Source organism: Anarhichas minor, unplaced genomic scaffold, assembly GCF_050575085.1.
Source record: "Anarhichas minor isolate MPS153535 unplaced genomic scaffold, ASM5057508v1 ptg000011l, whole genome shotgun sequence".
Lineage (NCBI taxonomy): Eukaryota > Metazoa > Chordata > Actinopteri > Perciformes > Anarhichadidae > Anarhichas > Anarhichas minor.
Window position 1 is genome coordinate 3,489,214 of NW_027466457.1, and position 260,787 is coordinate 3,750,000.

General features: G+C 41.7%; 20 protein-coding genes and 1 long non-coding RNA gene across 29 annotated transcripts; 8 read left to right on the plus strand and 13 right to left on the minus strand.

The window, feature by feature from the left end:
* Window positions 1–6,936: 6,936 nt before the first annotated feature.
* Window positions 6,937–16,792, plus strand: cax2 (cation/H+ exchanger protein 2). Its single transcript, XM_076088921.1, has 20 exons — window positions 6,937–7,086; window positions 9,300–9,458; window positions 9,549–9,655; window positions 9,739–9,853; window positions 10,022–10,138; window positions 10,215–10,276; window positions 10,979–11,131; window positions 11,212–11,403; window positions 11,509–11,608; window positions 11,698–11,839; window positions 11,971–12,154; window positions 12,300–12,399; window positions 13,269–13,390; window positions 13,480–13,511; window positions 13,969–14,081; window positions 14,885–15,030; window positions 15,112–15,206; window positions 15,282–15,360; window positions 15,451–15,559; window positions 16,163–16,792. Exons 1-20 carry the CDS (start codon window positions 7,017–7,019, stop codon window positions 16,234–16,236), a joined length of 2,271 nt encoding a protein of 756 aa, XP_075945036.1. The 5' UTR covers window positions 6,937–7,016; the 3' UTR covers window positions 16,237–16,792.
* On the minus strand, window positions 16,784–22,581 carry LOC142947375 (kelch domain-containing protein 10-like). Of its 2 annotated transcripts, none has more exons than XM_076088924.1 (10): window positions 22,315–22,581; window positions 21,832–21,924; window positions 21,344–21,565; window positions 20,542–20,696; window positions 20,271–20,419; window positions 19,737–19,821; window positions 19,587–19,653; window positions 19,454–19,501; window positions 19,229–19,368; window positions 16,784–18,781 (listed from the first exon to the last, which is right to left on the minus strand). In XM_076088924.1, exons 1-10 carry the CDS (start codon window positions 22,397–22,399, stop codon window positions 18,572–18,574), a joined length of 1,254 nt encoding a protein of 417 aa, XP_075945039.1. In that variant the 5' UTR covers window positions 22,400–22,581; the 3' UTR covers window positions 16,784–18,571. The 2 variants fall into 2 exon arrangements, with proteins under 2 accessions (XP_075945039.1, XP_075945038.1); XM_076088923.1 differs by having other exon boundaries at window positions 21,823–21,924.
* A 3,937-nt stretch (window positions 22,582–26,518) lies between these two features.
* On the plus strand, window positions 26,519–35,010 carry LOC142947377 (ubiquitin-conjugating enzyme E2 H-like). Of its 2 annotated transcripts, XM_076088925.1 has the most exons (7): window positions 26,519–26,811; window positions 29,623–29,699; window positions 29,820–29,894; window positions 29,992–30,031; window positions 30,349–30,401; window positions 31,767–31,895; window positions 32,490–35,010. In XM_076088925.1, exons 1-7 carry the CDS (start codon window positions 26,759–26,761, stop codon window positions 32,612–32,614), a joined length of 552 nt encoding a protein of 183 aa, XP_075945040.1. In that variant the 5' UTR covers window positions 26,519–26,758; the 3' UTR covers window positions 32,615–35,010. The 2 variants fall into 2 exon arrangements, with proteins under 2 accessions (XP_075945040.1, XP_075945041.1); XM_076088926.1 differs by lacking the exons at window positions 26,519–26,811; window positions 29,820–29,894.
* Window positions 35,011–46,040: 11,030 nt separating this feature from the next.
* On the minus strand, window positions 46,041–54,205 carry LOC142947984 (putative adenosylhomocysteinase 3). 4 transcript variants are annotated; one of them, XM_076089856.1, is made up of 16 exons: window positions 53,951–54,205; window positions 50,371–50,482; window positions 49,816–49,953; window positions 49,455–49,555; window positions 49,261–49,363; window positions 48,982–49,076; window positions 48,231–48,337; window positions 48,030–48,146; window positions 47,892–47,955; window positions 47,713–47,801; window positions 47,531–47,601; window positions 47,349–47,443; window positions 47,114–47,212; window positions 46,465–46,533; window positions 46,273–46,351; window positions 46,041–46,165 (listed from the first exon to the last, which is right to left on the minus strand). In XM_076089856.1, exons 1-16 carry the CDS (start codon window positions 54,203–54,205, stop codon window positions 46,041–46,043), a joined length of 1,719 nt encoding a protein of 572 aa, XP_075945971.1. The 4 variants fall into 4 exon arrangements, with proteins under 4 accessions (XP_075945971.1, XP_075945973.1, XP_075945972.1 ...); XM_076089858.1 differs by lacking the exon at window positions 53,951–54,205 and adding an exon at window positions 52,656–52,676; XM_076089857.1 differs by lacking the exon at window positions 53,951–54,205 and adding an exon at window positions 50,749–50,805.
* A 2,877-nt stretch (window positions 54,206–57,082) lies between these two features.
* LOC142947985 (muscarinic acetylcholine receptor M2-like) lies at window positions 57,083–59,276 on the minus strand. Its single transcript, XM_076089861.1, has 3 exons — window positions 59,106–59,276; window positions 58,056–58,919; window positions 57,083–57,394 (listed from the first exon to the last, which is right to left on the minus strand). The coding sequence occupies exons 1-3, from the start codon at window positions 59,274–59,276 to the stop codon at window positions 57,083–57,085; spliced, it is 1,347 nt and encodes a 448-aa protein (XP_075945976.1).
* Window positions 59,277–69,684: 10,408 nt separating this feature from the next.
* Window positions 69,685–78,935, plus strand: LOC142947378 (guanine nucleotide-binding protein G(i) subunit alpha-1). The gene is made up of 9 exons (XM_076088928.1): window positions 69,685–70,137; window positions 73,243–73,285; window positions 74,290–74,431; window positions 75,158–75,315; window positions 75,438–75,566; window positions 76,006–76,135; window positions 76,239–76,392; window positions 77,545–77,737; window positions 77,831–78,935. The coding sequence occupies exons 1-8, from the start codon at window positions 70,020–70,022 to the stop codon at window positions 77,733–77,735; spliced, it is 1,065 nt and encodes a 354-aa protein (XP_075945043.1). The 5' UTR covers window positions 69,685–70,019; the 3' UTR covers window positions 77,736–77,737; window positions 77,831–78,935.
* A 5,297-nt stretch (window positions 78,936–84,232) lies between these two features.
* Window positions 84,233–152,645, plus strand: magi2b (membrane associated guanylate kinase, WW and PDZ domain containing 2b). The gene is made up of 22 exons (XM_076089862.1): window positions 84,233–84,530; window positions 102,812–102,928; window positions 116,677–116,796; window positions 120,135–120,359; window positions 121,543–121,774; window positions 122,240–122,319; window positions 130,674–130,731; window positions 131,867–131,988; window positions 132,654–132,836; window positions 137,013–137,542; window positions 138,200–138,368; window positions 143,781–143,812; window positions 145,014–145,206; window positions 145,326–145,441; window positions 145,864–146,056; window positions 146,696–146,935; window positions 148,027–148,212; window positions 148,695–148,968; window positions 149,722–149,941; window positions 150,026–150,190; window positions 150,798–150,936; window positions 151,963–152,645. Exons 1-22 carry the CDS (start codon window positions 84,233–84,235, stop codon window positions 152,643–152,645), a joined length of 4,575 nt encoding a protein of 1,524 aa, XP_075945977.1.
* A 2,717-nt stretch (window positions 152,646–155,362) lies between these two features.
* LOC142947379 (endoplasmic reticulum-Golgi intermediate compartment protein 2-like) lies at window positions 155,363–159,450 on the minus strand. The gene is made up of 13 exons (XM_076088929.1): window positions 158,949–159,450; window positions 158,737–158,845; window positions 158,604–158,650; window positions 158,450–158,517; window positions 158,245–158,285; window positions 157,918–158,019; window positions 157,675–157,767; window positions 157,533–157,588; window positions 157,261–157,359; window positions 157,076–157,173; window positions 156,819–156,981; window positions 156,216–156,295; window positions 155,363–156,076 (listed from the first exon to the last, which is right to left on the minus strand). The coding sequence occupies exons 1-13, from the start codon at window positions 159,052–159,054 to the stop codon at window positions 156,008–156,010; spliced, it is 1,131 nt and encodes a 376-aa protein (XP_075945044.1). The 5' UTR covers window positions 159,055–159,450; the 3' UTR covers window positions 155,363–156,007.
* Window positions 159,451–159,917: 467 nt separating this feature from the next.
* On the minus strand, window positions 159,918–162,187 carry kxd1 (KxDL motif containing 1). Its single transcript, XM_076088933.1, has 5 exons — window positions 162,050–162,187; window positions 161,652–161,757; window positions 161,373–161,525; window positions 161,247–161,293; window positions 159,918–161,153 (listed from the first exon to the last, which is right to left on the minus strand). Exons 2-5 carry the CDS (start codon window positions 161,747–161,749, stop codon window positions 160,897–160,899), a joined length of 555 nt encoding a protein of 184 aa, XP_075945048.1. The 5' UTR covers window positions 161,750–161,757; window positions 162,050–162,187; the 3' UTR covers window positions 159,918–160,896.
* A 918-nt stretch (window positions 162,188–163,105) lies between these two features.
* On the minus strand, window positions 163,106–169,367 carry sinhcaf (SIN3-HDAC complex associated factor). Of its 3 annotated transcripts, none has more exons than XM_076088931.1 (6): window positions 169,169–169,367; window positions 166,675–166,802; window positions 166,453–166,552; window positions 166,222–166,345; window positions 165,920–166,070; window positions 163,106–165,280 (listed from the first exon to the last, which is right to left on the minus strand). In XM_076088931.1, the coding sequence occupies exons 2-6, from the start codon at window positions 166,800–166,802 to the stop codon at window positions 164,974–164,976; spliced, it is 810 nt and encodes a 269-aa protein (XP_075945046.1). In that variant the 5' UTR covers window positions 169,169–169,367; the 3' UTR covers window positions 163,106–164,973. The 3 variants fall into 3 exon arrangements, with proteins under 3 accessions (XP_075945046.1, XP_075945047.1, XP_075945045.1); XM_076088932.1 differs by lacking the exon at window positions 169,169–169,367 and adding an exon at window positions 168,463–169,124; XM_076088930.1 differs by lacking the exon at window positions 169,169–169,367 and adding an exon at window positions 167,963–169,124.
* An 885-nt stretch (window positions 169,368–170,252) lies between these two features.
* On the minus strand, window positions 170,253–187,062 carry LOC142947382 (DENN domain-containing protein 5B-like). Its single transcript, XM_076088934.1, has 21 exons — window positions 186,877–187,062; window positions 182,492–182,601; window positions 181,005–181,713; window positions 180,116–180,303; window positions 178,547–179,044; window positions 178,142–178,373; window positions 177,123–177,273; window positions 176,576–176,666; window positions 176,356–176,475; window positions 176,102–176,254; window positions 175,868–175,946; window positions 175,700–175,775; window positions 175,329–175,451; window positions 175,106–175,227; window positions 174,695–174,840; window positions 174,482–174,600; window positions 173,853–174,037; window positions 173,595–173,677; window positions 172,931–173,057; window positions 172,509–172,683; window positions 170,253–171,630 (listed from the first exon to the last, which is right to left on the minus strand). The coding sequence occupies exons 1-21, from the start codon at window positions 186,983–186,985 to the stop codon at window positions 171,447–171,449; spliced, it is 3,780 nt and encodes a 1,259-aa protein (XP_075945049.1). The 5' UTR covers window positions 186,986–187,062; the 3' UTR covers window positions 170,253–171,446.
* LOC142947383 (uncharacterized) lies at window positions 177,018–182,104 on the plus strand. Its single transcript, XR_012953364.1, has 4 exons — window positions 177,018–177,296; window positions 178,227–178,409; window positions 178,587–179,038; window positions 180,080–182,104. It is a non-coding gene; the product is annotated as an uncharacterized LOC142947383 (long non-coding RNA).
* Window positions 187,063–188,370: 1,308 nt separating the features above from the next.
* On the minus strand, window positions 188,371–192,585 carry armc10 (armadillo repeat containing 10). Its single transcript, XM_076088935.1, has 6 exons — window positions 191,937–192,585; window positions 191,496–191,641; window positions 191,148–191,282; window positions 190,881–191,057; window positions 190,657–190,728; window positions 188,371–190,522 (listed from the first exon to the last, which is right to left on the minus strand). Exons 1-6 carry the CDS (start codon window positions 192,196–192,198, stop codon window positions 190,271–190,273), a joined length of 1,044 nt encoding a protein of 347 aa, XP_075945050.1. The 5' UTR covers window positions 192,199–192,585; the 3' UTR covers window positions 188,371–190,270.
* A 472-nt stretch (window positions 192,586–193,057) lies between these two features.
* Window positions 193,058–206,633, plus strand: fbxl13 (F-box and leucine-rich repeat protein 13). Its single transcript, XM_076089741.1, is given in 21 exon segments — window positions 193,058–193,071; window positions 193,337–193,433; window positions 193,533–193,600; window positions 197,085–197,124; window positions 197,127–197,241; window positions 197,623–197,732; window positions 197,815–197,913; window positions 198,625–198,720; window positions 198,823–198,958; window positions 202,469–202,521; window positions 202,885–202,985; window positions 203,452–203,581; window positions 204,025–204,123; window positions 204,321–204,441; window positions 204,540–204,702; window positions 204,783–204,902; window positions 205,018–205,141; window positions 205,234–205,314; window positions 205,582–205,716; window positions 205,805–205,968; window positions 206,052–206,633. Coding segments are annotated over 21 exon segments (2,268 nt in total). The 3' UTR covers window positions 206,254–206,633.
* Window positions 199,204–202,067, minus strand: LOC142947386 (leucine-rich repeat-containing protein 17-like). Its single transcript, XM_076088936.1, has 6 exons — window positions 201,943–202,067; window positions 201,389–201,865; window positions 201,030–201,253; window positions 200,196–200,351; window positions 199,608–199,749; window positions 199,204–199,523 (listed from the first exon to the last, which is right to left on the minus strand). Exons 1-6 carry the CDS (start codon window positions 202,065–202,067, stop codon window positions 199,241–199,243), a joined length of 1,407 nt encoding a protein of 468 aa, XP_075945051.1. The 3' UTR covers window positions 199,204–199,240.
* Window positions 206,634–207,305: 672 nt separating the features above from the next.
* Window positions 207,306–209,987, minus strand: fam185a (family with sequence similarity 185 member A). Its single transcript, XM_076088937.1, has 8 exons — window positions 209,442–209,987; window positions 209,205–209,314; window positions 209,030–209,122; window positions 208,731–208,869; window positions 208,092–208,133; window positions 207,905–208,000; window positions 207,679–207,813; window positions 207,306–207,545 (listed from the first exon to the last, which is right to left on the minus strand). The coding sequence occupies exons 1-8, from the start codon at window positions 209,875–209,877 to the stop codon at window positions 207,433–207,435; spliced, it is 1,164 nt and encodes a 387-aa protein (XP_075945052.1). The 5' UTR covers window positions 209,878–209,987; the 3' UTR covers window positions 207,306–207,432.
* A 1,801-nt stretch (window positions 209,988–211,788) lies between these two features.
* LOC142947873 (fibroleukin-like) lies at window positions 211,789–212,928 on the minus strand. Its single transcript, XM_076089742.1, has one exon. It carries the CDS (start codon window positions 212,926–212,928, stop codon window positions 212,227–212,229), a length of 702 nt encoding a protein of 233 aa, XP_075945857.1. The 3' UTR covers window positions 211,789–212,226.
* Window positions 212,929–222,576: 9,648 nt separating this feature from the next.
* Window positions 222,577–232,037, plus strand: LOC142947388 (lysine-specific demethylase RSBN1L-like). 2 transcript variants are annotated; one of them, XM_076088938.1, is made up of 8 exons: window positions 222,577–223,089; window positions 223,344–223,475; window positions 223,879–224,588; window positions 228,120–228,257; window positions 228,375–228,517; window positions 228,709–228,876; window positions 228,990–229,101; window positions 229,561–232,037. In XM_076088938.1, the coding sequence occupies exons 1-8, from the start codon at window positions 222,600–222,602 to the stop codon at window positions 231,259–231,261; spliced, it is 3,594 nt and encodes a 1,197-aa protein (XP_075945053.1). In that variant the 5' UTR covers window positions 222,577–222,599; the 3' UTR covers window positions 231,262–232,037. The 2 variants fall into 2 exon arrangements, with proteins under 2 accessions (XP_075945053.1, XP_075945054.1); XM_076088939.1 differs by having other exon boundaries at window positions 228,993–229,101.
* On the minus strand, window positions 231,737–233,719 carry tmem60 (transmembrane protein 60). The gene is made up of 2 exons (XM_076088941.1): window positions 233,480–233,719; window positions 231,737–233,303 (listed from the first exon to the last, which is right to left on the minus strand). The coding sequence occupies exon 2, from the start codon at window positions 233,238–233,240 to the stop codon at window positions 232,836–232,838; it is 405 nt and encodes a 134-aa protein (XP_075945056.1). The 5' UTR covers window positions 233,241–233,303; window positions 233,480–233,719; the 3' UTR covers window positions 231,737–232,835.
* A 561-nt stretch (window positions 233,720–234,280) lies between these two features.
* Window positions 234,281–243,921, minus strand: prr5a (proline rich 5a (renal)). Its single transcript, XM_076088940.1, has 11 exons — window positions 243,712–243,921; window positions 242,228–242,358; window positions 238,591–238,716; window positions 238,414–238,494; window positions 237,827–237,875; window positions 237,646–237,703; window positions 237,446–237,537; window positions 237,198–237,338; window positions 236,590–236,725; window positions 236,213–236,491; window positions 234,281–236,130 (listed from the first exon to the last, which is right to left on the minus strand). Exons 2-11 carry the CDS (start codon window positions 242,356–242,358, stop codon window positions 235,832–235,834), a joined length of 1,392 nt encoding a protein of 463 aa, XP_075945055.1. The 5' UTR covers window positions 243,712–243,921; the 3' UTR covers window positions 234,281–235,831.
* Window positions 243,922–247,563: 3,642 nt separating this feature from the next.
* LOC142947874 (uncharacterized) lies at window positions 247,564–257,512 on the plus strand. The gene is made up of 5 exons (XM_076089743.1): window positions 247,564–247,820; window positions 248,510–249,477; window positions 252,151–252,322; window positions 252,993–253,883; window positions 256,104–257,512. Exons 1-5 carry the CDS (start codon window positions 247,667–247,669, stop codon window positions 257,165–257,167), a joined length of 3,249 nt encoding a protein of 1,082 aa, XP_075945858.1. The 5' UTR covers window positions 247,564–247,666; the 3' UTR covers window positions 257,168–257,512.
* The last annotated feature ends 3,275 nt before the right edge of the window (window positions 257,513–260,787 follow it).

Here is a 260,787-nt window from a genome sequence, read left to right on the forward strand (position 1 = left end):
TACTGATATCAATACCACCGTTCTTTATCGTTTATTATCGGCATACCTCACTGCGGTAGCCTACTGATTGATGGAATTCTATTTGTGTCAGTTCTGAGTGTGTGATAGGAAAATATTTTTTTAACCAGGGCATACATTTTCTCATGCTGGAATGAAATTAAATGCGCATAAATAAAAATCTATTCTGTCCAATACGTGAGCTATTATCCACATAAGTGCAAAATAATAAGCTCAGCCTTACTCAACCTCACGTTCAGGAGTGCGACAGAAAATCTGAAAATTGGACTAGGATAGAAGAAACCTACACAATAATGTGGTTAGTTAATAATGTTCTCCATCTTGGCTTTGGATGTAATGCTCAGTTACAGTATGCTGGTTATCTAGCTTGCTGACTACTAAATAACCACCTTATTTTGGCTGTTGCTAATAGCCCAACATGATACACTTTTAAAATGAGACGTAACACACTCTGTCCAACAAAACCCTACATTAGATTTGACTAAAGTTTCAGACAGGATTCAGTTTGCCTATGTTCCTGCAATAGTTAAATAGCTATGTACAAGTATTGCAAGCTTGAAAGCAGTACAAACTTACGAATGAAACTTTAAAAAGGTTACCAAAACTATAAACTAGGCTACCTATGTGTAGCTATGTTGGGCTATATTTGAATTCATGTTCAGACAACACTGTTTCTCTTGTGCATTTGATTGACTGGTATCTCTACTTTACTTTTATTTCCTCTTTTTTTTTTGCATTTGGGGCATCATACAAACTTGTTACTGCTCTGTAACTGTATTTCTGCTCTATTCCATTTGTATTTGATTTCATTGTATGCATTTTATTTTATTTATTTTCATTCAAAAACAACTAAACTTAAATGATTGTATGTAGGTTTTTTTTGCTAATTATTTTAAAATGCCATTCTAATGCTTTTCGTCTGCTATAAAGCTGCCCTTGCCTTGGCCTGACTACAAGCAATGGCATTTCTAAGGGAATTGGGCAATTTCCCATAATATTAAGATGTTTTAAAACCCCTCATTTGAGGTCAAATAACCACCAATTAAACCTCCCATCTTTTCAATAGCCACTTAAAAGCTTCAGGGGTGTATTATGTCATTTTCTTAATATATATTATTCAGGGGTATGATTTGATAAGCCTTTTTGCTACTTCACAAGGTCAGTTGTATGGGAGAGAAAGGGAGATTAAATGTCCTGTCAAATCAGCACTGGGGTGATTGTCAGTTTGACATTAAAGTATTTATTGACAATTTAAGTCACGAAAACCTTTTCAAAGTTCTTTGTGGCCTCAAGCTTTATTTGTCACCAAATATTTATTTTGCTAGTGCACAATTCACGTGACTTCTCCAATTTGGTTTATTTGGCAGTTTGTCTTGCACCTAACTAAACATTCAAAGGTTCAGAGGACACTGAGACAAACCACTAGATCCTAGAAGTGTTGCCATACTAAAAGTGGGCTTCAGCTTACTTGCAGCAATAGACCGTGATATTTGTAGTGAAAAGGGCTTTGATTGTCTTACTGAAAAGAACATTGCCTTCCTTCAGCTTGCTAGATGTTGTCTTCATTATCCACAATGGAGATTAATGGAAGAAAACAAAAACAATCCAAGCTTACACGTCAGAGTTCTTGCAGCAATCTAGAATCAATAATTGCTATAGCGGTATCAGCTGTTATCGCTGTATAAGACTAGCTCAGAGTGCAACCGTGACCAGTCGGGCACGCTCACATGCACGAGCATGCACTAAAAGCCGGCCTGACTTTGTCAACAAAATAAGGAGAAGCTTACAATATAATATATAATACAAAGAGGGAGAGCAGCATTATTTGCTTAGGTAGACATTAATCCGCTATATCTTTACATAGAAAACACTTGTTTGCTGCTGTATTAATGTTCAGAATGTTAAATACAGCTCCCTTTATGGAGGGAGAACTGCCAACACAAACCTCTCCAACTGTCATTGGTTTAATAAATTAACTTTAAAATCAGGTGTTGGGAAAAATATTAACCAAGCTGAAGTCAATTGTGTTCTAAAAAATCCTCTTGAAATCTATAGCATTTTTGCGATGTAACGCTGAGTCACACTTACTTATACGCTCTATGCAAGTAGTCCAAATGATATTCTGACTCAAACCCTTTTTAACCAACCAATTCCTCTTCACTACATTTATTTTCTCCTGAAGTTCTCCTTTTATTCTCCAGAGGCCTTCATTAAAAAGGTTGCTTTATGATAAGTCCAATCTATTCTAAATAACTCAACTTAAGTAATATGTAATATTTGCCTTTAAGGCTATAAGTTGCAATTACAGCATAACATTGCATTTCCCCTCAATTTAAAGATTATCTGGTGTTAGTTGCTTTAAAAACAGCATGAAGCTGAGAGCCAGTGGAACATGACCACAAGCAGAAATATAACATGCCACCTGCTAAGAAACACTTTGTTTAATTCATGCTTTACTTTTTTAATAACAGCAGTAAAATTATTATCTGTTATATGCTAAAATGTACCATAACAGTAGCACAAATATAGAAGAGTCAAAGTCAGCAAACATGCTCAGCAGTGTCTGTTACTCATCAGCATCTATCTGAAGTTTGTTAACATTAGCACACATTAGCCAGCATTATACCAGACCATGTCAGGCTGTAGCAGAAAAGCCTCTGAGTGTCTTGAATTGAGCAAAGGGTTTAATAGCTTTTCAACTTTAAATTTTAAGAAGCAGATTATGTATTTCTTCTCTCAAAAATTGTGCAGTCTTTATTTAAGTGGAGGATCCTCCTGATATCAAGGCAGGTGGCAATATTGCCTTGCCAAAAGTAGGCAAATACAATACATCATCAAAATCTACTTAAAGGCAAAGTGCGTATGATTTGGAGGCCTCTAGAGGTGTGGTTGCAGATTGCACTAGCTGAATCACAAAGTGGCTGGCGGTACTACGGTTTTGCACTCTGCGGCTCACGGTACTGCAATTTCACACACATGTTGGAGAACTACAGTGGCCTTCAGGTAGCGCAAAAACATGGAAGGTAGCTACTTTCTAAGGCCAGTGTTTGGTTTGTCTGTTCTGGGCTAATTCAGAAACATGGTGGTGCACCATGACAGACTCCATTAAGAGGATCCACTTATAAGCCGTTATAAGTTCATTTTAAAATGAAAATACTGGTAACTGCTGAAGCCAGGTGTGTTGTAGCTCTTCCTTGCTGCAGACTTAGCAGGTTTAAAGGGCAAAGCACCTGACAGTTAAGCGAGGTAGTTGGGGCTGCAAAGTTGAATCACAAACAAGGGACTTACGTCCATGATCCGGCACAGGAGCATTGTGAGATCTGAGATGATTGTAATGGACAATCTGGGACTGATCCAAGAGGTAATGAATCTTGTATGGCACTCCAGGAGAATCCACATCAGATCCGAGGCACTCCAATATTTCAAAGGGGCCTTCACAGAGAGGAGACAGTTTTTGTTTTGATGTAGTGGGGTCATTTAACCACACGAGGTCTCTAGAACCACAGGGAGTGTGCCACTTTTGTCATACCGTTGTTTACATTACATTAATTTAGCAGACGCTTTTATCCAAAGCGACTTACAATTCAGAGTCTATCACATTTCTACACCATAGGCACAGCTACGGGAGCAATTTTGGGGTTAAGTGTCTTGCTCAAGGACACATCGACATGCGACTAGCGGAGCCGGAGTTCGAACCGCCGCCCCTCTGATTGAAAGACGGCCCTGCTATCCACTTAGCCACAATCGCCACAATGTTTCTGTTGCTTGTGGGCACAGTCCCTGTCGCATGCAGAAGAACCAAAGACTGACCGATGATTCTCGGTCAACTGTGCAACATAGACAGCAGGAGAACCTGGAGTAGATGAAGATGGTGTGTTTCTAGGTAACAGCAGGTTGGCAGGCATCCTGGCTTCATGCCCATGTGTGAGGTAGGATGCAGTGAAACCTGTTGAAGAGTGAGGGCTGGTGTTGCAAGCCAAAGCAACTTGGTTAAGGCAGTCATCCCACTCACTAGGCTGTTGTTAAAGTGACTTGGCTAACTGATCAATGAGTGTTCTGTAGCATCTCTCCATGATGCCGTCACACTGAGGATGATACGGGCTGGTTCATATATTCTGGATGCACAGCAGTTGACACACGCGTTGTACTAGGCCAGACTGAAATTGACGTTCTCTGTGCATAATTTCTGGAATACCATGTTCACAGATGAAGTGTTCAAACAAACGTTTTGTGACTGTTGTGGAGCGCTGGCTCCTCCTCTCAGCATGTCCGAGCGTCCTTGAGCAAGACCCTGAACCCCAAGTTACTCCCCACTGCTCCTGAATGCTTCAGATGGGTTAAATCCAGGGGTCAAACTTCATGAATGTGCTTCGATGTATGAGGCAATTGAAATAAAGTTCAAATTTGAAATAAAATTGACCCTTAGAGAAATAATTGCCACGACTTGTGATGGGAAGATCAAGCATGTCAGCTGTAACCTTTGGAAAGGCTCAGTAGTAATACTTGTTTTCATTGAAGCTCTCTGCTGTAGCGGACATTCACAGAATTCTCTTGATAAAACTGAAATGTCTATGACCTAATCTGAAATAATAAACTAATAATAAACCCTCAGGATTTCATAGGTCACTGAGTGGTTAGACTCTCAATTTACCATGTGCTTGGACAATGTCAAGATAGGACTTTGGGTCAATCATGGCACTCAAATCATTAAGGCTGGCCCTACAATGTTTTATGACCACACCAACGAACGTCCACTTTCCTGAGGCAACAGAGACGCATCCAATTTAAATAAACAACCCAAAGAAACTTTTACTTGATATGCTATTCTGGTCTTAATAATCCTTGTATTTCGTATAAATATAATTTAATTTACCTCAGCATAAAAAATTCCCTTCATTTGAAAACCATTTACAAATTGACTTGTTTAACTGTTTTGTGTGCACTTGTTGTTCTGTAGTCATACAAAACTCATGTCACATTACTGACTCACTATAGTGTGTCTTTATACAATAATTGTGTAAGCTCGAAGTCCCTCCCTGTCTTTTATGTCTCTCACACAGGAAACTGATCTGTGATGAAATGTTGAGTTTGATCCTATCCATTCATTTATGTATTATGCCGATAAGTACACATGAATATCTACATAGGTCTGTCGGTGTCATGATAACAATGTCTATCTCTGCTGTGTAATTGGTTAATTCATTCAATCTTTAATTGGTCAGGTTTAATTCAGCGATTTATATCAAACTATTTTGTACCGTTGTGCAGCCGAGACAGCCGATGGTCAAATATGGAAGAATTAAATGTGTTTTTGTTCCCGCCATAAAGCCTTTCTCAAGAACATAAAGGAAGTAGAAGTCAGACCTCTGCTCTCCTTTCTTCTACACTGCACTGCACTGATGTGGAGCCAGACTACGTCTGTGTCTGTTAGTGTCATTGAGCATGCACGGGGGATGGGAGCACAACCAAAATCACGACCATAATACTTTTCAGGCCATTGATAGTCTCTCGAGTTTTGTCTGGTATGGTAGGGTGAAGGAGAGGGAATGTGTGCACTGAATCAAGCATCACAGGTGAATCTGTCGGGCCTGGAGTCTAAATGCCGATACCATCTGCTCTGGCGGTGGAGTGTATGGGAATCCTGCAGTGGTCAGTTGCAGCACCGTGCATGCTCTCTCACAGCACTGATGCACACAGAATTGAATTTTTGACTGCAAGTGCAAGACAAGTGATGTCTGGACTGTACACATCCAAACTTTCACCGTGTAAATGAGCATTGTACGAGCATTCACATGGGTTTGGAAGGGTAGCAAGGACTAATTTGGTCGAAAACTTCTCTGAGTTTCTCCTTCACTAAATCATAGCGTCCTTGGGTAAAGGGAGGCAGACTGCAGCATTACAAAATTGCAGCATCAACAAGAAAGTAGGGAGAACAGAGGCCATCCCTGTAGACAAATTGCACTGTGTTCATTGTTTATTGTTATGCACCATTCACCAAGTCAAATTCCTTGTATGTGTAACATACTTGGCAATAAACGGTTCTGATTCTGATTCTCAAATCTGCATCAGGTAAAGTCATAACCTGCTCTGCCGCTTCAAAGTGTCAGTCCCATCGGTGGGACTATTTTCAGGGCAATTGAGACAGTATGTGTGGCCAAATGAGCAACACCAGCGCTTGTAACATCCACTGACCTCCGGTGTGTGGGAGCAGACTGCAGCTCATGCAAAGATTCACTTTCATCGTCAGAGAAAAATGTCTGGTTCAAAAGTCACAGAAAGCATGAAAATGGGGAAAACTGCAAGAATCCCTAATATCTCAAAAACCAAGAGCTTTCAGTTCATAAACTGCTCTCTCAAAAAAAAGTTCAGGTGCAGAAAAATGCCATTATCCACAGTTACGGGGAATAAAAGTCACCAAATGAACGAAACCACCAAAATAACACCCTGTTGCCACCAAATGTAACGTGAGGGTTTGATATGTGGTGGTTGAATCATTCTTGTTGAGCGAAACAGACCAATAACTTTAATTTACTGTTCTTCACACTTAGTGCACATAAGGGACGTTTGCCTTCAGGACATTCTGGCAGAAATGGTTTATTTTAGTCTTACCCAAGACACAATCTTTTCCTAAACCTAACCAAGTAGGTTGGTTACCTAAACCTAAGGTTGTTTCTGGTAGAAGGCAAACTCCTCTAAGGTGCGCATTTGATAAGATTCACTTTAAAAACACTTAAAAAAAGAAAAATTAATAAATGTATATGTACTTTGCACCATTGCTTCCTCTCCACCTCTGTAACCTACATACAAGCACGTTTTTTACAGCACAGTGTGATTTACATTCGAATTTATGGTGGGTTTTCCCTGTTTAACGAGCTCAACCATCGCGGCCTACATTTCCCACAATTCCAAGCCGTCTAATCCTGAGTCAGTGCGTCACGTTGGCTGAGATGAGAACGGAGTGCTATAAGACTTAACGCTGAGGTGTTTTACCGAAGGACATGTCTCTGTCAGCCGCACACAGCTCAGGCACGGGCAGCCGGAGAAGGCGGCCGACCGACCAGACACAAGGTGAGCGGCTGAAGCTCATATTTAGCTCGTGGTATAAAAACTTTATGTGTAACAAGCAGAACGTGTCGTTGACAGCGCGGTGAATGCATTCTCCATTTTAAATCTGACAACATGGGCTGTTGTGCTTATTCAGCCTCCCGTGATATCATCACGTGAATCAAAAGAGTAAACAAGGTCAGCTCGGTCCAGAGAGGGCTGTTTCATATGTCACCTCGTATTGATTAGACACTGCGTGTGTGCGCGTGTTTGCGCGCGCCAGTGCCGTCTCTGTTTGTGTGCCCAAAATATAAAAAGTGCTCATAACAATGTAATGGGACATCTATTGTGTTCTGTGCTATGTGATATCTATTTTTGTTTCCTTTGCTGCTATGAGACAACCCGTAGTTGTCCATACTGGGGCTGCAGCGAATGATTATTTATATTAATCAGTGTATTTTTTTTTAAATGAATATACAATAACAGAAAATAGGGGAAATAAACTAACACCGTTTTCCAAATTACAATATGACATCTTCAGATTGCTTGTTCAAAGCAACAGTAAAAAACAAAAACAAATACGTCCCTTTTATTATATTATGTTTGGGCTTCAGGAAATACCAAAACAGAAAGAGGAAATAAAACAAGACTCAACAGTGTGTGAAAGGCACTATTTTGAGCAGCTTAAAAGGAGAAGTAATGATTATTGTGCTTTCTTGTCTCATGATGCCAGCGGTTTGTCGGCACTTATTCATTCATCGAGTTTGTGTCTTGTAAGAATGAATCAATGGAAGGGCGTCTTTTACCCTTTACTTTATTGGTGTCATGCCTCTGGTTTCCCAGCAGAACAAATCCAGCTGTTGTCAGGCTGTCTGAGGCAGTTATCAGTTGAAAGATAACATTTCAGCCCCTGAGGCAAGACATCACCATCAATATATATATATATATATATATATATGCATGCAGTCAATGTGGTAATGCATTTAAGGCTGCTATGGAAGAGAGGACAATACTCTTGCCAAAATGTGCTTTTCTTAAAGTTTTAAAGTCCTTAAATGACTGTGAAAAATGTATGACCATGGTCATGTATTATTGTGAGTGTTGTGAATGTGATGAGTCCGTTGCTGAAGCCTTAGAGGTTGGGGTGTGGAAGGGTAATGATTTTGGAGGCAGTCTGTGTGTGATACGGGCGTTTTTGTTTTTTCTGACTACGCTGTAAAGAAAGAAGGGCAGCACAGATAGTCAGCATTAAGTCAATACATGCGGACGTATTTCTCAGACAAAGACTTGCTTGATTCATTATAGCAGTCTATAAGATTTCTCAAGTCTTCTCTTTCTTATAAATGTGACTTGTTGGTCCAGGGGTATGATTCTTGTTTAGGGTGTGAGAGCCATAAGCCTCTTAAACCAGATCTCATCGTATACTAAGTCCCCCTCCACTAAAAGTGTGCTCTTAGTGAAGGGGGAGTTTAACATGTGTACGAATGACAGTGGCGGGCCGTGTGTTTTATACCTGGGCCTTCAGTGCTGTCCTACTACAGTTGAACCACCTCCTAATAACCTCATTATGACGCCAGCATGACGGGATGCTTTGTCATTAACGGGCAATGCATATAGTCAAAATCAAAGAACAAACTCACAAGAACCAGTCACATATATTTATATGACAACAAAGCAGGTAGAATAACATAAAACCCAAATAACACGATTCAACAGGCCTCTGCACATTCCAGCAAAACACGGATCATTAATCATTGATCAAAGCAAGTCTTAAACATGTCTGAATGTGATCTTTAAATGAAAGATTGACTGCTGTAGTGACATTCATCTTATAAACAGAACAGTTGACTGCACACAGTGGGACTTTTGATCAACATGCTCAAAAGTCACAGGTTGAGGCACAGTTTTCCCAAAACATATTGTACATTCACTGCTGTACCAAAACAATGAATTCAAATACATTTACACTAATTTGATGTTGTTTTAAATTGCCAGATATATGATTCTATACTCTTTCTACGACCCCAAATACTGAGATGTGACTCTCTAATGATACAGCGACATTATGGCTTTGAGTAGTACACGATAGTTTCAGTTCTTTGTACTTTTCGTTAAATCAGTATTTCCTATAATGGTTATATTATCACGTTGACCAGACTTCTGACCACTTACTTTGTGACTACATAAAACATCTTTTAGTTTTTGTAGTGTAATTACTTTTTTGCTTGGTGTTGCAGATCTTCCGTGGGAACACGATGTCCAGGTCGGTCACAATCATGAACAGATTCATGACCAACTGTGCGGAGATCCACAACCTAATTCAACAGACGCTCTATCTTCACATCAGTCAATATGTCCTGCACTGTGCACAACAAAATGCATGCCTGAACATGCATGTGAGTACTGACTTATTTAGATTTCTTTTTAACAGCAATGCTGATATGTTTTCAAACATTTATTTGTCATCTTGTGGCTCGTCAATTTAGGTCCGAACCATCGGGCCTGCGATGATAGCTGGGAGGAGATCCAAAGCAAGAGAACCATCAGAGCGGAGAATGAGGTGGAAGCCAATAAACTGGTCAACAACTACAGGGTAAGAAGTCTAAAGGGGTTTGAGTGCAGCACAACAGGCACAACGGCTCATCCCTCTAACCCAGTGTTTGGTGTCTGCGTCAGTTTGGTTTCAGAAAATGGAAGAGCCATGTGACGGAGCGTCCGTTTGAAGTCAGGTCAGAGGTCGTGAAAGAGCTCTACTCTGAACTCAACGTCATTAAACCACATGCAGGACCAGGTACGGGTTATAGTATTCAAGTAGTGTGTTTAGTTTGTGTTGGAGGATAATTCAGATTTATCTCAACTTGGGAAAGGATTGATGAGACGAGACTTTATTTGGAGGCGAAACCGAAAGCGAGCGATACCAAATAACAAATAATCCATCATTTTGTCTTCTTGGTGTCAGGTCATCTCATCACATGCGGAAACGTAGCGTATGTGCTTCTCTTCGGCTGGTGGGTCTCTCTGGCATATTTCTTGATCGGTCTACTTATGTTCATCACTATCGCTGGTGTACCGTATGGTAGGTGAGCCAACCAACGCAGATTAATGATCCTGTTTATTTTTTGCATATATTCAGTTTTTCTCTCGCTCTTTAGGCAAACTTTGCTGGAAGCTGTCCTGCTACTTCCTGTGGCCATTCGGCAAGTCGATCCATGAGGTACAGTTTGGTTTCAGTTGATTTTTTTGGGGATGTTTTACTTTTTCTACTGACTGAAATGAGGAAGATGCACAGTAAATCCTGTAGTTTCCTCATAGTCTCTCACAGACTCGTGGTCATTAAAGCAGACCACAAGTCTGCAACACTACACAGTTTGCTGCAACTCGTTGTTGCACATACATCGTTGAGGTGAAGCCTTTTGGTAACGTCACAAGATCAGTTGTATGGGTGAGACAAGGGGAGTAAATGTGATTGACAGTTTGACATTAAAGTATTTATTGACAATGTAGGTCACAAAAACCTTTTTAAAGGTCTCAAGCTTTATTTGTCACCAGATTTTTATTTTGCGAGTGCACAATTCACAGCACTTCTCCGATTTGGTTTAGTTGGAAGTTTTACAAGTAGCTACATTTTAGCAACACCTTGAGCAATAACTCACATGTTGCAAACCTGCCCAATTAGAAACATGTTAATGGTTAATGTAAGGAGCCCTGTCGATACAAACCTCTCCAACTGTTAAAACTAAATAGCCTATTTAGTAGATTGTGTAGATTTGCCCAGTTGTAAGAACGATTTGTGTAAACTTCAGACTACAAGCTGTGCCAAGAGTCCCGTTACACTAATGCAGGTCATTGATTTCTAATAGAAGTGTAGGTGCCATAGTTCAATTTGTTCATGTTTCCTCTGGTTATGTTTCTCCAGATTGGAAATACATTGAGAAGATGTTGTGAACAAGCACCAGACTGTGAGTGTAACGTAGACGGGACGGAAGATAATTCACCAGTTCTGTTGCCTTCACCCACAGAGGTGCTAATTGCAGAGCTGCCAGGACGACCTCTGCGTACTCCGTACTGGGTAATTTACAATTTATGTATAGGACATATATATATAAAATACATGTTTGCTACATGGAAATCATTCTCCTCGTTACACAGCGTCGTTTCTCGACTTACGTGTGGCTGCTGCTGGGATATCCTCCTCTGGTGGTCATGCACTCCCTGGCCTGCTTCCTCTCCTGGATCCTGGTCTTCACTATCCCTGTTTCCAAGATGAACGCACGGACACTAGGCGTCATCCTTCTCTTGGCTCCTGAGGATGTCTCTGTCTCCACCTGCTCACGGAGGAAGGCAAGTGAGGGATTTAATCATAATCACCTACAGCACATAAACCTGGAGATATTCTTCAGTGTTGGTTTAATGCACCAGCTTCTTTATTTTCTACTTGACCCTTAGCCTCAAGTCTACGAAACCAGAGCACTGCTGTGCTGCTACCACGCTGCAAACTGGTATTACTACAAGTACACTGTTGATGGGATCAATGTGTTCGCTGTCAGTATCCTTTACCGTTATGTAGATGAAGTGTGTGTGTGTGTGTCAGTGTGTCAAATGAAGACCTGTTCTCATCCTTGACCCCCACCTCAGACCTCCTCCCTCTAGTAGTAGTTGCCATTGTAATTGGATATATTGACCGAGATAACCAGTACGCCAGCTCTAATGTCAAGTTCGCCATAGCAATCTGCTCCATCATACCTCTGTCTTATTATATTGGTATGGGCATTGCCAGGTGAGTTGTTCTAATAAGATTCATTTGATGTTCCCCGATGCACCGAGTGTACCAAAAATGTTAAATGAGTTACAGATTTTCGTACAAAGCAGCGTCTGATGTTAATTGTCAATCCTTTTTGACACTTGCAGTATCTCAGCCCAGAGTAACTTTGCAGTGGGTGCAGTGGTGAACGCCACCTTTGGCTCCATCACAGAGTTAACCTTTTACATCACAGCCCTACTCAGAGGTCACCAGGCCTCCAACCCGTGTCTGCAGGAGGTTGTTAAAGCAGCACTGACTGGCACGCTGCTCGGATGCATCCTCTTCATCCCGGTGAGCCATCCTGCATTCACATCTAATTGTACAGCCATAGGTGAAAAACAAACATTTAAAGTACAACAAAAGTCACATTCAAATACACTACACAAATATTGCATGTGCAGTATGAATGTGGCTTCTTGCTTTGTCTTTTTCTAAGGGCATCTGCATGATAATCGGAGGGTTGAGACACAGTGAGCAAAGATTCAACACTCGCTGTACAGGAGTGAGCTCCGCATTGCTTTTCATCTCTGTAGGAGGCAAGTATTTAATAGATATGGACTGTCTGTCTTCATCCAGCCATACAGTTTCTGAAGTGTCACACACAGATGTTGATAACAATATAAAAAAGTTACAGAACTTTTTTATAAAAATAAGAAACCATTTTCTCTCTTCTAACTGTATTTTAAGATGCAAAATACGTCATGAAACTGGCTCCTGAGGTACTCACAGACTGATTTGTTGACATTTAGTCAGTTATTTTTTCCACCAGGAGAAGTTGATTGGTCTCTGTTGGACACGTTCTACAGTGCCAGCAGGAAACCAGCAGCAGCAGCAGTTTAGACCTCCAGATACAAACACTTTCTGATTCCTAAAGGCAAACAAAGTAGTAGCTGCTTCAGTTTTGACACTTGCTCCACCTGCAGACAACAAATATTACAGCTGCAGTTGTTTTTTGCAGCTACTTGTTTTCCTCGCAAGCTTCGCATTTTACACTTAACACTTGCATCACCTGGTAGCTGAAAATAATTCTACAGATTTAACATAATTGTGTTACACAATTCTCAATCAAACAAAAAACTGTCCGACTAGTGTCTGTAAAACATGAAATGTTAAATGTTGAAGAGTTTGTACATGTATACACTTGGCCCTCAGAGAAGTAATTGTATGGAGAATAGAAAGTCACATGTTCAAAGACATTCATTCAATAAAGAAGAGATGTGTAGATTATTTTAAAAATGACCAAGTTTATACACATGTCAAATACTCAGCTCCAAATGACATCAGATGTCTTGCTGGTACTCAGGTGATGGTGGCAGCAACAGAACCAGCTGTACACTGCCAAAACAATGTAAAAGCTTTACCAAAACCTTGTACACTGACTAATCCTCCTGATTGTCAATGGCAGGTGTGTTTGCCCCCACGTTGTTCTCCAAAGCTTATGGAAATCTGGTGTGTGACGCCTGCACCAACTCCACTGGAGCAAACAGCACTGGTCAGTTTGTCTGCCACAACTGCCACTACGATCTGGTCAGTATCTCTTCGTAACACATTATAACAAACATTGTATGAATTACTTACACTGTGTTATGTTTAATATTATTTTTTTCCCCCAACAGAACAATGGTACATTGTTCCACAACCATGTTGAGTAAGATATTTTTATTATTATTTATATATATATATATATATATACTGACTGTAATAAAAAGGCTCTTTTATAAAAAAGTCTCCTCGTTGGTGCATTTAGTGTCGAGAGTTAACGTTTCCACAATGTCCGTGTTTGCTTATTATCCGTCTTGGTTTAATTTTCAGCAGCAGACTCTAAAGTTGACTCTAGAGCTGATGCACTAACAACCACTTTTCAACGCATTTCTCTTAAAAGTTTATTTTCATTCGAGTGAAACAAAAGCAAAACAGCAACTGTCTGGAAGGAGATAAATAAATCTAAAAGTAGTCTCTGCTGTGGAAAGTTGTTGCCGCACTTATAAGGTGTAAAAAGACCGGAGGCAAATAAGCTAAAACCTACTAAGCCATCATATAGTCTTTTGAATTTCCCTATTTATTTTATTTTCCTTTAATCTACTGTGTTTACATCTTGTTGCCAGGCCACTGGTGTACACAGTATCTATCCTCTTGCCAGCAGCCTACATCATTGGTCTGATATTTACGCTGAAGACGCACTCCCACATTTATGACATTCATGTTGGAGATGGACAGGGTAGGAGTCTCCCTCTCATGAGTCACAGCTAAAGGGATAGTTTGGATGTTTTGAAGTGGGGTTGTATGAGGTACTTATCCATAGTCAGTGTATTACCTACAGTAGACACCCCCAGTTTGGAGAAGCAGACAGAAGTACCAGCACTGAAGCTATAATGTACTGCTGCGGACGAGGACAGAAGCTAAAATGTATTCTGGACTCCTAAAGAAAGGCCCACCGAAAGAAAATCCGTAACAATATAAGTGTTCACTATATTAAGAATATTTTTACCACTTTAACTTACTGTCAGAGAGCCCTTTTAGACAGCGAATTAAAGCCGTTATCTGTGCTTTCTTTAAAGCCTCCAGATTCCATTGACAAAAACTGTAACTTTCTATCGCACAGCACGGGAGTTGCTGGTTACCGCTGCCTCGATCGGTTCATTTGTTTGTGTATTTATGTGACTTTGGTGTTTTAAAGGGATAGTTTAGAATCACCAAAGTCACACAATAACAAAAACAAATTAACCAATTGTGGCTTTGATAAGAGCATAATCGCCATTTTTTGGTGGCTAAAATACATTTTGCTCCTGCACCCATCGACTGCAGGACATTGTGTTGCTCCTGTTGTGTCTGTTTCTCCAAACTGGGGACATACTGATGGCCGTCTACTGTAGGTAACACACTGACTATGGATAAGTATCTCATACAACCCCACTTCAAAACATCCAAACTATCCATTTATTGGCAAACACAAAATTGTACCTTGCATTATTCCGCTACAAGACAGTGAATATAATATAGTGTCTTTGTTTGTCTGTGCAGTGACGGGCCACCATGGCGCAGTAGTCCACTGGTCACGGTGGAGGTCTCTGCTCATCCTCATCATTGCCACTGTGCTCACGTCTGCTTGTGCTGATCTTGCCACCGAGCACATCCAGCCAATACTAAACCAGCCCAACATCTCTCAGGTCAGGACGTGCCTCTGAGTCAGTTTTTATGTGGTCGTTTCCTCCGGCTGTCCTAACGTTTGACTCTCTCTCTCTCTCCAGTATTTCATTGGGGTGACAGTTCTCGCAATGGTCCCTGAGATCCCAGAGATTGTTAATGGGATTCAGTTTGCTCTCCAAAACAATATCAGTCTTAGGTAAATCCTGTCTTATTAAGTAGGTACTCTGCACATTTCAAAAAGTGACATTTATAATGATTTGTCTTTTTTCAGCTTGGAGGTGGGAAGCTGTATTGCTGTTCAGGTCTGCATGCTACAGATTCCAATTCTCGTCTTATTTAATGCCTTCTATGTAAGACACCCTTCAGTTTCATCATTCATTCATTCATAGAAATACCCGTTTGCTGTTTTATAGTTCCTGTAATCAACTCTTTTTGGACAGGATGTGGGATTTGTGCTGTTGTTCAGTGACATACACCTGTGGGCCAGCATCTTCAGCGTGATTGTTGTCAACTACATCTTCATGGACGGCAAGTCTGATTATTTTCAGGGTAAGTTTAGTGTGTTTTTTCTTTTTTTACAGAGATGGAACATGAAATTAAATTCATCAAGATGAATTAATCTTCAAACTAGAAAGGTGCAACTCTCTATAAGGTGTGTCTTCAACCACCACTGTCGCTATCCCCAAGTCTAGACACCAAATGAGCTGTAAGGTGTCGTAAAACAAACTTCATTCAAACTTAAAAAACAAGAGGCGATGAATGCAGGCAATCGACTCGTAGTCGGCGTATAAGACACGCCACACACTCTTGTCAAAATCAAAATTAAACTCACACTTCCGGACTCTTAAGTGGCCGTGGTCGTTGCGTGTTCAACAGGTTTTTGATTGATTCCAAGCGGCTGGTTTAGTCATTTATATGAGTAACTTTGCTGACCAGTCAATGATTCTCAGAGTGTTCGGGGTTTTATTCACCAAAGATATCCAGATAACTCCGAACGTTCCCCTGCAAGAATATCAAACTAAAAATATTACCATATATTTATAGTATAGTTTGTTTTCTTTAAGAATATCTGCAAGCAAATCCAGTATGGTGGTTTGATAGAATGTAATCTTAGACTTGTGTAACCCAATGACGTGTTATTTCCCCACCCAGGTACAGCTCTGGTGGTGGTCTACCTTATTCTGCTGGCTCTGTATTACTTTGCTCCATCGCCACCAGGCTGCTGACTGGGCGACTAAATGTTTTCAGACCAAGTTACACTATTTGTTAAGCCTGGAGGACTCTGAACATGTAAATTCAACATCACTCCCTGCAGATTAGACTTTTTCATGACTGAATGATCGTGTGCAAATCCTGACATGGTTTTTTAGGATTTTATTTTGTCATGCCATTTCCTAAATTATACAATTTACAAAATGTTTCTGTCAGGTAGGTACTTGATGCATGACTATGTTACTACTGTGAAATGTCGTTTGTAAGCTAACATACTTAACTAACTCAGATTCATAACTTCTTATGATCTTTGTAAACTGTGGTGAAAGAAGGAAAAAAAGTATTTTTACAATAAATATGTTATGTATCTGCACTGATTATATTTTGTTTAGGGTACTGTTGTAATATATTTTGTATACTTGTATGACATGTTAAATGGTACATGTCTGTTAGAGATAATTGACATTATTTTAGATAAAACACTGGCACATTATGTATGGAAAATGTGGAATGGTTGGCTGTGCTAAGCAAGAATAATAACTATGTCCGTCAATACAACAATTTGAAAAACTGTGTGTTTTTATTGTTTGTACAGACAGCAATTACAAAATATATTGTACATTACAGCCATGATTGCTGTTGAAGAGACATTGACCTTTTCTCCCGAGAGTTTATGTAACGTGACATGCACAACATACCTTCATGCAAGAGATAATTCAACTTTCATTAACATCACAAACGATGCAAATTTAAACATCTCGATCGCAAGCAAGGAAGTACATGTATCAAGTCTGAGCACGTAGTGAAGCTGTTGCTTCATAATAAGATAAATAAGGCCATAATATGTCAAACATAAGAAAAAGTAACTGAGGTGGAGTTTTGAATATGAAAACAGGCATTATGATACAATAAGTCATGAAAGAGTTAGCTTAGTATTGTACCAACAGTTACAGTGATCAAATTCATCTCTGTATGCATAAATCTGCTTTTACAAGAAAGACTTGACATTTTGGCGATGGTGAATGTTCGTGGAGCTCTTCAGACTCAATCTGATCACAGTATGTCACATCCTGAGTACGCCTCAAGACTCTACCTTCTAACTAGTTAAAACAAAGTCCCATGCCACGTCTTTTTAGTAGTAGTACTGCACAGAGCAAAGTCCTCTGGAAAAAGTAAGACATCTTTTTAACAATACAGCCTATGTTACAATATAAAGGGTTCAAATGGAGTTTAGGCATACACTTAAATGAAATGACAGTGAAATCATGTGAAAAAGAAAAGAAGCTCACGTTTTGCTACAATTAAAGGTTTTGTAATAAAATAGAACAGCAGCAGTGATTCAAATAAATAGGTAACAAATGTGTATTTAAGTTAATGAAAACTCGTTAGCTGCACCTCCTTATTACTCATGAGCAGAAATGTTCAGCAACAAAAAGCTCATGTGGCAAACACCAGGCTACATGTGCACAGAGAACAAAACAATCTGTAAAAAAAGGACTGATTTACTGATGCGTAAAAACATGTGACATTCAGGAAATTCGGAAGGCACCGAATGTAGAAATAAAAAGGCTCGAGAATCACTGTGGAGCTACAGGTGTATGAATTCATTTCTAATGTCTCCTTAAAGAGGAATAATAACCGAAGAGGCACGAGAAGATTCACAGTGGTGCCATGTCACAGATGTTTTAAAAAGGCTTTTGGGGGTTTTATCTGCTCACAAGGCCTAATGTGACCAGTGGGAGGAACATTTTTAATTTGTACTGTACATTTATAATCACAGCTCGATATCAGCATTCACTCAGAAAGCCCTCGAGGCTGAAACATGACGCTTTAAATAATTGACCTTAGATTTTTAGGTATCACAGTTATAACGCGTCCATTCTTTATCAGCAGTGTGCCTCTTTTCAGATAAACTGGCCAATTTCTAACTAACTGAATGGAAATTTAGGTTTATACCAGCAATGTTTGATCAAACCTACTGCATGTCTGAAGATGTGTAAAAGATGGCAATGGTGTGCAACGCGTAATCCCTTCAGCAACAGTTAAACGAGCTGAGCTTAGTCCCTGAATTGAATCTAAGCACAAGAAAGAGTGATTCTGGTGTCCGCACCGATGCATGACTTCTGATGGATTCATGCAAACTCAAATCTGACCCACCACATACAAAGAAACTCATGAAAAACATTGCAGTTTGCTTTTTTACAAGCACACATTTACATAAAAATAAAGTTAAAAGGCATTCAAAGTTTTTTTTCTCAGATCCATCAGACTGTCTTTTCGTAGTCATCGGGGATTTTAGAGTCAGAGCTGTTTCATCACATACCCCTTCCTCCAGTCTCTGTGCTTTGTCTATTTCAGCCGCTGAATTAGTGTGTGCGTCAGTCCCATGCCGAGCAGCTGAAGCGTGGACTGCTGAGCTAAGTGAGGGAACGTCTTCAGCAGTTTCTCCCAGGTCAGCTCCAGCAGGCTGGGCACCACCAACCACACTTTGTACAAGGAGCCGGTCCTTCTGTTCCCAGACATGTTGACGACCCCGCCGTGTACATACATGCAGCCAGCCTAAAGGATAGAGGCAGTTGCAGAAATTAGAGCTGAAACAACTAGTGGATTAATTCATTATTTAGTCAATCAGCATCAATTTAATGAGCAACTATTTTGATTATTTGGTCATTTTTTAAGCAAAACCCCAAAATATTCTCTAGTTTCAGCTTTAGCAATGTGATGATTTGTTGATGATGGTTTTTCAGTTGACAAGTGGGACATTTGAAGAAGTCCCACTGGGCTCTGAGAACAATAGAGATTTTCACTTTTTTCTGATATTTTATAGACGAAATAATTAGTTAGTAGAACAAAGTAAATCTGCAGATTAATTCATAATGAGAACAACGCTTAGTTTCAGGCATACAGCACAAAAAAAACCTGATAGATTTCTTTCTCACCCAGTGCAGAAGAGACATCTGCTGAGCAAGTTAGATGGAGACATGTGTGACAAGAAAATGTACTAACCGGAGTGACTGCAGCACAGTGAAAATAAGCTGGTTCTGGCATGGCGGCAGGCAGCTTGGTCCACTGAAATGTCTGCAGGTTGATTTTCCACAGGTCGGATAGGATCAGCTCTCCGTTATAACCCCCACAGAGAAACACCTCTGGAAACAGAGCAAGACATGGTCAAAAATAAAAAAACATTTCAGACAGTTGTGTCCAGAAAACGCTGTGTTAAATACTCCTTACCATCTTTGACCTGCACACAGCTGTGACAACGGCGAGCAGCAGGATATCCTGTCATGATAATGACAAAGTAAATTCAATGTGTGGTCATCAAATACTTTATTCAGCATAAAAGAGCTACACATGGATCACAAACCTATTTTTTCGTGGGGTTTGGTGACTATTTCCTCCCAGGAATTAGTCTCCAAGTTATATGCGTGAATCTGATGGAGACAAATAGTATAAGTAAGTAATAAGTAGTAAATAGTAACACACTATTACAAAACTATGTGTCCGTTTCTCTCACCTTGTCCAAGGGATATGACGTCCAGGAAGTCCCACCTCCTAAAATGTATATTCTCTGTCCATCATGAGCTAGTTCATGTCTGTACCTGTAAAATCATGCATTCATTTTCAGTCTATTCTAAAGTTACTGTGAAGAACTTTAACCGATTATGAAACAGTCTCAAATTAATACGAATGCCTTTATAGGACGTTCATAAGTAAACAAGACCATCGGCGAGAAGTTTGGCTCTTTCTATGTAGTTATTCTTAATGCTCGTCATCGGTGCCACAGGGTCAGACTCAACAGACGGAGATCCGGCTTCGAAGCCGACTTAGACCTGCAGTCGGAAGCTTCGGCGGGACGAGGAGAGCTTCGCACCTGGCAGCAGTGTCTCCTACCCCTCCCAGGAGCAGAGCTTCGCCTCACTGCTCTGCCGGTCCCCGCAATGACACAATGCTGCTGCAAGGCCCAGTACTGCTGGGCCTGCTGGAGGGGGCCCGACTGTCAGACACTGCTGCAGTGCTGTAGTTCTTAAAACAATGCTTGCTGTCTCACCTCTCCTCCGGTAGATCTGAAGGTGCATTGTTGGGTTTGAGGTGGGTCCACTCTCTGGTGGTCAGGTCCAGCCTGTGCAGGTCGGTACTGTAAAGGTAGCCTGTTGTCCCGCCAAACACGTAGAGGTAGCCATTAATGATGACCATGGCCTGGAAAAGGAGAACACTTACAGATGTTGTTTGGTGGAATACACAGCTACATTTAGACAGAGAATAACATTTTGCGACTTAAACTGTATGTCTAAACCAGCTATATAGAGACAGACAGTTACCTGTCCGTAGATCTTGTTGGGTTTCTTCCCTCTGCAGTTGAGCAGGTTCCATCGTTTGTACTGAACATTGCAAACATGGACCTCACTGCCGTTGTTTTCACCAAATGGAATCCCAGTGCCACCAAACACAAGCAGGTTGTTGCCATGTAGAACAGCTGAGAGTGAGAGAGACATGAAAACACCCAGTCTCTACGACAGCTTAACATCGTGCCTAGAATCCCTTACACGGTTGGTTTAAATCTACAGACCGGAACATGACGATTGGAGTTGTAGAAATAAGGATCCTGCAGCAGCCACTGTAATCTGATTACTTGATTCCATGTTAACACACTGAATGTTTACAGTGTGTCAGCCAAGTTTTGTCAACGACCAAAGTTTCTGTTTACAATCGGTGTTATTCACCAAATACTCAGTGTGGACCTTGAGCTCAAACAACCGTGTTGATTACATTTGCTTCCACATTGAACATTTGAAAAGCTGATTTTTAGTTTGAAACTAGCATTGTTTACATATTAAGCATGAGCAGTCATCTTCTTCCCTGCCTTTGTTGGCGCATTGCAGGGTTTCTTGGTGCATTACTGCCACCTGCAGATCAGTGGAATAGTTTGAAACCATTGGCAGGATTGTGTTACCTATGTGCAGATACCTCATGAAACCTGACGCCCCATAGTCATATTAGTGGTCATAAACTCAACAGGGTACCTTTAAATAAGACCGGATTACGGCTCTAAAAGGACAAGATGTGGTTGTGTGCAGGGGTTTAATTCTGATAAGCAATGAAGGGCAGCGCACCACTCCTTACCTGACATAGAGGCCAGCTCTGTGGGCATGTAACCCTCTGTGCGGACCTGCTGCCAGGTGGCCGTGGCGAAATGAAACCGCCAAAGCTCCCTGAAAAGAGGGTAGTCTTCATTCTCTGACCCGCCTGCCTCCTCAAAGTCTGGGTTGTAGCCTCCAAACACATACAGGTTGGTGTCGTCTGCTACACAGCGGTGTCCGCTCCGGGCGGGGGGTACACAATGTCCTGTGGGAGGAACAGGTTGGAGACAGACCGAATGTGAGAGTCCACGATGTAGACGGACAAGGAAATGGAGATGGTGTAAGCAAAGAACATCGTACAGCATAAATATCAGACAACTTGATGCCGAAATACTTTAAGTGAAACAGGTAGCACTTTGTGGGTTTTACAGCACAGAGTAGTATTTAACGTGAGCGGGATCACTCAGTCACACAGTCCGTTTATCTTCTTTGAGGTACAACAGTCTGATGGGGAGGTCATACTTTTAGCACCTTCTCTCAGAAACCTGTTGGGGATCCGCAGGTTGGGGCAGGAAGGGGAGAAGATGCGCCGAGCCAGAAGCCACCGTGCCCGCTTCTTGGAGCCTGTCAATCATACAACAAGTGAAAAGACAGAGAGAGAGACAGACATACGTAGAGTTTATGCATGTCAGATGTTGAAATGATGACAAGACTCAAATCTGCAGGATTTTACCTTTTTAGGATCTGTTGTTTATCATCTGAACTAGTAGATACCATTAAGAGTGGCTCTTATCACTGTCTGGCTGTCTGCTGGGTGTTCATTACTCACTCTTTTCTGCTGGCTTCCGTAGCCACGTTAGCTAGCTATGAGCTGGGTGCTGTCGCGGTGGTACAGCACGTCGCTGACTCACAGACACAAAGACAGACTAACACATTAAGCGTCGGTTGGCTGTTTGCTTTGCTGCCTGTACCAGAATACGTGTTCTTGCAGAGCAGAGGGTTTTGTTTACTGACCTGAGTCGAGGTTGAGGGGCCTCCACGACAGTTTCTCAAACTTATTGAGCTGACTGAAGGTTCCGTCGTGTTCGGCCGACGACATCTCGACAGAGAACCACTCGCAGACAGGGTTCACACCCAGACCTGGACCGGAACCCGCTTCAGTTCAACCACACGGTGTGGCATGGGCCTGCGAGCTCCAGCAATCACACCAAAATAAAGAAATAAAGACACAACACGACAGTCCGCACCTGCTGCTGCCCCGCGGCGTCACAGCCAGCTGGCTTGAACTGACCAATCAGAGGAGCGGAAACCCCTCATGTCGCGTTCAAGAATCACATGGTGATGTTTATGTTTCGAAAAACTGCAGCGGCTCTAAATATTAAAATACAATATAGACAATATATTTAAAGAACAGACAAAATTTAGCCGCACTTAAAAAAAAAGCTTTGCATTCTTTATGTGGTCAAAGAGTATACAAATCCTTCAGTTACTTGTAACAGACAGAAGTACCAGAGAATTATAATTATAAATTCGCTGTAGCTTAGAATAGTCTTTTTTAGTAAAATTGACTTAAATAGAAAATAGTGAAAATGCCCATCACCATTTCATAAGTTGAAGGTGATGCGTTCGAATTGCTTGCTTCATCCAACTAACAGCCTAAAACCCACATATATTACATCTACAATCTCACAAGATAAAGAAAACCAAAACATTCTGACTGGTGAGAAGTTGGAACCAATGAATGAAATTGACGTAGACAGTTAAATGATTATTATTTATTAATATTGTGTCTATTTTATGTCAGATAACTGCAGGGCATAACTCTGATATAGTTAAACATCTGGGATTTACAAGGTGTGGAGAATAACCTTCAATTAAACAAACCTAAAGTGAAATATAGGGATCAAAGAGATGTGCTGTTGCACCATTGAGATTAATGTCACAGGACCGTCTCTCTTATTGTTATTTGTCTACTTGAGGTCAAGATATGAATTCTCCAACAAAATATTTGAAGATGTATGGTGAATAATATTCTACAAGAAAACACGTAAAAACCTTCTTACCAAAGCACAGTTTAGATGATGAACAACTGTTTAGTTACTTTGAGAGAACCATGTGGTTGGAGTGATTCCTTTTGATTAACTGAACCAAGAGTCAACCTTTCCCCCAGATATTCTGAGTCTGCTTTGCTGACATGTGGTAATCTGGATTTGAAGCTCATTGGGATAGGTTGAAGAAGCAAAACAGATCAATCCCATGAGAAACTGATTAAACAAAGTGTAATCAAGACTTGTTATAGAGAGTTGTATCAATGACTGTCGCAGTTTAGATAGTAATCATGAAAAGATTGGATCAAACCCACTCTTTTATTCGTCTTTTCAGTGTTCTTTCCCTGCAGTTCACGCTCTTCACATGACACTAAAAATACAGCAGGAGTGTTATTTTTTGCTATGTACACGCAATCATGTTAATGTTTAACGTGTGACAACCTTGCTGCCTGTTAAGACCCTATAGTTGTTACGATACAATCACTTTTTCTTTTTTTTAAAGGCCTGTTTCTGCTGATAACTGCCCACAATGCACCCATCAATCAACTAGAGATCCATGTCGACCCCCGTGTTCTCTCACAAGCTTCCTTCCAGGGGTAAACATGTTAACCAGAGGTTCAGTCATTTGCCAGCAGAAAGAATGAAAGAGGTCCCAACTCCAGCAACACATGTAGTGTATAGATTATAGAACTTTATTGTTGTGGCCTTCATCAGGGTGAGCAGGAAGAATCTCAGCCTCAGTTGTTAATGTAATACTGCCTCTCCAAATAATTCCTCAATAGACTGACAGCAAGTCGGAAATGAAGCCAGTCTATGAAATGTCACTGACAGCAAGAAATTCTGAACAATGAGCAGCAGCTGTGTTAATGAGATTAAACTGGAGATGATTTGACTGCTTTGGTTAATTCCAGTGATCCACTCACAGATTCATGGAGGTCATCACTTGAAACCATCTCATCCAAAGTGACTACTCTGACTGATGCACTAAAGTACAATCCGACTTCTGTTTGTTCATGCATAAGGAGATTGAAATAGATAAGCAAATCCTTCTGAATAATGTTATTCAAATCTGCCATGTAAATTAAGCTTAGCAAAGCATTGTTTTGTATTAACCTGGAAACATGGAAGACCAATAAACAACTTCTGGCATGAAATGAAATCTGACTTGAACTTAAGAATGCGTCATAGTGCCATTAACTGAGACTTTTGTCATCTCTATGCAATTTGGTGTGGGGCGAGCAATGTGGCGCAAACACGCGAAGAAGTTTGACACCATTTCTAATCCACCATGCCCTTCATACACAAACACAGATATTCACACACTCATATGTAAATAACTACTGCATGAGCAACATTTGACAGAGTAGTGAGAGCTCAGAAGAAGAGCAGCTGGTGTACACCACATTATCAAGTAAGACAGGTAACTTACAGCTTAATTATATCAAGCCAAGTGTTGTGTTTACATTTGTAACAAGTACGCTCAGACTTTTTTTTTGTCATATTCATGGCTCTCTTCTTGGCTCCACATGGCTGGAGAAACACATGTAACAACATCAGCAAAACAAGGGATTGTATGACAAGCGGGGGTCTCATGACCTGAGGAGGTCATCATATGACCACTCAAGAACCATCTCAGCTCACGTGAGATTCTCAAGGCCAATGTGACATGCCAACCCAGCAAAATGTGCCTTTTCCACTCATCTTAAGAGTGTTTACATTTACAGGCACACATTATTTGAGACATGGACACAGGATTTAGTCTGTTATAACGGAGTTCTTTTCAAACAGAAGTATGTGGGAAAGGATTTTAGATGACCTGAGCTCAGCGACTGTAAACCATTATGTTAAAATTATTATATTTGCCAGTAGTTCAATGAAAATAGATCTAGGTAAATTAATCATAAAGACATAACAACTTACCTCTCCCTGTAATTCATTAAGATTTACTACTCAAGCCATTTAACAAAGTCTAGTATTTTTATTGTCCAAAATCACAAATTTGCCTCAAAGGGCTTTACTGTTTGCACAACCCTCTTTAGAGTCTTTAGACCCTTGATGTGGTTAATATGTGTCATATGTGGAGCAGAGTATCATAACAATATGAATGAACAGTATACAATACAAAACTTAATATAAAATATTATGCAAGTGGATTCATTCCACTTTATTTTATCACCATTATATAATTTACTAATTGTAGATTGTTGTGTATTTTTTCTCCTCATGAGATGTAGAGCATTGGTTTATGATGGGTAATGAGAATGAACACTTAGCTGAGTTGGATTTGAAGGGGTTGAGTGGAACGGTGTTTCTTTTGTTTTATTATTGCACCTCATGATTTTTTATTTTTTTTTATTTTTACTCCAGATGTGGGGGACACATTCAATTGCATATACCAGTGAGGGGAGACTAAATATTAGAAATGTATTTCACTATAAAGCAATATAGAACAGCAGCATAAACTATAGTGCCCAAAAATAACCATAAAGTCAAAACTACATTTCCTTGAAACAGTTTTCACCAAAAAACTGAACATCATAAACTTCATGAACATAGGATTTATTATGCAATAAATGTAGTCTAATGTAGGCCAATGTAGTCTAATGTAGTCTAATGTAGTCCAATGTAATCCAATGCAACAGTATACTGTTGCATTGGACTACATTAGTTAGCTTTGTGTAGGCTACTTGTGTTATCATGTGTCCCCGTACTGACTGTAGCCTACTGGGCATGTTATGTCTTCACCAATTAATGGGTATTTACTCAAATAAAGTGTGGGATAAGAAGCTATGATACTCATTAACTAGTTATATTAAATATTCTACGATTCTTGGTATCAGTCTGCGAAGAAACACAACTTTGGCCTAACGTGCTTCTTTGAGCCTTCCAATAAGTTAATTTCATCATAGACGTGGGTATGGTAGAAAGGCACGCATTTTTCTTTGATAAAGGATCTTTGAGCTCTATTTGACCAGCCTCACTTACAAAACCAGTCAGAAATAATATTACATTTAATCATCGACTTCCATCTCCGAGAATGATGAAAGCAGTTTTATTCGCTGTGACAAACAACACACTCACAGTGTACTCGTGTTCTGTGGAGTGTATTTCTATACCTGAGCTCCTCCTCTCCTCGGTCTGGTCGCTGTAGGTTGATGTCATTGGCAGAGAGAGAGAGAGAGAGAGAGTGTCTTCAGGACAGGACACAACTAGGTAGAGCTGGTCAGGGAAACACTGAAGATCCACTGAGAGGAGGACAAGTGGGCGATGTTACAGCTAGGATCTCGTTTATGGACATTGTGGAAAGGTTATTGATACAATCCGGAGGGTTTGTAGGTATTTCAAGCTGAAACGTTGAGGTAGCCTCGTCGCCGCAGTATTTTTAGATTACTTCTGAAAGGAATACGAAAATGTCGTCTCCAAGTCCGGGCAAGAGGCGAATGGATACCGACGTGGTGAAACTGTATCCTTTTCTGAACATAAACAACAAGCCTAAATAGCCAACTCGGATAGGATTGTTTTTAATAATTGTTGATTAAATACAGCATCTGTTCCCGATGGCTGCTGTTATGATGTATGTTCTGTCGCTGTCGCTACGTGATATTAATAGATTTTGTTAGAAGTGTGTAATGCACTTAGATGTTATTGGTCAGCTCTGTGTCTAACGTTACGGTAGCTAGCTCGCTGTTAAGTTAGCGGAATAGCGAGGAGGCTAAGTTGTCCTAACGTTATTCGTGTGAACTCATTCGCCTGTTAGCATTGTTAGCTCGCTAATACAGTAGCAGTGCTGTTCTTGTTTGTATCAAATTTAGAATTACCAACGGAATGTGTCGCAATACAACGTTGGCTGGAAACTCCGTGTTAGCATTAGACGTTGTTAGCCTTAGCTCGAAAGCGATAAGTTAGCTTGTTAGCCAACAATTTGTGGTCCAACCGGACTGACAACGCAATGCGAAGGATTGGCGAAACTACTTTACATTTTCTAAAGGCTTCTTTGGCAAGACATGTTTATTTGTTCGTCATTTAGTAACGTCAACGCAAATATAGCTAGCTGTGGAACGTTAGCCTGCTAAGAGAGAAGCAACGGGGTCGATGTAACGTAACAGAGACGATCTCTGACAAAGTCCAACAGCTAGTGTTAACTACATTAGCGTTAGTTCACGTTAGATAAGACAGTAACCACGTTTTAACTTTCGGTGTGCTTTACATTGTAGTCTTAATACAAAAAAACATCTGGCAAATTGCAGATAAACAACCTAACTTGTATAACCTACGTGGTGAATACGTCACGGTTCGCAATTTTTACCACAAATTATACAGTTAGGAATATAAAGCCAGATTATAATTATATCGAATTGTAACGATGCCAAAAATGGAAAAAAGAAGCGAGTGGTTATGTATTGTCGTTGTAATTACATCCTTTTCTCAATACTCTGTGATATCACATTATGGTTAAATTAGTTTTGTATTATTTCTCATTATTCGCAGTTATCAGCTGAAGTTAAGCATGAAAGGATTTCTAGCAGCATGAGCTGCATTGTTTTGTTTTTGTCCTGCAGCTAGATGCTACTCTCTGATTGGTCAGCCTGTTACCATCCGGAACATGGTAGAGGGCGGGACTTCACACACAGCTGATCGAGGAAAAACAAGCGTGTGCTGTACGGGGCACATACGGGGATCGGGCTGGGAACATCCAGTCCATGGCAGGGACGGTGCGATGTAGTGTACTTACGCAACAACATGTTGTTAACAGAACTAGGTAGAACTACATTTACCTGTTTTCGCATTTTTTCATTTTATAGTCAACTAAATATCTTTATCTTTTGGACTCTTCTAGTCAGATAAAACCAGCAATTCAAAGACGTCACCCTGGTCTCTCGGAAATGATGACACGGATTTTTCACTATTTTCTGACCTTTCATCGACTAAACAATCGATTAATTTAATAATTTAACACTTTCATTTTATTCTTCACATTTACATATGAATAACCAGGCATTTAACATATTATTAGTTCATTATAATAACCGTGCCGTTAACCCTCACTTAAGACTAGTGGTAAGAGCTGGTTCTACGGCTCAGGTGCAGGCAGATTCAATTATGCACAGGTAAACTAACATAGTACATTTTTACAACAGACAGTGATGTCTATAAAAAAGATGCAAACAAAGGAAAAATACAAAGAACGCTTACTGTTCTTGTTTTGTTTTATTGATGTCATTATAATGTATGGATGAGAAATCTAAGAATAGACTTATGGAGGTCATTAAGGAAACTCATGTTAGGATCCATCAGTTCTTGTTGTGAATCTTGTTTCAGCTATTTCAAATCCTGAGTATAGGACCACTGTTAAGCATGAGATGCCGCACATAGTTTCATTGTTGTGGCTTTAAATCAAATATGTTAGATGGAAACCCTGTGACAGAGCACAGCTGATTCTGGCCTGCTTCCACAGCTGCCATTCCTGTCTAACACGTGTACGTCAGGCTGGACCAAATCTATTGCCATACCGCTTTTTAAATGTGTCGTTTTATTGCACATATCGGGTTAGAGATGACAGATGTAATGTCATAGGAACTACACATTGTGTAAAACATAAACAGCTCTTCTCTTTGTGTCAGAAGAGGTTGACAGAGAGAGTGACATAGCTTTAGGTTTGTAGTTATTCTGCCGCCTGGTAAGCTGTCTAGCGTTGTTATTTGCACTCCAGCAGTTTGGTTAACTTAGCAGACGTGCGTTTTCCTTGATTAGATTGTTTGAATAGAGATGTCACAATGATTTATGACAGGATGATGGAACACTTGACTAGTGGGACTTCTGTGGTTTTTTTTTCGCCACCTTTCATTGTGACAGACTGAATACGCCCAACCTCTCTGACTTGTTCTCACATCTCACTCTGTCACCACACGCTGTGATTATGACACATCCTCCCCACCCAAGTCCCCTCCCATCTTCTCCAGCTGTAGTTACCTGCAGGTTCACATCAGTCCTCATAGCAGCTATCGTCATGTTTGACGAGTTGTCATCTTGTGCCGAGTGTGAGTGTTTGCTGTTAAGTAGACCTATTGTCTGTCGGACACTGCATTATTGATCTCACTGTCACGGCTCGTTATTGATCCTATATTTGACCTCAGAGAGAGAGAAAGAGGCCATTATACCCTAAAATGTAGACGCAGCAGCCTGTTTTTGATCCATTTTTGTTGAGCATGTGTTTGAATTCTCTGCCTCTCCTGTCGTGTGTTTCGGGTGAGCCTTTTCCTTAACCAGGCCTCAGCATTGAGAGCAAGCATGAGGTCACCATCCTCAGTGGACTGAATGAATTTGTGGTCAAGTTCCACGGACCACCTGGATGTAAGTTTAAAGATTTCACATTGACTCTCCCTCTCGTGGACGGACATTTCACCAGTGTACTGTACATTTAATCAGTGCTCTAGATGTGTTTAACATGAGTGTATTTATGTTTTTGTCCAGCATCGTACGAAGGAGGTGTCTGGAAGGTCCGAGTTGACCTACCAGATAAATATCCCTTCAAATCACCTTCAATAGGTGTGAAATATTTCTTCGAGTGTTGTGGTGAAGCCTTGAAATGTCCGTATTAAATGTTGCTCTACAACGATTAAAACCTGCTTTTCTTTGTTCACAGGATTCATGAATAAAATCTTTCATCCCAACATTGATGAAGCGTAAGTGGGCCCGCTGTATTTTAGATATCACTCTGCAGTGATTGAACTATAACTTTATATACTTATTAACCAGTTAACATGGCACAGGGTGAATTTAATTTTATGGCAACAACTTATGAGATGCACGCAAGGAATTTCTTAATTGTAAATATGGTTGCCTGAAGCATATCCTCATGTTCAGCATATAAGAAATGATTCATACGATGGAGGACAAGCTGATGTTTTTTTCTTGTTCGGGTCATCATGGCCGCCCTGCTTTGCTGTCACAACCTCTGCTGGGCGATTACGTTGTACTCACGGCGTTTTGTCTTTTCCAGGTCAGGAACCGTGTGTTTAGATGTCATCAACCAGACATGGACAGCTCTTTACGGTGGGTCACACAGCCACAGCTCTCATTGTTGCGGCTTTATGGGGTTTCACCGGCCACTCGGTTAAACTGACCGTAATAGCCAATAAAAAAAATACAAAAACACAACGAGCAGCTTATACCTGGACAGTGCAGCTACAGGCAGAGCATCTCGGTTTAATCGGCCTACACTTAAGTGATAACTGCTGCTTGTATTGAAGTCATGCACTGATAGATAACAAGGTCCTGAGGCTGAGAGGTTTATTAACAATTTTTCTCACTTCAAGTGAACAAACCATGATCTTCTAAACTTATATTCAATTTGCTCAGGTTTACATTTGAGTCTTAGTCCATTAGATCAAGTTATGGGTCATATTATTAGTTATCAGTACATCACTATTTCAAAAATATGGACTTAATGGAAAAGGGTGCATTTGTTTTATAATTATAACCACCTGTGTTTTTGAGATCAGAAGTGGCAAGAGACAGTGAGAAGAGATTTATCTCGGCCGAAGAGGAACATCTTTGTTTATCGGATTCACTCCGTTAGACATTGTTGTGTGTATTAAAAACACCCTGATAGGTATTTGCCTACTTTGCAAGCGGCGGTGTGACACCGGTGTAATGCGTGGTTAGCATCGATGATAATCTTTAGCTGTGATGACTAACCGTGAACAGCTCAACGTATGCAAGAATGTAGTCCGAAGCCTTTAACTGATCATTTTGTTACGGTGTTATTTAAACTGTAACATCATAATCTAGAATGTAGTCAGTCCTTTAAACAATGATATTAATTGATTATTAAATAAAAATTCAGTACTTAATGTATCTGAAAGTTGTTTGAGGCTTGAAAACCAAAAGAGGTCATGCTCAGCTGCAGCTGACAAAGGTTTGACCGGACACAATGAGAATGCCACAAAGACACATTAACTTGCGCTATATTAGCATCTATTTTCACCTTTAAACTCTATAATGTTTGTAGCGATTGTGTGTTACGTGGGTGACCTTCACTCAAAAGGCCTCCAGTGTGAACAGTGTTGGATGTTAATCTGTTTCAGCTGTTCACTACAGTATATAGTATACGTATATATATACAGCACGGTTGAGATTACTCTATATGTCAATGAAATTAGAGCAGTTACTTCTCTGTCTTTACTCACACTTTCAAGTAATGAGATGAATTAATCCTGACCAGAAAACAATGTACAGTCATACTGCTGTTTGAATTGAACATTTTATTGCAAGAGAGCCCTCTAGTGGATCATGTTGTAACCACACACAAGATGGACCGACCGTGTCGGAGTGATGACGGCTCATCCGGCTTGCTGATATTTCTCTGTAGCGTTGTTGTTCTCTGTACTGACTAATCTTTCTGCCCATATCCGCCAGACCTCACCAACATCTTTGAGTCGTTCCTCCCTCAGCTGCTCGCCTACCCGAACCCCATCGATCCTCTGAACGGGGACGCAGCTGCCATGTACCTGCACCGACCGGAGGATTATAAACACAAGATCAAAGGTAGCACACAAGAGTCTAACACTGGAAATCTGCAGTGGAGAATGAGAGGCCGAGATACAAAAAAACATGTATAGGGTTAGTGCAGGCTGTAGGTTTTCCCTGTTTTTCTCAATATTTCTGCATTTGGGGAATATAAAATATGCAACTTTGATTTAGCAAGGAGCTACTTTAAGCTAAAAGGATTCAACATGCATATATAATCATAAGCCATGTCAGGCATGGTTGCATCTTGCAAGTCAGATACAGTCTGTATTTCATAGAACAGACAACATTATTAATAGCACACTTGTTTTCGACCGCAGACCCACATCTGCAAAAGAAAATGTGAATAAATGTGCGTTTCCATCAGCTGCTGGTATGCGAATATAGGGAGTTTGTTATCGAGATAAACAACTGTTGGTGCTAATTCTCCGGGTTTGTGCCATTTAACCGTTTTCAAATGGTGGAAATTGATTTCCACGGGTTTTAATTTTTATGCACAAATTTCAAATGTGCATAAAAACAGGTTGATGAAAACGCGCCTTGTATCGCAGGTTCTTTGTCGACAGATCCAGCGGGTTTCACGCCCATGTCTCCCTTGTGTGTCTTTTTCAGAGTACATCCAGAAGTACGCCACAGAGGAGGCTCTAAAGGAGCAGGAGGAGAGAGGGGGCGATTCCTCTTCCGAGAGCTCCATGTCAGACTTTTCGGAGGACGAGGCTCAGGACATGGAGTTGTAGTGAAGGGGGCGTCCCTGTCCCCATCATCTCACAACAGACAGTCTAAAGAGCACCTAAAGAGCAGAAACTCAGTGCTATATTCATATTTAAACAAGACAATTTTTTTACAGCAACACAAGGATTTTTATTGCTACACAAGGAATTTGCAGTGTGATATTGCAGAATATTAACCCTTACTTAGGAATTCATGACCACCTGCCCCCCCCCCCCCCCTTTTGCCCTCCTCTTTGCCCCGAGAGCCTGTTTAGATCAGAAAGGAGTGCATCATTCATTTCCACGATCTTTGGTGGCTTCAATCAAGGCTTTCACAATGCATGTCCAAACTGAGCAGTGAGACCAATGCAGGAGGAAGGAGGACTGACATAACATGCTCACGTTTTTTTCTTCTTCTTCTTGTATTTATTAAACACTTTACTGCTTCATCGGGCATCTCTCCGTCGCCAACAGAGGACTGCAGGAAGACAACCCCCTCAATTCCTGAGCAGTCTCAACTTCAAAAGGGCGTGGATTCCCATTTCTGTTTCTCACCTTAAATCTTTTTTTTACACCCGTCTCCCGAGGAGTTTCCATTACAATAATCACGTCTAATGAGCTGAAGGCCGGAAGGCCACGGCGCCGTAACGCGTTCATCGTGTACAGACTGCTGTGGCTGCAGATGGCCTCGCTGACGGGACTGCCCTCTGTGCAAACCTGCTAACACATCACACAAAAACCATCAAACAACCAATGCATCAAACCATGACAACACCACAGCATGTGTGTGACTCTCGGTGTGTGTGTGTGTGTGCGTGCGTGTGTGTTTGTTTGTGCATGAATGTAGTCCAGGGAGAATCGCGTTGTGTATTGAAAACCTGTGTTGTATCGATCCCTGAGCAGAAATCACAAGAGAAGGCTCACAATCCCGATGCCTCTTTTCTCTTTTCTCGAACACCCATCTCCGCCTCCTCTCCGTTTTAGGAAAGTGTTTGTCATTCTCTGAGTATCTTTGTATATTATGGCATGACACGACACAGAAGTAAAGTTGTGTAGCGCTTTGTGGAGCTGTAGAAATGGGGAGGACGCCTGTGCGCAGGGCCTCTGTGAGCCGGGCGCGTTCGGTGGAGATTATCCAGGTTCTTGTTGAATAATTGAATTTATTAACTTTGCCTATTGCTTGTGTTGAACTATAATAGGTGTTTGACTTGCGTAGGAATAGTTAGTTGTTTTTTCTTTGCGGGTGGTGAATCCTATCATAATGTATTGTTTGATACTTATATAACACAGTAGTTTCAAGACTAATCCTCCTGTAAAGATGAGGAGGATTAATACATCTTTGTTTGTAGGATGACTCTTCAAAAGACATGTTGCACCTCTGCTCCACCTGCGCCTCCTTCTTATGCAAATGCATCAAAGATAATTTTTCGCTGTCAGTGCTCTTTGTTTCAGCCACTCAACAGTCTCATTTGCGTCTTTTCATGCTGTTGTTTGGCCTGTTGTTTTCCAAAAGGGTGGGACCAAAATCTGACGGATCCACAGGCGTAGTTTCAAATATCCCCCCCCAAAAAAAACTGGATTAGGGATAAACAGTGTTCAGTTTAAGTGAGAAGATAAAGTAATGATGTTCCTGAATGTGTCAAACTCTACAGAGTCTTGGATTAGTTCACACTTACATTCAGGCACAGGTTTCTTCTACTTCAGAGGACGGTCTAAAGGCTTCAGTCCTGGTTTACCTTGTTTACCCTATTGTTTCATTTCATGATGGTACACTGGTATGTGTTTTAACGCAGGCTTGAAGCTTGTTTGTAACATGCATTCATTGCATTGCAGATACATTTGTATTATGTGTTATTTCTGGAAGGGAACAAAAATCAGAATCGTACTTTATCACCATTAAAATGGACTATTTCTACTTGTTTGGAGAGAAATGGATTATAATCAAAAATTTGATTGATAAGCCCTTTATATATATATTTTGAAATTATATCGGGGTCTCTTCCATGGTTTCTTGCAAGAGGGTTTACCTTAATTTGAGAATTAACATAGGTTGGTAAAACTAACATGTCACAATTTATTTTGAAAACCCAGATTAACAGCCCAGTTAAAATGGCTTTATTTAACCCAGATAACCAGATGTATATGTTGCTGTAGGTCTTAGAACTACATGGTCCCACATTCAAATGTCTTTTGCAACAAAAAACAAACCACTGTCCAGCCTGGATAATCAGTGTATTATGCATTTTTTATTAATAAGACACATATATTTGATGCCTATAATGTGTTTGAATGTTTTTATTTTTGTCTTTTAAGCCCTATCTCCAAGAAACAAGTCGAAATAACCCTGATTTTTGAAAAGCAAAAAAATTAATAAATGTGCTTCCCTTGTAACTTGAAAAAAATAAATAAACATCTACAAAATATATGAACTGTCAGTAGTTTTTTTTGTGTGTGTGTGTCCGATTGTTTCAGGTGTTGAGGTCAGAAACAACAATTTATTCTTAAAATATGATTTGAATTGTCTGATTTGTTGAACCTTGTTTTCGCAGGACTTGGGTCTAGTCACAGAGAATATATTTAAAGTCAAAATGGTTTCATTTTAACACTGAATGAACGACTGTCTCTCGTCTGCCCACTAGATGGCAGTCCCACCTGTCTGTCTCAATGAGGAGGAGGTCCACTAACAAAGTTTGACAATTATTAGATAAAACCTCATTTAAGTTTCTGTCATTCATTTTTTGAAGACAGCTTCATTCGTTAAACATATATGTTGGGAAAAAAATGTCTATACATGATCCATATGTGTGGGACATACAGTATATATATATATATATATATATATATATATATATATATATATATATATATATATATATATATATATATATATATATATATATATATATATATATATATATATATATATATATATATATATATATATATATATATATATATATATATACACATCTCAATCAATCAATCAAAATGTATTTCAGACTCGGGGTCCATATAGCGTGTGCTACTAAACCTTATGTTGGTTCAAACCAAGATGATGACATTTTCAGAGTCATTAAGCCGACAAATAAATTCAAACATAAGATTTCTTATGTTTGAAAAGTATTGGCTCGTGCAGCCACAAACATTTCACTGGCACTACTCCATCTCGGTCTCTTTAGCAGTATTCTCATTGCGTCATTATAAGCTACTTGGAAGTCTCTGTAAGCCTGTTCTTCTGTAGTTTGACTACAAGTGTGCAGTGTAGAGTGGTGTACAATATGCTCTGAACAGAGACATCTACACTCCATCTGTACACACACAAACCTGCGTGAGAGTGTTTGCTTGAGCATACATCCTACGACATTGCCGAGAAATGTCATATATATACTGTATGTATATATATACATATACTGAATATGTGTATATATATATATATATATATATATACATGTATATATATACAGTGTGTATATATACATATATATATATATATATGTGTATTTGGGTATATATATTTTATATATATATATTCTTATATGTATATATATATATATATATATATATATGTTGTGTTTTTGTATTGTCATTGTTTGTGCCTTCTTGTGTATGTAACAGAGGGTTGTTTTATGTCTGATCGGCCTTTTGACATGACAAAGGAAAAGCCCAGGTATAGATATTCCAATCAATTAATGGCTTATTTCCGTCTAGCTGCTTGAGTTTGGTGCATGTTGGCTCACTGTTATACTCAGATACCTGAATAGAACAGAGCCGTCGTTTGTGTTATTAGTATCACATGTGCTTTATTTCCTACTCAAAATGTATTGTACGTTAGAGGACTGTTGATAGCCGAGTAAGTAACGCCTTTCCAATATAAATGCTCATGGTAAATAACACATCTCAAATTGTGATGAACTATTTCATCATTTAGATTAAGATTTTATCTCACGATTTCATCCTGCCTATCTTTTCATCTATTTTCTTCATTTTTATGTTTTTATTCACACATTATTGTCTAAAAAGTCCTAAGCTTCCTTTTAAACTACATTGTAAGGTTTCTCTTAAGTTTTTACTGGTTTCAGATATGGATCACCTTGAAAACGTAAACGAATGAATGGACTGGTCCTCCTGCACGCTGTGATGCTGAAGGATGACGCTCTTCATCAGACAGTAGCTCATAATGATCTTATGAAATATTCATTGTTGTGTGGCCATGCCTCTGAGCTTATTCGGGTTTCTTGTTTCAACATCAACATTTAATTTGGCTGGAGGGTAACGACTAGGCTTTTCACTATTGTGCTTATTTTCACCAGAAACCTTTAGAGGTCTAAAAAAGTACTTTTAGGACAAAGAATTTTGGATGACCAGCTCCTATATATGAGAGCGATAACAAATTATCCGGGTTTTTCCTAGAGCCTAAAATCTGAAAATTCTCTCAAAATTGATTTTGAAAAAAGACTTTGACACCAAACATCGTGTTATGAATGCAGCCACTTATGGTTGAGGTAAATATGTTTTCTTTGTAGGCTACTTTTGTGTGGAGCTACTTTTTAAGATCAACAAATGCATAATAATCGAGAAACGTGAGTAGCCTAATGATGAGTTTCAGGAGTAAAACAGAGGCATCCGTTTTTTATACAACAGGTTTTGAATATAAAGTAGGAGTGATGATGAGTAAAGTTATTTCAGAGTAACGCGAGCAGCAGTGCTGTGCGGAGGGCGATGAGACGCTGCTGGCCGGCTGCGCCTCCTTCATAATGTATGGAGAGGACAAAGGCTGCACGGGTGGATTTCAGCGTCAACTTTGAAAGAGCCGTAACCCAAACCTGTCCTATCCCACTCTAACGGATTCACATCAGCTGAAAGGATGATGCCTCTTTTTCCACCTGCAATCTGTCTAATAATCACCGACAGCCGGTAAATGAGCCCTGCAGGGACCTTTGGGTGCCCGTATATAACGAGGAGCAGAGGAGGCCTGGAGAAACTTTTAGTCCCGTGCAGGGTTGAGACGGAGCGGAGCTTCGGGCTGCAGCAGGGTGCCACACCCGCTGGATACTGGTAGGTCTGCTGTCTGGATCAGGGTTTTATTATGTAACGTGCTGAATGGTTGTTTTAGAGTTTACATTAGTATGCGTCCTAAATGTTGAATTAGATTACTTTTAAAGAAGCATACGTTATTATGATTGGCATCAATCTTCTATATTTTAAGGTGTTTGTTTTGCTTTGGTCTTCCCTTTGGGGCTTTATTTTTATATGACGATGATCCTGATTTAGTTACTAATTTGGGCAACATTCAATTCCCAATCAATCGGTTTTCCAGCGACCCTCATCACCGCCACTGCAGTGCGCGTGCTGTGCGTAAAGGCGCAGAGGAAATGCGCCGTAGGCCATGCTTCAGAGGCAGCAGAAGGAGATGGAGGAGGGCGGCGTGGATTACTATACCACCAGTGAGTTAAGATGCTTAGCAACTAATTACCTGTCTACTAAAATCCCCTGCCATACAGCCCAAACAAGCTGTGCGAGGGTGGGAGACACGGAGAGTTGACTGTGGCCGAGCGGACTGAAGAAGTACCAAAAAGAACCGTATAGCTCTCATTAACAGGCCCGGTTCATCCAGCTGAAGACCACCACTCAGTACCAGGCTATTTGTCTCATCTTTGTGCGAATGAAAGGCTGTCTGGTCGTGAAGATACTCTACTGATGGGTGCCTTTTGAGACTTTTCTTAACAAAGATGTTTCTTCTTGTCTTTTTATGACTAAAATGTAGTTGTATGGAAATTGAGGGTATTGGATCATCTTTATAAGGTAAGAGTCAGACCATCACTGGGTGTCTGCAGTATGTGTGGCAAGATCCTGATCCTTGTATTTGCATGCGATCCTTTTCAAAGTGAGATTAATGAGGCTAGCACTTATATTTTATTATAATAAGTATGTGTAGATTAAGAGGTATTTATGCTATTTATGTATCTTTAGCTGCTCTGATGATCATCACAGCTCTTTTGTTTTCTACAAAAGATTGTAAAGTTTTAAATTAAATTTAAAGATTTAATTCTGTAAACAAGGTTTATTATCCTCCACTGCAGCACTGATTATAATGGGAAAAATACCTTATCGAAGGATGTGGGTAATAATGTTCTTTGTGACTATAAGAGAGCAACCAACATGAGGAGCAACTAAATGCAGCAACTCTGAGATTTCTGTCTCTCTCTCTCTCTCTCTCTCTCTCTCTCTCTCTCTCTCTCTCTCTCTCTCTCTCTCTCTCTCTCTCGCTCCCCCTCTAGCTTTTTACTCTATTGATCTCTCCCGGAAACGGGAAGATGAGCCCTGCTTTGGGACCCATTTGGAGCATCTCAAAAATCACTTAGCACATCATTCCCTACAGCCAGAATCAATCTGAGCAGCAGACCTGCTCCTCCACCAGCATCAGGAGGGATCTCATGGAGGCCAGAAATGTCCCAACAGCTAACAATAATCCTATGATGATTTTCAGAACGATATAGATGCAAGCTAATTTCTGTGAAGATTTTCTTGAAGAAACTGGGTGACAAAGCACCACTGCAGACCTGTCTAGCTGCTGTAGCAGATGGCATGGCTGGATTTACTGTCCATCCTGTGCGGTAAACGAAACAGAGATGAGGGAAGGTACGCCGGTGATTCTGATACTGTCTGATAATTTCCACTCTGCACAGGACTGTAAAGACAAGACTCTCCAAACTTTAAAGAGATCAGCATAAGTTCTACAGGCAGACATCACATGTGAAGGAATAGATTGTCAGGTTATAAGACGGCTATATGTAGCACATGTAATGTGGGACTATATCTCCTCCTGTTCTGTGTATGGCACTGGTAGAATTCACTGTCAAAGCACACTATCAGTGAATTACCATAGGGCCATAAACAGAGTAGAGACAGAACCACACTGCCTGCGTCCGGGTCCCCGTCTGCTTAAAATGTAAAACCAGCAGACACACTCAGTTCTCATCTTCTTAGCCCATTTTGGCACTAGCACATTTTTGCTTTGTTTCTCGCTATTTGAGCAAACATGTGTGGTGCCAATATAGGACAAGACAGACACCCAGCTGTTCATAAATGTTCTGAAACATAGAGAGAGGAGAGGGAGGGACGGGAAGGATGAACTATGGATCTCATCGATTGTGTCGTCCCTCTCAGATATCACAGGTTACCATGGAGGCCCGTGCTCCATCTCCGAGACGCTGTCCCGTGTAACCTGAACCCTACTTGTCACTCAGATCTGGTGGCCGTGATGGCTGCACTCTCCCACAGTGTTTGGCAATGGTAGAACTCACTCTGGTGGGCTGGAAGGATCCGGTGGTTCTAGACTTGCCAACAACTGACTGAGAGCTTTAAACTGCCGTCTGTCGTCCAGGGATTCATCACAGGAAGAGGATTATTATACGTTTAGTAGTTTAGTTTAGTTTATTAACTGGATCCCCATTAGCTGACGCCTTAGCGGCCGCTAATCTTCCAGGTGAGTAGTGCGTGTTAGAAGCTATCATTTTAGTTACAAAAGGTCATGGGGTCAGGGTGGCAGGTTTAGGGTGAGGGCATGGTTGTTTGGGGTGACTGTGGCTCAGGAGATAGAGCAGGTTGCCCACTAGATCGGCAGTCCAATCCCCAGCATCTCCAGCTCGAGCATCGAAGTGTCCTTGGGCAAAGATACTGAACCCCAAATTGCTCCCAAAGGCTGGGCCATCAGAGTGTGAGTGAATGTTTAGTTTAGATCCTGATGCGCATGTGGCATCTTGTAGGGCTGCCTCTGCCATCAATGGATTGTGTGGAGCGTGTGTGAATGGGTGAATGTTATCTGTAAAGCACTTAAAGTGGTCAGAAGACTAGAAGGGTGCTTTATAAATGCAAGTCCACTTACCATTTGTTGGGCGTGTGAGTGACTGCAGGCGGAGCAGGGAGGGCTTCAAATTGACTAACCCCCTGAGCGTTCTTGCAGTCTCAAAACACCATAGAAACTCCGCAAGAAAGGACACAAGGTGCAGCATTTTTTTGAAGATCGAGCACAGAACAAGCCGCATACAGACATTCAACACAAGTCCAGTTAGTCTACTGATTTGGAAAACACCCCCAGAGATTATAAATAATCTTGGTCCTGCCTCACCTTCAGATGTAAGCTATAATGTCCCCTCAGGGTCGTCTTGGCCACACTTAGCTGATCATGACACCAAAGTGTAATCTTTGAGCTCTGAAGGTATGAACCTAGGATTCTTTTTAACTATTGGGTCATAACCCATTAATCCATACACAGACCATTAAGCACTGGGTTGACCATTATCTGCCCTGATCAATAAATCAATCGTGTTTGGCTGTGAAACCAGCAGCTGAAGGCCTCTAGTAGTAAATCCTCAGTGTTGGTTTTAACAGCAGCAGCGAGCTCAGTTTATGGTGCAACCTGATCCTGCTCAGTCACAAAAGGTCTGAGATGAGTTCCTGCAGAGGATCATCATAAGTGATGTTAGTGCTGCGTCAAACCATTAAAAACTCCACAGATGCTTTGGAAGACACATCACGATAAACTCCCGATGCAGGGTTACAGCAGCATTTGTCATTAGGTACTTTACAGAGACGTACCAGGGACTGTGCTTTCTGGCCAATGCCAAGCCAATGTTCCCGAAGATGCTAAATATTTCTGGCAGAATTATAGTAAGATGTGCATAAAATGATGCACTAAAACATGTGCAATTTGTCTCTTGATTTAATAAAGTTGTATGCTGTAAATATTTCACTCATCATATGATTGCTTAACTGAAGCAGGTATAGAATATCCTATCTGTGATTTAAGTGTAATAGTGTGGAAGAAAATATTTAACAAATGTTGGGAAACTGCGAGGAGATCATTAAGTGGAGACCAGGGGAAAACCAAAAGGAGGGATAAGGGAGGATAGAAAACACATCACTGGTAGTACAGTGTCTGTGTTGGTTGATTGATCAACGGCTGATAAATCTTCTTCATGTTTCATATAAATGCGGAGAGAGTCCATTATGGCCGACTGCAGAGGATGTGAGGTTAAGTGGTGCCAGCTGACGCACAGAGAGGAAGGAGGGAGGCCGACACGCTGACAGCTGGTACGAGTGATTAGTACAATGTAGTGATGCAGGGAAGGCATCAAAGCTCTTTAGGGAGAATCCCTAACAGGGAGGAGGCAAGGACACACACACACACACACCGAAGCCTGATACACAACTTCCTGGTCGCTAAAACTGTTATTAAACTAAGCACACACCGGTTCAACAGCGTATAGGCTGCACAGGCCATCTGTCATTCTCAGATGCATCACTAACCAATGGATTATCAGCAGCTCTGCCCGAGGACACACGCACACACACACACACACACACACACACACACGCACACACACACACACACACACAAACACACAAACCCACGCCCTCTGACTATGGGGATACTGGTAATAAAGGGGAATGAGTGGTGTCATTAGATTAGATGGGTGTGGAAGTCAATGGATCTCCTCATTTATCTCTCACCCTAATCGTTGTTTAATTGCTATTGTCTCCACTGTTCTTTTGTACTGTGTCTCGCCTCTGTTATATTAAAGTTATTTTACACAAATCGCAACCTCGTAGTGAGTGACACTTTATTCAGCACGTAGAAGATTAGCACATACAGAGAACGTGTGAAATGTTTCAGGGAGGGGATGAAAGACTGGCCAAAATTAGGTGATTCATTTATTGGAAACAGGCATCAGGGAATGAGACGTTTGAGGTAAATTAATACAATTTGTTTCACTCATCAGAAAGAGGAAGGAGGAAGAGGAGGAGAAGGAGACACTGGTTGCAGTCTCCCTGGTGTTGCCCTCCTGAAACACAGTTCAATGAGGATTTTCAGCCATGCCTTGGCTCTCACACACAAACACTGGGAGACTCTGGATTACAGTAATCCAGGTACTGGGGGGTATTTATAGGACTTCATGATCAGGGACAGACATGATGCAACAATTGAGGAAAACAGATAATGATTGTCATATGACTGGCTGGATTTACTTGGAACAGACTTTATTACTTAGCATCTACCAGGAAACAAAACGTATTCAGGCACCTAATTCAGCGAGTAACAGTAAGTATCAGAGGCTCAAATATGAAAACAAAACTTTGCCCCAAAGCTAATAAATTAAAAAGAAATGAAAAGAAATAATTATTTTTTTGTTCCGATACCAATTCGTTTCTTATTCATTTTCCCAACACAATAGCAGCAGAAAGGCAGAAATCACATGGATTCTTAATCCACCTGTGTTTACCATGCAATGACATGCGGCATTTTATGTGGGCCAGGGCCCTGGTAATGTGCACACTGGCTCACTGGGATGACAGTGACACTAAATAAATTGGGACCACAATTATATTTTTATCAATTGCACCTGTGTTTACCCTGCAATGTCAAAATGGATGTGTGAAAAAGGCCTATTGACACTGATTGGTAGTTTTGTGTATGTGCTGAGTAGAGGGATTTCACATCTGCTGTGATCTGATGGCTGTGATTCAGGGCCTGCTTGATGGCAGGTGTCTCTGAGTCCATCTCCACTCTGTGGTCTACTTATGCCACGTGTGCAGCAAACACTGCAGCCTTTCGTTCTCTGTGTGCAGGCACGGGTCCACTCAAGGCGCCGCTGCAGTCTGAAGGCAGAGTTGGGGGAAATGTTGCCAGTCTGGTCCATGGTGGTGTGTCAGAGTGGACCACCATTGAGTGAGGTGTAAAGTTGACAATAGACTGTGAAGAAGCAAGCAACCTGAACTTTGACCTTTGTCTGTTCTCCCCCTTCTCTGTTAGGAACTGTGCGTTCCAATGTTCGTACTACCATGCGTTCTAAAATGCCAGAAAAATATTTTGTATGTTCCAATACATAATATGTCATATGCCAAAACACATCACGAGGTCCTACTGCATACGGTCGTTTTTTTGCAGTTGCCAACATGCTTTTCTGACTATTGTGATCCACAAATCTTCTGTGCATTGGATTTGTGAGCAAAGTCATAAAGAGTGTCAAAGTTCAAGGTGCAATGTTACGAGGAAGAAGAATGTCCCAATTGAATGCTTACTGCATGCAACAGTATCCACTTTGTAAGGGCAGCTGCAGTACGTACTGAAAGTAAAAAGAAAAGGTATGTGTTTTGTAACGCAGCTTTGCACACTGACTGTTTCCCTTCCTTGTTCATGGTTGAGAAATTAAGATTATCTCCATGAGCCTAGATATTTTAATTCGTTAATAAACTGAGCATTTAAACCTTTGCTGTGGTGTGGTCTTTGGCCGCTGCTGATACTGCTTGGTCAAATCCACAATCTGATTTGACCAAATACTGCAAATACCACTACAAATACTGCAGCGGGTGTGTTACATTAATAAATATGATGTCTACGATGCCCCTGATAGGTCTTCATATTATGTAATTGATACAAACATCTATCCACAGAATTTTAGTGGAGCACTATTTGTGGTGGTATCTGGGTTCAACACTGTTTTTGAATTAATGTACATTAGATTTCACAATTAACTATATTAAAATGTAAGGGAAATTTCATGTGACACCCAACATTTACAGGTAAAACGGTCCCATCCTTTGTACCAGATTTGTTAATTTTACAATTTTACTTGTATGACCAACAGCATCGCTTTTCATAAAGGATGTTATCAATACGCTGCAAACAGCATCATACTCAAGTTCACTTTGAGAAAAAGGATGTCTAATATGGCATCATCATACACTGTTCAATTAATACAGTTAAGTGCAGTAATTGAATGATCCTTTGTCAGTTTGGGATAAAATGGCTGGCCACACTTATACTACACACAGTGATAACTTCTGATACTTTCTTAAAAAACACTTTATTACTAATCATCCTAATAATCCCCACAGATGCACATGTTTATTTGTTAATGCAGTCCATCATACATTTCTGCCTTTATATATGTAGCAGATTATGATCTGATGACTGTGCATTTTTAGTTACCTAAATAAACACCTGATACAGTCTGGTAGATAATGTTGTATTTGCATCTTTACCACAAAGATCTCTATGTTTTACTGTCTAATCTTTGACTGTTTTTTTGCACCTTCTAAGGAGATGATTAACAAAATAACTGAATAAACTTTAAAAGGTAACGGAGACTTTAGTGCCCAGTAAAAAATAACTAGATGAGGTGTTTCTGTTTGGGTAGGAGGTTAATTTAAAGAAATACTGGAGCTAAAAAATGAATAACAAAATAAACGGCGAGGTCTTAAAATGCCAGAAATATAAGATTATTATGCTCATTACTAGTGTCACTCAAAGACAACAGAACTCTGACGCCCCCAAGTGGTCAAACAGTCACTTAGTCGGCTGCTAAGTGAGCTGACTCCAACCAGCAGGTCGAACTTGTCAGTTTTACCTTTAGTCATTGTTTGTTGCGGGCAATTTAGATTTGATTAGTCATTCTTATGGATGCACCTGTATTGATAGGGTTGTGAGGTTGTGTTATGACCACAGATGTGAGCACAAACATTAAACCAAGTAAAATGTTCATGCAGGTACACGTTTAAGATGCCTTCCTATTTTTGTGAGACAGAGAAGCAGGGAAAAGCTTTGAGAAAGAGCAAATATGTTCTTTTTATTATAATATACTGTGCATGTTTCAATACAACTATCTTTTAGAAATCAATGAAAATATGTTAACTTTGTTTCATTCCTTTGTGTTGATGGTCCACTTAACAATGCATCAGATATTAAACAACACTGTCTCGACAGGGAATCAGCTAACTGTCTGGGATTTATATGTCAACTAGACTAGTAATATGTTGATTGTATATATAAGTACAGTTGTTCAAACTTTTAATTGACTCTTGGTAGACAGTCACAGGCTTCGTTTAAGGTTAACATGAGGTTTAGGTAAACGTGGTAATGTTGGATATGAATCAGGATTATAGAGCATGAGACTATTTAAAATGTGTTTCCCTCTCACTGATGAATCAGCAGGTATTCAGTTGACAAAGACTGATGATCATTTCTTGAGATGTCAACTTTTACTCTACATGTTGGTTAAATATATATTACTGCTACAATAATGAATGGTGTTGTTATTATTTTATGCAGAATAGATAACTCCCATTCAGCATTTTGTGTGTCTCTCAACTTTAACTCTTTTAGTTTCAATTCAGAATTCACTGTGATTACATTGTGAACATGTAAGGAACAGATACAACCGCACAGACACAGAAGAAACAGTGAACAAAAGTAAAAGCTTGAAGTCCGTTGTCTCATGTTGAGTCTGGTAAAGACGGAGACGTAGAGGTTGTCAGTGATTTGTCTGCAGAGGTTGTTTTACATCGTCAAGTCCACCAGAAGGTTAGTACCTGTTTTTAAAAAAAAGATTTCAGTTAAATCATAAAAATCATATCCCTGTTTTGATTTTTTGTAAGAGAAGTGCACATGTCCTCACCTGTAGTAGTTTGGTTTGAAGGGTCCATGTTTGCTGATGCCCAGGTACTTGGCCTGGTCATCAGTCACCTCTGAGAGGTGAGCGTCAAACGTCGGCAGGTGAAGACTGGCCACATATTCATCTGAAATTATAAGAATGGAGTGTTTGTCATGTCTGAATGAAATTAATATGAATGTGGAAAACAAGAAAGGTAATAACTGTTAAAGGGTATTTAAGATGAGGACTTGCCCATCTTCTTTGGGAGCAGGTAGACGTCCTGCTTGTATCGCCCTTCTGGAGCGCTGTACAGCTCTATGAGAGCCAGAGCCTGACAATCAACAGTAAACGTTAACGCAACTAAAGATGACAGAGCCACAGATACTTCCTCTCTAATACATTTAGGGAAGAATAACACATTGAACTTAAAACATATCATCATACCTGAGTTGTGGCGGTGATGGAGAGGACAAATGAGGGCACTGTGGAGCAGCTCAGATTCAGCAAACGACCCTGAGTGAAAAATTAAAAAACTGACACACTGGGATGTGACAGCAGCCATTGACGATAACCTAAAAACATCTGGAAGGGTATTATCTCAAATAATGATGTAGAATAGTCCAAAAGTATCCGTCTCTCTGTCCTGCTGCAGACCTGATCTAACTAAGAAGTGAAGTTCCTGCTGCTCAACTAATCAGCATCAAGCCCTTCATTTGTCATCATGAGTGGAGCTGTAGGACCGCACTGGAAACACTGCTATGAAAAACAGAATCCTGACGCTTTGTTGTGTCTGGACAGATGTGTATTTATATCTAGTTACAGTTCTTACCCTAACCACAACACACATACTCAATCCCAACTATTAATGATGTAGCCTAATAAGCACAAGCATTTTCAGCGCCATACCCAAACCCGTAAGCAGGAATACACCGCAGGAAGCCATCATTAGTCAACAAGAGCCCCTTTAGGGTTGTCAAGACCCCGAGCACACTGAGAGGCTATACTTTACTTTAAAAATGTCTGTGCATTATCCCTCAGTGCTGGTGTATGATAATAATAATAATAACAACAACAATAATAACAGTATTATCACCTCAGCCAGCAGGACGATTCTCTTGCCATCCGGCCAGATAACATGGTCCACCTGCGGCCTCACACGCTCCCACCTCAGCTCTGCAGTCCGCAGACTCGCCTGAGAGAAAAGAGTCAAAGACTAATTTGTATACAGGTGTACACACACACACACACACACACACACACACACACACACACACACACACACACACACACACACACACACACACACACACACACACACACTTCCTCACCAAATCTATCTCGGTGCTGGAGTGTCCCATGTTGCAGAGTATGCAGCCATCCTTCATTCTGTCCAGATGTTCCCTTCCCACCACATTTTTATTGCCTGCAGAGCAACAGAGATGAAGCAATCTGCAACAGTATTGATATTTTTAATAACAGCTAATATTTCTGCGTAGAGGACAGCAGTTACCCGTGCAGGTGATGACCATGTCTACCTGTCGGGCTACTTCACTCAGTTTAATCACTCTGAAGCCATCCATGCTAGGGGGAGGAGAGAAAAGGGGGTCACAGCTAAAGATATTTCATAATGTTTTGTGGAGTGAAACACTCTTTACATCTGCGCTGATAAAAGCTTCCTCCATTCATTCATACCACGCCTGAAGGGCACAAATGGGATCCACTTCTGTGACGTACACAACAGTTCCCAACGCTTTCAGGGCAGAACAGCAACCTTTGCCAACCTGCAAGAAGAGACAAACGAGGTTGTTAAAGCTGCTTTAAATGTATGTCATGTACACAGCAGCACTGGGAACATTCATTATTTCACTGACCTCCCCATATCCGCACACCACCGCCTGTTTTCCTCCTAACATGACGTCAGTGGTTCTCTTCAACCTGACAGAAGAGATCAACATAGTCAGGCTCTGTACTGTACTAGGGGTTTCACCAAACGTTCACAATGTCATTACCCGTCCAGTATGGACTCCTTGCAGCAGTAAAGGTTGTCAAATTTCTGCTTGGTCACCGAGTCGTTAACGTTAATAGCCGGGACACACAGCCTGCCTGCCTTAGACATCTGGTATAACCTGAAACACAGGTGGGGAGACACACATGTGTGAAGTGGGGAAGGACTTTGTAGGAACGTCATTCAAGTTTAGTGAGAAACTAACCGATAGATGCCTGTAACACTTTCCTCCACGATGCCTTTGATGTTCTTGAACAGGCTCGGGTGCTTCTTATAGATCCAGTGGGTCAGGTCGCCTCCATCATCCAGAATCTGAGGGGGGGGGGGGAAGCTAAACTCTTCATCAATGCAACCTTTCTATCTGTAGTAGTAAAACAAAGTCATTAAAGGCACATTTGACACAAACATGAAGTCAAATTGTATTTAAACATATCCATGCAAATCCATCCAGTATGTTTTGCATATATAGGCCTTAGTTCAGCTCAATATGTTATATTCAATGAGACATGTGTTGCTCAGTGTTGAAATGTCGACTTATTTACTAGAAATCCACAAATCTTAAAAAGAACCGTATATTTATTCTATATTATATTCAGAAAGAAACATTACTGCTGACATTTAAAGAAAATGTAACAGTTGTTAAATACGCACAAATGAAGGAGAGGTCTTCACTCAGTACGGTAAAATAAGAAAAATACAAAATATTAACACCAAAAGAAAGATAAAAAACTGAGAAATAATTAGACAAAATACATACGTAGTAATGATAATAATGTGTTTTTGTACTCTCAAGTGTCCTTGAGAACATATAGATTTTATTTTAATTGTCAAGCTTCACTGGTCAAATGCAACCAAACTTTATTTCACTGTGGTGAACTACAGTTTGATATCTTCAAACTTTGGCCAATCAATCTTGAAATGAATTAGGAGTCCTGTCCTTTCATTGATAACAGTACCATGTTGGGCTGCCAGGTCTCAGCACCAACACATCGGTCAATGCACCACCAGAAGTCTTCCTCTGATTCTCCTCTCCATGCAAACACTGGGGTGCCTGAGATACAGAGCAGGTTATATAATTAAAGAAAATCAGACGAGTCAGGTGGGAGGAGCAGGTTGGAGGAGCAGGTAGGAGGAGCAGGTTGGAGGAGCAGGTAGGAGGAGCAGGTGGGAGGAGCAGGTTAGAGGAGCAGGTAGGAGGAGCAGGTTGGAGGAGCAGGTTACAGAGACAGTCGTACCTCCTTCAGCCAGAGCAGCAGCCACAGCGTTCTGAGTGGAGAAGATGTTACAGGCCGCCCAGCGACACTGAGCTCCCAACACAGACAGAGTCTCAATCAACACCTGCAAGAGACCGTACACATACAGAGTAAACAAAAGACGTTTTTTTTATTACTATTACTTTATTGTGAGTGTGTGTGTGTGTTGAACTGACCGCTGTCTGTGCAGTGATGTGTGTGCAGCCCAACACTTTGGCTCCAGCCAGAGGCTTCTCCCCACTTGCTCCTTTTCTCAGGACCATTAATGCTGGCATTTCTAAATATCACAGACAGCGACAGTCACATTACATTTGAGAGACATGCATGTTCCAGAGCAGTCACTTCAGTACTACTAGCTGTTCTGCTAACGGTCTGACTGGGATTCAGTTCAGCTCACTTTATTAATGGGCTTTCTGTTTTGCCGTTACAGGCACATGGCGTAGTGAATGCCCGGAAGGCACTTCTTGGATGGGTACGTATTTTGTCATTATCTTTCGTGAGGACATAAACAGCCGTCCAACGACTCTTTGTCTTTACCTTGCTGTGCGATTATTATTTCTCTGCGTCCAAATTCCGCCTGTTTGATGTTTTTGATGCAGAAGTCAGAGAGGCCCTTGGAGGTCCTCTGAGGCTTGTCTCTGGGAGAGGACTCATCCTCTGAGCTGTCACTGCCCACTGCGACACAGAAATCAGGCAATGTGTATGAAAACAATCAGCTGATACAATGTAATGTCCAAAAACAAACAGTTTGAAAGTCATGAATTGTCTCAGGTTTTGTTCTGTGTGTTTGGAGTCAAATTCTAGCTAGGTGAGTCTTATTTCTGAGCCTTTGAAGTCTGTATAAACTCTGGCAGTGAATGGCACGTTTCAGAAAGGCTCACAGAGCCGATTAGGACCAAATTAAAGAGACTTAATTCTTCAGAAAGACTTTTCCTTTTATTAAGGTTTAGCTGAAGGAGAAAGAACCCCGGCTTATCCCCGGGGCCTCTGGTTCTCGTGCTGCTGGGATCAGAACCAGCTCAGTTTATGTATCAAAGACATGTGATCAGACTTAAGAGCGTATGCGTGTCGTGTGTTTGCATCTTTCCGTACCTGAACCGTAGCTATCTGTAGACGACTGTGAGATGGAATGAGACAGAGAGCGACGACCAGTGTTCGAGGTATGTTTGTTGAAATCTTGCTTCTGGTCAGTGAACTGTATTTGCTTTGGAGCCCAAAAAAGAGTGACACAAACACAGAGTAAACCAATACCATTAATAATATATATGTTACTTCCCTGCACATCACAAACATAAAGTCTCACCAACTACATGCTTGAAAAAGACCTGATGTAGTCATAATAGTCAAAATTGCACATAAGCACCACCCTTCACAGCAGACTTTCTCGTGAAGTACCACCTCTCTGCTCACAGCCTGTCACTATTTCAAATCTCCTACCCCTGAATCATCCCGTATCTGCTGCTGTCTCACCGTCCACTGTGGCTGATTGAAGGCTAGGCTGCTGCCACAGGAGTCCCACTTGTCCATATCCGCTCCCTGGCTGCTTTCCTGACTCTGCTGCCTGAGCTTCAGGTCCAGCTCCAAAACAATTCAGACACACCCGCTCACTGACCCCACCTCCAAAAAGTAAATGCATATGCATTGAGAGTTTGAATTTTTAGGGCCACAGGTTTGATGAGATAATTTAGTTGGCAACTCTGCATTCAGAAAGGATTTGCATATACTGTATATAAAACGACAGCATACTGCATGTGTATTGCACACACACACACACACACACACACTGCTGGAGCAAATCTTTATTTAAGCTTGTTTTTAAAGGGTAACTCCACAGATTTAACACATACAGGGCAGTTTACTTGCAGGGAGCACGGCCCCATTGGTAAAACAATTGTATCATGCATTGTGTGGCTCTGGAGGGACCAGACATAATAACTCTGATGGAGTTATGGTGAGGTCATCGAGGTTATCTCATCTTGGGGCAGCTTTTATAACACAAAGCTTTTGTTACAAACTGGACGAGGAGGTTGAAAGATGTTGACATTTAGACAAAAGTGTCAATCAAATGGCATTCTAGGAAATGTAGGATCCAGTTATTTCAGAAATTGTTTTTCTAAAGTTCCCCCAACTTTATAAAAGTGCAATACAAATCAGTGGAAAACCCCTTTAAGGAGTGCAATGTGTAGGTGCTGTTGCTCTTCTCTTTGACCCTTTTTTAGACATTTTTAGAAGAAAACAAAAGGTTACCAGATCCAAGGTTACAAAAATATGAAGTTATATATATATATATGTCAAGCACTTGCTCCAAAATAGAATAATATCAGGGTAATATATTTAAGCTTCTATGGTTAAAGTTTCCATATTCAACTGACAAGTCTTTCAATCATAACTAATGACATTCGTCACAGCTGAATTGGAGAAAGGCTTCATTCACTATGAGTCAGGATTAAAGAGAGGCATCTTTCATGTGATGCTGCTTCAAATCCTCATTAGGAGCAATTAAACATGAAGTGCTCCTGAATGTCTGTATCGAGGATCTCTGTGGGAGTTTTTCAGCCCTCTGCTGCCCTTTGACGTTAGAACAATCACTGTTCTAACGTCCAGTCACGCCGCTTTTTTTCTTTTAAACATATACTTCTCATAAATCAATAATATTTAGTTTTCTTCTTAATCTTACTGATTTAAAATATGCTCCACTTTGATTGGCTGATAAATGGTTGAAAGTAAAATCTGAATTGGTCCATTTTGCTGATCTGATTGAAAGAAAACATATAAAATCCTGAATTTAAGACAAATGAATACAAAAAAATATATTCACACACCCGGAGTTAAAATAATTTTTTATCTAAGTAATGGCTTCTTGAAACAATCTCTTGAATACAGCTTGCACTTACTCAAGCAGCTGCTTAATCTTTAACATGACAAGACATTAGGCTGTGACTTGAGGCAATGTGAACATTAACTTATTGATCACAAAACCCTCTCCTGCAGGGCTCAGAAAACAGGTTTGAATCCAAGCCAGCTACTGTGAAAGTACAATGAAGGTCTATAAAACCAATACGTGGCTGTCTGTGTTAATGTGTAAATGTCCTCTTGGGAAACCAAAAGTCTGAACTGTTTGTTATTTCAATCAATAAAACCCAAGAAAATTCACAGTTGGTTAAAAACAGATATAAAGGATTCATTTTAAGGTTTATTCAAGTACTCCTATTAACACAACTTAATGGTTACTAATAATTCAACATGAAGACCGGACTCGCTGCCTAAAAGTAAACTCGAAAATAAAGAGATTAACAGCGCTCCTAAAACAAAAGCAGTGATACCTTGATGCGGATGGACTGCACTGCCTCCTGGTCCTTGGCTTTACTTATGTTCACTAGACTGTACACTTTCTTCATGCTGGGAGAGCTGCTCTCACACTGACCACAGTTACTCTGCTGAGCTGCAAGCGGATGCAGTTGAACTGATTAGAGAGTGCACAGAGTGACGCTTTATGCCACACCTTCGCCCCCATCAGGCCCAGGTGATGGGTGGAGAGAAGACAGAGAGAGAGAGTGAATGAGTCTTTGTGAGGCTTACAGAGGGGAACTCTGGGAAAATATAGAAGAACAGGTTAGAGATGAAGAGAAGAAAGAGAGTTGTAAGGAAACTCAGTCAAGTGTTACTTGAGGTCACAGATGTATGTGATGTAGAGCACTTTGCTCTCAGGGTATACATTAAATAGACAGCAGAGTGATGCACATACATGAACATACATTCATGACAGAGACTGTTAGTGAGAGAGAGAGAGAGAGAGAGAGAGAGAGAGAGAGAGAGAGAGAGAGAGAGAGAGAGAGAGAGAGAGATAAAGATGAATGCAACTATAGTGATAGAGGAACCAGAAAAGTGAGCAAACACAAGTCTTATGAGTCGAAGCATTCAGGGACACAGCCGGCAGGTTAGGCTTCTTTAAGTAAACAGACAATAGAGCTGGACTTAACTGTAGAAGTCATTGTTTTCTCTGCCGCTCTGCAGTGTTACTGAAAGTCTCTTAAAGGGGCATTCTACTAATTTTACACACGCTGATCAGTTTAAGGAGAGTATAACACAGCCTGTAAGCAGCGAGCTACAGAGGTTTGATACTCTCGTACATAAGGACAATGCAGGCCAACCATTCCTAGCATACAGTGAGGCCATTTTTGTAATGAACCTCAATGCTCCATGATATAAAGTATCAGAGGAGTGAAGGCATTGAGAAGATGCATGCATCAATAAAACATCACCATAGTCAATCCCAGACATGAAAGTAGCAGCGACAAGTCTCCTTTTTGCATCAAAAGAGAAATAGAAAATCCAGCCTCAGCTTTAACTTCTTCACAATAAGCTGAGTGTGAGAATAATCAATTAATCAATTAAGAATCCTACTTTGATGTGTGACATCAGCACACTTCCCCTTTAAGTCTACTCTGTCTTTTCAAAGGGACAACATGAGTGAAAAATGTTTGTGCGAATGCTGGTCAAACATTCATAGAGATCTGCACATCTAAAATCATTAACAGCCTAAGTATATGCAGAGTCACGCTTCCAGTTTAGAACACTTAGAGATGCTCACAGCATATATAATGTCTTGGTCTTGACAGGCCTGACCAATGATGCAGTCAAAGTCAGGAGATGTAGCAGCTTCCTTGCTCACCATGTCAGTCTTCAGCGCTTCAGTCACCAGCTCTCCTGTTCCAGACACCTCCGCCCCGTCTCTGCCCCGACCCTGAGGTGTCCTCCTGCTCTCTGCTGCCTTCAGCATCTGCAGCAGGTTGGGGCTGCATTTTACCGACTGATGTTTGGTGTTTCCCTCCTTCGCCGTTCCATTCACCACATGAGGTTCAGGATATTCATCAGGGAGTGGCATGTCCTCCCAGGAGGCTTCTGTCTGGTCCCTTTCCTCTGCCATTACTCCACTGGCAGCCAGTAATGAAGTGAATTACATTCCTGCTCAGGTGGCCAGACAGCAGACCAGCTGACGGCTCGGCCATACCCTGCCCACATGCATCTGGTATTTCCTCCTGCGAGGTGTCTGTTTACACTAAACAGCAGCAGTTCTTGGGTTACTTTGACTGAATGTGTAAAGTAGATAATTAGACCTGTAGGCAGTGTGTACAAGGTAGAAGTGCAACTCACCTCCACCAAAGTGCCATGTAGGTATGTCAACATGTGCCCTCATGTGGTCTTTTGTACGAAAAGGTCTCCGGTTAATGGAGAAGCACTTATACTCAAGACCTCAGGCGTAGACTTGCAGAGCTACTTCTTGTTTTTGTGTTGTCTTTAATAACATTTGCTCAAATTACTATGAGCACAAAGACATGAGTGCAATGCAAACACAGGGTTACATTATAAACAACAGGCAGGGTCAGGTGTTTATAACCCAGCCAGCATCAATAGTGTCCCCATGCACCCCATGGTAACTGACCAATGCCCTTTACGCATCTATCGCCAGGTCGTTTTTGTCATCCACTATTGAAATTGCATGAAGGGATCTCCTAACGGCCGGTGTGAACAGGAGGAATGATTACAGCAAGCAAACCTGTTTCAATGTTCATATGAGCACCTGACAGACATGACACATGAAGCTCCACTGGAGTTTTTAGTTTAGGTTGCGTTTGGTGACATGGGTGTGGATAATAATTGTGGAGACAGTCATTATAAAAGATAGTTTTGTTGTTTTAATCAAGAAATTAGATTTGTGTGTTGTGGTCGTGTTACTGTGCAGTTTGCAGTTAACACACACAGTAACAACACACAGACGGTCACATTCGGAAAAGTTCTCTTTCACAGTGCTATACACATCCGGAATGTTTAACACATTGGTGTTGCAGCTGGTGTTGCAATGGTTAGTTTAGCTTTCAGTTTTCTGCCAGTGAGCCTTCAGGTGCAGGAGTATCAATAAAAGACGTGCGTTTTGTTCCACTAGAGGGCGGAACAGTTCCACAGCTGTCCACAGGAGTTTCGCCACTGCTGAGACAGAGAAACCTTTTGTCCTTTCTTGGCTCAGTGTGAGAAGTGTGGGAAGAGTTCAGTTTGTTTTTCTCCTGTTCTGTTTCTGTGTCTGATAGGAACCAGGAGAGATTGATGTCCAGTGGGAGGAGAAATGGGAGGAAAAGTTAAGACTGCATCCAGTCCTCTCTCTCTCTCTCTCTCTCTCTCTCTCTCTCTCTCTCTCTCTCTCTCTCTCTCTCTCTCTCTCTCTCTCTCTCTCTCTCCAAATCTTTCTCTGTTCCTCATTTCTATTCAGTGCAGGAATTTCAAACTCTGGTGTTAAATTAGGAAGGGTTTGAAAATGTCCTGGTGGCCAGTTGTTCGACATAGGACCCTTTCAACTTTTAATTAAGTGTTGTGATCAGGTTCTTAGTGTTAAAACTTTGCTCATTTTCCTGCACATCATCTTTATTCTTGCTTAGAATGGAGGTGGTGAGAATCAATAAGAAAAAGGGAAATTAGTATAGTTAGGTAAAAAAAAAATTGGTAAAATTAGTATACTTAGGTATCAAAATATAAGCTGTAAATATATAATTGTATACTGCACTTGCTTGTTCTTCTAACTAGGTCAAATGGAGCTATAGTTTTGATTAATCCTGAAACAAAAAAAACCTCCTGTTTTGCCTCTGTAGAGATGACACACTTTGCTGTGAAAGATGGTTACAGGTACAAAAAGGCATTGGATTTGTTTACAATTAACTGCTGTCTTATGCAGAATTAGATCATATTTACTAAATAAGATTTTACAAACTAACTGAACTGCAGCTCTGTTTTTCAGACATGCTGCTCTGCTCTTTACGGTTTCCCCTGTTTCTTCCAGTGCGCACACTGCAGTACAGCACTTTTTTCGTGATGCAGTGTGTAATTCCTCCCGTCAGGCAGCAGACCAGCAGGGATTGGGCAAAGGTTTTCATGTGATGGTGGCGCCAATAAATCAGACTGCATTGACTGTTTGCACGAACCCAGTTTACTTCAGAGCACAGATTAGGTTAAGACAAAGAAAACACTAAACTACATTTTCCGCCATTGTCTCGTTTATTCATGGAAAACATGTATTAATACATGGAAGAGGGGAACATCTGGACAAACATCACATATGGGCTCATTTTCACAATAACATGGATAACGGATGTCATTATCATTATATGAAAAATCTAACCGGTCACACACACGCACACACACACACACACACACACACACACACACACACACACACACACACACACACACACACACACACACACACACACACACAGTTTACAGCTGCTGAAGAGAATGTTTCACTCAGACCAGCTCCATGTCGGCCCGAACGCCTAAAATAAAGTGTATTGTTCTATAGTACAATATCTTCTTCTTATATTTATTCTTCTTATACATCTTATCAGTTTTGGTCACACAGCCATCACATTAACCACAATTGTACTGTTTGGGTAAAAAGAGGTTGCATATCAAACAACATACTGCACAAGCTTGTGTAGCAGGAGCAAAGAGGAAAACATCTTGTCTAGTAAATCCCCAACTGACACTCAATCAAATGTACTTCTTCACAATAAACCGCAGTTCCACCAGCATGCACCGAATGAGAATACAATGGCATGTATTTCAAAATCATGAAACGTTAAATGTGTGGTACAATTATAAAACACAGTTTCCTTTTCTGTGACAGTTGGAAAACGTTCCATTGAAAAATAAATGTAGTGCACAATAAGAACACAACTAAACTAACATTTGTGTCGTCTCTGAGTCATCACATTATTTTGACTCCATCACAAAAGTGGGTCTCTGTTTTTCGCCCTCATCGCGCTGTACGTATGTTCTTGTACTGGCACATGAGCAGGTGCTTGAAGGTGTTTTTGAAGGTGGCGTTGCAGAGGGCGTAGCAGGCTGGGTTGATGGTGCTGTTGATGTAGCAGAGCCAGTAGCCGATGGTCCAGAGGGAGTTTGGGATGCAGATGGAACAGAAGGTGTTGATCAGGACCATCACGTTGTACGGTGTCCATGTGGCAACAAAAGCAACCAGGATGGCCATGATGGTGCGGGTCACCTTTTTCTCCCTGGAAGAAATGCCCTTCCTTTTCCACTTTGCCACAACATTCTGCTTTGTCATCTGGAAATGAGAGCAGAAGAAGAGGACATTTTTCAATTCAAAGTTTTTAAAGTGATACCAGTTGATTTAGTTTGGCAACTTGGGGGCATTGGAACAAGCTGCAAACAAAACTTTTACAATTTGGCACTTTACAAATTTTTTAAGGCTAACTTGATAGCTAACAGTTGCTTATTTACACTTCCAGCAGACATTCCTAAGTAGCAATAAACAGAAAGCACAGTTGAGGATAATGGGAATGTGTTAAGTTTTGCAGATAATTAAATAAACTAAAGTATTGGACAAATAATAAATATATATATTAATATATTATATTATAACAGTTCATCCTGAGGTGAACATGAATGTCTTAACCAAATTTTATGAAGACCGATCCAATAGAGACATTAGACACAAAAACACAATGTGAACCTCCTGGTGGTGCTAGAGGGTCAGCGAAAAATCGCTAAAGCAATTAAGCTTCATCCTCTGGGGACAATGATTGTCTCTACAAAACTTTACGGCAATCCGTCTGATAGTAAAGATATTTCTGTGTGGACCAGATTGGTGGAACGACTGACAGTGCCATACCTCGAGCCCTGGAGCTGTAAGTCTGATTGAATTTGTGTTTTCTTTAGTCATCTGAATCACAATGTCAAAGCTTTAACTCAGTAAACAACTTTACCTTAAACAGTGTCCTTGCGGCCAGACTTTGTCTGTCAACAGCTGAGGTTTCTGGAGACGGTGTTTGATTTGTCTTTTTCCCCCCATTGAATTCTTTCTGTGACGAAGCCGGGGCCTCAGTGTCCTTAGACGTTGACGCGTGGTTGCTGTCCTCTGTAGAGTCCACCTGGTCAGTTCTTTCTTCCTGTCTTGGCCCACTTCCATTCTGCTTCTGCAGCATTTCCTTTTCCTTCCCATTTTTAGCCTCCACCTGAGCTTCTCTTGTTGTGATGCAGTTGTTCTGGCGCTCACATCCCTCCTCCTGGCTGTGAGAGGGGCCCTCTCCCAGACTGGTACTTGAGGCCTTCCTGCTTGCCCTCCTCACACGGCTGCGGCTTGCCTTGGATATGCGCCAGTAGAGGTAGATCATGATGGCCACTGGGAGGTAAAAAGCTGCTATGGCTGTCCCAAATGTCACCGCAGGATTTGAGAAGAACTGGATGTAGCACTCACCTGGCGGCACGGTTCTCCCACCCACAATGAACTGCCAAAACAAAATGGCTGGAGCCCAGAGGATAAAGGACAAGACCCAGGCCGCGGCAATCATCAGACCCGCCATCTTGGTGCTGCGGCGGACCGGGTAGCTGAGCGGTTTGGTGACACAGAAGTAACGGTCAAAACTAATGATGAGCAGGTTCATGACTGAGGCGTTGCTGACAACATAATCAACAGCCAACCACAGGTCACACACCACTGCTCCCAGGGGCCAGTAGCCAATCACTATATACACAGTGTAGAAGTTCATGGAGCAGATGCCAATAATGAGGTCCGCACAGGCCAGGCTGAACAGGAAGTAGTTGTTGACAGTCTGCAGGTTCCTGTTTACCTTTAGAGAAACAACAGGCTGTCAGATGCTAATCCTTTGTTGTGCGATGTGTGTTTTCTCATATTAGATTACCTCTCTGCACACAGTTGCACATGCTGTATTCTTATCTCAAAGTCTTGGTGTACTTTTCAAGATGTTTAGAGATGAAACTTTAATCATAAATGATCAAACAAAGAAAACCCAAACCTTTATAGAGAGCATGACCAGGATATTTCCAATGACTGTGATCAGACTCACAGATCCAGCCACCAGGCTGATGAGAACAATCTCCACAGTCGAGTACGGGCTTCCAGAGGAGAGGCTGGTGTTATCACCGCTGCTGATGTTGGTGGTGTGGGAGGAATTCAGAGTCTCCATGCTGGCTGGTTTTGGAAATCCGTCTCAGGCTCAAATCATATCTGTACAATACCTGATAAACACAAAGATTATGACGTAATCAGCCTCTTTAAATATTTTTTTGCCTTTTTGTGATGACAGTTCTTTCATATTTGTGTGTGCTTCTTGCTGTCTGGACAGTTACAGATACAAAATCATGCGTAGCGTTCAGCGTGTAAACACTTTGCAGGTGTTTGAGTGTTTTTGCCAAGGCCTTGGCTTTGCCAAGGTGTGAAGGATGAACGGGTGAGCAAATATGGGCTGCAGCAGCTGTGTTTAAACTATACAGCAGTGTCCCTCATACTCATATCGGAAACAAGACCTAAAGAGGTTTGGAATCTGCACGGTCGGTGTAATCTTCTATCTGGAAATCAGCTGCTCACCTCTACAGAGCTATTGAAAGACACAAAATGCCCCTTGAGAGTTTCTAATCTGTGAGTGTAAGCAAATTCAAAGATACCAAGGCATAAAGGATTCACTTCCTAACAACATCTCTTAGTTCTTTCAGTGTGTAAAGACAGATTTCTACCCACGCTGAAAATACAGGCTCTCATAAAGGCATCTACTAAACCCCTGTTCTTTTCTATATATAATGGGTTGTGTATTCAAAATGTCCCCAGGCAAGCAAACAGACAGCAAAACACCACAATTAAGGCAAAGTATCATTACGGTTACTGTTATGTTAAAAACCAAGAAACATCAGGATAGGGACTAATATACACACCATAGCAATGTGATTAACTGATGTATTCTGATCAGAAAATCAATGTAAAGACACTTAGTTGAGACCATGAAGGTTGTTGCATACTGCTAAAACCATGTAAGTGACTCCATTAGGCCACTTGATAACATCATACTGTACCTGAGAGATGTTTCCTTCCTGCTCTTACAGCCAGATGAAACTTCATTACGGCATCTCTAACTCTATCACTTACTCATCAAAGACCCATCCCGGGCCTTTTATATCGCAGATGATAAAGAGCGTGTGTTTGCATGTTTAGTTTAGCTATAAATTCTCAGGACCTCGTCTTTGACAGCCTGTGATTTTTAGGTTTAAATTGTTAGGCCGTTTTGGTCTCATAGTGAATTTAATGTTACTGGGTAAGATCTTTGCTAAAGAATCAGGGTTAGGTTAGAGTTAGTGTCAGGGTTAGGGTATGTGTGTGCACATGGTCAGCCCTTCATACCCGTGCTACCGGGTTGGTTGTAATCTGTAACTACGACGCTTGCCGCCACCAAATCCTACAAACTGTTTACAGGGACTCACCGTCTATTCTAGGACAAATCACAGGTCCCCTCAAGGTGAACTCTTCCATTATAGGGTTAAGACTTGGCTTCAATTCAAATCAATTTCATTTATATAGCCCAATATCACAAATTTGCATCAGGGGGTTTTACAATATTGTACAACTGCTCAAAGTTAGGTTCAGAGTAAGGCTTGTAGCAATTGCTGACATAAGGTTAGTCTCTGGGGAATACATTTGGGTGAACTGTGTCTTTCTGTTGTTTGTTTCCCTAAAAACGACATTATAAGAGTATTTATGTGTCTTTTTATATGTGTATTTACAGTATTTATGTGTCTTTTTATATGTGTATTTACAGTATGTATGTATATATATATATATACAGGTATATACATACATATACGTATGTATATATAGGCAAGGCAACATAAACATATATAAACAAGCTGTCTAATAAACTTGTGTGAGGATGCTCCCATGTGATTGATGTGAAGTTGGTTAATTAATAACAGAGTGGGAGATCACTACCTGCTCACAAGTCCGTCCTCACTTCTTCCCTTCATTCACACTAATAAGACCTACATTACTGGACCTCCCTAATTGTAATCGAGGGCTACTGGAGAGAGTCAGGGAGGCAAACAGTATTTCTCTGACAGGCACAGAAACATAGTAATTAGATCCAGCAGATGCTGCCTGCAACAGCTGTACCGGTAATAAGCTTCTAGTAGTACTCATCGTGCCGGGTGAGCTCGGCTTTAAAAAGTCTGTATGTCTTTGATATCATGAACGATACAACAGTCCGCTGCAGAGTCAGTAGTTATTGGCGGATGAGAAGGGGCTTGTTTGCAGAGACAAGAGTGTACGTTACACAGTTTCATCAAAAGGAAGATTTAACGACTACAGGGATCAAAGAGTCGTAGTATTTCATTATTTAATTGAAAAAAAGATTCCTATCTCATAAATGTATTTTAATGTTTAATATATTTTCTCAGGACAAACGGGAAGTCTGTAACATCATTTTGGATGTTTGCACAGATGGGATTTTAACTCAACCAGCAACTGCAAATCTTGTAAATACACATGTATGCATATGACATTGAAAGAAAGACCAAACAAATACAGTACATACACTTAGTTCCAGGCATTGTTTGAGGTCACACACTGTCTAATTTGTAAAAGCAACATTTGACTAATATGTTTTTTTTCTTTTTTGTATTTTGAACCAAGCTTCCTGATGTTGTTGCACTAGTTAAGTTGGTTTGCCACGCAGGTTTGTTGCGATTTCAGAGAAGTGAGTCCTGAATCTGAAGAGTGGGAAATTTCACATCAACCTGAGCTTTGGCTTCGCACAGCAGTGTAACAGACAGAAGAGAAAAAAAACACTGAATATTCAATGACACACTGCCATGGAGCCAGAAAGAAGAAGAAAAAGAAAAACAAATAACAGAGTGAACAGTGTGGGAAGGACTACAGAATAAATCTAAGAGGATAGTGTGAAGAAGAGATAACACGCAAAGAAGGGAGTTAAAATGGATATTTTTAAAAGAGAGGTGATTCAAGCTCAGGGGACAGAAGTAAGATAGTTAATGAGCAAAGATTTAAAAAACATGATTTCAGGTAGAAGCTGTTTGAAATCTAGTTTCCCTCTGAAACACAAACGCTGTGTAATCAGGGGGATTCCTCGGTAGCAGGGAGACCGGGGAATCCAGAGACGGGATCTGGTGCTGGTGGTGGCTGATTGAAACCTTTCAGCAATGATGATAAACATTTCCAAAACAGCCTCAGGGAACAATAAAACCCAGTTCTACTCTTCAACTATTAGAAGCATCCTCGTTTCAATCAATAACGGATCACATTGTAATTCTCGAATTTTCCTTTTGTTTGTGTTGTCTTATAGTGACTTTTTCATCAATATTTTAATGTTCCCTGGATATTGCTTCATCTTTCTAGAGTGGATCATTTTCTAATATATCAATATGACTCACAAGAATGCCGTCATTTGACTCAGCATTGTTTAAATGAAGCTTTTTCTACTTTACAGCATAAGGAAGTAGGTAAATAAAAAGATATTTCTGAAATATACTTGACTCTACTGCTGCCTCAGCTTACAGATATTAACATCTTCTCCAAGTGTTCCTTAAGTTAGGGTCCTTTTCTAAATAAGTATGTAAAGAAATGTCCTTGTCTGTGGTAGTTTGGCACAAATCCAGAGAAATGTTTTCTTACCTTATCTGCAGGGAATGACATGGATGAGCTGTTTTAGTTTGGTCCATGTTACCCTCACCTCTGTTAACACACTGGAGCAGAGAGAGAGGCAGAAAGTAACCCGACGTTGATGTCGCTCCTCCTCTGACAAGAACCAGTGTGTGTGCGTGTTGAAGAGAGACAAAAAGAGAGACTGGCAGCAGGGAGGGGTTACGGGGGCTATTAGTTGTGTTGCATCCCTGAAGCTAGGGTCGCAAATTTGAATAAACAAGAGATGGAGACAGAGAAATGTTTGTTTCAGGACCATGGAAAGCACTGGCCTCTCCAGCGCAAACTTATTAAGTTCTCCTGAGTTACAAAAGCCGTAGCTGATGATGTGGAGAGAAGTTTGACTGGCTGTGATGTGACATGAAATGGGAAAGCACTATTAAAAAGAGGACAAAAGGAAAGGGTCGCACTGCTATTCTGTTGCTGCTGGACTTTAACCTTTAAGACCCTGTTGTTTTGACCTTTTAACCAAACCGTGACGCAGTCTGCCCCAGTTTGTGGATGACCTTACTTTGATGGAATTACTACAAAGAATAATGGTCCATCTCCACGAAACAATATTGCAAATGACACGAGCAGCGTGCAATCAGACGGACCCGATGATTTGATATGAGAAAATATGAGATGATTCATTGTGCTTGTCCTGGTCCAGACTTATGGCACAATGATCACATCAGCATCGGTCTGTTACTTTGTTTGGATTTAATGTAAACTGTAAGACTTCTGCATATTTTATACTCTGTGTAATTATTGTAAATTGAATGTAAATATTATATTATCATTTTATGAACTCAATGTGAGGGCAGTTGTGTTGTAGAAAACTGCAGCGGTGCATCCACGATCATGAGCTCCTCTTCTGCTGTTTCCCCATTTGTCATGAACACAAATCAATATGAGGTTTTGAATGTGTGTCTCGTCTGTTTTTAACTTTGTGCGTCTTTGGTTTCCTGTCGCCTGAAGCTCCTTTTTCCAATTTCCAAGACACTCTGACATGTCTTATTACTTGTAGTAGTTTTAAATGTATAAAAAAACAAATATTTAACAGTATTACTCACCCTAATGATGTATGATAAAACAGACCTTTCAAGATAGATTGAATTAGGCTCTGGTAATAAGGATAAGTAAGATATGAATGGTAAAACAATTCGACATTTTGGTAAACACACTTATTTCATTTCTTGCAGAGAGTCAGATCAGAGGACGGATACCACTTTCCCGTTTGTACGGTAATAGGAAGCTACCGCCAGCAGCCAGTTAGCTTAGCACAACAACGCGAAACAGTTGAAAAATATTGGTAGAGGTCACTGCCTTTTTCACTCCTTCATTACCCCCTATATAATGATCACTCAATAGTTTACTTAACAGTAAGCTGCAAATTGAGATTTCGAACACTTACATATTATCATCATTTTGCATCATGGCAGGTTATAAAATGATAGTGTTTAGGGTTAAAAGGAGGACAGACAGAAACCATAAAGGATACAGTGCTGCAGGGCATGCAATGTATATTATTGGAAAGCACCATGAATTATAAAAGCCATCACCCCTTGCACACAACTTCCATTGCCGTTTCATGTCTCATATCATTCTTCTACTATTTACACACATTTGCTGACTTCCTCTGTTTCTTGTCCATGTAAGCACAACAGTCCCAAACCATCAGTCCTAAAAAATATATAAGTCTCTTCACAGTAAGGGAACACCATCATTTTTATCCACCACTCTATGTGCACGAGGAATATAAAAAACAGTTAACAATGAAGCTCTTTTCACTTCATATGAAGCGAAGCCCCACGGCTGCAAGGAAATGAGGTCAACTAGTTGGAGCAACAGCAGCTGTTTGAATGGAGAAGGGCCGCGCAGAATAGCAGCCCTCTACCTAACACTTCAGACAAAACATTTTCTGAAATTCATTGGTGCATCTTACTGTCAAAAAAAGATGAGGAAATAAGAAAATGACAAATGAAAAGAGAGAGAGAACTTCAAAGTCACACTGCCTGTTTTTCTTTGCTCACATTTATACACTGTATCATGTGCTAATAGGATAATGCTGATGACACAGACTTTTACTGTAACTCTTCTCGGGGCCTCGAGCAAACCGCGACATTCTAATCCTCTGAAGATTCATCAAAGACTATAATTCATCATTGTGTTCAGGCAACTACTGGCACGGATTCAACCTGTAAATAAATTAGCCCGTTTGTGTGTCTAATGCATTACCATTCGATTTGAGTAACAGAGCGGCGTATAAGTATTTTCGAAAAATAACCTGCGATTTTTGAGATCCCCAAAAGGTCATTGAACGTATGCAGAATCCACAAAGACTCTTGATTGATTACCTCTGCTGCATGGTAAAAACATATTTTTAACCCAACATTTCTCTTTGCTCCTTTTGTGTGACGTTATTTTGTATTAAAATATGTGATAATACCAAGTAACATACAGACAAATAGAGCCTATGACAAAACGTTTTAATTTTGTTTTATGTTGCACAAATTGAACACAGACATCTGTCACTTTCGGTTGCCATCTTCATTTGAATAAGGGAACAGTATTGGATGTGTAAAGGTTGGTGGTCTGAATCTTTTTTAGCCCTGATTGTTAGTACAGTCTTTGAGGATCCTGGAAAAATCTTCAGAACAACAGTAAGTGTTGTCAAATAAACTTTGGAACAGGGCGGGGCAGACGATCACAAAGGCAGGGAAACATAAATACTGGAGGTAAAACCAGACGTGACACATGAGGAGAGTGAATTTTCAAACTTAAACAGGAAACAGACTAAGCACAAACCCAGGACCATGACACCTTTGGGCTTTTAGAAGAACGTTTATTTTTCAGTAAAACGGATGCTTTGCTCTGTGACTTAATAGAAATGTAAACTGGAGCTATAGATAAATATGGCTACACAACTCCAAAAACATCCTCTCTCACATCATACATGACACGTTTTGCAACCTGCACTGCCTTGTGAAATAAGGTCATCGTCAAATGAATGATGATAATGTTCAGCAGCGCTACACTCTTCTTCTTTTCTCTACAGCTCGACTGTTGGCTTATTTCCAACAGAAAGACAAAACACGAAACATTTAGAAGACAATAAGATTTACCCGGCAGGCAGCAAAAATCCATTACTTATCATGGTGAAAGGACACTGTGATTTATCCTCGTGCATATTTTTTAAATTAAATTTTCAATTTTTTAATGTTGCTTTAGTGCTTCAGGCCCTAATTTCAAACAAATTAGAAACACTAATCAATTGTATTAAAGGGCTACCCAAGAAATTAGGTAAAGTTGTTGTTTTCTAAAAACACAGACTAAAAGCATAATGGTCAAGGAAAAGATATCCTGACTAGTCTCTAATATTGACTTTTTTATGGCTTGTTTTTTTCAATAATGACTGAAGAAAATATGTTCCTCTCAAAATGTAGTCATGTGATGGAATCAGCAAGATGGCTAGTTAACTAGCCAGCCGCTAAAAAGTGAATTTTAACTAATGCTTCATCCAAACACTCTTGTCACAGTGTAGCAAGGCACATTGCTATCGCTAGATCAGTGCGGTTAGCTCAGCTGTGACAGATGAGGAGGTTAGCTGGAGGCTAATCTAAACTGTAAGCAACAAATGTCTCTTTTAAACACACTCACAGGCTGAGGAGTGATAAATAAACTGAACTCCATGTGGTGAAGTTTTTATGAACTGAATAATAGTGACAAATTGTATCTTTCTGAGGATCTACTGACACCAACTCAATTCAATTGTGAATCATTTGTCTGTAAATGAGATTAACATGCAGGTCGAATCATCACATGAAAACACAGATGAAAGCCATCGACTTTAACTTTAAAAGTCACTTCTTCAGCCAATGGTCACGAGCTGTCATGTTTCTGTCTCCGACTGATTGGTTTCCTACAGTCTGCTGCCATCTTGAGGACTAATGTCTTCCTCTTCTCTCTCTAAAACCTCGCGGTGCAGTCTCTCCTCTGCCTCACAGACCTGCAGACAACTGTCATCCAGAGCATGCCACCCATCATCCACTGTTTAATATATATAATAATATATAATATAAAGTGTGTAAAAAAATATTTAGAGTATATGTGGCAAACTAAAAGTGAGACAAACACTGCAAGCATCTGACTGGATGTTAACAATAAAGAGAACTAATGTGAAAACTGAAACCAATCTTATAAAAAACCTTAAAACTGGAGGTGATCAAACCAGCCTGCAACTCAAAGTCTCTCTCCAAATAAATGAAGCCAGCTCCAGTGCAAAGAAAAAACACAGGTTAAAATCAGAATCTATCTATATCATACTCAGTTTAAGGTTCATTGTATTATCGGTTTCGACTACATGTTTACATGCTATAATGTTGAAAAAAAACAACATATTTTCTCATACTGCCTGTCTGAATATACCAGTATTCACCCTCTGTCTGAAAGGCTTCGTTGTAGCGCCTGTCTCATTAAACCCCCGAATGATAAACCCCAGTCTGCTAAATTCTAATGAGCGTGCAAGAAACATATGAAGGGAATCCAATGGCCACCCCACAAAAATCATGATATGTCCCCTTTAACTCAAGAGACACTTAGAGGCTTTTCTATCGCTTTCAACTGCATCTTATTTTATCAGCTGAAGGTGTTTGCTCAGTTGTCATGGAGGTGGCTGTGTTGTCATCATGTGACCAAAGTATGGGGCTTAATTAATATAAGGGCAGCAGGAGGGGTTGTTTACATTAAAGGATGGCTTATGGCGTCATGGATAGTTTGTGAATATCCTTCTTGATCTCTCTCCAGCCGTCCGCTGACTCCTGGTCGATGTCTCTGACCTCGTCCCAGGCGATGCTGTGACAGGTTTCGGTCTTGTGTTCAGAGACAGCTGATTTACCAAAGTCAGTTTTCTGTTATTGGATCCTGGAATAATTCTGGAGCAGAGTGCTGACAAGCTGCTCATTTATTTCACCATTCATGTCACACTCATGAGGCTCCGTCGCTTTAAAGAGTCAAAACACTTCCTGTTGCTTGTTGGTGATGCAGCATGGTCGTGTCGTGGCAACAATAATGCACACCCCTCTCCACTCCAAAATAAAAGAATAAAAACTACCACATCCTCAGTTGAAAACCTAGTACAAAGTGTTGTGTGGTTTCATTATCAGAAAAGGGTTTTGTTCTGTTGACCTGATGGCCTCTCATCTCCTGCTCATGTGTTGCACATGCACATGAAAATCTTTCCATATTCACTTAGAGTGGATTGGGAAGAAATATGGCTCTTTAGTTTGCATGATGCAGGGCCATCTGCAATGGAAATCATATGTAAAATGAGGAGATGAATTCTGACCACAACTCAACCCTTCCCCAGCCCATTCATACATAAAACCATCAACAATATGACGGTTCACTTGAGGTCAAAGTATTTCTGATCATTGCAACAGAACATGAAAAGAAATTTACTTTGATTTGATATTGCGCCGTATGTGTGTGTCTATGCTGATCATGCAGTCAACTCAGGAAACTGGGTGGTCCTTTTATGAGCATCATGAACATATGTTTTTATTCATTTAAACATCTCATGTATAATCAAATCGTTTGGAAAGGACTTATTCATGTTTTCATTGCAGATTGCAGGTGCACATTCATCCACCGGTCATTTGAATTCCTGGATGTGGTGATGGAGTTAGCTTAACCACAGGGTGTGACCCTTGTTTGTGTCCCTTTATCACCGGTTCACTGTTTATCACAGGGATGCCCTGCACTAAAGGACATCAGGCCTTCTCCAACCGAGCAACATCAATATTTCCTTTCAACTAGATATTCTTATAGTTGGAATGACAAATATAATATATTATTATATGAGATGTTTAGTAAATCTTCTGAAAGAAATTAAATAAGAAATTAAAGTCACCTGTACATCATATTTATTTACTCTGTTTAAATACATCAGATTCTCAAATAGCAGAACCTTTCAACACTGAAAGCGTCTCTGTTTGTGCAGTACGTGTCTGAGCTGCACATGCAAACATGTTACTGAGGATTGGCATCTCATGACAGAGACTTGCAATGCAAATCTGCATGGACAAAGTATGCCTTGCACTCCTACTCATGCGTTGCATACTCATCCAAAACAAACATGCTCCAATGTAATTGCTGCTGATTTGATTGTCTAGTTGTCTGATAGTTGTTGTTTTTTTTATATGGCAATGAAATACAGTATAATGTAATCCTTCAAAATTAAAAACTGGTCAGAAATCCACAGAAGCCCACCAGAAGAAGTAAATAACTGATTAAAAGGGTTAGTTAGGTAGGGTAAAAATAACAATACTTGTGGTAAATAAAAATTATGAGATAGTGAGTCAAAATATTGACTCACAAAGTCAAAATGATGACATATTATTTCAATATTTTGAATATTAAATCCAAATTGTGAGATAAAAATCTAAAGTATGAGATAGTAGGCAATAGTCTTTGACATTATTGAGTAGAAATGTCCACTTAGTAAGCATTATAAGAAAGGCCAAGGCTACAAAATCTATATTTGGAACCATAAAATTGAAATTAAGAATCCGAAGTCAACATTGTGAAATTTAGAGTCAAATTTACTAAACCGAGATTTTAGACGACCTTCTCATATGCAGTCTGTGTAAACGACTAAGTCAATTAAATCAAAATTCAAGTTATCCACTATTGCATTATTGTTTACAAAGAAACTCAAATGTTTGACTTTCCATACGTATTTTTACTTCGAGCATGCCTAACTTTTCATGTGTTTTCTTTTTTCTTTTCTTGGAGTAAATGGTTCACAGCAGACTGGAATAAGAAGCTTAAACATTTAAAAGAAGCCTGTTGCTCTGTCACGCATGCGCATTTCACAGGTATGTGCGAAGAACAGGAAGCGAACAATTTGTTGCCGTCTACTCTTTTTCTGTGAATGATTCTGGCTTTGATCAAGCCCTTTGGGTTACTAACGTTAGTTGAAACACAACCAGGAGAGCCAGCTGTCGTGAAAGCCGCACGTTGTGGTTAACTAAAATTTGAGTCTTGGCCGTGGAATCGGAAGCTTGAGTGCAAGGGCGTGTTTGAATCTCAAGTGTGGAGAGACCAGACACACACCACCTCCTCCTCCTCCTCCCTCCTCCTCACTAGATGCTAGCTCGGTAGCCTCTGCGTGTTGTTTCACTCCTAGTTACAGTTGGGTTATAGTCTGCATTTTGTATTTATTCGGAGGTCAGTTTAAAGGAAGATGGGATGTACTCTGAGCACGGACGACAAGGCGGCGCAGGAGCGGAGCAAGATGATCGACAGGAACCTGCGGGACGACGGAGAGAAGGCTGCCCGGGAGGTCAAGCTGCTGCTGCTCGGTGAGAGAAAGATGGATGGACGGAGGGACTCTGTCTATTTGCTGGAGAGGGACTTTCCTAATGCCCACCGTCTGATGCAAACTTAAACCCAACCTGTTACATATTAAAACGTGTTTCTGTACCAACGTTAGCTAAAATATAAGTTTATTCTAGCTACGTCCACGTTAAATAACATGGCGGGGTTAAGTTAGAGGAAACTAAAAAGTGGTAGTTTGAGACATTTCGGGGCTTCTCATGAATGGGGGTGGTTCAGTTAGCTATAAAGTTAGTGCTGCTTGATTTATTTATTTTTCTCCTCAGCAAATTAAATCAGCGCATTCAATAAACTATCGATCAGTTCTCTGAGTGATTCGTTTAACGTTAGTTCCCACAGTAGCGACTAGGCGTTACTTCCCATCGCGAAGTCAGTAAGCTAATTTAGCTAATCAGTTAGCTCCTGAGCTAGGTTAGCGCACCAGTGGTAGCTTGGATTAGTTAGCTCATAGACAGCTTAACCTTAAACAGTGTCTGAGATTATATCTTTTCAACCGCCCGTCCAATAATGGCGGCACTGTTGTGGTTACTATTACATATTGTCTACATTATTACAGTTTAAATTACAGTAGCCACCCATCACATAAACACTACCGTAGCGTTAACGTTACTTTAGGCCGGGTCACTCTGTTGCTACAGTCTACCAGACTGGAAGACACTAGCTCATGTTTTTGGGGCAAATTATGAATAAATGTCCCACAATGCAACGTAAACGTTGGCGTTTGTGAGAATATCGATTAATATGGTGGGTTTAGAGGTCATACCATCTGGTCAACTGTTTCTCTTGACTCCAGAGCTGAAAGGAAGGCTTAACAAAAATACATTTGCAATTATGAGTTAAAATATACATTACATTTTATTAGTAATGTAATGACATCAGTTGTATGACTAATGGAGATTTCATACTCTATTTAATCTAAATGAGGTAATCTGATAGTGTGGTCATTTGAATACATACATACAGGGACTTTAATCAGCTGGAACAGGCAAATATGTTGATGGCTGAACTGTAATGCATCCTTTGTGTTTTGTTGTTAAAAGACATCATTCAAGTCATAGAAGGCTAAAACAACGACTAATCGAATCAGATGATCACATCCCTATATCAGTATTGCATCTCAGTGTTATCTGGAAATGTTTTAAGGAAAGTAGCCACACCTTCTCTCTATTCTTCCTGGTAGCTGATGACCACTGCAGGCTGTCTCCGTCTGGAAAAGACGGGCAAGAGGTTGCATAGCAACATTTGCAGCCCGGCTGACTGCAATAAGCATCTGTGGCAACTATACACACACACACAACAGAGGAGGCTAGTGCATGCTAGCTGGGGGGCTGCCTGGATCATGCCGTCTACAAGCAGTTTCTTCGAAAAATGCAACCGTAGTCTGTGTCTTTTTAGTCGAACTCTGCTCAGACACGTCTGTGTGTCATCACAGGTCTGTTTTCTGCCACTCTACAACGCTCAGCCGCAGCAGTCGGTTCTTGTATGTCTGTGCGTCATTTGAGACGGACCTGATTTGAATTTTCATGGTTAATGTTTTTTCCCCCCCTGTCACGATTCCCACCGGCACCTGTATGAGATGTCAGGGATTAGTTTGTGGATTTGTTGTCTGACGGTGCAATTACCGTATGTCGCATGCATGTATTTCACATTTGTTGGATGATTTTTTTTTTTTTTTTTTTTTATATATAAAGTGTGAGTGTTTCTTAGCAAGACAGAGAGATATGCAGCTTTACCTTGCATGCTTATAGCAGCTCTGCCAGGCAACCCACCGGGGGTGTTTGCAATAAGGCAGTAATCTGCAACTGACATGCTCTTGAGACGAGTGTTTTGAGTGAAAGGACTGCCTCGGATGCACAAATGCAAATCATAAAGATTGATGTTTGTTTGTGTGTTGCGGCATTTCCGCCAACCAGAGCATTAAAAAGCAGCACAGAGGGGAGGCACAGTGCTTATTGTTCACTGGGGAGATGTCTGCGTCTCACATGGCTCGAGGGGAATGTGTGTTCCCTGGTCCAATGTGGCCCGATCAAACATCCTAGCTCTGCCGTAAACTTGAACCATTTTACTTCTTCCACTTTTGGCCATGATTTCCATCCCTTAAGCCCCTCAATTTCATCAGCTGAGTGAGGTGTGAGAGAGTGTTTGTAAATCAAAGTTAAGTGTGTCATGATCTTTGCAGTAATGTTAGCTCTGCAGCCTGCATGGCTGTTTATCATATGGGACGATAAACTGGTGAACATTTCTCCTCACCAGGGAGCTGAGAGTCCCTGCAGAGGTACGGTAATTAAAATGTTGTGTGCTCAGCATGATGCATGCTCTGTATCTCACAGGGAGTTGGAGCTGTATGAGAAACTATATACCAAACACATTTTTTGGCTCATTCAAACAGATCACAGGCTTGCACAATTGTATGTTTCTTGTATTTCCTTGTATTTCCTAACTTTTACTTGTGTTGTATGTTGATCTCGCATAAATCATATTGTTTGTATGAGAAGCATCTGAAAGCTCTGAGTCCAGCCGGCCAGTCTGATGCAGCGTTGGTTTGTAACCCAGGGATGTTTAAGCTTTGTGTAATCTCATTGACGGAGGATCCAGTTAATTAATCCAATTACACTGTGACCTGGCGAAACAGGGACTTAGACACTTCTTCAGTGCATTATCTCTGACTGTGTAGCCTCTGATGTGTTGCAACTTAAAGTGAACCCACTTATGTACTTGACGGGATATAAGCTGCCATTATATCTCGGAAATGTAGCATCTGATTGTTGTTTGGACAGGAAGGCTGCACATTGACATATTGATTGCTTTGCTTAGTTGTTAGGTCTGGACATGTTTGTTCACACGGTGCATACATTAATGACAGTAGGGCCATGACAATGCACACAAACTCAAACCAGAATGATCCCTTCAAGTATTCTGATACCACACAGATATGGAAGCCTCATGTCGGAGGGGTTTGTGAATACTGTACCTACTTGTCTGACATCTGTGATTTGTACTTAAAATAATTCACATCATGTAACTGTTTCCACTATAATTCAATGTTCTGTGCCATCTGTTCTCTGTTTCAGGTGCTGGAGAGTCTGGGAAAAGTACAATTGTCAAACAGATGAAGTAAGTGTCAACACCTTAACATTTGACCTCGGACTGCAAAACAAATGGCACATTTTACTATAACTGCACCAGATCACTAGACACAGCTGTGATATTAGCAATCAACAGGTGAGACACTCTTGTCACATTTGTTCGCTCATTCAGCTTTCCCCACACTATGGACAGTCAGTATTTTTATCTAGTAAATTGAGATATTGGACACCTAATTATCATCTTTATAACTGGCATGTATTATGTTGAATAACACATTTTTTATATTAATTTAAAGGTGGCGCATGGCGTTGTTGGATTTCTAGCAAATCGTAGTGTCAGTCTTTTTAGTGTGACTCACTGGATGTAGAGTGTGAGGCTATTCCTGCCATTGGCCACATATTTCACATATTTCACTATCTGCGCTATGAATTATGCGAGGACACTGTTGCTGCTCCATGTGCTTAGTGCCACCCAAGACCATTGTGATTGATTTAAATCATTTCAAAGAAGCCAGATCATTTTATCACCGTTAGCCGAATGATAATGCGTTATCTTTTGCGCTGACATAGCACTGTGGAGAAAGCTCTGGCTATGCGACACTAATAAAAGTTCAATGAGTATATTATTTTAGTTTTACTAGGTATAATTAAAAACTAATTGTTTAAACACGACTCTTAAAAAATCAAGTCTCATGACAAATCAGAATGAAGTCTTAATCCAGATGTAAGTATTACCCTCCGTCGCTCACATGATTAAAAGGCATTTCAAATTGTAAATAATAAAACAAAAGTCTGGTTCCATGAATGTGATTTGTGGATGTGAAACATTTCTCAGTTTGACAAAAATGTAGTCTCCTCCCTTTTTAAACATTTTTCCCATAAACCTAAACAATGTAGCTGTATGGTTTGCCCTAAAACACAATCCATTCTCAGCCAATAACTGCCAGTCGACTATAATAATCTATTTTATGAACAAATCCATGAAAAAGCTGCCTGGAGAAAAAGTGCTAATGCCCTCTGGTTGTGTGCCAGGATCATCCATGAAGCGGGCTACTCAGAGGAGGAGTGTAAGCAGTACAAGGCCGTGGTCTACAGCAACACCATCCAGTCCATTATCGCCATCATCAGAGCGATGGGACGCCTCAAGATTGACTTTTCCGATGCAGCCAGAGCGGTGAGTGTGAGAAAATCAAGGCTGGCATTTACACTGCTCTTGGGACATTACGGGTTGCATTTCTGTGCATTTATATAGGTCAGTGCTATGAGGGCAACGACTGGTTAGTCATATGTCACCCTTCCCTACTGGGCTAATTTCTTCTCACTTCCTCCTCTGCAGCAGGTCAGACAGAGCTGGTGGGGATTTAGTCTCACATTCAGAGCGCTTCATTGAAGCAGAGGCTTACTGACACGAGAGCTGTCTGTGGGTCCTTGAGTTGATACGGTCACACTGCTGTGTGTGCTTGTTCATGGACAGAGTTTTACAGGAATAATCAACATTTCTGTTTCCTTTTGATTTTTGTTGACTTTGTGCTCATTAGTTTGGTGTTTTGTATAAGTGAGTTTGTATGTTACTAGCGTGACATGCTTCAAATAAATACAGCGCATAATTCTGGGTAATTTTCATTTCTTCTTTTTGTTAAAACAGACTTCTGTTTCATTTTGTGAATCTGTGTTTCGCTGGTATAACACGTGGTTTAGTCATTGCTTCAGCGTGACTGGCCTGACCCTGTCGTCGTGACCAATTTTACGCCCAAAGCTTTTCCTTGTTGATTTTATGCTTTTACAGATATTTATTTTTTGGCCACTGACCTGCTTAATGCTGTGTAGCTTTTCGAACCCAATGTATATATGAATACAATTGTGGATCCTGGCTGTAATTGGAGGGTCTTTGTCTCGTTAGGATGATGCGCGGCAGCTGTTCGTCCTGGCAGGGTCAGCAGAAGAGGGCTTCATGACAGGCGAGCTAGCCGGGGTCATCCAGCGGCTGTGGAAGGATGGAGGCGTTCAGGCCTGCTTCAGCCGCTCCCGGGAGTATCAGCTCAATGACTCTGCAGCATAGTGAGTGGACTGCACTGCATACAGGAACTAGTGTGGGACTGCAGAATAACATTCTCAACTCTTAGTCTGCAAACATTTGTATAACGTTTCTAATCTATCCGTCTCTCTTTTCTCCTCCAAAGCTACCTGAACGACTTGGACAGGATATCCCACGGTGCTTATGTGCCCACCCAACAGGATGTGCTGAGGACCAGAGTCAAAACCACTGGTATTGTGGAAACGCACTTCACCTTCAAGGACCTGCACTTCAAGTGAGTGCAACCGCCACAGTCAGTCCAGTCACCTAACTGTATGATGACTCCGAGTCGCCTCCCACATCTCCGATTCGTTGACTGATTCGAAAAGGTCTGGTGTTGTTTTCATTGACGGCTGTTTCTGTGGGTTGGAGAAACATTCGGCCAATCAGAATCCTGACACTGACAGGCATGTCACTTACCTAGTCGTTTTGTTTGCCTCTGTAAAAGCAGTCAATTACAGACACCTGGGAAGAACCGGCACTGAAGATCAAAGAGCTGGCGTATTATTGTCATAAAGTGGTCTACACTTCAGTAAAGCCACGGTAGAAGTTGTGGTAAAACACCATGGCTACACGGACATGTGGAATTATTAACGACTGACCGGATGACGAGTCGATGTTGGGAGGCCTCTTGTTTGTGTGGTCTATCATTTATATCTGTGATGTCTCTGCAGAATGTTTGATGTCGGCGGACAGAGATCAGAGAGGAAGAAGTGGATCCATTGTTTTGAGGGAGTCACCGCCATCATCTTCTGTGTGGCTCTGAGTGACTATGACCTGGTGCTGGCCGAGGACGAGGAGATGGTTAGACCCGTCCGACATACGCACGGCCCGATTCATTTATTTGTTCAGCTTCTCTGGTTGGTTACCACTGTGTGTGTGTGTGTCTCTCTCTCCTCTCATTCAGAATCGAATGCATGAGAGCATGAAGCTGTTCGACTCCATCTGCAACAACAAGTGGTTCACAGACACCTCCATCATCCTCTTCCTCAACAAGAAAGACCTGTTTGAGGAAAAGATCAAAAAGAGCCCTCTCACAATCTGCTACCCAGAATATGCAGGTGAGAGAGACACACACACACACACACACACACACACACACACACACAGTACAGAGACTCTCGATGCAGAGTAGGTGTGTTTTACATGCAAATACTGTACTTTGTATGTTGGTGTCGCACCTAAACCATAAAGTCTAACCAAGTATATTTGGTGTTTATTAGTGGCCGTCTGCAGGTCCCTAACATCCTAAAACTGTCTTCAGTCAGACAAATTCAATGGCTTGAAAGGTTTTAGCAACAAAACAAATTGATTTTATTCATAAATTATGTTTTGCAGATCTTATTGGTTTTGATTTAGGGACACTACATAAGTTGAAGGCAGCATGTAGTGTAATGTCATTTTTCTACAAACCTCTGCCATCATAATCATTACAATAATGCTACACGTATAACATTCTACATAATAATCTCTTAGTGATATTTGCCAGCCCCTTGTTGCCACTCAAAGGCGCGGCAGTCTCTGCAGATGACACAGAAATGTGTCTTTATCCTCCTCTCTGCTCTGCTCCTGAACTGTGTGGGCTGCTTCATGTTTTTAACAATGTGTCCTTTGTTGGATTTATTGATACTCGGATTTCACAGATGTATCTTATCAAAATCTAAAACCGACAAAAATTCTGTAAGAGTAAAAAAAAAAAAGCTCTCCACATTTGATTTGTATAAACTGTTATAAATAATATTTACTTGTTCAGCTATGATGTAAATAGCCAGCAGACCCCTCATGTCATTCAGCTTCAGTGTACAAACTTTTTTTTTTGAAATTGTATGTTTTTATGCAGCAGAAGCAAAAACAAATCTCACCATCGTCTGATGAAACGGAGCAAAGTGTCAGTGAAGCTGCTCTGTGGCATGCTGGTTAAACTGCCATTGCTAAATACTTATGCTGCAGTCAAGTACATTCAAAAAAACAATGTTAAGCTAACAAACGGTAAAGGTACACCTTTACAACCTAATGCAACCCAATACAACAGCTCTGCCTTGAATTCTACTTGTACAGATCTGATAAACATCCAGTTACTTCATGTCTGTATTATTGAGATCATAGTGGTATCATAATGAAAGGTGTTATATTTTTGATTCGATGAAACTCTTCGTTGTGACATTTCCGTGCTCTATTTCTCTCCTAATTGTGTCGTCTTCGTCCTCCTTCAGGCTCCAACACCTACGAAGAGGCAGCAGCTTACATTCAGTGCCAGTTTGAGGACCTGAACAAGAGAAAGGACACAAAGGAGATCTACACCCACTTCACCTGTGCCACGGACACCAAGAACGTGCAGTTTGTGTTCGATGCCGTCACTGACGTCATCATCAAGAACAACCTGAAGGACTGTGGCCTCTTCTGAAGGTAACGCCTGACGCTTCACGGACGAGCCGGGCCAACAGTGAGGTCCGTCGCGTTGTTGTCCTCTAATCACTTTGTTCCCCTCTTTTCTTTCAGGCAGCCTGGTTGCTGGCATGCCGAGTGACTTTATTCAAGGGGACTCTGACTGGAGGGAACCTCGTGGACCCTGCTGAGAATGTCACTTTTAACCTCTTATTAACTTATGTTCATCTCTAAAAGTTTTAAAGACGGTGTGTAGAAAAACATCTTCTGTAAAATATATTTGTACGACTGTCTATGGCTGGGGATTTTTCACAGTTTTTAAAATGTGCTTGTTTTACCTTTTTATTATCATTATTTTAAATTTTTATATAAAAAGGGGGGCCTTGACTTTTTTTTTTTTTTTTTGTCCATGAATGAACACTTTTTGTCTTTTGTTTGTAGGTCCTTGTGCCTTGCATGCGTTAGTTGCGGTGTGTTTATCATTGTTGAGTTAGATGTTAGGTTTATGTAAATGTTACCATTGAACTCTTCCCAAGCCGCCCCTCTGCCCCCGAGTTCATATTAACTATTTTTTTTCTAATGGTTTCATTGTCTCATCATTTTTTGCGTCCTTGGACAAACCAAACAAGACCAAGTCACTCTGTAGACCAATTCACTCTGACATACTGCGAGAGGTGTGTGTAAACCTTTTTCGGATGTGTGATTTGCATGTGTGCTGCGAGTGGGAGCTTTGTTTTGATTGAGGCCAAAAGCCGGCGTGAGTGATTGTGTGTGTGTGTGTGTGAGAACGTGTGCACAATATAAAACAAAGGGACTTTATTCCTCTACTTGTCATCCTCTTTCAAAGTTTTATTTTTCTAAGCGACCAAAAAGAAGCTACTCTCTGTAATTAACGAGTGCACGTTGTTGGTGTGCCGCTACAAACTGTAACATTCCTTATTGAATCAAGAAGCAAAGAGAAGCTTTGAAAAGAGGATGCCAATGGCGGCCTTGTAGCAGACAGTAGGACCACATGTAGATCTGTGTTCAGTGCATAGACAGACGGAGACGTGGCTGGCTGCACTGTTATTGATCGTGTGTGATGGTTTCAAGTTACATATCCCCCCTAGACCCCCAACCCTCTGTTTCCATTGGATGGGCACATTAGTGGACTAATCTCCATGATTTTGCTAATAAAAAGAAGCTGCTATGGTAAAACCATGGCAGCTTATGCAACAAACTAGTATTTCTCTGAACTTTCTTTGTGTGGTAATAACATGAGATGTGATGACGGAGCAGAAAGTTAAACTATTAAACTACATTTGTGAAAAACACATGCTTTTGCTGTTTCGATCCATTTAAGCTGCTCTCATCAGATTCAGAAATACTAAATATCATATTTTGTTTCCAGAAGTACAGAAAGCAGCTTTTGTCTAATGTCTGGTACAGTGAGCAGCAGAAAGTTGCCGGGGGGGCAAATTCATGAGTGCATCCATAGACGAGCAGAATATTGTCAACAGATCCCCTCTAGACATGTTCAAAGACTTTCAGAAATACTCTGCTCTGCTTAATAATTTGTCTGTGTTTTTTTAGACAAATAGTCCAGTATGCTATTTAAAAATTCTTAAAATAAAAGCTACTCCTTACAAAGTACAGCGTCTATAAGCACATGTGCTGGTCACAAGATGTCTCCTACCTCTCTGAGAAGTTTTAGTGTATTCGTCCTGCAAGTCTCAAATCACATTTGGTAAGTTGCATTTCAACCAAACTAGGTGTGATGTCACAAAGCATCTCAAACGTGTCAAACTCTGATTTAAGGTGAGAACAGAGAAACTCTCCTCCTTCGGCAGATGAATGTGAAAACAGCTCTTCAGTCTAAAACTGCACATGAAATCACTCTGCATAGTAAAGGTTCAACATATGTTTAAGTGGAGAGAGACTTTAATATTTATCCTTCAATTAACTAAAACCCAGTTCAGGATTCAAAGTCATCTGCTAGTACAGTTCAACAGTAAATAGTTCCCTCTAGTGGTCTAGTAGTGTAACTGCATGTAATGACAAAGCCTGATTGCTGCTTGATGATTACAAAGGAGACAGCTGAGGAAAATCTAATCACCAGTTTTAATATAATTAACACAGATTGTTCATGACTAAGATGTATTGGCCTCTTGTATTCAATCTCCATTGGAAACGCCCCAAGATTAGGACTAATTAGTCCTGAACTAGAATGAGTGAGTGATTTCCTTCCAAGCTGTGATGATTTAAAGCAACATTGAGGGCCAGAATCTCTTCCAGCACTCATGAGCCGATCAATCGTTAAAGGAATTAGTTTAGAGATAGTGACGGGATTATCAGAACAACTGTCCTATTCCACTCGTTTTTTATTTCCATATGATGATGGCCACTAACATCCTACAAATGGGTCACAGCAGTGACGAGGCCGACTCCTGTCTTGCAGACTTAGCTAAGCCATCGCTGCTCAAGCGCAACGATTAGGCATTAGCTGAGAGGACACTATTTTTGGGAGGCATTGTGTGATTTAAAAGCTAACTGCAGAGTAATTTAGCTAATCCCCAAAGCCCTCCCAGGAAAATCAAAGAGTGTGGATATGAAGCTTCTTCAAATCGAAGGTGTGGTTTAGGATAGAGGAAAGAAAAGAGGATGATGACTCTATTGCGATTGCGATCAAACGGCACATGATGGCAGACTGCAGCTGACCAGGGAGGCAAAGCAATTGGAATCCAATCCATTCATATATTGTCTAAATAAGCTCTTTGAAAACTATGTGCAACAACCAGCTCATATCAGGTAAACATCTGAGAAGACTAGAAGAGATATATATATATATATATATATATATATATATATATATATATATATATTCTTTACACAAACATACAGTAAGGATCCCTTAAGGGAATAGTTCAACATTTTTGGAAACGCAGATCGATATCAGTATTATGTCTGTATGGTAAATATAAGAGGACAGCCAGCAGTTGGTTAGCTTAGCTTAGCACAAAGACTAGAAACATGGGTAAACAGCTAGCCTGGCTCTGTTTAAAGGTAACAAAATCCGCCCACCAACACTTTGAAATCTAAAGGCATCAAGATTCCTGAGGTTATTAACAACATAGCCTATACATAATCTATATAGTTTTTATTTTTATTTTTACACAAACGATATATAGGCCTACAAGTTAATTAACACGCTTTAGTGGGTTGGTAGGTGTTTTTTGTTACCTTAGGACAAATGTTTTCCTGCTAAACTAAATTAATCTGCCGGCTGCTGGCGTTAGCTCGATATTTACCATACCAGCACAAGAGTGGTATCAATCTTGTTTTCTAACTCTCGGCAAGAAAGTGCATAAACATATTTCCCAGAATGTCAGAACTAATCCTTTAAACCTGCATTTACTGATTAATAGGGATTCTTGGGGGCAGCATAATAAACCGCAAAGACTTAAGACCAAGATATCTGAAAAATAAACTCAATGGTGGACAAAGTAATGCCATCAGTGTTTCTATCAAACATATCTTATACCTTTCTGAACAGATACCAATATGTGTTTGTGATCCGCTCATATTAGCTGTTTCTTTGAGTCAGGCTCTGGTTTGGAGACTGTCTCAACTTTCTACAGGTGTACTCTACCATCACAAGTTTCATTACTTAATTAAATCTCATTGTGAGCTTGGAGAAAAAGCCAATGTGATTTAGTCGCCAATTCCCTAAAGCCATTCAGTCTAATTAACTTATTCTCTATGTGTGATGCATTTGTGTGTGTGTGTCTGTGTGTGCACATGTTTGAAACTGATTTGTAACTGCTGCTCCAGTCCAACACACCCCTGGGTTTCCAACTGCTGCCACTGTGCTGTCTGTTTAACTTCAAAGTTTAAAACGATGGAGGATCGTTAATATTTTTTGTCTGCAGTCTGTTTTCTCAAAATAAAGATCACAAAGACAGGAGGAGTCGATTCACTCTGTTGAAAGTGAATGAGTGTCTGTGTGAAGGTGACCCCACTCCCCCCCCCCCCCCCCCCTTGTCTTTGCCGAGCAATAGAAAACAACTTAGTGTGCATTTCTTACCTAACAGCAAATGCACGAAGCAGAGAGTCAACAAAGGAGGCAGTGAGCTAAATCCATATAAGCTCTATTGAAATTCCCCCTCTGAGTGCGCAGACTGCTTCGTGTTATTGTATTTTTGCCTTCTGTTGTTGGCAGTCTGCTTTAGGATGCTCATTACTTTCTGTCTATAATGATGATATCAAGCAATATCCTTCTCTTTCTTCTTCCTCCCCCACCCAGTGTGTACAGAGTCACAAATATGGTCTGAGGAGGCCTCTACGGATGCTTCTGGCGCGCACAATCACACCCAATAAAACAACTTTTGTTTTTGGATCATTAATATTTTGGCAGAAAGAGAAAGATTTGATGGAGTTGTTGCAGCTCTCAGAGAAAAATAAAAGATAAAGCATGCTCTGTTTTCAATGTTTCTCCCTCAAGCTATTGCATACCAGTAGACCAAAGGACTTCATAATGCTGTTATGGGCTGATGTAAGCACACGACCTCCTAGCACTGTGGCTGTGTCCACATGCGAGTGGCCACACAGACACCGAGAGCGACTGCTGTATTCTGTCAAGAGGACATTAGAGTGGCGACGAGTTGCTTGAAGTGAGTCCAAATTTAGACGCTCCAGCTCAAAGCTTCGACAGCTGATGGCTTTTCTTTTTGTTCTTCTATCGTACTTCTTTTCACAAAGGAAGCTCCAAAATAGTGAAATACTCTGATCCAGATATAGATAGATGAGCACAAGAGAAGAATTTAGTGTCCTGCACGCACACAAATACTATTTGTGTGCTACAAGGTGCCAGATCTTTATTCTACTTGAAGGAAGCATCATCTGATTTCACGATTTAGTACACCAGCAATTTAAAAGAGCCGGAGTTTGAGTGAAAATCTGCAGACTCTGAGTCCTCCTTAGTATATAATCCCTCAACCCTGAACTCTCTCAGTCTCAATCCAGGCTACAGGCCTCTTGAAGCTGCAGTTCTGATATCCACCAGCAGAGGCACAAATTAAACACAGCAGGGATTAATTTCCCCTCCTGGTGTATGATCTGTTAATCCAGCCAGTTTTTTTTGGATTATACTGTGGTGGTTAGGCTCCAATAATCATCTAGTTTGCATCAACATCTGTTTAGAATTGTCCAAAGTGTTTGCTGTGACCAGAACGTACAGCACGATGACCTAGATGCCAAGACACTGAAGTAAGTAAAGTGACAGTCAAAGTGAATCCACTGCTCTTCATGGATTATTTACTGGTTGCAAATGCACAGGGGTTTGTGTACAGTAATGTAGTTTTGTAGGGAGGATACTCACATTTCAAAAGCACATGTGGGCCCTTAAAACACACACACACACACACACACACACACACACACACACACACACACACTTACACACACACAGAGGCACTGCTGAGAGTGGCATAGAGGGACTGTCATCCTCAGTCGATTTCAGCAGCTCTTGATTTATGTGTTAAATATTGAATGAAACTTTACTTCACCCGCTTCGGAAAGTCATGCAGCCATGAAAAAGTAATGGCAACAAAAGGATTTGTCATATTTTGTTGAGCGTGGATTCATGTCATCATAGCAATTATGTAACTTTGACCAATTTAAACAGGGTGAATTTAAAACCACAAGTGCAGATGCTGTATGCTACTTGTTTTACCCCAACATTTCAAGATGCTAATAGAGTAAACCTGTAAAACGTTGAAGTGGGAGATGAATTTAAAAACAAACTTGCGATCAATTTACAATAATTACCACAAACGGAAGTTTGAGCCTTTGGGCTCCTTGAAGGGTCTGGGGCCCGGACAAGTTGTTGCCAATTTAGCCCTGTTGGTAAACCAGCTTTAAAATCTGCATTGCAAACTGTATGTTGTATTAAAAGTAATACTCCCAGAAAGTCTCTGCTCTCTATTAAAAAAAGGTGTCACATGTTAGCATGCTGCACGTTAGGACTTTAAGGGAAAAAAGTGCAGCCTTTAAACCTTTTATTTCCCAAATCCCCCCAAAATGGTTGCAGATAACTAATATGGGGTGAGGTGTATGTAATGTAGTGTACAACGATGTTCCGCCTGCATGTGACCGCCTGTGATCACAGTGAGCCTGAGGAAGCGCCTCTGGCAGTGTAGTGGGAGTGAAGCGCCTCCTGTGTTATTTCCCCTCCTCTCCATCTTTTTACGCCGAACCAGAACCATTCATCTCTCCCCTCCTTCAGGCTTCACATCCGGGTCATCCGCTAGCGTCTGTCTCTTGCGTCCGTGTGTCTGACAGTAACAATTATTTCTTCATCCGCCGCCGTGCTGTACTGCAGCCCTCTGCCCGACTGCGCGGCTCGCCGAGCGGACACTGCGCCTGGCGTGCACCGGTGATGATGGAGCCGTGAAGCTGCAGCCGGTCGCACAAAGGCAGGGATGAGACGGTAGGAGGCTTTTGTATGGGCCAGTCCGCGGTGAATAACTCGCCCTAACGATGTCTAAGAGCCTCAAGAAGAAAAACCACTGGACAAACAAAGTCCACGAAGCGGTGATCACCCGCGGAAAGGAAGGGGAGCTGGGGTTCGAGCTGAAGGGGGGCGCGGAGATCGGCCAGTTCCCCCACTTCGGCGAGGTGAAGCAGGGGAAGGGACTGATCCAGAGCGGCAAACTGGCCCAGGATGAGCTGCTGCTGGAGGTCAACAACATGCCAGTGGCCGGGCTCACCACCCGGGACGTGCTGGCCGTGATCAAACACTGCAAAGACCCGGTCCGCCTCAAATGTGTCAAGCAAGGTGAGATACGGTGAACATGAGAGGGGCTAGTAGCGCTGATTTAAGAGGCGGGGAGGAGTGTGTGCGTGTGTGTGTGTGTGTGTGTGTGTGTGTGTGTGTGCGCTGTGTTTGTGTGTGTCGCTGCATGGTTTGATTAAGATGCCATTTGTGCAGTCATCTGTCAGTCTGCACTAAAGGGACAAAGCACAGACCCATGCTTGGGCCTGTTTGTTATAATTACGAGACGTAATGATTGGTTTACTCCACCAGGATCAGTTACTATAATGATTAGCCTGTATGGAAGCCGGGAGCAGCCGCCGTTTGTTTATCACAGTGTCGCTGGTTCGATGCCACAGCCTGGAGGGGGTGTGTCCGTTTAGGCATCACGCCACAGCCTGCGGTTTTCTTCTTTTTTGATGGAGGACAGAGCTCGTTAAACCGAACAGGCCCGCGCCGTGGATGCAATGTTTTTCTCTTTGCTGCTGTTCAGACAGACAGACAGACAGACAGACAGACAGACAGACAGACAGACAGACAGACACTTTCTGTCTCATTGCAGTATAATTATGCACTGATGAAAAATTAAACTTTTGTAGCCAAATGCTTTCATGCTGATCAGCTCTGTGGTCAACTTGGTGTGCTTTAACTCCCGCCCCCCAGATTTCACAATTGCCTACAGACACACACACACACACACACACACACACACACACACACACACACACACACACAAACATATTTTGTTTTTGAAATGTCCCTGCGTTCAGAAGTGGAAAATAATTGTGCAGGTCTCTTCCAGTCATGCTTTGAGGAGCTTTTGAGTGTTTTGTTATTGTCAGCCGGTGCAGTGTTATGTGTGATTATTGTGGCCTCTGAAGCTCGAGGCTTGTTTGAATGTTTCTGAGCATAGCAGTGGATTTATGGCAACAGTGTTGACTGAGTGACCTGCTTCTGTCAGCCAGCGTGAAAGCAGACAGGGTCCCTATACGACTAGAACATCGGATTGTATTAAGAGCGGAGGAGATAGTTATCATCACACCCTCTGAGGCTCAGTTTAAGTCCTTATAAGTGGCTATAAGGGCTGCGTTCTCAGCCATGAAATGAGCATTTCAGTGGCTTGTTTCTGGGACACGAGAAGAGAATATAACAAACCAGTTATTTTTTTTATTGTTGGACAATGCCGAGTTTGCTCACCGAGGATTTGTCTTCACCCTCTTTGCCTGACTCTCAATCTCAGTGTTTCTGGGGGGTTGCGTCACTGTGATTGATTATTGAGTTAGAGCCACTGACAGTGTAAGAGTACTGTCCTGTGACGTGTGAGGGGTTAAATGCTAATGTGCACGTATCTATCCCCCTCCTCTCTTATCCATTTAAACATGAAGTTTATTGAACTACCCACCTCACACAGCTGAACGTGGTCTTTGAACGTCCTTGAGCACTCTGCTGTTTCTGCACTTGTTGTCGCCTTATATATATTCATGCTCTGTCTGTACCTCTTGCTGTCATTCGTCCATTTGACTTCTACCCAGTGGAGAGCAGAGTGCATTTATGGCAGTGTGCTTGCAGACAGTTGCTGACATGCTTGTGGCCCGCTGAGGAATCCTCTACAGTAGAAGCAGTCCGATCGCTCTGCTCAGAGGCCACACACGGCCAAAATCAGAGACGGATGTCCTGTCTGGGTGCACAATCATGTCTCACTGCCCATGCGAACATGCGCACACATTTACACATTTTAGCAGACTATTTTCAGTCAGGTAGAAACCCCCCTTCTGTCCCTGAGGGAGTACAACAGTGACAGCACGGCCTGATGGACCTCCAAAGTGAGCTCACAATCTGACTGTGCCCTGACCTCCTCTCACACACCGTTTCATCTGCACTCATCGCGGATTTCAGGGAACATGCACATCCAAATACGGGATACTGCTTTGTAAGGAAGGGACTATCATACAGCTTTTACTGGCCCAAACCTGTAAAATTATTTGTGGTACTGCTGCATTCTCAGCCCAATATAATGTTCATATATAAAATATATAGTTCTGTGTTGGCAAGTTTTCCTTGCACGGCACAACATGCAGGTGTGAGTATCTTCCACTATTGTCCAAAGACATCTTGTGCTACATACACTATACCGCTCAAAGGTTTGGTATCGCCTACCACAAAAGCTTGATTTGTTACAGTCAGATGGCTGAGAGGACTATACTCTGTATTTTTGAATTGTTTTTCATGAATTTAGGTTGTAGAAAGTCCTCTAAATAGATTTTATTTAGTATGAAGGTTTTGCAAAAAAAGTTATGTTTTGCACATGGAGAACAAAACACCCAGACGGACAATTGAAAGGGTAGAAAGAGCCAAAGGTCCCTCTGAGCAACAGAGGAATAATAATAGAAGAAATCAGCAGTCATTGGGAAAATAAACTGGAAGCTTTGCATCACAATGTGTGCAGATTTAAAAAAAATTTACAAGCTGGAATATTATCAGGTGCGTTGCTTTAGCAACGTGTTTCGTAAAACGTCACAATAGAAATAGAAGGTTAGTCTAGGGATGGCAGCATTGGAATATCAGCTGAACATACTACGGACTGACTGATCAGTTTAAACCTCTTCAATCTAACCACTGAATGGACCGCAGTCACTCCTGGACTGGAAAACTAATTCTAATCGAACGGTGTTTGTTGGTAAAAATGGTTCCAACAGTATTCTCACCTGGCATGTAACACTATGGGCACATCAACTAAATGAAAGTTTAAAATCATTCTTCTTCTTTTTGGACCAAAACTGTTTCAAATGTTGATAATATCTTTGGTGTCTGAATTCTACTCTTTTCGTCTCTGTTAAACTGATCCTCAATGAAGGAAAGAAAAAATAAAACGTTTGAACGATAGCGTAACTAACTACGAAATCAATTACCCAGTCAGTTGATGTTGTTTTGTAGAGAAATTATTTAAATGTGAGAGTAGAATTGCCAGGAAAGAAATGTTTGATTCTCCATCTCAAGAGGGCTGTTATTTATTCTCCCGCTGTGTGTGAGTGAGTGTGTGAGTGTGTGTGTGTGTGTGTGTGTGTGTGTGTGTGTCAAGGGTCTCAGTTCTCTGTCATGCAAATGGGTGTGCTGCAAATTAATCTCAACTAATGGCAGTACAGCAATATAACAACACAACATTTTCACAAGAAAATCAAAACAAAACAATTTGTATATTTATGTAAGTAAAACTCTGCAACCTTAACATCCTATTATCTGGAGCACAGGTGCAAAAGAATAACTGGATCAAGGCTCAATTCTATATAGCTGCTTCAGTTGCAGGGTCCTGGTGTTGTACATGCTCACTGGCACACTGTCACGACTTACTGGGACACTTAAATATAACAGAGCCATTGTTAGTGTTATTAGCAACACCTGTGCTGTTCCTGCTGACAAGTCAAAACGTCTGCTGTGAAAAAGGCCCACGACAGCAATCAGTGTAACATTACATGCACACTCTACTGAAAGGATTGTTTTTGAGCTTCAATGATAAGAATATTTCCAAATGCATTTCCAATTAAAAAACATTTATAGTTATCGATTTTCTTGTTGGTTACCAAATGAGTTACTGACTCTGTCCATCTGTTTGTATAATTATGTGGTAAACATCTTTTGTCCGTGTTCATCTCCCCATCAGCACCAAGCAGGAGTGAAGTGAAAACGGCTGCTGGGCTCAGTGAGGCAGATTTCTAAAAGTGCCATGAAGATCATAACCGTCGAGAGGTGTTAGAACAGTATGGAGAGAAGTGTGATCGAGTGTGTGTGTGTGTGTGTGTAAGTGAGAAAGGGAGGTGGAGTTTCAAAAGAAGAGTATGGTGAAGGTGTGAGAATACACACTTCGGAAAACAGAAAATTCCATCTTGTGATGTTTTCAGATTATGTTTAGCAGATTCCTCATTTAAAAAGTAAATAAATAATGATGTGTCTTTATTGTGCCAACTTGTCATAATGACTAATGCACAATGGACAAAATATTATGGTGATAACCTTGTCTTTGTCTTTCCTTTCTCCCTAATCAAGCAAAATTGCTACATATTTCAGTTCACACGACATTGTGCTTGAATGGTTTCATACGTTTTGGTTTGTAAGCTTCCTTTAAGTGCTGCTTAGCATTAGTTTTTTCCCTGTTTATTCTCCGTTTTTGGAAAAAAGGAAAACAATATTTCTCACAATTAAATAAGTATTGAACCTATAAATAACCCAGTCCTCTTTTTGGTTGCCTTTAATTGGCATGAATATTTTGTCATAAATAGCTATGGTGCAAATACAGTGATATAAATAATGTTAGTCAGCTATTTTTAACCTTTTTTCATTCAGATTACATTAGAGCCGTCATCCCAGGATGAATCCACAACAAATGTTCTGATTTACATAAGAAGAGAAAGAATATAAAAATGCTATTTTCCCTTCCGTGGATAAGAAATGCAGACTTAAAGCCAGAAACACCTCACTGCTTACTGATATTGCCTGTTTGTTCTTTCCAAATTGTGTTTTTGCCTCTCAGAGAGGAGTGTGGAGGAGAAAGACCCCAGGATGTTTCATCCATCTGAGTTTATGAGAACAATATGCGGCGGTTTCTGAGGAAAAACAACATGATTTCAAACTGTTAACATGCCCTTTAACATCAAAAGTGGAGCACAGCCGGCCTCGGCCGCACTGTGCAGCCGCTCTCGGCCAAAGCCTATATAGGCCAGGCTAGGTTAAGGAGCTCTCTATTTACTAATGAAACTGTAAACATGAATTAAGCAGATGAATAATATTAATTAGTCTTTTAAATTGTAACTTCCTTGTCCATTCCTATGACTGTACACAGCCCCCTTACTGTGGCACCTCAGTATCAGAACCAGAATCATTGCTAATTAATGTTCATTTTAAAACCCTGTGAAAAAATGTCTTAGATATGCATGTGGTGGCTGCGTTGAAGATATAATGCTGAACTGTAATGCTATAATTTTTAGGCTGAGCGTTAAGCTGCAAGTCGTACGTCATTCATTCAAACATAAACTTTGTTCGTAATGTTTGTATCCTTACAACTGAAAAAAAAACACCTTGCACAACAAACACAGTATTCATATTTTTAAACTTTACTTTTGCATAGGAAAGGATTTGTTGAGGAGGAATAATTGATGAGTTTGGCAAATGTCACGATATCTAACCGCGTTTTTGGTGGGAGTGGGGGAGCATATAGCTTCCCCAAACAAAGTGCAGAACAGAGCTGCCATATTTACTCTAAATTCTGATAAATTGGTTTAGCTCCCATTTCTCTTTTCTGTAACCCTACAAAATAACACAATAAAGCCATTAGCAGGCCCCTTGCCTTTGGAAGTAGGTTAATACTGTAGATAGAAGGTGTATCTAGTTAGTCGGACTTGCTAACGTTTACTCTATTCATACACTTTTCTTTTGCAATTTTTGGTTCTGGGAAAAGACACCATCCTCCAAACTCTTGATGTCCTGAGTATTGCATGCACATCTAGGCCTAGGCTCCCCATGCCTCGTTATAGATGTTAAGCTAAGATTGGATAAACGCAGTAAGTGGGAGGAGTTTAGCCAGCAGTAAATGTGAGCACAAATCTCAGATTCACTGTCCATGAAATAATTGGTGTATCATTTACATTTGAATGTTTCTAGAAAGTAGACCTTCGTGAATTGTTTGAAGTTGTCAAGTTTCCTGACTCGGCTGTCCATGTCGTGCCAGTCCTCTTAATGTGGGTACAGTACGGAGGGACAGATGGAGCGGAGGGAGAGAAGGCAACCTTCTTCTCCTCTTGTGTCGCTTTGTTGATGAAAAGCTTGAAGAATCAGTGCATAACATCCTGTCTGCTCTGCTGGTATTAATAACTCACCAAGAAATGAGTTCTGTCAGAAGCGAAGGACGATTTTATTGAGGCTAGAAGCTGCTGCAGCACGGCTCAGAGGATCAAACTAAAGCTGAGCCAGCCAATGACCAAATATCTAACCGGTCCAGTTAAGTGAATTAGGTCAATGTAATTCTCCTCACCATGGACATACTGCATGGGACAATCTGGGACTGTGCTGCTGCATGTGAAGTGTAGAGTCAATGTTTGTGTGACTAAGACATGACTGAAGGGAGGTTTTGTCAAAACAATTTGCTGTCCATCAGTCATCGGATCAGTTTCGTCCAACCACAATGATGTCAACTGTCTCATGCATTTGCTTCTTTTAGTAATAGTGGCCTATGATTGGTTGAGATGTCTTGCAATCTTGAGTCTCAGCTGGAGATTTTGGCCTTAACAACATAGTTATCGTTTTCGTAAAGAGTCAGGTTTAAAGGGTTTTCCAGAAGCACAGACTGATGGATCACCATGGCAATGTGACTTTATGATGCAGTGTGTGAGGAGGTCGTAAGTAATTCACACAAGTATGTTGCCAAGAAAAGCAGTTCATCTGGCTGAGATTAAACACCATATTCTTATGATTATTCATGATGTTTTTCTGTGTGTGTGTGCACATTATGTTTATTGTGGGAACAACAGGAAATGATAAGGTAGTTGATGCGTCTCTCTGTGTGTCATCTCAGCATTACATCAGATGTTTTGTTGAAATTAGATGATCAGAGGTAGCTGGTCATTAAAGTCATTAAATAAAAGATCCAGAGCACAAAGCGCCTGTTTAAAAATCAAATCCTATTCAAATCTTTTGAGTAGTTCTTTTTTGACAACTAACTTTTGGCACTGCAGAGTATATTTATATACTCAGTCTAAAAATGTCCACATCTTATCATGTCATCAGTGCTGAGCCAACGGACAGCATACGTCTGTCATTTTACATTTAAGAAAATATGTTTTTACAAGGCATATGTGTTGCAGCACGTGTAGACTCGGATGTGTGTGTTTGTGTTTGTATTTACACCTCCTCTTGATGGAGCATCAAGGTGGGAGGTACCGCAAACATTCCACCTCAAGACCATGTAAGATTTCGGGGGAATTGCCAGTATGGCTATGTTGTGGATCAAATGGTAAATAGTCTGTACTTGTACAGCGCTTTTCTAGTCTTCTGACCATTTAAAGCGCTTTAACACTACATGTCATCATTCATCTAACTAACCACTCATACCCACCATTCACCCATTCATACACTAATGGCAGCAGATGCATGCAAGGGGCTACCTGCCCATTCAAATTTGACTTAAGTGCAAGAAAACAGGCCCCTATCATAATATATTACTTTACTTATATTACTGATGCATCAATGCATGGGCAGCACCACACTGATGTACTTGGATCGAGGTCGAGCTTGTTTTAGATACCGTTGAGTTGTTTCATCTAAAACAATTCAGCATATTTTATAAATCGTGTTTAGAATGCAAAATGTCAATTTGCAAAGTAACTGTTGAATAGAGCTCTAAATAAATCAAATACATGTCCGGGGAGAAAAAAGTACCAGACTGAGAGTCACAACCATCTCTCACCTCTAGAGATGGAGGTCGCTGGGACATTTGGCTCATCACGACTGCTGCATCAACGTGAACAGAAAGTAATTCAGTCTGTACATGTGTGACATTGTGTGTCTGGTGACACACACACACACACACACACACACACAAACAAATTTACAGTAGAAGACATGACGTCTGCAAACAAATTGTTTGTACTGTATGTGCTGAAACAAGAGTCCCCCCCCCCCTCCCAGTTTGACAGAAGCATATCTTATTCAGTCAGGCATGGCGGCACAGAAGGCAGCAGATGGTTTTCATTCATTGACACACTGTAGATTAACCAGCAGCACTAATCTGATAGCTTCAGATCTGAATGAGAAGGATTATAAAAGCTGGCGTAAGGAGCCGCTCCAGAAACCTGAAACTGGTGGATGGCGACCAACAATGGCTGCGATTTAGTTACTTTCTAAAGAGGCTCACCATCATTCCTGAGCAGAATATCTTGGATTGGAGCCAAATCATAAACACAATGTTATGCTGTACATACACTGAATGTACAAAACATGAAAGACATCGTCACGATATTGAGTTAAAGCCCTTTTTATACATTCACACCTCAACTGTTTCAAAATCCTCTAATTTGTCTTCTTCTTTGTAATTTATGTTTTTTTTGAGGAAAATGAAGGGATAGTGTATTTCACCTGAATTTACCTCATCATTGTACCTCATATAATAGGTGCTTTAATGGTAATGCATCAGTTCATTACATATTAGGACTGATATAGATAAACTGCATATATTGCACTGCTGACATAATCATGTTCATTGCAGCAGCAAGCTTCTACTGGAAGAAATCTCAGCTGATGTGCCTCATTTGCATTCAGGATGATTTCATCACTGTAGTTGATGCTCCGTACCAGTAGAGGACAGTAACCATCTAATCAGTTAGTACTAAGTGCAGCTTCCCTCACTGCACTGGCACTTTAGAGATGATGCGGTTCATTTGACTGCTCAGTATTTTATCAGTAAAGGTCTGAACCTTTAGCGGTCATTCTCTCATCTGACAGTTGTCGCCGTCTGTAGTGCTGAACGGCTCCGTAACGCTCTATAAATGCTGTTGCTGATGTCACGAGGAGACTGGTGACTGTAATTATAACCAAAGCCTCTCTTCTGAGTTAAGTCTGTCTAGAATAATAGTTGTACTAAAGCTATAACATCCAGCTGGAACTACATGAACATATGTTGTATGTTTACTTGTTTGTGTCTATCTTATAGGCATGGTATAAGATTTCCACTTAAACCCTAAACATTTTAGTAGCACACAGTGGTATCTATCCATGCAGATAGTTTGGGTTTGATCAAACTCTGAGGTGTCAGCCTCCACACTGAAATAAGAGAGGTGAAAAATGATTTCCAAAGAAAATGGTCCACATTGTATCTCTGGAGTAGAGACACTTTCTGAAAACAAAAAAACATTGCTGCTGATGTTTCTCCTAATGTTGTTGGCACCAGAGACACAATTCTAGGCCAATAAAACCAAAGCTATCTGCATGGCCAGCTTTTTAGGAGTAGCCTAAATGTGAAAACGTGTCTGTTAGTGGAGGTTTGGAGGACCCAACCCTTTGATCCTTTACTTATATTTCACACTAGCTGAAAATGATGGCGTCTCCATCCAAATCCAGGTGATTACTACCAGCTTACTAACAAAATAACAAAACCACTCTGAATTCGGGCAGGATTCACATATGTTTCACGATTTAAGTGTTGACATCAGTGCTTCGTTAGCATTGTCTGATCCAGCTATGCATTTCATTTCAAATGGCTGTTTACATAATGTAATACATTTTTAGGCTTCTCTGGTAACAGTACAAATATTTGGAGCGATGTATTTGATCACGGTGGTCAGAATTTAATGAGTCAGAGCAGAACGTCTGCTTGGTGAAGAGCTTGTGAGAAGTTTTCCACCTGACTTGTTTGGATGTGAGTAATGGCCACTTCTTCTCACTGACTTTATGTGCTGTTCATATAGTTCATGCTAACATGTGACGAAGAAAAGAAAGGAGAAGTCAGGATAGTACAGTTCTACAATTCAATTCATTTTAGTTTGGATTAAGCAAAGGCGCCCGTAGTGATACAGACAGGCTTGATTAGACCGTTGCACTCAAATGAATCATTGGAGAGGAGAATCATTATGATCCTCAGAGGGCAGCGTTCTCTCTGCCACAGCTACAATAACTCATTTTTGTTTTTACTCTGAACACACCCTTGCTGGTTTTAACCCCTTGTGTTATTGACAACTGCACCCGCAAACCAATAAGTTTCTCATTACTCTCTGTTGTCTCTAAGGCTCCAATCTCTCGCTATTTTATCCCAATTGTTGTTACTCACTGCTAGAGAACAGATAAAGTGTTTCAGCCCACACACACCTTTTCCCTTCTCCAGAGTTTTATTCCTTGACTATTCTCCATCCTCTCTCCTCATTTTTCTGAAGCTCTCAGTAAGTCTGTTGCTTTAATTCCTATTAAGATGCATCCTGCTTGTTGTGTGAGGAGCGCAGCTTGAACTAGATGCAATCAGGGGTGACAAACATCTCCATATAGCCGCATTTAAAAGAGGAGCCACCACATACACAAAAAACACACACCTCCTCATGTCTCATCAGCAAAGATGTGCGAGGTGAGGGGAGACGAGGAATTAATTTGCTCGCTGTGGGAGGAGGAGGACGGTACATGGAATATTATGGTTGGAAATTCTTATAACCTCCCTCTTTTGATTTTAAAGTCACATTTATAATGTGGGCTTTCTCTTTATCGTGACTCAGAGGATGTAAATGTGTGTCTGGCCTTGATTACGGTGCTGTGGAGAAAGACATGGAGGAACGTCATCATTAAGACTAGTCTGAGGATGGGGGGGATCAATATTAAGACCTTTAGGAGAGAGGCTCTGTCATTTACTATTAATAATGAGCCCTGCCGCCTGCTGTAATAACGTCATTAGCGGTACTGGAAACAGATACTTCATCCACAAGTAAATGGCCTCACAATACACCCACATGTAGAAACTATCGCTATATATACGGTGTAATTCACATACACATCTCACACACACACACACACACACACACACACACACAGAGGTCAGAACAGGGTAGCATAAACAGGACGACTGGAGAGGTGGATGAGGAGACAAAGGAGATGGGACAAAGGACGAACGGAGAGGAGACACGAGTGGCTGGAGGGAAATGGAGAGGGAAATTGGATATGTTCTTTAGAGAAGACATAAGACAGAACTTTATTAATCCGGAAGGATTTCTTTTTGTGCTTAAGTTACTCAATATACATATACAATGGACATATATGCACAACAGTTTGTATAGTATACGAAAATAAAATGTAATAAAACAAAAGACACACAAAATAGAGAAATCATTGTGCAGGGTCCTGGTTATTAAACTTACAAGCAATGAAATTAACTGTACAGCAGTGATTCTTATTAAAAAAGGAATCAAGTCAAATTGTATTCAAATCATATTTGTAAATGACCCACATACATAGCTGGTTTCACACCATATATGTGTAAAGGTTGTGTTTTTAAAGCCTATTTTCTACTCTGGCTTTTATTTAGTTACTCCCTTATTTTGGAAGTTTGAAAACGGAAATTGACAGTAACGTTGAAATACTGCGAAGCTCGGAAATTGCTTCTACTAATTAACAATGGGAGAGTCTAATTGGCTCCAGTCGAAGGTGGCAACAAGGTACGTTCAATTAATTTAAATGTTAAGTTTTGAGTCTATTTTTTGTGGTTAAGTTAGTTTGCTAAGTTTGTGTCGCTATTAGCCAAGTAACATTTATGTAATGGTTACTATTCCGTTTATTTTATATTCTGTTGGTTTTAAATTACCACTATAAACAGGAGTCAAGGCTTACTTTATTGTTCTGTGATGCTACAACATTATATACAGAAGACACTTTTCCACATTAGCTTAACTCCGGCTAACTAGCATGTTGTTTTGCTTAAATAAAGTGTGCTAATCTAACGTTAAATCTTGATAGTATCGCTAGTATCAGACCACTTTTGCTTCTTTATAGTTATCATCGGAATACATTTTTTCACAGCAGACATTTTGACTTGTTACCGTAAAATCCCAGGTGCAACTAACTAATAACACTGGTGATGGCTCCAGTAACGTTGATAATTGCACTGCAGCAATTAGTACTGTTATTAGTTACACCTGTGTTTTGACAAGCCAAATTGTTTGCAATGATGATTATGTATGTCAGTGTCCGTCTGTGTTTTCAGTCATTGACCCCGGTGCTGAAGATGATGTGTTTGTAGTAGCTTCTAGAATTTGGATGAGAAAGCAGACAAAGACATGTTCCTCCTTTTTCTTGTGTACGTGTGTTCCAGTCCAGAGTTGATGCGCTGACTCCCGCCCTGCAGTTTTGCACTCCTCTGTAGCCTGTGTGACCTCTTGTGGGAGTGCAGGCAAGCTATCGATCAGCAAGAATCTGTCTCTCCGTTTTGTTTTCCATGACAACCACTCGGGTACAGCACCACTTCACCTTCGTTCTCCACAGACGCCCCCGTCCATCAGCTCAAATCTTGGCCTTTAACTGGCCAGACAGCCCTACAATTTATTCCAACTGGTAACATGTTATGTCTTTGTCGCTTGGATCAGATCAGGTGTTTGTTTGTGGTATGTGTCAGGTGCAGCTGTGCTTTAGTTAGGGGAAATGGAGAGATTGTTTATGTGTCAAGCATAAGTATTGCGTGTCTATCTTTGACAGGATGTTGCACCATGTTTAACTCTCACTGTCTTTTTGTGTTCTTCTGATTATGAGGTTTCATTTGCAAGTATGTATGAACATGTTGCTGTGTGTGCATAGGCAGAAAGACTTAGCATGCCAGCATGCCTTCCTGAAGCGTGACTTCAGGGTTGTTTGCACTTAAGAGTTGAGCAGTTAAACTTTGTGAAGAGAGAAAGTTAGAGAATCAATGTGGCATGACTGTGCTTCCCTCCTCTCTGAGCCTCCTGGGAGAGTGGGCATGTCAGACCTCATTATGCCTTCCCAAATCAAACAAAATGGCTCCTTTTGGTTTCTACCAGGCAGCAACCTCCAGTTCTGAAAAGTGAAGCCAATGTGGAAGTGCCCAAACTGCAGTTCCTCAAATGGCCACTTGAGGCTGCCTCCAAAAATCTTCATCAGCCCGCATGTTTAAATGCCTAACTTTACAGCAGAAATAAACCTGTCTACAGCCTGGTACAAAAAATGGTTTTGGTCTCTTGAGATAATTTCAACTGCACGGGGTGCATTTGAAGGTATCTAACCTGTTTAAATTATATTAAGGCTTAAAGTTAGGCATAATTGAGGGTGTGGCCGCTTTGAGTGACAGGTGGGTGCCTTATCAGGTTGCTCTGCTGTCACCCCGGCTGCCTCAGCACCATCGATGATCCACCTCTTTTCACGTTTTTCAAGTTAGGCAGTGTCGTCAATGCCAAGAAATGCCACCTACCTTCACAACGGAAACACATGGGTGACGTCACAGAGACTACGTCCATATTTTAAATAGTCTCTGTACCTTTAAACTTGCATTCTTTCAAATGGCCATCAGATGGTGACTCTGACGTGTGCCATAAGAAGTCTGATTGTATAGAAGTCGATGAGAATACAACTCTACTTCTCACTTGATTTATTACCCCAGTAAACATGAGTTTATGGTCTCAATTGTGAGTTTCAACTCTTCTTTAATGCAGCATGATGTCCATTTTATGAATTATGATCCTATACGAGTAAAATAGATGATGAAGCAGGATAGATCCGCCCTCTAGTGTCACTTCTGGTTGCAAAAAACAAGATGGCTACGGCCAAAAACCAAGATGGCGACGGACAAAATTCCAAACTCAAGGCTTCAAAACTGTAGTCCCCAAACCAGTGTGTGACATCACAGTGACTATGTCCACTTCTTATATACAGTCTATGGTTTCTACATATATCTGCTTGCCTTGTTAGAATAGAGTAGGTCTGTCAGCCTTTTTCTGATATTGGCTTTTCAATTAGATCTAGTGTTGAGCTGTTCCTATTACAGTGAGGCTAAAAACCTCTAGATGATTTAGCAATTTGTCAGCATTAAATTATTTGTCAACTATTTTGAAAGTCAATTTATTGTTTGGGTTATTTTTCAAGCAAAAAATATGTAAACATTCATTGTTTTTTAGCTTCTCAGATATGAGAAGTTGCTGCTTCTCTTTTTTGTAAACTGAATATTTTTGGTTGGACCAAACAAGACATTAAAAGATATCTTCACTTTGGAATGTGAACTTTTGAAATTGTGTAGACTGCATGATTAATCAAAAAAGTAATTGTTGGAATAATACAACAAAGGACACCATAGGTCACGGAAATACATAAATTACACCATACAACAAAAATCCACGGTCAAAAACAAAAGAGCACTCCAAAGTACAAACAGCCAGTGAGTGCTATTATTATTAAATAAAGTGTAATAATTAAAGAATCAAGCCAAACATCAAAACACTACCATAACAGTGGCAGATTGAGACCTTGGCCAAACATAAACTCAAAGTATGTCAAAGTATTACAATCAAAAATCATGCCTTCGTCTGAATAAATGAAAGAAACGTGCACAAAGCAGGAGAGAATAAAATCAGTGTGATGTTATAATAGAAATAAAAGCAGAGATAAATTGTATGGCATGCTCGTTAGCTTGGCCTCAGGATGAGGATGACGGCTTATCAAGATAAGTGACAGGTAGTGTGATCTTGAACTGCTGAGGGCACGAAGGGCAGGATTAACAATTTATTTACAGTATCTATCTCTGGAAAGTACTATTATTATTATCAGGCCTGCTGTGTTGCATCGTTATTATCCGTGCACTGTAGTTTCATCTGTAAACCACAAAGATGGAAAGATGAACGACAACTTGTGAATGTGTAAATTGTTTAAACAATGTAAAAAAATAATATTTGCATTAGTTTGGGTTTGGTCTTAAATTTAGGATTAGGGTTAGATATTCATAGTACACTATTTTGAATAATAACGAGCTAAACATGATCCTATCTAATCTAATAGCTCTTGTTAAGGATGGATTTGTTTCATTTTTACTGTGTTCTCATTTGAAATGGAAGAGTTGCTGTTGTGAGTTTCATACGAGTGTCTCTTACCTTTCTGCTGCACATTGAATTGTAGGACGACACCGGGCTGAAAGCTCCGCTCGTGTGGGGGCATGGACCTCTGTTTCATGTCCCCCCCTTATCTCTCTTTCCACATTTCCTGTCTGCCTCTCAGCCATACTCTATACTAACAATTGAGAGCAAAAATGCCCAAAACAATAAAATGATTTTAGTATGTTGGTATTTCATGTTTTTTCCCCCCATATACTGAAATCACATTTATAATAGATGATAATGAAATGATTAACCTTGAAACACAGAACCAGTGTTGCTCATTTGTACAGTGGTGTGCTAGGTAAGTCAGGAGCTGTCTGCCATATAAACATAAAGATGCCTATTATTTGTGCCTAAGGCAACAAACAAAGGCGTTAGATTATATAGATATGGCAGAAACCATTCATACATCACTCTCTGTAAAACGGAGGTCTTGTTGATTCCCAGGCTTTCTTTGAAAAAATGGAAAGCTGTACCTGGTTGAAGATACGATGTGTCCTGATGTTCACTGTCACGCGGTCGGAACCATTTATTGCATTGTTTGTATCGTACAGACTCTGTTTCTACATTTGCATCCAAGCAGCATGATAAACACAGTTAACTCACCCAGCAGTAACAGAGCAGACACATACTCTGAGATATTGAACAAATAAACTCAACAGACGAGCCCATAGAGACCCACTGTACCATTGCATCGTGTGTTGATTGATAAGGTGGAGGCTGCTGTAGTGGAGGGACTTCCAGCAGCTCCACCAGTAATCGGTAATAGCAGTTTGTGTTTAGCAGCTGCTGCAGGGAGGAATGTGGATCTGACAGCTTGAATGAGGCCCCATGTTGAAATCTTCTTTTTCCCTTTTTTTTGAATCGGCTGATGGTCAGTTGATGGAGCAGGAGACGATGTGACCTGCATGGACTAATGTAGTGCTTCACTGAGCAGAAGCTTCGCTGACTACTATCCGCCTTGATGAGTTTGTGATTGATCGTGGCTGTCACCGGTTTCCCTTTTGACTTGCGACTCATTTTTGGACATCTATACAATAGTTTTTCCCCGGAATGTTTCCTGCTTTGTTGAAGCAGCTAGCCACAAAACAAATTGACTTTGATGTTTACTGCATCAAGATTTACTCTCGAGCTTGCTAAATTTACCTAATTGAAGAGTTATACCTATAAAGCCTCTGTAAATACACACATCCTCCTGTACACTCGGCTGTGCTCTGATCTGAGTGCTCATATCACGAGCGTGTGTCTTGTGTCGGTGTTTGTTTATTCCTTGTATTTAGACCAAACCTTGCCCAAGACGGCGCTCAAGGCATCTTCACTGGCGTCTGCAGCTATGAGCTCATCTCTCATCCCTCCGTATGAGTGTGTGTTACCTCAGTGTGACATATGCTGCTGTTGCGTTTCACAGTATTTCTCTCTATTCAGATATGTTTACACAAGGTCAAACAGGGAGAGCATCTGGTGGGCGACAAGCAGATTATTTGAGGAATGTCAGGGAGCATCTGGGTGCACTCACACAAACACACACTCAGAAATACAGACACACAAAAACATCTATTTTATACTCTCACTCAATATCTCTCTCTCTCTCTCTCTCTCTCTCTCTCTCTCTCTTGCACACACGCAAACATTCACCATGCAAATGCACAAACAGTGCAGTAAAAGCAGCAGCAGATAGGGGCCACTGCAGGACTGTGGAAGCAGTCTGGCCAATCGGCTGGCAGGTCGTTTGGAGCCCGGCTTCCCACTGGCACATCTCCTTCTCCTCTCTTTTCTCCCGATGGTCGTCGTCTCGTTACATCTCTCCGTGTCTCTCTGCGTCTCCCTTCCCCCTCGTCCTCCTCGTCTTCTCTGGGATTAACATTGGCTGCAGCCAGGTGCCGAGTGTGTATGGTGGAACTGCGGTGGAGAAGCAGAGGCAGGAAGGAGGAAAGTGAGGTTTCAGCAGAAGATGTTCGGTGGTTGGTTGCAAGGCTAGAGGACGCCTGGGAGGACAGGCTGTCTGTGGATGTATACCTGTGGAGAAAGGACTGCTTTTGCCAACATCTGGGCTAGCTGCTGATGAGGTGCCTGGGCTGCACTGCCTTTTTCTTCACCCTGTCTGTCCGTCTATCCATCTCTCTGTGCACATATGTCTGTGTGTGTTGGTGTGCATGTATAAATACGTGTGTGTCGGTGTCTGTGCATGTCAAAGATATGGCCTATGCCTGAATACATAGCTGTATGATGGGATTATTTATTTTTTTACCATTCTGAGAACTGCGACAGTCCTGATAATGTAAATCAAGATTTCATCCCGTCTTCCTTTGTTTTCTGGCTGTCTCCTCTCTCCTCTCCTCTCCTCTCCTCTCCTTTCCTCTTTCCCTTCCTCTGGCTTTGCTGTTTGTGAATCAATTCCCAATGCCTCGAAGCCTCGCTAAAATGGTGTCAGTTTACATAAGATGTTATTCCAAAAGGATTCATTACTGCAAAATCACAGAGTCAGCTGTGTCAGCAACATACATACCGGTATCTGCGGAGTCTGTGTGCAGTGTAAAGAATCTCTTCTCCGACGGTACGCTGTATGTTCTCTTTGTGGTACGCGCTGCACAATCTCAACCGGTAGGCCGAACGCTGTCAATTCAATTTGGCAGGAGGTCGCTAGAATATGCATAAGTGACATGTTTTTCATTTGTAAATGCCCGGCATGTAACCTCATCCCCCCCCCCCCCCCCCCCCCCGCTGTCTGATGTGATAGTCATGCATACCGAATGTTGTGTGGAAAATAAGTTCTCCTCCTCTCATCCTCCTGGGCTTCTTTGGTTTGGGATGAAGGGAGGAGAAACAATTCATGGACATTATCATACAGCGTGTGTGCAGCACAGATATATTTGCCTGCTCTTAGTCCTCTGCCTTCACTTATGTCTGTCACTTATTTTACTGTGTTTCAGGAAGATAGAAATAATAAGCAGAGACAGGCAGAGATGGGGGGGGGGGGGGGGGGGGGGGTGAGCTTCTGTCCTCTGTAGGCCTTTGTCACCCAACCTGCTGACACCGCATATTTAGCCCCAAGGGGATCACTGGTTTACACAATTACCATGATCTGTGTGTGTGTGTGTGTGTGTGTGTGTGTGTGTGTGTTTACTTCAGTGTGTGTAGTAGACTCTGCTTTTTTGCTTTGGTGTGAAAATCAGTGCAAGCTTTCAATCTGATTAAGCCATTTTGCCTCTTTTTGAATCACAAAAGCTTGCTTTTTTCTTTAACACCCTCAACATACAGTTTTCCTCCTTTACGTCTCTTAAGGAGTTTTAAGGTTGTTAAGAATCATCTTTCTTCAATATCTTCTTCTTCAACGTCTAACAGTTGGGACAAACTGTGCATTCTGTATCAGCTTGTACCAACTCTTTGTTGAAGCAATATAATGTTTGCTTTTTTTTTAATGTTCATGTTCTGTGGGTTTGAGCGTGTTTTAGATGCACAGAATGAGTGTAATGACTGGCCTCGTCGGCAGGCTGCTTGTTCTTCCAGTGGAGCGAGAGCCTTTCACTTGTTTCCAATACAGTGTGACTTGCATCACAATTGATCTAGAGCCAATCTTGAAACCAAACTCAATGAAATACTTGGATATTACTCCAACAAAAAGTCAGGCTATAGGTTCGGCGTGTCATGTTATCGAATGAAAGCGAGCTCTAATCTCTCTCTTCCCGTGTTTGTGTTCAGGTGGGGTGGTTGACAAGGATTTGCGGCACTACCTCAACCTGCGTTTCTCCAAGGGCTCAGTGGACCACGACCACCAGCAGATCATCAGAGACAACCTCTACCTCCGCACCGTTCCATGTGAGTCCACATCACCCGCCTCTCTGCTGTCTTCTGGCTTTCATTCATTCCTCTTTGATCTCTTTGTCATTGTTTTTTTCTATCTTTCATAGATATAATTTCACCTCCAGCTCTCTTTAATTCTCTCTCTCTCTTTTTTAGTGGTCCCTTGCCCGTGGGACGTTGCCCTTGTGTTTTTACATCACGCTCTTTCTCTCCGTCTCTGCCCGTCTATCGCTCCTTCCTCTCAGTCAATCGTCCGGCTGCTGAGCTCTCAGCCTGAGGTTTCCACGGCAACCACCCTCTTGTCTCGAGGCCTGCGTTGCCTTGACGCCCTACACCCCCCCCCCCCCCCCCCCCCCCAGCACACGCTAGACATGCACAACACACACGCGGATACACAAAGACAACGCGTCACTCTCTACGATGTACATTAGTGTCTCTTATAGTTTTACACAAATAAAAGACACATCTTTCAAATCCTCACACATAAACGTCATGCCTGTGGGTTGCATGTGGAATCTGTGTTTACATCGGGTTATCAGTGCGCGTGCCTGTTGGGCAACGATGTCATTGTCGTGATTTACATTGAGGGGATGCTGTCCCCAGCAACTCTGCCTGCTCTCAGTACAACAAGCAGCTCGTGAATCAGCTTCTCTGGAGACCTGAAACTGCTCCGATGCTCGACTCTGCAGAATACACGTTACTCCTTTTATGCGGCATGTGGACTACTGCACTGTGATTTGATGTTCGTTAAAGGGATTTGTACTCATTTGACATTTTTCAGAATCCTCTGTTAACTCGGTCAAAGGTGTGTTTTTTTAACTCGGTAAAGGTGGTTGAGTTGAATCAACCGGCCTTTTGGCTGTTCGCGAACAGAGAAAGCAAAGCTAGGTTCTGACGTCAGAGATAGTTGTTCTTGTGTTGGCTGAGCTCTTCTACTATGCTAGATGTCCTCTGCCGGTGTGTTGAGTCGCTGACACAGAAGTGATTGTTTGATACGCTCCCACAGCTGCACAGTCCTGAGCCTCTCTTTCCTTCCTCTCCTCCCTCCCTCTCTCCTGTCGTCTTCATCTCTCTGCTATCACTCTTTGCTCTCTCTCATGTTCCCCCTGCTTCTCCCTCCTTCTCTGCCTCTTTGATTTCTCTTGGTCACCACCATCACATTTTCACTACCTTTCAATTACAAAACTAACTCCAGACAACCCACTTTCCTATTTTCTATCTATCTCTGCTTGTTGGCTGTGTAATAGTGCAGCGAAGGCGGACTGACATGGTGACAACTGAGGTGATGGGGACCGGCTGAGGTTCCTCACAGCCTTCAGCCCTGTCACGCTATGGGCCCCTTTTGGTACCATAAACCATATAGTTTCGCCACTGGGCATTTTGGAATTATTCTATAACTGCCTGATCGCGATTATAGCTGGCCACAATCATCTTGTATAGCCTTTGAATTTCCGCTATTTAAGGGAACTTAATGCCAATGTTACAAATGTGGCAACAAAAAGAAAGTAAATTAGATGTGTACACGCTGGGTAAATACAGAGCCTACCTGAGCCCAAAGTTCCAATGTGAGGAAAAAACAAACATGGAAAAGAGAGCTTGGCTGTCTAGATCTTACTGCTGTTGGAAAGCAAAATAATGACAGAGAGGTGTCCATAATAGCTCTCTTGAGTCTCCCCTATGGGTGCAGCAGTGTGTTTGACAGCTCTGGGGAAAGTTATGCCGGAGTTGTCGCTTCCATAGCTTTTTGAATTATATATTTTGAATTAAAATGTTTTGGAAACATTGTGTTTTAAGAATAAAGTGGGTCAGTTTAGAAATAGTGCATAGTACCAGTGTATGGTCAATCAAAAGAGAGAGAGAGAGTGACGGTGGATACGCTCAGAGCAGACCGGTAGTAAATGTACAGTGCAACGTGAGCAACTTCAACCCTGAAGGCAAAACAACGAAATCAGGAACAGTTAATACAGGCTTTGTGATTCTCTGTTTCATATTAACATTTGAAAATAAAGTCAAGCTTCCTCCTATTGTCTTGAACCACCCTTGTGTTACATTTGGTCAGCCTACACAACAGCTTTACAGCAAGCTAAATCTATGTGCAGCAGAGCCCGAGGTGAAACATTGTTTCAGCAAACTATCTGATGACTAATGAACACCTTTGCCAATGATCGCATCACTCCGATGAGCAGCTATTGAAATTCACAACATTTATGTCTAGTTGCAAATCCAAACAACAGCACCACTGTGGTATAAAGTGAACACAATAAGACAATTAAATCATTCATCTCAAATTGCCAATTATTTGTATGGCAATCGTCAACTAAAGTTCATGATTGTGACAGCCCTATTCGTCACCACGTTTCAATTGTAGCCGCCTCGCAGCCCTTTGTGAGAATGAAAAGTCAGTTGTTCTGTGTGACGTGCGCGCGGTAATGACATCCCCATAATTAACTGCCTATCACTTGACAAAGCTGATACATTGTAATGAAGATTATCGAAAATTCCGATTCATAGACCACCTGCCCAGCAGCTTTGAAATACATGTGATATTACAGTGATTCACAAAATGCGGCTTAATCTCAGCAATGTGATTTAATTTGCCTTTGGTCAGCAGGTCATCCACTGCATATGAGGATGTTTCATTGCATGACTTCGTGGCTCCAGACCAGCTTTTCCACTGGTAACACTGTTTTCTTACAGCATGGTATTAATCAGTGGTGGAACGTAATTAATTATTGTACTGAAGTACAATTTTGATGCTACTTTCTACTCCACTACATGTCAGACGGAAACATTCTAACTACATTAAAATACATCTGACATGTTTCTGCATTAATAATAATAATCAAATATTATCGTATATAATAATGCTCAGTCACTTTGGTCACCAGTGGCCTCTGAGTCAGAACATGTATCTCCCTCCCCATCAGCCTCCTCCTCTCTCTCATTTGGACTTTTAAAATAATCAGCTATAGGCCGCTTGATTTTTGGAACACGTTAACGGCTGAATTGTTCCGTTACGCTACATGCATTCGCATCACGCTCTGTGCACTGCTACGTACATGCTTAATTACTCTCAACTCGCGCACATAAAAAACAGGAGTATGTATGTGATACAAGCGCGCAGAGCGAGCGCAAAAGCATCCTTGCGAGCACGAGACTTTGGAGGCTAGAATGGAATAGACAGTGGCTGGTGTATCCTGTCCGGAGGGGACATCAATGATAATGTCATCATGCACTCAAACATCTGAAATCTGATCTCACACACTCACCAAAAATCATTTTGGTCGCATTCTGGAGCCTTTGCTCAACCATCAAAGTGACACAGCATCAGGCGGCTAGAAAAGAGGGATGATGGTTCTGAGAGCTGCGCCGCTCGTCCCCGGCAGGCTGTTTGTTGTTGTGGTTTGGAGCGTTACAAAATCAGTGTTTTTCTCCAGTGTCTGCATCGCTCTGACCATGCTGTCAGTGCGAGTCTGTCAGCTTGACAAGCAGACGCCACTCTGCATCACAGCATGCTGTCACATTGAAGGACGTGTGTGTGTGTGTGTGTGTGTGTGTGTGTGTGTGTGTGTGTGTGTGTGTGTGTGTGTGAGTGTGCGCGGATGCTTTCATACAGCTAGAAGGCTCACATGCTAACGTCAACTCCTGCATCCTGTTACATCACTTGACTCAAGGATTGGCTGTTTTTTCTGAGAATTTGGGAGGGATGGGAATATAACTTCAGATTGGCCTCACAGTTTACAGGTTGAAATATTTTATAAGATTGTCAGTTTAATTATCTTTCTTACTTCTTAAGCCATTAAGATAAGAAGTTTGCCAGCACCATTTCACTTCATTCACAGGGATTACTTGACCACTTCAAAAAACGAATATAAGCTTCTTCTTCTTCTTGTCCCGGAGCACCTGCTGTTGAGGAATTTAGAGAAGAGTTTCTGATGGTTCGGCTCTCTCTCTCTTTGATAGGAATGTAACTGAGAGTGTAAGACAGTGACATAGGGCTAAAGAAGTGGGAAGATGTGGAAAATATTTTGGGGGAAGCAGAGATGTGGCACTACAGTAAACAGAAAGAGAAAGGGGAGGAAATGTGGACACGAGCAAAGAGGCTCTGTGAGAAGATGGAAGAAGTGGAGAAGACAGGAAGGGAGGTGGTTAAGATGAGGGGATCGGCAGGGGAGATTTGAAAGGGAGGAAGAGAGCGAACAGAGGATGGAAATTGAGAAGGCGAGAGTGGATGCAAGAGGTTGGAGGGATCAGCAGAGCAGAGTAGGGAGTAGAAGAGTGGACGTGCATTGAATGGGGGAGGTGGGAGATATGAGGGAGCCTCGTAAGTCATTCCCCAGAGAACCGCCTTCTCCACACTACTCAGAGGCATCAGTAAAAGGCTCTATAAATAGCTTCAACAGTGAGCAGCACGTTTCTCTAAGATAGCCTATAAATACATGCAGCTTCTGTCACTTCGTATCCGCTGCTCCGGACGCATGCTGCCCTGCAGCTCTGCAGCCTCCGACAGGGAACCCTCCTCTGGAGACTGCAGAGGAGGAGCAGATGAAGATGTTGAGGAGGAACGTGGCCACGGTGCTTAGGACTGTGATAGGGCTGAGAGGATCGGTCAGCAGGTCAGGCTGATAATGATTGCAGTAATGAAGATGGCTATCCTGATGATGGGAGGAGATGACACCTTTTAACCTTGATACATGCAGGAGATTTGAATGCACAGTTCTGTCGACAAAATGTTTACTTGCATGCTATTATTCATTTTTGAGTTCTCTCTCTGCACCATCCTACAGTTTAACAAAACAGCTTGGCATGAACCAAATAATCAAACTACCAGAATGCTGTCAATATTTCTCAAAGGGCTTTTTTCCCAACGATATTACAACCGGTATACAAACTGTATGTAGATGCATGAGAGACTCTATGAATGACTGAGTGAGGATCTCTTCTCTTGTCTGATTCATCGTTTATTTCCCGCATGGTCCAGCTCCCAAATGATTTCAAAGATCTCCCTGCTTATTGAATTTTAATCTGAGATTGGAATATGCTTTAATCGGTCAATATATCTGTGCACGGTAACGCCAATGAGCAGTGTCTCTCTATAAACACTTTATAATCTAATCTTTGTTGTCTCAGCATTGGAACACAAATATTTGCAAATTAGTCGCAGAAATGCACAGACGGCGCTGATGCTGGTTTTTGTGCTTTAGCCAAAATTATTGAATGATTTTGAAACTTTTGCATTTGTTTAAAAAAATATGTCATGGTTTGATCATTAGATTGCTGTTGTGCTTTTGTGTGAAGAGTTTTGAAAGTGGGAACTGGGATTTGAAAAATGCTTGCTCGGAGTAGAAACACATTTTCGTCGAAACTTGTCAAAAACATTTAATTTCCGTCTTTGTAGATGTAAACTTCAGAGTGAATGGCTTTCAATAGTTGTAAAACAGTTACCAAAGGTAAATGAAAGCAGCTGGTCAATGTGTGTCACACTTAGAAGACATTCCGGCACGCCTATGTGCTGTAAAGTTACTACTTTACAGCACATAGGCGTGCCGGAATGTCTACTGTGAGCTACCAATTCTCCCACACCATGTGTGTAATTCTTTTTCTTTTTGACTGACTGAAGAAAAATATATGATTATTGCACCCAAATTTGTGTTATGAAATTTAACCAAGAATGAACACAACAAAAGTTGGAACACATTCATTAGTTATGTATTCTTAAATCCTGTTCATAGCTATACCTTTTAGAGTAACAGATATGAATGTGAGTGGGCTTTAACCCTGAATAAATACTGTGACTGATGATGATGGGAGAGGAAGAGGAGTGATGGAAGTTGGATGGAGATGATTGTCATGATGATTATATTACAGTGAAGTTGGATGAGGTGATAAAGAAAAGATTCATTTCTTCTGTGTGTGTTTCTGTGGCAAATTGATTGTGTTTCTGTGAATGTACATGCACATATATGTTTTTTTACACTTAGGCATTGATTATTCTGTTTGTGTGCCGAGATTTATTAGGCTGAACTGATAAATAATGAGTTTTACACGCCATTCTCTGTTGAGGTTGTGTGTGCTTGCCTCTCTATGAGAGAGAAATACATAATCCCCCAGGGACTCTCTCCTTAAAGGGGTGATTTTCCTGCTGGCTTGCTCCTGCTAAAGGGCTGGCTGACATGCTTTGATGTGCTTCTGTGCTCCCTGCTGTTTGATTGGCACACTGGATTAATGTTGTTCCACATGAAAGAAACTGCAAGGGAATGATGTGAATTTCATTAAGTGAAAATCGCAAATATTGAACATGACTAATGACTTGATTATGTTTGTAAAGTGCCTTGCATGCTCTGTACAGGTATGATCCTCTCCCTCAGCAGCTAATCACAAACGAGGTTCTTCTGAAGCCCTTTATATTTATATTCACATTTGTGTTCCTGTCTCTAGTCTTACCTCCTCGCCATCCTAGCTCCACGTCTCTGTCAGTGCTACTACTAAGATCAGATTAATGTGCAGTGACGAGCCAGGTGCTCAGCAAGCAACCCGTCATGTGATAGTCAGTAAGCGCTGACACCTCAGAGAGCTCGACTGTTTACTCGGGTAAATCTTATCCTCTTAATACACACACACACACACACACACACACACACACACACACACACACACACATTGCATACCAAACACCACACACCAGCTCTGTGACATCATCATGACCCCCAATGTCGTCCTGCGTCAGTCAGCTCTGCAGACTAATAAAGGTGCTTTTCAGCCTATCAGGGCTGATTTCCATCACTTCAGGACATCAGTACAGGAGTCATTTCTCAATGTCACCAGCTCTGCTAACGCTGACCCACTGAGCAACACAGTTGTCTTTACAGCCACTAGTGGGCCTGACAGACAGACACTTTATGGATGAAACTCCAGACTTGATGCATCTGTTTCTAACCTGAATTAACTCTGTGCTTACCAGGTTTCCCGTTGGAGGAGTTTTCATTCGTTTTCATTCCCTCGGAAATCTCTTCTGTACAAACATAGCGTGCAGCAAAACCCTCGAAAGAAAATTAACCCAACTTCTCAGACCATATGTAGTTTTGACTTAACGCAAACAGCGGTACAATAACAGAAATATGATTTTAAATTAGGGTACATCTAAACAAAGTAGGGTTGAAATAATGATCTATAATATTCGTCTTTAGATTTTTTAAATCTTGTATAAATCATTGATTAAATATTTAGTCTATAAAATGTGAAGAAACAGGAAAAATGCCAATCACAATTTCACAATTGATATTTTAAAATTGTTAAAATTTATTTTTTGTCACCAAATCTCCAAAACGCACCCTATACAGATACAATTACTAACATTTAAAAAACAGGAGTCAACCAATGTTTAAATGGCATTTGTGGTTAATAAATGACCAAAATGGTTGTCAACACTGTTAATGATCCATTTTCTGTCAATCGAATAATCCAACTTAACATTTTAGCACTTGATTAAAGAATGAGTAAAGAATATTTAACAGTTTTCAGTGCTTGATGCCACAGACACAATTCCTTCTGTACTGATAAAGAGAAACAGCCCAGCACTCATAATTCTGCACAATTCCTTGAACTTTGTAGTCAACGTTATCGTTAGACCTTGTTAGAAACAGCCTTTTTGCTTTTTTTGCCAAGAGTTAAATGACATGATTGACACTGCTCTTATGTCTGTTTGGTAAATATGAAGTTGGAGCCAGGAGCCTGTAAGAGTTAACAGTTAGCCAAGCTCAATATAGAACATCAAACCCATCTACCAGCATCTCTAAAGCTCACTTATTAACTAGTTATTTAAATATTGTTTCTTTAATCTGAATAACAAACTACATTTAAAAACAATTTGCTGTGTGGTGGGGTGAGGTTATGTGCCAGGCTATTTCTTGACCCCCATAAAATGGCATATTATTTAACAAGCAAATGTAAATTACTGGGTGATTAATACATTCATGAGTTTTCTACTTTGTACACTGATATGTTGCCCAGCCCAACTATGTAAACTAACTCTTTAACTCCTTAACTCTTTACGTGAGAGTTTAGGGCTAAACTCTCTCTCTCGATATATATATATATATATATATATACTGTATATATACTGTATAGCCCAATCTCACATCCGTCCGGAGAGTGATTTACACTGGCGGACTGTATAACCAAGTCCACCTTCCTCTCAGGGTTCAGCCCCCATTGGAGTCAAACCTTTTCACTTATAAACCGTCTGAATCGCTCTGAGGTTACCAGGTGTGAGTGTCAGTCAGTGGCCGAGCTGTGACAGTAATTGATTGATGAAGTGCGAGGAAGCACAGACCTGCAGCAAAAAAGCTCAAGCTGAAGACCTTTGAGTCTGTAACTAGAAAACCTCTGTGTATGCAAAACGGCCGGGTGTCATACCCGGCATAGATATTATTTTTCTACAGCAAATGTAGATGTTGCGGCTTGTTACCATGGCAAGGCTGCGTTGCCAGGCACTGACGGGTTGTCGTGGTAGCAGACGCTCCTGTCAGAGTGTTGCCATGTTGCATCGCTGAATCTGCAGCCTGGGCTTTGTAGTGTAAATAAGGATGACTGTGTGCGCGTGTGCTCGATCATACCCTTCTAATAGACCTGCTGTCACACGTCTGCGAACTGGGAAGAAGGACAAGGAAGAGGAAGGGTTAACGGCGGGAGTGAATGAGATGTGAGACTAAAGTGCGAGACGGAGCTTGAAGGAGAGACAAAAGAAGAGAGGAGGATAACACGGGGGAGAGGGAGCGGATTAAAAAAGACAGGGAGAGAGTAATGGTGACAAAGAGCACAGATAGAGGAACAAATGGATGGAAGCGCAATGAGGTAAATTGGAAACAAGAGGAACGAGAGAATGAGAAAGGATAATAGAGGAATGTAATTTGATAAGATGGATGGATGGATGGATGGATAGGTAGAAAGCAGCAGTGTGCTTGGTGTGAGAAACAAACACTCTGCTGCCATGGTGCTCTGCTTGCTCTGTCCTGAAAAGGATTCTGGGTAAACAAGGGTTTTGAGGACAGTATTTATTTGTTTGTACGGTTGCAGGATAGTGTCTTGAAACCCAGTGTTCCCTTAATATTCCCCTCTTGAGTAGTTTAAAATGGGATTCAAATTTTACGTGTGTACAATTAGATTGAATACAAAGATTTTTATGTCTTTTGCATCATTTTATACACGGTTTCATAGACTTTAGGGTGAAAAATAGGAACTAGTTAAGCACCCTGGGATTTGTGCTCAGCTGCACAATGTGCACATGTAGTTATGAACCTACCAAAGCATCCAGCATGATTAAATGTCAATTGAGATGAAAAGACAAGCACTCAAAAGATGAATGTGTCTCTTTCCACCATGTACAGCATTCTTAGGTTACATACATTCAGCCCAGAGGGACAGGTGCGCACATCTGTACCAGCACATTTGAATTCTCCTCATCCATTCCACCTGGGGATTATCATGAAAGTGCATCACGCTTGTTCACCTTTCAGATAATAATTTGAGTTACTAATTCAGTGTAACCCTGGTCTCAAACTGCCAAAGCAGCCTGACGGCTCTGATGATATGTGAAGCATGAAACACACACTTGGTTTCCTGCACCCTCGCCTCCTTGTTCCCATACGTACTCACTGAGACCGCCGAGACCACCTTCCCCCGAGCTTTATTATGATAATCAGTCCATCGATAGACTATTTTTAGCTCTGAATCGCCCCCGCCCTGCTTCTCCCACTTGGTGACTTCCTGTCTAATTATACAAACATATGAATACACACGCACGTTCTCTAGCCTCTGTGAATGCAAAGCAAGGTTAACCAATCACGCTTCCCCCCTCTCACTGTCTCTCTGCTGTCCCTTTGTGTTTGTCTCTGCTTGCCACTCTATTATTTAGCAAAGGTCTTTGTCCTCTTATCGTCTGACACCCAGCTGAGTTATTTCAGTATGTCAGCTATTTGACATAATTCCAAATGGAATTTCCTTGTTATGTTTCTATGTAATCTCTTTCTCTTTTTTCCCTCACACACACTCACTCCCACCAATGTGAAAATATTCCGTAGCGCTCTGTCGTCATGGTTTGAGGCAGAGAATGTCTTCACCCCCTAAAGTAGCAGCTCCAAAGCTTTTCCATGCTATTATGGATTTAAGTCATTTAAGCCATAAATCTCTATGGCGCTCCATACTCCTACTCACAGCGTCACCTCTGAGAAGTTCGGCGACACTGGATGATTGCAATGCAAAGACCATTTTTGGCTCACAGCCGACTTTATCCTTTATCAGCGAGAGCACGACATCCAATCAATAGTCGACAGCAGCAGTGCCTTTGGCTCAGGGGAAGCGTCACTGCCTCCTCTCAGTGCAGTCTGCTGCCATTTCTTAATTTGAGCACCTGTGCAGCTTGTTCTGCTCATATATTAAAGCTCTGCTTAGGAGTTTGTGTGGCTATGTACAGAAAGAATATGGACAAAATACACTGAACTAAAGACATATTTTGAAGGAAGCAAGAAAAGAGGAACAGTCAGACTATCTTCCTATCTCAAGGCCAGATAGTCGATCAATATTCCCAGCTCAGATCCAACAAGATGCTCTCTCTCTCTCTCTCTCTCTCTCTCTCTCTCTCTCACTCTCACTCTCACTCTCTCTCTCTCTCTCTCTCTCTCTCTCTCTCTATCTCTCTCTCTCTCTCTCTCTCTCTCTCTCTCTCTCTCTCTCTCTCTCTCTCTGTTGGTTTGTCCAGTGAGGGAAGCTGTGGGAGAAAGCCATTGGCAGGTCATCAGTATTCCAGCAGGCTCTGCCTACTCTGGTGTGGGCAGCAGAATAATTTCATTCTGATCTTACAGATCAATAGCTGTACCAAGTGGAAGGTGACCAGCCCCGCCTGGCTGGCTGAGCTGCTGCGGTATTCAGAGTAGCACTCTACACATGCGATGGATGGTCCTCTTCGAGACTCATTTTTCAGTTTAACACGCAGTATAGTTCATCGAGTGGGCTGTATCGTGCTGGTCACGGTGCTGGTCTTCCCTCTGATTTCTATTTTAGTAAATGTAAGACGATAGTATCTTTGAGTATTGTTGAACTTTGTAGGAAAGTATGTAAATAAAAGGGGACAAAATACACACCTGATAATATAATGAAATATAATGAAATTCAATAAAATACCTTATGGTGTATGTTTAGGTGTGAATTATTCTAACGGGTCCTTTACAGACACTGATTTACAGAGAATGAGGGATGAGGGGACATGCACTCTGTTATAAATAGCCACATATTAAAAAGGCTTTATTTGAATATACCAATTACATAACAAGTATAGAAAATAAAATATTGTGTGCAGTGTAATTCATTATTTGACAAAAGAAATGGTAAAGAAAACGAATGCTGCAACTAACAGTTCTTTTTTTTATTGATTAATCTGCAAATTTGTTTTTGGATTCATGGTTTGATCTTGCCTGTCACAACTTCCCAGAGCCCAAAGTGACCAAAACCCAAAAGCGTACAGTTTACTGATATATGACAAAGAGAAGCAGCAAATCCAGATTGAGAAACTGAAGATTATAGCACTGCTTCAGTATTCTTCCTTGATAGAATCAATCAATAATCAATTATCAAAATAGTAGCTGATTATTTTTCTGTTTATTGACTTCTTGATTCATTCATTAATTGATTTGACCTGTTACAGCTGAGATTAAACAACGTTTTTGTTTTGTTCTTTGTTCTGTTTTTGGATGGGGTGACCGTAAATAGCCGACTATTCAACTATTCGATCTAAGGAGCCTGATTCAACTGCCAATCTCACGGTCGAATCGCCGCAGTGGCAGCAAAATGTGGTAACAAAACAAAGGATAATTCATAAATAACAACATGGCTATTTCAAAATCAAAGAATAGGGCTAGATTTAATAATCAGAGCATTCAAATAAGAACAAACCACTAAAATATTTTGAAATTATTAACAATTTTCTTAAGTTAGCTGGAGAGGCGCCTTGAAACAGCTGTTTGCAGCGCATATAACATCTGTTTGCGTCTCTCTCCTGTTGACTGTCCCTTCACGTCCTCTCTGTCTGTGGATTTGACCTATCAGACATTGTTAGTCGGAGACACAGCTAGTTGCTGGACGGAGGCACACACTAGGAGACACACGCACACACACACACACACACACACTCACAGTCATACCTGTGGTGCTGTGGATTTACAGTGTCCTACTGAGCTGTGATCATCTTGGAAATGGGATTACTGTTGGCACAGTGGGTACTTTACCACCATTTAGAGACACAAGAGACAAACACACAGTCGAGTAGTACACATTTAAATACACATTTAAACAAACACTGACAGAGATTGGTACAAACGAGCACACGTATGTATGGTATGGTAGTGTTGGGCTGCCTTATAGACGGACTGCAGATCGTTTGATCGCCAGGTATCACTTATTTCTTACTCATTAGGTGTTGCTAAGCTGCCGTCTCTGGTCCCAGTGGTGAAGCAAATACAGCAGAAAATGTTCAGTAGATGCACTACAGGAGTAAAGTGGTGACAGACGATCAATAGAGATCTAATGATTAAGATATCCAACTCTGGGAGAGTTGGAGGATCCTACACTCCACGAAATGACTAACCCCTCACTCACTCAGTGCTTGTTCGTGTGTGTGTGTGTGTGTGTGTGTGTGTGTGTGTGTGTGTGTGTGCGTGCAAAATGTGTCTACAACACATCTACCACCTGCTGTTTTTATCTCCCACAGCTCACACTTCATTAAGATACTAGTAAGTGTTTTTGACCCGCCATTAATATCAGAGCACATGAAGTGTGTTTTTGGCTTTCCACGGCATTTTCAGAACTGCAGATCACTTCTTTAGACCTGCACACTTCGCACACATTTGCAGCACAAATCTTACACTTCAGCCAGATCTGATATTCAGGCAACTGGCCAAAATGTCAGATCTGGTTGAAGCCACTGCCAGATCAATGCGACTTAGCTTTTATCATGTGAGTCCTGAGCTCTAAAAGTGGACTCCCTCTCCAGGCCTGGCCAATCACTGTTTTCGAGCATGATCAATAGAGAGCAGGAATCAACACCAGCGGACTTCACTGAGCCTGAGCTGAAAGTCCAGTTGGCAGAGACACAAACACAGCACCTCATTAAACTCAAAACTCCCATGGCTGCCATCACACAGCCGAGCCTCGACGGTGCAGCGCTGATGGAGAGCGTTGATGTAGGAAGGCTCTAATTGCAGCATGGTGATGTGGTGCCTCTGCATTCCTGCTGTTTTGACAATAATCCAATCGGCAGAGGATTGTATGCTGTGTAAGGAGGTTTGAGTTTTGCTCGGTAAAAGTGTGTATTGATTAGCTCCTTACTGAAACAACACCGGATTGGCTCGTAGGGACTGAATGACGGCGGTCTGCTGTTTGAGCATGCTTTCCCATCTCCTCTCTAGCTCTCCAGTCTCTCACTGTCACTCACACACAATTGTGTGAATGGATTTGGCTATCACAAGTGATGACTCCTCACTCAGCCTCTTCTGTTCCATTTCCTTTCTCCTCCCACTTCCTCTGATACACTTTGTAGCCTCGAATCTGTCGTCTTTTTCAGTCCAGCCCTTTTTTCTGGTCTCTTTCTGTGCCTTCCTGTCTTTTCTTCTCAAGTGCCCTATTTGGCTCTGATGACCTCTCTCCCCCTCTCTCTCTTTCTCTCCCCCTCTCTCTCTTTCTCTTCCCCTCTCTCTCTCGCTCTCTCTCTGCAGGTACCACTAGGCAGCCTAAGGAGGGGGAGGTGCCGGGGGTGGACTACAATTTTGTGAGCGTGGAGCGTTTTATGGAACTGGAGCAAAGTGGAGCCCTGCTCGAGAGTGGAACTTATGAAGGTGAGTGTTGAGGGTGCTGTGGGCATTTTGCATCTGCGAGACAAGTACGGGTGCTCGGGTAGCAGAAATGGGAACATATGTTTCAGTAGAGCTATTTTACTATTTCTGAATTCAATCTGGCATCTTGTGCTCTTCTGTAGATATCTTTACTTGATGGATCACGTGTGTCAGGTGATGCTCTTACGCACAGCTTAAGTAAACAAAATGAGTCTCAAGCACAGAGTCATGTATTACAGCTTCCTCTGGTGGTTGTTGAACGTCTGGTTGACTACTTCTGTGTGTCTGTGTGTCTGTGTGTGTGTGTGAGAGTGTGAGTGTGTAAGAGAGAGAGAGAGAGAGAGAGAGAGAGAGAGAGAGAGAGATCTGGAAGACTGCCATTTCCAAGTCATGTCAAGTCAGTGCATCTGCTTTGCTACACTGTCAGGGATATATCTACAGATGGGGAATTTGCTGGTTAATTTGCCCGGTAGCAATTTTTGTGAGCAAGTGCTGCTGAACACACTCACGCAAATGATGCCAGTGAATGCATGCGTGTGCATGTGTGTGGTTTCTTTCTACGTGTTCTTTTCATAATTGTGTGTGTTGCATGTTTAGAGTGTATTTTTTCCTTAATGCAGAGTTTACTTATTCCCACTGGAGGAAGCTGTCTCTTTCTGGGTCGCTGCATTGGAGGAGCAATAACTCGTTTTTTAATGCATGTTAAAATAATGTGTGTGTGTGTGTGTGTGTGTGCAGGGCTTGGTACACATAAGAGCTTACGTATGTGATGATGTGAGGTGAGTCACAGCTGAAGTTGGATGTTGAACTGTGCATAAAGCCAAGATGCCTTCAGGCAAAACCGGATGCATTCAGGATCAGAGGAACGTTGCATTTTAAAAACTGGTGTGGTGCATAAGGAGGAACTCTGGCCTAAACTTATCTCAGTTTGCTTCATGTTCTGCAAAGCATCTCTTTCTTAAGCTTTCACAGGTGCTGCCTGTGCCGTTTCATACTTGTTTCTTTGTTTACATGCACCCATGTTTGCACATTTTTGCTTTGTTACAATGGGATTCTTCTGTTTGGTGGCCAGCAGTGTAAGTATACATACTTATTGAGGAAGTCGCTGTGATAGAGCCCTTCCTAATATCCATCCGCCTCCTGCTGGGATGAAAGTAAACTAATGTCTGTGGACTCTTTTCTGCTGATCCTTCTTTTGTCCTTTATTGCTGCCCCCTTCTCTCTTCTTTGCTCAGCTATTGTTCTCCTCCCATTGCCCCTGTCCTCTCTGTATTTCATCTTCGTGAAACCCCCACTCGTCTCCACTTTGAGGGATTATATAATAAGACATATCTTCATCTCACTCAACATTTATTCACAAAATATATTTTGTTAGGGTATTACATTTTTTTTAAAGTAGAGTTTTTTCTGTGGTTTAAGAGTAAATATCACAAGGAAATAAATGTGCCAAGTCATATATATATATATACAGTATATATATATATATATATATATACACAGCACTGAAATCCCAGAAGCTTCAATGTCAGTCAGTTCCCATCTCAAGTGATACCCCGAGGACTTTAATGTTTTGTTCTTTTCTCTTCATTGTACTGTTACTGTACTTAAGCCATTCTCAGATATTTACAGTTGGTGTGGAATGAAAAACGGCCAATGCTATTTTTGCTTTTATTCTTGTGCTTGCGCCTCCAAACAGGGCTGCTTGCACCTACATGGACAGAATGACGCAGCTTGGGTTGTATTTAAACAGATCAGGTGGTTGTGCAGTTACCATTTCATTATGAATTTGTCCGGTTTCTACCTGCTAAGCTATGTATTCAATCAAAACTCAAAATGTAATTTTTCTAGATAAAACAATATCATATTCTATGTCATGTAAGTGGAATATTAACAGGGAGAAAACAAAGACAGTTGCTTTTCTCTCTGCATGTGTAGTAAATATGACTATGACTAACACTTTAAACTTAAAAAAAATAATAAAATCACACACAAACAAATACGGAGACATATATTTTCCGATGACACTGTAGTTTTAGCCTGAGTGCACAGCTATCATTATGTTCTAAAATAGGTTTTTGTGCACCATTAAGCAGAGAAAGCACAGTGAAAGGGTTTACTTAGCTTCCAAAACATAGATTTATCTTAAAAACCTGCCCTTGGAGACATATTTAGAGTGCTGTATCTATATTTAGAAATATGCATTTTTGTGCTTTAGGACTTCACTAAGTTTTTTTTATCCTCAGGAGAAGCTAAAATCCTCCCCTAGCCCATTATGGACACTGTCTGCTGTTGAGGATGCAATTAGGTATTATTGAGACCCCACATCTAATTAATACGTTATACTTCCCGCTAACGCTGGAATATCATTTCTCAGGACCTACTGGCCCATGTCATAACAGTTGTAGTATAGAAAGCTATAGAAAGCTGGTTTGGACTTTGAGAGAAAGTAAACTAGTTTGTCTGCTAATTTAAAATAGCAGCAGTGCTAAAGTTTTATTCAACCCTGCAAAGTGCGATGGAAAGTGAGACTATCGTACTGTATCTCAATGTGGATCTGTCCATCATAACTAAACCCAAATCACTTCTTGACTGAATCAGAGACTTGAGGAATCTGTGTGAATCAATTTTCTTCTTTAAATTCAACAAAAACCACTTAGTTTTGCTAACTTGCTTATGTGCTGAGATTTTATATGAACCACATGTAACGATGTTTAAGAACACAGGCTACATGAGTCTTAGCAGTATGTGTTGTTCACAAAACAATATGTCCTGTTGGGTCCACTCTAAACCATATTTACATTTAGACTGACCCAACACACATGGCAAATTGAAACCTGAAGTGAGGCAGACTAGAAAGTCTGGTTGTATATTGTAGGCTTTAAAAGATTCTGTAGTCTGCTTCAAAAGTATGAAGAGGAGGGTACTCTAAAAAATACAAACCATTCTGGATGAAGAGTCACTGCTCTATTGTGGATGTCCCCGGTTTGTATTTTATATCCTTTCTAAAATGTTATATTTTAGAAGACTGTGAGGTGTTTCCTGTTTATTCACAATCATTAAAGGACTAGGCCCAGACGGCAATCATGATTGGATGATAAGTTATCTATATGATGCCTGGAAAATTGATTGGATTTATTAGAAATGATTAGTTCCGAGGCAAACACACAGTTAAGTTACCTCTGCTGCACTCTGTCGAGACAGCTACGTCTTACATTTTGAAAAGCAATCATCTGTTCCAAGTCATAATTTATCCAGACGGTGTGTGTTACATCACCTGAGATCCCTCCTTAGTCGTGCATGTGGCCTCTAACACAATTGCTGCTGTGCACCTCTGCCCTCAGATAACTTCTACGGCACACCGAAACCTCCAGCGGAGCCATCCCCCGCAGCACCTCCTCTGAATGTAAGTGAGGCCCTGCTGCCCGGAGCCCGGCCCAGCGCCCAGGGCAAGAGGAAGAGGAACCAGTCAGTCAGCAACATGGAGCAGCGTGCCAGCCTGGAGCCGCCCGAGGAGGAGGAAGAGGAGAGCCCGGTTGTTAACGGCAATGGGGTGGCCATCACACCAGGTACTGTGGGATTCAAACACAGTCCGTTTCCCAAGTGTCGGGACCGTGGTGACATTTAAAAATATCATATTAAGGTGACGAGAAATGGAAGGCCTGAACTCCCCTGGGTTATTGATTGCTGTCTCACTGGTGTGATTGAGTAAAACCATAGAAACAAGTCAGTTGTCATAACAATTGTTACCTTTCCTTTTTATTTCTTCTTTATTAGTGAACTGCACAGGTTCTCAATAACCTTCTATATCAGAATGCACAAGGGCACCTTTATGTCTCCACTATCATCTCTGTCCAGAGTCTCATTTGGCCTTCAGCTCTCGTCTCTCTGTCCTCCCATTTCTCCATTTCTCCTGCTGTCTTTGCTCTCCCGCCATTGACCTTTGTCCTTGTTTCTATTAATACCCCGACTCTCCCCTCTCTCTTCCTATCCTCTACCATCCTTTTCCTTCTGACCTCTCTTGCTTTTCTTCGTGTCTGTAGTCCTGTCCCCTCTGTCCTCTCCTCTTCCTTCTCCTTCCCCAGCCCTCTTTGTAGTCTGTGTTGTTGTAGCGTGTCATATTTCTTCCACAAGCGTCTGTCTGTAATTTAATGCTGATACCACATGAAAGACTTGCGTCAAGAATGGGAAAATGGGAAGAAAAAAGACTTATCTGCCTGCCTGTTTTGAATGGTGTCTACACAAAATGAGTTCCTCACTTCACCTGTAAAAACAAGACTAGGTTGAAGCCTAGTACATGTCTTGACCCTATATCATCCATGAGCTAAATTGAAGCCAATTTTTTTACAGGGAAAGTCAGCGGTAGTGTCTGCTATGTGAATTCTTGGATATTAAATGTTCATCTGCAATTTTCTTTAGTGGTCCAAGTAATGTAATGTAAAGTAATGTGCAAGTAACATCCCCACGTTGTTTTCTCCTCATGCTCATTGTCCTCAGACCACATCTCTCTCTCTCTCTCTCTCTCTCTCTCTCTCTCTCTCTCTCTCTCTCTCTCTCTTTTCTCTCTCCTGGGGGTTCTTAGCTCTGCAGTGGCTTGGCTCTGACTCATCATGCATGGCGTGTGTAGTGTGTACTGCATGTGTGCACAGAGCATGTGAGCATAACTGTGTGTGTGTGTGTGTGTGTGTGTGTGTGTGTGTGTGTGTGTGTGTGTGTGTGTGTGTGTGTGTGTGTGTGTGATTTGCTCCACAGAGTCCAGTGAACATGAGGACAAGAGCACAGATGCCTCTGGGGAAGTTGCTGTAGAAACGTCCAGCCAGGCCCCAGCCTCTGTCGAGCCCCCCACCGAAGAAGAGGAGGAGGCCCCAAAATCTCCCTCTAAATCCCCCGCCAAAGTTCCAGACTTAGATGAGGAAGAGCTCGGCCCTCTGCCTGACAACTGGGAGATGGCCTACACCGAGAAGGGGGAGGTCTACTTCATAGAGTAATAGGAAAATATCCTACCTAAATACATTTTGACATGATGGTATCCCACACCCTATTGGCCTATTGTCACCAAACCAGCATTTTGAGTCACCGATATCCAATCATTATCAGTATTGTTGCATCTCTATCACAACGTGCACCTACTTGGTAAACGTAAGGCCGGCTGTGTAACTTTTCTAGCACTGGCCTCTGTGTTGAATAATTGATGTAACGTAATGCTATTAATCAGACATACTGGATATACACGCACACACACACACAGCCATACAAACTTTTGCCCTTTTTTCTCACCCTTATTAATTTGTGGCTGAGGGCTAGTTAGTAGATTAATTGCCATTCATTTTACCTTAGAAATCCCCCTGTTTCTCTTTAATGGATCATTAGTGATATTTTGCACTCATTTCTTCCTTTTACCGTGTCTTTCTCTGACCTCGGTTTGCCCCTTTTCTCTCCTTATTGCCAGTCACAACACCAAAACTACATCGTGGCTGGATCCTCGGCTTGCAAAGAAAGCAAAGCCACCAGAAGAATGCAGAGAAGACGGTGAGTCTCGACGACCTGCTTGCCTGTTTGCTCTGTTGTTTTATAACTTTAAGTTTGTGTTCATCTGAGTCAAGCTCATCTTTTGAGGGAGTGTGTCATCAGTGCATTTTCTGCTGTCTGTGTACCTTCTTGTCTGTTCCACCGAGTTTTCCCTCCTCAAGAAAAATAGCACAAAATACTTGTTGTTTGATTTGTTTGTTAGTCTGCAGCCGGTCCCACCATTCTCCACGGGTTTTGGGAAGGGTACTCACACATTTTGATATTGATATCCAGAGAGAATAAACTTGACAAATCTACCTTTTTAAACTTGTTGTTGTGAAATGAACATTAAAATCAGACATGTGCTCAAGCGATACTAGCAGAAACATAGCAGACGAACCAATGACCAGCAGACAAAAGACAGGACTATAAATACATCAGAAACTAATCAGACAACAAGACACAGGTGGGCAGACACGAGGGCACCCCTGGAAGCTGATTGGTGGAAGAAACACAAGGGAACAGAGCAAGGCTGACGACTAATACGACACTGGTGATCACAGAAAAAAGGATCGAAAACCACAAAGACAGGAAGTCAAACTACCACAGGACACAAGAGGCAGGGAATGTCAAAATATATCAGGAAACAAACTAAATCAAAACCAAGATCCAACAAAGTGGCTAGGGAGCTGTAGGACAGGAGGGCTGGACAGGGGTGAAGCAGAGAACCTCAGACAGGCAGAACCCCTCTGGAGGGCGACCAAACGGGCAGAACCGTTACAGGGGACGGGCAGGATGACCAGGCTGACAGAGTTGCTCCAGATGACGAAGACACTGACGGAGTTGCTCCGGATGGAGGACGGGCATGAGGACGACCAGGTTGCCGAAGTTCATCTGGAGGTTGGACTTCTGGCGACTGGGTCTCTGGGGGCCTGGGTCTCTGGAGACTGGGTCTAGGGGGCCTGGAATTGTGGATCGGCGGCAGCTGGAAATGGGAGAAGCTGCGGCCCGGCGGGAACAGGGACATGAGTCGGCCGCTACGCCAACAGGACACGTGGAGCTGGAGTCGGCCGGATCGCCAATGCAGGAACTGGCGAGACGTCGGCTCGGACCACTGATGCAGGAACCGGAGAGACATCTGCTTGGACCGCCGACATAGAAACTGGGGAGACTTCTGCCATGCAGCTGAGCAGCGGAGACTTTGGGTCGCTATAGGCATCTTGGGGAACTGACATGAATGACGTGACACGAAATTCGTATTCAAGATAGCCGACGTCCATTGTTGAATCAGAAATGGAGGATACAATGTTAGCAAAGCCTTGCACCAATGGTTCCGAGCTTCATTGAGAAAGCAAGCATTTTAATTAGCTTGTCATCTTACGGAGAGAACTAACCATACATGAATTCAAACTTTTTACAAATCGGCATCCCTTTTTGTCCGTTTATTGCATTTAAATCACAGCTAAATTGGTTATTTTGGGTTCATACAGCTGTAGTAAACCAGCTGACATGTGACTTGCTAGATACAGTAAATACACCTCGATGAAATTCATTGAGCGCCCCCGGATGATGTTATGAACTCAGACAAGATGCCGTTTAGTTTCCCGGTATATCTAGGACTTCCACAACAAGTACAGAGCAGAAACAGTGGTTATTTCTTCCATGGTTGGTGGCGGAAATAAATGGCTCCATGGAGATAAACCACCTCTCGTCTCTGGCGCGTCTAGCTCGAATTACGCGAATAAACACAAATGATCCCGCGAGTAAACTTCCCGCATGTATGTGACCACTTGGAAACAGGCAGTGTCTACTTAAGTTCTCCCCTTTCGTCTGCCCATGAGCAACTGATGAACCAAAGAGCGATTTTCCTCTCACAGATTTAGAGGTCTGATGAGGTGAATCTCAAAAACAAAGATTACAGAAACAGTATTCTGAAAACAAAAATGCTATTTTGTGTGGCAGAGATCGTTTTTATTCTTTTCTAAGCTGTTCATCATCCCTCAGATTTATCGGGCTTGTGGCTATATCTAACAGGGTCCCACTTGCATCAGCGAGCAAGAAAGGGATGTACGTGGGACTCAGTGACTCATTTATGTGTTTTTAATAGTTTTTGGACAACAAGAGTCTCTGGCACACGGGAGTAAGCTATGTCAGGCGTAGGATATGCACGCAGTACTTGCATGTAGGATCAATTGATTGTTTTGGTCTTTTCGTTGAAGTTGTTGACAATAAAATGCAGTTAAGCGTGTCTTTTAAGGTTTGTTTTAAATCATGGGATGCAAAGGTGTGTTAAGTTGTTTCTGAGGCTAAGATTAAGAACGGTGGTTTCATACAATGAATATCCAGCACTGAGGTCAAACATAATAAAATGCAGTTCCTGTGGTTCACTGGGATCAGATATATAACAATGAGATGAACTTACATCCCTGCTGCTGTCACAGCCTTCGTTCAGCGAATTAGGTTGTGATGTGATTCACCAGAGGTATTGATCTGAATCAATACCTTCTCTACCTTTCCTCTGTTCTCCATCTCTTCAATTTTCTCCCTCCTCCGTTCTCCCCTGCACTCCTTCGCCTCACGTCTTCCTCTCTCTCTCTGCCTCTCAATCTTCCTCCCTTCAATTTTCCTCCTCTCTCTCTTTTTTTCTCCCACTTTCTCTCTCCCATTCTCGGTCTCTCACTCTCTCCCTTTGCCCAGTAAAAGGCCTAACTGTGACAGGAATTCTAATAACACCGCTCAGCTCTGTACAAACTGGTGCTCACTCTCTACACACACACACACATGCACGCACTACTGTTTTCAATTCACAAACCCTTTTCACAAACATGGCTGACGTGCTTCAGCTTTGTCCTGGCAGAGCAAAGATCGGTTTTCACCAACGCCGGTGATGTTTAGACGCCAACTGTCTGCGATGCTCTGTGATCACTTATTTTGTGTTTTAATACAACAACATGCTGCTGTTTCTGTCAGTGATCAATTCTGTGTTAATAGGTTTTAAAACTATCGCCTCATAACCAATCAAAAATGACAATTGAGAACCTTTTACAGACATTTATACCACAAGGGTTGATCAAATATATAGTCACCATCGCTGTCTAGGCTTACAGAGTGAACCATGTGACATATCGTAGAGTCCGGTTATGTTCCAAGGTTTGATTATATTTGCATTATTACAAATGTTTATGTATTGTGAATTAGGTTTTCTGACCAGAACCTGTAAGTTGTAGGCTGTCTGTAAAAAGTAGCCAGTTAGTATTTTGAGTCCCTAGTCTAGTCTTCTTGTCTGACAAAAATGAGATATGTCAATGACAACACTTGTAGTGTGAGATTGACCATATTAAATTATCTTTGCAGATCTGTGCCCTGAGAGGGAGAGGGAAAGGAAGTAGCTTCAGCCATGTTTGTGAAAGGGGCCAAAATATCCATAATTTCCCCCTCTTTCTGTCTGTCTGTCTGTCTTTCTGTCTGTCTGTCTTTCTGTCTCTTTCATTCTTTCTTTCTTTCTTTTTGTCCAGTTTTTCTACTGTGTGAAGCCTCCTCCTATCTTTGGGGAAGCAGTGGTTAAAGGAAGCTTAAGCGATCACCACTGGCAGAGGATTTTGAATTAAAAGATGTTAGCAGAACGTTTGTATGGGTCCTGGATGACACATCATCACATGCTCTCACAGCACCTTTGAATTTACGCCTTCCAGAAACAGTTTTAGTTGCCAGGAATTATTCTTTTTCAGTATAAACAGCTCAGCATGACAGGAGGATATACAGTAGTTTAATCCAGCATGCTGCTCTACATTACTCATCCTGTTATTATTTTCTTTATTGAGCACACCGGTGTCCTGTAGCTCTTTCTTATGGGCTGCTCAGATGTTTGCGCCTTCTGCATGCTTGCTGTGCACCAAGTGACAATTTAAAGGCAATTTTCCATTTTTGCCCACGTTAATGGACATGTAGTTTTTGAATGATGAAATATGCATGGAAGCAAGGATGTCAGATTCTGCAAGGAGAGTAAATAAGAAATAAGTGTGGGGAGGGAACAGCAGGAAGAGGTGGCGCTGTTTTATCTGCCCATATGCCTGGAGGATTTTCCAGAGTCGCACAGCCTCAGGCAAGAAGCAGACATACTAACAATATTTCAGCAATGCCGTTTTTGCATCTTCCCTCTTGTTATTCCCTTTCGGTTGCTTCCATCTCCTGCATGTCTGGTGTTTTTGCTCCACTTTTCTTAAGCATCCTCATTGACTATTCCCTTTCTCCTCACTTTTGGGTACATTTAAAGAGAAGCTTGTCTGTGTTGATGTGTTTTCCGCAAATGTGCAACTTTTGTGTGCATTGTGTTGTGTCTTTATGCTGAGGTTGACTCGCAGAGTTCAAAGGCTTGTCACCACAGATCTGGTTCGCCTTGCAGTCTTTTTGTCAGGCAAGTCTTTTGTTACGTAACACAAGCCGACATCTCCTCTCTCACTCAGAAGAGGCAAGAACAGAGCGGGACAAGCTTCACATCACAGCAAGTGTTGGTTTCAATTCTGCCTTTGATATGCACACCCAATGCCGCTTTCAAAGTAATCTCAGTGCTGTTGACGAAAATATGCTGCTCATGCTTATCTAGAGGCAGGAATTCCATGTCAAAACTTCGTCTTTAACCGATGGACAAAAATATATATGTATAGATATAGAATAGAGACTTAAGAAATTTGACTAAAAAGAAAAGAAATGATGGAGTTAGAGGAAGTAATGATGATGAGCCCTGAAAAGAGCAGGAAAGAGACGAATGGTGATGGAGAGAGGTTTGCATATGAGCAGAGTTGAAGCCCATGCATCCACTGACAGTGACATACTCGTACTAAAATGTTACCTCTGAGTTACATCACTGTTATTACACTCACTCATGTTTGGGCCAGAGCTGTGTCTAGCTCTGTATTTCTTAACACCCCTTTACTCTCATGTTCCCGGTCGCTCTTTTCTCTTCGTTTCTGTCTGGATTGTTCTTTTTTATTTCTTATCTGTGTTTTGTAGATTTAGATTCAAAGCCGACACATTGTTATTGTTGCAGTCATAGTTTGAGCTGCAACGATTAGTCGATATGTTAATTAGTCAATCAACATAAAAATTCAAAGGTGGTTTGGTGACGTCTTTTCATCCAGCACCATCATCAGGTCAACATCTTAATGTTGGTTTATGACCAAATACTCTCAAAATGAATAACATTATCATCAGCCTCAGCTAAACTATGTGTTCGTGCTTATTAGCAAATAGTAGCATACTGACATGATGAACTAAGATACGAACATGATAAACATATTAGCATTGTCATCGTGACCATATTAGCATTTAGCACAGCTTCACTTAGCCAGTAGCATGGCTGTAGACTCTATGTCTACGATAAGGCAAAGATGCCAAAGATGCATGTGCAGTGTCTCCAGTGAATGTGTGTTGGTTTTCTGAGTCTTCTATGATAACAGAAATAAATATATATATATATATATATATGAGGTTTGGACTATTGGTCCAACATTATGTCAATGGCTTTTGAAAACTATTTTTAAAACTATTTTCTGACGTTTTTTAGATGAAATGATTTATCAATTCATTGAGAAAAGGACTTGTAAACTAATGAAATAATCATTAGTTTCAGTACGAATTCAGATTTATACATTTTTTATCAGACGTTTTTTGAGTTGTGAGTTTTGTGAGTCGGATGAGTTCATTGAATCTGTTCCTGGCTGCCTGTTGGTCAGAGAGACTTTGTGTGAGAGGGTAGATGAGTCATCTAATGCAGAGGAATCACAATTAGACTTCATGTCTAGGGAGGCACCAATACACATACACACAAACAAGCAACCAAACACGCAAGCAAGCCCCTCGGTGCTCATATGATATACAGACGCATGACGAGGTGTTTGATTTAGTGTCAAAGATGATGACGGTTACACTCATTCAGACATGCAAACACAGTTCAGCTATCTAATACACATACACACACACACACACATACTACAAATATAGACTCCCATCAATGCATAAAAACACACACACACACAAACACTCTCTAGCAGCAGGAAATAGAGACAAGACAGAGCCCTCAGCTCAGGCGAGAAAAAAAAAAAAAAAGACTTCCACTGGTGGTTTCCATGGAAACTGTCTCCCTTTCACTTTAGGAGGAGGGCAAGCGAGTAGTGGACGAGTTAGGCCGACATTTAAGGTGGCTCATGGACAGTGGGAGGGAAATTAAGGTGGTTTGAAGTGTGAATCCATCCGGCTTTAATGCCTCGAGGAGGAGAAGGGTCTTCTGAGGTACTGGCAGTGCAGTGCAGGTGGTTTGAGCAAACAGTAAAGCAGACCAAAGATAATTGCAGCATGCAACCCTTTCACCTTGGGCTGCACAGTCAGCATGCTCAGCAGCCAGGACACACACATTCGCACATGGATTATTGATATCAAGATCACAAATCTGTTGGTAATTGCATTACAGCGTGAGGGAATGATGCCACGGTCTCAGTGTCACGCACACCAAATTATTGTAAAAATAATAGAGCTGAGGGTGTGTGTGTGTGTGTGTGTGTGTGTGTGTGTGTGTGTGTGTGTGTGTGTGTGTGTGTGAGTGAAAATGTCAGGTGTTTCTATGCTTTTGCTAGTTCAATACGTTTGGCACATATTTTCAATACTTTTCTTGGAGAAATATAAACATGCTGGAAATGGTTTATTTTACTGGTCTGTAATTTACAAATATGACAAATCAGTTTTCATAGGGGTAATTTCTCATGCCAAGTAAATATTCACTTAAATATATGGCGTGAATGGTAGTTTGTCTCAAGGATGTTCTTATTTTCCCTGTAATTAGAACCAAATTAGATCTTTCTTTTGATAATAATTTTGATTTAAATCAGGAAGTACCTCACAAAACTGTGTAAAAAAAAGTCAAACAAGATTATAAATTTGGCCAGGCATTTAATGGAAACACTTGGTACTTTTGATAATCACCACTACAAACCTATTTGGGTTAATATTGAGGTTTGATGCCTAGCCCTATAGTGTTGCCATCAGTTATGGCATTGCCTTGGGCCAGCCGGAGGTTAGAAACGGAAGCATCACACCCTAAACACCCTAAACTCCCCACCCCACCTGCCTCCACATTCACACACCTTTCCATACAAATTCAATGCCCAACACATCCTTTCACACACCCTATTCTCTCTCACTATTTTTATTATCCTCACCTAAACCTCCTTTTCTACCATCAAGGTTGTCAGCTCTTGTGTCTTTCTGTATACATGTCATCTTTTGACACTAGTATTCTTACACTCTCATCGAGTTTGCTTTATTTCCCTGTGAAAAACGGCCATGTACATAGTCATGAATTTAATGAATACGACTCTTTAATACAAGACACGAGGATGAATTCATTTGAGGGAGTAAGATCAACCTTTCAAGAAAGCTTGCTGATGAATGCCAATCTGAAGTGCTGTATATCAAGTATACGTCTGTTTGGGAGGGGGAAAGTTAAAAGGACTGTGTGTGGCCGTGTTTGTATATTTTTGTATGTAAGTTAGAGCCTCATAGTGCAAGGTCAATCCCCTGGTGTTCCTAATGTCTTAGTGAAAACTGACATTTAAAACTGAAATTTAAAGCTGAAAACCGAAACAACCTGAATTTTGTATACGACAGAGGGAGCTCATTATAGTGCATTGTATATGGTATGTACGTGTCAGTGAGAAGGTAGAAGAATAGGGCATAGAGTGCTGGAATGTTTTGCATTGCCTTGACCCAGATCTTTTATGATGGAGAGACGAAAGCTAAATCGGCAAAGGGATGGATGAAGTGAGGAGGGAACAGAGATCCAGAGTGAGAGGAGGAGACAATTAACACGACAGCCATGGAAGCCATCCAAGGCGAAAACGAGTGGGTGGGGAAAAGAAAGAAAAAAGAGGACACAAAGCAGTATGGTGAAGGAGGTATTGGGCCTTAAAGGGCATGTGTACAGATTGTTAAGCCCTCTGAGGCAAATTTGTGATTTGTGATTTTGGGACATACAAAATCCATTGAATTGAAAATTGAATTGAAATGATTCATGCACACGACAAAAAGAGAAGACTGAGAGAAAGATAAGGCAGAATGAGATGTGTCAAACGATTGAAATGTTCTTTTACTCCTGCCCTGCTCTGTGTTGATGCCTGTGTTGTGGTTTGTGTCTCCATGAAGAAGCCACCTCTACAGATCGAAGTGTTGTCTGTCTATTAAAGGAGCGCTTTGGGAGCGTCTAGCTGTGAGCCCTGAGATTCATGTTGTCTCCCTTCAGTGGTTCAATTTAGTCGACATTCCTTCTCCTGCTCTCAGCATAAACTGGCTTCATTTCCCACGTCTGTTTTCTCCCTACTCTACAGAGCTGCCCTATGGCTGGGAGAAGATAGATGATCCCATCTACGGCAGCTACTACGTAGAGTAAGTCTCTCTGTTGACTTGGGTTAACTCGGCTTCTCTGTAGTAAAACAGGAAATGCATTTCTATGGGTTACAACGCCTCGTTATGAATTATAAATGACTTAATTCTCATTTATTTTTCATGTCTTACTGCGCAATTTTACAGTGAAATTCTGTATGGACTATCAAGAGATCTCTCATACTGTATTGGTTTAGTGCTGTTTAATTTGGACGTACATTCACTTAGCTGCATTTGAAGCTAACAAAGTAAAGAACAGTTATAGTATAGTTTATTATTTACATTTCTTACAACATTTGGTTGTAGTTACAAATTACTTTGGAATAACATTTTAAATGCAAGACAAAAAATCATAAGATTTTATGTATTGCTATATTTCAAACTAGCCCAAAGTAAATTTAGTAATTAGAGTTTTCACTATCTGGACCCACCACAACATTTAAACCTGTAGTGTTGTTCAGATCGAGGCAGCATATAGACCAGGTCAGCGCAGTTGTCCTTGCTTTACTGTATCAGCTTATCAAGATATTATGGTGATCATGTTAGCAAACACACCTGCCTAAAATCACTTCCAGCTGTTGAATATTCACAGGTATTTTATCTCTAGTTTTAACTCTTGAAAACTTTGTGTTTATAACACTTCACCAGAACTTTAGTTTGGGTTTGCTGCAATCTGTGTTGACCAGATATCTTGCACATGGCTTTTGTGAGCTAGAGCAGCTACCAACCATCTTAAATGTGTAGATGTTTAGAGCTAAAAGGACTCATATTATCACAGTATGCATGAAAACAATGAGCTGAAAGCAGCTATTATTGGACAGAGAGCTGCAGCGCTGGACTGCTGATTCTCAGTGGGATTAGCAGGACTAGCAACCCTTTCTCTTAGCAGGGAGTCATTTGACTCAACGTGACTCAAAAATACTACTCAATGGAGTTTTAATGCGTCAATCATTTAACACACTGAAAGGCACCATTGTTCTGAAAGAACACTTTTTGTTCTCAAGTGCATTTCGTTGAAAATACCTCTTAACGTTGGTAAAAATCTGAATGCAGAACTACATTGTGGTATTGGTATTTCTGGCTTGGCGCGTTGAATGATCCCTTTTCCCCTTTTTGTAATGATGCGTTGTAATTTCAGTCATATCAATCGAAGGACTCAGTTTGAGAACCCAGTCCTGGAAGCCAAGAGGCGCCTGGAGCAACAGAGGCAGATGCAGAGCCAGGGACTCTCTGCTCTACCGCTACCCACTATATACAGAGGTACACTTTGAATACCAGAGTATGTGCAGTACTTAACTCAAAACATGTTGTCACACTTACAGATTGCAAAAAAAAAAATGAAAATGCAAAGACTGCCGGAAAAACACGCAGGCAAATGGCCTTCATCTTCTGGCCATCAAGGGCCCCTAAAACATGGATGCTGATACATTTTATTTATTGTATATCCTCCCTGTTGTACAGATTGTTTATATTGAACATTGTACATTTTTTCCCATCATTTTCCTAATGCATCTCTCATAGAACGGGCAGTTTCATGAGTATTTGAAGGGGCAGATGCACAATGTGACAATGTACAGGGTCGAATGGAGATTGCTGGCAGTGCGGGGGACAGAGAACATGCTCGCCCTGAGGCCCGTAGTGGTCTAGTCTGAGTATGAGGACGTACTAGACCAGCACATAATGTACGGCTTCATCTGAGTGAGACTGCACCTCTTCGATGAGTCATCTAATCAGGAATTAAGGCAAATGTGTCTTTATTGCTGCTTTTGTGTTCAGAAAAAATGTACAATAGGTTCATTCAGCACTGAAAAGTTCATGGCAAACTTTAATTTCAAGCAAACATAATGTGACCGAACAAATGTGCATGGTTTCTAGATATCAAGAATATCTAAAATATCACAATTCAATACCTTCTGTCCCTTCAGAGAAGCCATTGTTTACGAGGGACCCAACCCAGCTGAAGGGGAACTTCCTGTCTACAGCCCTGCAGAAGAGCAACATGGGATTTGGATTCACGATCATCGGAGGTGACGAGCCCGATGAGTTCCTGCAAGTGAAGAGTGTAATACCAGAAGGACCCGCTGCTCAGGATGGAAAGATGGACACAGGTAATTATGTGTACCAACACATCATTTTGACAGCTGGTTGAGAAATAAATTGAGGTTTACACAAAAGTCTCCACTGATAACGTAATACTGTGTTTATAGAAATGCTTAAGCACAGCCTCATTATTCTGATACCTCAACATAATGGACCTTAATTTCCTGCCAAAGCAGGTCAAGTGTGAAGGCCTTTCACTGGAAGAGTTTTAGATTTATTCAAGCAGGTTACCAGCCTGTTGGGTAATTTCTGTCAACATTTCTCGTGCCTAAAAGGCAAGGGGAGCGCAGTAGTAGTCGGTATCCAGTCAATTTGGTGCTGCAGTTTAATTTTTTCTCTGCCAACTCAGAACATTTTATGCATAAGCACTAATGGACTTCCAAAATGACAGTCTGACAAAGAAAGCAGTGATAACCCATTGGGTGATGTTTTGTGGTCCTGATGTGCTTTAGAGATGTTGTCAACCAAAATAAACTGTTGTTTTCATCCAAACTAAGCTCAGTACAGGCTATTACACAGGTTCCCTTAAGCCTTCACCTACCAAGGGATGAACACATATTGACGGACATACAACATCATGAAGGCCCATGCCTCCGTATTGGGCGGCTGCGGCTTAGAGGTAGAGCGGATCGTCCACCGATCGGAAGATTGGTGCTTCGATCCCTGGCTCAGTTGAGCCAAATAAGCCGCCCATCTGCAACGATTATGCACAAACAGGTTTAATCCATCAAAACAGGCAGTTTCCAGTTCACGGAGTTCAAGTCCTGGAGAGTTAGCAGCCTCAGTGTTGTGTGCATTGTCGTGGACACAAGCAGCCACTTTAGTCTCCGTCGCATCAATTAGTTTAGCTGCAAGGTTGTCAGCTGTGTTTCTGCCTGGCGTGCTCTGTCAGGGTTTCCGCCATTGTATTGCAAGCCTGGCGTAACGTTAGCAAGTGGTCGGTCGAAAGAGATAGCGTGTGTGTAATTGTGAGTGTGAAGATAACAGCAGCGCTTTAGCTGTGGACGTTGCAGTGCAGTGTGTGTACAGTTTATTTGTTGTTGAATGAATGGTACAACCCCTTTAAAACCTATGAGGAAACCCAACTAAAGTTCCTGTGTGTTGTTTGTCAGCTTGCTACTGATTAAAGTGAAGGGGTTAACCCCGAATTTAGCTACAACTCTGGCGCTCTTAAAAGGTTTTTTTTATGTTATATGATTTTTTATTTAATATTTTCGAAAGCTCGGTAAAATGGTTAATTATTAGCATCCCTACTGCAAATAACTGTGCTCAATTTGTATCAGGAAAGCACAATGTGGTCAAAATGTCAACATTTGACAACAGCATCATTTTGTATATTTAATTTATTCCAGTCAGAAAGTGAGAAACATCTGAAGGAAATAAAACATGATTTTAAAGTAATTGTTAGAAGTATAATGGTATTATTAAATACTTCTATGGGTACTCTGTATTGGTCTGAACAAAGTGGTATCAGCGCATTCCTAATCGGATCGGTACTCTGATCGGCTCACACCCAAAGCTACGGTATCAGTATCGGGGCTAAAAAACATAACGTTCTTTTAAGTTGTATAATGAAGTTAATGATGTGAACAAAATTGCATTGATAATCAGTGATTGAGACATGTTGATGCACAAGTTAGAAAAAAATTCAGTGGTAGATGATTCTGTATTCCCAGAAATATCAATTTATCCTTAAAGGGGACATCATTGGTCCTCGGTGGCATATTTAGGGTGCCCTATATTTGTGCCTGCAGCACAGTGTGTCCCAGACAAGGACGTCAGATTCCTTTCAGTGCACTCTGTCCTCTGTGAGTGCACTATAATGTTCTGCTTTTAATGGGAATGAGAGGAACTGATTTGATTGGCTATAACTGACACCAGCCCACACAACACCTTCTTCATTAGGAGTTGAATTCCGGCTTTTACAGCGGCACTGCAGGTGCAATATCACTGCGCTAACACCAGTGGTCACAGTATTATCAAAAATCAGTCACACACAGATACACCAGCTGTGGCGGTTCCAAAGGGGGGCAGCTGCCACACTTAAAACATGCCTTGCCGCACCAGCTGACACCCCAGTTTTAGTAAATCGAATAAAAAAATGTTTAAAAACTGATGTCCGAGTGATGCATCAAGCATCTCCCAAAATATATTTCTGCCCCTTAAAGTCTCCATGCCACCCTCTTGTCACCCCATTCATATTTCTCTAGATCCACCACTGTCCTCAAGTGCCAAGAAATTGCCCCATACTTGTGTCTCTGCTTTGATCCATAAAACCAAGAGTCTATAACATCCATAAGTTTCACATGGCTTACTGTCGCCTCATAGCAAGAGAGGTTTGAACCCGGGCTGGTCGGCCCTACTCTGTGTGGAGTTTGCATGTTCTCCCCGTGTCAGCGTGGGTTCTCTCTGGGTTCTCCGGCATCCTCCCACAGTCCAAAGACATGCAGCTTAGGTCAATTGATGACTCTAAATTACCCGTAGGTGTGAGCGTTGTCTGTTGTTAGGTTTCAGTCTGGCAACCTGTCCAAATTAAACTAGGATCAGCTCCAGGAGTGATCAGTTCACAGTCTTACCTGAAGAACAAAATACCCAGAGATTGTTCCATAAGACCTTGGGGTAACAAAGATACATTTTTAAATGTTTACAGAAACACACCTTAGTTTATGACTAACCTTAAACAGCTGATGTTGGTAAAAATCATAGTGGGCTATAGTCATAGGCTCAGAGAAGCAACTACTGTATGAGGCTTCATGTGTCTGCTCTGAACCTGTGAGCTGGCCTCATGTCTGGCACGGTTGGTGCCTAAACCGTCCATTTAGAGCTCAGTTCGGAGTGGGAATCCTCCTTCCTACTCTCAGCTCCTGCTCTCTGCTTTTATGTCTCTCCCTCTGCCTATCAGTTTCTCCTTTATCTGGAATCCATCTCTTTCTATTTTATCTCTATCTCTCTCTTTGTCTCTCTGGCTCACCCTTTATTATGCTTCCTTATCTAACCATGCCATCTGACACCTCTCCTCTGCTTTCAGCCTCAGTATATTTTCATCCTCTTTCTCTTTCTACCTCTAGTTTTTTCTCTCTCTCTCTCTCTCATCCCTCTATCCTTGTCTGTCAGCCCTTTTTCTCTCTCTCTGTTCTGATTTCTCTCTCTCTCGAATTTGCTCCTCTCCGCTTTGTGACATTGCCAGAGCTGCTCACACACATGCATGTGCAAACACATTCACACTCAGGCATGCACACAGTCACAGAGTCACACAGGCACTCCCCGGCTGAGATTAGCTGGCCTATTTGAGCTGTGTGGCATTGCTCTTAGGGATTGTGTATAACTGTGCATGTGAAATGTATGGCGTGTGTGTTTATGTGTGTGCACATGCTCACGGGAGTGTGCGTGTCTGCATGTGTGACAGAGAGTGCTTCCAGAAATGTGAAATAGAGGATTTGAGGCGGCTGCATTTGTCATGGGGCTGTGACTTTAATGCTGAAATCCAAAAACTTTCCGCACATTCAAACTACAGCAGAGATGACAGAGTATCTAGTGTCGCATTTGTGAAGTTGTTTCACCTCGTTAGAATTTGTTAACAGAAAAAAATGGCATCGACCAACCTGGTAACGCAAACATGAATACATAATTAGGTAGACACTGCCAGCCAGGTGGAGCGTGACCTGACAAAGAGAACTTTTCTTGCACACATGATCATAAACAATGGCACACATTTGCATTTTGCTCACCAGCTCAACCGGGAGATGCCACATCATAATCATAATAATAATCATGCATGAGCCATCACTTATTTAAATTTTGGAGGTTTTTGCCTGATTGGAGTCTCTGTAATGCTAACGTGCACCAGATCATATTCACAGAGACACACCAAGACACTGACCCTGTCTGTCTCTCACCTCGCTGTCTTCCACATGCACTTGCAGATTGCCTCCAGTGGCAGTGAACAGATATTATACTATGTGACACTTGAGAGGGACAGAGTGCTTTTTCTGTGTTGCTACAGCATGTGCTGATACCGCCGAGATTTGATATGGCAACAGACGGTGACAAGTTGTGTTTTTTGCAGCACAGTATGTTTACAGAAGAACCGTTGAGACCAGATCACGTGGTCTGTGTAATATGTAACATACCGTAGTGTGCGCGTGACTGAAGCTGTCGTGTGTCCTTCCTATCTCCTTTCTCAGGTGACGTCATTGTCTACATTAATGACATCTGCGTGCTTGGCACCACCCACGCCGATGTGGTCAAGCTTTTCCAGTCCGTACCGATCGGTCAGAGCGTAACCCTCGTGCTCTGTCGAGGCTATCCTCTGCCCTTTGACCCCGAGGACCCAAGTGGCGCAGCGAGCACTTCTTTGACACCCATCGGCCTGGAGCATCGCCCCCTGGTGGTGAACGGCCGCGGCAGCTACGACCCCTACCTAGAGTATCTGTCGTTGAGCTCCCAGCTTCCTCCTCAGGCTCTGACCCAGGCCGGGGCCCCTCATCCCGGGGACACACATCTGGATGGCTCATCTCTGCCGCCCACCACACCTGGTTCCGCATCCGCACTCACGCCTCACGACGACAACGTGTCCATGGCCTCCTCTGGGACTGCAGGTGTTGCTGGGGTACCAGCACAGGGGGCAGAGTTTCTGACAGTTACTATGGTGAAAGGGGCCGAGGGTTTTGGTTTTACCATTGCCGACAGTCCCACTGGTCAGCGAGTAAAACAGGTGACGTATCGTGATCATTTGTACAACTCTTCATTCACTTTAGACCACGAATGGTCCAGAAATGAAAGGCTTCAGACCTGTTTGATATTTCTGTGATTCAAAAAGTAAATGTGTTCTTTCAAGCGCAAAATCTCAGTAGTCAGCTAAACTCAGTGATCAAGGTGAGTTACACTTTCAAGATAAAACTGCGGGTCAAGGTCAATTTAATTCAGTCAACGCCATTAAGTAGAAAGAGATTGAGATAATAAGAACAAAGTGAGCTGAGCCTGTGAAGACTTTTCTATCTACGAACATAGAAATGAATGATAGAAAGACTCGACTGTCCTATAGAAGCTACAGAATGGAAAAAAAACTGTCTTTAAGAAATAGATAAATTAGAGAAGATTGGTTGTTATGATGTGACAGATTCTATTTCTCATCCCTGTTGTATTTCTCCAGTAAAACATCTGCACTTCGAACATCTGTTTGAACAAATATTTAGTTTTATGTTTTTGATGGATACTTTTAAAATATACCATGTGCATGTCTTTAGTCTAATCCAGGTTGGTTAGTTGTGTTAGACATTAAAAGCTTTGCGTTAGTTGGAAGGAGCCACACAATTGAATGGCAGCTAGTCACATTTGTGTGACGTGTATGAACTGTGTTGTTGTGGTGCAGGTGCTGGAGCCGGGCTCACAGGGAGCGTCGGGGCTGATCGAGGGAGACCTGATCCTGGAGGTGAACCAGCAACCAGTGGCTGCAGCCGGACATGGACGAGTGGTGGAGATGCTTAAAGAGTGTCCTGTGGGAGCCGAGGCGACTCTCCTCATACAGAGAGGAGCGACAGGTGAGAGACTTGTTTTGTACTTCTAATACAATTTCACTCCTTCTATTGTTCATTCATGAGGGCTACAAGGAGACTTGTAGATAACACAACTGGTGTCAGATATAGTACAGAAAGTTGATAGTTATATTGTACGTTTTGATGGATTTCTTATGTCATGACAACATTTGTTTGGGCGTCTATAAACTCTTTTAGACCTGGTGATTGTTTTTGATCTTTTCATGTCAGCAGTGGTGGCAAAACATGATGCCAGTACAATTGGTATCAAAGCACAAATGGCATTTTGGTAACTTTCAAAGATAATTTTAGCGAAATGAAAGAAGGGTCCAGTGTTAGAGCAACTGTTCAGCTAAATATAAGCTGTTTTCTGATTAAGATATAACAAATATCATGTTACTGTGCATCTTCAACCCCAGCTGCAGCTTAACAAGAGAGGAGTCAAGTAGAGTGAGAGCCGAGAGAGCAGAAGAGATTTTGATTATGATAATCTTGAGACTGTTCTATTTTTGAACACATTCAAATCACAGTGGCCCCTTACTTGAATTTTATTCAAATCTTTAGATGAGATTTTATTTTTGGAATATTAAATAGTTTAGAAGCTAGAAGAAAAAAAAGTATTTTATTATTTTTTTGAAATAATAGTAAATGTGTTCTCTTAAAAAAAAAAGTTTACTCATTCATGGTATTTTAATGGACCAATAATTTGGGTATTTTGGTTAAGAAAAACTTTAATGTTCCTCTTGGGGAAATTAGGTCATTGCAGGAGCAAGCAGCCCCAGGACATATTATGAGACACAAGAAGAAACATTGAGAAGAAACGTCCGTGTAAAGTAGAATCTGAGATTTGAGACGACATGTTCGACCGGATGGTTTCACAAGTAGCCAGTTTACAAGCTACTTATCTCAGCCTACAGTTTGCGAGCTAGCAGCGGTGTACTATCCATCTGGCATACTGGGAGAGGCTGAGTTTTTACCGGCCGTCCGGCTCTGTCCGTGCGCTCATTGCGCATTGAGATCGTCTGTAACTGTACGTAAGTAATCAACCTCTGCCAAGATTGGCCCTTCAGCGGACCACGTCCCCAGCGTTTCAGAGCAGAGATTACTGCTTATTTCTTTACCATTTTGAAACCTAATTTTATATACTAGCCAAATTGTTTTAATCATTCAAATTCAGCTTGGCGGTTGATAGCACTTTTGTTCTGGGGTGTGACAAACTCACTTTAGTATATTAAATGTGATAACTCATGCAGAAAATACACAGATATATAAACATTAGTGAACAGTGTCAACAGATATCATAGCAAGTGTTTGTCACTATTTTCTAAATGTGGCTTTATCGCTAGCAATATGTCATCAATGATTTCCACTGGAGCAACACAGGGTAAGTGTTTTAAGATACAGCTAATCAGAAGCTGGTCAGATTTAAAATGCAGTGGAGAGTTTGGGAAAGAGTCTATCTCACCGTTAGGTTTAGTACAGGTCTAGATGGCACCAACACTGCTGAGGGGAGGCAGTTTTATTCCCACTGGGGCCACTCATCTTCAAAATAAATGCAGTCATTTTACTGTAATATGCTTTGGAGAGAGATGACTGTGGAGAGTGTCTTTTAGCTGGCAAACAAGCTGCACTGGTTGGCATAACGCTGTTTGGCCACCTGTACTGACTGCGCTCTCTTTGATTAAACAAACAGCATTTGCATCGTGTTATGGATTCATAAATTGTCAATTTTTAATTGGTGCTGAAGAGAAAATACTCCCCAAAAAGCTCTAAACACACATACCTATTTGTGACACAATGCCTATATATATATATATATATATATATATATATATATAGGTATTGTGAGTGATTGACCACACACAATTCTGTCCATCTGGAAAATTCTTCTTCTAGATTTTTCTCACAATGGCTCCTCCTCCACACACTTACATTTTAAGCATCAACATTGCACTGTGATTGCTTTTATTGTTGGCTGTCTCTGTATTTAGATTAGGCTAGTGTTGTTCCACTATACCTGTCACATGTTAAATTCCTGTAACAAGCACTGCATTTTAATGAAACTCTCGACACCACCTTTTAAGTTTCTGCCCACGTTCCAGCATTGTACCTTTCTCTTGAAGTGAAAGGAGATGACCACATGCCCTCAGTCTGTGAAAAAATAAATCAAAATTGACTTATAACGTAGCAGGAAAGAGGAATGAGAGAGAAGTGTGGCCATTTTCACTCTTCTGCAATTTTCTAGCAGATTGCCCACCTGCTAAGAAATTAAATTGCACAGTGAAAGCTTTATTTGTTTGACGTGCTCTTGCACTGATTCTCTAAAAGGTGTTCTGGTCAAAGGGTCACAATTTGACTTGCTAAATAACCGGGATGCCTATACCACTCAACCCCACGATGATTAACCGTACAGCACCGTTTAGTAGCCTGAATGAAAGTTAAGAGAGTCAAAAAACCAATCTGTCCTCTGGCCATTTAAAGAAACACATGCAGTTATAAATTCACTGTTTGCTTTTGGTGTGCCATCCAGCAGCTTTGCACGTCTAGGGATACATTTCTACGAGTGAAGAGTTAATCTGCATTGTTTCTGAGAGGATAACAGAACAATAAAGAGGACTTATAGATGTGCTCACCTTGCATCGCTCTTTTATCTTGGATTGTGTTTAATTAGCGATGAAAACAATCAGCCTCATATGCATCTCAGGTTTAATTAATTGAATGGTGACAATAATTATTAATGCAGACCTGAAAAGCAATCAAAGACATCAACACACATTTAGTGATCCTGACACATTAGACTATCTGATGTAAGTGCTGCTGGGTGGTTTGCTGATTTTACACCAGTCCTGTTCTCTCCAGTCTTGCAGCACGTTGTTAAACATGGAGATGTATTGATGCCTCATCCTAGTGAATTGTGTATGTAGTTATGCAAATTTCACTCTGTCAGTTTATTACATGGAAGCTAATAAATTCTACTGAGTTGGTTATGTGCACAAATGTATGTCAGCATGCATGCATGTGTACGTGAGCAGCTGAGATCAAATGTTGTGGTGCTGAGACTCTAGCATCTTATGACCATGCAGAGCCAGCATCTGCCACCTGGTGGTTAACCTTTGCAAAGACATTCACTCATGTTTCACTGTCAGACACGCCATTTAAAAAGGATGCTGAAATTCAATATACAAATGAGATTGCCCAACAAGGATTAACGTTCCATTACATGTACATACACCGATCTGTATTCAACTTTACTCGCAGCCTGCTGTAGATATCCTTGTGAATGCTGAGCTGAATGTGCAAATTACCTCCCTTCCCCCAAAGAGGCCATCTCCCCCAACCTCACCCGTTTCTATCAAACAACTCAGCCTGACACACCAGGAACCTCTATGACTCTCTGTGTGTGGCTCTCCTCGCTGCAGGGTGAAAGAAAGGACAAGGTCCTTTACAGTGACTCAGATGTACAAAATGTCAGGAATGCTTAAGCTTGTTTGTGTTCACAGATGTAGGATTTCTGTGCAGAGCATCAAAGGAATTTAATTTGCACACATGATTTCAGATATGAGACTGAGAGCATCAGTGCTTTGTGTACAACAGACAGGGTGTTACACTTCCGCTGTATGTGTGAGTGTGTGTGTGTGTGTGTGTGTGTGTGTGTGTGTTTGTCTCTGTGTCTGACTGCTGTAGCGTGGGCTTTCTGCCAGAGTTACACTGAGCTCTGGTCGTGTTCACAGCTCGGTCCCCTGACATCCCAGTTTGAAGCGGAGCCAACCGCAGACTAGAGACTATTTTGCAGCACCAATGAGGATGCAGATCATGGCCGTGAAGAAGAGGGTGACAGACTGCACAAGCCAATCAGGCTGATCTGAAGGCAATCCAGAACTCAGCAGGCTAGTCTGTGAGGCCAGCCTGCCAGACTGTCTGACCAGATAGAGGCCACATGATGCCTCTCTACCAATCATTCATTTGTAATTCATCAGCATTCATACAAGCCCGCCACACATCCGGCACATATGCCGATGAACGGTATTAGCATTTAAATTAAGCTTAAATGCCTCTGTGAGGAAGACGCTCCTCTTTAATATGACTGGACAATTGCCTTATAGCTCATACTCGTTTCCCTCAGTGGGTCATAAAGGAAAGTTTCCTGACAATTAATTATTAGTATTCCTTAAAGGCTTCCCTTAAGGCCCGTGTTCCCGAGAGAACATGGTTATTAGTCCCAACCTCCCACAAAGCCGCCCCTTTGCTGCTGCCACAGTGCTGAATGGTTTCAGCACCAAGGACAGCTCTCATCAAACCATCATTCATGTTTATGTTTGTGCATTCATGTACAGGGAGGGGTTTTATTTCCTCATATTCGCTTGTCCTCCTTCACGCTCAAAGTAACAGCAGGGACACTTATTTTCAAAATGGGAAAGATTTCCTTGCAAAAATGATGTGTTACTTAGATGAATAGTGGGGGGGTTGGGTTTGGAAAATATGTGTGTGTGGGGGGGGGATAAAAGTGTAAGAATGGCATAAATAAATTTCAATTTTCATTTTGTCCTCACATGGACTGGCAGTGATCTATTGTATTTCATTTCCCTTAAACCTCCCCTCGCTCAATGATTTTGATAGAAAGTTCCGCTGCTAAGGGCTCTGGCTTTCATCTCACACATCTAAAAAGCAGGCGGATGTAGTTGGAGAGTAATTCCATAAATATATTTCTTCCAGTGCTCTCTGACATTTCTTAGGAAATCTCATAAACTGAATAAATATTAAATATATCAGGATTCTCTAAAGAACATTTTACAAGAGCCCACAGGATTCATCAGTGACGCTGCAGGAGTCGCGTGTGCCTCACGCGCGTGTTTATGCATTTCTATCCACATGTGTAAAGATTCAAACTGCATGTTTATACAAAGCAGCCATTGCATGTGATCCCCCAATGTGTAAATGTATGTATTTGGGTCTCAGCAGCATAAATGTGCTGTACGTCTTTGATTCAGTGGACTCACAGGGGAGCTGTGTTGATGAGATTGTTGTTGTGATGTGGAGCGCTCCCTACATGCAGATAAAATACGACTTGTAAAGAAAACTGTGCGCGTGTGCGTGCCTACAGCCTATTGGCCTACAGCCAATGATGTAATTATGTTGAAAACAAACGCAACAACTAAACCCATTTAGTAAGAGTTACACAAACAAAGTCAAAACAGAAGGAATATGAAATCAGCCAGCTGAGATTTATTTCACAAGTTGAGGGGAGAGGATTTAACAATCGTATCCAACATCTCATTTATAAAAACCTCTGCACATAGGTTCTATTAAAGTTGTTTTTTGTCTGAATAGTTGTAATTGTCTGTATTTTTGTGCTTTCGGAAGAATCCGACGGAATATCAGTCTGCTCTCTGTAAACGGTGTTTTCTCTTTCTTCCTCAGGCCACATCTCTCCTCGGAAGGCCTCCAAACAGGTACGATGATTGAACCAAATGTGTTTCTGCTTGTGTGTAGGTGAGCATGTGTTTGACTGAAAGGAAGATAGTCAGAGAGTAAATGTGAGATTTGTTTGTTGAAGCAGAAGAGGTATGATTCAAGCGTGTCAGATCAGCGTTTGTCATCGAGGCCGTATTGCCTCAGAGATGTTTGGCTTTTGCTTTTATTGTGAAATGAGCCAGACTGTCGTGACCTGCTTATTGGTTTGATCACATCAGATCTCACACCTCACCAGCTGGGGAAAAGCTCTTCAGATTTCTACTTAAGCTGCAGCTGCTACTGCTTATACAATCACTACTCATTCATGGTATTAGATAGAATATTCAGACATAATGAATCTCATCTCATGTCAATTTAAGTTGTGAATATGTATGCGTGGCCAAATAGCTATTTTTATTTATTGTATAAGTGAGTAACAGAAGCATGATGTTTTCATGAAGGTTTATTGCATTTTAATACCGCTGTGACTAGACTTGAGTTTGCACATTGTATTATTTTGGGTTTTTTCTACACATGTGCGAATATCAGTTCTTATATCTTGCATTCAGTTGTTATATCTTGTCTGCACTGCAGGTCAGTGCTAAATTGTATTTCAGCTGTTTGTTGCTGTTGTGATTTGTCTGACCTGCATGGTGCAGTAACACATGGGCTGTTGCCAGCATTGGGTGTCTGTCATGAGTGGACTATGTCTGTGACTTGTTTTTTATTCTGCATGTTGCCCGCACCGCAGCATAACACAATCAACTTCCCTTTGAGATAATGAAGAAAATCAGTCAGTCAATCAACGAGAAGCCTACAGGAAGACATGCAAGTTTCCACCATAACGCATAGGCGCTACGCCTTGTACTGCTCACGTACTGTGTAGACCAATTGTGCCAGAAACAGACATGGTTCTCACACATCTATTCTCGACACAAAGTCTGTTTTCCATCAAAATACCAGAAATTTGCATCGTGCTCATTTGAATGAACCTCCCACCTGTTTGCGCCTCTCCTTTCACCTGTGCAGTGTGCACTTTCGCGCTGGGCACCAAAATACCACACAGTAAGGCCAAGCCTTCCTATTTCAAGGTCAGGAAAAGAGCAAGCGGTGAACACGCTGCCTGCCCTGGTCGTTGTGCCATCACAATAGGGCCCCATATCTTAAATAAAACAACTGCTGTTGGTGTTTTCCTTGTAGTTGCCTGAACAGTGGGATCCACATGGCAGCCCCCAAGCGAACCTGTCCGGCCTAGTTGTGCCGCCTGGTACACCCTTCCCAAACCAGCCACAGCACCGCACGTCTGTGCCTGACTCCACCGAGGGCTTCGATCTTAACAAACCTGACCCCTATGACCTTTATGAGAAGTCGAGGGCTATCTATGAGAGCCGACGTAAGTACTGAAACTTCGTTCATGGGAAATGGAGCATTATGTTGCTTGAAACGGCTTATAATATGGTGATTTGAAATTAACGAAAGAGTCAACCCTTGATGTCGCTATTTGTGTCTCAGGTCCAGAGTACGAAGAGGTGGAGGTGCACCTGCTGAGAGAGAAGACCGGGTTTGGCTTCCGCATCCTAGGGGGAGACGAGGCCGTGCAGGCTGTGAGTCCGGACGCCCGTGACAAGGCTCGTATGGGACGGGCTGGACCACACACATATTTAACCTCATGCACACCAACCTCATCCGACCTGCACCTAACCTCATCTCACACTTCATCCTGTCACACACATTTGGCCAACATACACTCCACACACACACACACGCGCGCATCTGCACAAAAGCACTCCTTGGCTTTTTCACTCAGTCCTAACTGCTCAGTACCTCCCATACTGAAGTAAGGCCTTGCTAACTTGTCCAAGTGTAAAACAGCATGTAAACTATGATACAGAAGAATGTAGCAGGAGAATAATAGGAAGGTGGAAAAATGTTACCATGACCCAAAGGAGTTTTCAACCTGGATAGTGCAATTACTGGGAGATTCGACTGTGTCTCTGTTTCATCCTCTTCACCTTCACCTATGCTGCTAATATTGATTGTCTTTGAACAGATTGTTATTGGGGCTATAATAGAGAACACCCCCGCTGAACGCGATGGGCGGCTTCGACCTGGGGATGAGCTCATTTCTGTGGATAAAAATGTGGTTGCTGGGAAACCGCACAAATACGTAATAGACTTGATGCACGCAGCCGCGCGCAACGGTCAAGTCAGCTTGACTGTGAGAAGGAGAGTGCAAATGCCTGGTAAGGACATGTCGTGTATTTTTGTTCTTTTTTTTGTTGTGTTTGTTTGTTTCACACTTTAGTGCGATTGGAGAACGTGCTGCACATTTCACTGGCATCAATTTAATGAAAAACAACTTGGACAGGACACACATGCTGACAATCTGTGTGCAGGATCAGTGTGTACTTCTCTCCCACACATCTTTTCTGTGGTAGCGGTATGCGCATGTTTAGTAAAAACAACGAAACACTTAGTATTTCTCTGTATTTTCATTATTTACCCCATTTGCCACAGACAAAGTCCTCTCCAGTGCACAGAATTTCCATTAGCAAGCGTGTGTGTGTTTTGACCAATAACACAGTGAAAGTCTGATCATTTAGCCTGTTATTGTGCATAGAAAACCACCCAACTAGATTTGTTCAAGAAGAGCAGTAACACACATGTGTACCACTGTTTAGTAGACCTGTGAGGGATCAACTGTGCACGGCATGCGGTGGATACATAACGGCCAAACACACTTTTGTGTTCACTAGTCTTAAGATGCTTTATATTAAAACAGGCTTTAAAATAAATAGCCAATGACTGTAAATTGGTCATGTTTTACAGTGACATCTGCTTCTTGACTCATCCTATCTCCTCTCTTGCTTCCTCTCCTCCAGGTGAACTGTGTCCTGTGAATGGCCGTAGCCCTGGCTCTGTGTCGACACAACACAGTTCTCCACGTAGCGATGCAGCCTCAGCTTCGGGCCCTCCGGCGGTCGTCGTCCCGGCTGCCACCTCTCCTCCAGAGGGATCCGCCCTGCAAACCAGTGATGTGGTTATTCACCGCAAGGACAATGAGGGCTTCGGCTTTGTCATCATCAGCTCCCTGAACAGACCGGAGAACGCGTCCGTCATCAGTGAGTTTTTGCTGTCTGGAGCCCTAAAGGTTGTTACTGAACGCGAATGGTGATTAAATATAACTTGATGACCAAGGATCCTAAGGGTGGTGACTGTCCTAGAGGGATTGTTCATGGGGTTTTGCTACTATTTCAATTTAAGTATCATTTAAATTGTAATCATTTTTCATGTATTTAAAATATGTTAAATGTATTTGTAAGATATGAGATTTTTAATACACAATGTGTGTTTGCACTGCATGTCCACTCAAGAAACAGGGTCACAACGAAGTATAACATCCATTATATCTGATTTACTAATAACCAGTGAGCTTGGTATCCTTTAACAATGAATTTGCTTTTGTGGTGTTTCTTATATAAAAGCTTCAGAACTTGTATTAGCTGGGATCAAACTGAAATAGAAAGTTTTACTTTTTATATCTGATCTTAAATTGGTCTTAATTTCATGCCACGGTAGTATTAAAAAAGAGTCTTTGAAGGTCTTAGATTTGGTTTTATTAAACATATGGTAGGAAGCTGGTATCTTATAACAGATGGTGGGATTCTTGAACCAGCATGGTCTGACTGCACATTGAAGAATTTGATATGAATATATCCTGCTCTAAGTTTCGGCCTACACCTGAATATGGAATATGCATACCCCAAAAGTGGTTCTAGTAAACAGTAGTTATTATAATATCAAACATTAGTTCAGGATGTAACGGTGGATGTTCAACAGTCCCCCAGGATTTTCTCTGCTTGGGGGTCCAGTAATGTTTTGGATTGAAGTGGAGATTGCAGGTTTCTGTATTTTTCTATCTGTGTGAAAAGAGTTGATAAAGGCCAAAACCTGTTTTGTTAAATATGTTATTGTCATAATATAGTGATAACGAACGATTTTTTGAATTATATTTCTTAGCAGGTTTGAACAATGTAAGTGTTTCTGTGTAGTGGCAGTGCTTTATAAAGAATAAACATATTGGAACTGTTTGAAACTGTCTCATGACAGTTGAGGCTCATGTTTTAATACAAAAGTGAGTTTCATCAGTGGTGTAATAACATCTTTCTTCAAAATTGTCGTTGACAACCAGCTTGTTATTGCCTGTTTCCAGCTGTGCCCCATAAAATAGGACGTATCATCGAGGGCAGCCCTGCGGACCGATGTGGGAAGCTGAAGGTGGGAGACCGGATCCTGGCTGTGAATGGACAATCCATCATCAGCATGCCGCACGCAGATATTGTCAAGCTCATTAAAGATGCTGGGCTAACAGTCACACTGCACATCATACCAGAGGAGGGTAAGTGATTGTGTGTGACATGAAAAGAAATTATCTTCACTTTCATGTGGCAGCATGTTTAGATTTCCCCTGATAGAAAAGAAACCGCTGAAGTCCGTCTGCCGTGTCTTTTATGAATATATTTCGTGATACTTGCATCAGTATTCTGAAGTAATAAGGCACTTTCACATACAGTAAGCCAGAAAGGAGCAAACGGTTAGGGAGAGGGGTGTTCCACAACTGTCTTGGTTATCGTGAACTACGGCCTTGTCTTATGACATTGAGACATTTTAGAGCCTTCTCATTTTGAGCAGTATAACAAAGCTAAAGGTTGCAATGCCCCTTCAGGTTGTACAGCGGATAAATTAGGTTTCAGAACATTCGATAACAACACTGCAGTCGTCTGCATTCTGTGCATGTTTACTTTGTCTGTTTGTTCCAAATCCTTCTCTTCAGAAGGATTTTAACAGGTGAAATCTTGTCTCACCTTCTGTCCATCGCAGGATCCCACTCTGGCCCCAGCTCAGAGAAGCAGAGCCCCATGATCCAGAAACACAGCCCCCAGACCCAGCCCAGCCCTGTAGCCCAGCCAGGCCAAGGAGGCACCCAGCCCGGCCAAACGGCCACTCAGACGGGTCAAATACCTGTCCTGCCTGGCCAGACACCAGCACAGGCGAGCCAAACAGTAACTGGCCCTTCTGCACCAGCTGGAACCCAGCAGAGCCCGGTCACCCAGCCCTCAGGCCCCCCTCCACAGCTCTACCTCCATGACGGCAGGTAGGACGGCGCTAAGAATGATGTTCTTGTGTGTACTCAGCAGGAGCATTTTGTAAGATTCCTTAATAAAGAGTGTCTTGGTGACTGCAAGACAATTGACAGGAAGAAGGAGCAAGGAGTTTTCAAAGGTGACAGATCTCAAACTGTGTATATAAATGAGTGTGTGCCATGCTCTCCTTGCATGCCAGTAAGTTCAGAAGAAAACCTGACTGCAGACAACTTTTGTCCCAGTCAGACTCTCAGTCTCAGGGTGGTTTCTACTTTGTTGCGTAACACCACTTAGCTCCTACAGTGTCAGTGAATAATTTACTTCAAGGTATCTCTTCTATAATGCAGGAACTTGGTGTTCAGGCCCTCTTCCATGTTAAAACTATGAAAGTGTGAGTGCGTGTATGGATAGGTTCGTGTGTGTGCATGTGAGTCTCAGATCAGTAGTAGCACTCCCAGAGCTGTGGATTGATGCCCATTCTACATGTGGGAGCTTGATAAATGTTTCAAGACAGAGAGTGATATTTCCATCCTTTTATTTGGCGAGCTTCCTTAGCTGCACACGCTCAATGTTACTTTACAGAATTCCACACGGTTAGGGATACGTACTACTCTCACAAGAGAAGACACATTTGCACATATGAGGTTGTGTGGACACCTCCTTTTTTGATGCTTCTTCAAAGAAATGCTCTAATTGTTTTGAAGAAACAATGAGCACACACTTCTCCTCTGATTCTGTTGCTCTCTCTCTCTCTCTCCTCACAGGTCAGAGGTTAAAGCCAGACAGGATGTCAAACCTGACTACCGGCATCCTCCATTCACTGATTACAGGCAACCTCCAGTAGACTATCGTCATCCACCGGTTACTGATTATAGACAGCCGCCAACGCTGGACTACAGACACCCGCCTGGTCTGCTGGACTTCAGACAGCACCCTGCAGCGGCACAGTTTCCTCTGGGGATCCCTCCTGACTTCAGACCACAGGTACAGCTAGACCAAGACCCAACTGCTCAAGTTCAAACTTTGTTGAGCATTAAGTGCACATGTTTGCAGTGGGTTTGTTGCAAGTTGTCTAAATTCTTTCTGCAGGACTATGATTACTTTACGGTGGAGCTGGAGAAAAGTGCAAAGGGTTTTGGCTTCAGTATCCGCGGGGGCAGAGAGTACAAGATGGACCTATTTGTGTTGCGCCTTGCTGAAGATGGTCCTGCCATACGTAATGGAAGGATGAGGGTGAGATGACATGGAGGAATTATATGTTGAAAAGCAGTTTGGGAGGTGATTGGAATTGCTGTCAGTGAGAACGGTTGTTTTGAATCCAGTCACAGACGTGCACTGAGCAGCAGCGAATTGCCAGTTTGTCCATCTTGACCATCTAAGATAATATAACACAACATGCTTGTGTGTGATATATTTATTTCACAGAATTTAAAGATGGTGTCAAATTGAATACAACACAGATTTTTGCCTTTTAAAAAAAAGACAACCCTGCTGTGTTCCTTCTGCAACATGCTTATTATCTTTCACTCCGTCTATTAATTCTAATCTGTATTTTACTGTCTGCCCCATCTTCTTCATGGGACAGGAATGGCGTATAGATTACGAAAGGGTGAACGAGAGTAGGTGCACGTGTACTCACAGACTAAGTGACCCTCTGCTCACCCTCAACCAGTCCTGTTGAGGTGTACTCCAACAAGGCACTTAATGGCACTTATTCCCCAGTTGCTCCAGTGGAGCGACCGACCAACAGAAGACTGTGTTGGCTGTGTTGAAAAGTCAACTTTCCGTGAATAAACAAGGCTGACAGAAATCGACCTTATGCTCTGTGCGTCTCCTCCAGGTAGGGGATCAGATCATAGAGATTAACGGGGACAGCACTCGGGACATGACTCACGCCCGCGCCATTGAACTCATCAAGGCGGGAGGCAGGCGGGTCAGGCTGCTGCTGAAGCGAGGCACAGGACAGGTGCCAGAATATGGTGGGTCTTCCTGGCACAAAGTAAAGTCTCTAAATGTCCAACTCTTTCTACTCTATCTCCTTAGTCTCTGACCTGATCTCTTTCTCACTTTCATACGCAAGATTCATTATTTGAGGTTCAACCTTACTGTTTTAACCAGAATGGCTTTTTCCTGCAAATGCTATATGTTTTACTCAAGAACACATTAACATGCATTAATATAAATCTGCATTTTACTCCTCGCTCCTCAGTCTTGTCTACTGTCGTCTGAAATTAAACTATTTAAACTATTTTGATCAAACAGTAGAATAGCAACCTTCTCTTTAGCCTTTGTGTGTTTTAACCCCTCTGCCTTAAGTCTAATGATTGGTATAGGCTTTTACTTGCCTTCCCTCAGGAATGGTACCTTCCAACCTCTCCATGTGCATGAAAGGTGACACACTAAGCTCCCCCTATTTCTTCCTAATGGGCCACTCTAAAGACACGGTTTGTGAAAAACTGCATGTCTCTCTCTCTCGCCATACTGATTAATCTGTGTGCAGTGTAGCTTTGCTCACGGCATGCATGCTCATGAGTGTATGCATGGGAAAATAGCAGCCGCGTGTGTCTGTGTATCTTTGTGTGTGTGTTTGTGTGCGCGGGTGCTTCTGCCTGTTGTAGTAAGACAGCAATAGGGTTTGAAGTGACCCTCCAGATGAAATTGTATCATCCTGAAGAGGGCTGTGAAGTAGACTGTGTGAAATCAATCTGCTCAGAATCAGTCCGTCACACAACTACCAATGGTAATTGTTTTCAAGCACTGAATGAATATTGTCCCACATGTCATGTAGATTAGCCTACACGTCAGGTGTGTGCTGCTCACACACATTTGCATGCAACTTTGCCTGATATTATATTAGGATGTGGTGTTTATTTGTATTATTGTGGACGTCTTTCTTTCTCTCTGCCTTTTTTCTCTCCTCAATCTCTGTGTGCATGTGCATGCTGCTTCGTGCCACTCTGCTTTTATCTCAGGCCACCTGAGCATGTTTTCTTCTTCCCCGGCAGACTGTGCCGGCCCCTGGGATTCCCTTTCTACAGCCCACTCTGCCCTGCAGGAAGTGACCCTCGAACCCTACCCGAATCCATTGCTCTCATCCCATCCAGCCTCAGCCCCAGACACCCCTCATCAGCTCCCTCTAGAGGCCACAGTGTGCATGGCAGACAAAGCTCCACAGCTGACAGACCACAGCTCCATGAGAGGGGCTACAGGTGGCGGGTCCACCCAGCAGAAGTGCATCATCAGGGGGCAGGGACCTGGAGAGGTGGACTGTGGACCAGGCGAGAGAAAGCCTCGTGCTTTGCCTCCCAAAGCTGTCCTGGGGAGGGCCGTTGAAAGAAGAGAGAGGCAGCAGGAGACTTGCTCCCCCTGCTGTGAGAGAAAGGGCCTGCACACACAGGCGATGAGCACTGTCTGGCCCTGGGACCCTTATGTTAGTGTGAATTTCAATGGAGCCTCTCTAGGCAGTGGAGATGGACATGTCAGCCTCCAGGAGAGGCTGGTGTCCAGAGGTCTGTTCCCCAGAGAAGATGAGAGGGCCAGTGGCCACAGTGGGCTCTGCTGCCCGTCTAAAACCATGGAAGATCCTCCTGCGAGGAGCGCAGCGGCCTCCCCCGGGCCCTGGAACGTCCCTGGGTCTGACAAACTGCCTGGCACCCTGAGGTCCTGGACCTCCACAGTAAGCAGGTAGAATGGATCTTGCTGGTTTGGACTGGATCACACTGTCTGGCTCCTCGTTCAGTTCACCATCGGATGTCTGAGAGAAGCAGTACATTTCCCTCACCCTCTCTTGCAGTCCTGTTTTCTTCCCCAGCCACTTCTAAAATCATATTTTATGTTTCATTTGTTTTTACGAGATAAATATTACACCCACCACCTTAAAAACAGAGGAACTTCACAGCTATTGTAACATACAGTATAAAACTGATGGAGACACCTGGATTTGTTATCACAGATGGAGCAACAATGTGTGATTCTGAGTGGAGCTGTGCTTTTGACGTGTACCTTTAACTGCCCGACTGTATCTTGCTCAGATTGGTTAGTGCAACTTAACCTCAGATGGAACAAGGTTCCTCGCAGGAGAGAGACATATGTACATCCAAGAGATTTACTTTTGCTCCATTTTCTCTAAGCAGTGGGAAGAATGAGACTACAAATCTGTCGGAGGGGGAGGCAGTGACACGGACACTCCTGGAGGACATGGCACTGATCCAAGTGACAGCCTGGTTAACCCGACATATGTTAGATCTCACATGCCTACCAATATATCATATACTGTAAATGTAAAGATGTGAAAATATGTACATTTGGTGTTTTTGAGGCAGTGTTGTAGTTAGATACATTGTAAATAAAAGAAAAACACCAGAACAGTATTTTAGGATCACTATTTCCATGGCCTCGTCTATTACTACATATCAAAGACTGTGCAAGTCACTAAAACCAGACCGCTGAGGGAGGCAGCAGTCGTGTGCATGGATATAAACCACCATGTCTTTATACAGGCACTCACATGTCTTTTAGAGGTAGACTTTAGAGAGGATGTCCTCTGTGGAGCTGACCAGTTGGTACTCATGTGAGACAAAAATATCTTCTTTTGTTTTCATCAAATTGAACTTTTGAGTGACTGAAAACAGTTGGCTTAGTAAGAACTCATAATACTGTTCTGAGTTATGTACACAACTTGATCACAAGTCAACCATGCAGTCATTGTGCAGAATTATAAGCCGTGTTGTATTCATTTAATGCTCACGAAAGAATTTTGTCCATTTCCCATTTCTATGCCTTTTACTGTGCTAAGTGTACCACATCACTGTGGGAGAGGGGCATCGGTGTGGGGAAGAGGAGGCCGATGGTTATGAGGTGGGGCGGAGTGCCTTACTCAAACTAATGCAGAGCTGTTGCCGTTGTGATTTGTTTTGGGAACTGAATGCAAAACAGATGTTAATGACCATGCGCACATATCAGCAAACTGTTGAGTTGTGGAGCCTGTTTTCTTCTGACCTAACACCAAGCAGTATATATACAGTTATCTTGATGCACTCTTATCAATGTCAATGATTGCCCTTGTCCCCTAGTGCTTAAAGGGGGATACAATGTAGCCTGTAGCATTACATCCTCTTCCTAGAGTCATCTGGGAGAGTGGAGCTGTGAACGTTTGTCCAGACAGGGTCATTATCACAGTGGACCTAGGTTTCCTCATTTCCTCATGTCAGCTTTATCCCGTAAAGGACATTAGTTGAGTTTGCTTTGTTGCAGGTGGAACCAATGCACCTGAATCTGAACCCAAGACTTAAGATGAAACACAAATGCCATTCAAAGCTAAGTTTTGATACTGGCAGAGTGGAGGCATGCTGCTATTAAACCAAGACACCCAAGATGAAGTCACCGTCCTCCTGCATTTCTACATTTTGATATCATCCATTTCTCTCAACATTATGTTTGCTCTCATTACAGATAAATCACCAGAGCGTATGATTACTGGAGGAGCAGAGTTTAAAAAAGAATCACGATGCATTGTGACAATATGACTGAATGCAGCACGACGGCACATCAGTACAGGCCTACTGGTTAACTGGTTAACATGTTAGTGAGGAGCATGACAACATGCTATTTAGGCTGTAGAAATGTGTTAACTGTATGTACAGATGTCAACGTTCAGAAAAGGTGAAATGATGTGTCATCCGGCCCTCTGTCTCCGTCCGGGCCGTCCCCCTGCCTGCTGTGAGGGATTTTGTATACAGAAACAGAAAAAATGCTTTATTGGAGCGCGTGAAGGACGGCACGTTCATAGATCCCCATTGAGATCAAGTATAACTGTGTAGTGTTAATTGTGTATTATTCACCTTGTACAGCTGTATTCCTACAAATATGGTTTACTGTATCATTGATACTGTAGTTTCAAAGACGTGAACAACTATTTTTATGAAATGCGACAGTACTGATATATTACATTTTGCTAAAAAACAAAAAACTTGTTTACTGAAAGATATTCTGAAATACTGTCAAATAAACTCTTGACATGGTGTAAAATATTCATTCGTAGATTGTTTTACTCGTAACCATGAAGGGGAGACTCGAGCAAACTCTCAATCGACTAATCAGAGACCCTTTTGATAATCGGTTCATTGTTGGTTCATAAAAGGTAAATGTTCTCAGGTTCCAGTCCCTCAAATGTGAAGTTTTGCTACTTTTGTTTCATATAATTCTCAAATATTTTTAGTGATTTTAGACAAAAAGCACCTTGGACTCTTAACATTTGAAGTATTTTATAGACCAAACTTTAAGTTGGTTAATGAAAAAACAACAAATCTACATATTCATGAATTTATAATAATGAAAATAATCATTAGTTGCAGCCCTACGTGAGACTCTAACAGAAACATGTTAAATATTAAAAATGGGTCTACATCAAGTTTGAAGAGGATTTTATTTAACAAATGAGCCTCATATTTATACAAACGAGCACACTTGAAAACTTTGAAGCACTTCATTTCACACAATTCCTCTTTAGCGGCCCCTCACACCCACACAGGCTTTTCTTTTATTGAGGCGCTTAGGCCCGTTTTTTAGCTCAAGATTGAGCAGAGCTATTGTGGGACTTTGCTGAGGTCAACGACCTGCATGATGGAATCAGAATCACGTTTCATCGGTCAATCAACATTCCACGAGTCGACCACAAAGCCCTGAGAACAGGTCTAATCAGCCAAACTAAGTGAAAACACCTGTGTGAGTGGGACGTGGGCGGCACCATCTATTTAATGAAGTCAGGTCCACAAACATGGTGTAAATAATTAGTGTTTGGTCCTTGTGCAGATTTCCAGTGAGAGTTAGTGTAAATATTGATTATAATCATTCACCGGTGGATGGACAGTAACATCTGGAACTTGCACCCACCCAATAAAATTTTTAAAAATGATACAAATATTTACATATTTCTGAACAAAACAAAGACGTACTCCATAATAAAACAACTTGTAAACATGTTCCCAGAATCACGTTGCTGTCTAGAGGGTTAGGCAGAGGTGGTGAGCTGACAGTCGGTTGTAGGGGATCTCATTGTTGAGCGTCATTTTCTGTAGGAACCACGGTTTCACTGTTTGGCTGCTCATTTAGAGGAGCCTCCTGAGAAAGAGGAACGGAGAAATGTATCATCACGGTAAGAGGAAAAAACAAACCGGTACAACTGCTATTTTCCAAACAGCCTCGAGCTATATTAAAATGAATAGTGACTATAAGGTCAAAGGTCATGTTATTGGCTTACCTTAAGATGTCTGTAGATTCCCATTTGGAAACGGCAGCAAAACACATCAATCAAGAATCCTACCACACCATGGAGCATGCCTGCAAGTGAGAAACAGACCCGACTTACTTTCCCCGCTGATGCTCACAAGCAGAATTATTCCTCTACAATTTAAACTTGGAGCTCGGCAGTAACTCAATCATCTTTGGAAAAGTCATCTCCTCCCATCATCTTCTAATCAATCCTGTGAGAATATCCCAAAATTCAGTTTTAAAAAGATGATTTGCTGAAGTAGATGACAAGATTGGATAACAGTAAAAGTCTTTAGTCCTGCTTTTTGTGGTAAACGAATGGGGCTTAAGGCACGACTGTAAAAGAAGCAGACCTCCGGAGATGCCCGGTTTTGCCCAGTAACTACATGCTGTCTAGATTTTAAATTGGTTGAAGACTTTTCAAAAGAGTCCCTGCTCACAACTTCATTACCGTGCAGGAATGACATTTAAAAAATGAACATTACCAAGGCTAAATGAATGTTCTCTGTGACGGATTACTTGCATTTCATACCGTTTCAGTCTCTACGTTCAGTTTCATACTGATAACATATAAAAAGTGAAGTTTATCTACCTGTTGTAGAGAAAATGCCTCCAATGATGCCACAGAGTCTGACAAGAAACTGCCAGAGAGGCATGTGCTGCTCGGTGACTTTGACCATTAGTGAGCTGATATCGTACTTCATAAAGATTCCCGAGACTCCATGGCTGCCCGCAGCATGGTTTATCACTCGGTCCTGCAGAGCATGAAGAGGAATACAAACATATTCATCACAACAATATAACTGGATACTACACAAACGTACAAAGATGTGCAAAATGTAAACCCACCTGCTCAGTGACTGAGTACTGGTGTGTTTCTGCAGAGACCTTGTATGTGTTCAGCTTGGTGGGCACAATGGTGATGAAGTACTGAAACATGTGGTTAGCTGGAGATAATAACCAAATATAGATGTTAGCTCAGCAACAAGGCATGCGTTACGAGAAAAATGGATTGTTTGACAACACAGACGTACATTCGGCAGAGACTTTCTCCGTGCCGTCCAGCGGGTTGATAATCCCAGGAATCTCTTCTCCAAAGGACAGGTGGTCAATCCGGTGAGAGAAGTTATAAGCTGTGACACATCATCAAATCAAAACAATTAATAATCATCATCAAGTGAATACGACTGCTTTTTTTCCCCATGTGTCACAACCACCACACCTTTAATGTACCATGAACATCATCGCCTTGTTAGTACGAGAACATTTGTAAAGTAGATGTTTGTGAAAAACTATATGAACTGACTGTCATGGCTCACGAGTGCAGCTAGATGGGCGTGGCCTCTGGGATGCGGGATGGACCTGTGTAGGGATGAGAAGGTCAGGGGTCACTCAGCCTCTGCAAAATGTTTAATCTCTAAATTTTAAATCGCCATGTAGATACATACTTGCCAACTGTAACGTGGAAATTTCCTGCCACCTTGTTGACATACAGGTGTCCATGTATCCTGCAGGCTCTAAGGCTAGAGGGGCTGTCCTCACTATGGGGAAGAGGAGCAACACGATGTGGTGGGAATATATTTATCACAATATATGGGAGGTTCAAACTCTTCATCGTTTATCTTTGTAATCACATGTTCAACCATGTAGCAGTTCCAAAGAGAACCAAGCTTATCTTGAGGATCCTGTACCTTTGAGTCTGAGCAGGAGGAGCTCCTTTCATCGCAGCCTTGAAGAGTAAATCCTGGAGAGCGTGCTCCACTCTCAGACGCTCCTGGATGTGCAGGAGTGTCCTAACAGAGAGGGACGGGAAAATTAAGGAAACAAAATCTCACTTGGGAATAGACAAAAAACAATGAATGTGTAGATACTGTATGAAGACCAGGGATTGTAATGTTTGTGCAACTAAATGACAACTGAGCCTTAAATGTGATGTAAATATAGCTGAATAATGCTCGTTGAAAAAGACCCTTCCTTTAGGGAGTGTTCATAAATAGATGTTAAGATGTGTAACTTACATGTGCCATAATCTTTGCTCTGGGGACAGCTCAAAGTTGACCTTGAGTGTGACAAAACACAATTGTCAGACAAGCTGAAATGAATTTCTCTACTGTTACACAAAGAAAAAAAAAAAAAGGATTGAATGCATTTTTTCTTATTCCATTTTTACAATACAGTAAAATGAATGGAAACAGTGAACACACTGAAGGAACTCATACTCACTGCTTCATATTTTAAGCCATCAGAAGCAACCATGTTCTCTGCCAGATCCAGGACATCTGCCCCTATATCTGCATTCACATTAAGAACATCCATGACACCTTTCTAAACCACACAGATGGAGCTGAAATACAAACACACCTGTCTTTGTACTTACATTGGCATCTCATGGCTACTGTGATGTCAACATTAATCTTCAGTTTACTGGAAGTGGAGAGCAGATGCAGTTAGTGAACACACTAAGCTAAGACACAGGACTGAAGCCTAGTAATCACTAGTTTATGTCTTACCTGCTGAAGTCTTTGTCCACCTCGTACTCATACTTCATCCACGTGTTTGTGTACACGAAGAACTCCAGGAAGGCGAGGACAGCCATGAGCGTGAACGCTATCAGAGACACTGGAGAGCATCAACATGAGTTACTGTAGTATCGTTATGAGTGTGGGTTATTAGCCAAGTTAAGGCTACAGTTATGTAACGTTAGTATCTGTGGTCACGGTACCTGTCCCACCGCTGGCTGTGGACTCCACGTAGCTCTCGGGAACTTTGGGGAAAGCGTCCAACTCCTTCACCAGAGTCAGAGCCTTCTTCTTGGTCAGTCTCCTCATTGTGGGAGCAGCGGTGATGTAGCTTCAGGTGATTCCCTCATAAAGTGGATGTTTTCTAGCAGCTCGTTGCCTTTGGTCGTTTTGGGGGACGACCGCTGAGTAATGTGTAACGTTCAGTCTGTCTACAGCGGGTTGTTGTTTGTGCTGACGTTGATCATGACAGCTGTTAGCAACCGAGCTAGCAGTTAACGTTAACTTACTCAGCTAAATAGCCGGCTAAACAGGACTACGGGCGGCTGGTGTACGTGTTAAAGTCGTTATTCTACCGTCAGCTCATTTTAGGGTTAAAGTACTTATTTTCACAGTGAAACATGAAGAACTCACCAGACGCGTCGTAAGTTACCTGTGGTAGGTGTGTTGTTAGGACTAGCTAACAGTTAGCTACGTTAGCTAACCTAACCTTTGACCCCATCGTCTGAAATAAAAACGGCTCCCGTTTGAACGTAGCGCCCTCTACCGGTAACCGTCGGTTCGGTTGCAGGTTACAGAAGCACAGTTCAGTTTAAAACATAGTATAAATCGTTTTCAGTGATAATTTAGAGTCAAAACTGACGTTATATCGTGTAACATATAGTTATCGTTATGTAGAGTTTGGTGCTAACTAAATTGTCACGAGATAGTAAAAGCTTTTGATTCTAGCCACGACGGGATCACCAACTGGCATATAGCTACACCTGTCTCACGTCATGGTCCTCTCAACTCAGTTGATATTTGTATTTAGGAGCCCACGTTTCCAAACACCGTTTGTCAAAGACATTGTTCATATACTTGAGCCAAAGACATTTTTATAGACACAATCCCAAATCTCACTTTAAGGGAAAATCCGCTGTATAAATAGATTTTGGACAGTGGAGTCAATACAATTATTCTTATTACATTTTTATTATTATGGAGTGTCAACTTTGATCACCATACTCTGTCTCTATGCTTCTCAAGAAGATTATCTTTCAAATACACAAATAAAAACAAATAAAAACTGATTTACAAATATGGCATAAATAACCATTAGTAGTACATTATAAGATGGCCTTTCCCTTTTACACCAAAACGGCCTCTTTAATGGAGAGAGGAGTGATTGGATCCTGCACGCACACAACCTGGTTTCCAGCTCCTGTATCAAAGAGCCTCTACCCTGCTCACGTGACCTTGAATAGTTTGCTGAATCACTGACACACAGTTAAACCCCTGGCTTCCTAGCAATGGAGGTGGAAAACAAAGAGAGCATTTCTTGGCAAGGATCAGTAAAGCATCAGATTAAATGCTGCTGAAAACATTCATGACTACACTAACAAACATATTTCCTGGTTTTAACAGGGGCCCATAGAATAACAATGCAACAGTACGATACTATTGTAATAGTATGACAATAACAGTAGTAACTACTCTCAAACCCTATCTACTATTTTTCATGTTGAGAACATTAAATCTTGTCTTTCATAGGACATAAATAATGAGGGATGTCTTCCTTCATTCAGGTGAGCATCTCTTCAAACAATTTTTTTATGTGCTTCTAAGGGCTTTTGCTCAGTATCACTGTCAGTACTTAAGATATACATCTATAGTGAGATACTATACAACTTCAAGTATTATGTGCATTATTTTAGTGCTGTGCAGGCATAGGACAAATAAGCATGCCAACAAAAATCCAGCATCCTCATAGACAGTTCATAGCCACAATTTAACATCAAGGTGGTGACGCTCTTCTCAGCAGATACACCGATGACTGGAAAAGTCAGTAGATATTGTAGAGGCCAACACAAACTCAAATATAAAACATAACCTCCTGCTAAAAGTTTTAAGGGTGAAGCTCAAGAGGCTGAAATCATTCACATACTGCTCGCTCTATTCTGCAGGTACAGAGTCCGGACCCTCGTCCAATAGGATGGCTGTCTCTAGGACATCGGAGGTGGGCGTGTCAGGCAGCTCTTGAGAGAGATCTTCAGAGCATCTGCTCACAGTGGGTGAGATAACATCTGGACTTGTGTCACAGTACTCTGTGCTCTGCTCCCAGGTGGCTGTTGTGATTGTTGTGGCAGCACTGGGGGGAACTGGGTCAAACTCATCATCATCGTCTTCCAGGATGGGTGACTCGTGGATATCTGCCAGAAAAACAACAATATCTTAAACAAGCTGATGTGGATGAAGCCGACTGTGCTTGTAAAATGATGAACAAAAAGTCAATGCTAACTCACTGCTGAAAGCTTCTGGGTACTGCTTAGAAATCTTCCCTTTGAGTGTCCTGCAGAAGAAGAGGCCAATAGTAAGAGGTTGAATGAGAGCGTGTTTGTTTGCACTGGGGGGGGGGGGTAGTGACTTACCTGATCCTTCTGAAGACGCTGTCTAGATCTTTCTTCATCTCCACAAGGGTGCGAGTGTGGAGCAGGAAGCGCTCGTTCATCTGTTGCAGTCGCACGTTGGACAGCCCGTTGAAGTTGATCAACATTTCATTGGTTTTCTCGAAGCGGTCAAGCCTGTATTTCACAACAATTCAGCAAAGCAACAATTATCTTCAGGTGCCAGTTTACAAGGCAGCATCACTGTCACATCCGCTTTATGTTTATCAGTGCTCATGAAGCTAGACTAATCATGACACTCACATGTGTCTCTGAGCCTGGATGATGGCGTTAACGTCCTCGGAGTTCACCATGCTCAGCATCCTGTTACAGAACACGCCAGATGCGGTGGGCTCCACCATGATGACGGCTGCAAACAAACCTTTATTTAGAAATGCGAGTATAGTATAGTGTACAGTTTTCAACCACACGATCATTAAAACCACGAGCCCACAAAGAAAGCTCAATCGTGAAACGGGACAGTGGCAGTCAACCCCAACTGTTAAGTGTATCTGTGATAATTCAATGCAGCGTGGTTAACGATGAACAACTTTATTAACAGTTCGGCGGAGCCCCCTGTTAGCAGGCTGGACCACTGATTACACCGTTAGCTGGTGGTGAGCTAGACCGACGAGCGAAGCAACAACATTCATATTAGCTACCTCGGCTCCCACGTCGACCTCTGGCTGATTGAATAGCAGATTTAACAGGAAATGTGCAGCCTAAAGGGGCATCTGACAGCTGGCTGTGTAACAAAAACAAAGCACTTCCGTGTTTTTTTTAAACTTCCGGTCATAGGACCAGCGTTTCCGGTGCTCTTTCTTTATTTAAAACTGCGCAAATCGCAAATGTACATTTTTAATAAATATAATCTTGTTTTATCATTGTTTTTCAGATTTAAAATTAAATAATAATGAAAGTATGTGACGTTTCAAACCCATACATGAATGAATAGGCATATCAGTAAAATATATATTTGTTTTTATAAACAAATGGATATGATATTTTCCAATGTCCATTATCTGCACAGATAATACAGACTATGCTATTTTCTGTAATAACTTGGTTATAATCAGTTTTTCAAAACATATCTGGAAAATTCCAAAAGCCTAAAAGGTAGAGAGAAAATCTGCACCTGTAGTATCGGAATGAAGAACTTCACAGGTTCCTGCTGGGACCTCTCAAATGTCAAATGTTTAAAAGTTGGATCCCAGATTTAAACCTATAGGATGTTAAATAAGGCCAAACTAAACTCATGTGTCCTAGTTTTTTTAATTCAGAGTAACAAATGTTTTTTTCAAACTGACATAAGACACATATGTATAATCTTTTTTACATATGCCGTCACATGCATGAAATTAAAAATGACTACCCTGAAAGTTCATGAACAAAACATATTTCTTGGTGTTTAAATCTCAAGCAACGGGATTATTGTGTAATTGCACTAAGTAATGTGAGGAACATGTGTAAACAAATTCTCCCTTTTGAATCCAGTATATATTAGTCTTATAATAAAACTCTAAAATGTAGTAAATTCACTTTTACCTTTCTCTTGTTTTATATTATCTGACATCACACACTGACACTTACATGATATATGTCACTGCCATGAAAGTAGGTATTTTCAAGGAAATAAAGTAGATCATTTCAAATCTAACTAGATGGTTAATTTTTAACCATCTACCCACCTTAATACCAATGAATCAGTAACTCCATACTTTCAGAAAACTCGAAAAATTACTTTTATTAAGGGACAGGTAAAAAAAGTACATGATTTATAAAAAATACAAAACCGCTTTGTCTAACGTGTAAGCTAAATAAATGCATAGCAACAGTACATGCAAGTCTAGAGTTAGGTATCCTACAATTCTGTAACATTTTAAGCTACCAGCTAAAAGGAGAAAAAGTACAGTTTGGTTGCAATCTATCATTCGTTTCAGTCTACATGATACAGATCCAAAGTAATGGAACAGAATAAGTTAGGTTGCACGCAACTCAACTGATGAGTAAATAAATACTTAATAACATTTCACAAATATTGACAACCGGTAATTCAACGCAATCTTAAACAAAGCCTCCGTGAGAATTACATTCGATTTCTTAAGTCCAAAACCATTCTACGTATACGCTAAAGATGAAAAGAATTCATAATATTACACTTGTAAGCAGTGATACAAATAAATATGAAATAAATAAACAATGAAACCCATACAAGAGCCACATGGCTCACCCAGCCCCTTATGTACATAAGTCCCCCTCTGCTCCCGACTAAAACAACACATGTATGAAGATTCATATTAGTGTTCCGTTTAGAATACCATAAACATACATACAAATGACCTCGGACAAGCACAAGTGTGCATTGGAAAACCTGCATTGATTTGACATTGGGTGAATTTCAATGTGCTTTGGCTTTCGTTTGATAAATAAAGTAATATTAGGCTATATATCACAACACATTTGTGGTATACAAGAGGCAATGGCATAGAATTTCAACTTGTATAAAGTATTTTACCTATACTGACCCAGGAATGAGAGGAATCACTGATATCGATATTGCTGAATGACTATAGACCGATTGTGTGTTTTGCTGTCGTATTGTGTGGTGTTGTTTTGGAAAGAAACTTTTATTTTTCCTTTTTATTTTTTTCTTACATATAAAAATAAGAAGTGAGATTTACAGTTTATATAAGGCCATGCAATTTTAGTAGAGATCCTTCGGTCTTTTGGATGAGTGCGCTTGCCATTCATGCAAAATGCATGAATGGAATGCATGAATGCATGCATGTGTTGCTGAGGCCACAATAAATATACTGTCCCTTGTGTTCCTTGTGTTGCTTAATACCGATCCAGAATTAACACTAGCGCTGTCTGTATCACATTATTAAGGCTGGTGTATTTGCTGTTGAAGCTGTGAATAGGCCTTGTTTAAATGGGACCCACTCACATATTTGCACACAGAGACAGTCTACAAACACAAACTCTTTGATAGGAATGGATGTCAATGTGAGAAGACACAAACACAGGGGCTACTGTACATGTCTGTGCTTTGTCGATGTAAAGTGTCATTCATTCCAAAACGAGATATCCACCATTTGAAAAAAGAGACATCTACTCTTAACAAAGAAGGCAAAAGTAATGCCATTATATTAGTCAGCTCGTAAAATAGCCACATTGAGAATGGGTTCAGCTGTACGTTTGAAATGTTGAGTAATGAATTTCAAGTAGCACCTTCTTTGTGATAAGTGGATCTATTGCGTTTTGGAATCAAATCTTTTAAAGTAACTAACTAGAGCTCCAGCATTTCATCTAAAGTAAATCAACAATACCAAGGAGTATGGTCCATCGTCAGGATGGCTTGAATATTAAATACAAAGTAAGAGACAAAGTGGAAAAACAACAGTTCATAAATTACCATTTAAACAAAATAAACAAACCTCCATATTATCATGGAGAAGACCAAATGAGTTTCAGCTGCTTTATGATTGAAGGCAACCTGAGGCAACTTCTTTCTGTAAGTGCTTGAGAAAAAAAAAAAAACAGCACCCTAAGATTTCTTCAGAGAAATCAGGGCCTGGCTTTGACTTTACCATCCGGCCTCCACCACTGGAGTCACAGTAACACATAGCTGACCTGCATTTTCCTCACAGCTTGGTGTCTCCTTCACTTCCTCTTCCATCTGGGATTTATTCCCGCTGACATCCACGCCCACCTGGCCCTCCTCTATCTCCACCTCTTCCTCCTCATCTTCCTCCTCCTCCTCCTCTTCTTCCTCCTCCTCTTGTTGACGCTGCTGCCGTTGTTTGTTGCGGCAGCATGGTTTGAACAAATGGGGGTCGATGAGCACCTCTCCAAAGCGCCCCTTGTAGATTATTCCACAGCACACCTTTTGCCTAGACAAAACAAAACATATGTTGTATCTATTCAAGTCATGAAGCAACGCCACATTACTTACAGGGCCTGTTCCAGGGATTTACATGCTTTAGGTCATTTATAGCACTGCATTACAATGCAATGATAGTGTAACTACTGTGAGTTTTGTCTAATGCACACTTGGTATACAGGTCAATGAAGTCATGGAAAAGAAGATGGTTAACTCCTGCACACTCAGGAACACTGTCAGCTCTCACGTTTGTTAAAAAGGCAACGCGTCGGTCCCAGAACGTCGTCAGGCATTAAAATTGCAGAGTAAAGCAATGTAAATTAGGTTTTTAGGTAATGGCCAAAGCATGCAAAAACACTGAAAGTGGTCCAATAAAGAAAGTGAGCAGCCCATCCCACTTTTAATAGTGTTAGACCAAGAGCATAAATATGACTCCTGGTTTGACTTTAATTTGTATTAATACCCCAAAGTAGGTATTATTTAAAAATCAACCAGTGGGGGGAAAAAAGGGTGAAGGGGCTTTAAGACACTGTTTTCTTGCCTTTACATTTTGAGCATGTGAGAATCCACAGTTTCACTAACATGCTGCAATAAGTCGTTTGAAATCCTAAATAATGAGTCAGAGCTAGTGCTTCACTGTCTGGCTTACCTCTTCCAGTAAGTGAGGTCCAGAAATGAGAAAACAGGGGAGCGACTGGATCCTGGGCTGAGCTCAGTGTCGGAGCCGTCATCTGACAGGTTGCTGTAGCTCGGAGACTGAGCCGGGGAGGTGCTGGAGGTGGTGCTGTGGGCATCAGAGTCTGATGGGAAGAACAAAAAGTGAACAACGGAGGGGTGAATAGGTGTGACATACTGTATGTGGTGTGCATGACAAATACAAATCTACTCCTGCAGGAACAAATAGGCTAAGTGAATAAATATGTTACTGAATGCCAACAATGCAGAACTCACTGTTTCTTTTAAGCTCTTTCTGCAGCCTGCTGATCTGGATCGGCCGTGCTTTCTTGGAGATGGACTTTATCTTCTTGGGCCTGGAAGTTATCTTTAGGCTGGGACCTCCTCTGGCATCAACAACCTGCATGGGGGGGGGGGGGGGGTATAGGAGAAGAGTCTGCATCATTCAGGTATTTTATCATAACCAAGCAGCTGCTCAACCACATCAGGACGGCAATCCAAACTCACATGGTTCCAGTGCTTCTTGGTTCCCACAGGTAGCTTCTTCCATCGTTTCACCAGGAGCACACAGGCGTTACAGATTTCTCCAGATCGCGTTTCACTCAGTCTGCAAGACAATTTGTGAAGAAATGACCATGGGAGGAATGTTTCAGATCAATAAGGTATGTGTACCCTACACATGAAGGCGGATCTTTCTCCAACCCTCACGTGTTCAGCTGTGTCTCTTACCCAAAACAGCTCCTGAAGTCTTTCTCATACCGCTTACTGTCCGTGAAACGAGAGCTTGACGACTTTGCACGGCAGATGCAGCAGCCGTCCAAACTCCTGTACATTTTTGGCTTATGAAAGCCAAACATCTGCGTACAAAAACATATTTAAATATTAACATCTCAGGCTCTCATCGGTGCGCATGGCGTGTTAACTGCAGTAACGCGGTGCAGCCATACAGCTCTGGTTTAGAGAGGTGATATTTTATTTCCGTTTAGCCTCAATGTGAATGAATACAAACAAATATGGTGTCTTGTAACGATCAGAGAGCACACGCACAAAATAAATCAGGAAAGCTATTATGTTGGAGCATCTCTCTGCTTTGACCCACATGGGGGGGGGAAGTAGGTCAACAGTCAGACAGCGTGTCAGACAGATCATGTCACATGCTGCGCTCACAGGACGCACGCTTCATTTTGCAAACTCAAAATATAAGCACGCACATAACGCTAGTTCGATTCTCCCGGCTGCAGAGGATAAGTTACTTGATATATTATTTATAAGCTTATTTGCTACAAAATAGAAGCAGGGAAATTCAAAAATATCAATGTGTCCGCGGGAAATCACGCGTAATTTATGATTTATGTTGCTAGGCAAACTGTAATCTCCACAGCACATGTAGACCCGAACTGCGGCAAAACTGCGAGCCGCGCCCCCCAGACTGGTTTTTTTTTTTTTCTTCTTGCCATCAGTCCTCGGGGTCCTCTGAACAGTGCGGTGCCTCAGAGAGCAGACAGAGAGCAGGAACAACTAAAGACCTCTCACTCTGCTGGTTATATCAAAGAGCCTTGGGCATATATATATATATATATATACATGTGTCTAGCCCTGCAAAGTCTGATATAAATGTGCAAACTATCATGGAAATAGATCTATGTATGCTTTACTGTTGCAGAAAGTTTATTTGCAGAAACCAGCAAATAAAACCACTAAAGTCATAAGTCTAGTTAACCGGTTTAGTGCTTTACGGAGATTAAACATGTATTTTACATGAGAGCCCTGACAGCAACACACAATTTAGAGGTCACAATTCACAGCCTACAACAGACTTATAATTAAATAGACAACATTATGAAGATGTAATCAATATTAGAACAAACAGATTTGATCAGCAGGGTGTTAAAATGATAAAACAAAGCAATCAACACCATCAATTTAAATCTGTGAATTTATGTCTGTAGTACAAAACACCTTGTGTTAGCTCGGCCTGTATTCTGGGGTGGCATTACAAGGCCGACCACATATTCACCTTCGAGCTTGTCATCTGTAAACTGCAGACGATCTCTGCAGCAGAATACAGTACGTGACGCAACTCAACATGGCAACACACTTCAAAGGCGGAGGCAGTGTGGAGAAGGGGGTGTGATGCGATTTTCCGCAAAAGCTGCAATATTAAAAGTAAACTGCAAAATTCCTCCTTAAAACTGTTAGAACTTGCGTGAACGACATCTGCACTTTTCAAATTATGAGAAGGTTCCGAGAAATCTACATGTTTTCATCGAGAGAAAAGTGCAAGTCGCCAATTTCACCGCCCACTCCAGCGAGGAAGCATGGCATGCCACACGACCTGCTTCATGCGCACCCATTTTATGATGACCGTCCCCTGCTCGACGATGCCCGACTTTCCCTCCCAACATCAACTTAATATCGTGAGATAAACGCGGGTGAACACATTTTCGGAAGCAAAACATATTCTTTTTAATTGTAAAGTAAAGCCGTCCTCAGCCAACCGTGTAATTTGATCTTTACTCTTTGTTATTCCACAGCCGCGTCACTGCAACAGTCCACCTTCAACTACATGTGCACGAAGTTCAAAGCGACGGCTCTCTGAAAGTCCGTGTTTTTCGCCGTTGCTTTACGCCAAACGACGGGTCTTGTGCCCAGCTTGAGTCTCGTAGCGCGTTCGTCATTAGTTTTGTGTTTGCTGTGGCTGTTTTGTTGACAGCAGCGCCCGCGTGCTGAGACGCATCTCTGGTCCGGGTGGGCGTGAGAGATTCAACTTGGCTTATTTAGCGAGCGTGAATGTTTAGCAGACTGCATGCGCACTATAGCTACAATGTGCGTAGTAATGCCTTGTACACGAGTAGATTTACGACCGTATAACGGCTCACAATGACCGACTTTAGTCACGTTTCGGGAGCAATAAAGGGAGTGATTTCCTCCGACAGCCAACAACAACAACAGCCGTCCCTTGCTAATCACATGAAGCCTATTCTCACACTATTAAAACACATTTTCGCGTTCATCTTGCCGTCCTCCCACTTTGCCCGGTGACTTCACCTGTTTATAAGGTGAGATACACATCAAGTTGACCAACTAGTCGGTTTTGCAGAAGGCCCCAAAAGAGCAATTGTTCTGACACAACTCGAAGCTTGTTTTAAATGATTCGAACAGACAACTACGTCTTTAAAGCTCCAAAGACCTAAGACAAATACAAAGTGGCTGCATTCATTACCTTGTTGCAAGCTGCGTGAAGCTGATTCAAAGTAGTGGTCCTTATAGCGCGTCCTTACGATGTGCCTGTTATGAAAATCAACCCGCATCAGGAACCCGCTCCCTTGTTGATGTCTGCGTTTGTGGACGGGACTGGATAGTTGTGGACTAAGTGCGCATGCGTCGTATCCACACCTCCATTTCAGAGTAGGGCAGAAGGCTTTTTTCTTTTTCTTCAATCAAAGCATTTACATAAACGACGCGTGACGTGTCCGTGCGTCTGCATCCAACTGGCCTTATAAGGATGGGAACATTGCGCGGGAACAGGGGGCTCGGCCCCGGTTGCTATGGCGCATTGGAGAGTGTAAGCAGAGGGGCGGGGCCTGTCGTTTTACTACAGAGCGGCAGATGGTCCGTCTGGAGGCCTACGGTTTTTAGGGGGCTTGGCGTCTTGCGGGGAGATGCGCTTTGTTGATTTGAATTGCGTGACAGCGGACCAGCAGATTAGTGGTAAATAGAAGGTGAAACATGGCCTCCATCCAGTGATCAGTTCAGGGAGAACAACCACTGCAAACCAGTCATCCGGCTGTGAGATAACACTGCATCGGTGTGATAACATTTACCAGAATGTATAGATATGCTGCCTGTAATACAGTCATCTGGGAAAAATCTTAATGCAAATAAAAGTGTGGATAAAATGTCTATTATGGGGGCTTGAATTATAAATTGATGGTAAAAATAAATAGAAGTAGCACTCCAATGCTATTCAATTATGCAATAAATACTTTACTCTTTTACTTCAGGGCTATTGAATTGCATTGCTTGTATGAGGCTGTTTTACTGTAATGGCTGTGACATCTGTCGGAGGACACGGGCAAACACAGTGTAGCCGATATACAGTAGTTGATCAAGTTTTCATTTGCCACACTATAAAAGTCAAATTCTTTGTAAATATGAGATGCAATTAGTCCAATGTCATAAATGTACATTTAACCTTTAAGCAATTGAAAATAATGTTGCTGCACAAGAATCCTATATCCTTTCAGACATAGATTTGAGCGAATAGCTAAAATAAAACCACACAATACAAAGTCAGTCATGTCAATATTAACTTTAATCTTTGACAACACATTTCATAAATAACTCATTATTGCTTTCTCTAATCTGTATTAAATGATAATAGAGGCTTGGTCATTGTGGTTACATAGTGCTCGCAGGACAGTGCAGGAGATAGTATTTTCATAATTCTTTAACTATTAAATTAAATGTGACAACATAATACCGAGTTGTGTAGAAACTGCACTCTATTCATTGTCTGTAGACAACTGAACAGTTTAGAAACAAACAGCATGACTATTATCCACGTAATCAGTAAAATGTGTCCATAGTGGAATCTACTGTTTTACACAGACACAAACAAGATGCCTTTATACAGAAAAATATGCCACAAATTCATTACACTATAATAACAAATGGGAGCAATTATATCAACGGTCTAATGAAGCAACATGTTTACAATGAGAGAGGAGAAAAAGCTTTCTGACAACGTCTGACACAATTAGGACACCAGTTTGGTTTCAGTGTTTCACCAACAGAGGATTTCAGGAGCACAACTCTTCAGTATGTGACCCCCGAACTGAAGTAAACAATTATAAACAGGCAAGATGTTACACAGCATAACAAGAGCATAATAATATAACGTTTCGTAACACATTATCAAATGGGAACATTATCTTTGTAGAATATATTTAATAAGATATCCAATGAATGAAGTCAAGGTTTTTTTTTTTTTTTTTTTTATACAATAAGGCCTGAGTCCTGATATTTCAGATCACAACACAGTAAGACATAAAACAAACAAACAGATTTTGGCCATGCATGTGCTGAGTTTAAAGTTCAAGTGCAAGCAATACAGCAGTGGAAGGAGAGTTATAGTTGTCCTAGGGTCAGGTACATTTGATGGTGTGAGCTGTGAAAATTGCTACTGTAAATGTGGGACAATGAATTACTTTCTATTTCTCCTTGAGGAAACAGAATTTCACAGTGTAAACAAGCATGGAAAAATCGGACTATTTCCTGAAGCAAATACAGTTTATAAGACATTTACATCAGTGAACAAGGCAATCTGTTTGGAGCTTGAGCTGCCACTGACTTGTTCTGGTCCACTGTCTTCGTTTATGAAAAAGTCACATTTCTCAAGTGTCTAAATGTCCTTTCTTTCCCCACCGATGGCAAGATGAATGTTTTAACACATATGCATTCCTGCAGTAGGCCACAGAGCAGGGGCTTTTCTGTTAGGGTCAGAGGTCAACTCCTTTGACCAGTGCAGTCTCCAGGGTAATGGTAAACTCATTGAGTGTGTGCAGGATGCGGGAGAGGGAGTGTACAGCAGCTCGGTCCCGCAACAGAGCACCGTCCTCATATGTCCGCGCTGTCAGGGGACACTCAGCTAGCAGGGGGAGCCAATGAGAGAGAAGCCGGTCCCTGCAAAGAGGAACAGGTAAGTGGTCAATTATGGGCCCATAAAGGCCTGATGAAGTTGAGGATTGAATTGAAAGGTGAGTCATCTGACTACAAGACAGAACTAGTGCATGTTCTTTCTCTTGAAACAGCTTTCAGTGTTCCTTCAATGTCAGTCCACAGCACGACAAGATAAGAAGTCATATGATTCGAGTTCCAAGCATGGGTCACAATACACCCCCAAGTATATTGCTAAACTGTTCTTACTATTTTAAAGCAGTTTACTTTAATTGACAGAACATAAGAAGAGAAATAGAAAAGGACAGAAAAACATATGACCTTACTGGTCGACTAGATCCAAACTCACTTAGATTTATATTCAATAAATATTCATTCTGTTGATGCAGAAACATGAGAAAGCAAAGATCTTTGTAAATGTGTTGTCAGTTATATAATTGATATTCACCTTTTTCCAACAGAAAAATTGAAGCTAAAATTAGTTCAGTTTAGTTATTAAAAACAAAATGTTCCGTTTTCTTTTTTGAACTTGTAATAAATTGACACAGAGATATGAATAACTTTTCTGCATTTCGTGTCCAACCATGAGAAGACAAAGGCTGACACGTTCCCTGCCTGTGCTGTATGGTATGTAAATGGTTCAATGTAGTTAGTGTGGTCAAGCTGCAGCAGGCTTCCTCTGGGCCTCAGGAAGGAAACTATATCACATGTGTCCAACACTATATAATGACCAGGATGCTTTAAAACCACAGACTCCAGTGGGGAGAGTATTTTCAAAAGGATTGCCTATTTCTGTTTTAAATAAGGATTATAAATCAAAGTTTTTAGACTTATTCAATTGGATTCATTACATACGTCTCAGTCCAATTATAAAGCTATCTCACCTGATTCCCAAGCAGACGAACAGCTGAAACTTGCCCTCTTTTCCAATGTTTCGTGGCGAGGCATTGATGGCATTGACGTAGTGACAAAGTAAGTCGCAAGGGGGACCCTTTGGCATCGTTGATCTGTGCAGGCCACCCATCTGATCAGCTGTCTCCAAGGAAACCACTGTCTTTTCTATGGGAAATAGTTGGTCATACTGTCAGTTTATAACTTATTAATATACAGACAATAAGGGAAAATTAGGTTGTAGAAGACAAACACTGGAGATAGAGGATGTAACATTGGTTTTTAACAAAACACATCAATCATGCCTTTATTGCATGAAATTTGATATGTGAAATGTATACTCATCACCACTAGATGGGGACATCAGCAAGAAGTAAAACATCACTTTTAATGGACTCACACTGGCAGCACTCACCAATAAAGTCCCAAACAAACACATTCCTCAGGAAAAGACGGTTAGATTTGAGCCCGTGCAGGAGGAACTTCTCCAAGGAAAGCACCAGACCGCCTTCACCGCACAACAACACTGTCAGGTTTCCCCTCTAGGATGAGAGAAATGGGAGTTAATGGAGGCATTGTAAGCAAGAGGCTCATCTTTCAACTTCAGTAAATCCCCACATATTACATTTTTCCAAAATCCTCCACAGCAGAGAACAATTTGTTTATTTTCTAATCTAAAATGCTCTTCTTTCATCAACTAAGAGGAAGCAAACAGAACAGAGCAAATGCTTGTACATTAAAGGCAGTGCTCTGAATATGTTATTTCAATGAATAGGAGGGCCCATTACAGATAAACGAAAGTGATCCATCAAGTCTCGCGCTTTTAACTTGGTGTGGAGATGAGAGAGGCTCCTCTGATAAACGAACAAAACAAATGAAGCCTGGGCCGGAGGAGCCGGGGTAACGAACCATGTTAGAGATAAAATAACAGGCCGCCGGCCGGAGGTTGACAGTATAACACATCGCTGTATTACATGCTTTGCATTCACCATTTTCACAGCAATTTAGCTCAGTGAGCAAAGAGGTTGAAATAATATTGTTTAATGTGTTATGCACACTCACTATTTACAGTCACATACCTCTTGTTCGGGTTTGTGGAAGTGCTTAACAAGGTTATTTGCTGCCTCCCTCATGTCCTCTTGTACTTCAACAGACAGTATTCCTGACAACATAAATCAAGAAAAGTTACAAATGGAAACATGAGGATGAATGATGACAGACATGAGGGGAAGTGGATAGGAGCTAAATAGAAAGGTGATCCAGGAGCAGAATCTGTTATTGTATCAACAAGTAGGTCAGCTTTTGTACTAAAGAATGTGTTCTTTGTCATTACGCACTGCTTCGGCTGCCAAGCGATTCCAGCACTGCCCGCACACTCTGAGAAGGAGAGGCCAGCTCCGGAGGCGTCCCTGTCCACCGTCCGGCATCCTCCTCTCCTCCAGGGGACACCAGCTGACCAATGAGAACTCTTTCCAAGCTGCCGTCGCCCACGCCTTTCCCTAGCCATCGGCCACACGGGAACCTGAAAGGAAAGAAGACAGTGTTCTATTATCATCTAACTTCAAAACATTCATTATACGATTATTAGGTAACAACCATCTGTTCGAAAAACAGATTGTGTTGTGTAGTGGGTGTGTACAGTTCAAATAACATTTAGTTTAGATACCTGACAACAATTTTCGAAGGTGATACTTGTATCTCTAGAGTGAATTGTTTTATACGAGGCAGCAGCTGGCATCAGTTAGTGACATTATGGTAGTAAATGAACTTGCAAAGATTCTCATGGGAGTATTTAAGGAGGCTCAGACATCCAATATTTGACAGTCAGGATAATTCAGATGTCATTGTGTCTTTATCAAACGGAAAGGCTGTTGTCCACAAACACACTCTTGTATAATTAGCCACTGTGCTTTGAGGTCACAGCCAGTGTTAATTGAAGAGATCAGGGTCAAAATATGAAGCTTACTTGTAGGTGTGTCCAGTGATCTCATTATACACCATCACACAGTCAATCAGACACTTAGCCAGCAAGCCAGAGTTCTCCTGTCCCAGCTGCAGCGTGCTCAGCCTGCCCAGGTTCTTGCACTGAAAAGAAAAGCACAAACCACAGTCAGTATATCCAGGCATGTGTCTCTGTACGGCGTGATATTGACCTTACTGCGGCAGAGTGTACACAAACCTGGAAGAAAATGTCTTGTGTATTCTTCGGGATCTGTCTAACGCCTGAATCGCCCAGTTCTCCCGACACACACACCCAAGGGTCAACTGTTGCCATTGCAATGCTCAGCTTCTTCATGGGTATTATAACAACACGGTATGGAATACCTGAAGAGACAAAGAGACCAAGAGCAAAGTGTCATTCATTAATGTCTCACAATACTCAGAGTAAAAAGGATTTTCACAGCATTGGTCCAGTTTTTATGTCTTTTGTTTGAGGTCTAAAAGGTCTGTGTGAATCCATGGGATACCCGGTGTAATTCAAGTATATAAGGTCAGTGGGTGGAGAGACAGCCCAAAGGCATCTTTCAGTGTCCTCAGAAGCTATAAAGCTGCCAGTAGATTCTAACATTTTGCTGTTTACAGGACTTACTGATGGAGGTGAAGACGCGTGTGAAGCAGAGGTAGTCCACAGTGTTGAGAGAGAGCAGGTGGAACAGAAACTGCTCTCTTTCTTCCTCACAGAGCAGGAATGCATGAGGTTTATACAGCTGCCTGTCAGGGGACAAGGAGAAAGAGACTTCATTTAAATGATATCCAGAAACACTAGCCATTTGTCTACTTGTCATTAAAGCCAATTATGAGTGAATTCCGACCTGAGCAGCTCCTGGTTTGTAAGCAGCTCTTTAAGGTGCTGGGACAGCATTTTCTTCTCCAGAGCCAGGTGGATCCAGGCCCGAGCCTGACCCACCTCAGACATAATCATGGTCTGGATAAACCTGGAAGAATAACAGATAAGTAAAAAAACAAGCTTTAATGCTAAGCTTTTTCTCATAAAGTTGCATCTAATGATGATTCCTGGTCTTTAACCAAAATATCTGTTATTTGAAAGATGAAATGAAGCAGCAAAGATTTTTTTTGCAGCTACATTTTTTCATAAGACATACCTTAAACACAGACATGTCATATACAATTTCTCCCACAGAGATGCACCAGCCTTTCCAACACTAAAGTATGCTCTGGTTACCTCATATCCTGTATTACCGATCCTCTCAGGAGCAGAGTGCCAACATCAAGCGTTCTCTGGTCCAAACCGTTAGACCCTAACAGACACCAAGTTAAACATGCATGATAATCCAACTCTTAGCTCACTCATTTACACAAGAGAAACAAATCAGTCAGGTTGTGCTCTGACCTGGAGACTCAGCTGGTATCTCCGTCTTCACCCGGGCCGCCTGGTAGTGAAGCAGATGGGACCAAAGAGCGGACTTCCCCTGTTCAGAATAAACACACAAGTCAATATTCAGCCTGTTCATACAGTCACCTCTTTGTGTTCGTATGCATGTTGTGAATTTGTTTACGTGGGAACACACATGTGTTTTCTTTAGGTGATCTGAGCTGATAAGGCATGTTAAATGATGTGTCTGACCTGTTTGAGCTGCAGACCATGACCCCAGGTTCTCTCCAGCAGGTCACACAGACCGTGGATGAGTGTGTTTTCCTGGAGGCCTGTGATGTTGGCTTCTCCCTGACCCAGTTCTACGCTCTCCTTCCCCATCCTCTCCATCAACATCCGCTTGGTCTAAAAAAAGCCAGAGAGCATTTTGTGGCATTCACCTTGACAAACAATTTAAGAAATCAGTGACAGCAGTGTCTCCATCGTCACACAGATAGAGCTCTTACCTTCAGACGACACTCGCTCAGCAGCCCGTCAACGAACTCGCGGTGAGTCTGAGTGACAGCTTGAGGCGACGAATCAAGTAGCTGAGCCTGGCGAAGGTTCTTCCTCATAAATGTGTGCTTCTGTTAAACAAACAAAAGGTAATATATCAGACACAAGCGTCCTATGGTGTGTGCGTGCGTGCGTGTGTGAGAGAGAGAGAGAGAGAGAGAGAGAACATACCGGTCTGTGTTCATTGTCTACTCCCGAGTGTTCAGTCACAGTTGATCTCTTGAGGTCAGTCCTGCGAGATGCTGTGACACGACCAGACCACCTGCCCACCCAGATAACATAGCAAAAATAAATTCCCAATTACAAGTGTGTGGGGAGGTGTTTGTGTATTTAAAATATATGTGTGTGTATTTTGGTAGGTAATAAAGTAGATCATGACAATTAGTAATATTCCAATGCTGTGGTTCCCATCCTCTTTGTCTAACGTACCCACACAGCTTCCATCAGATGACCTCAAGTATCCTGGTGTTTTAAATTACTTTAGGCTAACTATTTCAACTGTTTGTTAATTCATTTTAATTTGGTTAATTATTGTGGAGAGAAATTTACAAAAAAGATCCCACCTAAAATATGTGGATGTATTGGTTTAATCACAAATATAATTTTCAAATCAGTTGAGCTACTCCTTGTAGCCCGGGCTCGGGTTAAAAGCATCCATGGTTGGGAATCACTATTGTAATGTATTCTCAGTAAAGAACAGCAGAAAATAAAGGCTCACTTGTTGGTGTTTTGTCCTTGTGCGAGCACATCAGCCTGCAGCTTAGGGAAGTAGCCCGGATGGTGACGACCCTGGCCGATCCTCATGTCCAGCAGGTGGGGGTGTATGGCTGTGTGGTCAGCCTTCAGCAGTCTGTGCTCGATGACCTGAGCTGCAGAGACAAACCCATCAAAGGTTAGGATCCAACAGGAATATCTACTGTAGATAAGTCACGACGAGTCACGGAAGTGACGATAAAGTGGGAACATCTTGTTCGCGAGTGCTACGAATTTTGTTTAGTTCTAAGGGAGACTGGAACAGTGTACAACAGCATGGAGTAATATAACGTAACAACATCTCTGAAGCAGTCTGAATGTGAACAGCCAGATTGAGATGCAAGCGGTGCATTTTCTGCAGAGGTTGGCAGGACTTCAAAGCAGAAGATTTGAAACAGTTTTCATATGACACAAAGCCCCGTCCTCCGCTTATACTCTATAATGCTCATCCCCTACTGTATCCTTTAGTTCACCGCTCTCTAATTCCCTAACTCTACCCGTCTTTTCCCACTCAAATAATATTCCATCCCTTTTGTGCTTCAGTTATTCATCAGATAATTAGATTTGATTTCGTTTTAAGAAATCTTTCCCTTAGTCACTATTTGAATAGTTATGGTGGTTGCAGAAAGGATAGCAACATAATCAACATACAGCATAAACCCAAACAGAAGGACAGATGGCAACAGATTTGCACATTCCCTTTTGACAATCTGGCATCCACTTCAATCATCATTCTGCTCAATCTACCAATTGGGGGTTCAAACTACTTTTTTCGCTACATACTATCCTAATGCTAAGAATTGGCAGCAGAAACATCCAGAAGTTATTCTTGGTTTGTCATAGGTTGTCAATAAAATGTACAGCTTCTTCAAAAGACTGCAAGTAATAATTTAAGTTATAATTAAGTGACAAATGAAAATAAAGCAGAGACAAAGACAACGCATAGCAACATTAATCCATGATATACTAAGACAGTCACAGTACCTGATTCAAAGACTGTGGTGCATTTCCTGTAGCGACAGTTACGGGAGTCCTCTTCGTCTGTGTCATACAGTCGTTCTCTCTCCAGGCGGCTGTCAAACAGCTGCTGCAGTGGTTCTCTATCCGCCCAGCGAGATATCAATTTCCCATCCACGAAGGAAGAGAACATGGATGTCTCCAGGAACCGGGACAGGAAGTGCAAGTGGGTAGCAGGCTGAACTGAGAGGAAGGAACCCTGAAACGTTGACAAGTACAAACACAACATGGACAGGTATATAATGTGTCAGTCACAAAGTATTTCAAAAACCCACTAAGATATCTTAATATATGTGGAAATAATTGGCATCAGCACAGTAGTTTTATTCAATCTATCAATCGATCTTTGTGCATTAACGTCTACTGAAGTACCTTGTCAAAGCTGAACGTCCCCTCTCGGTTGCTCAACCAGGAGTCCAAATCAAGAGCGCTGTGGATGACAAACTCCTCGTACCGGCCAAACAGGGCAGCAAATCGTCCAGCAAACACCTCCCTCAGCTGAATGTTTAGCTTTGCAGCCTTCAACTCTTCCTCCTCCTCCTCAAACACGTGTCCCAGCGTCTTTCCTCCATCGGACATCTTATCTCCTCCGCACCGCCGCGCCAGAGCCTGCAGCCTCTCCAGCACCTCCAGCTCCTCGCCTCCGAGGTTCCCGTTCCTTCTGTCCTCCATCAGATCCTCCAGCACCAGGCTACTCAGGCGAGGGGAGGCGGTGGCCGGCGTGGTGACCACACCGCCCTGTGGAGGGAGCCCGAAACGCAGCAGTACCTCACTCAGCTCCTGGATTAACTCGGTCTGGTCTGGAAACACGGGGAGGTCCTCGGGGGCCTCGACACAGCGGTTGTCAATGTCCACAAAGCACAGGTTTGCCTTTGAAGCAGAAAGAGACAAAAAATAAAAGTTGCTTACTTTTCAACTGGCTCCTCCATCAGATAATCATAACAGGTTTAACCAATCACAATGCAGTGGCTGAGCTTTACCATCCAATTAAGATCAGATATGAAGATGTGCTTTCCATTAATAGAATCTTGGCATTTCACCGCGCTAAGCCCTCAGAGGATATTAGCATGTGAAGGATTATCTAATGATTACTGTTATCACCGCAACAGAGGGAATTGTGGAAACCTTCAATATCAGGCTTTCACACTGGCAAACAAATCAGAAAATATGTGCCAAACTGTGCCCATGAAGCTGCTGAGCAATGAAGCACAGAACTTTGTGACAACGATAGGCACCGATTTAAAAATACTGCCTCTGTAAGCAGCAGTGGAGCACAGCGCAGTCAGCAGCAACGCCACCTTCAACAGTGACCTCAGGCAGTCAGTTTACAACCTCAGGGGAAGTTGATGTACTGTAGAGTGGACACATACAGACACCTTCTTACTCGGTGCAGCTTCATCCTCCTAGTTAATGCCTTCACTTCTTACTTATGTTTTGTCATCATCTCTTTCATTCGGTTGCATTCAGGTTTTTCCTACGTATCAATAATAAATACGTCAATATTAGTCGTTTGTTTTTTGGACCTTTAGAGTCAATTGAGAAAAAAAAAAAATAGAAAACAGAATCCAACTAAATCCTACATGTGTGATTCAAATATTTCTCACTTCTTTGCAATTTACCACCCATGCATCAAATGGCACAACTAAAGAAATAAGTGGAGATTCCTAATTCTCATTAATTATTCAGCGAGTCCCATTATTCTAGATCTCTCATGCTCTGTGTTTTTGGTGTCATCAACCCCCCGGGCTATCTTTCAACTGCCTCCTTTCTGGGGCACAGCGACTTCAAAGAGCCTTCAGTGAGATATTCATGCAGCATAAAGTGAACTCAAATCAAAATGCAGGATTTGTGAAGGGGGAGGGGCCCTCTGAGGAAGTGAAACGTCTGCTTCCTGACTGTTCACAGGAAACTACGGATGAAGATCCGTGTTCAGTTGTGTACCTCGTGTGGCAGGTGGAGGGAGGATCGCTGAGTTCCATCTCTGCGCTGGATACCAATCAGGAATGGTACAGGCGCATCCAGGAGGTGATGTAGCGGTGGTGAAACAATGGGCAGGTAGATGTGTTGCCACTGGAATGGGAATAGCAAGGTGGTGACGCCCTCTGCCACTGTCATCAAACGTTGGTAGTCTGAGGAGATGAGAAAGAGAAAGAGAAAGAGAGAGAGAGAGAGAGAGAGAGAGAGAGAGAGAGAGAGAGAGAGAGAGAGAGAGAGAGAGAGAGAGAGAGAGAGAGAGAGAGAGAGAGAGAGAGAGAGAGAGAGAGAGAGAGCTGGGGCATTAGCATCAAGGAATCACCTATAAGTTCAAAGGGAAGGACTGATTTTCAAGTACATCCCCTTTAACCGTCTTTTGATTAAGCTGTTTACGTGAGTTGCTTATAAAACTATCTAACTAATATTCCTGTTTACATGCCACAGAGCACAGCTGACTGAGGATGTTCCACATTCATTAAGTTACAATGTTAGTTTCTCCACAGTATTGAACCTCAAACCCATCTACCATGTTGTTACCATAGACTGTGGCTGGTAATGTAGGTTACATGTGGCGTAGTTGTAGTGTAAATTGTGAAAAAAATAGATATTTTGTTTAATTTTGTGCTATGTCCTGTACTTTACATTATGAAGTTATATTTATTTATGTGATGCTATTAACGGAATCTTGTTGTGAGTAAAAACAGCTGCTTTGCTATAGGTGTTGCTAAATACTGCAAAAACATTGATTAAGGTACAATGTTTAAAAACTGGTCTTCTTAATGACATTAATAATGTCTACCTTTGACTTTACTATGACCTTATTTGCACTGAACTAATAACTGAATAGTGAGCTTACCTTGAGAGCAAAGCAGGACTTGTGTCTCCAGAAGTGCACAGGTAAGTAGTTGAACCATATTGTCCACGCCCAGCAGCGAGAACGCCTCTCCAAGAGGATACTCCCCCAGCGGAAGTTCCCCGGGCCCGGGCCGCTGGCACACGATGGGTCCCTGCACCCCGTGGAACCTCAGTGACCTGCCAGGAGGAGGCAGGGGCACCTCGTACAGGATGTTATGGATGTAGCTCTCTATCGGGAGGGGCGGGGCTGCGTGAGACGTCACTGCCTGGTGCAGCTGAGACAGAAACTCTCGAGCAGCTTGAAGGAAAGGGAGCGGCGTGAGGAGGCAGAGGGCTTTGGACACGTACAGAGTGTCGCGAGCTGGATCAAAGGAGCCTGCGCAGCCGAGGCAAGCAGAAACCAGAGACTCAGTGTCCGACTCGTCCAAGCTGCTCACTAGCGAGTCCATGCTGGAGGTGGAGGGCGATGAGGCAGATGAAGACGAGGAGGAAGGAGAGGAGGCAGATGAAGCTGAATGGCGCTCCACGTGGTGCATCTGGCAGAGAGTCTGCATAGCAGTGATGATCTGAGCACTGGTCACCTCCTCATAGAAGGTGTGGACAAAGCCGTAGGAACGTGTACCGTCGTCAAAAGACATTGTGAATGAGTGAAACTGAGGATCAAGCCCGTCTGCTCGCGTACGGAAGGAGAGACCCCTCGGCATACAGAGCTGAGGAGGAAACAGAGAAGAAAAATAATGACGTCAATAACTGACAGTCGTGGTGGATTTTCTAAACTATCCACTTGTTTTTTGTATTTATAACTAAAGCACATCTGCGACGATTTAAACACAACCACAAAGGCCGTTGTAGAATATGGCATTCCAAACAAGTGTGCTGTAATTTAACTGGTGAGACGGATATCTGAAGAACATTAAGCTTGTTGCCAGCAAAAAAATAAAGTATTCTATCTTCTTAGAATTAAAGGAAATGTGAAATTGAACAAAAGTTTACACATTTTATTGAAAGTAACTTAATGTTAAATATGTCCGAGTACCCCGTGACAAGTATTGTATACTGTTGTATTTGTGCTACTGGTACATGCAGTTGTTTCCAGGTCTGAAAACCCAATAAAATGACATAAAAAAGTTAAATAAGACCACACATTTTACTGATACCATAAACAGATAACACAAAGTACTGTGGTGACTGCTGGCAGACTTCTTTTGGGGATGATGCATCCATCAACCTCACCTTGTTTTCAACAGAGAACAATAAAAGAAAAGAGAATATCCTAAAACAGGCAGTGAACAAGCAAAGATAAATGGCTCCAATTACACTTTATTTCCATGCAGTTTTTGTTATTCTGTTGCTCTTTTGTGACAAAATTCATCCACGCTGGTTAGAAGAACCTCAAAACATTTGCGCTACAAACGAGCACATCTTGTCCTTCCATTTCCACTGTTGGGAGAGAAAGAGGAAGAAGAGCGTTTATGTCCAAGATCTCACCATGTTGACGGCATCTTTATTGAAGGGGTTTCTGTCCGTGCTTTCAGGGTAGTGCACCAGAACCTTGGACTTGAACGATCGTCGAATGGGGCTCTGCTCAAAGCCCTCACCTGAAAGACAAACAGGCGCAGAGAGAAAGAGAGAGTTACTGCAGTATCATATTAGTACAGACTGGTCTTTGACCTTAGTCTCTGCTGAGACAGACTTCATTACACGATGTCAAGGACAGAACAGAGGACGTCACAAAATGACAGCGGCTATGATTTATGGTAACGCTCGAAACAGGGCGACCTTTTCTGACACGGGCTGAAAAAAAACAAACAAACCATTCTGCAGCAAAGAGGGAAAGCCCTTCCAATAGTTATGTAACTCATCTCATTACCATAGAGATAGAGATAGACTGGAAAAGCGGTACAACAGCCCTCATCCCTGATACTCAGCAGAAGGAAACTCTTTAGGCTTGTAGAGGATGCACGGGAAGAAAATGTGTGCTCAGGCTCAGGATAAAGCAGGAGAGATATTTATATAACAGCTACATGTACATGAAAGGATTGAATTTGCGGTGCATGCAATTAATCTCACAATGCACAGATTTGATGCATTGCCCCCTCTGGCTCAAGTCTCTCCTCTCTTCAAGCTTGCAGCTCCAGTTACATACAGAGTCTGTGTGAGCATGAGCAGAGGAAGAGGAGCTGCTGAAGATAGAAATAAAGCGTGCGTGTATGATTCAGCGTGTGAAATGGACTGACGGTAGTGAATGAGGGGCTTTCATTATTCATACACTTTCTGAAGGGGATGCCCTTTAACAGTACTCACCACTGTATTCCCCATTTCACTAATCCACCATCCATTCTCAGAGTTCATGTTCAGCTTCAACCGACATCACTGCGTTACAAGAACAAAAACAACTGCAATCGGCAAAGTAACTAGTCTGCTCTTTCAGCTTTGACGCACTCATTCAGCATTCGGGAACATCCTGAAGCTCACCTGCCTACGAGGTGACGCACAGCTACCCGAGAGAGGAAACTGTGCCACAGGCAGAGTGAGGAAAGAGCTCCACTTCACGTTAAACTGAGTCAGACCGGTGGGTGGGAGACAGAAGCTAATGGATCACGGTGACGAGAGGGGGAGTCGATGTTCTTTGCTAAGGATACAAATTGGCATCGGCGCTGAGAGGCACAATCGAGCGCCTAGTTGCCATGGTAGCACTTTTCCGCTGTGGCCTCGAAGATAGCCATCAAGACAAAGCCTGTCGGCGGTGTACGTCACCCCGGGTTTCATCAGCTGACCCAATTAAGACCCACACTCCTCCTGACACGGGCTCCCACCAGAGAGGTCGTACAGACAACATTCACGAGGGCAGAGGGAGGTTTGTTTCAGTGTTCGAATGAAAGGATAAATGTCTGTTTCACTGGGCTGTAATTAACATGTTACTCCTCTTAACACACACACACACACACACACACACACACACACACACACACACACACACACACACACACACACACACACACACACACACACACACACACACACACACACACACACACACACACACACACACACACACACACACACACACACACAACTAATGATTATTTTCATAATCTTTTAATCTAACAATTATTGTCTTGGTTAATCATTTTGTCCATAAAATATCAGACAATAGCGACAACTGTCTATCACAATTAACTAGAAACCAAGGTGACATCTTAACATTGCCTGTTTTGTCTTTGACCAACAGTCCAAAAGCCCAAATATATTGAATTTTCTGTCACATACAGTAATTCAAAGAAAATCAGCAGATCCTCCCAATTGAGACGCTGCAACATGTTGAGCATTTCTGGTTTAAGATTGATTAACTTTCTGTCAATCGACTAATGGATTAATTAATCAACTTGTTGTATCAGCTTCACTACCACTATAACATCAATATTCTCAATGTTTTTGGAGGACAAAAATAAGCGTTTTTCGTTTTCATTCCGCGGTTTAGACATTCATCACAAAGATTTATATATTATATATTCATTAGGGATGATTGAACGGCCATAGACATCGGTCATATTCACCAGCTGAGTTACCCCCAATGTCCCATTTATCACATGAGCAGATGAGGCTAGATATAAAAAGCAGGAAAGAGATTAAATGACAGCAAATGTCAGCTGGCACTGACAGATTACGAGTTGTTCCTTTTTGGTTTTAAACTGTTTGAATCGCTTTGTCTTTGCATTACAGATTTGTCCGTCCACTGAAGGTTGAATCCTGTGACAAAACAAGAAAGACTTCTTTCTCTCTTCATCTCAGCCTGAGACACAGACGTGGTGCTGGGCTCGTATGAATAAAAGGATAAAAGTAACTATTGAGGGCCTAAAAATAAAATGACTCGGGTTGGAATTTTTGCCAACAACAAGACAAGTGCAAATATACATCTCTTTACAATCAGTTCAACATTATGATGCAGCTTTAAAATGTTCGGTCAGGGAGTTCTCGCCCTCCAGTGATGTCATACTCCTGTGACAGTCGGGTGCTGAAGCCTCGGCCATCCAGCGACAGGCAACGTCACGTGAAATTTGATTAGGCTGCAGAAAACACAGTGGCATCCATTGAGAAGCCAACAAGGGCAGATTGTTTCTCTGGTAGGCATTCTCCAATGACACATACACAAAAAGAGATACTGCATCACCTCATACATCCAAACGCCTGTGTGCACATGATAGAATAAACATCTCCTGCTTTTGACGACAGCTTTACAGAACATGGATGTAAAGTCAAACGCAGAGAAAGAAAATCCCTTGAAAGGCGAGCAGAGCCCCCTGCTGCAGTGGGTCTGAGATGACCCGCTGTTACATAAGCAGATTGGTGGAGCTCAGATTTAGCCAGCAGCGCTGTCACTCGCCGCAGGGAGCCAGATATCAAAGTACCTACTGGTTAGTTAGAGCAGTAATTAGTCTGCAGCAGAGCCAAGTGCTCCAACGTGAACAGAGCTCTACCTAAACATACAGTTTTCTTATTCAAAAAAAGGCATTTGGCTGAAGGAGAAAGGAATGTCTGCTTACAGCTGAAGAGCTATGTTTCTGCTGCAAAAAACACGGGGAGAATACAGGGCGTGACTATTGTTTGCAATCCTGGAAGTGACGTTCAATGTGTTGGTGCACCTGCACGGCTCTTTTTCCTCACAAAGACCCCCCCTCCCTAAGACCCTAACACACACACACACACACACACACACACACACACACACACACACACACACACACACACACACACACACACACACACACACACACACACACACACACACACACACACACACACACACACACACACACACACACACACACACGGCTCCTGGGTGAATCTGTCCTCAGTGCCAACAACTCAGTAAGGGAGAAAGCAACGCCACTTGATGTCTCTATTTCTAACAACCAGCAGCTGAGAAGCTTCCCATCACAAGCATCACTGCAGCTGTCATCGCCGTGGCAACCCCCACATCCACCTACAAACCAGCATCCATTTCCTCCCACGTTTGGCTTTCGGTGAGAAAAGGATGCATTTGGCTTAAAACAAAGTCCATCTCTGTTTGAGAGCATGAAGGACTGAACAGACGAACCAGCCATCACATAGATTACCACTGCTTTTAATATCTTTATATCTCTTTCTATTTATATCTGGGAGCTAATTCTCACACACAGTCCTCCTGTGTTACATGAACCATGGATGCTCCATCTGTGCTCCAGCGTTAAAGGGCAGGATAGGATGCTGTTGTCCTCCCTCTTCTCAACCCTTTCTCTGCTATATTCCTCATCCAGGCATAGCAGGGGATGACTTGCAGAAACCAACACCGCTATAATCACATTTTAAAATATGAACCAAACACAATAAACAGGCCTGTACTATGTTTCCCCAAGCAGAGACAATACAGAGGGGTGATAATATGGGGGGGGTACAGTATAATTGTCCTTTTACATTCTTCCTTCATTTTCATGGTAAAATGATAATTATCTTGAATTTTGTGTTTTTGTTGATCTGCATTAAAGGCTACTCAGAAATATACCTTTTTAGACTATGTGTTTAAAAACACACAAATCCTCCCCAAAAAAATGTATTAGCAAATTCTGATGACATTTATTTGACATTAAAATGTTATTGGCCTAAATATAGGCTATTCTACAGAGGCTACACGCAGATATTATGCTGTCAACAACGCTTTGTAAGAAAGAGGAATGTGGCGTCCAATCAAAACCTCTATTTCAATGGATGGCACCCCCTCCACGCTCAAACAGGCCTACATGAAATGGTAAATATGTTGCATAAAGCACGACATGTCCTCGGATGTGTTTTTATGTGGTGTGGATTTGTGTGGTTCGTGTTTCTAGACCATCTACCTGCTCCATCGTCCGGCTCCAGGCCCGTCTCCGTGTCCACTCCACACTCCACAAAATAGTGGGCGAAGCGGCAAGAAGCCGATCCGGTGGCCGCTGCAGTCCCGTTCATCCTCGACGCGTTTCTGGTGTGAGAGCTCCGTTTACTTCTACTGAACGTTGTGGATGTTCATAGCTGATGCGGCTGATCCGAAACGTTTCTGCGCGCCCCTCTCGTCCTTCCGTTGCTGATCCGTGCGCTGTGACGTGTCGGCCCGCCCGCCTGCACTCTGTGACTCTGATGGAGCTCAGCAGGATCCGGCGATGGTCATCTCGCTGTTTCATAAGGGGAGGGGGACGTACTGTGGGAGAGAGGGGGGAGACAAAGACCGGAACGCATCACCGACAGTGTTCAATCAGCCTCATTTGAAAGGGTGTTGTCCAAATTCATCATCCACGCCCACAGCACAGAAATCACGATTTGTGAAAGGGATTTAAAAAAATATATCACAGTATAACCAGCAATGCATATTTAATTAAGATCTTTAATTTTTCTTTAATTCAAAGTACTAGCAAAGGAAAGTTGATTAAAACGTGTAATAGATATTTAGATGTATTCTTGATATAAGTAGGCTACAAGGTTCTACACATGGTCAGTTTACTGCCTGTGCACAAGGTTGTATAATGTCTTTGTGGCTCTAGAGGGAGCTTTCTAAAGTTTGAGAAAATAATTAAAAATTTGGTTTGAGACCTCAATTTATTTTTTACAGGAAGCTTGCATTATAAACTTGAGGTGTGGAGTTTGAAAGAAGTGGGTTTTGGGGTTTTTTAATCGTTTTTAACCTAAATACACAGTGTTGCATCAGAGGTGGACCCACACTAGAGAATGAAGTCAGGATAACTGCTTTGAGTTTGACCAGTCTTTTCAAATCCGTCTCTTTTGAATCCTCCAACTTCATGGAAGAGCAATAATAACTGGATTGCCCCTTTGAGGCTCAGTCGAATATGTATTCCAGCTCTGTGGTGCATACCTCTATGAACTAAATTTGGCTTCTCTATATTTAGTTTGGACTCTGACAACAGTTAGATGAGCCGTTATAAAGTTTGACAATCATATATTTAGTCCTACATAGTCAGAGGCCACTGAGGTTTATAAACATGCAGCGGTAATGTAAACTAACACTGGAAGCTTGAGTGGCAACTTGAGAATAAATGTGTTCACTTTTCTTCAACTTTGCAATCACTGTTGCAGCAGCAGCACCCTGAATGAGATGAAATTGTGAGGTGGTGGGACAGAGCTGAGAAAATATCTTAATAATTAACAGTTACCTGTTGGTAAGATTCTCTCCATCATGCCTGGACAGGAATCCTGATTCTTGCTTTGTTTCTAACGTGGTATTGATTGTATATACACGGCCAACAGTTTCACAGCTAACAGCAGCAGAGCTCGTCACAAATTCAGTGACTGACTCTAGTTTAATATATTTGAGTAAACTGCAGAAATAAGGAAATCCATAATTTGTTATATCGGGCATTTATTAAACAGTTCAAACAGACAAACATATTTATCATTTTATAAGCAAAATGCTGACTAGCTTCATTAAATAAATATGATAATCAAGGTCACAAGTAAATCAGCCTCCTGCTGTATATCTGTTCTGGTAAACCATGTTGCCTGAGAGAGATTTAGGATTTGGGTTTAATAAAGTCAGTGTCCAAACTTCAAAATGTGCAGCATTTCTTTACACCTGGTCTGGCTCATGCCATAAAATCCTTGCATTAAAAATCATATTCTGAGATAACCGTCACATCTTTCATCTTTTAGAGGACAACAAATCTGCAGATGGGTCCACAACTCCGGTCCTCCAGTTAGACAACATGTGGAGCCGTCACTTACAGCCCTTATCGAAAAATGCATAATTTAACAAAAGGCTTGTACTTAACATTCAATCTCTGTTATTCAATGATCATTGTGTGCATAAAAATGTCCGTGTACAGTAATTGTTATTACAGACTGCTTTGTCCATTTGTTTCCAAGCTGCACGACATTTGTTGTGGCTGAAACAATCATAGCAGTACAGACATCCCTTTCCCCCTGCAACTTCCCCCTGCTCCTCCCAGGAGGATCCACAGGTGTTTCTGAGAGATGGAACCCCCACCAGTACATCCCGGATCAAACCTGTGGCTGGTACACCTTCGAAGTCAAAGTTTGCTTCGGTTGTATCAGGTGTCCCAACCACTAGTACAAGCTCTTAACGCAGGGGAGGCAGTGTTTCAACTCAAAGTTCTTCCTAGACACACTGATCTAGGGATGCACCGATCTGACTGTTTTTAGTCCCGATACAGATACCTGGGCATCGTCCGATACCGAGTTCCAATCCAATACCCGTGTTTGATAAATACGCTGTATGCTTCACTGTGTGGAAGAGACTGAGATCATTATTTTATGTGAAAGGAACATCAGGCTTGACTTAAACATTTCTTTCCTAACGCTGCAAAACAAAATGTTAGAAATAAATACATAAATATAAATGTATTGAATTGTTATCCATTAAAAATAATGGTTTCAGATATCTGATCCAGCTAGTTGAGTCAGATATCGGTGCATCTCTACACTGAACTTCTCACATTGTCACAGAATGTGAGGCCAATCGTCCTGTATGTTGACCTCACTTTAGCTCTTCCAAAGTCATAATCTACTGATTCTCACATTAAATTCATTAATAAAAAAAACTCATAAAGACCATGATCTTTAAACATGTTGATACATTAGCGAGGACAGGAGTTGTAGTGCAGCCATTCTTTAGTGTCTCCAAGGCATGCTATGTGGCAAGAAACCTCATCAGCTTCCTCTTTAAGTGTCTCTCTGACCCACAGAAGGGTAGAAAGTTAGGTCGTGCTGCACAGGTTCATTCTGACACTTTCTCTAGAAAACGTTTGGCAGTGGGTTTGGGTTCAGAAATTTCACCTGGAGCACGTCTTGAGAGAAAGCAGGTGACGTTCTCAGAAGAAAGGGCACTGTGGATCTTTGAAGGAACATAGTCTCTGGCAATGAGAAGAAAACTCTTGGTGAGGTGGCCTGTTTTTACTCTCTACCGAATGAATGGTTTCTCCCTGCCCACTCATTGCTCATTAATTAATTGGAGTGTAAGAAAGTGAAAATCAGGGAAGAGTGGCTGGTGAGGTGGAATAGATAATTTACTTATGTGTGGTAATAATATTGATCTAGGGAATACTGTAGATGTAAAGAGAGAGTGGGAGTTGATTATCCACCCACAGGAGGCTATGCAGCCATCTCTATTATAAGATTAATGTCAACAGATATACATTTGAACTAGGAGGGTGATGGCTTGATGGCTTTGGCAAAATGTGTGGAAGCAAAAGCTGTGCATGGATCAAGAATGCAGAGACGGAAGGTCTATGTCAAGATGCGGGCCACCTGGGACTGAATCTCAACATCTGGGTGTGAAAGCAGCTGGACCAGTCGGCCGTGTAGCTGGGAAGACTCATCCAACATGACCCGGAAGAGGCAATCCTGCTTCCGCCTCAGTTCATTAGCCACCTGTGCAGAGGGTCTCCAGGCCTTCAGGTTCCCTGCAAACGTCAGCAGTCGCAGAAGCACCGGAGGGGCAGTTCGTGAATCAAACAGCAGCATAACCGAAGCTGGTGCCTTCGTCAGAAAGGAGAAAAACTTGGACTGATACAACAGTTTGACTATAGATTTGACTTATCTAATCTATTTGTTTTGATGACCTCTTAATGCAGAACTATGCTAACTAACTTGCACAATCCCTTTATTCATACCTGCGCTTGAACAATGTCATCCATCATATCTGGATTGGAGGACAAATTCACAAGGACTTTCACAGCCTGAACCTGAAAGGCAAATATTAGAAGTGCTTAATTAATAAAATATTGCATTCACAGCTCTACTGAGCTCATCTGTTTTCCAAAAGCTACAAGTTTTTCAAAAGGTATTCAAAAATGTGAAGACGATCAACCAGGCGTAACCTGGAAAAGACACCAACCTGTAATGCTTCACTGCTCACAACAAGTAGAGAGAGTAAGAGCGTAATGGATTCCTTCAACATGTGTTGGTGTTTATCTGTGACTGAAAGGTTTGTCAGCAGCCTGAGAGCACCAAGCTGAAGGTCAGAGTTCACTGGTGACATCTCAATCAGCTCCAGCACTTGTGGGACATAAACCTATAACGGCATGGACATGAATATGTAAGCAAAAAGATATGTCGAGCAACAGATTGCATGATACTTGCTGTACAGTATAAGGCAACATACCTTTATTTGTTCCTGGTTTTGGATGTTCATACACAGATTATTTAAAGCATTCAGAGTCTGCACTCGAACCTCTGCCACCGGATCAGAGAGGAAACCAGCTACGATATGAATCCCTTCAAATTCCCGTATAAGATTCTGGAGGATCAGCAAAAAAAAAAAAAGAAACACAAAAATGAACAACACATGACTGAAAAGAGACGCATAACATCACACAGTATACAGAATTTTGAGTGGCACCACTGACAAAGTACATCAGCTATATAACCTGCTAATTAGATACCTTACATGAAGCAATCGGAATGAACCTCGCTCGCAGAATGGTTTTAAGAAAGTGCACTTCTACTGTACCTGGTTCACAGTAAAGGCAGCAGAATTCCCTAACGTGAGTAGTATCCGACATCGGTCGGGTGGATTATTGCTGGTCTGCAGACATGACAGCAGCATCTTCAGGTGCTGTGGCTCCAGGTTGCCAGGGGACTGGTGGATGATTTCACCTACGGAGCAGGATAGACCATTTAACAAACGTGTATGGATATTAAATAAGTGTTTGCACTGTGGAAGAGACAGGGTATGCTTACCACCCAGCTGAAGTTATTGTTTCCAGTCAAAAGCTCTCCAGATTATCTCTGACTTTATATCAAAATGTGACCATATTTTGGGATTGAATGTGCGTGCTTTGAGTTTACACACAGGGCAGTTTGAGATCTTGGGAGATTCACTTTGCTGGAACCATCAGGTTTAGATGTAGTTACTGTGCACGCTTTATGAGCTCTGTGCTTCTTACATTACCTGATGCAACGTCCACAGGTCGGGGACAGACGACGTCCAGTCCAGACACTCTGGCCAGCAGGCTGCCCGGCTGAAGGGTGACTTCACTGGGCTGACTGCTCCTCCTGACACCAGGACTTTCATTGGCAGCACTTTTCTTGTTTCTCTTGAAGCTCCCCCCGCTGATGAGTTTGTACAACCCGTAAGAAGCTCCAGCTCCGGCAACTAGTCCAAGCAACGCTTTCATGTTGCCGAACCTGGGAGTAACACTTCCATCGCCCATGCTGCTGCTGCGCCTCTAGGTTAGCTAAGCTCTGTTAGCTAACGTTAAGCTGCAGATGCTCTGAAACGTTGCGAGTCTAATCGGTCGACTCTTCAGCTAACTGACCCGCTCCTCAGCTAGCTAGCGCTGACGACAACCCACCACTGACGTCAAATAAATCCACCCAGACTAATGTTGACGGAGTCATTGTTGTGAAACCTGGAGAAGTTTGCTGAAAAGCTACAGCTATTACGTTGTTCCGGGGCAGCTAGTGTTGCCAGGTTTGACAAAAAGAAGCCCAATCAAAGTTTAGAGCCTTCGCCTTATTTTATCATAGAGCTATGACGGAATTATAACTGGAATATCATTTTAGTTTCAATGTATTTGTAACAAACTACCCAGACGGTACAAGCATAGCCTGAATCACCCCAATCCACCCAAATCAATGTTTACCCGTTCACATAAATTAAAACCTCCCAATCTGGCAACGCGTCCGGGCAGCTCAGAGTGGCCGACCAAATGTTTCGCTGGGTGATTAGCAAAGAGTTAACTGGAAGAAAAGCTTTCATCATAAAGTTGGAATATGTATTAAACGCAGTTAACAGCAATGTGTTGACTGAACGGGCGTGTGCGTCACATCGTTGGTTGTATATCACACCGTTGTTGCAGCGCATTAGTTGTCCAACATGTAACGTTACGGTCTATGGACTCTCCTTGAGACGGACACTTGGTGGCTCACTTGCTCAAGGTTTCTTTCAAAGTTACTGCTTGGAGTGAAAGTCTGTTCTCGTCTGGTTAACTTTCCAATCATTGTCCATTTCCACAATTTAACAGATCTTCAAGTGCCCCTTTACGTTCATATTAGCACCAAGTACTCGATATGGATGTACTACAGTACATACATATACCCTCACCGTTATGTTTATACTTAGAGCGAGACTCCTGGGGATCTTAACCATCAGTATGTCCTCAGTACATAATGACAACATACAGGCTTAGCATTAGTTCATATTTGATGTAGAATAATATACCGTCTAGTGTCAACTTATATATTTTTTTTAGAGAATGCTTTTTCAGACTTAAATGGGTAGTGGTCAGTACAGGTCATACACGTTTTTAAATAATTTAATCTTTTTGTTAAACTTCATTCTTTTTTGAGGCACAAGTTTGTTGCTGATGCAGAACAGCGTCGTGCAACAACCCCTCTGACAGGCAGGACTGTGGACACAGTCTATATGGACCCAGATGACACCATGGTACAGTGTGGTTTAGCTGGTACATACCTTTAAATGTCAGATTGAATCTCAAGATTGTTTTTAATAATAATAATAATTGCTGTTCTGCATTCCTCTCTAATGTCCTATTGTCTGTTCGAGAAGGCCTACTGCCGTTATAGGAACAGTTTAACACGCTCTTGCTTCAGGTAGGCCTACAGTATTGCAGCCAAGATCAACACATGTGGGTTTGAATGATTGATTAAGGATTTTTGAGGGAAAAGGAAGGAAATTACCATTAGACACTGTATGTTCAATCACTATTCAGGTATTTACTTAAGTGTTACCTACAAGCACACACACACTGAAGATTTAGCGAAACAAGATTGATTTGTTTTCTTAGTCACCTTACATAGTTTTTAGAGTTATCAAATTGGGATGCATGAGTCAATAGATTTTCACTGCTCAAATATTGGCATACTTGTCATTTGTGACTGAAAATAAAGCTAGTCAACCTAAAAACACTGACAGTTGATCCCATGTGACACAATCAAGACAAGGAGGTCAAAAAGTTACAACAGATGTGTGTAGAAATGCAGAAACTTGATTTTCCTCCCAGTTGACGATGGCAAGAGATCAAAAATAAAAATGAATGAGACTTTAAACTTCAGTTTTCAGTTGTGTGAGCATTAGCATTCACAATGTGAATACTTACCCATATTTATAAAGGACTGACTGTCAGCAATTTTACCTGCATTTGAGAAAATGTAAATGTTTTTATTCTCATTAATCATAAGCACAGTTATATTGACAAATAAAATATCTGAAAGTTTTCCATACCATGTTATCTCTCGAAAGGTTTTGATTCACTTTTTAATGTTCAAATCCTTTTCCATTGTGGGATCTAGTGTTCTTGTATACATCCAGCGGATAAAGGTTCATAACTGTTCCATGTTAGAGATACTTTGCTCCTTACGTAGCCGTTTCTGGATTTCACTCTGTGTGTGTATACAGATTGAGGACTAACACGTACCGTCTTGTCTTGGAGATGGCCACCATGTCTGCTTGAGCCATCAGGAGAGCCGGAAGGTTGCCCAGTAAACCTTGTGAAGAATCCGACTGGCTTCCTTCTATTGAAAGCTACATTCTGAGCATCATGCGGGCTGCTGGTTTGAGGTCCAACAAGAACACTGCTACTCTGTGGTGAAGGGTTATTAGAGCTTGAAGAAACAGAACCAGTAGATACAGGCAGGTGGGCGGTGGGCATGTGGTTTATATCATTTGATTGCCTGCCAACAGTGGGTTGATAGGCCGGAGATGATTTGGCTGGTCTTTGGTTGTGTTCTGGTAGATAATCTGGGATGAAGAGTTGATCTCTTGGTGCACTGTCATATAAAACGTGACCGGAATTCAAAGATGAGGGCATTGCTGCAGACAAGATATTGGCTGGAGTCACTCTGCTTAGTTCCTGACTTTGGACATCTTTACCAAGTTCTAAACCACCAGATAGTTTTTTATCCCGTGTTAAAGAGTCTTTACTGTAAAATGTATATTTTGGTCGATGCTGGATAGTCTTCTTAGAGGTTAGATCCTTTCCTGAATAGTGGCTGAAATCTTGAGATGGGCTGTTTCGAGGGTCGACAGGAGATGCAGTCACATGGCCACTGAAAGACAAATCATCTCCAAAGAATGAACCAGAGGGTATTTGTTCAGGGAACTTGGAGCTTGTTGACTGAACAGCTTTGTTTCTCACATGAGGAGCACTTGTGAAAATAACAGGGTTTTCCCCAGAAATGCCACCACTGTCAAAACCTCCATAATTACGTGAAACATGCTCTGTGGCTGCTAAATTATGGAGTGGATAGAGAGCAGAGCCTCGGCCGTCATAAACTCTGGGAGAAATGAGACTTGCAGTGGAGTCCACAGGATCAGGGACAAAGAGGCTTTCACTTGGCTTTTGGTAGTTGGCGCCCTGTTCACCTTGTTCAATTGCTGTATTCATAGCGTCACTCCAGTCTTCATTTCCACTGGCGTCATCATGGGCAGTGCCTTCTTTTGCAGAAGAAGACCTATAGCCCGTGTCATGCTGCCCATTATTATTTACATTTTGGGCATTAGAAGCCATCTCGTTTTCAATAGTTTCCCGTGCAGTTTGAAAATGTCTTCCCACGTCACTTCCTGGGATTAAGAAAGATGTCTTCAGTGATTCTATAAACCGTTTAAAATCTTTGATTGATGAGAAACTGGTGCCCGCCGTATTTTTCTCTTTTGTGTGCGCCTTCACTAAAAGGCCAAAGGGGTGTTGATAACCAAACCCTTCATTGTCATATTTCAATACAGGGGGAGAGGAGGGGACAGCATGTTCTGACTCTGGTTTGCTTTTTATCATCTCTTCACTGAGACTAACCAAGCTAGCATCCTTATTGTTTTCATGTTGGACTTGTTCTCTCTGAAAGCTTTGGTGTATCGTCGCTTGCATCTCATCCCTTGGACTAACGGAGTCTTGGTTTGGGTTTAAAGATGCTCCAGAATGAAACTGGTTTGATGTTTGTGGACCAAACACTCCTGCGTGGCTACTAAAGTCATCATCATTGAGAGAGTAGCCATGTGCAATATTGTAACCTAACAGGGAATAAACAGGCATTACATTTATTTCATATGGTTGAACATGGTCAGGAATACAGAAATTCTTACCTTTTTGAGGAGGAAAACAAATACAGCCCCACAACAACAGAGTGCAAAGCCTAGAGACCCTGAAAAACAATAATGTCAGAAAGATAAAAGTAATACAAGCCACATTTATTCAAAAATGCACTTGCATTTTATTTACCCAAGTTGAAGAGCCATGGCAGTGAGTTCATCCACGTGCAACAGCAGCAGACTGTTCAAATTACCAGCCCAGATAACAATCAGTCGTGCTTCGTCTTGTTTCCCCCCTGAAAGTTTGGGAGCACGGAACGATAGGAAAAGTGCAAGGAAGATCGCTAAAACCTTTTGCAGATTCTGCTTACACTGATTGCAATTAGGTGATTGTAGACAGCTGGTGCTGTGTGAAAATCAACCACGTTAGGCAAGCACAGGTGGAGACTTTATTCAAAGGGCTGCATAGTGATGGCTCAAATATCACTAAACGCAATCCAGAAATTCAACCGGATGATATAGCTTTAAAACATCTGTTAGCTTTCATCATGTCCTTTTGTGAATCCCCGTGTCTTGAATATACACATTGTATGTAAATTGTACATGATTGATAGGAAGACGATAACATACAACCTTTCACTCAAAAAGTTAAAACTTCTGAAATTAATCCACAAAATATCCATAAAATATTGATAATGCCAAGAGAGAGAGCGACTCAGATGTCATTCAGAAATTTGACCCATGTGAATGAAAGTCCTGAATGTCCTGAATGTTAACAAGTGTCTGAGTTCATGAGGATATTCTATTTCACCTGTCTATTGTCAGCACAGACCTCTACATCACTGACCTTTTGTCCAGTCAGTCACTCTGTCCTGTCTTATTGTCCAAACCAGCTTCAGTTGAGATCATCGTTAGAAAAAGAAAAAGAGATACAATGATACAATATTCTGTGTTACTGACTCCTGTCCTGTTGAGTTAATGCAGGTTTCTGAAAGTCTGCCTGTGTACCTTTCCCCTGAATTAATGATGAGCTGTGTTTGCTCTTGGGGACAGGAAGGGGAAGAGGTTCACTGCACAGAGTAAAGGAGAGATACAATAGAGACGGCTCTGAAGATGGACATTGGAAAGAAACATTATGAGAGGAGATGCCAGCGGGTTGCACTCACCAAATGGTCAAACTGTGTAAAATTACACAAGAAGACACAGGCCGGTAGGTGGTTACTAAATTATTTCTAAATGAAAAGGCATTTTTTTGTCTGTTTCTCTGTTCTTGCAAGCTGTGACTATGTTGTATATTTTACAGCCAGAGAAAACATGCAGCGTGGTTAAGAAATGTGTCCAAACTGAACAATCATTTCTTCCCCACTGCATACACCCATGTGACTCATTTTGTCCCCTGCTCTTTTTGCTCTGAGACTTGACTTTATATTTTCTTAGCTAAATTTTGTCTTGAAATTCAGAACAATCCAACTTCATGAGCATAAAGTCCCACATGTTATCCTCTGTCAAAAAAGATGCAGAAATCTAAATACGTGTGCTGTTCAGAAGTGATGGACATTTGAAAAAAGATTTAAATTTCTTTTCAACTTAGCTGCTGTGGAGGAACTTGAGCGAGTTGTAAACGCTGGCCGCCTTCACCGCATAATAGCTGCATGGCGTAATGTTGCAAAGGACTCAAAGAGGGCAAAAGAGTACTTTAAGGTAAACATTTATTTGGAAGTATAGTAACAATTATGAATTGTACCAATTTTCTACATTTCTTTATTTCGTGTGAATCTTGCAGAGGTTGGAATTGGGGTTTGTAGAAATCGGCAACAAAGTCCACCAGGTTGGGGAAGGATGTGACAGACTCTCCGTGCTCCCTACTAGCCTCTCAATGACGGTAGTTCCTCTACACCACGCAGCATCCGTGTCTCATTCAGCCACACAGAGCTGTGATAGCTCTGGATTTAAAGCTGGAGCAGCTTCACCTCTCTGTTTTCTAAGCAGTGATGAGATCAAATCTGTTACATAAGACTTAAAGTGGACTCCACTGTAAACATGCCTCCGGTCTCTCTGAGGCCAGTTGGTTAATGTCAGTTGAAGCTCTTTATGGTCTCGTATACCTATTACCCATTTCCACAGAGTGGGTTATGTTTGTGGGAAAACTCTCTCATCTATTGCTGTTATGTTGTTTTGCATTATGATAATATTATTTTTGTAGGTATTATATAATTATAAGAGCACGTTCATACTAGTGGGCTCTACAGTTTATAAATACATCAAGTAAACATCTTTTTGAGTCTGCTTGCACTTACCCGTCATAGCCCCTGTTTGTTTTGGATTGACATTCGCTGGCAAAGGGATTGCAGTTCTGGCTTTGTTTGCTCTGGTGTTCCTGTCCAAACACTTCTCCTGATAAATACTTAGTGCTTCAGCATGACTATGTTTGGAGTAAGAAAGAGGCTTCTTGTACAATTACATCAAACTGTCCCCTTGACATTGCACAAACATTTCCAAAGTGAAAGCTGGTTACTCGGGTATCGGTGAAATAAAAAGGAATAGGAAATTCATATGTTTCCACAATAATGTCATATGATTGTTTGTTCTTCAGATCTTCCAATATTTAGAGTTGCGAGACTTGCTCAATTGTGCTGAGGTATGTTGCACGTGGAAAGCTATCGTCCAGTCGGGCGCACTGTGGAGTCAGGTCTGTACTGGGAGATGGGTTCTTGTATGGGCATTCACAGTGCTGTCTAAAGTTATACTTTAAACAGGAGTATAAATGTTCCCTAATGTGTGTCCCTGTTAGATCAACTTCTCTGTGGAGAAAGACTGGATAACAGACAGCACAATGAAGCAGATTCTGCAGAACTACCGCCCATTTGTCATCCATCTCAATCTGCGAGGCTGCGTGTCTCTAAAATGGCCCAGCTTGAAATGTATAAGTGAGTATTTCATATTCTGTCGCCAGATTGTTTTGTTTTTGTTTCATGTGCAGTACCCATGTTTCACTTAGGTGTGCATTGACACATACAGATTATTGTAATAATTTGTCAAGACAGTCAATAAGTTGTCAACTCTTATATTCTGATTAAAAGGACAACAAATATGAAAACAACACGGAAAAATGTAGTTTCTCCATCTGATACAGACAGTTTTATGACAATGAAAGGAAATGAATGAAGGGAAAACAAAGAGTCAAATTGTAGGACAAAGTTTCACTCGAATCAGAACAGCCTGATGATCTGGTATTTCTGCGGCGCTCTCAAGTGGCTTGGCTCCAGCTCCTCCTCCAGTTCTCCCTGCACTTCCATTGGTGTGTTCCATAGTTCAGGGTCTGTTTGGTCTTGATCCGTTCTGCTGTGCTGCCTGTCCTTTGGACACTCTCTGTTGTAGGAATGTACATACTGCGCTACACTCTCCCCAGTATGTTCAGGAGGAGATCGACACAAGAGGCCAGAGTGTCTCACCCCTGGGTGCAGGCGCAGCCAGTACACCATATAGTGGATGCTGAAAAAAATGCAATAATTTTTTAATAATTATTTGCATTTGTCTAAAGAAAAGTATTGCCGACATCCGAGCCCGAAAACCCACCTATAGTCACACACCCAGGGGTTTCCTCCCAGTTTTAGCTGTGACAGGAAGTAAAGGTCTTCAAGAACACCGTACTTGACAAAATGCAGGCTGTTGTTGGACAGGTCCAGCTCATGTAGATGCAGCAGCCCAGACAGGGAAGCTGGGAGAGCGAAAAGAAAGAGCACGAGCATAGCATTCATTTACTTCTTGCTTCTCTCAGTTTAGTTATATTAAGAGAGGCCTGTTGCTGTTCATTATTTAACAACAAAAGTAAAAGCCAGTGGTGCGATCAAACTCTGAATGTGCGAGCTGGCGTTCAGTTTGTGAATCACTTAAGCAAGAGTGATCACATTATGTCCGTTACCCTCTATACTGTAAATAAAGCCAATACTGTATGCACAAAGCTGTCTCTAAAAAGGAAATATGGGAAACAGAAGTCAGCAGCAGTTGTGTAACGGGTTCTTAACCTTTGGCCATCCATATGTTTCCTATCAGCCAAAGAAAAACCTTGTTTGTGTCGTTTCTCATGCTAGATATTACCAGAAATATTTAGCACATATTTACTGGTGATGATTAATTGGTATACAGAAATAATAGCACACATACCTGTGTCAATGTGCTCCATGTTGTTATGACTGATGTTAAGGGTTCTGAGGCCCCTTGCTCCGTGGAAATTTCTGGCTTTGAGATGACGGATTGAATTATGGGACAGATCGATATGAACAACATCCTCTGGAATACCTGTAGGCACCTCAGTTAGACCTAAACATAGAGGAGAATGGGTTATTTAAATGGTTCTCAAATACATTTCATTACTTTGCCTTAGCCAAAACATTGCTGTATTGGGTGTTTTTTTCTATTGTTTAGAACTATAAACAATAGAAAGATTTTTCATCTTTACCATCCACATTTGTTAAACCAAAAACTGAGAAAATAAATCATCTTGTGTTTCCACTCTTGGTACCGCAAGGGAAAAATTCACACAGAGACAGATTTATGCTCCACCTCTATCCATAATCTGAATTTCCTCCTGCCGGTATGAGGCAGATAGTTGTAACACATTATTTGATTTACAGTATTTTTAGGTCAATTTTAAATGCTTTTGCAGGTTTTGCAACAGACTTATTCTGACGTAGTAGCCAAACGTTGTTCAGTTCATGCTTTCCAAGTTGTTCACAAGGTGACAAATGACTACAAAGTAGAGTCTGTCACAGTTTAAGAAAGCAAATAGAAAACACCTGCCAAACCAGATGTGTCTCTTTGATAGTTCTTAGGAGTCTGGCCCTGAAAATGTTTTGAGAAATGGAAGTTTAGTCATTCCAGTCATGCAACCCTAATATTTAATCATGAACATACGAGCTCTGTGACATGAAGCGTAATTTTTTTCGAGCCCTTGTTGAATAAGAAACACATTTAGGGAAAAGCTGATTGTGAACTTGCCTCGGTTCCTGCAGTCCATCCGTATTTGTGGGAAAAGATAGGTATGGCAAGATGTGGTTGCGTCTGGTTTTGAGCGGAAGGGAATGGGGTCTACATGGTCCACAGGGTCTACGGGATCTGTTTGGTCGCCCTGTTGGTCGCCGGTTAGGTCTGTCTCCTTACAGAGTAGCTTGGGGTCAATCTGCTTCAACTTCATGCTTTTTAGCCTGGTGGGCTCTGCACACCTAGATGAGGAAACGCCGTTCAGTCACGATGAAATCAGATATTTGCAGGCACTTTGTTATTCTGAGCATCAGTTATGGCTTGCGTACCTGTTGAATCACACTATGTCTAACTATTTTTGTGGTGGAATCCCTTACCTGGCATAATTTCCTAGATTACGGTTGCTTGGGACCTGAAGGGTGCGTATGAGACTGTCCATCGGGCAGAGACAATTCCAGGGATTATCATATAGACGTAGGTAGCGAAGGTTTGGCATGGGGATGAGGGCCTCCTCGCTAAGTGTTCCCAGACGGTTGTGCTGCAGCAGCAGGGTTGTAAGGCGTGTCAGGCCCTGGAAGGCCCCTTCCTCCACTAAAAAGATCTGATTCTGCTGCAGGTCCAGACTAGTTAAACTCTCAAATCCAGAGAAGGCATCTTCACGAAGGACTTTGAGCCTATTACGGGCCAGAAGGAGGTGCTTTGGTTGTGCGGACCAGGTCTGCGAGGTGGGAATGGAGGTGAGGCGCCGGTCCTGACAGTCTACGTAGACATCTCTAGATTCTGTCAACTCTGAGCAGTCAGGTGCCACAAGCCTGGAGGGGCCCGATCTGCTGTGACGCCCAACACCTCTCATCCTGACAAAATGAATTCATGGCTTGTCACAGTGTACACGTGGTCATTAGAGGAGGTGATAAAAAGAGTAAATTCATACCTGTCCCGTGTGAGTTTATGTCTGGCTCCTCTGAGACCTCTGCTCTTCCCTGGTCTTTTCATCTCGATGGATGGGAGCAGGAGGAGGAGCAGGGAGGCTAAGAGGAGAGAGGAGGTCACTTGCATCCTGTGCCCTGCAGGGATTGTCTTTTCAGTAAGAAGAGCTGGAGAGAAGTAAGATTTTGGGATACAAATCTTGAGAAAACAGGCTTGGACACAGAAGCAATGGGTCAAAGGTGAGCAGTGTTACTGTTGATGGAACACAGCTGCTGCTTAGCCTGAGGAAGAAGAGAGAGGCAGCACATTATGTAAGAGATGGGAGCTGTCCAGGAGTGTGTATACGGCTTTGAAAGAAGGCAGAATACTATGACAGAAGTTGTTCCTTACATACTGTCGTATATTACTTTACTATATCACAATTTGCCTATAATATTTATAGCAAAGTATTTCCACTAAAGGTGGACATCATAGTAGTTGGACCAGTTGTTTCTTCTGCTCTTTACTTGCTGTACATTGTGTTTTCTTAGGTGAATGCAGAAATCTTCAGGACCTCAATTTGTCAGAGTGTTTTAATGTTACCGTGAGTAAAACATTGTTGAGAATATGATGATACTGTATAGATGAAAAAATCTAAATCTACAAAAATGCATCATCTTCATATCACATGTACCACTTTACTGTTACAATAATGTCTGTAGTCTTGTAGAATGACAACTAGATTGTTGAAATTGATAAATATTGGTCCCTTAATAAATCAGTGAAAATGTCCTTTGAAGTTTTACCCTGTTTTAGTCATTATAATTTTTACATAAAACTGTCAAGTCGTTTAAATGTTTGTTAATGCATGTGCATGAGTGTGGTATTCGACTGTGCCATGTATTCTAAGAACAGGGGCCTTGCTGAGAGAACTTAAAGTAACATTTAAATCTCCGCTCTTTAACAGGATACGATGGTTCAGAGAATTGTCGAGGGCTGTCCCTGTTTGCTCTACTTGAACCTTTCTTGCACACTTATAACAAACAAAACTCTAAGAGAACTGTCCAGGTAAACCTCCAGTTATGATAAACTGCCATGTCACTAACATTTGTGCTTTAAACTGTGGTCCAGCTCACCCACATCTCCAAATTGAACAAACAAATCCCGCTATGATACTCCTTTCTGGCCCCCTGCCCCTTGGTTCCCAGAAATATCTTTATTTCTGTTTGTAAAGATGTGCTGCTGGCTTGTGAGCAGCTTGGCTGGTGCCAGTTTAATGATAGAGGAACAGATGTGGCACTCATAACATAACGTCTGGACTGTTTGATTACATTGATGATAGATTTGCAGGTTAAACAGATTTCAGTCATTAGCATTCTCCCTCATGGGTACTATGCAAAATACCATGCATGTATTCAAATTTAGACTTTTGTTAAAAAACAACAACAAAACAACCAACTATACAAAAGATTAAACACAAATAAGTTTCCCTCCATTTTGCATATAAACTAATCGAACTATTGCTTTTGAACAGGAATTGTCTCAACCTTCAATACCTGAGTCTGGCGTACTGCAACAGATTCACAGATGAAGGGTTTATGTACCTGACCACTGGGAAGGGCTGCCACAATCTCGTCCACCTCAACTTGTCTGGGTGCACGCAGGTCAGTTGGTATGATCCCCTCAGTTTGTTATATAGTCACTCCACTCAGCTGCAGCTGTAGAAAGGACACCGTTTTTGCCTTTTGAAAGTCGAGCGTTCAGTCCACCTCGGATAAATCCAGTCGCTCCTCTCTGTTTCCACGTGTTGGAGTTTCTAGCTGTATTCTCGTGACTGTTTGCACTCAGCAGAAAGATCTGAAGGGGAGGGAGAGTAGAAGGCAGCCGTGGCCAAAAGGAGGGCTGGGTTTATCCAATCAGCATGGACCACCCATTCACCATGTGCATGCGACAGAAAACATACTTTTCCTATGGGAATGTGGATTAGTTTTGGTTCCAGATGTTTCACTTTATGGGGTCCTGGCAATGTGAGCAGCAAGGAAAATGGCTTCCATGAGAATGATTCAGATTCCAACTCACACACATATTTTCCTCTCTCTCCTCCCAGATGACTGTAAATGGGTTCAGATACATTTCTGCCGGATGCCCTTCACTCAGGGAGATTGTGATCAATGACATGCCCACGCTTTCAGATAGCTGTGTCTTGGTACGTTTTTTTCCATTTCTAACACATCACTGGTTTCATACAGGGTCAACATCCTAGCCCTGGAATGTCGAACAAAGACACGGACAAGGAATAAATTAGGAAAGAATTTTTCGTCAACTCATGCATATTTATTTTGTCAGCACACCCTTTACCCCTGGCAACAGAAAGAGGTGTTGAGTCTTACTCTTTTCTAACAGGCGCTAATTGCCAGATGTCACTGTCTGTCTGCCATTTCTCTGCTGGATGCTCCTCATCTTTCCGACGTTACCTTAAAAGCCATCGCTGAAGTCGCTAAACTGAAGACTTTTAGGACAGAGGGTGAGATCTATTATTATATTATTTCCACATCCACAGAAAAGATAGACATAATTCTGTTCCAGTTATTCTGTCTGTTCTACACCCCATGTGCACTTTAGGTAACAACCAACTAACAGATGCAGGCTGGAAGGCCCTGTGCAGCAGCTCACACGGCCTCCGCAGACTCCACGCTGCAGAATGCTGCAGAATGACTGATGCCAGCCTCAAATCTGTGGCCAACCTCAAGAACCTGCACAACCTGGACATCTCACTTTGTAACAAGTGTGTTGCTGCTGTAGTTTTATATTCTATGCGTTCTTATGATATTGCATGACGTAATGGGTAGACTGTGTGTATTTCAGGGTGGGTGATACTGGGATCCGGTATCTGACAGAAGGTTCCTCAACCACCAAACTGAGAGAGCTGAATGTCAGTTACTGCAGTCTCATCACAGACACATCTGTAATGAGGATTTCACAAAGGTATATAGTATGACCTCACACACAACACAGACATATCTCATTGTGGTTTGATAAATAGTGTCTCTCAACCGCTTTTTGTGTGTGTGTGTGTGTGTGTGTGTGCACAATTAATCAGGTTGTGTAAACTGTACCATCTCGACTTGAGTTATTGTGAGAGACTGACTGATATGAGTCTGGGGTGGGTGAGTGGCAGCTCTATCTGCTCTCTTGACATGAGCGGTTGCAAAATCCAGGATCAGGTATTGTTTCTTACTCTCACAATTTCCTTAATAAAAGAAATACAACTGGCCCTAGTGGAGAATAGTCTGTAACTTTGTATTTGTATTTATAGGGCCTGGCGTCTCTTGAGGGAATTCGCTTGAAGAAGTTAGTTCTTGCCGAATGTGTCTCCGTCACAGATGTTGGCATGGAGGTACAAATCTAGCTAGAATTTCAACACATGGCCAGATGTCAAATTTTTACAGAACAGTTTACAAGTTTACTTCCTTTTATTCTTAGAAAGGAAATTCTTCGAAAAGAAATTCCAAAAAAAAGTCAATCATGTTCACAGTTGTTTCATTTACTGACTGCTAAAAGACGTGAACAGAGGAAGGCGTGTCTTCTTGAAGACATGGTTCTTCTCCGCATTCACTTTCACCCAACATCTCTCTCTTGTCTCTTTTGTTCTTCACGAGGGCAGAAGCTGTGCAAGACTGTGAGAGATCTGGAGTATGTTGATGTGTCTCACTGTGTAGCTCTGTCAGACTCAGCCATCAGAGCGGTTTCATTTTACTGCAGAGGTCTAGTCACCCTGCGGATGTCGGGGTGTCTCAAGGTATCCACACATGGTTACACGGACACTTCTTTACCTTTAAATGTTCATTTCATGCCAAACGTTTTTTCCCCTCTCTGTCTTGCTTCAGATGACAGATATGGCAGTGCATTATCTGACAAGTGGATCTCAGTACCTGCGAGAACTTGATGTGAGTGGCTGTGTTCTCCTCACAGATCGCAGTCCCCGACACATAAGGAGGGTCTGTCCTCCACTCTGCTCCATCGCGATGGTCTGCTGCAGCAGCATCTCCAGGTAAGACAAAGTTTAGAAGAGCCCTGCAAAGTTAGAATCCTGCACGGCAGCTTTTAATGACCAGAGAGCATGTCTTCCTGTAGGGTGGCCGCTTTAAAGCTTCAGCCACATGTGAAGCATTGGGAGCACAGCAACGACAACCCTCCCTACTGGCTTGGATACAACACGGGCCCAATAGTGTCTGCAGTCAGGAGACCCATCAAGACCGAGGAAGTGGCGGAACAGCAGTCAGTGAAGACAAGAGCAGCAAGTACAAAGAGGACATAAACAGATCTCAATAAGTAATAATATTGTAAAAATACAGCCCATCTTATCACAATGACCATCATTTTTGGGAGATTATTTCAAAATAATCAAAGAGCCTTTTCAACAAACCATTTTGCATGATACCCACAGAGATGAATGGTTAAAAAAATCCCAAATCACTGGTTAGTAATCAGATCAAGTCTCACCTGTGTGGACAGCACCGTCAACCCCTTTAAGGACACATTGTATTGTATCAGCTCCTAACAATGCAATGTCCCGTGCTCTTCTGTTTTGAGTTTGATGCAGTATTGATCACTTTATGCTTCTACATAAATTGGTACACATTGTCTTTGACCCTGCTAGGCTCCAGTGGTTTAATAACTCCATGATAGATAACCGGTGCATAAACATTTGTGATTATTGAATTATATACATACATTAAGGTAGAAAATAAATAAATCAGGGTTTTTGGCCTAGATTATTTCTGACACTGGCTGAGCTGTTTCCACAACTCACTATCATTAGATGTGTCTACTACTAATTATTTAAAGAGGGTGACAGCAACGACACAGATCACTCTGTGGATGGAAAGTTGGCATCTTTAACACTGTGACATGACCAAAATTGATTTCTATTTATTTAAGAAATATTACGATATATATATATATATATATATATATATAGATAGAAGTACAAAGCACTTTAAATTCCAAACTTGTTCAAATTGACTGTATGTATTTGTTTATACGTCTATGCAGTGTCTGTGCACTGTTGTGTCTTTTCCCCTCTAGAAATATCTTTGTTCGTTTATGCTCTTTAAATTAAAAGGCTGTATTATTTTATACTACAATCTTGGTTTATCCTTTGTTTATGTAACACTTTGTAGTTGCATTTCACTTGATTTTATTTTTTTCTGATGTTTGGGACTTACAATTGTTTTTGTATTTACATACCATACAGAGGACATTTAATCGCCGGCGATATTTCTCATTCAAACCATTGACCGTTCATCACAAACCAACACTGGTGTGCAGTCAAATATTATGCTTCCAAAACGCATTGTATGAACAGAATATCTGTTAAATACTACAGATGATATATAAAGTCTTTATTTAAAGTACAGTATATCCTGAGCACAGAGTTGTATATACTGAGGTAAAGTTACATCCAGCCTTGAGCAGCGACAGCATCTGGCTCTGCGAGTGTAAACCTCATATCTCAGCTCCCCAGCTTCAGGGATTCAAACCAGCTTTGTGTTTTCAGTCTCACGGAGTTTCTGTCTGCCTGAGCTTTAACCCACTGGTCAACGGGGGACTTTCCATTTATATAACCTGAGAGAGAAACAGATCAGGGGGAACGAGAGAAATACAGAAAACTGAGCGTTCTGTGTTGATTTACTTGTAGGAGTGTTTAGTTAAATTAACTGTGCCATGGAGTGGGATGTGATGAAAAACAACGGCTCACCGGTAACTGTGGTTTGGCCTTCAGCTGTGTTGTTTAGTACTCCATGCAGAACAACCTCTGGGCTGATATCCACCGACGTTCCACAGAGCTCCATCGCAGCTTTCAAAGAGGAGGGGACACGCACACACACCGCCCCTACGCACAACAGAAGAACGAGGGATAAACAAAGAAAAACACTCAACAGGAAAGAAAACTGGTGAATATTCTTCTCATGCTGCACGTTTACCTTCCCGACTGTGGAGTTCGGCGCTGCCGCCGTCTCCCACGTACACATCAATGCCTCCGCTGTGAGAGGAAACCTTCAGGAAACTATTCGAACCATCTGCAGAAGTAGAAAAGTGTTTTTGGTTTTAACAGCCACTGATAGATGCCATACGTAGTGGATTGCGCAATCACTGGGTCAGCCTGCTCACCAATAACTGTATCTCCAGACACGTTCTTCACAGTGGCGGCACCTTTTTAATAGATTAAAGCACAAGGTCAGTTTTAATTGACATAACTAGCTGTCAGATTATTTACAGTCACTAGTGGGTAAATTACAACATTAATAACTGTTCAAGACTGGAAAATTTAGCAAATGAAAAACACCTCCAAGTCTTTATACAAATAACCTGATTCATAGCTACTTCAAAACAAACAACGAGTACAGAATTTGTGATGAATTCCAACCACATTCCATTCAAAATAGAGTCTGTTTGGATTAGAGCCCAGGATTCCGGACATACCAAAGCCCTGCTTTACAAACCAAGTTAACGTAGTGCAGCTGTGTGTCGCAACGGCTTATGGGCAGCGGAGGTTCTTTTAAAATACGGACCAACTGACAGAGTGAACTACTAGATACAGGTAGCAGATTGATTACAAATAATAGTTTCAATTAGTTTTAAGTGCCGCAGTAGCTCAGATGCTAGAGTGGGTCGCCTATTAATTGTTTTGGACAAAAGTGTAATGAATTGAATGCAACATTTTACTTTTGTTTTTTCCTTCAATACATTTGAGTTTGTCTGCAGCCATAAACCAACATAGATGAGCAATAGATGCTGCTGTTTGCTCACCGTGTACATTCCCCAGTTCTACCCTCCCAGAGCAGGAGGAGACGCAGCTGGATTCAGCATATACGGCTTTGACCCTCAGAGGGCCACGTTCTGTTGAAATATTCATTTTGGTACCCTGCAGCTTTTTGACATCAACTCCCTGCAAACAAACAACTAATCACTGCACAGGACTGTAGCCAAGTGATGTATGATGCAACTTATTTTAGTCTCCAAATCAGAGGTGTACAGTAAACATTCAGATAGAGCCTCTATGCGGCCTGCTGCTGCCCTCTAATGACTGCTGAGTGTACTGTTCTTACACTGTCTCCACATGTGCTGATGTCCACATTGCCGTGGATAGTGCCCACACCTGTAACATGTCCTCCGCGGGACTGGACCTCAACCTGATGAGCCTGAAGAAAATATCACACAATTCTAGTGACACAATCAGTCAAATATCTACAATAACAACATGAATGAATCAAAACCACATACCTTGACAGAGTGCAGCAAACAGTTGCCCTTCTCTGTCTGCACCTTGCAGATATCACACTCCATGTTCTTCACTTGCACGTGTCCTTCTCCTTGAGTAGTAATGAAGAGATCTGATAAAAGAAGACGACAAAAGACATCAGTAGCACGAAAACTGCTTAACGCGTGAAATCACGACAATCAATGATCGGCCCTAATGTCGACACCATTGTAATTGTGTCAACAACAGGAGACACTCACTGCTTTTGATAGGTGCAGTCAGATCAATCGACACGCTGCTCTTAACCTTCTCGGCTGAGATGAGCAACTCTTTGCTCTGGTGGTCATAGTGGACGTGGAAGTGATCCAGGCCGAGCTCCTGCTCGGTGTCCGTTCCGTGAACTGTGATGAAGGCTCGGTCAGCCTCGGGGTAGGTGTGCAGGTCCAGCGGACGGACGGAGATGCTGCAGCCCAGCTGTGCCCGCACCGTGCTGAAGGGGCTCACCGCCAGAGCCCACTGCTTCAGAGGCGGGTTTACCTCCTCGTGCGTTGGGGACTTCGTGGGGGCAGAGATGGAGAAGGACCGTGAGGTATCCAGAGGGCATCGAGGGGTCGTGGGTGTCCTGGGACCGACTGTGAGGGACCAGCAGCGTAGAAGTCCGACACATCTCGGCCGACCTGCTGAGCTCCAAAACATCTCGATCACCTGCCGGGAAACCAGCTCATCTACACCGCCTGTTTTCAGCTAATGAACAACAACACACTGGCTTACAAACTGCCATTCAGTCAGCATGGACTGTCAGTCTGTGCGCTTCATACGGCTCTGGTTATACTGGTAGCACAACACTAGCACTTCCGGTACGAGTTTTCAGCGTAAAAGCGTCTTCTACAACTTAGAAAAGTTTACTAATAATAAAAAAAAACTAATAAGGTTTAAATATAAAACTAATTTTAAAAATCGATTACTTGGTATTAGTAATTAGTAATCGATTACTTGGTATTAGTAATTGTTCTTAGATAAAAAGCAATACATTTGAATGTGTAACTATAGTAAAATTACACTACAATATTACAATATTACTAGATAAAAGAAAACGATGAGCAACACACAATCAAAGTGAAACAGACAGCAATACAAATGTGAATTGTAGTAAAAAAGTTGAGATTTTGGTAAATTTCTGTGTTGAAGCTTAAGTATATATCTAAGCAGGATTTGTTGTAAAGTGTACTTTTTACACTATACTCATATAGTCCTTATTGTACAAATTATATAGGTTTAAAAATATTTGTTTCCATTGCCATGAACAGATTTACCTGCTAGAGGGTCCTGAAGTGGCAAAAAACTGTGTGTTAAAATACTACCCGGTCCCTGGTTTGCTGTGTGGTAATTTCAACATAAATGAATAATTTAGAATCTTGCAACATGTAAACACCGCACGGAAATAAGAGATTCAAATCTAGACTTCTTTGACACAGTGATCTTCTTTTCGACAGAATCAGAGAATCAAAAACCGTTTATTGCCAATGAATGTTGCACATACAAGGAATTTGTCATGGCGGGTGGTGCATAACATTAAACAATAACATTAAACAATCAACAACAATCAACACAGTGCGAGAAATAAGAACATATTACAATTTACAATAGAATATAAAAGAATATAAAATAAAGTGCACAACAAACAGATATCAGTACTATAAACAAGTACGATGAAGTGTAATGTTAAAAGGGTCAAGTGTGTTTAAATGAAGAAACAGAGAGGGGATGTGCAGGGGAGTGACCGGTAACAAATTGTCCTGGGGATGACAGACTCAGTGGGGGTCCCGGGCTTTGGTGATGAGCCTGACTGCCGATGGGGAAAAAAAAAAAGGGTCATCAAGGTCAACGGGACATCAAGATTAGAAATCATAGCAGAGCTCACCTCATGTCATCGGATCTTGTGCTTTGTAGTGCATACCCCCGAATAAATAAATACATCTAAGTTGAATTTGCACAAATAATTTGGCAACATTTTGCACACATTAAGCCTGGACCTTTATGGGGCCGTTTTCTGGGGCCGCAGAGCAGTTGCCCGCTTCATCCAGTTGGCATTGCAGTCTTTTACTGACACTACTCATGGCAAGTACTGAGAGCTCTCATTTTCATCCCTTTTAGATGGAATAATTGGCCAAAATACCAACAGCCTCTCCCTCAGATTTTTGTGTTATTTTATGTTGACGACAAAATATTTTACTTCCGGTTTTAGTCCGAGACAATTTAATTATCTTGACAAGCCGGATGTACAATCTTGTATAAATTCAGCACCGCCCCTCTTTAAGTCTTGTCCAATCAGTAGGCCTATGTGAGCACCGTCGCAGGTGACGTCGTTCTCTCCGCAAAGGCTGTAGGGAACTTGAGTCTTGAAATATTTCATTCCTCGCGTCCAAAGTTGTAGTCCTACTGCATGGGTCAGATTTAAACCTTGATGCTTCAAAATGTGGATTTAACTCTACTTGTTATTGAATTTATTGGTTATTTCGTGGCTCACTTTAGTTTGAAGATAATTTCCACAGAAAGAAGGAGAAACAAAGGCAAAACTATATTCATATTTTCATCAATTTTATTCATTTTAACAAAACAATCTTAATTACAAAACATCCCACACCGCTTCAATCAACCATCAACTGGCTTTCCAGTACTTCAATAATAATAAAAATATAATTTTCCGTTGCTACGAACCGTCAGATGCACTGAAAAAAACACAAATATATTAATATTAAAATGTTGTGAAAAAGTTACAATGTAATTAGGATTATTACCTTTGTAACTGTGTACATCCTCAGTTATTGTCATATTATCCTGTAAACAAATCATTATTGCAGAATCAAACACCACAAGGTGGCAGCATTGTGTTAGTAGTGAACAATAACCATGTGGAAGGTTTACTCAAAGGTTTACTCAATTGTAAAGGGCATCTTAGGAATTAATGGTTGAAGTTAGAAGTTAAAACCTCAATGTTGTTTTTTTTGTTTTGTTTTTTAACATGCCCTGGTAGAAAGTCAAGGTTCATGGTGCAAAGCTCTTTGGTCGGATCATCATCCTGACAGTTTTAAAAGACTGTCTCTCATTGGTGGGGTAATACTCTGTAGATATGTTATGCCAAGTCCCCCAGAAAATCCCATCCCGGACTCCCTTGTAGCTCCCGACATAGTATCTCCCGTTGAGATTTGCAGCCATGCAGGAATCAAACCACCAGCCGGAGCTGTAGTAGGCCCCACAGTTTCCGGATGGATAGCGGTCGTGGTCTCTGTCCGGTGTGGTGAACGCCCTGTTGTTGTGATCATAACTTTTGCTGAAGCGGAGAGAATCACCTGCAGTACCCGAGTAAGCGCCTACCGTCAGTCTGTAGCGCATCCTTTCACTTGCCACCCTGAACTGCTGGTACTCTGCGTACTCCATCACACCGCCAAAGTCCTCCAGCTCCACCCGCAGCACGATGTCCCTGTCCCGGGTCAGCAGGTGGATCATGTTGTTGCCCAGCCAAAACTCCCCTCCATCCAGCTCCCCGAAGCCTGATCGGTACTCGGCCCAGGTCCGGTTAAAACTCACGCTGCCGTCCTGTCTGCGTTGCAGGAGCGTCCACCCTCCTGCATCCAGCTCCATGTCACACAGGACCGAAAAGCTTCTACTGCGGAGGTCAGGGGTCACCAGGTACACTCCGCTTTTTGTGCCCCCTCTGAGCAGGTGGTCGGAGCAGTCTCTTGGCATGGTAACTGCAGATAAGGAAAATAGAAAGAAATTACAAAAGGTTATGAACAGTCTTTTCTCAAATCTTCCAAAATACATCTTGCCCTTCCTCGTTTAGAAAGTGATCTAACAAATGTCCTGCTTTCACTCATTTCTTTCAGGTGAAAATATCTTGCTGCTTTGATCTATCCTGAAATGTATTGAGTGAGGTCACAGGGCAACAGGTCAGGGCAAGCTACTTTTCCACCATAAAAAGATTGAATGTTTTCAAAGAATTTCAAGGTGGACCTCCAAAGTATATAAACAGACATGATCTAAACCCATGTTGTTGTTTTTTTAGAGATAAAAGTAAAATGGATAAAAATAACACCAGTATTTTCAAAGTGATTGATAAATTAAACACAAATATAACACAACTTTACAGTATGTTTACTGAGACAAGCAACTAATCGAATTGTAGTGTTCATATGCAGCGTAAGAATTCAAGCGTTAAACTGAAGTATCATTAGATTGATTTCATGCCAAATGACTCACTTGCTCTAAGCCATGCTTCACTGAAGGCTGTTTTAAAGCTGTAGGTCTACACACAGTTGTGGTTTTATTCCTAATCACGACACCCACGCAGTCATACACATTTTGCACATATGTAAAATCCTCCTTGGGCCATGATGTGTGGTACAAAATTGATCTCAGGCATTTATTTATATGTGGTTCTTTAGTGCTTACTGTGTGATCCTCTTTCTTAAGATCCTTTTAGCTCATGGCATACCAATCTGCTGAGTGAGTAATACAATCATAAGCTGCTAAATACTATTCAAACTGCAGTATACTCTCAGACAAATTTTTGTAATGCAATGTCAACAAAACTCAATCAATTTTTATTGGTTGTAAATTTCAGAGACTTTAATTGCCTGCCTCCTCTCCTCTCTCTTTGTTAATACATTCCGTGACTGAAAAAGTAACCGTTACAGTATTGGTGCTGCTATAAATGCTAATTACATGCAAGCTTTGTCAATAACAACCACAATCCCTACATAAAGTTACCTACGTTATGTGGAAATTCAGAGTAGAGCATGCATACAAAAACAAAACTTGATAAAATGTTTCAATAGCGTTAATAATATATCTTGCCTTTAGATGGTTTAAGTGTTGATTGTTTGCTGTCAGGCCTGCTGCCTCCTTGGTTGTCCTCTGGGTGGTCTTTCGGAAGCCTGTCCGGTGGTCTTCCATTTGGACTGTTATTGAAGAAAGCATCCACCTGGTTGATTTTAACACGCAGCTCACGTGCACTGGGAGTGGAAGACTCAGCAGCTGGGGTCTCGGGGCCAGAGGTGGCAGGGGTTGTTGACCTGAGGTTCGGGCTGATTGTGGAGGTAGTTTGGGCACTGGGGGTAGGGACTGGAATCATCATTTTGTCTGGGTCTTGAAATTTACTAGGTGCTATTTCCTCCACATTGTGAAGTATCATAGCTTGTAAGATGGAGTCAGTATTGGAAGCTTGACTCGGCTTTGTGGATCCTGGACTGGTGCTAGGGATACTCCCACGGATGATTTTGTTTGGTCTTGTTGTCATTGGGATCGATGGTGGTCGACCGGCTGTTTGTGGCCTCAGATCAGACGTAGTCCTGCTGTTTGAGGTCTTTGGACCCAGAGTGGTAGTTTTCATCATGCTGGGACTCAACTCTGCATCGCCTGGGGAACGACTGACTTCAGCAGTCCTTGTTACAGAGCCAGGTGCAGGTGGCACGTCAGTTTGAGAGTTTTGGATGTCATCTGAAGTTGTGCCGCTGATTTGAGGAGGACCTAAATCTGTTTTGGTCTTTAGACTTGGCTTTAGTTGCACTGCTGTTTTTGACCTTTGGACAGGTGTTGCTCCTGGCCTGACTGTAGCCCTGGTTGGTGGCCTGCGCCTGGGTGGAGGCCTCGGTTTGGATGTTTTGTTGGATTCTGCTTCAGGAATTTCATCAGGCACATATTTGGGCTTAAGATCAGGCATTTGGTCAGGCCGAGGTGATCCAAGCCCTTGATTGGTTTCTGGTGTTTGTTCAGGTTTAAGCTTTGCCTTTGGTTTAGTCTTTTGGTCTGTTAGAAGCTCTGGATGTTTTTGGTTAAGTTTAGGCTTTTGGTTTATTTTAGGTACTTTTTGGCTGGGTTTAGGCTTTTGATCAGGAGGTTTGATTAGGGCATGATCAGGTGTAAGCTTTTGTCCAGGTGTTGAGTCTTTGACAGATTTAGGCTCAGGCAAAGGATTTTCATCAGAATTTTCCATTGATTCTGTTTTAGGCTTTTGGTTAGATTTTGGAGTGGTGATAGTTTTTTCTCTTCTTTCGGGCTTTTGAACAGATGTGAAATATTGGTTTATTGTTGACCTTTGATCAGGTTGAGTTTTTGCTTCACTTTTCCTTTTTTTGGGAGGTTTTTCTGTTTGGTCACGCTTGTCGGTTTTGAGAGGATGAACCGGCTTTTTCTTAGGTTTTGAGGTTTGATTAATTTCGGAGATTTCAACAGATTCAGGCTGTCGGTCAGTTTGAGGGTCAGAGCCCGTTGGTCTTTGATGAGATGTGGTCCTCTGAACAGGAGACACTATAGGCTTTAGATGAGATTTTGGCTTTTGAATAAGTAACTGGCTTTGATCAGTTGTATGTTCTTGGTCATGTTTAGGTGTTTGATTTTTTTTCAGATCTTGATCAGTTGGTAAATGATCAGGTAGAGGTCTTAGTTCAGGTTTTGGAATCTGGACTCGTTTAGGACCTTTGCCAGGTTTCAATTTTTGGATAGAAGGTCTCTGCTTTTGGTCATGTTTAGTTTTTTTGTCAGGCAATGAGGCTCGGTCAGGTTTAGGATTTTTAAGCTTTTGGTCTGCTTTAGACATAATTACAGGTTTATGCTTGTCACCTTGCTTTGGTCCTCGGCCTGGTAGAAGATTCACGTCCGTCTTAGTGTTTGAGCTGCTGTTCTTTTTAGGCGTCCATCGGCTGCGGTCTGCAACTCCTGGAAATGTAGTTGTGTATAAACTCTGTCGAGGAGTCTTGGCGGTGGTTGTTGTTGCCGTAGTTGAGCTAACCCAACCCTGGAAGCCCGCCCCAGGTCTTGCACTGGTTGTAGAGTTGAATCTTTTAATGGCACTGGTTATCTGTAGTTTAGGACCACCCAGTGTGTTTATTGTGGCTGTTGTTGTTGGCCTACTTGTGGTCCTAAAGCCTTCCCCTGAAACAAGGCTTGGGTGCTCAGAAATGCCAGCTGCTCCTGGGCCTGTGCTTTGGGTTGGTAGTCCATCAACAACTTTTGTCATTCCTTGATTGACATCTGTGATCAAATTTGAAGTAGAGCTGGACAAAGGAGGAGGTGGAAAAGATGATGTAAAGGTTATCGCTTCGTTTGAGTCCATGGAGTCAGGCCTCGGAGCTAAACTAATAATAGAGTGAAGAGTCGGGCTGATTGAAACAAAGCCTGTCCTCTCAGTTGCTTTGCTGGATACTAATTCTCCATCACTGTCTCTCTGTACACTCTGGACCCTTTTTTCTCCTTCTGTTTTGATCTCCGTTCCTATCTCCCCGTCCTCCACCTCCCCCACATTAATAGTCTTTTCTGCACGCCCAATGCTTTCAGTCTGCTTTGGTTTCTCATTATTTCGCTCCACTTTTATTTCCATTTCCTTTTTCCTCTCCTCCCCGTCCTGCTCTTTCGGCTTATTTGTATTCTTATCATGGCCCTCAGACATCTTTATTCCATCACTGCCCCTGTCTTCTTCAGTTTGGGTCTTTTTCTCTGGGTCCTTTCTTTCATCTCGCCATATGTGATGGTCACTTTCTTCAGTTTTCTCCTCATTTTTTACATTACTTGTACTTTTCCTCTTTTTTCCATTCTCCACTGTATCATCTAAATCTCCCTTTGAATTCCTTTTTCCATCTTTGTCTTTGTTTCTGTCCGTCTCCCTGTTATTTTTTTCAACAACCATTTTTCTGACAATATCCACTATTCTCTCATTTCCAGCAGAGGTTGGCACCTTTGCCTGCCTCAGTTTGTCTTTTCCTTTTGCACCCTGTGTCTTTGTTTTTGCATCTTTTTCTGCCACTTCTCTTAGGGGGTTTTCTCTCTCAGTTTCTTTTACGACCTCTTTATCGCTCTCTTTCTCTTCTTCCCATATCTTTCTCTCTTTCTCTTCCAATATTGTTCTTTTTTCTGAGTCAGTGTCACTATTTCCTGCCATAGTATTTTCCACTTTAACACTGTCTGTCCCACACTCCTGGCTGAAATCTTTTGGCCTGTCAGAATTTCTCTCATTCGGCCAGTTCATGTCATCCTTTTGTCTATCTGTTCCCTCATTCAGCTTTACATGCTCTCCTTCTCTTTGCCCTCCACACTCTCTCACAGTTTGGCTTACTGTACAATCTGCACACATCTTCCTCAGTTGGTCCACATTGTCCTTCAGCTTCTGCAAATCCTTCACAATCTTCTCCAGCTCTCTGAGCTGCTTTGGCAAATGGAGAGTCAGTGGCGGCAGACTGAATTGGTATGGGCACATGCTCTCATCCTTCCCCTGTCTGCACGGCCCCTCGGGTCTCAGAGTTGCAGCACAAGGTCCAAATCCATGATCCCCCAGGAGTTCTCCTTCATCAGAGTCTGCTGTGGTCGCAGACAGGCTCGAGAGGGCCAGCAGGGTCCCGCATATGCACAGTGCTGGTAACCTCATCGTGTCTTGAGAGTAAAGAGTGAAAGGATAAGAGGGAAAGAGTGTAAAAAAGACCCGCCTCAGTTTGAGACAGTGATAGTGAGAGGAGGAGGTAAGGTGGGAGGGAGAAGAGGAGGGAGGGGGAACTGATTGAGCTGTTCAGTGGAAAGTGAGTCTGAGAGAGAAACGAGGAGAGAGAAGCTTTGAGAGGGAAACAGCTGAAAAAAAACAATAGTGAGAGGAGGATTGTGTGGATGTACTCCTCAGTAGACGGTCTCAGTGAGACAGTGGATGGTAAGCATGAGGAAGTGGTAAATGAATTCTTCTTTATGATATAAGCAGAATTAGCCTTTAACAGTCACAATATAGATTCAACTGTGAAAGCTATAAACATGTCTTATTGTAATCCTATTATTACATTCCATTGTATCTTCACTGTAATCACATCATTTAATGAAGGCAATTTGTAATGCATTCTCACTCCATGATGCACTGATATTGTAAGTGCATCATCGCCATGAATATGCATGTGTGTCACAGTTGCTTTGGCAGGCACTTCCCAAACTTCCCGTCGGCTCCACAAAGATGTGAGGGACAGATGCGACAGGTCAAAAAATGCATCTGAAGCAAAATATTAGCTGCCAGGTCAGAGCCAAGAGTTTGTTACTCAGATTTGTAGAGACATATTTCATTTTACTGTAAGCTGCATGGTTTAGTTGAGCTTCTGAATAATGAAAGTCAGGAATGTCAGATTTATCCAAGAAGGCCATTTGATTCAAATGTCATGCCAGGGGAGAGAAATATCTCATGTGCTATTGACTTTATTCTGACAGTACTAATCCGCAACAAGTGTTGAGAATTGGTGAGGCAATCTCTGAATCTCTGGGTGGGGAGACTAAGCTCGCTGTGTGCAGACTTTCATGTGTGCAGCATGTTCATCCAAGATTTTGATTCTTTGCTAATTCATTGTCTCTACATATAGTCAGAAAAAAAGAAAGAGAGAATGAGGCATCTGCTTGGCAGGGAGTTGAGATAATGAGGCTTTAGTTTCTCAGACTCAGGGTGTAAATGTCAGTCCTACCACAGGATAGGAGATATGAGTGATTGTATGCAATGCCAGTGTTTGATGTTTCAGAAATGTCTGCATTTTGAATAGTTATTAGTCCACTTAAATTGTCTTATTTTTAGACTGCGATGAAACGTGACCCTTGTACATTCTTGTTCTCCGTCTCTTTCATTGGCCGGTTGCTCTGACTGCACTAAGCTGGAGAGATTTCTCAGCTGTTCTCTGATAATGACAAAGGAAACCATTTGTTTAGCCAGAGGACTGTGGGAAGCATCAGGTTAGAGACGAAGAACGAGTGAAGGTGGAAGAAAACTCAACAAAGAACAGCCATGACCTGCAAGTTGCGTCTGGAGAAACGGCATAACAACTTAAAATGTAACAGTTTGAGAGTCAAAGAAAAGGATTCAATCATTTGAGTTTTTTAACCTGGAAAAGAGGCTGTATGTTTCAACCAGACAATATAGAGGCCTTGTAATCTGTGCATATAAAGAGGGTAACCAGCTATCAAAGCATACTATATGACTTTACATTGAAAGTCCTTCTGTGCTAATGCACCTATGAGCTCATTTGACATTGAAAATGAATGGCAGGAGAAAAGCCGAGAATGAGTGTCCTTTCACCTTTCACAGTCACTTCAGTTCTTCAACACTTACACTGGGAAATAGTGTGAGAGAAATGTTTACACTCTCGAGAGACTTCTGTCTGAACACTAGGCTGTATTGATTTATTATCATAGAGCCACATCTTTTACAGCACAGCCAAGCATACATCTCAGACAGTCGTTGCTTAGCCACAACAAACTAACAATAATGATTAATGCAGTTGATTGAGGCTAGGAGAGTCAGTTATTTTGATAGTTGCCAATCTAAATGAATCCATTTTGTTCTGCGGAGTACTGCTAGGAACTCTATTATTCCCAATAATACCCTCACTACTGAATTTACCCATTTATGGACAGCTGTTTTGTTCTCCTACGGGTGCCCCCTTGGGATAAAGTGTTTTTGAATTCCCCCAGTGAGCTGGCTTGGCCCACTCTCGTTCCTGGATCGTGTAAACACTGTGGTTTTTTCCATGCAGACTAGAACAAACATCTGACCATCAGTCCTGCTTAGCTGCCTGGGCTTCCTGGCAGACCACTTCATCTCCCTCCACTTTGGGCAGAAGAGCCAGTGTCGTCGGTCATGTCTGTTATGTGCATAAGTGTCCCCTTTCCAACTGAACTGGAGTGAACCCAACGACTGTCGTAGTGCAGTGCCAGTCCCTTGTAATACCACAATCTGCCTGCTTGAAGGTATAAACCAACCTGGTCAATATTATTCTTCTGACTCCCTGTTTGCATGCCAAGAACAAATAAACATATATTAATTTGGCAAAATAGTTATGTCATACAACACCTGCCTTAATCCTGTAGATCAGTGTGTATCAGTTTGAAATTAAACACCTCGACTCTTTGGTACTCCATGTGTCACACACACACACACACACACACACATATACGTATATTAAAGAATCTTTGTGTCGATGAAGGATATGGAAAGCGTGGTAACGTGGGAATGAGTTATTTGCTGCTGTCATCTTCTGCCCGAGGGAAGTTGACTCTGAGATGAAAGTTGATGTATTTGTGACCCTGGCATGCACGAGATAAAGGCAAGAATTATTTTTTATTTTTTAGCTTTATTGTCATGAACTTTTCATATAGTCAGTTGCCATACAGGCATTAGATTTAAGCTGTTGGCTTTTTCATCATATCCTATCCTGATGTTCATACTGAATGGATGTCTGCTGCACTGTGTATTTCACAGCTGTGATTAATAGAAACCATGCATAATACACTGTACATGGAAATGCACAGAAATGTGTGACTGAGTTAATCGTTTGTTTCCTTTTCTCTGGACCAATTCTACATCAATATTTAAAGGAGATTTTAGGCTGATAAAAGTATTTACTTTGCATTGACAATTCTTTTTAGAATACTGAAGGTCAAGGTGGAGGAAGGTATTCAGATACTAATACCACATTGTAAAATGTACTTCAGATATGTACTTAAATAAATGCACTTTCCACCACATCTGAAGGTGATAAAAAGGGTTATTCTGTCTGCACTGCCTTTGGAACCTAAAATAACCTTTACTTTATTATTCTGCAAACTGTGTTGTCTTCTCTCTGGTTACTGTTTAAGTGTCAGTGCTGATTGTAACATTCACCCGACGAACAATTTGGGTCACAAGAAATAAACAAATCTCATTTTAGAGTAAGCTAATGTCAGCGCTGATGAACGCTGTGTACACAATCTCTTTGGCAGATTAAGACTTCTACTTTAGTGGCAACAGATACAGACAAGAGGAGCATATAAAGAGATGTGGACTGAGAGAGAGGACCATTTGACTGAACGGTTGAGAGAAATGTAATTTTCCACTACTTTGCAGGACTTGTTTCTCTTTTCTGCCATAATAAAAATGTAATTTTCACCCAATATAAGTATGTTTAGGAATTATATTGAAGTGTTAATCACAAAATGTTGACTTTAAGTGAATAATAGTACTCGGATCTTGGATGTGGTAAAAGTAGTGACCACGTCTTGTGCAACAGAAATTGGTATGTTTTCAATTGACCCCTCCCAACATTTGCGAATGTTTTTTACAGAAGCTGTAATAACGGCCGTGAGGGTCAGTAGACTGATAGAGCTGATAAAAAAACGCCCCACATTGAATTTCCATCATTATACTGCCACCTAGTGACATTTTAAAGAATCATCTCAGAATACAAATTCATTCTATTTCAACTACTTTAGACTTGAACTTTAAAACATATACTATATATGCTTTCTTGTAACAGATGGAAATTTGACACTATTATCTCAAAAACACTGTGCACCACTGTTATAAATATCTAAACTAGTTTAATGAGGATTTGTGATTTAAAGACACTTTTTTAAAAGCTCATCAGGAAATTATAAACATATGCAAACATTTTTGTAATGTACCAACTCTCTTTAGTAATTAATACCAATATATGCATCTACAAATTAGGTTTATATGTTTAGGCTTTTTTTAGAACATGGTGAACTTACTGATGCATTTGTTGTAAAATTATTAAATACTTAATATTTTTGTTTATGGCAGTAAAATAGAACCATTCATTGGGTGCAATAGTGTAATCATCACACACAATTATCACACAATCAAGGAAGTTTCTTCTCTGATCCATATTTTCCTTTTAATTTCTGTTTTGTCATACAGTATGTTGTAGGCTACAGATTTTAAAGCCCTCTTTGGCCTATTTTAAGTTATTTATTATTTAGTTATTTCGGAGCAGCATGTTGGGAATAAAAATCTTAAGTCTGATGCTCCATCCTAAATAAATATGTATAAAAAAGAATATAACGCAAGTATTAAGCAAAATGAGAGTCTAAACATAAGAGTACCAATAAAAATAACTCTAAAATAAAGTAAAACAATAAAAAGATGTGAAGAAGAGTCAGAGACATGGCAGCCAACCTCAGCGCAATCTTACTCACTATGACAAAAATGAATTATTATAAGTCTAGTCAGCATTGTTTTTTATAAATATTCCCAAGAACCAAAAAACGTTCTAATGAAACGAGATGATTCAACTTTAAATCCGTGTATATTTTTTCAAAAATAAGAATTGTTATTTAGAATTCTGCAACATGTCCGTGTTTTTCCTGCATGTTTGATAACTGAGACTGATTGTCCAGCCCAGACAGAGCAGAAGTGACTGTATCGAGATGATGAATGCCGTCTTGTGTCCGTGGACCTCCTCTGTCCTCTGGTGATGGTGCAGCAGCTCTACAGTGAGCGGTACAGTACTGTTTGTTGTCCTGCAGTTTGTGAACAGACGCTACGTGCGTCGTCACGTAGCCCGTAAGCCCCGCCCCCGGCCTGGCTCTCACGCACCAGTTACGTCTGACCGTAAAAAATAGAAACTTCCAAGATGGCCGAGGCCGTGGACTCCATGCATTTCGCAGCAAACAGCAAAACAAATTCCCCTAAACCCCTGATAGCCAAACGACCGCCGGAGAGCCGACCGCAGTCTTCCAGCGACATCTACCCACCGCCCCCTAAGAAGGTCCGCGTGGAGGAGAAGGGCCTGAAGCACAGGAAACTGAACGGAGAGGTGTGCGCAGGGGAAAAACACAACGGGAAGCAGAGTTGTGGGAGCCCAGCGAAATGGAGTTTCGGCCCGGCCAAGGCGAGCCACTCCGCCGCCACCGCGGTCCCAGCTACTCCCGCTCGAAAAATCTTCAAAATCAGCAACTTCCTCGCGTCGCCTCACAAAACGAAAAAGGCGAAAGAGAAACGGCACAAGGAGAAGGAGAAAAGCACCGAGGCGCAGCGGAGCTCCGCCGCTGGTGTGGAGAGAGTGAGCCCAGCTAGCTGCCATACAAAGACCGAGAACGGCGACGTGAAAATGCTACAGAGAGGTAGGGCAACACAGACAGCTCGCTGCTCTGTCAAACCACTTCGTGGGCACATTTAAAACTCTGCGTGAGTAATACTGCAATGAAACGATTGAGTACATGATTACATAATGCCCCCTACCACAGGCCCCAGTATCTATTAGGCCCAGATGGTGATGTATACACGTGGAAATGTTTGTTCGTCTGTTATGTTGCTCAGCATGGATGTTTAGCGGCAGTTCACCTCACTCCGTCTCCTCTTCTTCTGCTCCTCTCAGATCACCACGTGAAGGAGAAGGACGGAGAGAAGAAGAAGGAAAAGAGCAAAGAGTGGAAGAATCACACGCTGACACTTGTAACGTTACATGACTTTGCAAGAGAAAACGGAGAAGTGATGTCTCCACAGAAAGGTAGGAGTGACACGTGACGTCGATCAGTTGGGATGAGAAGCATTGTTTTCATTATTTTGGGATAACTTTGAATTAAATGAGTCCTTTTAAAGAAGGTGATGTTAGAGCTGTGGCTGAGGCCCTTTGCTCGAGTCATCTCTGATTGTAGAAAATGAGTCCAATATGGTTAAATATCCAATTTATAAGAATGTCAGAAGTTTGAATGAACTCTTGATTTTAAGAGGGAAACTTGGCATTAATTGATAGTTCATGCTCATAACAAAACCTAACCATGCATTACAGTTACACTCACCACAACCCAAAGTTGTCAAAGTTCACATCTAATCTGAAGTATATAAAATAGATGCCTCACATGATGCGCAACATTGTACTAACTGTATAAATGTCTTCTCCACCATTGCAGAGTCTAAGGAGAAGCCCAAATCTGGGTCTGAAGAAGACCTCCTGCTGAAGAAACTCAAGAAGAAGAAGAAAAAGAAGCACAAAGATGGAGAGCGAGTGAAGGAGAGGCACGGCCGACCCAAAATGTACCATCGCTCCTGCCAGACAGTGTGTTCAGGAGTGTCTCTGGGTCCGCCTGAGTTCCTCAGTCGAATTAATGGGAACAGCAGCAGTCTACTCCACACCTCAGCAGCACCACCACCACCACCACAACAACAACAACAACAACACCACCACCTCCACCAGGACCCTCCTGTTACTGGCGCTATTTCTGCCTCCATCTCCTCCATGGTCAGGGAAAGACTCGGCTATAGCTCCCCTCTCCACTGCGCCCCGGCCCCGGGCCTGTCGGGTCTGGAGTTCGGTCGTCTGATCCACATCGAGCAGCAGGCCAACGGCGGGGCGTCCGTGGCGCACGCCTACACCGAGCAGCTCTCCGGCCTGTCTCCGGCTGAGATGCAGCGGTTCGCCCAGGAGTTTGTGACCCTGTCGTTCAGCGAGGACGAGGCCCAGGCCGCGTGTTTTGTGATGGGAATCATCCACGGGGCGGCATCCTACCTCCCAGACTTCCTGGACTACTTCTCCTACAATTTCCCCAATGCGCCAGTAAAGATGGAGGTGCTCGGGAAGAAGGACATAGAGACGACGACCATGGTCAACTTCTACTCTCAGGTAAGATTGTTCTTTGTGTTATTGTCCCTCTCTTCAGCAGACAACATGGTTTAAAGCTCTCTGTGTGTGAGAGGATGCTGAACTGTCCACACTGAAGTGTTTCAGTTTGTAGTCTGAAGGTGTGAGCAGCACAGACTCAACTGCTACAGGCTGAAACAACACGCTAACACTTTTTTCTGTGTGTTTTGAAGTTTTCTGTGTGTCAGTCTGTTGATGGACAGAGCTTTCCTCTCTGCCTCGGGTCGTCTTCACTGGTTTCAAAGAGTTTCAGCATCCAGGTTGTTTACTGGAGCAGAAAGCCCTTATGTGTGTGTGTGTGTGTGTGTCACGTTGTTTGCCACTTTACAGAATGGTTTCTTGATGGGGATTACGATGTCTTCAGTTGGAGTGGTGCTTTTAACTCGGCCTCTTAAAAAGTTTACTTATATATGAGTTCAAAAAAGTTTTGGTTGAATGCTTCGTAAAGGCAGCAGCAGCAGCATTTGAGATGTTTCGTGGTAACGCTTGTTTGGTTCGTGTTGTTGTCTCTTGTCTATATCCATTTTCAAGTAAATCATTTGAAAAGAAGTACCGTTACGTTTTCGTTCAAAACGAGAACGATCTCCGTCCACGCGGCGTTTCAGCATTGTTCGCAAAATGTTTTCCGTCCAGACTAACACGCCTGAAAGCGAATATCACGTGACTCTTCACGTACACGTGAGTGCTGCTGTAACCAATCAACAGGAAGTTGATTGGTTCCAGAAAATACAACAGTTTTATAGTAGTCTTTATTAATGAAAGGTCGTGTTTGATACTTAAGATCTTCTCTAAAATCTTCCTCTATAAACTCAAACGGACACATTTCGTGGAAAGTTTTAGAAGTTTTATTTTTCAGTCTTAGTTTCATGGCTGCAGGTCTTTCTCTCTCTCACACATCAAATTGACTTAAAATTAACACTTACACATCAAAGTTGACTAGATTATGGGTCCATAAATGTGGTCAACACATGTCTCTCACTCGTTTCCTCTCTGTTTCCTCTCTGTTCTTACACTCTGCTGCTGAAGTCTCTGTCGTACTGGAGAGCCTTTATGCTTTTGGTCATTTACAGTTAATGTGTGGACTTCACAATAGTTGTGCAGAACAAAATAAGCATCAATAAATAAAGGAAAGTCCTCCGTTGTCTGTCTGTCGTCCTCCTCAAAGCCGCTAACCGTGACTTCAGACGTCCGCTCCGTAGGACTGATGACGCCGCTGGACACGCCGCTCACTAGTCGCTCCAGTAACAGCTGCTTCCTCCGCATGTCGGCAGTAGTAGAATTATAAAATGCAGAATTTAACTTCACAACGGCTGCTAGTGAAGACAACAAGGCCAGTAACGCCTGTAAGCAGTTGTCCATGTTGAATTAACCTGGTAGTGAGTGATAAACAAGGCTGCTGTTGTTTTTCTTTAAGAAAAGGGTCACGTGATAGGGGCGCGACGAATCAGGGACGGACACGTCATGACTGCAAAGACCCAATCAAGTAGCGAACGCGGGTGTTTACGTCATCGTTTTAAAACATATGCGTTTACACGCGTCCACTCAAGGAGGTAACCCCGGAGGTTTCAAACGTACCCGTCCTCGGCCTAGTGTGGCCGCTCAGTGTAAACGTAGCAACATGTATGCGTTTTAAAATGGAAACGTAGTAGTGTGGACATGTTAGAAATCTAATCACTGAGGCAGCAGTTAGTTGAATTATATTTCAAGTGAGAAATAATGTCCACCCTACACCTTAATCAGTTTTATCTCACATCCATTCAACATGTTTTTAGAAATGAAGAGTTCATTTAGGACAGGATTTAGTTTCATCCTGTTATCAGGAAAAAACTAACTCGATAGAACTGTCGGCATATTTTCTTAATTTAGCCATTTTGTCCGTAGCGTCACTGATGACATGGACAGTGTTGAAGCAGCACTCGATGGCCCCTCGAGTTGTGAGTGAGTGACTCATGACTGTTTGCTCTTCAATCGATCGAGAGAGTTTCTACTCGCACTAAGCCAACGTGTGCAAGTAACAGATGCACGATTACATGCATTCATTCCACAGCTTGGCCCAAGAGCCGAAAATACGCACCAATTTAATAATTTTTCTAAAAGTGTTTTGTTCCTGCGGGCGATGAGTCACAGACCCCGGGGGTCTTTTCTCACTTTGAGAATCACAGTTTTGAAGTCTTGTGATGCTGCAGCCTGTTTTTACTTTTTGGTTTTTCTATTTTTATGTTGAGTAAAGTCAATTACACTTGGAGAGAGGATATAGCAAAATGTACTATATATTTTGTTAAATAAAAGGTAAAAACGCACTGTTTCTTTTGCTGTATTATCTATCGTTAAAAGGCCAACACATCCTCCTGCTCCCACTGTGTGATGCACCCTTAAAACACAGGTCGTCATTTGGTTTCTGTTCGTATTCTCTATATTCTTGCTTGTAATTCCAAAATGTTTAACATTGTGACACTGCTGCGCCTGTCTTTATAGATTTGTTCATAGTAAGTCATATTTAATACAATAAGTGGACATATCGTTACATTAACATCTTGTGTACTTCCCCCACACACAGTTTAACATTCAAAGCTTCCATTTTGGTTATTCGAATCAAGCCTCGAATGCCTGTCATCATATTTGATGACGTCATCACCCTTAAAAAAAATCCTAAATTTGAATAAAATGATTCAATAGTTGAAATGAGTTGGTCTTTTTCATTAAATCAACTGTCTTTAATGACTATTACTCGTTAAGTTTCGTCAACATAAATGCTCGTAGGTTCAGACTCGCTGTGTGTGTTAGAGAGAGTCAGAGGAGGAGAAGGTGGACTGTTACTGTAAGTTATTAAACTTAATTAATTAACTGAATTAAAACTCACTTGGAGCGATGCTTTATCACCTAAAAATACAAAAATCACGAATGAATGAAGCTTTGAACTATTGAGTTCATTTGTTATATGTTGCAGAAAGAAAACACTCAAGCACCAAAATGATAAGCGTTGAATTCCCCCTGATTGTGACGCATATTAAAGGTTTATAAATTGTTCTGCTTCATGAGAGCTCATTCACAATGTTCAAGTGGACACTTAAATGTTGACGTTTGTTCAGTAAAGTCTTCCCTTAATGTCTGCTGAGGGACTCGTGAACCTGAGTCCTGATTTAGTCATCAGTCGTTTTGGTTGTCTAGATTTGATAGTGGACTCCACAGTGCATGAACATTTTATTTGGGTTTCCACAAATGTCTCTGTAAAGCAGTCTTTCATTCCTCAGTAACAATAGCTTGCCTTTTTATTTGTCGTGTGTTGACATTTTCCTCTCTTGATGACTGAACTCTTTGTATTTAAGCTCCTGTTAACTACCACGCAGAGTGCTTTGTTAAAGGCCGGTGCAGTGGAAAGGTCTCACCAACTATGTTAAGACCACACAGACGGTGCTAGTCTCACAGCTGGCAGTAAAGTACACGTCAGAGTGGGATATTGTGATACCTGCCGGGCGAGGGTCTAATCTGTCTTCTCTGTGCTCCCTCATGCAGGTGAAGCGGACTTATTCCCAGGGAACGTACCGTGCCGGGGCCATGCGGCAGGTCAGTCTGGTCGGTGCTGTGGACGAAGAGGTTGGAGACTACTTCCCCGAGTTCATCAACATGTTAGAGGATTCTCCCTTTCTGGAGGTAAGTGTGTTTGTTATCTCTGCATGTGTGTACACACACACACCCCATGAATCTTCTCCCCATGAATGGCGACAACTCATTATTTAACGCAAACTTTCTGGCCCTATGTTTCTGCAGCGGACTCTGCCCTGGGGAACGTTCTCCAGTCTACGGCTGCAGAGCCACACCGAGAGCGATGACGGCCCCATAATGTGGGTCAGACCGGGAGAACAGATGATCCCTATGGCAGACATGCCAAAATCACCCTTCAAAAGGAAAAGGTGGGTTGACACATTGAGTCTGTAAATGTGAGCCAGTGCACAGCTGTTGTCGTCTCGCCTGCATCTTCGTTTTCTGAAGAATTAGTTTGAAGTAAAGCTCATGAAGCTAAACGAGTGAACTACTTTCAGCTCAACGTGCCATGTACAGGTACTTCACCATATCCTGACGGTTGTGAATGAATGAATTTCAGGTCCACCAATGAGATAAAGAACCTGCAGTATCTACCCAGAGCCAGTGAGCCCAGGGAGATGCTGTTTGAGGACCGGACGAGAGCCCACGCTGACCACATCGGTCAGGGGTTTGAGAGGCAAACTACTGCTGCCGTCGGTGTGCTAAAGGCTGTCCGCTGCGGAGAGGAGTGAGTACACAGTGACATCTGTTTACCTTATCGCATACAGTACATACACACACACACACGTTTGTATTAAATACCTCAGATTAGTAAACAAGACTTTCCATGTTGCCTTGTAGCAGTGATGCTCCCGGACGGATCACCAAAGATGTTGTGTGTTTCCACGCTGGAGATTTCCCAGATGTGGTCATGAGGCTGCAGCTGGACCTCCACGAACCTCCGCTGTCTCAGGTGGGTCAGTTAATCATGCCTAGTATGATACAGTGGTATGAATAGGTTTTTTTTTTCTTCTGCTTCTTATGAGATCAAATGTCAAACATAAGAGCATTTAGCTGCTAAAGAGACATATATTCCTCCCAGGAGACCAAAAACAGAGCTTGGAGGGTGACTATTAGATTTACAAGAAACCCTAACCTGCTGGATGTGTAAATATGCTCACCATATCAACTTTATATGGTGATAACATGTTAAAGTTGTTTGACATGTCAAAGTGTACAAAAAAGTAAAGAAATGCAGCTTTAAGTGTTTCTTTACCTCTGACATGCCACGTTGTCTCTTAGTAATCAACTGTCAGCCTGTGCAATACATGATCACACTCAGTATTTATTTTCGTTCTAGCATGAAATAATTAAACCATTCGCTCATTTTATTGAGGGATTACTAAATCTCCTGTGTTCACTGCCTCTACAGTGTGTACAGTGGATCGATGATGCCAAGCTGAACCAGCTGAGGAGGGAGGGGATCCGATACGCCCGAATCCAGCTCTACCACGATGATATCTACTTCATTCCCAGAGGAGTTGTCCACCAGTTCAAAACCGTGTCTGCTGTCTGCAGTCTGGCCTGGCACATTAGACTCAAACAGTATCACCAACACGAAGCGAAGGAGGAGGAAGACAAGTGTGCACCTAGAGAAGAAACGCTTCATATCAAAGAAGAAGAAGAAGAAGAAGAAGAAGACGAAGATGAAGACGAGGAGGTTGAGAGGAGGGAGTGTCAGCCTGCTGTACGGATGCTGATGAAGCTGGAGGATGAGGACAACGAGGAAGAGGAAGGGCCGCCCTCACAAACTCCAACACAGATTTTCAAGGAGGAAGAGCAAGAGAGCAGAGCCGAGATAAAGGGGTTGTCGACGACACAGTCTGGACCTTTCGTCAAGAAGGAGAGAGATGAAGGTGTTCTCACTCACACACTCATGGAGCCTAAAACTGAGGAAGATGAGAAAGAGGAAGGAGGGGGAGGGGGAGGGGGAGGTGCAGACACATGCCAGACACTGCAGAAGGGCCATGAGGAGGGTGCAATGGACAGTTCGTCCTTAAAGTCACTACAGCAGATTAGGAGGGAGAGTGATGTGGAGGAAGAGAGGCAGCAAAAGACAACTGTACCAGGTCAAGGTGTAAAGGAGAAAACTAAAGATAGTATAATGAGCACTTACAACTCCCCACAAATCAAAAAGGAAAAAGATAAAGGAAAAAGAGAGAGAGATGAAAAGGAGCGGTTTAAAGAGAAGAAGGACAAGGAGAGGAGTAAAGAGAAGGAAAGAGAGAAAAGGGAGAAGGGTAAAGACAGAGATAGAGAGAAGGACCGGGTGAGAGAGCAGGAGAAAGTTAAGGCTGAGGGAGGAAGAGAGGGTGGTACAATAACGCAGGTGAGGAAAAAAGAGGACGAGGAGCGGACAAGAGAGGGCAGCAAAGCCTCTCAAACCTCCCTGCCTGCACAGAGAGACGAGAAGTGGGCCAAGGAGTGGGACTTAAAGACGCAACCCCACGTCAAGAGAGAGAAGGAGCACGATAAAGACAGGGGAGGCGCACAGGGGGCGTCCCTCTTACGACCAAACAGAGAGGAGGCCCGGGACGCCTGTTTGCATAAACACAAGTCTTCACACGGGAAGAAGGAGAAAAGCAGTCACAGGGAGGGCAAAGAGGGCAACGCATCGAGCACTCAGGGGGTGCAGGCAAAGTTGGGCAGAGAGGACGGGAAAACGGGCATTCCCAAACCTGCAAATATTCAGGTTAAGAAGGATGGAAAGAAGGAGAAAGACGTCAACAGTAAAGAGGAGAGGAAGAAGTCTGGTCCTGCGCCACCAGAACACAAACCACCACGGACACTCATCACCTTTGACCTCTTTAAGCCGATGGAGGCTCACCGAACTCTGGCCCTTTCCTTCACAGACAGTCGGCCTAAGACCCACCACCACAGTGACTCTAGAGGCTCTTCCTCTAAGCCCGGATCTGACAATCGGACAGTTGTGCCCTCTAAAGGTCCAAAAGTAAAGGACACAGTGCAGGGGAAACCTGGCACACCCCTACAGGACACGCGGCCGCAGCAGCACTCGTTAAAACAGCCCCTAAAAACACACACCCCCCAAACACAGAAAGACTTCTTAATATGAATGTCTAGACGTCTAGTCTTCTTTTTTTACTGTACAACTTACGCTGAGGCTTTTGTTAAAGTATTTGAAAATGCATCCTTCCTTCAGACGTAAACTGGGCTTTCTAAATGTGTAATTGACGTCGTCACAAGTGTCACAGCCACATTACTCCAGTGTGGTAGTGGAAAAAAGGATGCACTCTCCAAGTATTTTATCAGGGCCTAAGAATGTAAGCTAAGTAGCTCACTTCACGTTTGTTAGCGAATGTATGTTGGCTCTATATAAAATGTTATGTGACTCATGTGTCGGTGCCTGTGCACTACTTAGCTTCGCTCTTAAAGCACCTATTTTAGGTACTGGACTAACCAATCTGAAAACAACCATCCTTACTCCCCGCTGTAGGAATTACATATGTTCATACATACGTTGAAATCCTCTTTGCCACGTTGCTTTAGTAGATGGTTTGTTGTTCATAAGCACTCCAAAACTGGAGCAAGTAGTTGTTTTCAGACTGGACGTTGGTTGACTCACACAGGGCTGTATATGATACTGTATGTACCAAAACTGTACAGTAGATGTTATTGGCACCAATGTGAGAAAATGTATACAGAAATTGCATATATTTTTTGTAAGACAAGTTTTATTTTCCATAGAACTTATTTATATCATTTGTCTGTTTTTATTTCAAACCAATGTTTGTGAAAATTTTGTTGTAAATACATTTTATTTACTAAGATAAGACTTGGTAGTGTGATTTATACTCTGATGAGAACCTCTCAATAAATGGTTCGAACATATCGACTTAGTTTTAATGTCTCTACCGCATTTCATGTTAGTAAAGTTTCAGTATTTGTCTTTTTTTCGGCAACATGAGGTGATAACGTTGGTCCGATACTGAGAACTATTGCATCGGTTGTCATGAACTATGATGCCACAACAGTTGATGTATAGTGAGAGGAAGTTATGGATTTACATTCAAATAGTGTCCGTGGCAGAGGGATGGAAACTACTGACAAAACAGTCCAATACATCGCGTGCGTACCATCACACATGGAAGTTGTGAGGTTTCTTCGTCTGTGATTTCACAAACATATATGGCTTAGTGGATCATTTCATACTGTTAATACACTTCTAGTTTCAGTGTCTGAGGATCCCACAGTTAAAGGTGAACTGAAGACCAACATTTAGTGTAACAAGTAACTGATTTAGGACAACGGCAGATCATGCGTGTCTGCTTAACTCCTTAAACCCAGTCTTACCGGTCTAGCTTATGTAAAATAAAACTCTTATTATCCTTGTTGAGCCTGAAGGCGATGTGAAGGCTGGAATTATTCTAAAGATGCCAAACTGTGCCCCTACTGCATGTCATTAAGTCTGCAGCTGCTGTGATTTAACTAACTTAAAGCACATGTCCAGTGCACATGAACAAAGAAACAGCAGTAAATGTGGATCGGTCATGTCTGATACCCGATCCACATCAGAAGGTCAGTATCGGCCCCGATACCAATCCAGTAGATCAGATTGGTGCATCCCAACCGAGGGATACTTGAGCATAAAGTTGTGTCACCTGTGTTGTACTTCAAAGGTCCTTTGGTTCATTCCCTCCTGTAGTGGAAAACACTGTGTCCCAGCTCCACCAGCGCCCCACTCAGCAGCACCCACAGAGGGACACACACCACACTGACCCACATCTCAGTGAGCCTCTCCAGGCGGGAGCACAGCGTCAGGCAGAAGGCCAGCTTCAGCAGCAGGGCCGTCAGGTACCACAACCTCCTCTTCAGGCTCTGCTCGCCATCGCGGGGGTCAAAGTCAGGCTTGCAGCGCCCCGCCATCTTCACTATCAGCATGAGGATGAGGATGGTGTCAAAGGTCCAGACGGGGAGGAAGATAAGAAACCAGTTCCAGTGGATCTTAGAGTCCAGCTTGAGGACCAGCATGATGAGGAAGATCAGGGCGAAGCTCCACGAGAGGAGCACTCGCTGGACCAGGGACATCTTCATCTACAGAGGACTGGCACAGAGCCAGTCTCACCCACACCCGGAGAGACACACCACCACGGTGATCTGAGAACCACAACACCGCAGACTCAATCTCCTTCTTTGATGGATAAATAGGACTCACACACCACCGTCCAGGCTCATGTAGCTGTTAACGGTACTTAGTGCAGACCTGAAGCTACTGTTTGTTAGCTAACTTATGAAATCCAAATGAATACATTGTTCAAAGAAAGATGTCTTACCAAGTCGACTAGGACAGTCAACCTGTTTGAAGACCGGCTCTTCACCAGCGAGACAAACGTCGGCACTTTTAACCTTTTAGTTTTAAACTCGAAGCAGCTCGATCCCAGCGAGGAGAGCAGTGTAGTTAGCTTAGCTGCGAGCTACTTCAAGCTTTGCTCCGACGGCAGTTGACAGCAACAACTCCAAGTTTTCCGGTCAGTCTTTACAAAACAAAAGCATGGCTTTAATCAACTGTGTTTTATTTTGATACGTACCTGCAGGCTTCCGGTACCCCTTTCTCAAAACAAAGCACGAAGTTATCAGCTGATGTCTTTTATTTTGACAGCTACAATTGAGGACAGTGAGTTCACGTGGAGGTGGGAGGTACATTGGGGGGATTCGGACTGATGACCTCTATTTCTAAAATCCTGGCTGCAGCCCTCGATTATCGGAAGCTGAATGAAGCTCGACTAAATGCTTAATATAAATCCAGCTGCGACTATGGATCCCCTCTAACCCACCACATCAGAAGTCTGTGTTGCTACTCATACACAATATCAATATCAAAGCAATATCAATCAGGGAAAATATATTTACAATAAATTAATTGTTTAAAATAGAAGGCGATAACCCATGTTTTCAAATACTATTCAAATTTATTTCGTTTTTTCTGGGCTGGTATAACAAATTAATACAAAGTACAACTCCGTAGACATTATAGATTGTCAAAAAAGTAAAGTACAAAACGCTTGAGGTGAAACATCGTTTGAAAAAGATTCAGTTAAAAAGCCCTTATTAAAATCTCAATTAATTTAAAGATAAAAGCTCACTTTACACCATCTAGCTGTCCTAAAAGCCAGCAATGCATTTTTATTTACAAGGTAGTGGTGGTGCAAAATACAGTGTGTGAGACGACATTCAGTCAAAAATGTTCATGTCTTTAACAAATGTAAACAATAAACATAGTCATTCCTCAAAGTCTTGCTGTACAGAGCCAACACTGAAAAGCAAATGCAGTCACACTGATGTTTGCTCTAAGAAGAGATGTTTGCATTAAACCTCTATGACACCCGCTGACGATAAAAAAGCAATTCAACAGTCCACATTTTCATAAGATATCACACAAAAGAGAGAGCAGAATAACTCATTATTGTGTTACTGCCAAGAGGCAGACAACAAAACATAAACACGAAATATAAAACTGTTATGAGGCTCAAAATACACAAATACAAAAACAAATCCATGATAAATATTGTAAGTTTCTGCCACTTTTCCAGATGAATGGTGGCTGTTAACAGCTATCTCCTAAGAAACTGATGCTGTTTGAAAACCTCATAACTAACTTTTTTTGAAGGATTAACACGCTCCTTCATGGATTAAAGGATAATATCGACTATATTGTATATTTTTGATATTGTCAACAAATCTCATGAAAAGACCAAAACCACCAATGTGTTAGTCCATAACTCAATACTTTGACTTCCCCAGCGTGTCTGTGAAACTCAATTAAATTTATCTTATATAGCCTAAAATCACAAATCACAAATCTGCCTCAGAGGGCTTTACAATCTGTATGCAACATCCTCTGTCCCGGGACCCTCACATCGGAACAGGAAAAACTCCCTCAAAAAAAACCTTTAAGGGGGAGAAACTCAGCCCCAAATAAATAGTTTAAAATTCAAGAAAGCAGAATAATTCTTTGGTACTGTAGTTTTTAGCACCAATAACAGGAGTAAATAGTGCATTTGTTGGGGACTATTTTCAGCATTTGATGATCTGGTGAGTATTTACGGTACCATCGATGTGAATGTGGGATTGAGTCAAAATAAAATACCCTGGCTACGTTTCTCCAAATAAAGAATCGTGTGGCAGGTGTTGGATGTGTTATTAGATTTAGGACACAAACTGAGGTCTGTGGCAGTGGCAAGAACAATGGGAGGCAAAACTTCCTGGGATCAATTCATTGTTGATTTTGGCATTTTCAAGGGAGTCTTTTGTCAATAAAAGAAATATAGAATATCACCAGATTTATCCCTTACGAACATAATATGACGTATTCGGGTTTATGAAAAAATGTGAAAGCTCAGGATAAAAAGCTTGGATAAAGTCACAACTACATTTTCCTCAAGTTGAAAACCTGGTAAAACATTCAGTCACTTATTAATAACCCCACTAGGATTTGCTTTGTATGTTTGCTTTGTATGTTGTGGGACCAAAAATATTTTCTTAAAAAGTTGACATTTTAGAGCTGCGAGGTTTCCACTCATCAGTGAAAGCACTTGGAATAGACTCGTAAGAAAGGAAGATGGTACCAATTTAATGAAATATAACTAATATTTTAAATATTTTGCCCTCCTAAAAGGCAACCACAGCTACACAGTGCTCTGTCTGCTCTCGCGGCAGTACCCCATAGCCTCTGAGGAGTGAGGTGGAAAATCAATAAATATCCCATCTGAGTCGGAGTCTGCAGACTCGAGCACTTGTCCAATTATGGTTTCAGGGCTGGATGATTCACTGGGCGGCGTGGAGGATGCACCCTTACTGAGATCAGTCATTGTTGTTGTGGCCTCAGTGCCGTGCAGAGCTCCTGAGGAATGAAGGGAAAGGATAGAAGGAGACGAAAGAGACGAAAGAGGCAAGGCCACGGCACTCGCTCCCGCTTGTACAATACCTGTGTATGAGAGGGTATTGGATTATTATGGATGATGACATTATGATTTCAGTATTTTCAGACATCTTCATCTGTGTCATACCATTGAAGTGAGAGCCCACACGCAGCCGGTTGGAGGAGGGGCCAGATAGTTCAGACCCTGAGGCCAAGTCAGCGTAGGCAAGTCCTTGTTCTTCCAGGCATGTTATAATCTCGCAGGCCGAGTGGCGCCGAATTCCTCCACTGCCAACAGAGCTGGCATCTGGGTCATACTCAGCCACGGGGGTCAGCAGCAGGGGGATATTGTAGCTTTTAGATCGTACCACAGGGTTTTTAGAAGGTTGATCCGCAGACTTGGACCAGCCCCACGGTAAGCGCTTCTCTGAAAGACAAGGGGAAAAAAAGTAGGGAAGGTGTTAAATTTATGTCACTCGTCAGACACATGGCATCATTACTCTGCTTCTGGGATCAGGGTCTCACCCAGAACACAGCAATGGGCCTCAGCACCGTCTTCAGAGTAAAGCCCGTGCGTGCCCAGGTAAGGCGAGACCACCTTCTGAATCAGGGACTCGAGCCTCAGGTAGTCCTCGTTCACACCGCGCGACTCATGGACCCCCTAACAACAGACAGAGGCAGGCATCAAAGTCATACAGTAGATTGTTTCTGTTGGTCCAAACTAAAGTTGTCCGCTTGGTGCAATCAAGTAATAATAAGAATAATAAATGACAATTTTTACAGAATAAGCCGTTAATGACGTCAAAATATCAAACATTTTGTTCTTCTATTTTCTCAAATGTAGAAGAAGAATGTAGTCAGTAAGTAAGTTAAATGTCTATATTTGTTTAATTCAATTATGGTTAAGACTTTATGCCCTTGGTGTGTTTATGCCATTCAGTCTGACGTATTCACGTCTTGATATTAGATTTAAATTAGACAGAAAACCACGATCACACTATCTGTGATAGTGGTTCAGTCTGTGCGCAAAGTTCTAAAACATAATTTGGTGCCATTTTGACTGGTTGGGAACAGAAAGAACAAGCAAACAGTGAGTGAGGAAACAGGCTATTAAGTTTGGCCTGCAGGCCGACCTGTAGAATAAGCAGCATCTGTGTAACAGAAGGAGGCACACGGGCCCGAGGTCGAGACAGGGCGTCCTCTAACTTCACACTCAGGACTATGGTGTTCCTGAAGTGAAGCAGAGCTAGCTGTCGGACAGAGGGCTCCTTACCCTGCACACATTAATAAGGACACAGAAAACAGACAAGGTTGATTAACTGAGGTTGTTGGGCAGCAAAGACCAAAAAAAAAACAGCTGACTCTTAAGATGTTTGTGCACCTGAACCGGATGGAAGATTGCCTGCAGCATGGAGAGAACATCACAGAAGAAGAAGTCCCAGGTCTCTGCCAGGGAGTCGAGTAACTTCTGACCTGCATCAATCACACAGGAACAAGCCAAGAAGACAGTTGATTAAAGCTCAACTCACAGGCACAGACCACGACAAAATGTATTCAGACCATTTATCCAGTCAGCATTACCTTCGTAGAACCTTATTTTGTCCCGAAGGATGACCATGCCTTTTGTCAGCAACTGGTTCTGTGAAATACAGTGAAAAGATGGCACTGAATAATAATATCTGAGACAGCACTGCTTTCATTTATCTGTAGGGTGTTTTGCAGCCATAATCCCAATCCTTATTCAATATTAAAAGAGTATTACCTGAAGGTACTCTGTGAAGAAAAACCCCAGCTCGGTCTTTAACAGATGCCTGAGGAAACAAACGTGTGGCTTTTGCTTTACTTTATGACTTAAACACAACAATCAGAAGATGGACAGTATTCAACCATTATTTTGTGTGAATAAGGTATTTACAACCTGCAATGAATTACTAATCTGCATTAAATACAACCGCAGGATCTGCTGAGCATCCTGTTTTCCTGCATTATAATGGTGAGTTTCCTGTGTAGTTGAAGAAATGTGTGTCGACCTCGTGGCTTTTCTGTACATGGAAATATGTTTACTGGGCTGTGATAGAGGCTGATGTGATAGAAGTGACGGGTCTGGTTTAGAAAGTTAATGAGATATCTGGCATAACCACATGACTCCGCAGGCCAACATACAGTACACTCACACAAACAAACGTAGTCACAAGAAGACGTTCAGTTAGCAAACGTAGGACAGAACGGTAATTATACAAATTATGGCACAAAATGACATCAACAGTCATTATAAGGACATACACTGCAAAGTGAGGAAGTTGTCTCTGTACTGTGTGAATGCGTGTGGCTGTTTCTGTATAAACTTACCGGACACCTTCGTTGAGAGTGTAGAGTTCATTATCTGCCAAACCTTTCTTCTGGAAGACTGCTATGACAGCGTTGTGGATACTGCAACACAACACACGCACACAAACCTGTCTAAATAATTGTTCAAAATGCATTTTAGCCACTACATTTTTTTCACCTTGATTGTATTTGGCGTACCTGTTCCAGGTGGCGTTGGCTCCTGCCCTCTTCTGCTTCTCTCCTCTGTCCTCTGGGGAACTTTTCTCGCTCTTCCCCAGCTCGCTGAGGCTGGGGGAGCTCATCAACTTCAGCCGGTGCAAAGTCCTCATGAGGGAGATATAGAGGAAGTGGAGAGAAACAAGAGTATACACTAAGTAGTGGACACTACAGAAAGAAGGTCAGCTGACATACAGAGACGGAACCAGAGGAGGTAGCTGGAAGGGAGAACATAAGCCGTGTGAATCCGAGAGCGAGATAGAGTACGCCGAGAGGGAAAAAGCACAATGACAATAGAAAGAGCGGCCGGTGACAGAGGAGGAGAGAAGTAGGACAGAATGATGCACGGTGAGAGAGGGGCAGCACGCTAAGAGCAGCATGGGAGGAGCCAAGCCGAGAGGTGGGCCACCGCTCTGCCCGAGGTCTCAGAAGAGGAGGAAACAATAGCACATGCATTGATGGGTGGAACAATCCGTACAAAACAACCATTGATGGAAACAAATATTTATGCGGAGCACAGATGCCAGAGGAACTGCAGGGTAACCAGACTGAAGCAGTTGGGACTTTGTTGTGCTTGTCACTGTACGGGCGAGGAGGCGGACGCGGAGGAGGAAGTTGTTCGGCTTATTAACAACAACAACAGGGATAGGAAGTAGTGACACAATGCAGGACAATAAAGAAGGTTTTCCTGCTCTTCCATTTTCAGCACAGCTGCAGTGTGTGAGACTAGAGCCCGACTGATACTGGATCGTTGACGCTGATAATGATATTGATATTTGAGAGTGTAAATGTCCAGTTTCTCCTCTTTTAAGGTTGGAAAATCATTTATGTATTAGCTTGTTTGAAATATTCACTATGATGTCCACAGGATCATGGCCAGAAGAATTTAAACTTGAATAATAGTATCGCTTTACCTCTTCTCATCACTACCAGTCAGAATCCCAGAATCTCAGTTTACAGCATGGGACAAACAGATATCCCGGTTTATCTGGGCAGGAGTAAGGCCAAGGGTAAAGTGTAAGACCCTCCAAATTGACAAGGAAAACGGAGGACTAGCACTGCCAAATCTCAGAGAATACTACTACGCGGCCCAATTGAGGTACATTGTTTATTGGTGCTCCCCAGAGTATCAAGCTGGATGGAAACACATTGAGCTAAATCTGGGTCAATCTCAACCTCAGGCCAGGTTAGGTGGAAAAGAATATACTGACCAAAAGGGAGAAAATTCCATCTTAGAAGATTCACTGAACATTTGGAATGAGATAGTCAAAAAATACAAACTGGAAGGAGACGGTAAACTTCTGATTTGGCCTTCTCAGACCCCCAGGTTTAGACCTGGACAGATAGATAATACTTGTGTACGCTGGAGAGAAAAAGGGATAACAGCGGTATGTACACTCATAGAGGGAAAAACTTTTAAAACTTTTGAAAAACTCAAAAGAGAATTTAATTTAGAAAATGGGGACCTGTTCAGATATTTACAGCTAAGACATTTCTATGATACAGAAATTAAAAAAGGGATTTCATCAGAAGGTAATGAAGTGATTGAAGTGTTGACATGTGCATACAAACAAACCCCCTCAAAGTTGGTCTCCAAACTGTACAGGAGTTTACAAAAAAACGAAACGGAAGAAACACACTATATGTAAAACTGAAATGGGAAGTAGAACTGAACGTTGAACTGTCGAAGAGTGATTGGCATTCCATGTGTAGAACGCAACAAACATCCACCAGCTCTAGAAGATGGAGGGAATTCGGTTGGAAGAACTTAATCTGCTTTTTTATTCCACCCCATATAAAACATAAACAGTTGGGTAAAGAGCAGCCATGCTGGAGACAGTGTGGGCAGATGAATGCTAACCACTCACACATTTTCTGGATATGTATAAAAATACAAGCATTCTGGGACAGGGTTATTCAGACTCTGGAGGAGATTCTATGCTACGAGATTCCCAGGGACCCCCGGATTGTGTACCTGGGAATGATACCTGGCGACATAATTCAAAAAAAGGACTTCTACCTCTTTAAAATCCTGATACTCGCAAGTAAAAAGGCCATCACAAGGAGCTGGTTGAAAAGTGACCCTCCAAGTCCAGGACAGTGGCTGGACATTGTGGAGGAAATATACTCTATGGAAAAACTGACTCTTTTTCTAAGGATCAAAGCAGGGATCCATGATCAGCGCTGGAGAAAATGGACTGTTTACAAGGGAAAAGTCTCAGGTGACCTGGAAAGAATAGATACCATACCCAAAATGTTTGTTAAGAGTGAATGGTGACCCCCTTTTATTTTATTTTATTTTACTTTTTTTTCACTTTTATGTCTATTTGTATTTTTGTCATTAACGATGTTTTGTCGCGTTTTTTGTTCAGTGTAACAAAAAAAAAAATAAATAAAAAGATCAAAAATAATAATAATAATAATAGTATCGTGATATTTATAGAACATTTGAAAAAAAAAGAAACAATAAAATAATGCAAATTCAAGAAAGTTTAGTTTCTTTTTTGGCAAATGAATTACTCAAAATACGAGTGTAGGGAGGTGGAAAGAGAGTCTAACCATAACTTTACAAAAGCATGATTTAAGAGGTGCTGGGTTATTTACATATTATCATATGTGTATTATTAACATAATATAATAATAAACAGTAGTTTTGCTTGGCTTAAGAACAGCTGGACTATTTTGTGTGACGTCATGTCACTGTGAAATTCCCAGGAAACCAGTGAAGACTCCAGGGAGTCACTGCACCCGACAGCAAAATAGTCTGGCACATAACCGCTGTGTCGTCTGTGGCTTCTACACTTTAGTCTAAAAAACACAACTTAGTGAGCTTTAAAGTTTAGCTTCATATTTACCGTACAGACACGAGAGTCGTATCAATCTGCCCATCTAACTCTCGTCAAGCAAGCGAAAGCGAGTATTACCCAAAATGTTAAACTCAGTGATAACAACGTATCAGTCAATAATAATTTACAGATAAATGCACAAAATGTACAGAGCGGGACATTTTGAAAAATAAACTTGTCAGTGCTCTCTGGTGGACAAACTATAATGTAAACAAAACTACATCAAAACGTATTTTTGGCATTTCAGTACAGATATTTCGCATTAATCAGCAACATATAATAATAATAACTTTCATATATATTATAAAATATATACTGATACAATACATCTGCAATAAACCCGACAAACTCTCCTCTTAAATCCTAACTCACTTCAGGACGCAAAACACAACGACACTGTTTGAGTATTTTCAGAAGGTACTGATGAAAACTAGCACTCTGAAAAAGAAATGAGGAATTTAAACCCACGCAGTCCACAAACTCTCTGCTGACAGCAGGGCAGTAAACAACAGACCCTCTTCCACGCCCACATACACACAGACACAGGAAGCATGGAAAGCAAGTGTACAAACCGATGAGATGTACATCATGCAAACATCCCACCGGGAGATCGTTATCATTAGTTCAACATGTGTTGCAAGCAAAGCTGAGCCCCTTAATTAAGACTTTTGGGAAAAGAAACGTTGGGATTTGTACGCATGTAAATTAATATTTCATGCATTTCCCAGGATTCTGTGCGTTGTGAAATTGTAATCCCTGGAACTGATCCTCACCTCCTGATTGGATGCTCACTGCTGCTGTCCATGTCTGGGCTCGGGGGAGGGGCAGAGAAGGTGCTGAAGTTGAGTGACAGGGGTCGGGAGGAGGGCCGGGAGGCGTGCCTCCGCCGGAGTCCATCAAGCATCTGAACATAAGAGGAGAGATGATGGAGAAAGATTATTACGGTCGGACTGAACGTAAACGTCTCATCGAAGGCTCATAAAGTGAACTGGCGTGATTGCAGATTAAGCAGCTCGAATGTGTCAGTGAAAAAAATGTCTGAAGGCCTGACACAGTCATTGTAGTCCTGCTACCACTCACTTTGAGACGATGAATTAAATAAGGAACACTGAAGCACTAAAACACAGACAAAACAAATGAAAGTATCACTTACGGTCACCGGGACACAGGAGAAAATTAAGCCACACATTTGTGACCCCCATAAAGGAGACATAGTGTGAAATAAGCTGGGTGCTTTCTGTTTCCCTATTCTGTTATTTCAACACTATGCAAGTGTGTTTTGCAATCAGAGCTCAAGCTACGCCCCAACCGTAACACAATAACACACACACACACACACACACACACACACATTGCATCAGAGAAAGAGGGGAAATGCATGTGTGTGCATGTACAGTAGCCAAAGAGTGTGAGCGTGTGTGTGTGTGTGTGTGTGTGTGTGTGTGTGTGTGTGTGTGTGTGTGTGTGAATTATTCCTGTAAAAGCCATGAAGGCAGTATGACAGTTCAGTATTGTAGTGTATTTGGGTGTCTTCCCATAGAAACATACTGGGCATAGTAAAGCACCATCCCCTGGTCAGAGGGGGGAACAACAGTCTGGGCTGTCACTACAGACAAAGACACAACACGAGCGCCCCTCTTCACTGCCACCATGCATGCATGATACAATTGGTGAGTGTGTGTTTTCAGGGAGGATAGGTCTGCATTTTCAGAGGAGTAAGATCACATCTCAGCCAAATCCTGAGAAGCGACGGACTACAGACACACACACACACACACACACACCGTCTACCCGACATGCCATGCCACGCCACGCCAGTCTGGGCATTTCTGCTTTTGTTCACCCCTCCTCCTTTTCTTTTAGAAGCGACCTCAGCAAGATAACACTTTGAATTCATATCAGTCTCGATGTTGCCTTTCTGGCCTGTTGATATCCTACTGTACTATCCCTGTCATGTTTATTCGATATAAAATAGCCAATCAGTCGCCCAGACACGGAATCAACAGCACACGTTTTATCCTACACGGAGGAATGTACGGCCAGTCGTGCGTACGTGGAGGGTTTTCTATTTTTTCTACCTGTGGACGAGAGAATGAGGCAAAGTATCACTGTAAACAACGTGACTGTCTTGTGGACGCACACACAGACTGGGACAGACGCATCATAAAGTCCCCCTTTGGGTGAAAACTGGATGATAATGGCCACAAAGTTGTCGTATGTCATGTGCCTCTGGCCGCCCACTGTAGCCCGTACTCACCGTGCCTTATCCTGTCGTGTTGTTCCTGATGGGATGAAACGGTGATGCAGCACTGGTGCGAAGTGTTTACTGTCCGGGGCTCATCAGCGGCTGGCTTCTCTACTGTTCCCCGTGGGTCTGCGCACCCAAACGGGCATCAGGGTGCAGGCGGATGAAGGATCCGACCTGCTGTGCGGTAGAGGGGGACTCATTCATGAAGCATGCGCCGCTCGCTCCCTCGCTCAATGGCTCGCCCCCGCTTTGTTTTGACGAGATGCAAAGCGAACCTGGGCGCGTGGACGCGAACGAGAGCAACACACGGACGCGCAGTGTGGTTATAGCTTTATGCAAAACAGGGGAATCACTGGGATTCAAGACAAAAACACAATGGCATACATTTTGTCATGACCTGGATGGACACTATCTGGCACACATAGACCTTAAAACCCGTGGCACAATCCGCCAAAAAGAAAGCTATAAATGTACTGTTCTTGATCCATCGCACTACCGGAGCTACACGCAGGTGTGCAGACATTGGAGAAACGCCATGTGCCACGTTGCTCTGGCCTCCTATATGCACATGGTTGTAAAATGTGTACGACACAGTGGATGATAGATAACCCATATTATCCCACACTGACCCCAATCTATGCCGTTTAACACAGTGGGTGTCTTGCCATCTGTCAACGCAGGCGCGGGCATTTGGCTGATAATCCCCATTTTAGATGGGCCGTGATGTAAATATCTCGGTCTCGTGAGAAATTCCACTGGCATAAAAAAAAAAGCAATTAAAACTGAGGCATCCAGTTGGCCTTCATTTCAGTTGACCCTTCAATACATGGGATTTACGTGAGCAGAACTGAGCAAAAAACACAATCTTGACATTCATATGTAGGCTATGTTGTGATCATCTTAACTCGTATTGGATCAAAGAGGCGAACATTTACACTATATCTATACTCCAAATATACAGTAAGGGGAGGTTTCTTTCACCCAAGATGCAGTCTTTATTTCTGTACAGATAATAGTTTATAGGCCAATAGTGGAAGTAAAAAGTCAACCAATATTTCTATAATTAAAATAAAAACCAAATCACAAATGTACAGCCACTCCCAAATTAGAAGAATAATTAGCATATGTAAACGTCATCGTGAAAACATGAATATCTTGACTGAATCTTCCTGGTCCATAAATGTAATGTCATTGCACTGCATCTTTCAGCAATCAACAACTTTGATGCTGCTAATAAAAGTAGTGGGTTGGTGATGTGTGTGTGCAAACATTTCTAGTCAAGAAGGAAAACCTTCATTTCGCTGGCGTCTTTGGAAACAAGTACAAGTCTGCCACCGTGGTTTAGTTTGTTCAGTTCAGTGGGTTTGGGGGTCCTCCCATGGAAAAATACGAGTGTAATTTATTGTATTCTGAGATATTTGCATACATTTATTGTGAAAATGTCTGAAGGAAAACACTACATTTTCACCATTAAAAATACAATGTCATGTAATCCATATAATGCAGTAAGGCTACCTCTTTAAATGTGCCATGTGGCACCTATATTCACATCAATAATACATTAATTGTTTTTATTAATTTAATTTATAAACCCCTGACTGTAATTGTGCATACATGTTTCAGGAAGATTTTTGCTCATGTTCAAAACTCTCTGCACGTTCAAAACATATCCCTCATATCTGTGGGATATGTGGGATATATGTGGGATAAAACTGAAAAAGGGCACTTTCTCCCTAGAAGGCCAAACGTCAGGTGCTCAAGCCCCCTTTGAGGTCTATGCAAGTGTCAGACCCTGATCCAAAGAGGAACATTGTACCAGTCAGGAGGAGCAGCTTGTACAGTAGCAGGAGACTGATGCCGTTATACCAGCTCTTCTCTCTCAAGCAGCTGAGAGCCAAGATCAGAAAGTGGGTAAGCATGGAGACTCAGGATCTCACGCAGAGCCAAAATCACAGAAAAGATGCAATCGTTTTTGTAATATGTTTTGTTGTTGTAATACTAATTTTAGCCAGAAGAGGCTGACGTTCACCACTATGTTCTAAGTGGGACTAAAAGCATTCTGGCTTTCTTTCAGGAGCTTATTTGAGGAGCACATTTGTGAGGTGTTGAGGGGGGACCAGCAGACTGGATGGAGACAAGGGCATCAAGGGGAGGAGAGGAAGACCTGAAAAACACAACTGGATAATGCAGCAAAATGTTTCCTCAATAGGCCTACTTGATACTGATTATTTTTTCAGATTCTTAATTTTGTTTTTTTTAACAATTTACACAGCATTTTCGCCTTTTTTTTTGGTAGATGGTATAGAATGGAACCAGAGGAAGTGCATAGTATGTGTCTAAACCAATAGATACCTGAATATACACACACAATATTTATTTTGATTTGTATTTTATTTTGTCACCAAATTAAAGGACTGACAAACATGGAAGGTCTACATTTAATTACTGTGAGTCATTCTGAGACTTAAATGGCCTTGAATATAATTAAATGTAAGTCACTTTTAATTCCACGTCAACATTACAAAAAGCACATTATCATTACATGATCATATTATCAAGGTAGGACTGTGTTTTGTGGTGTGCAAGGTTTTGATCTATCTTCCATGAAATCTGATTCAAAAACACATAAGAATGTGATGAACTAGGGTCTGTTATTGTAGCGGGAGAGACTTTATAAGTTTATTATCTCAGAAAAAAGTCAGAAAAATATCATAGCATAGTATGCCATGATAATATGAATTTGTCATAAAAATGTAATTAAAAAGTCATACTATAGGAGGCCATGAAAAAATAATAACGTTCGTATCTCATAAAAAACATAAAATATGTCATAGAAACATATGCCATGAAATAGTATACCATGAATAATAATAATATGGTATGTTCTAAAAAAATAAAATATGTCATGGTAAAATATGCCATAAAAATTTCATTAAAAATATCATTGTATTCTCTGTGTAAAAATGTCATAATATCCTACGCCTTAAAAAAGTTTAAAAAAGCGTTAAAGTATGCCAAAGAAAATGTCCCAAAAAGGAATAGCATAGCACTCCATAAAAGTATTTTATGAGAAGTCATAGTATAGTTTAGTATATTAGTATAGCACAGTCATAGTAGTGACATAGTATAGTATGTAAACATGTCATAGAATGATATATAATGAATAAATTATGATATACTATGTCATCAAATTTGGTATAGTAAGGTGTGTCATAAAAAAGTCCAAGTACAGATTTTCTTAAAAAAACTGTTATCACATAAAATGTCATTGAATAGTGTGCTATCGTTTTTCTTAACTGTCCTCGCTTTAGGATTGGAAGTATCCAGGTTCTTTTCTCTAGAAAGATTCATTGATAAATAAATAAACATATATGTATATATTTATATGTGTATATATACATATATATATATATATATATATATATATATATATATATATATATATATATATATATATATATGTGTGTGTGTGTATATATATGTATATATGTGTGAATTAAATTTAATAAAATTATTGATAAATACATTGTTTATTTACTATAAATGATTGAAAATGAGTTATTTAACACAGCAAATGATTTAATTATTAACTGATTATTAATTTAGAAAAACAATATTTTGAAAAATAACTATGAATGAATTATTGAATATATGATTCAAAATATATACTGTATATATATATATATATACTGTATATATATAATCCTTCTGAGCTCTGTAGATCAGGCCGTCTCATTCCAGACCAGTCGGTCGCCGACGTAGACCGCAAAGGGTGGATCCTCCGAAGGATGCAGCCGCTGGATTGGGACAGAGCCAGGTTTGACACCACGCGGAAGTAAATGTAAAACATGTACAAAAATATCACACGCGCTGGTAGTTTTAGCTGCGTGTCAAATTAGCTGGAAGACGATGTTGTAGATGTAGTGAAGACAATAACTTTAATCGTAATTATTAAACAACAATAATGTCTACAGTCCCGTTTTTGAGACAGTTTGTCAACGAGCGACTAACTGCTGCTGCTGAAGAAATATTCGAAGTTTTGGAGAAAACTATCGTCGAGCACGAGAAACAGATCGATCGTCAGCGCAGACTGTTGGATATCGTTTTGAAAGCGGAAGGTAAGTTAAACAGGATAGGTATGTAAAACCTTTATAGTCTTTAGAAAGCCAACAGAGGAGCATGTCTGACACCATAACGTCACGTGTTGTATCTTCAGTTTTTCTATCATCACAGTATCATATTCTATTCATCCTCTGTCCCCCAGAGCTCCCACAACAACATGTCTGTGAGGAGGACATTTGAGGCTTTTATTTTGTAAAATGTCTCAATCAGTATTGTAAAATTCTTTTATTTTCAGTATGTCAGAGATGTCTTGAACATAAAAATATCAGTCATTGTCTGGAATTATTGAGAATTGTCTATTAATAGCACCTCAAATATTGAGAAATCATCTATTTTCAATCCAATTAATCTTATTTCCATATTATGCATTTTGTATCTATGCTCCCTCAATCCAGCTGTGGGCCGTTTGAATGCGTTTACCATGAATGTAGTGTTTGTATTCAGCCATCACACACAATACACTAAGTGTAGCCAAATACAATCTAGTGTACAATATGACTGAAAAGACACAGGCAGAAGCATAATGCTTCTATATGTTTATCCTACATTCTTATCAATTAAACTACCCTCAAGAAAATAAAGTAAGACAGAATATGGGTGCACTACCATTTTAGTGTCAGCTGATTTGACAACGGTTTCTATCATCACAGTAGTATCAGATTCCTTTCATCCTTTGTCCCTCCAGAGCTCCCACAACAACATGTCTGTGAGGAGGACGAGCATCTCTCTGACCAGCAGCAGCTCTTTGTTCAGGAGAGGAACTCCAGTCTGGACCAAGAGGACCCAGAACCTCCACAGATTGAAGAGCAGCAGGATGAACTCTGGACCAGTGAGGAGGGAGAGCAGCTTGTCCTGAAGCAGAAGACTGATGTCTTTATGTTGATTCCTGCTTCTGAGGAAAGTGACCCCAGTGAAGACCAGACCAGACCAAACTTTAGTGTCGATGAAACTCAGCCTTTCAGCAACATCCCAGTTAAAAGCTCTGTGGTATCAGAACCAAGTGGTGACCAGCAGCTCCTCTCTCACAACTCTCATGAAGCTGAGAGCCAAGATCAGGAAGGAGGCAAGAATGGAGACTCAGGATCAACTGATGCAGAGCCAGAACAACAGAATCAACATCACGCAAACAATCCCGCTATGGAAACGATTCACTGTCATACTCAGACAATCAAATGTGACATGTGTGAGAAAGCTTTTAAGTGTAAGTCATATTTGCAGAGACACATGATAGTACACAAATGTACGAAGCCACATACTTGTAAAACATGTGGGAAAAGTTTCCAATATAACAGTTATTTAAAAGTCCACATGAGAATTCACACAGGTGAGAAACCATATACTTGCAAAACATGTGGGAAAGCTTTCAGATGTAGTACTGACATGAAAAGCCACATGAGGATACACACAGGTGAGATACCGTACCTTTGCAAGATATGCGGGAAAACATTCCGTGAGAACTCATCATTGAAAAGCCACATGAGAATCCACACAGGTGAGAGACCGTATACTTGCAAAACGTGTGGAAAAGATTTCAGATTTGGCAGTAACTTTAGCGACCATATGAAGATACACACAGGTGAAAAGCTGTATCACTGCAGCACAAACGTTCCAGTTAGAGTCACAAAAAATATGAACAAAAGCACGCACGTCCAGGTGCCTTAATACTAAGAAGGCCGGCTCCATCATTGGCTGCAAACTGGACACTCTGGAAACGGTGGTGGAGAGGAGGACACTAAAGAAACTATTATCCATATTGGATAACCCGGACCACCCTCTCCACCACCTACTGCAGCGCAGCACTTTCTCCAACAGACTCATCCAGCTCCGCTGTCACAAGGACTGATACAGGAGAACATTCCTGCCCACTGCAATGAGACTGTACAATAAATCACCTCTGGCCAAATCATCCACACGACTATAACACCGTTACACTGTTGTTTGGTTAAATCTTTGCACTACTGTTTAGTTCGTTAATTTGATATTATTATATTTCATTATATTTAATGTGCATTTGATATTTAATATTTTTACTATGTTACTTTGGTTGCTTACCTGTATCTATAAATGCTGCTGTAGCGAAAAAAATGTCCCTTGCGGGATTAATAAAGTAACTATCTATCTATTTATCGACTACTTTGGTCAAGGGAAGAACGGGAGCCGGTCGCTGTGACGGTCGGCCAGAGGTGAAATCAGGAGAAGACGAGTGGGGAAGGAGACTAGTTAATCAAAAAACCCTCTGTTATGACTTGTCCGAGGTACACAGTGTAACTTGTCTAGGAGGAAGTTCAGAGGAGGAGGACATCTCTGAAGGGGGGGAGACTTAGGGTAGAATGGAGGTATAAAATAATGTACAATGCTATTGTGAAGCGAGTTGACTCCGGACAGCTCGGTTTACTTGGATACTTTGTGATGCAAATAAATCTGCGTGAACTGAAGAAAATCCAATCTCTCTTGTGTTCTGTGGGTGTTCGTTACTGAGTTCCTAGTGAGATCCTGTGGTGTCTCACCACGAGTCAGATAGAGAACAGTTCCTGAGCCAGCCGTTAGGTAAAGTAAAAGATTCACAATCATGAAAAAAAGTTTCACAGTGAGTGCACAGTAGTGACCAAGTAATAGAAAGTAAGTTGTTGGTTTTGCCAAATGTTCATTTACAAATTCATAATCATTGTTTTAAGTTTAACAAGAATTTAAAATCAATCTAACTATAAATGTGTATAAGACCTGTTAACAAGCTAGACTGTGATGCAGTTCTATTACACTGTTCTTGATACTATTTTAATTCAGTGTCTGAGGGAGTGATGCCAAGATCGAAAACTGGCCGTTGGTATGCTACTGTTGTTCAGCAGTAGGTACCTATCCTTGGGGTGTGCCACTATTGTTCAGTGGTATGTACCTATCCCTCGAGTGGTATGCCGGTACTTTTCCCATCACATACTGTAATCCAGTATACGGTAATATACCGTAAATGTAAATTACGGTAGCTTCACCGTAAGAAAACGGTAAATTACTGCGTCCCTGCTGCCAGTAAGTTGCCGTTATTTTATGGTGAAATTGTTTAGACCACTCACCTGACACTATGGAGGTCTGGCTTCAGGGTAATTTAACCGCACGGCATGATTGGTGATTTAATGTTTCTATCAGACGAGGATTTTTAATAGATTTTCTTTCAACACACATTGATTATTTTCCTTGAAACTAACAAGTTAACAGATATTAATATATTCACCTAATGGGAAACATTCATTTCTGACCATCGCTAAAAGAGACTGTTGGGGCTCAGGCCCGCACCATCCGCTCTACTGTTTAAACTTTAAAATCTCCCTTAACTGCTGCATATTTGATTATCTGGAATGAAGGAAACTCACTGTGAAAACTGATGAGTTTAGCCCTGCTGGCAAAACAAGTTATTCAGGTTTACGCCTATCTGTGTCAAAAGGTAAGAGATTAGTGTTGTTTGTAAGTCCATGAACTATGCAGCTTCATGCAGCAGTTATTTCTGTCACACCCCCATTTTACACCACAGCAGTCTAGCTTATCCTGTCTCTTCTCAATGCCACTTGTCAAGCTCATGCATATTTAACTGCTCGTCCTGCTATCAGATGAGCCTTACTAGCTGAAGGGGTGGAGCTGGGGAGATGAGGATGATGTGTTCAGCGAGGGGGCTGGGTTTATGAAAAGCAGCTACACCTGCCCCTCCTCACCACGAATGGATGCGTTATGAGACGGAGAGGAGATCTAAGCAGTTCGTTCGGATCAGCTGCAGACAGGAGCGGGCTCACAATGCCCAGAGACTAAAACCTGGATTCTACACTTTCATTAACTGGATCTTTAGAAGATGAAAATAGTTTCAGAGGCTCTGGCTGAACGGTACTTTGGACATTGAGGAATACTTTAATATCATCTCTCCCTCCACTTCAACAGTGAACCCTCACACCAGAGAGAAGTGGAGAGGGAAATTCTGTGTTACCTCTCAGGGACCCGTGCATGGCACCACTGAACGGTGGAGCCAACCCCCGGTGCCACAAACTCAGGATGATGAACGGCTTCTAGTGGATTTATTTTTTACTCGTTGTCCGAACAGAGTGTGTTAGTGAGGTATCAAGACACTGTTTTCAAATAACGTTGAAAGAAAGACAAAAAAGACACGGAGAAAAATGCCTTTTGGTGGGTTAGCAGGTTTGAAGAAACTTAACAGCGTGACAGCCCGTTGAAGTAAATAACACACACACGCGCTGGTAGTTTTAGATGCGTGTCAAATTAGCTGGAAGACGATGTTGTAGATGTAGTGAAGACAATAACTTTAATCGTAATTATTAAACAACAATAATGTCTGTAGTCCCGTTTTTGAGACAGTTTGTCAACGAGCGACTAACTGCTGCTGCTGAAGAAATATTCGAAGTTTTGGAGAAAACTATCGTCGAGCACGAGAAACAGATCGATCGTCAGCGCAGACTGTTGGATATCGTTTTGAAAGCGGAAGGTAAGTTAAACAGGATAGGTATGTAAAACCTTTATAGTCTTTAGAAAGCCAACAGAGGAGCATGTCTGACACCATAACGTCACGTGTTGTATCTTCAGTTTTTCTATCATCACAGTATCATATTCTATTCATCCTCTGTCCCCCAGAGCTCCCACAACAACATGTCTGTGAGGAGGACATTTGAGGCTTATTATTTTGTAAAATGTCTCAATCAGTATTCTAAAATTCTTTTATTTTCAGTATGTCAGAGATGTCTTGAACATAAAAATATCAGTCATTTTCTGGAATTATTGAGAATTATTTATTAATAGCACCTCAAATATTGAGAAATCATCTATTTCCAATTCAATTAATCTTATTTCCATATTATGCATTTTGTATCTATGCTCCCTCAATCCTGCTGTGGGCCGTTTGAATGCGTTTACCATGAATGTAGTGTTTGTATTCAGCCATCACACACAATACACTAAGTGTAGCCAAATACAATCTAGTGTACAATATGACTGAAAAGACACAGGCAGAAGCATAATGCTTCTATATGTTTATCCTACATTCTTATCAATTAAGCTAGTTAAGAAAATAAAGTAAGACAGAATATGGGTGCACTACCATTTTAGTGTCAGTTGATTTGACAACGGTTTCTATCATCACAGTAGTATCAGATTCCTTTCATCCTTTGTCCCTCCAGAGCTCCCACAACAACATGTCTGTGAGGAGGACGAGCATCTCTCTGACCAGCAGCAGCTCTTTGTTCAGGAGAGGAACTCCAGTCTGGACCAAGAGGACCCAGAACCTCCACAGATTGAAGAGCAGCAGGATGAACTCTGGACCAGTGAGGAGGGAGAGCAGCTTGTCCTGAAGCAGGAGACTGATGTCTTTATGTTGATTCCTACTTCTGAGGAAAGTGACCCCAGTGAAGACCAGACCAGACCAAACTTCAGTGTCGATGAAACTCAGCCTTTCAGCAACATCCCAGTTAAAAGCTCTGTGGTATCAGAACCAAGTGGTGACCAGCAGCTCCTCTCTCACAACTCTCATGAAGCTGAGAGCCAAGATCAGGAAGGAGACAAGAATGGAGACTCAGGATCAACTGATGCAGAGCCAGAACAACAGAATCAACATCACGCAAACAATCCCGCTATGGCAACGATTCACTGTCATACTCAGACATTCAAATGTGACATGTGTGAGAAAGCTTTTAAGTGTAAGTCATATTTGCAGAGACACATGATAGTACACAAATGTACGAAGCCACATACTTGTAAAACATGTGGGAAAAGTTTCCAATATAACAGTTATTTAAAAGTCCACATGAGAATTCACACAGGTGAGAAACCATATACTTGCAAAACATGTGGGAAAGCTTTCAGATGTAGTACTGACATGAAAAGCCACATGAGGATACACACAGGTGAGAGGCCGTACCTTTGCAAGATATGCGGGGGAAAAAACGATACCATTTCCGCATTGAAAAGCCACATGAGAATCCACACAGAAGAGAGGCCAGACCGTTACATGACCTGCAGGAGAAGATTCCGGACTATTTCAGGATTTAAAAGCCACATGAGAACCCACGCAGGTGAGAGACCTTATACTTGCAAAACACGTGTGAAAGATTTTACATGTAGCAGTAACTTGAAAGGCCATATGAGGATACACACAGGTAAAAAAAGCTGTATCACTGCAGCACAAACGTTCCAGTTGTAATCACAAAATAACAAAACAACTCTTACAAAGACCTATATTTCTACTGTGAAACATACATTTATGAATATTTTAGGTGCTATAAAAAGATTTTCAATGATTCCAGACTATGACCGATATATTCATGATCAGGAAATCTCTCACTTCAGCCATACTAAAAATCTGACATTTTTACTGTACCAATTAAGAGATTAAAAAAAAAGTTTTCATTGCTCTAAAAAATAACAAAAACACCAAAAATGACGCAGAATTACATAATTCTACCCTAGCCATGAGCAGGAAATTTAGAAACCCACATATCCGCCATTTTTTTCATCATAATCATTCAATTTAAAAAAAATCAAACGTTTTCATTGCTGGCCTTATGTTACTCTTCCTGTTGCATTTTTTCGTTTCTGGTGATAGAAATACGTTTAGCTTTGTCACAGTTAGTAATCGGACCCAAGTAAGTATGAAAAGAAATAGATAACTAAACAACTCAATAGTGTTCCCACAGCGTCGTGGTGTCGTTGTATTTGTATACTACTTGAATACTACCAGTTTAAGTGTGAAAAAACACAACTGTCTACACAAATAAGTAGACTAATCTTTTCCCCATGCAGCCAAATAGCCTAATTAGCTAATGTCTGAATTCGGTTGTGATTGGCCACATTGTTACGCTAAAGTTGTAGGAGTGAGTGTGGCTACGGGGGAAACTGAATAGCCTAGTTTTTACAAAAGTCCCAATATTGTGCTATAAATCTATTTCAAAATGATCTCACATGACTGTCTTACATAGATAGGCAGCCACAGATCATTATCACCCCACATTAGACCTTAATAGGTGCTGTCTTAATCATACAACATTGTAGCCTTTAATAGGCTACTGTGCAGGCGCAACAAGGGGGCAAGAGTTGTATAAATATATTGTTGTGGTGTTTCCTCTATGTTGCCAAAGAAAACCTGGTTGTTTCTTGTAAGGCCTTTTGTTGCAGGGCATAGATGCTGCGTGATTGTGTAGTTACTTTGTGAGTGGCCTTATTCTTAATGATGTAAGCCTTAGTGCTGTGTGTGCAACACATGTAAAGACTTGGCTTGCATCAATGTTATCTATTGTTTTGCGTATTCAGTCTGTGTAGACTTCAGCAAAAGCACTCTATAGGGGGGACCCTCTGATTGCCACTAATTATTTCACACATTCCTATTAAATCTTTGCATACTTATCCTTGCCGTGTGGGCATTCTGAATAAAGGAGCACTGATGGTCCGATTTTCCAAAAAATTCAAGACACCGTCTCACGGTGAAAAAGTTAAATGTATTCCTACCGGAGACGGGGAAAAAAAGCAACAAATATGTCACAAACGTTGCATAAGCTGTTGCAGCCACAGGAGTCTGTCCAAGGCCAGCACTGAAAACGTTTGTCATTTTAATTTATTTTTTTTTTAAGAAAATGACAGACATGCGCCATGAAAGTTTGCTCCCCTAGTTAGAGAAGAATTATTACATTTTGTTTCACTAATTGTCAGAAATGAAGTGTGTGATTATGTTTTATTATGTCTTCACAGCACCTCGAAGATTTCAAAATGTTGCTTTTTCTAAGTACAAATTTTAGGCTTTTATTTTGTAAAATGTCTCAATCAGTATTGTAAAAATCTTTTATTTTCAGTATGTCAGAGATGTCTTGAACGTAAAAATATCAGTCATTGTCTGGAATTATTGAGAATTATTTATTAATAGCACCTCAAATATTGAGAAATCATCTATTTTCAATCCAATTAATCTTATTTCCATATTATGCATTTTGTATCTATGCTCCCTCAATCCTGCTGTGGGCCGTTTGAATGCGTTTACCATGAATGTAGTGTTTGTATTCAGCCATCACACACAATACACTAAGTGTAGCCAAATACAATCTAGTGTACAATATGACTGAAAAGACACAGGCAGAAGCATAATGCTTCTATATGTTTATCCTACATTCTTATCAATTAAACTACCCTCAAGAAAATAAAGTAAGACAGAATATGGGTGCACTACCATTTTAGTGTCAGCTGATTTGACAACGGTTTCTATCATCACAGTAGTATCAGATTCCTTTCATCCTTTGTCCCTCCAGAGCTCCCACAACAACATGTCTGTGAGGAGGACGAGCATCTCTCTGACCAGCAGCAGCTCTTTGTTCAGGAGAGGAACTCCAGTCTGGACCAAGAGGACCCAGAACCTCCACAGATTGAAGAGCAGCAGGATGAACTCTGGACCAGTGAGGAGGGAGAGCAGCTTGTCCTGAAGCAGAAGACTGATGTCTTTATGTTGATTCCTGCTTCTGAGGAAAGTGACCCCAGTGAAGACCAGACCAGACCAAACTTTAGTGTCGATGAAACTCAGCCTTTCAGCAACATCCCAGTTAAAAGCTCTGTGGTATCAGAACCAAGTGGTGACCAGCAGCTCCTCTCTCACAACTCTCATGAAGCTGAGAGCCAAGATCAGGAAGGAGACAAGAATGGAGACTCAGGATCAACTGATGCAGAGCCAGAACAACAGAATCAACATCACGCAAACAATCCCGCTATGGCAACGATTCACTGTCATACTCAGACAATCAAATGTGACATGTGTGAGAAAGCTTTTAAGAATAAGTCCTGTTTGCAGAGACACATGATAGTACACGCAGATGAGAAGCCATATTCTTGCAAAACATGTGGGAAAGCTTTTCAACGTAACAGTCACTTGATAGGCCACATGAAGACACATACAGGTAAGAAGCGGAATACTTGCAAAATATGTGGGAAAGATTTCCGATTTAACAGTCACTTGACCAGCCACATGATGATCCACACAGGTGAGAAGCCGTATTCATGCAAAACATGTGGGAAAGGTTTCAGAGTTAGCAGTAACTTGAACAGCCACATGAAAACCCACACAGGTGGGAAGCCGTACCCTTGCAAGAGCTGCGTGAAAAGGTTTGACACAATTTTAGCATTGCAAAGACACATGAGAATCCACACGGATGAGAAGCCATATAGTTGTGAAACATGTGGGAGGGATTTAGGATCTAGCAGTCACTTGACAGCTCACATGAGAATCCATACAGGTGAGAAGCCGTATTCATGCAAAATATGTGGGAAAGATTTCAGATGTGGAAGTAACGTGAACACCCACATGAGAACCCACACAGGTTAAAAGTTGCATCACTGCAGCACAAAGGTTCCAGTTGTAGTCACACCCACACAGGTGAGTAGTCATTTACTTGGAAATTAAAGGGAAGAGATTTCAGAATGAATAGTGGCTTGTTGCTGTTTATGTGAAGAGTCCACAGTGTTGAGGAATCATCATGAAACGATTAGATGTTAGAGGTCTTGAGATAAGGAGTTTGAAGGAGTTTTGTAAATATGCAGAGTATGTGTAGGTTTTTATTGACGGATTAAAAGATCCATTTACAGGAAATAAAAGTTGACATTAGTTATAGTTCATAATATCACCTAAAATGTAGAGCCAAAACCACAGAAGAGACACCACAAAAGCAAAGGTCACAGATACAATGCATGCAAGATGACAATACCTGCGGGAAAAGATTCAATCTAACATCAGCATTTAACATCCATATGAGAGGCCATACAGGCGAGAAGTTAAATTGATGCAAAACACGGTCAAGAGTTTGGATGTAAAGGTGAGTTGAAAGTCCACGTGGAAACCCACATGCGTGTAAAACATGTGGAAGAGCTTTCAGACTCAGTGGTCCACATGATGAGATACTTTTATGGGTCTCATTTAGCGAGGTGTGTAAGATCACATAAGGGCCTTGCAGCATTGTATTTGCAAAGAATGTGGGAGATGATTTATTTCTCGTGGTTTACTGTGAAAACTAGAGAAACCGTAGAATTGAAACTCTTGGTGACGTGGTAACTCAATGAAAGTAGCTACATCTATGTAACTGAATGTAAAAGGTTGCCGGGAGCCGGTCGCTGTGACGGTCGGCCAGAGGCGAAATCAGGAGAAGACGAGTGGGGAAGGAGACTAGTTAATCAAAAAACCCTCTGTTATGACTTGTCCGAGGTACACAGTGTAACTTGTCTAGGAGGAAGTTCAGAGGAGGAGGACATCTCCGAAGGGGGGGAGACTTAGGGTAGAATGAAGGTATAAAATAATGTACAATGCTATTGTGAAGCGAGTTGACTCCGGACAGCTCGGTTTACTTGGATACTTTGTGATGCAAATAAATCTGCGTGAACTGAAGAAAATCCAATCTCTCTTGTGTTCTGTGGGTGTTCGTTACTGAGTTCCTAGTGAGATCCTGTGGTGTCTCACCACGAGTCAGATAGAGAACAGTTCCTGAGCCAGCCGTTAGGTAAAGTAAAAGATTCACAATCATGAAAAAAAGTTTCACAGTGAGTGCACAGTAGTGACCAAGTAATAGAAAGTAAGTTGTTGGTTTTGCCAAATGTTCATTTACAAATTCATAATCATTGTTTTAAGTTTAACAAGAATTTAGAATCAATCTAACTATGAATGTGTATAAGACCTGTTAACAAGCTAGACTGTGATGCAGTTCTATTACACTGTTCTTAATGCTATTTTAATTCAGTGTCTGAGGGAGTGATGCCAAGATCGAAAAGTGGCCGTTGGTATGCTGCTATTGTTCAGCAGTAGGTACCTATCCCTAGAGTGGTATGCCAGTACCTTTCCAACGGCACACCATTTCCTAAAGGCAGGTGCTGCTTGAAAGTTCATATTAGTGGTATATGGCGTTGAATCAGAGTGGTATGCCATTCATATCAGTGGTATAAACATCGAACAAAAAGTTTGGAAATTCGTGTTTGGTAGATTATTTCTCTATTGTAACAATGCTTCTTGGCAATAAATGTTATACCGTTGGAAAGCCTGTTTAGTTACCTTTCAAACGGTGCCCCATTTGTAAGGAACATGCATTTGTGGGATGAGCAGCACAGCTGAGTATGTGGGTTGCGCCCATGAAAAATTTGCCAAATCTTCTGTGCCAATGCCAAACAGCGTATTCTGCCATCGACTCTTGTTTGGTGTTGTTTGGTGGATTGGATGATTGAAGTCTATCAGTAACAAGGAAGAAACAAGACATATTGGCAATTTTACAATTTATTCATTTCACAAACAGGAGCCTCAGTAGCGTGTGGAAGAACCATACACAGCCACAACAGCCTGACTCCTCTTCATGCTGGTCACCAGCCTGCTCACACACTGCTGTGGGATGGCATTCCACTCCTCAAGCAGGATTTGTCGCAAGTCAGCCAACGTGGTTGTGTTGGTCACTCTGGCACGAACAGCTGGTCGCACAAGTGTTCACTTGGGTTGAGGTCAGGACTGTTGGCAGGCCATTCCATCCTCTCTACTCCCAAATTCTGGAGGTAGTCTCTGATAAACCGCTCTGTGGGGGCAAGCGTTGTCATCTTGGAGGATGGAGTTCGGTCCCAGACTGTGGAGAAATGGAATTGCCACTGGTTGCAGAATCTCATCTCGATATCTCTCTGCATTGAGATTGCCTCCAATGAAGACATGCCTCGTTTTTCCAGTGATGGAGATGCCGCCCCACACCATCACACTGCCTCCACCAAAAGGTGTTACTCTATCGGTGCAGCAATCAGCATAGCGTTCTCCCCGTCTTCTCCACACTTTGACCCTACGATCCAACTTCCTTAGACAGAATCTGGACTCATCGCTGAACATAACGTTCCTCCACATGTTCAGGTTCCAGTGCAGGTGTTGCCGACACCGGCAGAGAAGATTTGGCAAATTTTTCATGGGCGCAACCCACACACTCAGCTGTGCTGCTCATCCCAGAAATGCATGTTCATCAATCATTGCCGAGAAGCATTGTTACAACAGAGAAATAATCTACCAAACACTAATTTCCGAACTTTTTGTCACAAATTCCCCTTCAGATTAGATTGTTTTCATCCTGCCTGTTTCTAACCCTCCTGTTATTTCAGGTCCTGCCATTCACACCATATCATCACCCATTCCCCTCACCTGGTCTTCCACGCCCATCTCACCTGCAGCCCATTCCCTCGTTAGTCCCTCACTATTTAGGTCCACTCACTTGCACTTGTTCCCTGCCAGATTGTCTTGTGTGTCTCTGCCAAGCTCTTCAGCATTATCTTTATATTGTTCCTGATCTGCCTGTTCCGACCCTGCCTGCCTGTTGTTTCGACCTTGGATTTTTGCCTGCCCCTTATCGGATTTGAGCACCTTCTTGACTGACCTCCCGGTTTTGACCCTACCTATACACAAGTAAAGAAAACTATACTTGTATTCTGTCTCTGAGTCGTGCTTTTGGGTTCACGTACCTGTAATCCTTACACATACATTGGCCATAATATCAGTTTCAGGGCACATCAGCAAATATTAAATCACTTTATTGTCCTTTAAAAAGCCTTTCATATATCTAAACAACAAAATGGACGAGATAAAATAAATACATTCCTTTATTTAAGATGCTGTGTTGCACTACTTTGTCAATAAAGTCAAAAAAATAAATGCACGGCATCACTGTTCGTGAATCAAACCAATTTACATTAAATGTGCATATGCATCAAGAGACGGCACTGGTGTGCCTGTCTGACAGTAGACTACCACTTTCAAGCGGCACCTGCCTTCAGCAAACAGTGTAACATTGGAAAAGTAGCATACCACTCCAAGGATAGGTACATACCGCTGAACAACAGCAGCATACCATCGGCCACTTTTTGATCTCGGCGCTACTGGTCTGAGGTTATCCTCATGAGTTCAGTTAAGCCAGTCATTAAAGATTTCATGACTTTATTTGTTTT

Bases quoted from the DNA above. Each gene is read 5' to 3' on its own strand.
- kxd1 (XM_076088933.1), bottom strand. From the start codon at position 161,749: ATGGTGGAGCCCACCGCATCTGGCGTGTTCTGTAACAGGATGCTGAGC. The intron at 161,526-161,651 runs GTGAGTGTCATG...TGTGAAATACAG, and splicing joins ATCCAGGCTCAGAGACACAT to GCTTGACCGCTTCGAGAAAA. The intron at 161,294-161,372 runs GTAAGTCACTAC...CTTCTTCTGCAG, and splicing joins AGCGTCTTCAGAAGGATCAG to GACACTCAAAGGGAAGATTT.
- LOC142947379 (XM_076088929.1), bottom strand. From the start codon at position 159,054: ATGAGGAGACTGACCAAGAAGAAGGCTCTGACTCTGGTGAAGGAGTTG. The intron at 158,846-158,948 runs GTACCGTGACCA...GATGCTCTCCAG, and splicing joins CACAGCCAGCGGTGGGACAG to TGTCTCTGATAGCGTTCACG. The intron at 158,020-158,244 runs GTAAGTTACACA...CCTCTCTGTTAG, and splicing joins GAGCAAAGATTATGGCACAT to GACACTCCTGCACATCCAGG.
- LOC142947388 (XM_076088938.1), top strand. From the start codon at position 222,600: ATGGCCGAGGCCGTGGACTCCATGCATTTCGCAGCAAACAGCAAAACA. The intron at 223,090-223,343 runs GTAGGGCAACAC...TGCTCCTCTCAG, and splicing joins CGTGAAAATGCTACAGAGAG to ATCACCACGTGAAGGAGAAG. The intron at 228,258-228,374 runs GTAAGTGTGTTT...ATGTTTCTGCAG, and splicing joins AGGATTCTCCCTTTCTGGAG to CGGACTCTGCCCTGGGGAAC.
- LOC142947985 (XM_076089861.1), bottom strand. From the start codon at position 59,276: ATGGAGACTCTGAATTCCTCCCACACCACCAACATCAGCAGCGGTGAT. The intron at 58,920-59,105 runs GTTTGGGTTTTC...GTTTCTCTAAAG, and splicing joins TGGTCATGCTCTCTATAAAG to GTAAACAGGAACCTGCAGAC. The intron at 57,395-58,055 runs GTAAAGTTGTTT...TCTCATTTCCAG, and splicing joins CCGCAAGGACACTGTTTAAG to ATGACAAAGCAGAATGTTGT.
- LOC142947386 (XM_076088936.1), bottom strand. From the start codon at position 202,067: ATGCAAGTGACCTCCTCTCTCCTCTTAGCCTCCCTGCTCCTCCTCCTG. The intron at 201,866-201,942 runs GTATGAATTTAC...TCATTTTGTCAG, and splicing joins CATAAACTCACACGGGACAG to GATGAGAGGTGTTGGGCGTC. The intron at 199,524-199,607 runs GTGGGTTTTCGG...CATTTTTTTCAG, and splicing joins CCCTGGGTGTGTGACTATAG to CATCCACTATATGGTGTACT.
- sinhcaf (XM_076088930.1), bottom strand. The intron at 166,553-166,674 runs GTAAGAGACACA...ATTGTCTTGCAG, and splicing joins GACTTCAGGAGCTGTTTTGG to ACTGAGTGAAACGCGATCTG. The intron at 166,346-166,452 runs GTGAGTTTGGAT...CCCCCCATGCAG, and splicing joins CCAAGAAGCACTGGAACCAT to GTTGTTGATGCCAGAGGAGG.
- cax2 (XM_076088921.1), top strand. From the start codon at position 7,017: ATGTCTCTGTCAGCCGCACACAGCTCAGGCACGGGCAGCCGGAGAAGG. The intron at 9,656-9,738 runs GTAAGAAGTCTA...TGTCTGCGTCAG, and splicing joins AACTGGTCAACAACTACAGG to TTTGGTTTCAGAAAATGGAA. The intron at 12,155-12,299 runs GTGAGCCATCCT...TCTTTTTCTAAG, and splicing joins GATGCATCCTCTTCATCCCG to GGCATCTGCATGATAATCGG.
- LOC142947873 (XM_076089742.1), bottom strand. From the start codon at position 212,928: ATGCCAAGAGACTGCTCCGACCACCTGCTCAGAGGGGGCACAAAAAGC.
- armc10 (XM_076088935.1), bottom strand. From the start codon at position 192,198: ATGGGCGATGGAAGTGTTACTCCCAGGTTCGGCAACATGAAAGCGTTG. The intron at 191,642-191,936 runs GTAATGTAAGAA...CCTGCTCCGTAG, and splicing joins ACCTGTGGACGTTGCATCAG to GTGAAATCATCCACCAGTCC. The intron at 190,523-190,656 runs GTATGAATAAAG...TTTCTGACGAAG, and splicing joins ATGACATTGTTCAAGCGCAG to GCACCAGCTTCGGTTATGCT.
- tmem60 (XM_076088941.1), bottom strand. From the start codon at position 233,240: ATGAAGATGTCCCTGGTCCAGCGAGTGCTCCTCTCGTGGAGCTTCGCC.
- LOC142947984 (XM_076089856.1), bottom strand. From the start codon at position 54,205: ATGGCAGAGGAAAGGGACCAGACAGAAGCCTCCTGGGAGGACATGCCA. The intron at 49,364-49,454 runs GTCAGTTCAACA...GGTCTCTTGCAG, and splicing joins ACATCACTGCACAGACAGCG to GTGTTGATTGAGACTCTGTC. The intron at 49,077-49,260 runs GTACGACTGTCT...TCTGTATCTCAG, and splicing joins TGCTGCTCTGGCTGAAGGAG to GCACCCCAGTGTTTGCATGG.
- LOC142947382 (XM_076088934.1), bottom strand. From the start codon at position 186,985: ATGAACGGGACTGCAGCGGCCACCGGATCGGCTTCTTGCCGCTTCGCC. The intron at 175,452-175,699 runs GTAACCAGAGCA...TTATTCTTCCAG, and splicing joins TCGGTAATACAGGATATGAG to GTTTATCCAGACCATGATTA. The intron at 172,684-172,930 runs GTGAGTGCTGCC...TATTTCCCATAG, and splicing joins GTTTGTTTGGGACTTTATTG to AAAAGACAGTGGTTTCCTTG.
- prr5a (XM_076088940.1), bottom strand. From the start codon at position 242,358: ATGCTTGATGGACTCCGGCGGAGGCACGCCTCCCGGCCCTCCTCCCGA. The intron at 237,876-238,413 runs GTAAGTTTATAC...TTGTTTCCTCAG, and splicing joins ACTCTCAACGAAGGTGTCCG to GCATCTGTTAAAGACCGAGC. The intron at 237,339-237,445 runs GTGCACAAACAT...TAATGTGTGCAG, and splicing joins CAATCTTCCATCCGGTTCAG to GGTAAGGAGCCCTCTGTCCG.
- LOC142947874 (XM_076089743.1), top strand. From the start codon at position 247,667: ATGTCTACAGTCCCGTTTTTGAGACAGTTTGTCAACGAGCGACTAACT. The intron at 247,821-248,509 runs GTAAGTTAAACA...TTGTCCCTCCAG, and splicing joins TATCGTTTTGAAAGCGGAAG to AGCTCCCACAACAACATGTC. The intron at 253,884-256,103 runs GTGAGAGACCTT...TTGTCCCTCCAG, and splicing joins CCACATGAGAACCCACGCAG to AGCTCCCACAACAACATGTC.
- LOC142947378 (XM_076088928.1), top strand. From the start codon at position 70,020: ATGGGATGTACTCTGAGCACGGACGACAAGGCGGCGCAGGAGCGGAGC. The intron at 74,432-75,157 runs GTGAGTGTGAGA...TTGTCTCGTTAG, and splicing joins TTTCCGATGCAGCCAGAGCG to GATGATGCGCGGCAGCTGTT. The intron at 75,316-75,437 runs GTGAGTGGACTG...TCTCCTCCAAAG, and splicing joins CTCAATGACTCTGCAGCATA to CTACCTGAACGACTTGGACA.
- LOC142947377 (XM_076088925.1), top strand. From the start codon at position 26,759: ATGTCGTCTCCAAGTCCGGGCAAGAGGCGAATGGATACCGACGTGGTG. The intron at 26,812-29,622 runs GTATCCTTTTCT...ACCAGGCCTCAG, and splicing joins GATACCGACGTGGTGAAACT to CATTGAGAGCAAGCATGAGG. The intron at 30,032-30,348 runs GTAAGTGGGCCC...TGTCTTTTCCAG, and splicing joins CATCCCAACATTGATGAAGC to GTCAGGAACCGTGTGTTTAG.
- fam185a (XM_076088937.1), bottom strand. From the start codon at position 209,877: ATGTTTTGGAGCTCAGCAGGTCGGCCGAGATGTGTCGGACTTCTACGC. The intron at 209,315-209,441 runs GTGAGTGTCTCC...TTCTTTTATCAG, and splicing joins GACTGCACCTATCAAAAGCA to ATCTCTTCATTACTACTCAA. The intron at 207,814-207,904 runs GTAAACGTGCAG...TGTTGTGCGTAG, and splicing joins CGAACTCCACAGTCGGGAAG to GGGCGGTGTGTGTGCGTGTC.
- magi2b (XM_076089862.1), top strand. From the start codon at position 84,233: ATGTCTAAGAGCCTCAAGAAGAAAAACCACTGGACAAACAAAGTCCAC. The intron at 121,775-122,239 runs GTAATAGGAAAA...CCTTATTGCCAG, and splicing joins GGGGAGGTCTACTTCATAGA to TCACAACACCAAAACTACAT. The intron at 137,543-138,199 runs GTGACGTATCGT...GTTGTGGTGCAG, and splicing joins CTGGTCAGCGAGTAAAACAG to GTGCTGGAGCCGGGCTCACA.
- LOC142947375 (XM_076088923.1), bottom strand. From the start codon at position 22,399: ATGTCGTCGGCCGAACACGACGGAACCTTCAGTCAGCTCAATAAGTTT. The intron at 20,697-21,343 runs GTAAGGAGTGGT...TCTCACTCTCAG, and splicing joins AGAGCTGGCCTCTATGTCAG to CTGTTCTACATGGCAACAAC. The intron at 19,369-19,453 runs GTAAGGAGTATT...CTCTGTTTCCAG, and splicing joins CTGTGTGCAGGTCAAAGATG to AGGTGTTTCTCTGTGGGGGT.